The following is a 288358-nucleotide window of genomic DNA, read 5'->3' as shown; positions in this document are numbered from 1 at the left end:
TGCAGAGTGAGTGACACCTAAAAGCAACATGATGCAAGATTCACTCTGGCCTATACTCAGGCTCCCCCTATAGGCATCTTTTGGCCTCTTTTAGCGCCCGCCAACGGGTGATATATACTCCTATATTCACTCTCGGTCGGTTTCTTGTTTCGTCACTTTCTCTCTTCCTCTTTTCCTTCTGGATTCTGACATATAAAAACATACATTTAAAACCTCTTTAAAACCTTTCCAACGTTTTAAAATGTACCTACTTTAATTTGCCTCCATCGCTCCAGAGCTCAGGTCAGCAAAGTCGTACTGTAGCTTTTGATTGGACCAAAGTGTGGCACTGGTTTTCTAAAACCAGAATAAACCCTATAAATATCACAGATATTTCAGTTTGCTGTTTGGGGGATTGCTGACTTTTTTTCACAGCGTTCAGCTTCTTGGCTGGGTGGCGTGGTGCCTTCATCCTCACTGGCCTGTTTGGATGTTGAAAATGTTTTACTTTGCAGAGCTGTGACCTCGAAGAGGAAGCGGCGAGCCCTGACGAGATATCGGCTCTGTGCTAATCACCTCATGCATATCCTGCATGGTTGACAGGCCCTTTTCCTTCTCCTCTGTCTAACTGGCCGGTGGCGCTCATCATACAGTGTTGTGTTGTAAAATATAGAGCAAGTAGCTCTTTTTGTCGTGTTTCAGTTTTTATTTAAACATGTAAATAACATGCAACAAGAAGTAAACTTAATGTCTTACTTGTCTTAATGTCTTGTTATGCAAGTGTTTGATGAAGTATCCCAATTGGACTGACCAAAATGTGTTGATATCAAGAGGACATATTGAAGAACATGCTTTTTAGTAAGATCCAGTTTGGTACTTTTCATAAAAATCACATATAAAACATCAAATTAAAAGAGAAGGCAGAATAATGCTGCAGTTAAATTTTAGCATACTGCATATTGTGCAACATCGCAAGCAAAAAAAAGTCTCTCTTTTTCCCATTGTCAGAACAATCCACCAACCAATGGGCAGCTGTGGAGCAGAATCTCCTGCCATTTGTTTTAATAACTAATTCTCCTTTCCTGACGCGGTAGACTTTCAGAAAAGAGCCTCACATATGAATGATCTTTGTGCTGCTTTGACAGTTGGTGGTACATTTTACTGTGTCTCTAGCATGAAATAAATGAATAATCAGGAAATCCAACATAGCAGTACATAAAAAAATTACTTGTATTGAGCAAGGCATCTCATTCCCGTACACTACTGTTCTTTTTCCACCCGTGAAGGATAATATAATTTTCCCTTTACTGAAATGAAACCATGATTTGCTCTCTGTTGTACTCAGCAAAAGTTGATGTCATTTCAGCTTGGGAGTATGGATGTGATGGAAGGTTTTAAACTGTTGCTTGGTTGGAAAAATATTACTGCTAATTATACTTTGATCCAGACATAGATCCATATACCAGCAATTGGATGGATTGCCATTCCAGGTTGTAGAGTAATGGTCCCCAGAAGATGAATCCTAAAGACTTTGGAGATCTTGGTCCCTCTATTAGAGGAACCTATAAATCATTAACTGTAAAAAAAAAAAAACGCAACACCTTCTTGATGCAATGGAACAATATTTAATACAGACTTTTACGGCTCTCAGAGGATGAACCTCGCTGACTCGGGTGAGCCCCTACATATTCCTGTGGCATCATTATTGGGTTATTCTTTCTATTTTTTAGTGAGCTATTGCCTAAACTCATGAATGAAATAGTGTTCATACATTCATGTTTCCCTCAGAATTGTGAATTGCAAATTTCATGATCTCCTTTCATCTATTATTATCATTAAAATTCCAGTTTGCCCAGCACTTTGGATTGTGACCAAATACCTCAGCCTCGGTGCACTGTGCCAAACCGCGGATGCTGCCATGGTAACATGCCTAGCTAAGATGGTGATCATGTTTAACATGAAACATGAAAAAAAAACATCCTCATGTTGCTATTGTCCCTGTGAGCAACTACTGAAGTAGACCCTCACAGAGCTGCTAACATGGCTGTTTGATCAGTGTGTTTGAATAAAGCAGCTTTAATCCTGTGTGAGAGGCATCTGACTGCTGCTCTTCAGCCATTTTCAGTCAGGTTTCTGATACCAGCTGAAGAGAAGCTGCTGGTGTCTGCTCTGCGACCTTGTTTCATTATGCTGCATTGGTCAGTGTTACCACTTCTGCTCCTCTGCTCACTTCCTCCTCCTCAGGGTGGCTCCTCTGAGGTCGGCAGGACGGGTAAAGATAACTACTGACACTCACCCACTTGACATGGTTGTGTATGACTTCCTCAGAGAAGTAACACCCGCCACTGACATATGTAAATGAAGGAACCCTTGACTGTGCCAGTCTGCACACGTCCCCTCTGCAGACACCCTTCAGGGCCTTTTGTGTCAGAGATAATAAGGTTGGGTTGGGGAATGGGTTACATTTATATTTTACATTTGATATGGTTAATGCTTTCAGGCCTCAGTGGGAACATACATTAGGAAAGTGATGGGATATAGGAAGGTACTATGTTGTTATCATCATCATCATCATCATCATCATCAGTGATGAGTGGGAGCCTGGAGCTGGAGTCACTTACTGAAGCAGCACAACTGTGACTCCCTGCTCTCACCATTCCTATGCCGCCCTGCCATTGTTACCAGATGTACTATTATCACATTGTACGATAACTTCGCCCTCTGTTAAATCAAAAATGCCCAAATTCCCATGATGTACGATAATTTCATTAGTCAGTGTCAGGAGTTATGGTTGGTAGTAAAATGTGGATCTACGTGTGTGTGTATACGCATGCTCATTGTGATGATGTTAATGAATATGTGCCATGCGTCTGAGGCAATGTCTTTCCAGGCCATCGTAATTGACGGACACGCGAAGAACGAAGGAGACACAGGCAGTGATTCAGCGGTGGAGCTTGAACCATGTTTATTTCACGTGGTTAGTTTTGTTGGCAGTGTCAAATTCTTAATCGTCTAAATGTGTTTTTATGAAAGCGAGGATGCAGGGGGTGCTGAGTGGGCTGCAGCACTTCTTCTGGCAAGGAGTGTAGCTACAAGGGGGAAAAAAAGTTTACTTTGAAAGTTTAATTTCATTAATTTTACCGAACAACATTTTGAGAGTAGCATAGTAGCATTTTTACAAGATTTGATTTGATTTTTAGTACAGTCGGTGTGTTTTCTGTGTAGCCCGTCTGATAGTTTGACGCGCCTTCTGATGAAGACTAAGGGCCCAGTCACACACATGTGAATGCTTGAGTCGAGAACCTTTGCCTTCAGTTCTCTTCCAATCTGTGAGCGCGAGGAGGCTATTAAAACATTTGCTTCCTGTGACGAGGCAAATCGCAGCTTGGCTTTGAGTGGAGTTCAGCTTCGGTGAACTTTGACCCGCGATATTTGCATTCGTGGATGGATATGACGCTTGCAATGTAAGCCCCTGGTACGACACTTCAACATTTCTCATCTGGTGTGTCTGCTCACCTGCCTGCCAGCGCTCATGACAACTGTGTGTAAGACGCCCGCGGCTCGGGCCCGAAAGGAGCTTGTTCACTTCAGATGGTGGAGATTTTGATCTCTGCAGTCGGAGCGTGCTGCATCAAGGCCCTGCTGATTGCATAACAGTTATTCTTGGTAAATTTTGACAGGCCCTGGCACATTACCTCGTGAAAACGCTTGTTGGAAGGAGCCTCTGTGATCCACGTTGTCATGGTAACGGCTGAACCCTCCTCATGTTTGGAGTTTACTCAAGACAGCCTGAACTCTAGCTTGTTAACGCCGCCTATAACCACGCGCAGACGTGAGGCTCACTGGGGGCCCTAATAATGTGAGCGGTAGTTTGTTAATGGACTCCGTCAGACTGGGGCGGAGAAGAGGAGCTGGTGGTGAGAGCTCCTCCATCAGAGCAGGGCATTCGCTGCGGATCAATACCCGTCCAGTTTCCTGCTCCGCTTCCTGACTCTCCGGACTGAGAAAACCAGCCTCCTGCTGTTGTTGGCAACCGTCTCCAGGAAGTGTCTCCCCTCTGCTCGCTGGCTTCGCTGCTGCTCGTAAACAAGCTCTTTTATTCATTGTCTGCACTGGAGCGGCGAGGCGGGGAGGTACTGTGGGGACACAGTGAGCGAGGGGGGAGTGGTGGTGGCTGAAGTCAGTGCTCAGGAATGTGCCTGGGCAAGCCTCGGGTTGACACAGCCCAGATGACTGTGAGGGAATCCTTGGCAGAGGGAGGCAGGGGAACCCCGTTCAACACCTCCAGCTCTTTCCGTCCCTCCTTCGCTCTCTCTCTCTCTCTCTCTCTCTCCCTCTCCCTCTCTCTCTCTCTCTCTCTCTCTCTCTCTCTTTCCCCTTTCATTTGTCTTGTCCTCTCACTCAGTCTCTCTTTGTCTCCTGCCCCCGAGCTGCAGCCAGCCTGTCTGCCATAAAAAACATTACACAACTGAGGAGGCACAGTAATGGGGAAACAGGCTTATGTCAGACTGGTGGAGCATGGAAAACAGCAGAACCCACTTCTCCACATTTCTGCTGCCGCTGCTGGCAAAGTGCAGCCAAAAGTCCCTCGTGAGTTCAACTGTGTCCAAACTGAACTCTGAAAAGTCAGGCAGGTTTATCCAGGATGACTCATCAGCTATTATTACACTGGCTGAAGATGGTCATTCATGGAGCTGAGAGATGACCCCTGCACGAGGGTCAGCGGGGTTTGTTGCCTCAGGCTACATCCATGCTACTACGTTTTCCTTTTAAAATTTTTAAGCTGAAAGAATCTCTGCCCAAGCAAGTGGTTTTGCTCCGGATCAGTTTTAATCCCTGTCCATACTAACAGGCCTGAAAACGCATATCACGTGACCTCTCCCGCACACTGGACATTAACTCTGAATTTCAAATCCAGAGTTAAGAGACCAGGGTCAGCAACGCTTGTAATTGATGATCCATGTTGCGTTCTACACTGGTAGCCGAGGCTAATGCCAGTTGTTTTCTTCTGAAATGGGGTCACGTGATAGGAGCCTGGCGAATCAGCGAAGGCTTCGTCCTGACTGAAAAGATCCAATCAGGGTCTACGTCATCATTTTCAAACAGAAACACAAAACACAGCCCCTGGAGCTTGCAGACTAAAACAGGGCCAGCAGCGTTTCCAAACTTCTTCATCTTCCGAGCAGTGTGGACGGCAGGAGTGTCCGCAGCAGAGTTGATGCATTTTCAAATGAAAACATGGATGTATTCTTTGCAGTAGATCACATGCAGGTTTGACTGAAGGTACTGTATTATCAGTTCAAAGTTGGCTTTAATGCTTAATAGCCTGTTTGTGCAGCAACATTCCATTTCACTCCCCCTGGTTTTATTACCAACCAAATAAAGACAATGAAACCACCTGAAATGATCACACTTTTTCATATCCTGGGGTAAAAGAAACCTCCAGATCGCCTTTGCCGTCTCTTCACCAATGGAAAAACACATTTTACTCCCGAAGCCATGATGTGAAATCATTTCTCTTTCTTGCCAGCGGCATGTTTAACGGGAGTCCCTGCGAAGCTTTTTATTTTCGGAAGGATGCTGTGAGCTCATGTCCTGGGCCTTCCTCTGTCCAGTTTTATATTCGCGGTCTGGTCAAAACATTCAGAACACGAGGTTTCCACTGCTCGAAGGAGAACACTGCTGTCATTTAGGGTTACGGCCCACTGCCGGCTAAAAATAGCTGCTTTCCTCTCGTCATTCTGCAATGCATGCTGTAATTTAGGTTTCTGTCATGACTTAATGCAGCGTATAATGAGCATTTCTTACAAGACAGAAGTAAAAAATTGTTTTGTGTCAGAAACCCACTTTTCCAGACTTTGATAAGAAATGCGGCATATGGAGCATTTAATAAGCCGATCAGATGATATGAATTCATGAAGTTCTTCAGATGTGATGGATGTTGTTTGTTTCGTTGGACCGGTTTGATCCATAACTCATAACTGGACTTGATGAGAAGCTGACAAACGCAGTGACTAAGCGCGTCTGTGTCTCATTATTTTGACACTGATCAACAGTGCTCGTCGAGTGGAGTTTTTTTTTTGAATATGACTGATGTGTTTTCTGCTCACAACAGTGACTCCTGTGTGGTGTGGGTGTTGTGTTCTGGTGATCAACTCAGAGTGGTCTCGTGCTCTGCTCGTGTTAAAACGCGAAACAAACGCATCTTTTCTTTGTAAATGTTTTCTGAAAAATAACATGATGAGGTGAACAAAGAGAGAATTGGCAGTTTTAATCTCTGTTTCGTTTTTGTGAAACCGCTGCACAAAAGGTTAAGTGCAGAAAATCAGCCTCTGCTCTGACCTCTGAGACGGACAAATTAACTCTAGTGTATAGAGAGTGAAGCTGCAGTATGAATGTCAACGACCACCATAGGTCTGGTTTTTAGAAAAAGCATTTCATGGACAAGCTAAGAAAGGTGAGCTTTATTCTAAAAGTCATTTCAGACTAAGCTCCAGCTATTGATTTGTTTCATTGCCCCGTCTTTAAACTGTTATTCTTTCATTGAATTAAAAGTGAAGGAACATCGACTGAAAAGTCACCAAAGATCCCAGAGCCCACAATGGGGTCCCAGGGTTGTACGACTAACGGCTCAAACACAAATGCATTCAGGTTACTCTGATATGAAGAATTTGGAAATTACTCACATTTGAGAAGGTGGAAAAATATGACCTCTGTATTTCTATATATTTGTAGGTTTTTTTGGGGTCCTTTTTTTTGGCCTTTCTTTTGGATAAGACAGAGAGTTAGCTGTGAAGGGTAGAGAGAGAGAGAGTGGGGGAAGACATGCAGAAATAACCTCGATGGGGCAGCATAGTTTTCAATTTTCATTCTTATTTTTCCCCTTGCACTGCAATTGTTTTCTGGTGCTGCTCTATGAATTGTAAATTTCGAAAAATTGAGGATCAATAAGGTACAACTTATATTATCTTAAAAAGGATAAAAATATCTTTAAGTGCCAAATGTTATAGTTCTCATTATGCAGACTGGCCAATTTCAAAGTAATATACTACATTATACTGTTCCTTTCGGTAGCTTGGAAATGTCCCTCTAATAAAACACCATCATTTATTTGCTGAATATATATTTAGTATTATTTATCAGAATCTGAGGAGTAGGTGGGAACTTCATATTAAATGAGTGGAGTGAAAAATACAATATTTCCTCCTAAATTGTTGTGGTGTAAAGGTACACACAGTATAAAATGGAAATACTCAAAGTACAAGTACCTTAAATTATACCCAAGTATGAGCTTGAGTTTTGTAGGCCTACTTAGTTACTTTACACCAGGGCCAAGAATTGTATTCCTTATAGTCTTCAATGATGTTAAACATGTGTTTAGTCAAAACCAACTATTTAAATATGTCAACTTGGTCTTTGAGAAAATATTTTGTGACATGTAATCAGCCAAATGCTCACTTGATAAAATGAGTGCACATGTATAGAAAAAACGATTTGCTTTACAAAGAAATATGAATTGATCTGATAAAACTGAAGCTACTTTTGACAACTGCACTAAATTCCATAACACTGAAAACACAGTTTTTATTCACACATTTTAATAGCATTTGTGTGCAGACAGCTCACAGAGCAGAAGATGAGCAATCGCACCATATCAACAGCTTTGGTTATATTATGAAACAGTTTATTAATACAATATCTGTATTTCCAATGTATTGTGTCAGTCATTATACGGCTGAGTAGATTCTGGAGACTTGAAGCTGCATTAAAGGTGGAATTTAAAACACACTGAGTTTAGAATCACATAACGGATTATTTTCCTCTAATCATATTGTACCATTAGGTTTATTCATTCCAGTAGCAGTACGTGAGCAGACGATAACACTCAGCATCAAAAACAACAGTGTTGCTGTGCCGCCGTCTGAAATTTAATCATTGCATCTATGTGTGTGTGTGTGTGTGTGTGTGTGTGTGTGCGTGTGCGTGTGTCTCAATGTCAGACAGATTAATCAAATCTATTAACTTCTCTTTGACTTTCTCCACCAACCCCCATCCTTCTTCTCTCCCTCTCTCCTGCTCCGCCGCCAATTCGATTCCTTTACACCTGGCATGGCATGTGACATCCACAGAGCTCCCGGCTGAAGAAGGTAAATATTGATCTTTCCAGTGACCGGCAGTCCTCCTCCCTTTTACTACCTGGTTGTGTGTCTCGAGCCAGGATCTTTTCCTTTCTGTGGACTGAGGGCTAAACCTTAGGGAGTGTACACGGCTGCAGCTTTCCGCCCATGGACACACACCACTACTCCTCCGTAAACACAGGGATTGTCTTGTGAAGAAAGTCGATGTTATTAATCTCACAGATGCTTTAAGTGCACAGGCTAATTTTGTGTCCTTTTGTATTTGAAAACTGATGTAACATGATGGTCATTTGTCTTCGTATATTTCAGGCAAGTCCCTGTGGGAGCTGGTGGGGGAGCAGTTTGAAGACCTCCTGGTCAGGATCCTGCTGCTCGCCGCCTGCGTTTCCTTCGTAAGTACGACCCCAGCTAGTTAAAATGCCACTGGCTCCCACTGCATTGTTCCCATATTCAGATGTACCCCTGTGGGATTTGAGACCCAAATTGGACACTGGCCTGGCACCCAAATAAACTGCTCCATTAGCTTTAAGCAGCTTTATTCCCATATTAAAGCCTGTTCAAGTTAGCTGTCCCTTCTTTTTTTTTCATGTGGAAACTTGTGTATTACTGGCTTTTCCACCCAGTGTTGATATGGTTTCAGTGAGGGGAACAAGGCCAAGCACTTCAGCGAAATTGGAAACAAAGCTATCAATCAAAGCTCCTTCTGCTGAAGGGCCTCATACCGTGACCCAGCTTGCCCTCCGAGGGCGTAGAAGGTCGAACAGGGGGGGGGGAGTGGGGGAATCCTGACTGCATAATAACTTTTCCAGCAATTACAGCATGTCCCCGGTGTCTCTTGAGGGAAACGCTGTTGCTATTTCAGAGAGTAGGAAAATTGCTCTAAAAATGTATATGACACAATATATCGTTTCTGGCTGTTAGTGTAGAGGCTCGGAGTTCAGGCGTGGGCTGTAACTGCAGGACTTTGGAGTGCGGGCGGACTTTTCCTCATGTAAATCAGGCTTTCCTTGTTTATAGTGGAACACAGCTCCTGTTCCACTGCTGCACAGACCCCAATGCTTTACAATGTCATCATTGCTTGGAGTAGTTGCTGCTCAGTAACAACAACAAGGCTCCTCCTGACCTGCAGCTGTATTCATGAAACCTTCTAGTACAAGAGAGTTGGTCCTTGAAATTCTATGAAAACTTTCCTCTCAGTTAAAGATAAAAAATATGTAACAATTCTTAATTAAAATGTATATATATTTTGTTAACTCGTGTACTTCCATCATCCCAAATCTCTCCAACAATGTTCAAATGCAGAGAAATACCCAATTTTATTCAAGGTAACAGGATGTTTTAGTTTGGTCGCCTTTTAATTGCATCATATCTGCTTGACCCGAGGCTTTGTCCAGCTCTTCTGTAACTTCTGGGGAGGCGACGTATGACAAAGGGAAAAGTCATTGCTAGCAAGTTAGCCAGTCGGCTGTTTTTTCCTTCCACTGTTAGTATTAGTCACTGGAAATGGATCACGATTGTTAATTGTTGTTTGCTGCGTTACCTGAATAAAATACATAAATCCCCTCATTTATGACCACATTTTGCGAGTGAGTCATGTCAGGTAGGTTTTCATCGGCAATGGTGGTGGAGACAACAACTCCCATGATCCCATGCTGCTACATGACATCATCAAACAAGGTATTTTGATTTTGTTTCAATTTAGGGACCCCTAGTGGCCAAGGTTATTTAAGATCCTTGTAAAGACAAAAGCTATTCTCAAAGCATCTTAGCCTTTTAAAGCTGTTTTCAGACATGACCTGCGGGTAAAGTCAGGAGAATTGGGTCTGGAGTTTACCCAGAGTTTTCCTTTCACACATGCACAACGCAGTGGGAGGTTCTCTGCACAAGCAACAAATCCTCCGCATTATTCCGGTGAGAGGTAAGAACCGTCATCAACTCCCCCCCCCCCACTCGCTAGCGGTGAATCAATGTGAGAGCACACATCTCCTGAATTTCTAAGGAGGAACCGGCAGAGAAGGTCCGCAGATAATCCTGAGCTTCCCACTCGGACATTTGCGTTGAAACATGTTCCTCCGCTGGATAAGATATGGTGGAACTGCGGTTTTCAGTGCATGTCTGAAAGCAGCATTTTTAAGTAATTAGACATCACTTTGCCAGCACTTGTATGTTTGTGTCTGTAATGGAGTTTATACTAGATTGGTCATCTATCCGGTTGGGTTTTCTGGTCCTACATTGCGATTTGATTGTTCATTTGTTTGTGTCACAGTTACACGCCGCCCCAACACCACTACTTACCGTATATGCACTGGCGAGTAATCACAGTCTTGTCTGCAACTTTTAAAGTATGGCTTACAATTTATTCAACAGAACATTTTTCAGTTGATAGAACCAGTACCACATGTCTTAAAGCTAGGGTTGGTAATCCTGAAAAAGTTAGCAAGAGCAGGCTCCGCTTTGAATAAATGGATCTGATACGTCCCAGCCCCCTCCCATCAGATACGCCGACCAATGATTGGTCTTTATTGTTTTTGATTCCCCTGTCCATTCTATGGCCATTGTCACCAAGATATATTTTCTTATATCAACCATTCACAAGAGGGCATCACACCTATTCACGGGGTAAACCACCCCTACTAATGATTTACAACTCCCTGTTCCTTGCTTAGAGTTGCTCTGAGGATTTTCCTTCATCACTCCTAAACTCTGACTCCTTGTTATAATTTGTGAGTGTAATTTGGGGGAGTATGCCGAGAGTATTCCCAGAATGTTTGTGGTCCCCGATCTGACTTCAAAGTAAAAATATATCACACTCCAGAGCATTTCAGACAAATGTTCAGAGCTTGTCTGTTGATGAATTATATTCCCTTTGTCCTTTTTATAAGCTCGTCTATTTGCTCACTGTTTTGTAAGTCTCCAGTAGTGGCAGAAGCTGAGAGAGTTAGTCAAACCTCATTTGGATGTTAGTTTGAACATATTCAAATTGAGATGATTAGAATCTGCTGCCTTCTTTGCACGACACGAGTGAAGCTTGTTATCAGACACAACTGGTTAGGAGTTGGACTCTGTTACCAGATATATATGACAAATTTACATTTACAAATCACTAAAAATATAAATAATGTAACCATTTTATTGTAGTTGATCTATTTTCATTTTGCTGATGCAATAAGCCTTTAGTTATTTCTCTGGTAGGGTTTAATCAACAGAGTGGAGCCACGGAGAGCTGTGCTTACCACCAGAAACAAACAGTTCACTTCCTCCCTTTGAGTTTAGGGAAGAATGAGGGCTGATCCTATACTTGTTTTTCAGCCACATGAAGCTCAGTTAACATCGGGGACTTTGAGAGAGTACAGGAAGAGATCTACTTAAAAAGTCAACGTGACTGTTCAATTGGATTTCAAGCCTCCTTTGTTTACAGTGTTTTTTTTAATAGCTGACCTTATGATCAATGTGATATGAATAAAATTAGTTTTTTCCATTTAGCCGATAATTCCGCAACGTACCAAAACCCCTGGAGACGTTCAGAAATAAAAGGCCATCTGTCTGCACTTGTTTCGGCGCTCAGTTATACATGTGGGGTGTGAGGAGAGGTTTATTTTGGTGACACAGCTTTCATATTCAAAACCAACATGATAACAGGAAGCGGGCAGTAAAATTTCCACCAGAAATCCTCATCTCTGCTTTTGAGCGGAGAGGAAAAGCAGGAGTTAGGGATTCAGACCGAAGGTTTGATGACTGTGAAGTGTCTTCTGAAGTGTCCTTCACTAAGAGGACAGACGTTGTTGCCCTCCAGTCTCAGCTCAGTCAGAGGAGAGATTTAACGTCCCAAATGATGGGGAATGATGAGCTATCGATCTGGCTCAGGCTGCCAGGACTTACACACTGATGCTCAACGTCGTCTCACTCCATCTGCAAATTAAAGCACAGATCCACTTCATCCCTCCTTTACTCTCTGCTGCTTTTGTTGTCAAGTAATTTCAGTTTCTATTGAATTTCATTGACAAACTGAAAAGAGACGAGTAAAATCATTTCTGTGTTGCAATGGGAAGATTTTTCTGTTACCATTTCCTAAAGATGTACTTTGTTGCTTATTATACCAACTGCCATGGAGTAACTTCCATCTCTCACAGCTCCCGTTGTCACAAGACCAATTCACATTTGAGAATGGTCTCTAGGGGGCGTTATCAATGGTCACAGAGTAGACCGACAACCAATCACAGCGATGACTGAAAAATGTAAACGGATAATATACAGCAGTTGTTTGTTCTTCTTTTTTGAGAAATTATACCCTCCTAATAATGTCTCTAGCAGGATTCCTATTGGCTTTCCTCTGTCAGTCAAAACCTGCCCATTTTACATAAATGGTTGATTGGCCTGATTAGATTCAGGATGGATAGAAGTCAGTTTGAATGGAAGGGGACAGATCCATCTTCAAGAGCAAATAGAAAGGAGCTCACTGATTGGTCTGGTTTCCAAGGCTATTGGTATTCAGCTTTAATACTGTGTCTGGTTATCGAGAAGTAAGAGGCAGTGACTCCATAGTTTACTCACCATCTCTGTGAAGATGTTATTAGAGCCAATCCTTTTGATGAGTAAAGTCTTTTTAACATTCATTTCTATTTTCATGGTTGGCTGATTATGTACAGTAACTTGCATCTACATAGTTTGGCCATTTGTAGCGTGTTTAAGGCATGTATTTAAAGCAGCTATCTTTATTCATTTATTTTTAGTATTAATTATATTGTATTTACCATCAGAGAGATTTGGTGCACTGTAATGCCCTGCGCTGCAAAATATGCTCCTTCAAAACTGAGCCTCATAAGATTGAAAGTTCATTCAATCTAATCTCGACAATTTCATTTTTCCAATGATTTAATTTCCTGCAGGATTCAATTTATTTTTATTGCCCTTGTCATTTTAGGCATTGTCTTGTTGCTCTAGGCAACTGTGTGTGTGTGTGTGTGTGTGTGTGTGTGTGTGTGTGTGTGTGTGTGTGTGTGTGTGTGTGTGTGTGTGTGTGTGTGTGTGTGTGTGTGTGTGTGTGTGTGTGTGTGTGTGTGTGTGTGTGTGTGTGTGTGTGTGTGTGTGTGTGTGTGTGTGTGTGTGTGTGTGTTATATTTAAACTCACCCTTCATTTGTTTTAATAGATTTTTCAATATTTGACCAGTTTTATTGGTATGACTAAACTTGCAAAAATATAATTAAAGTGATCTAAAGTAAATAACAGTCCGCTGAGTGGATAGAGAAATGCCTATTAGGCTTATTAGCATTGCATCATTTTGTTCTATTTGTTCTGAATGCCTGCAGCCACTGTTGTCCTGCTGGATGTGAGACATGCTCTCACATTGCTCTGCAGTATCTTGTTATTGCACTTCTTCCAGCCTGAACTCGTAACTGTATTTACCACAGAGGACCGGATTGGACTACGGTCAGCCATTCGGTTGCAAGTCACATTCCAGTGAATGACAAAGTGGTCTCCTAGCCTAACAGAAATAATGAAGTTGTTGATAAATGGTAAAAAAAAGTGTGAAGGCACTGGATGAAATGCTGACTTTTCAATGTATTAAAACAACTTGCTGAAAAACAGGTTGGTGAGCCTCGGCTGTAGCAACACACTACAGCTTCTGTCCAGATTTCAGTCTCTTCCTCCAGGTTTTTACTGCGCCACCACTCGGACGCTTTTTCTCCCAAACATGTTACAGAGAAGCCCGTCTGTGAAAATGTGTCTGAGCGGCTATGGGGGTCACAGTGTAATATGTCAGTCTGCTCATGTTATGTCTGCTGTATGTTCATACAGGTCCTGGCTCTGTTTGAGGAGGGCGAGGAGACAACCACCGCCTTTGTCGAGCCTATTGTTATTCTTCTCATCCTCATTGCCAACGCAGTTATCGGGGTCTGGCAGGTAAGAAACACTCTTCATCCCCTGTCTCTGTGTATTGTGAAGTGTGAGTGCATTCCAGTTCTCATGGTTACAAGGTTCCAGTTCACCGGGTGATTCATCTTTTACCCATGTACTATATTCAAACTGACACCAGTGTGTTAACGTCTGTCCAAGTAGTGCATTGATGTGAGGTGAGGCCGTTGACCGTGGAACAGTCGCGTCTGTGCGCCAGGTCAAAACGGAAACAGACTGTGGAGCTCATGCAAAATGCCGGCCTCCATGAGGAAACAGAAAATTTAAAATAGATGCAGGCATCAATCAGCCCTTTTAGAGGAGATGCCATGTTGCTCGTGTACACCTGGTATTAAAATGTGTCTCCTGTGAGCACAGATCTCACCTTCTCACTCTATATGCAAATAATCCCAACTGTCATTTGTGTTTACGAAGATCCCATGATGTTGTTTTAACCTAGTTTGAGTTCACAGATGTGTCCAGTGACCATGTTTTTTGAGTGCGTCTGTGTGACGACACGAGTGAGAATGAATGAATGGTTTTAGCAATTTAAAGGGATAGTTCACCCAGAAATGACAATTCACTCATTATCTACTCACCACTATGCCGATGGAGGGGTGGGTGAAGTGTCTGAGTCCACAGAACACTTTAAGAGTCTCAGGGGAAAACTTTGTAGCAGCAGAATCCAATACAATTGAAGTCAATCGTGACGACTCTAACAAGTTTACCCCTGAGACTACAGAAGTGTTTTGTGGACTCAAACACTTCACCCACCCCTCCATCGGCATAGTGGTGAGTAGATGATGAGTGAATTGTAATTAACTATCCCTTTTTAAGAAAAGTTTTATTATGTGGTGATCAGTGTTGACATTGTGGTGGTGGCTACAAACTAATCAATGTATGGACTCTGAGATACGTTTAAACTGTATCGGTCAGCGGAGTAGGCGCCTCTGCATATGTGGCCCGGGATGAATTCACCTTCACATGCGAAAATGATGTGGCCACATGCCTCTTAGACCACAATCGCAGTGATTGGATCTCAGGAAGCATTCTGGACACATTTGTTCGGACTTATTTGTTCAGACTTGAATTGGCTCAGAGCTCTTGTGATTGGCTCACTCAGGATGAATGTTAATACCAGGTCTGAACAGTGTCCCAGCGAGGACACGAGGGATTATTATTAGAAGGATTGTTAAAATTTCCACGTACACCCTTTTGAAAAATATTTGATTTTCAAAAGCTTCTCTCGCCCTTTTTGTCACGAATTTCTCTTTCACATTTTCTTGCACTTCTTCCTACACAGGAGCGCAATGCTGAGAATGCCATCGAAGCCCTGAAAGAGTATGAGCCAGAGATGGGCAAGGTGTACCGCATGAACCGCAAGGCTGTCCAGAGGATCAAAGCCAGAGACATCGTCCCAGGAGACATAGTGGAGGTGGCAGGTAAGCTGTAACCTGCACCCAGACAAACTCCTCCTGTCCCCCGCTGGGACTAATTGATGCTTTGTCTGCCTTCAGACGACTCTAACTGCCTGTGTGCTACCACTTACCTCTGACACACACTCACAGAAACATGCACTCACACAACCTCAGCCACTCATTCATGAGTCTGGAAACACCGTTGGAATATCTCAGACTGAATTACATAAGAGTCTTTCCCCTGGATGTGCAGGTGCCAGGGCTCTCATCCAGTTGTGTCTATTTGTGTGTGTGTGAGGTTGTGTGTAAGTGGCTGTGGTCACCCCTTGTATTTAAGGCCCAGTTGAATTTTCCAGCACTCTCCCCATCCCTTTGCTTTCCATGCTCTCAGTCTCACCACCTGGACACCGCTGGATGTTTGTCAGCTGCTCACTCACACTCCCCTACGTTACATACACACAATTCGCCCGCTGTAAACTCGCCCATGTGTGGGCAGCCTCGGCTAAGAATAGTGTTGTTGTCACTCTGGTTCCAGAACATCTGTGTGTGCCAGATTGAATGTGCAAGCAGACACACACACACACACACACACGCAGCACCAAGGAGATCTCCTCACTTTAAACATAAACGGCTTCTGGAGTGCGATCTTCGCCATTGCACGGTGGGTGATTTGCCTCAGACGGCCGCAGTGATGCATGAGAGAGGAGGCAGAGCTCAGGGAGTGTGTGAGAGATCACAGCGTTCATTCATAAGCACAGCACGGAGCGGAGAGGAGAGAGATTATACATGCCGCGCTGGTTACAGTGACGCCTCGGCTCGATTTCAACACAAGGTTTCAGAAACGGAAATTAAATCACCCCCGTCCAAGTAATGATCGCAGAGGGATTCTAAGAGCGCCCCCCACAGGAAAGTCAGAGTTGGATATTTCATAGATTTAAATTAAAATCACAAATAGTTTTTCTTGCGCTTTACAGAGTCTAGTTTGCATTACTTGTCAGACGTGTCTGTGTGTTGATGTCAAAGCCAGCAGCTCCTTGGAATTTGGGCTTGTTACGGCCGGTCACCTCACAATCACACATGCATGCGCACACACAGACAGACAAGCCCACGCAGGTACAGCAAGCACCAAAATGACTCTACTCAAACCCCCCCCACCCATCCGACACCACTATCACTGCCAGCACTGTCAACACCGGCAGTGTCCCCATGACGACGCGCGGCACCCTGCTCATCTCCGTGTCGCCGAAGTTCACGAGGGGCTGGGGTATAATGACACCGCTGATGACAGCATGGAGGCGAGACAGATATGACTTTAAATGAAGCAGCTGCTGTTTGAATAAGGGATCTGATGTTTTTGGTCGCGGTCAGCAGCTGCTGGTGGATCCACGGTGGGAGTCCGATTGTTTAGTGACAGTGGGTAAAAACACTAGGCTCCAATGCTAACTCTTCTTCTGTTGATCAGGATTTGGTTTCCTGAATGATAAACTGGAGAAATGTTGCAGATAGATCATACATTAAATAAATAACATTTTCTCGACAGCCAATTCATCAGAAATACATGAACAATTAAAGCAAAACCTTGCATTAAAATCTGATTAGAAGACAAAAACGCCCATAAACGTAACATTTCTATCATAAAAGAAGGTTTGCGTTTCTTCACACAGAAGTCACATGCCCCAGCCGATTGTCTTCTAACCCATTACACGAGACCATCCATTTAAATAAGACGTCTTCCTCACTGATCCCTGCTACAATACTGCTGCCTCACAGTGCCGGTTACTAAGCTATTTTATACAGTCATACCATCATGGTATTTTAATTCATCCTCATTTTATTATTTTACACAGTTGCATTTTCTTTGTAATAATTCTCCCTCTAAACTTATTTTAAAATTGATACAGATTTATCCTTTTTATTTTATATCCTTTTATCTTTTCATCTCTTTTTAATCTTTTATCTTGGTTGAAGTTGTTTTGAACTGTGCTTTTAGATGTTGTTTTCTCTTCATTTTGTCTCTGAGTTTGTTTGTTTTTAATGCCCTGTACAGCATCTTGAATCTACCTCTGTGTATGAATGATGCTTTCTAAATGAAATTGCCTTGCATAGTTTAGAGTCTTAACCAGATGTTAAAAAATGTTACTCAACATCTTGCTTTGGGCTCCCACTTGTATAGGGAGTCTTCTGCATTGCACGCCCTGTTTCGCTCAGTAAGCTGCTTGACTAATCCATTTTACAAGTGGAGCCATCAGCACCAAGCCAAACTGTATTTTTATTTGTTGCAATAAATGGTATAATTATGACGAGTGGACTGAAGACAAGTTCAAAAGTAAAACCTATATGTTTAAATGAGATGAAAAGGCATAGACAACTAATCATACATGAATAACTGATGGTTTGATCTGGGTGTTTTGTAATAGTGAAACCGTTACAGATGAGGTGCTCATCAAGGCTGAAATTCCAGTTTAACTACACAATGCAATTACTGTCTATTGTAAGAGGTATGATGGTGGTGTTATGCGAAATGCACACTGTCATATATCTTTCTATACTCAGCGCGTCGTTGTGTCTGACATAATGTTGTTGCTAAGCAGTTTTAAAACAGGGGTAAACAACGGAGGTAGGGACCGCGCCACATGCTCCTCTCACTTAGAAAATATGCGTTTCAGCGATCGTCAGGAACACCCATCTGACTGCAATATGTGCAAATGTTGTGACAAAGAAAACAAATTAATATTTTCCTTTCCTACATGGATTTCCCAGGCTTTCCTGTACTTCAGATTAGCCGGTGGTTGTTCCATGGGAACTCGATGTTAGGGGGTAAAGTAAACTGCGCACAGGTCTCGGAAAAGGACACCGTCGGCCACAAGAGCCATTGAGGAGAGAAAAGAACACTAAATATATTTACTCGAGTTTCCACTGCCGCTGCCCGCCTGCCCTTTTTCTAGGTGCACTCGGGCGATGCCAGCTACCGTTACGACACAGTTGTGATTTGCGCCTCCACTGGAACTTTCCTCTGTTTTTCTTGAATGGAGTGACTGCAGTGGTCAGATTGTCAGGAACTCCTAGAGGGTTTGTAACGAGCCATTCCCAGTATCGAGTCACGGTTAGCCTGCACGTAAATGGAGACATCTCTGCCAGTATATTATGCAAGATGTTCAGATTTTGTTTGGAGTCCAGTTTTACTAAATGGAAAGGGAGATCTGTTGAAACCAGCTGGCTACCTAGTCATGAATGCATGCCTTGTATATTGTTTCTTGCTTCTATTCACTAATAACAGACAAATATATGCTCTTTATATTATTTATAAGATTATCTGAACTCAACACAGCTGCATTAGGACTTGGATTTCTCCTCTGGCAGATGGAGTGTCTGTGGGAGGCCGTGGCAGAAAGTGAAGGTTTGATAGGGGAGCAGGAGTCTGTGGGTAGGCGTTTTGAAAAGCCTCTCTTTTCTGCCCTCGACCGGTCCTGCTACAGTGAACCTGTAGCCCCCGGCCACCTCCCACACAGGCAAACCACACACTTCTCTCCGCCTCTCCGCCTCTCCTGCTGTTCTTCTCTCACAACCCATGGGTGTCAGACGGAGGACGGCAGAGAAATATCGAAATTGAAGCGCAGCCATATTCAGCTACAGCACTGAGCATATACAGTATGGCCTCGTCATCCATCTCTCTCTCTCTCCATCTCCGGTCCTGTTATGAAAAATCCCCCCTCGAGTCTCAGAGCATCTGCCGACTCATTCCACAAACTTCTCTCTATATCTGGAACGCATATCTCAAGAACTGTTTATCGTATCGGCGTCACACATGTGTTGTGTATTGTTAATCCCCAGGGAAGTGCAATTGTAAATTTGGTACGATTTGGATACACGATATATTCTGTATTAATTCACTTTGAATAAACAGGCGACCAACACTCTGGATGCATTTAAACCTAATATAACAGACACACGTGAACAAAAATAACGAAAATTAAATTTCATTTTATGAAAATCATTGACAATCAATTGTTTAATGCCGATAAACCAGGTAGGATGAACACAAAATGTTTTAACTTCACTCAGTCTGCAGCATAGACTGTTTTATAAAAAGCTCTGCACACAAACAATAAACAGTGAAAGTATATAGTAGAACTGTTTGAGGAGGACAGGCAGGTCTAGAAAGGACACTTCACTAGTTGAGCTAATGTCAGGAGGAGTTAATGGAGCTCAGAAAGAAATGGAAAAAGATAAAGGAAATATCAGCCACTTTGAAAACTTTACAGTGATGCGTGCTTGCACAGAAGCCATCCTGCCTGTCGAGTGTCGTAGACTGAGGAAAAGTAGAAAATCAACCAGCTTGTCAATGTGGAAAAGCTTTGGTAGATTCCAGGGAGTCCTTTTGTTTTCTGGTTGTCATTAACACTGAGAAGCGGTGACGCCTGAGGACTCTCCGTCGGCATTAATGAGACAATCTGTGTTAATTATCGGGTTCTGATGTAGACAAAGCAACAGCCACTTGGTGTGAGGCATTAGATAAGAAGTTTAATACGGAAGCTTAATGAACAGACTATCAGGCTGTGGTGGAGAAGATGAGAAGCATTTACTCCAGGCTTCATCTGCAGTTTCTGCCACTTGTGAGGACGGGTTGTTATCAGAGGAACGGAGAGAGTGAAGGGAGGAACAAAGAGGAGGTGAAATAATCGATCATTTCGAAAACGGCAACATGACTCCATCAAGGCTGTATCGAGCCGTTGTTTACTTGAGGCTGCAGCCGGAGCCTGGTCTGAATCCAACCGTGTTTCTTTGCTCAGGGATTTATTGTTCGATCACAGACACTCGATAGGGTGTGAGTGTTCACCTGCAGCTACACTTATGGACTCCTCGGAGGACACAAGCTGAAGGTCAAACTTCTTAGGAGACCAGCGTCATCTTCCCTGTTTGTGTTAAAGTGGTATGTTAGCTTTCATTGGATGTCCTGTTGTCCATTTTTTGGTCACGCTAGCAGCTTTTGGGATGGCTCTTGGTCTGTGAGTTGGTTGCTCCTTTATTTCACAACTTTGACGCAGACTGAAGAAACTATTACATGCATAACCATGACACCTTATACAGAAACTCATGGTCCACAGAGGATACTGCCGAATTTCTGTGGGGATCCCCTGAGTTTTCCTCTATTTCAGCGAGCAGGTTGACATTTCTGGTTCAGAGTGAAATATTTTTTGAACTAGATCCCCACAAAATGTGTTTCTGATGCTCGCGGTGTCCAGGTGATAAGTTCTAATCTTCTGACTTTTCCTCTAGGTCAAGGATTTTGCCCTTTCAGTGAAATAGTTTGGCATATCACAAAGATTTTTTTTAAACATTATACTTAATGCCCCTATATCTAATGTATCCATGTTTAATTTATTGATATCTTGATGGTCATGCCAACATTTCCGATTTCCCAATAGCTGCAAAACTGATGACAAGACTCAGCTGTACTTTGTGCTTTATGCTAATTTGCAAATGTTAGCATGTAAACAGGCTGAACTAAGATGTTGAACAAGCTAAACGTTGCACCTTCTCAATATCAGCATGTTGTCATTATGAGCGTGTTAGCATACAGTACCGTATGTTTATGTGGGTTTTTTTTGGTATATGTTTTTGTTAGTTGGTGACAAGGTGCCTGCTGACATCAGACTGACCTCTATAAAGTCCACCACCCTGCGAGTGGACCAGTCCATCCTCACAGGTATTTCTCATGTCTCATCTCACAGATCCAGCTTTAAGGCTTCACATCATTCGAATAGAGTGCACACCCCTTATCGTTTGAACTGAACTTGGAAGACCTAAGGTTATAAGCAATCTTGTTTTCTGTGATAGTTTCTACCCTCTAGGCTGTGAATGTAACTTTGTTTGGCTTTGGCACTGTCGAAGCATCTCATCGCTGCTCTCACCTCACACACTCGCAGATCTAGTCTCATTTTCTTTTCTTTTTAAAGGGGAGTCTGTGTCCATCATCAAACACACTGACCCTGTTCCTGACCCCAGAGCTGTCAACCAGGACAAGAAGAACATGCTGTTTTCTGTGAGCATCGCCCACTACCCCTGCAGCTCTCAGCCCAGTCATTTTTATCTTCTGCCTTCACAGCAATAATAATGTTATTATTCACATACCTTGCTTTGTTCCCTCAGGGCACCAACATCGCTGCGGGCCGTGCCATAGGCGTCGTCATTGCCACTGGCGTGACCACAGAGATCGGCAAAATCCGCAACCAGATGGCGGCGACGGAGCAAGAGAAGACACCTCTGCAGCAGAAGCTGGACGAGTTCGGACAGCAGCTCTCCAAGGTCATCTCCCTGATCTGTGTAGCCGTGTGGGTGATCAACATCGGCCACTTCGGAGACCCCGTCCACGGCGGCTCCTGGGTCAGAGGAGCCATCTACTACTTCAAAATCGCTGTGGCATTGGCTGTGGCCGCCATCCCCGAGGGCCTGCCCGCTGTTATCACCACCTGCCTCGCCCTCGGCACGCGCCGCATGGCCAAGAAGAACGCCATCGTTCGCAGCCTCCCCTCTGTGGAGACCCTGGGCTGCACCTCTGTTATCTGCTCTGACAAGACGGGCACCCTCACCACCAACCAGATGTCTGTGTGCAGAGTAAGTGGCATTTTGGAAACAAAAACATCCTTATTATTTAAGATCAGGACATGCAGCAGGATTTGTTCCAGAGCAGAAACTTAAGGCTAATCATTTCATTTCCACATCCTGTCATTTGATTGACTCTTCAAAAAAAAAAAAAAAGCTTGTGGGAACTCCCTGTGAAAAAGTGCTGCAGAGGTGAAGTCTACAAGGGTTTGTTGTTCATTATTCATGTCAGTCTCCACAGTTCATACGCCCTTTTCCCTGTGTGTGTGTGTGTGTATGTGTGTTTGTTTCCCCTGAACAGCTTAAAGGCGGATGGAAAATCCTTGTGGCGTTGTAATGTTTACCTTCACTTGACAGGTATGAGATAGCTGCTGGAGGAGTAGTACAGGCTGGCATGGCCCAGCAGCGCCCAGAGCTCGACAGCTTATCACCAGATCAGCTCACACATGCACAGCAGCGAAGGTTTCCAAAATGTCACAATGCCAGAATAAACGCACCTCAGGGATCCATGTCCTGAACTGTCCTCTAATATTATGCTTGTATTTATGTATGTACATAATTACACCAGGAATCAAATACAGAAAGCTCCTATGGTATTCACGACTGCTCTGTACTACACAGCCCCACCCTTTTGTGTGTGTGTGTGCGTTGCTTTCTAGCTATCTTTGCTACAAGTACAGAGTAAATATCAGCGCTGCTATTTGTCTTGGCTCCTGTTAAGGGCTCTTGACACACACACACACACACACCTAATCTGAGTTAACACTTCTTGTCCTTACATCAATTACAATTTGGGCTAAAGGCAGTAACTAAGAGAAAACAGCTATTAGAGGACAGTGCTGGCTGCTCATTCACTGATTTCCACTGGAACCTCTAGATGTCATAAGTAAGATAACTGTCACCACTGGAACCTGGACAACTGTTGTCGGTTATTTAAGAATCGTGACCCATAGAGCTTAACAGTAGTAGAGATATGTTATTTTGCAAAATTTTACACAAAATTGAATAAAGTATAACTGACAAAGCCATTATTCAAGTAGGCCCCTCTATCGGCATATGGGATAGTGCATCAGCCAAGACGTTCTCCTTGCCAGCCACTCTTGCATTCGCTGTTTGAAACGGAGCAAGAAAAGCAAGGGGGTTATGGTCGGTGTAAACCTCTACCTCCCGGCCTGCATGGGACACATAGATCTTAAAATGTCTCAAATGTTTAAATAAGAATTTAGCTTTACAGAATCTTAAACAAGCCTGTATAAAACCTACCTGGACCCAATAGAGAAAACCGCTATCAGTTAACAAGGAGCTGTAGTTGAAAAGAGCAGTCAAATAATAATAATAATAATAATGTAAACTCAAAGAAGTTTATTTAAGAGTGATTTCTAGAAATAATTTGAAGGCCTCGCTCAAAGACAATATTGTGTTGCCAAGCTGGATGAACGATAATGATATTAATCATGATTAACTAATGTAATTAATTATTTTAAGTATAATGTTTTCCCAAACTTTGTTCTTATTTTCGACATATTAACACACAGACCTGAGACGGTCTTAGATCAGGACCCAGGAAGACCCTCAGTCTAGAGTTTACTTTAATTTTACTTGAACTTTTGCTGATTGTTGGATGCCAGAGGATCACACTCGGAGCCTGAATTGAGCTGAAGTGATAGCCCACTTATAAGTGAACCTACAGTTTGTAAATTTGGCTGAACAGCTTCCACTGTGGGGACTGCAGGACAATAGAACATGTAGTTAATAATCTACAGCAGAAGTTGATGATCTGCTGATTGAATGCAATCCTTTGTGTTTGGCCATGGTCAGGAGAACCTGGGATAAAAAAAATAAGTGGACTACTATCTTATCAGTCTGTATCATTTCTGTTGTGAAATAGAGTTCTAAAGGAGGACTGCCATAGAAAGGCCCCTCCCTCTCCTCTCCTCTCTTCCTGTGTGTGTGATTAATGCGTAGCAGCAGGGAGTTCCCTCCAGCAGGAAGAACCCGGAGGAGTGATCTCACCGCACTCCTGAGTCCCTCCCAGACAGAAAAAGAGTGAGAGCCGCTGACGTTGGTCAATATTGACCTTCTTCTTCCACCGAAACTCCCCGGCTCGCTGTGCTCAGCTCTCTGGTGGGAGATAAGGGGGCGCACACACACACACACGTACTCTCTTCCTCTTTGCAGTTTTTTTTCTCATCACAGTGTTTCCTGGAGATAGTCGTTTTTGTGGTTGTTTAACTTGTCCCTCCTTGTGTGCTCGGACCACTGCTATTTTTTTTTATGGGAGTTTCTTTTGCGTCATGGTTTAATGTCCACATTGAATGTTTGCCCAGGCTTATCCATCTGTGCTTATCCTTGGACTGGCCTCTAGCCTGTGCTCCTGATTGGGCCGTGTGTCTCCCCTTGCCTCGGGGGTATCCCTGTATGGTCAGGACTTCCTGGGATTTCCCTCCGTACCATGACACTGTATTTCCCTTTTTCCCTCCAAACAACACATGCAGAGATGCACAAAACCCATGCACGCATAAAAAAGGGTTGCTCACCATTCTTCCTCATTCAAGCTCAGAGGAAGGGAGTGAAGTAGAAGGATACAAACTTGAGTCACATGGATCACACTTGTGCCTCGTTTCCCTGGAGACCACAGCGGATCAGATAGTGAGGGGAACTGACCACGGGTGAAAGAACACCCTCATTTTATTCCTCAGACCCTCCTCTGTGTGTGCCCTGAGTCTCTGTACTCATCGAAGATTTCTTATAGAATGGTAGAGCTGAGACTAGTGAATGTGATGACCTTTTGTGAAATTAAGAATTGAGCGGAGAGGTGAGGTGAGGCTATTTAAAGAACCTTAAAGGGACCATACACCCTGATGATATGAAACTATAAATCAGTGAACAAAAACAATATAGCGGTGATATTAAGAATCCGTAATTGAACATCAGTACTGCAGTCCCTCTGTGATCGTACAGGCTTTAGCTGCAGAGATGGAATAAGGCAGTTTAACATATAAGTAGGTCACCAACTATCGAGCTAACCTGTTATGTCGAAAATGACTTTTCTTTCTTTGGAAGTATACACATATAAATTAACATCTAGCATAGGTTTGTTTGTTCCTGTAGCCACCCAGCTGACATAAGACACTTCTACATAAACCTGTACACAAACACAGTTTTAAGACCCGAATGGCAATGATCACAAAGAGACCGAGAATAGTAATCAGTAGAGCACATACCTCCACTAAGGCCCATCAGTCCCTTTTATGAAAGCACATTTACATTCACTAGATCCAGGTTTTTAGTTTGGATCTTCACCAAATTGCACACACTCATAAATATCAGTCCCCTAAATAACATCAAAATCCATGAATTATTCTCTAAAAGGAAAATTATGAAAAACTCCCAATCTTGCAATGTTAAAGAAAATAAAAAATCCTGGATCCGACCCCTGATCCTGATCCTCACCAAATGTAATAGGTTCTTTTCTGACCCATATGACATCCTTCCATTGAATTTCATGATAATTCATCCGGTAGTTATCATGTAATCCTGCCAACTGACAGACAAATGCAGATGAAAGCATAACCTCCTTGGTGGAGGTAAAAATACAGAAAACAGAGGTTTTTCATATTTCGTACTGGTTGATTCGGTGACGCCCATGGTTAGTGGTGGTACTGTAAGTGTGGATTAATACTACAGGAAAAATGCACTGAGCAGATACTTATACACATAATACAGAAATACTGCGATAGAGAAACTATGTAAGTCATCATCTTTGCAACATTGATCTAATTTCATTCTGCACATATGTGAGTAGTTGTCCACTCAACAGCAGAAAAACAGAGTTGGTTACTGGTTGTTGAGGAGAGTGAGGTGTACAGTCTGTTGCTGTTACTTCCTGCATTGGTTAAAAAGATACGTTTTTGAGGAACTGCTTCATATTGAGCGCCACCCTGTGTTTCAGCAGCAGAATGTTTGTGACTGTGAAGCAGCAGCAGGACCGGACTAACCTGCTGGTGGGTCCCTGGGGGCAAATAGTTGAGATGTGGCCCAATACTGAGCCTGAGCCTTAGTTTGAGTAATCACATGTGTAAGAATATGCAAACAAAACATTTGTAATATGTCACATAATATCAACTGAAACATTTGAAGTAACACAAGGTGTTGACACGCCGTCACAAGATTATTTACATTTGCGGGGGATTGCATTAATGTCCTGAACAAGTTTCAGTTGATATTAATCAATCAACACTGTTTCCACACAGTGCACCTTGTGAAGGAGAGGGAACAGTAAACAGCCAGGTTGATCTTAATGAGATCATTAGTTATGTTACATGTGCGCAGTGGTGGAAGAACTTCTCAAATATTTGTCTTAAGAGAAAGTGCAACTTAAATGTCCCCCAGGTAAAAGTAAAAGTACCACATTAACTTCTGAGTAAAAGTACATATTTGCATTTAAATACATTTAAAATATTAAAAGTAATAGCACTTGCCAAGTGTATCCTATTTAATTTTTGATACTTCTTTACCACTGCTGCACTTTGCTGTCATTGAAGGAGGCGGGGGCTAGGTCAGCTCTGATTGGATCAATGGACTAATTCCTCTCATCGTTGATTTTACTTTTAAAAATGTAATTAAAAAAAACATTTAACACAATGCATTGTAAAAATGTAGTGGAGTACAGATATTTGCTGACATATATAGTGGAGTAAAAGTGAAAAGTACCTGAAATTATCTACTGAAGTAAAGCACAGATACTTGAAAAATGTAATAAAGCTCAGTTACTAAGTAAATGTACTTTGTTACATTCCACCACTGTATCCATACATTGTCCTTTGTGCTTTTAAAAGCCATTTAAATCCTGTGGGAATATCGAACTGACGTTGAAAACAACCAATCACAGAGGTTATTTATCACTTTGTTTCAATCCTCTCCAAACTAGACTAGAGCAGGAGACTAGATGTAGTAACCCTGTTGCTGCAGAGAGTTGTTAAGAAGTAATATCTCCTTGAAGAGGCTCAAACGTAATGCTGGAGGGACAACAGCTGCCCCACATCCCAGGTCTGCCATTGATTTTCTGTTTCTTTGTAAATTAATGGCTGCTAACCACACACACACACACACACACACACACACACACACACACACACACACACACACACACACACACACACACACACACACACACTGGCAGAAGAATCGAGGAGGAGACCAAGTTTAACCAAATAGCTGCTTCATTAATTCTTCAATCAGCTGGACTTAATGGACTCTCAAACAGAGGTTCTACGGGGGCTGCCCCCCCCCCACCCCGTATGTGTGTTTACGGTTTTCTTCATTTAAATGCCAAGTTGTAAAAAAAGGGAATAATAGTAATAACAAGGCAATAGAGATCAAGGACAGTCTATTAGCCTGTTGTGCATGTATGTGTTTAGAAAGACGGAGCCTGTCTCGCTCTGACCAGCAGCCACAGCACACCTCCCCTGTTTTTAATCAGTGTATCAGCATTACCAGTACGTCGTGAATCACTACTCGGGGGAATTTCAGGGAAGATTTGCTAACCAAGCAAATCCATGGACCCAGGGACTCCAGCTCTTTCCTCTACTTTCTCTGACTTGTGTTGTTTTTCTGCAGTTGACTGGAGCGTGTGTGGTTGTGTGAGTGACCGATGAAGCTTTGCATCGAGACGTGTGATCAGTGCTTGTCTTGCCTGATGCGTGTTTGGAAACACTAAAGAATCTGGGGCTGAGCTGATAGCACAGCCACCTTCAGAGATTTCTTACCATTGGATCCTTCAGTTTAGCTCATAGTTTAAACTCCACCTCTCCAGTAACAATCTTTCCATCTGATTTGTACTACTCTGAATTTGATTTTCATATATCTTATAACCTTTCATTTTTCCGGGGCAGGTCAAAAAGCAAGGCAGGACTAATAAGTTCTTGTTGGCAGCTTCTTATGTAGACATGATGCAGCCCTCGTTGTTTATTTGAAGTGTGTGTTGCTTCTATAATTGGAGTTAATCACTTGTCAAAGATGTGCCAACAGCACTGCTACAATTCCAGTGACAACCAAGCTATTGTATCACCTGTGTGAACCGAACGGCACAAGGACATGCCATCATTTCAGAGCTGCTCATTCACAAAAGAGATCATAAATAGTCGAGCACATACCTCTACTGATTGAAGCTACAATATTCTTTAAGGTTATTTGGTGAGTGAAATAATAAGATCCCATGATTGTAGGTGCACCCTCACAGAAGGTCTAAACAATGCTCGTCATCCCCCTCAATTCCCTCTATTTAAAGACACAATCCATATTTTTTTCTAAATTACATGTTAAATGGAAGAGTCTGACTTCATGAAGAAAACTAAGCAGAGATATGATTGTGTGCATCTTATTTTGCTCAAGCAACACAATTTTGTAATGATGGATCCACTGGAGGAGCAGGTAGACTTGTCGAGAAGAGGAATAATTTGCGTTAAACAATATTTAGACTGGTCAGTACTGTGACTACCTACTTCCATGTGGGTTAAAACAACATCTCAGTCCACAGGAATCCACAGGGTCACTTTCTCATTCACTGCCGAGATGTTTTGTTTTTATTTTACTGCTCTAGCAACAGACCGATTTCTTCATTTAATCCATCCTAACAGTTTCAACAGCAGTGGGCAGCCACAGCTCACAAAGACCAACCGCATGTCTGACTAATTAACTAACTACACCTCCCCTGTCTGTGTTTGCCTTTTCTCCTCTCCAGATGTTCGTCGTTGACAAGGTGGAAGATTTAAACTGCACCCTTCATGAGTTCTCTATAACTGGTTCTACATATGCCCCTGAGGGACAAATGTAAGTGTCACAGTTCAAGCATGTATTACTTTAATTGGGGCACGCCTGTGCAACTTTAATACCCTCATCAAATGATCGTCTCACATTTTACAAACATATTTCTCCATGAAGTGAACTGTTATCGTCAAAACAATATACAAGAAAACTGTGTTGTGGTCCAAGATGTGTCACATCGCTGCTAATGATTTCCCTGAAAATGTAGCTAGCTGTGCTTTAATACACAGAGGTGAAGAAAACATTTTTAATTGGACGTAAAAAACAGCAGGAGACATCTTTAATTCGGTGTTTGGAGGCTTTAAGTCTAATTAAAAAAAACGCAAATCACAAATTTAATTTGGAAACTACTTTTAGACCGATCTTGATTTAAACTCTGACGTGCTATGTCATTAGCACATCTTTTTTTAAGTGCAGAAATGTTGCCAAGGTTAGTTTATTAAACTCAGAAGGATGGTGAGATGCTTGTTCACGATTCCCTTTTTACTGGATTGCATGAAAAACCTGTAAGAAAACTACAGCTAGTTCAAAATTAACTAACCAGAATAAGTTTTAGTAAACTTGTGTTTCAGTTGCCTCTTATGTGCTAACTCTCGTGCAGCATCATCAAGCCTTAGCTGCTCTGTGTTTTTACTGAATTACTCACATTCTTGGTTGTAATTGTTCAAGTGTAGAGTGAATAGTTTAACTGAACAAAGAGATTTAAACATGTCAGAGTGTTTCAGTCAAATGAATTTGTGGAGGAATACAAGTACCTGTAGGTGGCGAGTCGTTATGTAGGAGAAGGCTTTCTGCACTTCATTGTGTATGCATGTTGTTTATTTTGCTGTTTGGTGAGTACAGCTTTCTGACTCTGCATGAACCTGTCGATTTCATAACAGCAGAGTGTGGGTTATTGTGTGGGAGCTTCGCTAGCAACCGTTGCAGTCTCTACTGGGAAGAGATCCATGGTTGTCATGCAATCAGCACATCTCGTCCGGAACACGCACTCACACACACACACGAATGCACTGTTTACTACTGTACAAACACTGTTCCTCTAGTCAACTTTGGAAAGCTAAACAAATGAAGGTCTTCCGTGCTCATAAATATTGATGAGTTCACCGTGTCTGAGGTGTAGCGAACTCTGAGGTGTTTTTTTCCCCCCCCAGTGTGTTGTGGCTGACGTTAGTGTGTGTGTGTCTTTGTTTTTCTTCTAGACTGAAAGGAGACAGGCCCGTCCATTGTGGAGACTATGATGGACTTTTGGAGTTGGCCACTGTGTGCTCCATGTGCAATGACTCTTCACTGGACTTCAATGAGGTCATTCACACACACACACACACACACACACACACACACACACACACACACACACACACACACACACACACACACACACACACACACACACACACACACACACACACACACACACACACACACACACAGAGAGATATTATTATAGATTCCATGCAAAATAAACTTATCGGAAACAAACACAGTATTGCTTTTGTCATGTTTCTTTACAAATTCCCTCATGCAAAGACTGTGTGTGTATATATAATATATTCTGTAAAGACTCCTCTTCTGCAGAGCTAATTTTACTCTGGTGTAAAGTCATTTTCTCTGGTTTCTCACCTCTTTGTTATCGCCATGTTATCATGGTAACCATGCTGAGGAGAGAGGGCAGGGATGAGGCACTTCTCAGATTCCACTCGTCCTCCCTTCACTAAATGTGTCTGTGCTCGTGAATAATCGTTTCGTCCCCAATTTTGTGCATCTTTGATCAAAGAGCCTGCGAGTGAGATTAAAAGTGTGTTAAACCGAAGGAAGGAAGGAAGGGGGTGGGGGGGGTGGGTGCAGAGCAGGCGAGTGCTGGAGAGGTGCGGGGTGTTATCGCCGTCCGCGCTCACACAAACAAATGATGAGTGGTGCGCCGTGACGGCCTCCTCTCACCTACTCCAGTTCTCAGCAGTATGACTCAAAGTTTGTGGAGGCCGAGGTGCATGACCCACAGATTTGTTCACAGCATGTTTGCTCCGGAGTTGTTGTTTTGTCATCGTTCACATTTAACAATGGATACGGTGCATGCTTGTGTAGGGCTGTTTGCACTACCATGTTATCTACAGCATCTGAATTAAATGAATTACTCCTCATCAATAAGGCCCAGGACCCCATCATTGCACTGCATAAATGTTAAGAACCCACCTGTGACTGTGAAATTCAGACCCTCCGTGGCCACTCGTGTGCATATGAACAGTATGGCCATATCTCAGGTTTATATTGTACACATCTTTCTCTAGTGTTTATAATTCCTTGCATTTGTAAATCTACTTGGCCATAAAAGCCTATTCTGTATACTGCATCACTATTGAGCAGCATGTTTCTCTTACAGGCCAAAGGTGTTTATGAGAAGGTGGGTGAAGCCACAGAGACGGCTCTCACCACCTTGGTGGAGAAGATGAACGTCTTCAACACTGATGTCTCCGGTCTAAGCAAGGTGGAACGTGCCGGGGCCTGCAACTCGGTAAGCTACACGTGTGTGTGTGTGTGTTAGTGCGGAGTTAGAAAGAAGTGAGCAGACCTCTGTTGCTCCTCATTTCAGCTTGAGGCTATTGGCTCCTGGCTACGTAAGCAGCTACTAGCATAACACACCCAGTTGCATTATGGGTACCAGTTTTTGAAGGAAGGTAGAGGAATTAGAAGACTAGAAAATGTGATATCCCTGGTTGTTCAGTATCGAATTTAATCGATTTTAACTGTCCATCATCACACCAACAGTGTGACAGGATTGTAAGGTTAAAAATATATACCCATGCATCCTGGGTAACCTGAAAATTACTGAGATTACTTTTCCAGTCATGGAAACAACCTGGAAATTGTTTGAAATGACAAAATATCCTGGAAATACACTTAATTGTCCTGGAAATTGTCTGTGTATTTTAGAGACTTTCATATATTGCTCACTGTTGAAACTTAGCAATATGACAGGTTTACCCTCTCCTGTAACTAGCTATAGGGCAGCATGTAACAATCCATTACAATATTACCTGAACCTTATAGTGTGATAGGTAGAGCATTGTCATTGTTTGTCCAAGATGTTCATATGAGGGACCTGCGTATAAACCAAAGTTTAGAGTAACTGACACATTTCGACTAAGTAATAACAACCACATGTTTACAACTGACAAAAGGAGGTCATGGTTAAGAGGTGACATTGAAGAGTAGTTGCATGTGCTCCACGCCCGGCACATCGCAGCATGAATATACCACTAACACTGAAAATATTCATACTCTCATTATACCAGAGTACAACTGCCATGGTTGTGCACATGGACAGGGGGCGACGTGATGACCCTGTGTACCCCCTCTTTACATATCTGTACAAGATCATGTTTTGCATTAATCATTGTTGCTGCTCTTATCCACAGTGACTTACAATGAGTCAGCAGGTCAGGATTCTGAGTTCTATTAAGTTCTAATAAGACACAAGGTTGTTAACAGGCACATGTTTGACTTCAGGGCGTGAACATGTGATTGTTTGGTTTGAAATGTCACTCTTAAGATATCCGTTATTTTAAACGGATGTTCATATTACAATGTCAAATATCACCAAATGTGCACTGAAAAAATATATTCAGAGATCAGGCAACGGTACCTTTGTATGATAAAAATATTAGTTTGAAACATAGTCGTTACACGCCAACGCAGACATACAAATTAAACAGTCTCCCATATTGTTAAACCTAACTCATTGCATTAACTATGAATGAAAATGGAAACTTAAGTAAAGAAAACATGAAATATAAAATTCTATGAGCATATAATAAAAAACACATGTTCCATACACCACATATTTGTGTAAACACTTGCATTTACTAGATGTATGTAGGGTAAGAAGAAGTAAAAATATAGCTATCTCAACCCACTTCCCTTGTATGGATCTCTTTCTTTTTCAGTCATATTTACTGTATATACCTACACACACCCATGTATACATATAAACCCATATACATAATCAACATGTTGATATTTGTGTTGATCCAGGAGGAGTTGTAGGCTTGCACTCAGATAGATCCAAAGAAGGCAGATTGTTAATAAATGGGCCCCTCAGATAGTATCTCTCTGACGTTATACAAAATGTTTTCAGGTTCAGTCTATGACACAAGCTCATTAATTCAATGCCATAATTACGTTTCTTTTGGAATAACTGGAAAAATATCCTTACATGTTATATTGTTTAAAATGTCATATACAGCTGCTGTAGAGACCATAAGCCTGCCTGTTGCTTTTATTTGAGTTCAGGTCAATTGTGGCTGCAGCTTATCTCAAACAAAGGCATCCTCTATGAGAAGGTGTCAGGTGTATGTGGAAAGTGTTGAGTCTGGGCTGTGTGTGGGAGTAATGCCCCAATGAGATCACTAAGCTGATGTTGGTGTGTCAGTGCAGCCAGTCATTTCCACTGGTTCTGAGCCTTCTCGCTCCACTGTGGATAAAGGTCATTGAAGCCCCTGTTGGTCTCACTTTCAGAAAAGAACAAAGCTCGTCAGTGACGAACACTTTGGAGTCTCACATGAAATGAGCTTTGTGGGGACAGCAAATGTGTTTTGGCCCAGTGCACTGCAGTAATAATAATATGACAATAATATGCGTCCTCAGCAAATTATAGATGAGATTATCGAAACTTTCCAAATCTCATCAGGGCGCAAAATACTTCTTTTTTTTTTTTTTAATTTCTTTTTTTAAAGCGGACAGCCATTTCTTAGCACGTCTTGCCATGTTTGATAGAAACGGCAAGTTTGTCACATTGACAGATTTCCGCCCATCCATCACATGTTAAGACCCCTGGCATGGTGTGTTTACATCCCAGCATCCCAGCTATGTGTTGAGCAGGCAGCATTATCAGTGTTAACCTTTCAGCCTGCATGTGCACTGGGATCAGCATAGACTCCGAACTAGAGGGACACCTACTGGTAGAAAAGGACTTGACACTAAACGCAGATAAAACAGTGTGGAGGGACCTGGCCTGATCTTGTGCAGAATATTGTGTTCCTATAGTAACCCTATTATGATTCACCTTCTCATTATCATTTAGCCATTTTTTTCCTCATATTTCCACTTGTTATTGCTAATCACCCTCAGCCAGGTCTACGCTAACATCAGCTGCTGTTGTTCACATGTGGCAGTCAGATATCCAGACAAGGTGGTTAAGTACTTGGTTTGAAGTGTCAACCTGTCAGCAGCTCAGCCACACTTCTCAGTCACAGCTACCAGCCTGACAGCAGCCCATGGATACTTGCATAACTCAAGCTTTTGACCCTTTTTCACCACTTCTTTCTTCTTCCTCCTCCTTTGTCATCTCTCCCATATCCTCCCCATCAGGTGATCAAACAGCTGATGAAGAAGGAGTTCACCCTGGAGTTCTCCCGTGACCGCAAGTCCATGTCCGTCTACTGCACGCCAGTCAAGCCGGGCTCCCAGAGCAAGATGTTCATCAAGGCATGAATTAATAGTATAACCTCGAACACATAGGACAACATATTCAATTTTCACCATTGTTTTTTATCTCTTGTTGTCCATTACAATCTGTCCCCTCAGGGTGCTCCAGAGAGCGTGATCGAGCGCTGTAAGTACCTACGAGTGGGGACCGGAAAGGTTGCGCTGACACAAGCCCTGCGTGAGCAGCTATTGTCTAGGATCAGGGACTGGGGGACAGGCAGGGACACCCTGCGCTGCCTGGCTCTGGCCACTCATGACACCCCACCACGCAAAGAGAGCATGGACTTGGAGAATTCCAACAAATTTGCAGACTATGAGGTAAAGGAAAACTAAACTAAATCTAAATAAAACTAAATACAAATATTTTTGTATACTTTCTGAATAGCTTTAAGACTGTACCTAGCCTAACTATATACTTAATACGGAGGGGCTGAACCATCCAGAGCCTCGTACACTTTTTTAATTGAATTTTCTAAAGATTGGTCAATGTATTCCTCCCATGTCATCTTTGCTGTTGTCTGTTGTTTGTAGCCACAGTGTCTGTTCTAAACATGCCTGTTTACCTGGCCTGTGGTGATGCTGGTTGCAGCTGTTTAAACTGTAAAAGTGACCCATGACAAAGTTAAGACCAGCTGCAGGAAGAACCCAGAAGCTCCAGCACATGTTTATTCAAAGTTTAGTTAAGCTTGAGTGTGTGTGTGAAGCCAATCAGATGAACGGTTCTCAAGATATACGAGCCATATACAGACAGAGATTTCTGGAATTAGTCGACAGTCGGGTAGGTAGTTAGGTGGGTTGGTGGGTCAATTGATTGAATCTCCATCCCCCTAAAGAAGGAGGCTTTACACTTGTTTTTTCTCCCCTTGAACATTTTAATTCCTTGTTTTTAGCAGCAAAACAAATAGAAATGTGGTAAATTCAGTTATAGGTACAATTCTGTGCAACTTAACCCCCCCTTTCTTTTCTCCCTTCAGTTGGGTCTCACGTTTGTTGGTTGCGTTGGCATGCTGGACCCGCCCAGGTCGGAGGTGATCGGCGCAATCAAACTGTGCAACGAGGCCGGCATTCGCGTCATCATGATCACGGGAGACAACAAGGGCACAGCTGTGGCCATCTGCAGACGAATCGGCATCTTCGGGGAGGAGGAGGACGTGATGGGGAAGGCCTACACGGGCCGCGAGTTTGACGATCTTCCACTGGACGAGCAGAGAGAAGCCGTCAAAAGGGCGCGGTGCTTCGCCCGTGTCGAGCCGGCTCATAAGTCTAAGATCGTCGGATTCCTGCAGTCATTCGATGAGATTACCGCCATGGTGAGGACAGGGGGTGATGCAACTCACTCAACTCAGAGCTCAAATGAGTCCCACCCACCCACTTCAATTTACAGACACTTGTTAATGCATTCTGCAAATACACACATTATCCTCTTTGTCACACATGTCTTTTATTTTCTAGCAAGGCAAAATGCTTTTTCTCCTTCCTCCACCTGTGTGTGGTGTGAACAGGATGCATGAGTAGAGGCCAGCGAGGCTTGTCATGTTCTCTCTGAAGCTGCTCTCTCTGACACTGCAATCTAGAGCTGTCATCTCTGGCCCGCTCTGCTGCCCCCCCCCCCCATCGCACACATCTCAGAAGAGGGGATGATGGGAGGGAGGGAGGGAAACTATAATTTCACCATTTGCCTGTCAAGACAGACTTCAGCAGTCACCACAGTCTAAAGCTACTCCAGGCCCCGTTACGACAGATCAGTATCTCCATCTTCCTCAGCTTTGACTTATTCCTGTCTGGACTTTGCATAATGAGGTAGCAGTTTTGAGCCAGTGTTAGTTTGTTAGACTCATCACTGTTTAAAGAATAATCTGCTCCAAAAATGAAAATTTTGAATTAAAAAAGTAAGGAACTCGCATATAAAGCAGTAATGATTTCAGTTTAGTTTTTTCTGTCACAAGATTATATGATAAGCTGTTCCTATATTGATATTGTCGAGGATATTCAAAGTTGACAAAGCAGCACAAGGAAATAGCAGCACATGGGGAAAATGTAGTAAGAAATAAAAATAGGAATTGAAACAAAATCTATAATAAAAAAGATAAAAATAGAAACACTTTATACAATATGGGGCTGTTTTATAAGTGTGCAGTAGAAAGATGTAATTGTGAAATTTGTCAAAAATTCTCTGTAATATGCAATATACAGTATGTGCAGCACTATGTGCAGTACTTTCTTGGATAATGGATATAAGTCTTAGACTCTGGGTGATGTGTTGTTATGCAGTCGGATGGCCGATGGCACAAAGGAGCCCCCCCACATGCTTTAAGGCATGGATTAAAGGGATAGTTCACTGAAAAATTTTAATTGACTCATTATCTACTCACCACTATGCCGATGGAGGGGTGGGTGAAGTGTTTGAGTCCACAAAATCTCCCACTGTGGCGGGACACCTCAACACTGGTTTATGAGAAAATTCTGATCCATAGAAAATGTCCCTCTGATCTTTTTAAAGTAGTACCAGAACATATCATCATGTTTAGAGTTGGTGTTGCAGCCTCAGAAAATAGTTCGGAAAGAATCTTTTAATTCACATAAGTGGTTTTTTTTGTTTATTTATCAGGAATTGAAACATAACCTTGTGTCTCTGATTCTGCATTAATGATACAAGTCCTTCCCTTCATGTCGCAGACAGGAGATGGTGTGAATGACGCCCCGGCCCTGAAGAAAGCGGAGATCGGCATCGCCATGGGCTCGGGAACCGCGGTAGCCAAGTCGGCGTCTGAGATGGTGCTGTCTGACGATAACTTCTCCACCATCGTGGCTGCCGTGGAGGAGGGCAGAGCCATCTACAACAACATGAAGCAGTTCATCAGATACCTCATCTCCTCTAACGTGGGGGAGGTCGTCTGGTGAGGAAAACGGGGAAACACCCAGTTAGAGTTTGTCAAGCAGACTTCACCTTCAGTCTGACCTCCTCGGCTGACGTTTGCGTGTCTCCTCTTTGTCCATCTCCAGCATCTTCCTGACCGCCATCCTGGGTCTCCCCGAAGCTTTGATTCCAGTGCAGCTGCTGTGGGTTAATCTGGTGACCGACGGCCTGCCCGCCACCGCCCTGGGCTTTAACCCTCCAGACCTGGACATCATGGACAAACCACCCCGCAACCCAAAGGAGCCTCTCATCTCTGGCTGGCTCTTCTTCAGATACCTGGCTATTGGAGGTAATATCACTGATAATCAGTGACTCCGGCATCACGTAAACAGGTCTCCAGTTAAATGATGGATGTTTAGGCAGTAGAAGGGTATAAACCACATTCCTGCAATGTCATGGCAGCTTATATTTATATGGGCTTTTCCAGTATTAAGAAATGCTGCGACTCACTGGAAGGCTATAGCTATGCATCATGATATTCTAGCGTAAAGAGGCAGCCTCTGGTTCTGTCCAATTTAAAGCTCCAAACCACTGAAGTTAATATCCCCTGAAGCTGTGATTTGTTTTCTACCCTTTGCACAAACATCTTGCAGTGACATCATATTATAACTCACCTACAGTCCAGCATAGTAACAAGTTGAGGTATAATATTATTTGCAGTGACGGATCTAGGATTTTTCTAAATCAGGGACCGTAAAAGGGCCACAATTCACACAGAGGGGCCAACAACATGTCCAACATCGATGAACAATTACTGATTCAGTAAAGTGCACATTTAAGTAATTCCTTGTTTACCTTTAGCTCTATAGCTCTGAGCAAAACAGCACAACGTTGAACATATTTTGAAATTTGTTTCTTGTTTAAGCACATTTTGTATTTCAAAAAAGATTAGAAAATAAAAAATCAGAACAAATTGTCATATTAATTGTAAGTGAGTGACTAGTTTATTTTTAAAATAAGACTAATGGCAGGACAGGGGCACATCAGGGGCCAATCAGATTTCAGCTGGAGTCAGTGCCCCCCTTTCCCCTCCCATGGATCCGCCCCTGACTATTTGACTCAATTTTCTGATCTATCTGTGAAATGTGTGAAGTGACATCTGGTGATCACGTATGTCTCTGACTTCCTGTAGGATATGTGGGTCTTGGAACGGTGGGCGCTGCCACATGGTGGTACCTGTATGATGATGACGGCCCACAAGTAACTTTCTATCAGCTGGTGAGTTGCAAGACATTTTTCAGCTGAGTCGGCCTTGTTGTCTTCTCTACATCCGCTCCTGTTGGACTCAGTGATGCTCGGGGATCCCAGCTGTGTACAGAAATAGAAAGAGATGCAAGACCCCGGTGGTTTGATTGCACACAGGGCAGGAACGGGGCCAAACGTTCTGCAGCTGTTCTGAGCTCCATCAAACCAGGTCAATGAGGTCCTGGTGACACACATGCACACACTCGCACTAACACACCCTTTTTCTGTCTCTCTCTACAGAGGCATTTCATGCAGTGTTCTGAGGACAACCCCTTGTTCAAAGGCATAGACTGCGAGGTGTTTGAATCCCGCTACCCCACAACGATGGCCCTGTCTGTGCTGGTCACTATTGAAATGTTCAACTCACTCAACAGGTCAGTCATCTTATGTTAGGATGTTGAGGTAAACAGATCTGTAACGTCACAGCTGTCGGCTAGAAGAGACACTGTCATCCAACCAAACAGCCTGATGGATAACAGCACACTTTTACCATGCTATAAAAAAACACGTCTATCACAAGCATCCATCCCATTCTCTGCTAGATGACTTCATGTTGCTGTTTATAAAGACCATATTTTTAATATGCTGCATTTGGTGGATGTGGCAAATGAATCAGGCTCGGGTCACACATCTTAAGAAATGGAATAATGCCTTTTTTGAGGAGACAGGAAATAAAAGGAACAGTGGTGTGAGGGGAAAACTCCATGTGTTTTTGCCAGGAACGCTCATGGAGCAAGTCTGTCAGTAGCTCCCTATAGAAACAAATTCTAATGTCTCACTTAGGAAAGAATCTGAGAGAGGGAAGGTTAAAATAAAGGAGTGTCTGACCAGTGAAAGTGCATTTTATCCGAAACCAAGAGGGGACACTTGTTTTCGTGGTTGCTAGAAGGAGGGAGACTTGTTGTTATGATGCATTTTGTGACATTTAGAGACAAACTACTCTAATTAAATGTGAACTTATCTCACATGTAATTGTTCTATGAGAAATGAATGAAATCCGTGAGCTTGCCAGAATATTCTTGTTTGATCTTGGCAACACGAGCTGAACTGTCAACATATTTTGATCTATGACAACTTCTCCCTGACAGTTTGTCTGAGAACCAGTCTCTGATCAGGATGCCTCCCTGGGTCAACATCTGGCTGCTGGGAGCCATCATCCTCTCCCTCTCCCTCCACTTCTTAATCCTCTATGTGGAGCCTCTGCCGGTGAGTACACAGGGCAGTCGTTTGGATAGGTGAAAGGGACTGTGCAGCTGCCACTGAGCCTAATTTAGATCGTAAAAATACATATACTGATAATATCCATATGTCATGTTTTTAAAGCAAATTTGTGTTGTGTCTATAGACATAAAATGCCTTGAGAAAAAAAGTATGGTGGCCCTGAAAGTTCAATTCACTTCGACTCTGAATCACTTCTTTGGTCTGGACCTTCAGACTTTTCAGTTTAATCTGAATGGAAATAACAAGTGTGAAAGGTGCCTCTGACTATGATCCAGGCCAACAGACCAAAATTGTATCCAACCAAAAAAGGTGGTCTCTGTTTATATTAAATGAGCCATGGTTTGGTTCGTTTGCAGAGTGTACATTTTGGGGGGGGGATACTTTGGACAGAGGAACGAAGAGGAAGTGGCTCTCAGGATTGCTTGTAGTCATAATACTTCCATATAAGTAGTTTTTGCCTTCAACGATGTAGGCGTATTTTTGAACTGCAACAAAGTCCATTTTTCTGGTAGTAAAACTATAATGATATTCGAGTGGCAAATAAATTCAAGAAATGAACAGATTCATTCATTTTCTCCATTCAAACAGAAAGACAACTTTTTTTATTTGCACTTCTTTCAAAAAGGTTAGTCAATACAGTAGTTGAACTGACAACACGCCAACATCAAACCAAGCCCGTCTACAGACCAATCAGTGTCAAGTGTATAGACGCAGCCCTGAGATAACTGCAAATGGGAAAAACCTCTTTATTAACACGTGCAGCATTTAGAAAAAACTGCACAATGAGAAAACAGCCCAATACAGACAACACTCCCAAGTCGCCCAAAACTGGAGTTATTATGACCGTATGTTCGTTCTTCACTGATCACATTTGTATAGATTGAAAATATCAGTAACACTTTATATAGGGGAACACATATTAACCATTAACTAGTTGCTTATTAGCATGCATATTAGTAGCATATTGGCTATTTATTAGTCATTATAAAGCACTAATTAATGCCTTATTCTGCATTACCTTATTTTGCATAAACTATAAAGTGAGGTTTTGCTCATAACTAATTCACTAGTAGTTTGACACGTATTAACCCACACAGGTTCCCTATTCTAAAGTTGCCTCTTCTTCACACCTAGTAAATCCATTGTAGCACAAAACTACTGCAAATAACAGATGCTATTCCTAAGTGATGGGTTACCTTGAAAAAAATGGTTTACTAAGATGCACAGGTTGTAGAAGAACAAAGTCAGCACAAGTAGTTATATCTCCATTATTAATGGACCACTTTTCAAACATATCTATTAAAAGGTTTTTTCAAGTTTCTTCAAGGCTAAGCACAAATGTACTGCCTAAACGTCCTGTATACATTTCAGCAGACAGCTTTTTGGTGTGTAAAGAAGCACACAGATTTTCAACCATTTCTCTATACATTTGTTGCAAAACCTCGCTTTAGAATGGGGAACATGTTCTGAGTAAGAAAGACTTAATTTACTGAGCAAAGCATATTAAGATTGTAATTCATGTACAACAACTTCCTTACTTATCATCAATAAGCAGTAATTAGGAGGTTATTGAGGGAAAACTGTTAGTTAATGGGCTAGTAGTTGTAGAATAAGGTCATGCAGGATAAGGCATTAAAAGTGTTTTATAATGAATAATAAAGAGCCAATATGCTACTCATATGCATGCTAATAAGCAACTAGTTAATGGTTAATATGTGTTCCCTAATATAAAATATCAATACCGTGAAGAACCACTCAGAAAAATACTTTTGAAATGAGTCACAGGGATTAGGAATTTGAGTTAGTCTCCATGGAAACACATGAGGGTTTAAAAATCCCATCTCACAGCTCATTTCATCCCCTCCTGGTCCGGCACAGGGCTCAGTCTGCAAGTGTGGGCACCGTGAAACCTTTGATTCAGGCCAAACAAGAGACGTTTCCAGAGGTTTCTGAATATGTTTGGTGTGTTTATCATGTTTTAGTGTTGCCTGGAAACGTATGTTGTTTTAACTAATTTCCCTGTTTTGTGCAACATCAGCATTTGTTGTGTTTTCTGCATCTGTAGCGTGTTTCCTTATCTACAGTGTGTTTCCATGCTGTAGCGGGTTTCTATGTCTGTAGCGCGTTTCAACATCTGTAGAATTTTCTGTTTCTGAACTGTTTATGCCTGTTAGAATGTTCATTCATTCTTAGATTTCCTTGTGTTTTCTTACAGAAAATGCTTCATTGCACATTGTCTCTAACATCTGATTCCCTCTGTCCTTCAGTTGATCTTCCAGGTGACCCCCCTGTGCTGGGCCCAGTGGATCGTGGTCTTGAAGATTTCCATCCCGGTCATTCTCCTTGATGAGGTGCTGAAATATATCTCCAGGAACCATCTAGAAGGTATGTTGAGTCCTTTTTTCCCCCACTTTTCCAATAAATCAACCCATACATCATCTGGTTTTATGTATCTGAAGCTTATTAAAATCAATAAATAGTTGCGTTGACCTTCAGAATTGACCTTTACTAACTCGTCTCCTCTGCTCTTTTTCTCCTTCCTGTATTTCTTATTCAGCCTAAATTCTTTCTATCTCACCTTCTGTGAAAAGGTACTTTTATTTCCAATCTCTTCATTCCTTATCTGTCCTGTAGAAACTAACAGCTGTAGACTAACCACACTAGTCACTGGTCCCTAAATTCTCTGTTTTCATTTTGTGTTTTTCAGTTGATGAGGACAAGAAATATCGGAGGAGATGGCAGCTGAACTAAGACCTCTCCCTCAACACACTCACTCAGTTAGACACGCGCTCGCCCTCTTCCCTTTATGAGCTAGGAAATCTTCCTCTCCCCTTGTCCTCGTTCCCCCGACTCCTGCATGTCCGTCAAACCACCACTAGAGATGAGCAGGGTTTGCATGAGTGCAAGAAAGAGCGAGCGTGTGTGTGTGTTCCTGCGAGCATGGCTTTGTACAAGTGTGTGAGGAGTTGAACTGCGTGCGTGTGTGTGCGTGTGCGTGTGCGTGCGTGTGCGTGCGTGTGCGTGTGTGTGTGTGAGAGAGAACAGGCAGATGCAGGACTGTCTTTAGCTGTGAGAGTGAGAAACAACTGCAAAAAAAGGGAAAAAAAATAGATAAACTGCCCAGGGCTCTGCTTTTTAAAGATTTCTGCTCATTGTTTGTTTTTTTTGACTGTACAGTACAAACATAGTGGTGCAGTAACTGGACTTTGGGGAGGGAAGGAGACAGAGGACAGGGGGATGGATTTTGTTAATAGTGGGTCGGAGGGGAGTGGGTTTGAAATCGGCACAGACTGAAAGAGAGATGGAGAGGTGAAGCTCGCTGTGGAGAAGAGACTGGTGTACGCACTGGCAAGAGAAGAACATCGGCAAGAATGTTAGACCAGTGAAGAGAGCCATCATACGTGTGTGTCCATAGGAGTGTTGTATCTCATGGTACCCCCCCCCCCCAGCCTCCGGCAACCCACACCACTGGCGGTGGATTTCCAGCTGTGCAGGAGCACGGCATCATCAGCACGACACAATCGTATTTTTGGCCTAATCTGCTCCAGCTCTGCTCCTTCAACGCCCTTTGCTCTCACCGCATAAGAACTCCCGTTGATTGTATTTCATGCAGACTTACTCTCCTTTTGCCCATCTTGCCGTCTCGCTTTACCGCTCTCTGTCGAGGTGGCAGCTGTGGGCCCGCCCCCTCTCCCGGGGGTCACAACATTAACCTGGCTCTCGAGTCGGTGTGTGGAGGTGTCGACCCCCCCCCCCCCCCCCCCCCCACCCGCCCACCCACCCACCCACCACCACCACCACCTAAAGGTGTGAATAGCTTTACGCTTCCTCCGGCTCTTTCTTTTCGAGGGGCTGAGGTCAGCTCACACAACAAACAAACACAAAAATAAAAGAAAAAGAAATAAAAAATGTTAGTAGTGTAGTTGTCAGCCTCACTTTGACATCCATCTGCTGTGCTGTCAGACATCTAAAGTAAAGGTGGACCTGAGCATTTTGTGCAGAATACCTTACAATACAATACCATGTACCTTTAATTTCAAGTTAGTTATTTCGAACCCTGCAGCAGTGCTAAGGTGTGTGTGTGTGTGCAAGCCTTACTTGAATTGATTTGACTTGACAGGATTTTCAGTCACGGTAGATGTTGATAAAGTAAGTTAAGAAAATGACAACTGCTTGATTGTCTCGCTTATGTACTCGACACATCCAACATCCATGCCTTATACAGCTCACTGCACCTCCACATTGAATATGTGGTCCAAATGAATGTGTTCCTGCTATAGCCTTTAATTACCTTTGTACTGCCGCCACTCCTGATAGTGATAACAGACTCTGAATGTCCTCCTGGACTGAGGCGTGTTCAATAGGAAACCTTTTTTTCTCTCTCGTGCTTTGTGCGCTGCTCCTCCTGCTCTTTCAGTGCTTTAGCGCTCCTCACTTGGGTATTGTTTTGTAATTAATAAATAATAATGTATTTGACTGAATGAACCCACGGTGGTGTGGATTGTGTCTCAAAGTCTTAATTAAGGGTCTTGTGTTGGGCCCTGGCGCTCTGTGGACTGGGTCGGGGGTGTTTCTTGGTCTTATCTTGCCTCCGCAAAGGAGAGGAGAGTGTGTGCACATTTAAAAAATAAAAAATAAAAAAACGTTGTAAAGGTGCTGGATGAAAAAGATCTCACTGTATCATCTGCTTCCTGTATAGTTCATTTGATCATAGACGTCTAAAGTTGCGATTATTAGTTCATTGAAAAAATGGCACCTATCTCTCATTACAGTAAATATTATTTTGCTGGTCACACAAAACAGGACATTGTGCTCAGCTATATGATAACAGGCATTTTCACAGTTTTCTATGGTGATTTGGTTGATAAGGTTGATTTACTGAGAAAAGAAAAGGGGATGCAAAGAATATGTTGTGGCCCTGCTTTACTGCAGCTGTAGCCTCATGTAGATCTGGACAATTTGTTTTTTAAGTCATCAAACCAGGAGTTATTGACACAGTGTGCAGACCTTTATTCTTTTTCGAACCTATTTTTTGCTTCCAGTCCTTATTTCAATAAGCGGTGCTCATTTCACGGTGTAAAATCTAAAGGCAAATCCATTCTTAAAATCTTCGACAGCCTGATATTGCTTACAGTACATTCTATTTTGTCGTTTGGTGATTTTCTTACATCAGGAGAACTAGCCGAACCTTTTGGTGGGACATCATGGAGTCCAGATATTTCCACGTCCATCTGGGGAAGATAAACAACAACACATCCCCAGAAACAAATACCCTGATTCTGAAATATTTTGAACAGCACCAATAACCTAGAGTAAGGATTTAAAGGTGGACTTATTCCTTTAATGTTATTCCAGAAGTGTTTTTTTTAATTATACTTGCCATAAACAGTGGTGACTTTTTCAATTCATCATTATTATTTTCACCACTGTGACAATGTGGCACCTCTGTCCCGACCAGCAGACCACCCGTCCCTGTCCCAGCTCTCCACGGCTCTGTAACATTCTGGCACTATAGGTCTGTATAGCCTTGTTCTTTACTACTGAATCCTCAACTCTGTACAGAAGAGGAGAATATGATCGCATGGAACCCTTTTACTGTAATAATAACCTATACAGCATATATTAATTAGTTTTTTTTTGATAACTTGCGTCATTGAAATCAACTTACCGACCACAGAGAGACTTCCAAAAAAAAAACATTTTTTATTTTTGCTTTGAGCACGTTTTTCTTTATGTTTTTTTTGTTGAATATTAAAGCTGTTTCTTCATTGTTCCCGTTTGGTTTTTACAGTTTCTGGGGTTTTTGTGTCTTTTACTGTAGGGATAAAAGAATCTGATGTTATCATGTTAAAGATAGACAAGAATCACGCTTACGCTAATCAATGATGAGGACGCTGATCTTTTCAGTGATAATTGTCCAGTGTGAGAATGTTCAGGAACTTGTGAATGAACTGTGTCTGGTTTACACTGATGCGATAAGCAGTGATGATTCCTGGCTTATGAAGTTTTACGACTGTACATTGAAGGGTTTGGTGTGGATGCAGGCTCTGGAGACCTGCGACAATCCAGCATGGCTCTCCGTCAATCTACCATCAATAAATCAATAACCCCCCCTCACTAACAGTGTTGGAGTGATCAGTTTCATATCAGTAACATTTAAATAGTATAGTTCCTTTTGTCTTCGTGTGTACAGACAAGTAAACAGTCTCTAGAGCCTGAGTTCCACCTCTGAGAAATTAAAAGGATTCTCTGTATTGCCTTGTTAATATTAATTGTGGACACATAATTTTATAAATGACAAAGACGTGGAAATAAAGATTATTTATCTTGTTATTTATTCAGAGTCTGTGTCATTTTTTTTTTTTTAATGTATTTTGACACTGGGATATTTTGAGCTTCAACCAAAGAAATGCTATTGTCCCCAGTGGAAACTATTGTGTGGTTTATCTTTAAAATAACCAGCAAGTTGTTTTTATGATGTAATTTGTTGTTGCTTTGCTGATTGTAAATGAAGTTCCATTCAGGGGATTCAGTCTTGGATCAATTGAAACCTGGCCACATTTAATAAAGTGGTCTGCATATTTGGACACCAGGCAGGGTGGGTGGGCAAAACACTTTTTTTGTTCTTGTTAGAAATTGGGTTATGCAAGTGACAATTTTTCTCCTTAATTGTAATGCAGAGCAGCAAACAAAACATCTAGTTTTATATATACACAGTTACACACACACACCAAACGCCCTCTTGTACTTGTATCTTAGCAAAGACATTCTCTGGTATAATGCACTCCTAAACCATCACAACTAAATGCCTAACCCTTAAGGCTAATATGAATATTAAGGCTAAAACACTGATATATTACTTCTCCAAACAGGTTTAAATGACCAAAGTACAATCTGGCGATAGATAGTTAATCTTACAATCAGTAACATACTGAAACACAGTTTTCTCCACTATTCCAAAAAATGTTTTATAAAATCCCCTTCTGTTAAGTGAGTTTCCAGTTCAGTCAAATCATTCACATTCTGACACACGGGCAGTTTTATACAACAGATTAATCCTAGTTCTGTTTGGTTAATTCAAGACGCACCGCTTTTCGAAAATAGAGTCAAAGCTTTTATATATGAATGAGTGAATGTTTACTGAATAGAAATAGATTTCTCTCTTCTACTGTGAGCAGCAGTCATTTAAAAACTTCATCCATGGAGGAAAAACTGTAGTGCATTGACGCATTTCGCCCAGCAGGGGGAGATATACACCACCTGTCCTATATGTATAATTCCACAGTAACAAGTGCCCCATCCTTTACAAGAAGAAGTATTTACTTTAAACTATTTATATTAGAGCATAATATGAACTGGTTGTGTTTTGTAACACGATGCTGACACAGACGGGACAGAGCGGCTCAACTGACAGGAAATGTATCTTCTCCTTCACATTTGAACAGGACAAATGGAGAAGTTTTTATTTTATTTCATTACATAAATGACCAACCCAGCCATTATAACCATGTTTTGCTCTTACTACATGGAAATAGAAACTACACAGTGCAATGCTCATGCTGCCACTGCTCTCACGTGTGACACACGCCCTCTCCAGGGGAAGCTCCTGGCGTGACGGTGGGATCCCAGGGGCTGCGGTGAGAGGAGAAGAGAATCTCATTAGTATTAGGCCGCTGTTTCCACCCTGAACCCCAGAGGGACGCTGGATAGGGAGAGTCAGCATTGTCCCAATGAAACACACAGGCCTGCTGGGAAAACATGAGCAATATGAACTAATGGAAAGGTCACACGTGGGGGACAAAGGTGTCAGGAATAGAATAGTTTTTTTCTTTTCTGTGCTAAACTTTAATTGAAGTGGTTTCTGTGTCTTTTTCCTGTGGCTGATTTTGTCCCAGCAGGAACACTGCCTGTGACCATGGGGTGCACGATTTGCTCTGATTAAATTGGATGTTCTGCTCAAACCACAGCAACCTATGAGTGGTACTCCAAAAGCACAAAGCATGAGAAGTGCCAGGAGCATTTATTGTTTGGCAACGAGTATCTTTTATATGAGCCCCTGGACTTTGTGCAGGTGAAATAACAAGGACCCCAGGAGCGTCATCTGAGCACATGAATGACAACAACAAAATCAATGCATAAATTACAAGCACACACAAAGGCTAAACTGAAATGAGCAGCTCAAATGTCAAACCAGGATAAAACTCTACCCCAAGCCGGGCTCGCGGATGATCTTTGATAAGGATCCTGCACGCGATGCCTACATCAAACCACTCTGATGTGGCCTCTCTGAGGTGCACATACAAGGCCGGGCTGTGGCCCATTTGCTCTGTGACTCACATGAGAACAAGCGGAGGCTGCTTGCTGTGCGTTGTGCTCTGCGGAGACACGCGACCAGAAAACTGCCTTGAGACAAACGAGGGCCGGAAGAGACTTTAAATACGGGGGGTGATTTTTACTGTGAGGGAGGACATTCTGCCCCTTATCCCGGGGTGTCAGCCTGTGTTGTGCTGCGAGGCTGAAGCTGTTGCCAAGAAACTCAATGAACTTGCGATGAACTTCCCCCACGGCTGCCACAGGGAAGAGAAAGTACGCTCAGGGGCTGCAGCACCCATTAGAAGCACACTTTCCTTTGTCCACCACTTACTGCAGGTTTAAAGTGTCATAAACTGTGCAGTGTTTACAGTGGACTGTAGGTTAAAGCATGTTGTAAAAGATACAGTAAATTGACTCACTCATAACAACATAGAAAATTTGGGGTATTTCTACATTTGTTTCATGCCAGGTGAATATTGCACTTTGTTACAGCACTACATTTATATTTGGCAGCTGTTGTTTCCAATACAAGATGATTCTACATTCATATACACACATACAAACAGACACATACAAATACACATATGAATGCATACACATACATATATACATACACATACACATGCACATATACACATATGTATACATACACACATTCCTATTCATATATACATATCAAAAACATATGAAGCTTATAGAATATGAAACTTGTATCCCAATAGTCTGTATACAGTAATTAGAAACAATTTATAAACTAGAAAATACAAAATAAGAACAATAAGAAGAAGAAAATGAATTGCCAACTTTTCCTTATAATTATTTCAATCCTTCAATCTCATAAATTTTGTAAAAAACAAACACGTTGCTGTTGGATGCACAAAACAAGCAGTGTGCAGCTGTCACTCTTTGCTCCGGGGTAAAAGTGCATTTCTTTTTTTTTTACTATTTTCCTTTGTACGAAGCGAACAATACAGTCGTGGATCAAGGATTTTTTTTCAAGTAGCTTTGAGCAGAGCCACACATTGAACAGATTTAGAAAATTGTTCTTTGTTAAAGGACACTGTGTTTTTCAAAAAAGCGTAACAAATGGTTTTCAGCTGGGGCCAATGCCCCCTGGCCCCACCCCTGAATCTGCCACTGAAAACCATCAAATAATGAATGAATCAATTATAACATAACATAGCTGAAAGTAATTTATTGTGCTGCGCAAAAACATTGTCACAAAATAGATAAATAAACCAACCACCAAAAAAGAAAGAAGTTGTGGTTTCCGTGCCACAATGAATTGCATTTTATTCACAGAGGCTGACTCATGCTGACACAGGCCTGCCAGGATTGTCAGCTGTTGTTCATCTACTGAAATGCAATCCATCCTCATACTCCTTTAGTATAGAGTGAGGATATTTAACCCTGTGTCATAATCAGAGCGTGTGTCGCACAGTATATTACATTATCGTCTGTCCTCAGTTACCACTGCAGTACGTCATCGTGTGTGTCCTCTCTGTGATCCATCTCAGTGACAACCGTCCAGTGATGTGTGAGGATAAGCACTCACAGCAAAGGGAGATATGTTGTAGTGTCTGATGAATTTGTTATCAGAGAACTAACAGGAACAGTTGCCTCTCGGCGGGTGAACGTGGACTGTACTCTACAGCAGACAACAATGGCTGCACCACTTCTCTATGTGTGCCTATTAAATATAAATAAGGGGAAGCAGTGTGGACAGACTTAGCCTCCAGTGTTTGCCTCGGTTTTCACTCAACTGCCCAAATATGTGTGAAAGGCTCCATGCAAATAAGGTTGAAATATTTCTTGGTTAGGTTTTCAGGTATACTTGAACAGTAATTTCTTTTGTTATTGCTTTTTATTTGTACATTTTCTACTCTATCTGTAATTATTTCATGGTTAGTATCTGGACTGAGGATCGTCCAGATATTGTTACTTCACTTGGATGTTCTACTGTGCACATGCATTATTGTATGTGCACGTGCAGAGTCAGACAATAGACTGACAATTTTCACCTGCTGAACGGGGAAAGTTCCTCGACCCTCACCTTACATCTAAGTTTAAGGAGGAGCCTGATTTTGTGACATTACAACCGAAACCAGTAGTTGTCCAATATGTATCGTATGCAAAATAATTCTAGTTTCATAAAGCTTTTGGTTGGAAAACCATATCGGACACAAATTGTAACAAGCAGACAACAGACAACATTGCAGAGACGTGCCAATCTATTGTTTCCCTGTTTCACGATTCCTCAACACCACCAGTTACCTTGATTTGACCCCTGCTGGTGACTTTGACCTCAAACATCTTCTGTGCACAAAACATGTGTACCAGTTACATGAAACTTCTGATACTACTCATATCAAGCTAAAAGAGAGGGACATTGTTATGGCTCTGAAATGTCAAAATGACAAAAAACACAAAAAACAACAGAGGATCTTTATGCTTGCACTATTTCCAACCAACATGCACTGCGACAGACAAAATGTCTAATCCAGGAACACAATGCCTGTTTTACTCTTGAGGAAATCCGGTCTCCACGATCTGTCGCTCAGTGTGACACTACAGTATAATCCACCAGCCAGCCCTGACATGTAAATATCTGCCTGCAACAATCCCTCAGAGACACAAAGTTTAAACATATATTGGGGCTGAAATTAATTTTGTCGACCCTGGTTGATGGGTTATGTGCATACAGCATGTTCTGTGGGCTGAGATTAAATCGTTAGCCTCTGCTGTCAGATATGACCTCTGCTTATCTTCACTAATTACTCAGACTCCCTTTTTACAATTGGATAATAGAGGGAGGAATATGGCCACTAGAGGCGCTAGCTTCACATTTACCCCTTGAATTGACTTCCTGTTAATTTCCACTTGCACATTGCAGAAGACTTGATAACAACGAGTCACCTATGGTTGTAAACTTCAAATCTCTACATGCACGATGAGGCACTGTGCAACATGAAGCTGTGGGGTCCATCCTCAGTGATGGCAGGTTGCATGGCGCATGGTGCAGGAACATGGCGGATCTTAGGACCCGTGGATTCATCCCCTGTCGAATAATAAAAGTTGGGGTTATTATCTGTGTGTGTGTGTGTGAGTGTGTGTGTGTCTGCGCTGTCGACGTGAGACAAACCGCGTCAGTCACTGTGTGTTCCCAGCTGTTTGCGTGCAGCTGCTGTGCGCACGCTGCAACAACAGCCCCATCCAGCTGTGCGGACGCTCAGCCGCTGGGTGTCTGCCTCCGCCGGGGGAGGCCGGAGTGGGCTGATCCGCTCGTGTTATCCGGAAGACAGGGTGTGAGACATGGGGACGACACCTCGGGTCAGCAGCTGATTCCGCCACACGTCTCGCGGAGGAGCCAGTGCGTGGATGCGTGTGAGTGAGTGAGTGAGTGAGCGTGCGCGCAGAGAGGGAATCCACAACCTTGGCACCGAGCGGGACATCCCTCCCCATCCCTGTGACCGGAGCGATTGAAAGGGGGCTCGAACACGCCCCAGCACTCGGCTCTGGGTGAGTGGAACTTTTAAGATCACGTCCATTCCCGTGCGCGTCGGGTCCGTGCTGTGTGAGTGTGGGGAAGCGGAGCTGAACGTGCTCCCGTACGCGACGCAGAGCTGTGTCCCTGTGCACGTGTTTTATTGTTGCCCAGGCGCGGGCACATGAAGAAATTGCATCCTCTGCAGTTTGTTGCTCTGGAATTTTTTTTTTTTTTTTTTAAAATCACTTTACACACACACACATGCACGTGCACGCGAGGGAGAAAGGGCACTTTGTAGCGTGAGACTGGACGCTGCAGTGAAATGCGCACCGCGCGCGCACAGCAAAAATGTGTCATGCACCTGACATGAGATGATGGTGTTGCCTTGCAGTCGATATTCATTCATGGGTTTAGCTGTGGTGTTGTGTAAGCTGTGGTCCGGGGTAACGTCAGGGACGCTGGAAGAAAATCCAAGGGGCTCTGGTCCGAGTATTTCCCAGGATTCTTTTTGTTGCTTTTGGGGATTAGAGCAGCCAGATATACAAACAGTTATTCCTGATTAATAATTAGTCTGTGGGTAGAAGATGGACCAGCAATGTCTCTGTGTCTATTGATTAATCATCGGCCAAGAGGGAATACAGCAAACATTGTCTGGATCCAGTTTCCTCAGATAAGAGGATTTACAGCTTCATTCATTGTTTGAACATTCATTGCAAATCGAATAGCGTTGGGTTTTGGATGATTTGGTTGGATGAAAACAAGTGATTTTTAAAGATCTTCACTCTTGACTAAAGAAATGAACAGTATGACTGACAGTGACACCCATGCTGCTTTCGGACATGCACTGAACTCTGGGTAATCTCCTGTAATATCCGGAGACTCTGTATCCGAGAACACAAATGTCAGAGTCAGTTGTTGCAAAAGTGACTAAAAAAAGAATACAAGTATCTCAGGATGAAAAACAGGTGTCATGAGCTGCTTCTACGTATGCAGTGAACTCCTGATATTCTCCGGAGTGGCTGTACGTGAGAACGCAAATGTCCAGGTCAGTTGCTACGGACATTCTCCAGAGTTTCTCAGGCCAGCTCCTTTTAAAAACACTCTGGATAGTGTCCGAATGAGCCCATGTGAGAATACAACAGGAGATTACCTTGAGGATTCACTGTGAGTGAGAGGGTGCGACGATGATGTTTACACTTGACAGGCACAAAACGGAAAAACAACAAAAGAGATGGAAGAGAGGTGCTATACGCGTAGAAGATACTGACGAAGATGCCAACGAGATTCGAGAGCTTTTGGTGAGAGGGGCTGACGCCAGTGTTGATGTGCTGTAAACACAGACACCTGATCACCATTGTGGAATTAATGCGTTACTTCCTGCCTCCTGCATGCTGCGCCACCCCTCGCCTGCCTACTCGGATGTTTCTGTTATTATGAGAGTCTCTGTGCAGAGGATCTCCTGCTGAGTTCTTCCTTTCTGAAAGGCCAACTCCAAACCCCGATTTTTCCATAGTTCATGTCTGAAACGGGCTCAAATTTCCCATGGGTATCATTAAAGTGATTCTGACTGCCGTGACTTTAGGTGAGGCATTTACCAACTCTATGTCTGAGAATGTCTTCATCTCAGCCTCAAGTGGTGCACAGCTTAGCCTGTAAATTGTTTCATCCCTCAGTCATGAGGCGCAGGGCTGAATCCATCCTTTTTGAATTTGCTTGAAGGAGGACTTCAGATTGAATCGCCTCCTCCAGTGCTGCGCAGTGGAAAAACAATCAGTAAGTACCTGAATGGCTTGCAGCAAATTACTGCTGCGTCTCCACTTTTGTTCTATACCCCGCCTAATGAATTTGTCTGCATAGTGTTGCCAGAATGCCGGGAATGGGACTGCGGTATGAATTGTAGTTAGACAGTGCTGTGTCAGGACTGAGAGGAAGAGACAACAAAAGATCGATGTAATGTCTCGAGTCAATCTTACTTGTGTTTGCATGTTTTATGTTCAGGACAGCTGTTTTCCCTTATGTAAATTATCAACACAACTAGTATCACTTCTGTTTCTCTTACCGCCTTTCCATTTCTAAACGTTGATGGCTGATGGCTGTACACCCCTTTTTAACACTTCCTCTTGTTGGCTTTGGTAATTCAGAGCTCTGACACAGCTACTGAGAAAGAGGACATGTCAACAGCTCCCAGCTCCTTAGAGCCTCTCTGGGAAATCACTTGAACGAGGTGTGTGTGTGGAGAAAAGAAATCATCGCATGTGTGCACTTGTGTGAATGTGTGCCGGTGTACTGTATGTGTATGTTGTCATGACGAAATGATTGTCTTTTAGTAGTTCTTATTCTACTCTCTGCAGAGGGACACACAGTTTGCAGGAAGTGCTTTTCTTCATCGCAGTCTAACCAAAACACTTGTATTTGTTTGGTGGGCAATTGGTTGATGCATCACTCAAGTAATCATCATCAGGGGGCTGCACTTGTGATTGCGTGTTTGTGTGTGTGTGGGTGTGTGGGGGGGGGGGGGTGGGGGGGTGATTAAGGATAGATACAAAGATAGAAATCCATGTATGACCTTGATCTAAGCGTTGGTAGGAGGTGACGCTTCGTCTTACGTCCATTAAAGGCATGAGATGTAAGTTTAACAAAAGCTGCAGTAAAACCACTGCCTGTAATTAAAGTTCCGTGTCATTGGTCTTATGTTTTTTTATGAAGACAACCTTAATGAGTCATTCTGAGAATGCATTAGCCGGAGAGCAGTGCAAATGCTTTCACAGAACAGTTACCCTCAGAGATTTAAGACAACACGTAATGTGCGACTCGAGTGTGTTTTCCAGTGTGTGGTGTTAAGACTCAGCCCTGTGGAGAGCTCTTTACTTAATGTCTGTCGGGCTTTCATGTTACAACTGTGAGAAAAGAGTGGCAGCCGTACCTGCTGTAGTGTCTCTGCTCGACGTGTTAACGCTGCCACCTCTTCTGTGGAATCAGCTCCCATTGTGCTCTAATGTGTTAGTTGATGATAACTGTTTATGTTTTGGGACCTTGTGAGGAACAGATGAGTAAGGTTGTGTCGATCCAAGTGGAACACTGGCAACAGGTTTATTCTGATGTTTTCTTTTTAAGGTGGCTTAATAGATTTTGTCTTGCTGACCGTTACCTGACGAATTGTAAATATAACTTTGCTTTGAGAAATATTTTGACTGTGCAAATCCAATCCCCTGCAACACATCATTTTTGTTACCATTTCCTCATCTGCCATTCTGCTTGAATCAGTTTTTTCCAAGTATGTAACACATAAAGCAACCTATGACAGAGACATAGGATACAATTTGGCCAGTCAGCACCGCTATCCTGTTGGAAATCATTCTGTTTCGTGAGGGACATTATTTTGGGTTTACGCAAGTGTATATTTCTTAAAATGTCACAATATCTTTGATTCACTTGATTGTTAATCATGGACATCTTCTAATCTAGAACAATCATCAATTAAGATCATCAGATCACCCACCATGCATGGTGAAAAGAAAAAGATATTTTTCCAGTCTAAAAAGCAATTTTCCTGTTTTATTATGGGAAATGTGGGCGGCCTGGTGGTCCAGTTGTGCAATGCATGTTCTCCTCATGTCTGTGTGGGTTTTCTCATCCTCTTATAGTCCAAACACATGCAACGTGGGTTCATTAGTTACACGTGAATGTGTGTGTGTGTGTGTGTGTGTGTGTGTGTGTGTGTGTGTGTGTGTGTGTGTGTGTGTGTGTGTGTGTGTGTGTGTGTGTGTGTGTGTGTGTGTGTGTGTGTGTGTGTGTGTGTGTGTGTGTGTGTGTGTGTGTGTGTGTGTGTGTGTGTGCGCGCGCTCTTGCACACCTATCTTTTTGAGGACCAGTTTGAGCCTGTAACCTACTGAGTGAGGACATTTTGGAAAAGTGAGGACCTTTTGGCCGGTCCTCACTTTGTGACCCCCCTTTAATGGGGTTAAGACTTGGTTTTAGGGTTAGGGTTAGAATAAGGTTAGGGTTAGGCATTTAGTTTGGATGGTTAGGGTAAGGGGCTAGGGAATGCATTATGCCAATGAGTGCCCTCACTAAGACAGCTGTACAAACGTGTGTGTGTGTGTGTGTTGTGCAAATACTGTAGGTGACTTGGAGGCAAACCATAAAGTGTTTACTCCTGAGGTAGAGTTGTATAAGTGCAGTCAAACAGCTATTTTTCATGAAGGTTGTTTGCAACCTATTATTGGTTGAATTCTACTAATAAAAGCCACGAGGAATTAAAAGAATTCATGGTAACTTGCAGTCACAATCCTGCCTTGGGAAATGTGGGAACTGGCTGGGATTATCCTGAAAAAGGGCCATGTCCAGCTGCATCATACAGATGGTTCTACTGTGCCTCCACATGTAATATCCCTTGGGTGTAACCACTTCAAACATGGGGGAACCGTAAAGCTTCAGTCGCAGAGAGGGAAGAGACGCCCAGGGAGTTGTGACACTCAGTTATTCCCCTCAGTCAGATCAGTGAGAGAGAAGACAGGAAACACAGTTAGGTGAGGAAAGAGGGGCAAGAGTGGAATTTAGTCCACACAGCTCTTATCGTCTGCCAAGCACAACCTGGGTACGTGCATGCAGCACTAAGGGCACCCTAGAGACGGATTAATGCACGGAGGGAGTTGTAGAGGAGCCTCTTTGCAATCTTTACATTGCTGCCAGAGTCAAAGAATGCTGATGCGGAGATATTGACTGTCTTCTTTGCACGATCAATCAAGCATAGACATGTTGCTTCATGCGTCCCACATCATTTAGACGTGACGGATTGATCTTCAAAATACAATGGTCCAAAACAAATAATTATTTTTGGAAAGAAATAGAGGTGTCCAGTCGAGTGAGGGAGGCTGCATGTCATCTTGCATTCCCATGCATATTTATGCAAAATTTACACAGGTTCTCCTGCAGCCTGACGGCCTCTCTCCTGTAAATCTTGTTTTTTTTTTACTTTATTGCAACAGGTCTATGACATTGTGAGCAGCAACAAATGCACCATTACTAGTTGAAGTAAAGACAACAAGGTGATTCTGAGGACAAATGAGACAGACATGATGAATGTCGGCAGTATCTGAAACATTACACATTAATCTTGATTAAAATACTACAAAAAAGTTAATCAGGTGTAAAGCCTGCACGTTTAAGATTTTGTTTTTCTTCAGTTTTGCAGATTAGAGGGATTGTGCTGCAGTTGATCTTGTTGCAGGTTTAGCAGCAGATTAGAATATTCACTTAAACCTGTGAAATATCTCAACCACTATTGGATGAATTGATTTCTGTACAGACAATTGAGGTTCCCTATCGAGAAATGACTTTCAGGATCCCTGACTTTTCCTGTAGCGCAGTTGGCATGTGCCCTGAGTGAAGTGTTTGTACAGCGATTGGATGTATTGTCTTGAAAGTTGGCACAGATTTGACTTCATACGTAACTTCATTATCTAGTCGAAATTGTAATTTGTCTAATACTTTAGTTTAAATACCTGCAACACTGATATTTCCATTAGCTTTAGCTGTACCTTTTATTTATTTTTTGTGCCATGATGAAAATGTTAACATGCTGACATAACCCTGACCTTAACCCATAGCACCATGGTAAATACCTGCAAAATAGATTATTTTACAATGTCATTTTGAGCAGGTTAGTAAACTGAGGTGTGAATTTAATGCAGAGCTAAAAGCATAGATACAAACTCGTAGGCTGGGTGATGTTCGATGTCAAATTGATTTGCACCTTTTTGCTATGGTTTCTGGGTTAAACCCGGTTTGCTCAAAATGATGTGCAACGGGCTTGGAGGTTTGTTTTCTCTCATTTGGTGGGTGTGTCAGAGATGTTGCCCAATCAGCAGCGACGTTTATATAAACCCCAACTGTATTAAAGACCCAGTCCTACAAATGCTTCAGCAGCTATTTCAGAAAGCAGAGAATATAATGGCAGTCCTGAAATATTTAAACCGTATTTAAACCCATGCCATTTATCTCTGAGATTTCTTTCACAAGAACGACAAGAATGGCCTTTTCAGCTGCCACAGTTTCCACGCTCGTGCATAATAACAGTGTTCAAGACACCAAAGTTTATGTTTTAGGACCGTTTTGCCACATTTTGTCCCGAGGCTGGCTAGAATATATAGAGAACTGTGTTGTGAATAGACTGTATCAGAGTCACCATGCTGCAACTGAATATTTTTTATTTTTCACACTTGCACTTTTGCACTCATGACTCAAATGTCTACTTACCTAAAAAAATAATAATGAGATTTGAAGTGAGACAAGTTGGTAACAAATGTTTTTGGGTGTAGGTAGAAACTGGATAAATGAATACATCTAACTGTCCTCATTAGTCCACAGTGTGCCAGGTGCACGGCCACATCTGCATATTAGCCCTCATTATTCAAAGCACATGCAGTCAGGACTCTGGGGGTTCTCTCATCTTTTAGTTAAGTGCTTTCCTGCACTCCACCCCGCTCACACGTCTCTCCTGTTGTCATTAGCCTGTGTATGAGATGCACCAGCATTAATGAGGAGCCCACTGAGGGCCTACACCAGTTAATCTCTTTTATTAGAAGTTTATTGGAAGAGCATTGTTTAGCTCTCAGGAAGTAAGCGCTAAGTCAAACCAAAGAAAATGGTCATCACTATGTTTCTGATGCTTTATTGAGTTGGACAAACCTTTTGGTGGTAATTTCATTGGATCCTCAAGACACTATAACAGCTTTGTAGCTTTCTAACCCTGCGAGCTGAAAGAATAACCTAACAACCTTTAATCTCTCTTAAAGGAATAGTTCACCCAAAAATGATAATTCACAAATTATCTACTCACGCCTATGCTGATGGAGGGGTGGGTGAAGTGTTTGAGTCCACAAAACACTGCTGGAGTTTCAAGGGTAAACAGCGTAGCAGCTGAATCCAATACAACTGAAGATAATGGGGCATTCATATTCTAAACGAGGTAATTTCCACAGTGTTTTACACCTAAAAGTCCACCAGAAGTGGCTAAGCTAGCGGATGTTAGCATTTCTGACTGTCCCTGAATGCACCTGGTCGGAAGGTATCAGCGGACATTAATGCTTTAAAACACGGTATAGATGACCTCGTTTAGAGTCGAACATGAATGTCGGGGCTTGTGGACACTTGGACGACACCACACGAGCAGTATGGAGGCATGTTATGCTTTTTTTCACATCTGAAGATAAGTCCCTAATGTCTTCAGTTGTATTGGATTCGGCTGCTACGCTGTTTACCCCTGAAACTCCAGAAGTTTGTTGTGGACTCAAACACTTCACCCACCCCTCCATCGGCATAGGGGTAGAGTAGATGATGAGTGACATCATTTTTGGGTGAACTATCCCTTTAGGTTTATTCATGAATGTCTCATATCTTGCTGTCCCTTTTGTTTCTGCTGTATGTGGCCGGTGAGCTTACTGAAATACAGTAACTGATGACTGGTTGTGTGCCCTAGACAGGCTTGTCTGTGTGCTGTCCAAAGCATTTCGTCAAACCTTGACACCAGCGTTTTCCTCTGGGGTCAGTGTTGACTCAGTTGGGCCCGTTTTTTTTTTTTTTGCTTGTAATATTCGGAGCATTGCTATAAGAGAGCCTGTGACCCAAGCATTTCATTGCCAGCGACTGCTTAATGTAATTGTTGTGCATTTGACAATAAACTCTTGAATCTTGAATCACAGTCTTGCCTCCTTTCCGGGTTGGTCTCATTTCCACACAGTGTTAGTTGTCTTCCTGGATGGGCTGACAATGTGCTGAAAGGTTCGATTTTCTCTTGGATAACATGATTTCAAAAAAATAGTACATGTTATCTGTTATTTTTAATGAATGCCCACACGCTCACACTCAGAGGCTTTTGTAGATTGTCACCCAACCCACATGTTAAAATGATCTGCTATATTAACAGATGGTATTTTCTTTGTTTATGCCTGAATGAAGTATGAAGATGCCGACACCAACTGTTTGTTTTCCAATTACTGTATGTATTTGATATTACAGTGTGTTTGCACATAGGTTCTGGTCGTTTTTTAGTCATGCTAGTGACTTTGCTCTAGGGAGTCTGGTTGTGTCGGTCTGTCAGTTATTTTGTTACAGATCTGAACAATATTCTTAACTGCCATCAAATTTGATACCGACATTCCTGATCCTCAGAAGATGAATCTCATAATGACTTTGGAGATCCCCCTCTAGTGCCTTCAACCGGTTGACATTCATCCAAACCTTTCACATTGATTGCCATGAATTTGGCTCAGACGTTCGTGTTCCCCTCAGGATGAATTACAATAATTTTTTATCTCAGTTCATCTCATGCATAAATCAATTTATTATAGTTTGGTCAAGAAGGCAGCTTGTATCTAATACGAGACTTCCAGTGACCAATGAAGAAAACAAACATGAATACAAGAGAGTTGGCAAGCTGCAGATTACAGCATCTGTTAATCTTTTGTTTAGACCATGATGGTCTCATCTCATCCCTGAGGTTTTTGCGTTTAGTTTGCTTTTGGATTTACATGTTGACCTAAATAAACTGATCTACTGCTAAGACGTTAATGACGAGTGCATGGTTGGTGACATTTAAGAGACTATAGGGCCTGGCTACTCTGTAGGAGAAGAGTTTTACTGACCAGGGTCCAAGATATGTAAATGCCAATTTATTGTTCAGCATTGACTAAGTGCCATAGGTATGGAGAAACCAAATAGCCTACACTTACCTTGACATGCACCTCCATAATGTGAATCATAACAACTGGCAGCATGTCCTGTCCATGTCTACAAGTGGCCAGACAAACACAGTAAGCTCAACCTCCTTCTGCCTGAATCAGTTCAGTGTTCAAACACATTATCTCCTCCGATGTCTTCTGTTTTTTCTGTGTTGCTGTAATTTCAGTAAAAGTAACCATCGTTCATTTATTTATCAGCTCCGCATCCAACATGATCCCCTCATTTTCATTTGGCATAGTCTGAAGTACTCATACAGTGGCATAGAAACCCCACTGCCAACTGGCGTGGGTACACCAGTGTATAAAGTGTATATACCAGTATATATGGTCACAATGGCGTAGGCCACTTGCGTTGGCCTCAGGAGTTGGCTCTGTTTTGATCCTTGATAGAAGTATAAATGAGGTTAAGGCTGATTTTCTTTGTTTGGTATTATAGTCAATGACACTCAATATATGACTGTTGCAGCCTATAGTAAGTAAGTAACTGGCAAGGCTTTTCATGAGGTATTCAAGCAGATTTCTTCATTAATCTGTACGATGGCCGTATAGAGATCAATCATTAATATTGTAAAAACTGGTTCCTTCTGTACTAGTACAAAGAGTGTGTGCAGTGGTGGTGTAGGAGGCTCTGGCAGTGCTTAGCAGTGACAGTGTTGGGGGAGGAATCGGCTCTCATTGCTCCAAAGACAGGTTTGTGATTTCAGCGAGGACTGCCAGCTAAAGAGAAGGAGCTTAAACCTCCCGCTAAGTACTCCCCACTTCAGCCTCTCTATATGACATGAATTTCTATTTCTGCTCAGGTCTTGTTTGTGATTGGCTGTTAGAAATATCCCTCTGTGTAGAAAGAGGCTGGTGGTGTTTTTGATGAAATCTTGGAGGAGTAAAAAAGCAGAACCTGACCCTGGGCCAGCTGACACCGGGGCTGTCCTTTTTGAAAAGCTGCCTATTTTTGTGAGCAAACCGTTCCTCAAATCCACTCCTGTTCTGGAGAATCGACCAGCCTCAGCTCCCCTCTCCAGGCTAACTGCATCAACAATTCTCTTTGTAGCTTGCACCAGGGTGGAGAATAAGAGACTCTTCAATGCTGCAGCTCACATTATTGATTAGGGGAGAAAGAGGCTCACAGCCCAGAGGCCTACAGTTCTTGTATTTCTCGAGAAAAATCTGGCCCTCTTTGCCGCAGGAAGAACAGATGACAACAACAGATGAGGGCTGAGAATAATCCAAAAAATAGCTCTCAGTAAAAAGACAGCTTCAAAAATGGAGAAATTGACTGTTTTGTACTAGATTGACAGACTTTAGTAATTATTGTACTGTGGAACGTATAAGGCTGCTCAATTTTGGTGTTTCTGTGTTCCTCCTACGGTAGAACGGAGGGAAAAATAATGATTCACTCATTTTTGACTTTAGTCATATTTTTGAAAATGTATAACTTGTCAGCGTCGCTCAAAGCTACAAATATACTTGGCTTCATAATAAAAATGTAAAACATTTTTAACAAAAGGAGCTGTAAATAATGTTTCTCTGTACTGAGGGAGTAAGATTATTAGGATGAGTCATCAAAGGGCTGCTGGGCTAAACATTTGCTCCATCTGTCATATCAGCAGCTTGCCCATGGTGATGCCTCCATCGTCTTCCGCTCGTGACCTTTACCAACACAAAAGAACAAAAACCTCAAGTCTGATTCGGTTTCTGAGAGGGGGTTTTCGGGGGTTTATTCTTTATACCAATTCCAAATTCTTTATTGGGAACCTGTGCTGTAGAGATAAGCGCTCCATTTTGTTTTGATGTTAAATGCTGTGAGAAACAGATTAGCTCAGTCTCTTATGCGGTGACGATTCTCTGAAATGCAGCGGTGGAGGAGAGCTCACTCTGCAGCCGGTACAGAAATTAGTGGTGATTACATGTGATCGACGGTCAAACTAGGTCATGGAGGAAACGGCTGTATTAAGTCGGTTTACTGCGAACTGCAGTCATTTCCCATTTAGAATAACTGGCCCTTACAGAGCAAGTGTAATTATGTGACTAATTGTGTTAATTTGATGATTATCCACAGTTAGAGGCTGCAAACATCTTGTTGGGTAGTTAGAGACCGATACCATGACATTTTCACGATTCTCGATACCCCAATTTGATACCACGACAAAAAACCAAAGCAAAACAATAAATCCCATTTATATCAACGCACACTCCTTTCATCAGAAATATTTGAACATTCAAAAAAAGAACAGTGGCTATGTAGCCTTAAAGTTATGAATAAAAAAACATTATAAAACAGAACAGTGGCATGTATGAAAATTAGGTATAAATCAATGACGGTAAGAAAACCACAGATGCTGCACACGCAGTGCACTTTTCCCAGCTGATATTTTGGGCTGTTTTGACTTAGCATTGAGAATTTCATCATCATCTTTTCAGATAAAAGAAGGGGATGCAAATCAAATACACAACTGCCAAACACAAATGCATGCACAATTCAACTTTATTTCTAGAGATCTTTAAACCAAAATGCATTTTTTTAGACGCTTGAGTCGACTGTTTCAGTGTCAGGTCTGGGGCATGCATAACATGTTTTCTGCAGATGGAGTCACACATTCATCACTTTAATAATAAATAACCACTCAAATCAAACTGGGCTAGGAAAAAATGTGTTTTAGCTCAGGCTTTTTTTGATTGAGTTTGGCAGTTTGGGATTTTTCCACATTTTAACGCCAACAACCTCGTCCTCAGAGATGATATAGTTTTTAAACAGTACATTGCTGTAGAGATGATTTCATCTGGTATCGTCTTTCTACTGTAGCTGTGCGTGCTCCTGCTGGGTGCATGAAATTCTCAGTGGGCAGGCAGAACTGGGCACAACACTGGTCAACAAGTGATTTTGCTGCCCTGCTCCTCTCCAGTCCCCCACAGGCAGAACCGATCTCCACAATGACCAGCTGAACTCACCTCTATTTTCCTGGATAAACAGGGCGTCGCTTCTTCTGTAACAACAAAGTTAAAACACTGTGTTGTGTCACAATCTGTAGGAAGAACCTCTCTCCTATCCGCAGGAGTGCGTGTGTGTCTGTGTGTGTCTGCTCGTCTCTGTCACTCTGTTTCAATACATGTCTCATAAACTCCAGAGCGACCCAAGCAAACACAAATTAAACCCATAGCACTGCATTGCACTCCCAAGAACCTCTGACCAGTGACTGTCCACCATCAACTTGCAAAGTGAGCACAGGTCAGCGGGGGAGCGAGGACATGTGGCAGGGCAATACGGCACGGTACAAGGACACCGGACATGCAATGTGCGCCTGTCGTAATGCCGAAGCAGTGGCGGGCAAACCATCCTAGAGGGGCGGGTCGGTATTGTTCGGTACCTACTGTACTGTAAAAATAACAGAAGAATACCGTGACCTTTTTAGTATTTTGGCATTGACTTGGTATAAAGTATCAGTCCTCGTGACATCCCTAGCACACACACACAAACACAGGCAGGCACACACTAACTCACTCAGGTCTCGCTTCCTCACTTAGACCATAAACACACACACACACACACACACACACACACACACACACACACACACACACACACACACACACACACACACTTGCGGTAACAGACACACTGGCACTGAAACACCTGCGGCTCTGTGCTGCCTGAGGAGATAAACGTAACGCCTCACACACCAAAAGCATGAAGGTTTGCTACTCAATTATATTCTCAGCAGCTTTACTGTTTACTGTGAGTCAACAAATTAGCAAATGTGTAAGCAAATACTATAATAAATTAATTTAGTGAACTTGGTAAATGTGTAGCTAGATTAAACTTCAGTATGTTAACTTTGTGAGTACTGTACAGAAGTACAGCACAGTCTCACAGAACAACTGTCGGTGTTTCTTTACAGGTATGGTTGGTAAATTGTTTCTGAAACACTTTTTATCTTATTTGTTAAAAACCTCTTCACGTCCTGATAGACATCAGTAAATAAAGTCGTCTGAAAAAGAAAAAGACGAAAGCTGTGGCCCCTTCTGTTGTATTATCTGTAGTAAACCTGACCAATTCGGGAAATGATTGGTCGGTGTACCTGTCTGTCTGACCTGTCTGCCTGCGAAAACACTGTCTGTGCTCTCACTGTGCATGACTACAGTTTTCATCCCTGGAGACATGCAACACAAAACCAGAGACAAAAACCAGAAGTTAGTGAGCGAGTCACAGAAAAGTCTGCTTCTAGCACTTGTCAGTCAGTACACTGTTCTGTGTTTTGGGGGTGTAGCTGTGATGATCGGGCCAATGGGATGTATCGGTTACATAGTTTTTCAAAGTGTAGCCTGCTCTTGCTAGCTTTTCCAGGATAACCAACCTTAGCTTTGATTTTTGTCAGCTGACAGAAACATTTTCTTTCAAAGCAGCAGGATTGAGGAAATGAGTATCACATGCTTATTCAGCTCAGCACTTGCTCATTTAATATGCAATCAGTATTGCTCAGTGTGCTATGAGTTGGCAAAGCTGGGCTTGTTTGCCTGCATCTCACAGCTCGCTGGATACTGAATTGGTCTCTTAGACGAGAGTGAACTAGAGCCAGCTGCCGCCTCTGCATCAGGACTGACCTGCCACCTGATCACAGGTTTGTCACAGCTACGAGAAGGGGATAGAGATCACTGGCGTAATCCGGGGGCAGTGAGTATTACTCCCAAGGGAGAAGATGGATGGCTTCTCGTATTCAGCAGGAACTGTTGTCCTCCGCACATCTTCACAGAATTACAGCGTGGTGATATCCGAAGCTTTCTATAATGGGAATCCTGAGGTCAGTGGATGATGGGCTGCACCGTGCTCATCTTCTTTTACATTAACTGTCTCATCCTCTCTTGCTATCCCTTCCCTCATCCTATGGCCTGAGCAGTGTCACAAAGACAGAGGGTAGAGCCACTATAAGGGGCCTGCCTGAACTGGAAATACAGTGAGTCCTGTTCATCACAGATCTGCAGATGAGTTTTTTTTCTGCCTGTTCCCTGAATGTGAGGAGGGAGGGTGGCATCCCTGGGCTGGTCTGTAGTCAGGCGACATTGTTCCGATTCCAGGAAGGTCAGCCACACTGGAGGCCTCGGCATCATTGTCTGAGTGAGTAGAGAAGAAATAATTGGCTCATCCAACTTGCCAGTGTTCGGTCTTCTCTCCGGGCTTATCATTGCCTCAGGCAGCCAGCGGGAGAGAAGGGTGGCCCTGGATTGGGTTGGGATTGTCCCAGAGTGTACTGGTGTCCAGTCTGATTGATCGCTGCCCGTGGACCCCTGTCTTCTTTAGCGTCTAGCCTGGAGCTGCTGCCTGTTTGCTCCATCACATCCCATTGATTGGCGCTACAAGAATGTGTTGAACAGGTTCACAGACACAGCTGGTTGTGTCTCGTACAGCTGCCTGCTAATCTGTGGATTGAATTAAAAGATTCCAGGGATTAGTCTGTGACTTTTATTATCGTATTGTATTATTGCAATTATGTTTGTTCCTGTTCGTTTGAAGCAGGATTTTGTGGAGGTGGTTTTGTTCACAGACATTGACCTTCTGTGCTGTCAGTTTTATTTGTTTATCATCAGCAATGTGAAGAATAGAGTCTTTGTGTGAGCCAGGATCCATGTGGGTATTTAAGTGTAGCAGTGGGTGTTGAGTTTCACATATTCTGATTGCGTTCTCTTCTACATACATACTAAATGATTTTACTTAATGTGCTCAACTTGTGACATTCACACATAGTCACTCTGGGAAATGTCTATATTTTAAGTAAAGTGAAGATGCTTTCAACAGCAAGATACTTAGAAGTTAAGTTGGTCCAAACTGGAGAACTTGTCACAGTTCTAAAGTGGATTTAATCCGTGCTGGTTTCTTCATATGATCCCAGACTGACTCCATGATGCTTAGGTCAGGGCTCTGTGGGGGTCAGGGCTCTGTGGGGGTCAGGGCTCTGTGGGGGACAGGGCTCTGAGGGGGACAGAGTAGTGCTGCAGGACCTATTGTCCTTTTTGTCTCTGAAGATCGTTCTTTATGCATCTAGTTGTATGTATCAGCTGCAGTGAATTTGCAGCTAGCACTGGTAGTATTGCAAGATAGATAAGGACTAAAGCATGCTCAGTGTCTCAAACTTAGTACTGTACTTTATAGAACAAAAAACCCTCACCTTAGTACTGAGTGGTTAGCCATAGTGATTTATACCTTGGTATGGGTGTTTGATTGCACGTTATGGACATGGCTCTAGGGATGGCCATGTAGGTCAGTCCTACACCAAGAGTTTTTTGTATGTCCATGAAATGTCTCAACAGCTAATGGTCAAATTAACATCAAATTTAGCACATACAGCTCCCTGAGTATGACTAGTAACAGCTTTGGTGACCCCTTGGTTTGCATCTTGCAAAATGTTTGTCCAAGAATTTGGTTTATGACCAAATACCTGCAAAAACTACAGCTGACTCTCTCGTGCTTAATAGCAAATATCAAAGTAAGATGGCAAACATTACATCCTAACATCACTATGCATTTAGCTTGGTAGCATGTCGCTGTCAGCATTGAGCTTGAAGCACCATTGTGTCTAAATGCAACTCTGCAGAGCCAGTTGTAGAGCTCTGTTTATACAGTATGTCCAACACATACAAATCCAGGGCTGGGATATATGACCAAATTATATAAAGATAAAAAATAGGTACTGTATGTCAAACAATATCGATAATTATACATTATTAAAATCCCAATTTTATTAAAACATGGATGTTTATATCGCCAAACTAATTACTGTAATAGAGCTAAATGCAACCCAGTTACAGCATTTAACTTTTGCAGATTAAATACGTTGATAAGCACTAAAAAGGAGTAAGCGAAATACCTTAGTGGATTTTTTTCATTTAGTTCAACAACAAAGTTTATTTTCCTCTCTCTCACCCTCTCCTCCCCCTCCCCCCTATCTCTCTCGCTTCTCTGTCCTCTTCAGCACCCATCTCTCCTCTCTTCCCCATTTTTCTCTGCTCGCCCTAACCGGTCGAGGCAGATGGCCGCCCACATACTGCAAGATGCTTCTTCTTCTTCCAGGGAGTTTTTTCTCTCCACAGTCACACTCCAACTGTTGGGTCTCGACCTTGTGATATTGTATATTGTGATTTGGTGCTGTACAAATAAAACAGAACTTTAAATCTCAAAAGGTACGTTCTGAATCATGTTATTGTTTTGAGTGCAATCAATTGTGCTCTGTTTTCTGCTCCTGCTGCTGTGGTGCAGTGACGACAGATGAGGATTTATTTTGAGACTGACGTGTCATTCTGTGTCTGTTATTGCCTCTAAGAATAAGTTGTCATTGACATTAAATATATTCATCAACGTCCATAGTGCTGACAGCTTCCCTTGATCACAGTTGATAGCTGATTACTATGTTCTCTCACTATTTCAGAGGCCCCTGAAGATGCAGTACACTCTGCTCCATATGAATGAGGCCCACTCAGACAAAGATGATGAGGCATAATCGGTGCAGCTGTTGAATACCGCGACAGGAGGAATATGAGGAAAAGCTTAAGTGTGCGTGTGTGTTTATAGGAGAATGTAATCTCTCCCATAATCCTTTTGGACAAAATAAAAAAAATCAAGTGTGTGTGTGTAGGGGTTGTTTGTGTGGGCAGGTGTGCCTGTGCATGCAGACAAAAGCCATGCAAATCCAAGCTGTTGCCCAGGCTTATTCTACCATCAAGCATAAACAGCCAGGTTAATGTTCCTGCAGGGCTTTCCAACCCTTAATGTTCCTGCATATTTTTTCTCAGCAGTTAATCCTTGGTTTGAGTAAGATGGAATGTGGCAGGAGAAGGCGACGGCAGAGAAGGACTGATCAACCTGTGGGCCCAGGGAGAGTGGAGCTGCAGGAAGGGGAAATATAAAAGAGCTCTGACTTGATTTTAAGGAGCGTTAGATGGACGTAATGGTTTGTGCTGATTGTGCTTTTATTAAATCTGGGATACGAGCCAGTGAGAGTGGTGACTGTAGTGAAATATTGTCTTCTTTATTGTCTTTTAAATAGATACTCACTGTGTGAAAGAATTTTATTAGAAGAGATTTTTATTATCGCTCAACTGAATAAATGCTGTTCCCAAACAGCCAAGTCTGCAGATACTGGCTGGGGCACTGCATCCTCGTCCTCCTTATTTTACAATTAACATTAAAATGGTTGCACATTAAAGCAAGACATTCTATGCGTAAACTGTCTGTTGAACTATTTATTTATAGAACTAATTAAATCATATTGATCACAATGCCCTGTGATTAGACAATTGTTAGTTCCTAACATTTGATTTTGTCATTTAATGAGATCTGAGATTTTTTTTAATGATGTGAACAGTGGAGAAAAGACTGTACATATCCACTGCAGTGAAGTCAGGTCTACTATAATGATCCCTCTGGCTTTGATATTGACATTTGATCATATGCAAGATGAAAATGGCTTTCAGTAGAGTCCCAGAAAAGGTCATATAGCTATACAGAGATTCAACTGTACTGTATAATGTATGCACCCTGCGTAAGCACCGGAATTTTAAATGTTTACAATTTGTTCTGTGCAAAGCACAGGAGGGATCAAGGCTCAAAGACTCTTTGAAATGCAAGATAAGATGCAGCCTGTTGAATTTACTTGACTTACTATGACATTTACTCAGTGATTCCATTACCTGGCGGTGCTTTTTTAGGTCTGCATATAATAATGATGCATTTCAGCAGTCTGTGTTTCCCCACATGCGCGCACACACACACTTTAAGTTTAACGCTTACCCTTAACGTACCTTAAAACTTTACTTTACCCAGTGACACAGAAATCAGCTTTCTCTCAATTTCAGGATTTAGTGGCCTCTAGTGGTCAAGTTGCATGAGGAAACAACTGATTTTCCACGTGTGACCATCACTAGGGCCACTGTTTTGTTTGACAATTCTGGGCTACAGTAGAAAGAAAACATCGGCTGCATTTAGAAAGTTTAAATAATCTCCTTTCCCAAACATTATTCCTTGACCCTGATGGAATAGGTCACGGGGTCAAGGATGATGAGAAGAAGAAGCTGTAAGGAGCTAGGAAAGGAGGCCCCCAGTGCAGAGACAATCCAACTCCACTTACACATGATTGACAAGATTCTTTATAAAAGAAGATATGCACAAAATGCACGGTACTGTGCTGTAGGCTATTTAAAACGAAATAACACGTCCTGAGAAAAGATTATTCAGTTCATACAGAGGAAACATGTAATCATCTGTTACTCTCAGGAAATAACAACGAAGCAGATTTAATTGAAAGTAGAAATAAAACAAAGGACTGAAATGTTGAAATAATATAATAATGTGAGGAATATATGAAGAGAAAACTTAAAAGTAGAGAAAAAAATGCTTGTGTCCATTCCACACTCAGGGGGTTGAAATAACTTTTATATTGGACATATGTGACAGAGACGAATTCAGATCCTGATCGTGGTGGCTGCTGACCGTGGACTATGATTACAACAAGACTGCTTGATATACAATATGTCTCCTCAGATACTCTCATTACTGACAATAATCCATCAATTCATTTACCTTCCATTATGCTACAAAGTGTTTATTCTAATCAATGCTGCAACCTTATCTTTCTGATGTTCTCCATTACACGTGGCATCTATTGCACTTCTGTCCGTCCTGGGAGAGGGATCCCTCACATGTGGCTCTCTGAGGTTTCTACGTTCTTTTTACCATGTTTTCTTTTCTTTTTTTCCTTACTCTTGTTGAGGGTTAAGGGCAGAGGATGTCACGCCTTGTTAAAGCCCTATGAGACAAATTGTGATTTGTGAATATGGGCTATACAAATAAAATTTGATTGATTGATTGAGATGATCATGTAATGAGAATAAAACAACAGTTAGTTTTTTCTTTATATTTAACTGGGTGTGTCCAGGTGTAACTACAAGGTTGTGTTGCTTTAAATGTTGCTGCTGCCAAGAATTGTGCGGCGGCATTTTCTCCTTTCCTTTCATAAAGGATGGTCCGATGTTTCCTATGCTAAAGGAGATAAGTTAGGAAGCATTGAAGCTCCTCTCCTTACCCTTTAGAGGATTTCAACAGGTCTTTTGAAAGTTAGGAAGGTTCCTAAGCCAAACGAGCTATTCAAATGCAGCCTTGCTCCAGGTGCAGGTACAGAAGGCTCATTTTAAGCCAATGAAAACACGATTGTTAGTTACAACCCTCAATTTTACTGACAATGTTATACTCTCTCTATTATTATTATTATTATTATTGAAAAATCTTGTTTTCTTAACTGACTGATCAATCAGTTGATCGAAAAGCCATCAGGACATAGAGGACAATGTTCATAACTTCTCAAGGTGATGTCTTGAAATACAGCACATCTGATGTTCTTAAGGCTGTTGTTTGTCAGGGGGTCTCTCTGCCTTTAGTCTGGTCTTCAAATGGACTAGCTCTGCAAGATTTTGTTTACTTGGCCAGTCGAAGATATTCCGCCTGCAAATTTCTGTGGATGTTTTGGTCATATTGGGATCGCTGTCCTGCTGGATGATTAAATGACGCCCTAGGAGTTCTGTGTATTTGGCTGATGATACATCCTGTTTATATGCATTTAAAAGATTCACAATTCCAGGTCTGTTCGTAAGATTATTTTTGGTATGAAGCCAAAACTCCCTGGATCTGAGCACAGACTCTTGTATAACCTCTCCATGTTGCTTCTGTGAGCAGTGCAATCATCAATAAATAGAGGCCCAATCCATAACAGAACCAGCACCATGTTTGACCGATGTGCTGGTAACAGGGGTCATGAGCTTTTCCTTTTTGTCTGCTCAGTTCTCCACACAGTCCACACTTTTTGTTTCATCAGTACATAAAACTTTGCGCTCTATCTACAACTTTTTGGATGTTTGTGTGAACTGCTGCCTGGCCTTTCGGTTTGTGAGGCTTACCAGGGTCTTCTCTTGATCATTAACAAGGGAACATGTCCCCCTACAAACCTGGAAGGCGTTCTTGACTTGCTCTCGAGTCACAGCATAGGAATGATTCTCTGCTTCACGAACCTGTGCTCCTCGCTCCAGCAGCTCTTTTATCAATTTTATAGTTTTCCAACTCCTTTTTTTAGAATGTGCCCAATTGATTTTAGCAAACCAATTACCTTTGATAATCTCTTACATCATCATAATCTTCCTCACGTACATAGTCATCTCTTGACTCCTAATATTGACAAGTTCCCCTCAATCAAAATGACTCAAATAAATCACTTAACTCCGTATCAGCTTGTGAACTCCTTTGTGCATGAACTTACGTTAAAATCACAGAAGTTCATCCAAAGAACATTTAGTAGCCAAGTCTTTAGTTAGTTTTTATGACAGAGTATTGTGGCCACTTCAGGAAAAAAAAAATATTTTTTGGGAATAAAGTCGCAATATGGCAAGAATAAAGTTTTAATGTTACGAGTATAAAGACATCATTTCAGGCTATGTGTCATGTTAAAGTGGGAATGCCAGAGGATCAGCCCCTCGCCTGCCTTGAAATGAGGAATGTGGAGCATCATGTTAAGTTAAACTTGAGTATAGGTTTCACAAATAACAAAATGCTAAATATTTTTGGCTCATCAGGACCACATTACAAAAATCAGTACTGTGCAACTGAATCTATTCTGAAGAAAGAACTACACAGACTTTGAGGAAGTTGCCTCTTTTTTGGAGGAGGAAATGTTTGCTAATGGTCAACTGTGAAATTATCCTTGGTCACATCTGTGTGCTATTCAAAGGGGTTTTGTAGTTTCTCAAGAAACAATAATATGTTTTTAAGATTTTGGATCTGGATAGAATGGAACTCCGGTGAGCAGGAGTTCTACTTGCTGCTTATCTACGTATCTGATATGTATCTGGTAACTATGTAAATCCTAAACTAAAGCTACTTCAGAACAGGAAAAGCAGTAGATATTCACATTTGAGAAATATTGGGTACTTTTCCTCTGAAAAATAATAAATCTTACCAAAATACTTGCTAACTTATCATTAAAGATTTGATGTGGAAGAATAACTGTATACAAGAAGTGCTTTTGATTTAATCTTCAGAAGTTGCACAAGTGAACATAAGCACCTGGACTTGCTTGTTTTCCTTGAGGATGTTTCACCTCTCATCCAGGAGGCTAATTTAGCTTTCACTGACTAATACCACCAGTTAAACCATTTTCAGACATCACCTGCAGGTAAAGCCTGGAGAACTGGTTTCGCACACGCACAACACAGCGGGATGTTCTCTGCAAGGACGCGTTCACAACTGCAACAAATCCTCTGTATTATTTAGACGAGGGGTGGTGCAGCCGAGTGCAGCAGACAGAGGCAGGAAGTAACATATTCATTCTGCTGCGGAGATCATGTGATTTTCTTGACAACGCACAGACACTGGTGTTGACTCTTATCACCATTAACTCCCTAGACATCTTCGTCGATGTCTTCTACGTGCATGACGCCGCTTCTCTACTGGTAAATATTTGTATTCTTTTTGTTTTTTGCATCTGTTGGGCAGCAGACGATCCCCCACAGTGTTCTCACATCTTATTCTCCCGACATTCTGAGGATATATATACTAGTGGGCCAGGCGGAGAAAGTTGGCAGATAATCCGGTGGCTCTCATTCGGATGTCTGCGTTCACACATGCACCTCCTCCGGAGAAAGTGCGGAGGGTCGGCGGAATTCAGTGCATGACTAAAAGCAGCTATTGTCAAGGTGTAGACATGTGTAAGTTGTAGTGCCACCCTGGAGTTAAATGGTTAGGAAACTTGTCGGTGGCTGAAAGTCTTCAATCACCTCCTCTGCTAAGTGATGGTTTTTCCAGGTTGGCAAAGATGGCTTCTTTCACTTCTTCTTGCAGTGGACCAGATCATCCCAGTAGCTGTATGTCTCCATGCTGGTCTGTTACAGGATGTTACCCACATTACTTCATAGACTCTCCCACAGAGCTGAAGGAATATTGTATCACTGCACAATCTATCTAGATGATTCTCCCTGTAGTGCACTGTGGTTACTTTCAGACATTGTACAATATCTGATCCCTGCTAAGTCGATTCTTACAGGTGAAACACTGAAGCCCTGTGGTCTCGGTATGGTCTCCATCAATATGTGCTCTGTTCTGCTCAGGAGTGCACTTTGTCAACAGCATGAAATGAGCACATGCCTCTGATCTTGCAACACGGGACATTACAGAAACCTGACAAACTGACACAACCCTTCAGTGGTTTTAACGTCACATGCACATGTAATCTCCGTTTCGTTAGTGTGTAAAAACAGAGCAATCAAAGCTGATTGCCTTTGAACCTGTTGAAAAGGGTGCGAAGCTACACCTCACTTAACACATTCAGTTTCACGGTTGATGACTAGTTTGGATGAGAAGGGAGACGGTGAAGAAATCCACCGCTCATCAAAGGAAGAGAGCACCGCCTGAATCCTTTCAACACACCGAACCCTGTGCAATCATCATCTCCCTTGAAAATGCAGCTACATGGATACAGACTTTTTTCCCCCAGAAAACATAAATCATTGCACCACAAACCTTTAAGCCCTTTCTTTAATATGCATTGTTGACTCTGTGCCTTTCTCTTTGCACTTTGTCAAGGACACTAGAGGAGGTGAAGAAACCTCCAAGTAAACATGACATTGCAGAAGACCTGATGAATTTTTCTTTTTTTGGGTGTAATCAAAGCACAGTTTCCTCCAGAGTTTCTTTATCGGCAGATGAAAGTTTTTTTATACTCAAATCAATATTTCTTTTACCTCTGTTCTCCTGCACAATTGAAAAAAGATATGAGCTTGAACAGCTGGACCTTGTCACTGCAGCAACAGGTTTTGTTTCAATTTTCCTGATTGCTTCGATTAACAGCAGAATACTGACCGGTTGTTAATGAGCTTTGTTTATCTCCTTCCCTCAGTTTTTTTTTTACTGAACTATATGAATACAGATTAGAGACCCTGAGATATATAAAGGAGCAAGATGAAGAAATAAGGTTTGAAAACATTAAATTAATCCAACTTTGCTGTAGTTGTTTGACTTTGAGTTTGTCCTTGTGTGTAGTGAGAATAACCATTACGTTTAACATCATTTAACCATATACTGTACATAAAGTATTTTTTATGTAATCCTGAAGAATACACCGTGGAGTAGACCCACACAGTGGCTGTACGCCTTCATGTTGGTCTCTGGAGGATATTTACACATCAGGTTTACAGACTCTCCCACAGAGCTGAAAGAATTTTGTATCACTATGTATCAAGATGACTAAAGGGAGATTCAAGTTAATCAATCATTTTTATAGCAAGGGATTTTAGTTCATCCAAACGGTTTGATTTGCTGCAGTTGTTAGACTTTGAATTTAGCCTTGTGAGTACTGAAAATAAGGAGGTTTAATTATCCAAATCACATTTTGAGGCTCTTATTTATGTAACTTGTTTGTCATGTTAAAATTTTGCACGTAGCCTGTTGGCCCTCCACCCACTACAATTTTTAGCTGCATGATTTTTTAAATATAATGCAAATAAATATGAAATGGTAATATTTATTTTAATCTTATCTCTCCTGATGCATTCAAGCATATAAATGCATTAGCTTGTGAAGTGTCTCTAAAGCAAAATTGTATACCAAGCAATAAATACATTCATCCATTTGAATACACAATTACAATTGTTTAAACATGTGTCAGAGACCCTTTATTGAGCATTAGATTGTCCTGTTAGAGAGTGACAAAAGAAGAAACATAAACTATAATGTAATAAACAAACACCTGTTCAACTATTACTAAAGTAAGAGTCTTCTACAATTTACCCAATGGCTGATGGATGGATAGATGGATGGATGGGTAGATGGATAGATGAATAGATGAATAGATAGATAGATGTTATCGTCTGTCCCAAAGTGACAGAAAATCTTCTTTTGACAGGGCTCAACAATAATTCACATTTGAAACACACAGTACATATTTAAAAAAGGGCTCAACAATTACATTTAAAACACATAGCACACATCTAAACAGCAACCCTATGGTTTGATGTTGTAAACAAACTTCTTACTCCCTATCTGCTTCTTGTTTTTTGGGGTTTTCTTTGGCTGGACGTCCTCATCAATGAACTTCTCACTGTCCTCGTCCTCTGAACTGCACTTGGCAGTGAGCTCTGCGTTTAAGCTTACTTCTCATGGCATGAGAAACTTTCTCCAATATAATTTTCAAGTTTTTTTTCCTCATATTTGCTTTCTCTCATGAAGATAGGCCTCGCTCTGAGTTTTTTATTCTCCTCGCTCTTTTTGGAGCATCTCTTGAAGGTCATGTATGTTTTGACTGAAGAAATGTTCCCGCTCAAGTTCCTTCCGTTGGCGCTTGACACAATGATCCTTTCTTAAATTAAGCTGCAAGTTGCTATGCAGCCTTTCTCTGGCTCCTCAGCCCTCAACTTATCAGTGTTACTGACGGTTAAATCAAACTCTGTTTGAGTCCATCTCTAAGGCCTTGATTTTAATGACCTGCCAGTTGGCAAGTGTTTGTTTTAAATTCTCCATCTCTGCACGAGTGGCCTTCACAGTGCTCCGCAGGTCTTTTTCACTTTGGAGAAGATTGAAGGACTCACTTATGTTCCGATGTGAACAGTTCTGGTAGTGTCATAAATTAAGAATATAACATGATTCAAAAGCTTGACATTTTTGTGGTATTATTGGCTCACCATAATCTGCCTTTATTTTGGTAAAACCTGGAGGATGAGATGGGTGATCCAAGTGTATACATTTCTCTGTTATGCCAACTTCACTTCTCTAAAATCATTAAAAGACTTGATCTTTAGGAAATTCAACCAAATGTGTTATAACTGTGTTTTGCAACTTTTACAGGAATAAATTCATACCAGATGTAAACACTACAACAGTGTGTCAGCCACAATATGTCAAGCTGGACAGTAATACATTTCACCTCACATATTTATATGTCAAAATGGATGGATGCGGGGGGGAAACTAATAAGGTTAGATGTGAAAAAGTATTAAACCTAATAAAAAAATGTCCTCTGTAATGAAAATGTGTGGTTACCTGCCTCTGTAAACAAATAAAAGTCTCTGCAGCCCAAATGAATAACCAAACCTCTGCTGCTCCGTGCTCCCGCCTGGAGCAGGATATTGCTCACACATGCAGCGGGCTCAATGGTGCTACAGTGGAGACAAACGCGTTTCGAGAGAAGGATAATCACTAGTTGTGATAGGAGTTAGCAAAATATGACAGCTCCTTTTTTGTTTCTGCTGAAATAAGTCAGGAGTCAAACAATGCATTTCCTCTTGCTGCTGCCTGTATAATTTTTTTTTTTTTTCCTGCAGTCTGAATTTACATACGTAGATTGAATAATAGTCATTTGAAATATGCAATTTGGAATCCGCAAATCATGATGGGTTGTGTGTGTGTGTGCGTTTGTCATGAGCAAACGGTGTCCGTGGCTCCCGACACACATGAGTCTCAATATGTGACATGACTATGCACAATGAAAATTGCTCACTAACCTTTTATATTTGCATATTTTATGTTACCAGGCAAATAAAAAGCTTCAATGGAAAAAAATGTTTATAATGGAGTAAAAACAACCCTTGGTGATATAATTTGGATATTTTCAAAATTAACTGCGATGGTGATGTTCTACTCCTCGAGTCCGACCCATCCAGATGTAGAGTTTATGAGCCGGCCATCGGCAGAATCTCACATTGCATTTTCCTCCTAATGTCATATCTGCCTGTAACCATTTCCAAAATTGCCTTTGCTCCAGGAAGCAACTACAGTGGCACTCAGTAGAGCGCGTACCTCCGCCAGCACCCAGCAGTCCTTTTGAATTCAATCAAGCTGCAACAAATGTCATACAGTTTCCTAAATGTGCCTGTTTTTAGTTTTTTTTTTTCCCCATCAAGATTCTTGAATTATTCCCTGCAGGAAAACTGTGAAAATGTTGAAAAACGCCCTATTTCGGTAATGTTAAAGAAAGAAAAAGAATTCCTGCATCTGCTCCAATATGTATTGGGTTCTCTCTTGACCCATTACGCACCCTTACACCAAGTTTTGTGTGAAACCAAGCAACAAACAAATGGACAGGGGTTAAAACATAATTACTACCTCTGAGCTAGCAACCTACTTGCTGAAAGTGAGATGCCTTGGCTTGTCTTTGTTTTGGGGAGCTGTTGTGTATCCATCTCTAAGTCCTTGTTTTCATAACAAGTTCAGCCCCGGCATCGTTCATATTTCTTCAGCCCAGCACCACCTATGGGGTAATTGTGATTTAAAGAAATACTAATAAGTCAAAGCTATTTTTCCCTGTATATAAGAATGATAATGTGTGCAGTCAGATCATCACTATCACTGACTACTCCTCCAGACATTCATCCACTGCAAGTATAAGACTCAGCTTCCACCGCTGCGTTATCTTTTCAGTGTAATTTGGCTGCCAGTCAATCACTGAGAAGCCTTCAGGCAGATTTTATATTTCGACTGTCCTCGTGCAGCAGGTCAACCCTGTCTATCCTGTTATGCCTCGCAAAGCAACAACCAGTGGAACACTGCATTGTCCTTGGCCCATATTCAGTAGAGTTTGCAGCCATGCTCGCAGCTGCCTCTCGGTACTTAAGCAGAACTGTATTTGGGATAAAAATGCTTATCTCACGTGTCACAATGCTAACGTGGTGGTGTTAAGCCTGTGTATATTTTTTTTATATACATTCACCATCTTAATATAATGTGTCAGCATTTGGTAATTGCAGTTAAATACAAAGTGAAAACTAAAACTGAAGGGAATCTTTTTTAGTTTTTCATGTACATATATAAAAATTCTGACTGGATGTTGTTAAAGCCGAGTTGATGCACATGACTTTCAAAGCCGTCAGATTTCTGTGCAGTTCACACTGCAGACTTGCTGTCTTGTGATTGGGTCTCGTGGTCGTTGTGAGTTCATACAACACGATTAATGGAGAGGTTAAACACAGCATGTTCTTTCACCACGAGAACCCCCCGACTGGTCCCCAAACTATGTTTAGTGACGAAAACACACGAAAGAAGAGACACCCCTTTTCCACCAACTTGTTGGTGAGCCTCTGTAATCGCATATTTGAAGAGTTCACATTTAGTGATTGGCGATTGTCCAGAGACAAACGGGCCAAAATTTATGTTGTGTGAACTTGGCTTAAATAAGAAGGTTCCCTTTTATCCCTTAATCAACCTGTTAATGCTGAGATATTTCACTTTAAACCCCAAAATAGCATTGTCAAGGTAACACTAGAGGTAAAATTGATGCAGTCCCTCCAGTTGTTATTGAATTATATCCTTCTGGAGCAAACTGGTGGACAGCCTGACTGACATTGCATCCCCCAGAGGTGTTCCGCTACCATGGCTGAATATATGATGCATTTTGTATTGAGTCGTGATTGTATACAAGTGCCTGAATTGGTGTGACCCACCTGGACCGGGACGAAGTGGAACACTGTTATTTTTGAATATGAAGCTCTAACCACCTGACACATTTCAGGAATAGCATTACATGGCCCATTTAGTGAACACCTCTTGTCTAATATCCAGAGAAGTGACTTTGACTCCATTCTTTCTCCTCAGTCTGTCTTTTCATGGAACATGCACAGACCCAGGTGCCTCCTTACAGATGAAAACAACCACCATTCTTTTTCCTCTTGATTCGTCTTGTTACATAGATGCATAATGTTAGAAAAAAGGGATTTAAGTACCCTTATACCTCGGATGAGTGTGCAGAGGCCGCTTTGCATATCTGTGTTCTTCCACCTGAATCAGATGTCGTGAAGAGCTTTGATATTCGCTGGCTGTCTGTCGCTGACTTGATTCTCATTAAAGATGAAAGGCAACAAGGCCAATAAACAAACCCTGTTAAATGACTGGGTACACACACTATGAACACAATATCTTCAGTCTATTTTATGTTTGTATTTCTCTGTGTGTCAGTCCAACCACAAGCATTTCATGGAGATCCAGGGAACCAAAAGGCATAAAGTGTGGTTTGTTCAGCAAATTTTGACATGGTTTTATTTGGGGTTTATTTCAATCTATGAGATGTCAACAAAGAGATTACATTTTCTTTTTTCATGTCTGCTTGGTTTTACTTGACTTTCACAAGATGTTGCAAGATATTGATCTGTGGCTGGCAATAACAGAAGTCAAGGATTTTGACTGACATGGGTTGGTTATATGGAAAATATCACATTTCGCACCCATATACACATGTATGTGTGTGTATATATAATATATATATGTCAACAAAGACTATTCTGTGGGTAACTAGCAGCTTTTAGATACTAAACAATTCAGGTTATAATTAACAGCTCAGAGTCTTTAACATAAGATAAAAAACATTAAAGCTCAAATCATATCATTAAGTTTAGGATCAAAATATCGGTTATACTGTCTAATTTGATTATACCAAATTAAAATGTCACAAAAAGGAGGTTTTTTGATTGCAAATTTGGGGAGACTGAGGGTTGCTAACAGTAGATCGAGTTAGCCTCACTAGTTGCTCTCTGATTGACAGTCCGTGTGTCCACCACTGGTCCAGACTGAAACATGTCAACAACTACCAGAGGGATTGTATTGAAATGATTTTTGCTAATGATCAAGGGACGAGGTTTAGGTTCAAAAGTGAGAGGGAAATGCATGAAAAGTGCAACATTAATTATTGCATCCACATCGTTCTTTTTACATTATGATTTAGGATTAGGATTTTCTCTTGTATTTACCTCTTTATATTTGATGTTCAATCTCTTAAGATTACTGATTACAAAATCTAACGTACATTTTATTTTTTATTTCCATTGGAAAAATGTGCAAAGAAGTGAGCTGTATTTTTACAGCCCAGAGTAATGTCTGCAGGTCTTTATCTAACATACAAACAGGCTAAACTGAGATGATTAACCTTGCAAGATGAGATAAGAAAAGATAAAGGTTATTGTTCCCACACCGGGGGGATTAACTTGTTGTAGCATAGAATGAGGTAAACACGTTAAAGTATGAAATAAGATAAAAATACAATAACTTATAATATACACCTTTCACTACAGACAGATATATTATTTTTAGAGAGACATACTTGGGTAAATAAAGTGCAGTGGCACGGGATGATTGCACAATGAGGTATACTGTGTTGTCAATATCTCTTCATACATATTGCACAAATAGACGTGTGTGTGTGTATATATATACATAGACTGTTATAAGTATATAGGCAGGTATAATCTATAGTAAATATTATACCTCTGAGCCATAATAATGGCTGTAGTCTTTTTAACTGGTAGAAACAAAAGTGCAACACCAGTCAATCCAGTCAGGTTTATTTAACAAGCATGTGAAATTTCTCTTGATTCAGATAATGCAGATCCACTCATTTTGCTGCCTCTTGACTGAGCTCTTCTCCCCCTCCCCTCTGTTCCAGCTCTGGTGGGACCCTGAACATCCTGACCATAGGCCAGCCAAGGTCACGTTGATGCTGGTGGGCAACCCCCAGTATTCTCCCCGCCACCTCCTCCTGCATCGCTCCCATCTTCCCACCGGCCATGGCTACGAGCAGTGACCCTGGCTGCGAGAGGCTCGACCCTGACTGTGCCGAACAGGCCGCCAGTCTCACGGACATCATGGCTGCCATGACGACGAAAGATTCAGGCGGTTCGACTGCCAACGGCGTGAGAAACGGTGGGGCTCAACAGGAGGGGGCTCAGGCCAAGAGGACTCATCCGTTGCGGCCTCACCTGACTGGAAGGAAGCTGTCGCTGCAGGAGAGGGGCACTTATCTGTCATCAGGCTCTGGAGGAGGCTACACACACATCTCCCCTCGTGTGGCTCGCAGGCCCACGGTGGAATCCAAACGTGTGTCTATATCTGACTCTCAGGTGAGAAAGTCATTTTTTATTAAAGATGATCATGATTAAATCCTGAAATGACCTTAAAGGGCCCATATTGTGTAAAACACATTTTCTGGTCTTTTACTATCCGTAATGACTTGAAGGGGGGTCAGTAGGGACCTTCAAAGTATGAAAACAGTCACTCCGCAGACTTTTTCACTCAGTTCATTCGAAGAAATATGTTATCGAAACGTCTCGTTTCGTACTTCCTCCCCCGTATGAGTCATACGGAATCGAAGAAACACTGCAGCGTGGAGGGAAGCAAGGAAGAGAATGTGTCCCTGCACATTTCCCCTTAAGAACGTTAGTGTTGGAGACCAGCGGTTACACTTTATTTCTTCTGACGTGCTGTGTCACTGTGCTCACTACGGAGTAAAGTCTACGTTACTCCGTACTGAAACTCCGTTGTGAAACTCGATACTCTAACTCGGGACGTTACTCCGACATTGGCCGACTGTCGTGCTAAAACTTGAACAAACATGAGGACGGTGTAACTTACCCTTCAGAAACATCCTGTTGAAACCGACTGTAAATATGTGCCTGGTCTTCTATAGCGGTCTCCAAACATAGCGTGACTTTCAGCTGTGTTTACCAGAGAGAGTGAATGAATGCGCCAGAATGAGACCGGTGATGGGCTGGTCGCAAGTCACTCAAAGTGCAGTCAGCCAATCAGAGGAGGGGCTCAAGAGGCAGGTGATATTGTGATAGAAATATCTCATATATGAATATAGATTGAATATTTTCAATCTTGGGGGTCATTAGCTGAGAAAGAAATGAGAAACCCTGTATGTAAGCTTTTTTATGTTAATGCATCATGTGCCCCTTATATAATTATTCAATGATCTACACTGTATACACATCTGTGTCATTATGAAGTGTGAGATCACTGAGTTCTGCTGTTGGCTTTGTACGGTCAGATACGCCACAGCAGAAGTGAGGGATGATTAGTTGAGAATTTGCTGTGGAACATGTCTGTTCATTATTCCTATTTTTTTAAATGATATAGAATATAATACAACTTGTCTGACGCTGTGTTCAGGTTGTAACACATCACCTCTCATCCTCTGACTTGGTAAAGGCTTTGTTAGCCATTATACTGGAACCGTCTCATGCTTGTTGCATTTCTAACATTTCAGTTTTTTTTCTGCAAAATCTATTTGCAGCGTCAGTGTCTGAATCTACCAGCTTCATCGCCTGCTCTCTGTGGATTTAGAGCTGACAAACCCACACTGATGCAAACAATAGGTCAGAACTGTGGATGTAGCCTGTAGCTTTTATATTTGATCCAATCAGTGTGGACAGTAGAACATCTACATTATATCCTCTTAAATGTACAAAATTAAAGCTAAAGCTTCCTGACCCTTGGAGAAGAAACAGTTTACCCCTAACAGCTCATGTGCAGAAAACAAAGCCTGTCAATCAAACTTAATCATCAACTCAGGGAAAACCAGCAATCACACTGTCCACTCATATCAAGTCAGCATTCAGCTTATCTGACTGACCAGCATCATGCAGATGGTAAAATGCTGATGCAAGAAACAAATCCCTCCCTCTCTGCAATGAAAGAATACAAAGAATACTGAGCTAGCTGGTGGCCTATAGTTGGTGGTGTTGGACCAACCCAGTCTCATCTCAAAACATGTAATAGCTACATTGGTCCACTGTGCAAAACGTAGTAATCTCAGAATCTGGCCTCTCAAATTGTGAGATGCCTATGTTTTTGTCTTGATAATGTGAATAAAGCCTTAATTGAGATGGTCATAATTTAAGAATAAAACAAGTTTGAATATTACAAGGAATAAGTCATAATTTAACAAGGAAAAAGTCATAATATTATGAGAATAAAGTTGTAATTTAACAAGGAAAAATACAATGACAAGATTAAACTGTAATTTATTGAGAAAAACATCATAATATTGTGAGAATAAAGACAAAAAACTTCCACTCCTTCTGGATCCAAAATCTCATTGTTTCTTGAGAAACTATGAAAACACCTTTGAATATCACAGTTGTTCCCAGTCGACCACTGCTAAACATTTCCTTTTCCACAAAAGAGGCAATTTCCTCTGAGTCTCGTTTGTTTCCCCTTTAAATGGCCGTAATACTCGTATACCACTGAACCCACCTTTCAATGCAGAAGAACTTGCATGGGGTGACTGAATTTCCTGTTTCCTCCTTTTTTTGAATCCACATTGAACATAAAAAATTCATGACATCTTCCAGGATGTGGAACTCTCTGACTTTTACAGACTGCTGCCACAGACTCACAGACCCTGGCATTGTGTCCATTCCTCTAAAAATGTACTTGTAGGTCTTTCATGTCTACACTACAGCACAGACAGAGAGAGAGAGAGAGAGCAACATTTCTTTTTTCTTTACTTTTTTTACACAAACACCAGTAATGACCTGAGCAGAATATTTATCAGGGACTTTTTTTAAATAGCTGATGCGTTTGTTTTTCTTTGTCTTTGTGGAATCTCAGTTTATTCTTTTCTGCAGTCTGGGCAGGTACACACACCCTCCTTTTATAAATATAACCGCAGTAAAAAATAAAATGTGGAAATGATTTACACACTCATGTTCTCTTCCCCATCCTCATTATAGAGAATGTCCTTCCTGTGCAGTTTGGGAAGTCCAGCAATAATCCACATGAGGAAGTTGTTTGTGTGTGTGCGTGTGTGTGTGTGTGTGTGTGTGTGTGACTTATATAACAGTGACACTAAAGCACAAAAGCCTCTTACTCTTTTTATTTATTGCAGGAAACTCTGCTCTGCGTTCTCATACCCGACTTTCTCATCACATTTGTTGTGGTTTGACTCTTTTGTACACACAATGTCTATAATTTTGAAAGTACGAATGTTTTTGGAGCACAATGGCTGGTCTGTTTTGTGGTTTTAATTTCAGGATTAAGTGAATCCAGAGAAAAACACCCCAAATACATGGTGCTCAATGTGCGTGTTCATCTGAGAGCATGATGTTTTATGTCAAAACAGGATATTAAATTGTGTTTATTTATATAGGCGTTAGTCACAGGGATGAAACCATGAAGACAAATAATGGGTGACTATGACTCCCCACCCCTCTCCCAACAGTAACCTGTATTGACAGCAAGGAAATGACACCACAATAAACCTTGTGAAGGGATGGCTCCACACATGCTGATATATACATTGACCACATTGTGTCTACACTGGCTACAAACACTTGTAGGGGGAAGTGATGTGGGAAAAACCCATAGTTCCTTTTTCTCATACTTAAAGCCTCATATTAAGTTTTTGCACTGAAATGAAAATGAGGATTTTCACTCAAACTTACATTGGAATCACGAGAAGACCAATAACAATGACGAGGAATGCTTTAAATGTGCATACAGGCATGTAAGATGGGAATTCAAATATTTAAAGCTGAGAAGACGAGAAGTCTTTTGCTTTCTCTCAGTTTTCTCTTAATAAATATATGTTTTAGTTAACGCCACATTATAGCTAATGCCAGAAATAGTCACTAAAGCAATCACTGGAGCAATGATGAATGTTTCAATCCATCCGCCTTCACAGTACATTAGTAAAGTAAATGATGCAGTTGTCTCTATTCTTAAAGGATCAGTGTGTCAGATTTATGTGAAAGGGATCAATTCGCAGAAATGGAATGTAAAATAATCCTCAGGATGTTTATAGGCCCTTTTATATTTAAATACTTTATATTTAGCGTGGCCACTCCAGTCAACTACATCATTATGGCTGAGTCTGGTGGCCTCTTTTGAATACATTTCAGGTGTATTTTAAACCAGTGATGCTGCTGATGAAAATATTTGTGATATTCTTTTGTATTTGTTTTCAGATTTTTAAATGTGTTTACATGGACCAGAGACCGAGATCAGAGGCTCCAGCTCCACATAGATTCATAATGCATGCTGTGTTTCAGTGCTGGAAGAAAACATGGGATATCTGGACTTTTGGTTAAATGTATCGATTTAAGAAATATAGACTCCTTCTGAACTATGATTTTATTAATTTATATAAGGTAGGATAAGCAGATAGGAAGGGACACACTTTATAAAACAACACATAATGAATCCCGCGCAGTGCTATCATTGTTCCACAGGTATTGCACCATTCTATCAAAATCGATTGTAAAATGACAGGAGGCGGAAATGATTTTAAATATTTAAATACAATCTAATACAATTTCCCTTTTCTATTACGGACTTCCTGAGGCAGACATGCACATTATTCATAAAGGGACTGAAATGAATGGTCATTGGTTTCAAATTGCACAGTGACTGTGATCTATTCGTTACACACTGATATTGATCAGTAGTTGAGTAATGGATGGGGAAATGTGGAGAGATGGGTGTGTTGCATACTGAGGGAAGACGGTGGGGGGGCTGCACTGTTCATGTAAAGCAACAGTCTAACGTGACAGTGACAGAAAAAAAAAAGATTTGTTGGGGCCCAGTGGAGCATTCGGCTGGAATTTATTTGTGTGTGTGTGCATGTGGCAGATGCGTTTAAGGCTTTCTGCACGGCCCTCTTTATCCATCAGCACGGACAGAGCATTAACTGCACTGCAGCGCCCAGGAGCCTATGAGCATGTGCCGACAAACTCTGAACCCAATGGAATTCCTCTCAGACAATCCCTCCGATTGCTCTTTTCTCCGGATTCTCCTCATTTGCCTTCCCCCTTTATCCTCCTCCGCCCCAATTTTCTATTCTCCCCTTTATCTCTCACAAAATCAAAGCAGCTCTTTCCCCGAGGTTGGCTGCTTGCTTCACCTCACACAGCTCCATCCTATACTCAATCCCCTCAACCGTTTTTTTCATAACCCCTGCGCCTTTATACTTCACACCATCATACCCTACAGTGCATAACCCCATCCTCACATCTCCTGCAGCACCAACAGTAATACTCAGTACAAGCTTCATAACCAGCTTGTTACGTAACCCACTCTGTAATGTCATATTTTCCAGAATACCTTGCCTGGTGCATGTCCCACACCACGAGTTGGTGCTGTGCTTTCAGTCCATTATATCTTTTTTTTTGTTAGATCTTTGATCTCCTGCCGCCTCTCATCCTTTTAACATGTTCCAGTATTGAGCCTCAGGCACTGGTCTGGCTCACAGTAAAGCCATCACCCCCCTCAACTGTAATGAGAAATCCACTTTAAATCCGTTTTCTTCCTCCGCTCCATCCCTGTCTCTGCTCTGTTTCTGCTCATGGACTTTACTGTCTGTGGACCCCCTCCTCCTTCTCAGCCTACCTGCGGTAAAATCCTCCCCCCCCCCACCACCACCAAACTCCTCTCACCCAGCACCCCCGTCCTCTGTGTCCTGCTGTGGTCTCCTCTCCTGTGCCGTGCCCCTGACTGACTCCGCGCTGTAGCGGTGGTTGCTATGGAACTGCAAATCAGCCATTTAAGCGGTGGTACCTTAATGGATTTGCAGACAGTAAACAGAAACTACAGAATGCATCGTTACTCAGAAATAAATGGCTTTCAGCACAATCACACACACACACACACACACACACACACACACACACAGAGGGAACATTTTGTTCTGGTACCAGAGGAAGCCCTGTTTCTCTTGGCCTTCGATGATGCGAAACACTCACGCTGGTGCTGATCATGTTTGTGTTGATGATTCACTTCCTTCTTTTTCTCTCCCCCTTCACAGGACTGCATCCAGTTGAACCAGTATAAGCTGAAGAGTGAGATTGGAAAGGTGAGGTTGGCCTATGTTCATCTTCAAGTGGTTTAGGAAAATGGCTGTAGCTATAGGGAAAGATCGGCCCTTTAGTAAGTTGACGGGGGAAAAAAACTCATTCCAAAAAAATCACACACAGTGCAGGAAGTCGTGTACGGCCTCAGGTGTGTACCCCTCCCTCTTTAAGTCAAAACAATCTCTAATTCAGCACATCTGTATTTCTGAAAAGCTTGAGAAGAGCAGAACTGGAAACTGTTTTTTTATGCAAAACAACATTCTCTTCTTAAGTCATTGTTTTAACTTTCTGGTTTTAATAAAAAACTTGGCACTTGACCTCTAGATAATGCTGTTTCATATTTTGTTCACTTTGTTCAGACAAAAGTCCGTGGCTACAACTCTTTGTACCTTTTATAGATACTCAGGTCCTGTTTTTCTGAACATAAGATGTAATAAGATGTTAGTACATCTTATTACCTCCACCAAGGAGGTTATGTTTTAATTGGTGTTCGTTGTTTGTCTCGTTTTGCAAAAACTACAGGATGGATTACCATGAAACTCTGTTAAAGGATGTGGTGTGGGTGAGGGAAGAATCCATTATCTTTTTGAAGGGATCTCAATAATGGGAGGATCCAGGAATTTTTTTCATTTTCTCTGCAGCTTTTCCCACAGCGTAAGAACGTCGCTTTCACGTGTACAATTCCTTGTGACTGAGCTGCACTGATAAAAAATTGAAAGACAAGTTCACGCACATCTGAAACTAAAGCCGTATTTTCTGCGGAGGAGGTGCGTGTGTGAGCCAAATGTCAGAATGAGAGAGGCTCCGTATTATCTGTGGACTTTCTCCGCATTGGCCTGCTAGTATAACGTCTGTAGAAAGTCAGGAGAATCCAATGTGAGCGCACAGCAGGTGATCCCCGCTGGATTCACCGCCAGCAAGTGGGGGGGGGTATCATGCTTCTAACAAGCACAAAAAGAAAAACAATAAAAAAGAAAACAAATATCTGCGTGTGAAAAAGCTATGTCCTATGTCTCTGCGGAGGCCACCATGTTTTGAAAACAAGTCTTAACTGGACAAACTAAACACTTTTTGAGTTTTAATGACAACTGAAGGCTACCACAGGTTGCAAGTGAGGGGTATTTAACTGCAACATGAAACTTCACCACTAGATGTCACTAAATTCTACACACTTTACCTTTAAAGGGTGAAAAATGGATTAAACATGGATGGTGTTTGGTAATGTTTGGATGAATTCACTCCTAGCGAAAAACTGTTTTTTTTGCCATAACATAATTTGAAGGACATTTAAATGCTGAGTCATTTGTTCAGAGCCAGCTGGCAGTTTTAGCCGTCAGAGACATCAGAGGTGATGTAACTCGGTTTGTTTCATTCATGTGGGTGTATGATCGACTTTAAAAGCAGTTAATGGTTCTTGTTTGCACTTATCAAGAAGAAACCTGTGTGTGTGTGTGTGTGTGTGTGTGTGTGTGTGTGTGTGTGTGTGTGTGTGTGTGTGTGTGTGTGTGTGTGTGTGTGTGTGTGTGTGTGTGTGTGTGTACACATAGACTGTTATAAGTATATAGGCATGTACATTCTGTGCTGTGAAATAATAAAATTGTTGTGTTTGAAAGGAAACTCATCAGATCTGCAGAACTCCTTTGTTTTAGGATTGACAGAACTCAATTCATTACCTTGCAATCTCATTAAGTTTTTTTGATTTCAAAATGCTACTTTTAGATGTCTGCTTTTATTTACGAATTTTCCCAATAACACATTTCATGTCAATAATGAAATAAAATGATGTTCTTTAAAAATAGATTATGAAACTATTTTCATAATTATGAGTTGAGATTTAATAGATAATAAATGATTCCACTTTCACTGTTTATTTACACTATTTATTAATATGATGTCATAGTGTCATTTTGATGTATCTCATATTAAATATTTGGGATATATACATAAATGTGGAGCTAAACCACAAAAGTAGCACTGAATGATAATTAAATGTTGTGTCCAGCCACATGAATATGACTCTCATATTGTTGTGTTCTGCAGGGCTCTTATGGTGTGGTCAAACTTGCCTACAACGAGGACGATGACAAAAATTATGTAAGTCAAAGCAGTCGCATTACATTTCCGCTGTTGTCAGAGGATCCTGTGAAAGGCTGTCGCTGTGCCACGCAGCTCCTTTGGGTTTTTCGTCCATTCCCTCTGCATCTACTGTCTAGACAGAGCAGCTTTGCAGGATCCCACCAGGCCTATTGATTTTTCTCTCTCCCCTTCGACCTCGCTGCTCAGCTCTGCGTCCCATTCACTCACATGGCATCAGTCGCCGCAGAGGAAATGTGGAAAAGAGAGCGACTTCTGGTGCCACTGAAGGAGCATCTGCGATTTTACTCTCATGAAATCCGTTTTTTCTCTTGCTTTGAGGTCAGTTTATGTGGGAGAGGTCATGTCGGGCACTTCCATCAAGGTGATCTGTTTCCCATAAAAGCTCTGCGACCTCAGCCCCTCTGCACAAAAGCTGATTTGTGTTTTAACATAACTGAACTGCCCTGTGCAGTTACCTTGAAAGTGTTTGGATGACTCATGTACACTTAAGATGTACTTTTGAATTGGAGCCAGTGGGGAGCTCAGAGCTAAACACAACCCTGTTATTTGAAAAATGGGAGCTTGTAAATGTGCTGATGCTGAACTGTAAATAGCAGGAGTTTGTGTAAGAACACTGACGAGGCCTATAACATTAATGAAAGTTGCTTACTCTCTCTGGAGTGGACACGCAGCCTTAAATGATGCCGACCTGCAGAGACGGTCGGACACACAGCAGAGTCTATAAACTACGTCTTCAGTGACAGCAAAGACGTGTTCTGTCGGAGACACTGACTACGTTTACGTGGAAACCAATCTTCAGATAATAACCTGATTTAAGATAATCATCTGGCATGACACTGCCATGTAAGCAGCATTTTAATAGAATAACAGCATTAAGGCTACATCCACACTATTATGATTTCCTTTGAAAATACATCAACTCTGCTATGGATACCAGCCATCCACACTACTCTGAAGTTTTAGGGGGCGCTGAAGCAGAGAAGTTTGGAAACTCTGGGCCATGTTTGAGTCTGAGAGACACAATGGCTTGCTTGATTGGGTCTATTTGGTCACTACGTAGCCTTTACTGATTCGTCCGGCTCCTATCACATGACCCTCTCCTGGAAGAAAACAACCGGCAGTAGCCTCAGGTACCGGTGGAGAACGCAACATGGATAATCAATGACAAGCGTTGCTGACCCTGTTGTCTTTGCTAACAGCTGTTAGGAGGTGCTTTAGGAGATGAGATGTCATGGGAGCAAATCAGCACACGCATGCCCAGTGTACTTGATTTGTCACGTGATATGAGTTTTCATATGGGTTAGTATGGACGAGGATTTAAAATGACACGGAGCCAAAAGCTTTTTTTGCTGTTTTCAAATGAAAGCGTAGTAGTATTGATGCAGCCTAAGACATGTGGAGTATTCACATTCTGTAGACATAGATATGTCTTAATCTCATTATAACGTCCTCTTGGAGTTTTCACAGCATTTTGTCACATTGACATACAGCAGGTACAAAGTGTGATCATCTGACTGTGCTCTGTTAACATCATAATTGCCTCAGTGAGTTCCTCTTCACTCAGTCGGAACTTGAATATAATTCAAAATCAAAAAGTGAGATTAAGAATTATACAATGCAGCTCTCTTTTTATTACCGCTACAATCTTTCCCATCCGTCCCACATAAAGTGTAGCGAGCTTTCATGTTTGCTGTGCACGTATCTACCATTTCTACTTTCCATCTTTTCTCCTGGTTTTATATTTGATGTTTATTGCTGATAGAAACCTCTGGGGGCAGACTATATTGCACTCCTCCTCAATAACAGACTCATCTGCAGTAACACTGACAGGAATCAGGAGAGGACCAGCTGAGTAATGGTGGCGTGAAAGGTTGGTCCTATTTCCTGACAGTCTGAATTCGTTTCCCATGGAACTGATTGGATTTTTCCACACGGAGCGGCACAAGTATCAACACGCACGATAAGCGATAAGAACTAAACAGGCTCCTGCAGGCTCAAGTACTTCGCCTGTATTCACTATCTTCCTACGAGCTGGAAATTCTGTGAATATATATCAAATAAGGAGATGACGGTTTTGAAATTGTTTTACATTCTATATCAAGATGTATCACGTATTGATTTCTCATCCTTTTCCACACATAGTGAGGGAAACGCAGCAGAATCATTATGTTGATAAAGCAGCGGTGGTCATCTTTAAACTGAATGGAAATGTTTTTGCCAGGATGAAAATAAAACGATGACTAATTCGTCCCAGTGCTATGTATTAAGACGATCATCCTCTCCCTGTGGGTGTTGGGAACCAGTTCAAGAGTTCAGCAGAGTAGTAGAGGTCTCTGAATCATGCATGGGTTTGTGGTGTTTGTATTATTTCCTTGCTCACAACTTGACTGGCAGGCATCCAGTGGTGATGATGGAATTTATCAGCCTCAGGGGGCTGAAGTAAACTTAATTCATGCACCTTCACTTAACTCTACTCGAATAGAAAGAGAGATGAATGTAAAGAGCTTAATTATTAGCAGATATGTTTAGCAGTCTACTTTTGTCTTTCCTTCTTCATTTAAAGAACAGCTTCACCCCTAAGTTTATGCTGAGGTGCCTCTCCCTGGAAATTAAAAAAAATGCTTCTAGTGGGCTGCGCTGGGAGGCGAGGCTGAGACACGCCTGCCGTCGACACAGACGACAGACGGGTTTAACATTCATTTAATGTTGGTTCATGGGTTAATGTGCTTACAGGTCTAGTTTATATAAGTTCTTGATTTGTGATTAATGACTTTAGCTCCTCTCACTCTTGATACTGATCACACTGTTTTTCTCCCCCAGGCCATGAAGGTGGTGTCCAAGAAGAAGTTAATAAAGCAGTGTGGTTTTCCACGTAAGTGCCGTTCTCCTCTGTGCTCAATGAATTCAGTGAAACAAACAAAGCAGGTCAAAGATTAAGAAGGTAACCTCCAACGAAAAACAGGACTTTAGAACAGAATCCTGCATGGGTCCATTTTTGCAAACCTGCACCTGCTCACTCCCTCAAAGCTCATTACTGGACTCCAAACCCGCAATCATCTCCAAATCGTGACTCGCCCGGACCCGTTAACATATGTACCGCAACCCAACCCATCATCCAGGGCTAATCACACATGCCAGATACAGTCACTCACATCACATGGGTTATGGCCTCCTTGTCCTCCTGCTTTGGTCGTTGGGTTGTAAAAGTATCTGTCAATCGTCGCAGCACCTCTGCTCCTGCAGCTGTCAGTGTTTTTTTCTCAGCAACAACTGTGGCCATCCAAAACTAATCAGTTTTGGCACTTTCTACAAGCTGAGAATGTGTTCACCATCTATTTTTTTTGTTCTAGCTAGTTCACTGTCTGTGTTGACACTTATCTAACCACAAATATGGCGTCATAGGCTTTCACAATAAATCAAATCCTTGCCGCTGACCAGGTTTCATCTAAGCTGCTGCTTGCGTTTAGTTATTTTTGCCCTGTACTCGTGAATTTATATAGATGTATTATTTTCCTGTTATTTTACACAACTTGAAATCACTGCAGGACTCTGCTTTGGGAGTAAGGACTTGACCACAGACACAAGACACCTCCAACACCCCTGTGTGTTCCAGATCCTGAAAGTTGTGACCCAAACTCTATACGAGTGTTGGCCAATGCTGTTAACCATCAAATTATAATCATAATAAAACATCAAGCTGTGAAGACGTGTCACATTAGGTGGAATGCCAGAAAATAGTTTTTCAGTTCCATAAGAGGTCTGACAATCAGCGCACTGATAAGTGATTTCTAAAATCTCCAGAGGAGTAAAATCATGAACAGCAGATCACAGGAACATTATGGTGAAAAGACCTGAGGCCTGTGAAGCGAGGTCAACATACCCCGGATATCTTTTCGTTTTCCGGCTGAATTTAATTGAACAAATGCAGTCAGGATACGGAAAGACTTGTTCTCCTCAGAGACTAACAATCTGCACCAAGCTCTATGGGATCTTTTTTATAAAAAAAATGTTTTTGCTCCACAGGATCCTCTAAGAACGGGGATGCCCTGTTCCCTGATGTCCCGAAGCTGGATTTGCACTTATCGGGGTTACTTAAGGTTAAATTCAGGGTTCTACGAAGCTTGTTCACTTTGTATCGGGGTAAATCACCATGGTAACTTACGCTGAACAGCTAACCGGGTCCAGAGCAGGTTAAGTTGGAGATAAGAGATCAAGCAGTATAAAAGCTCCGCCCAATGACCAATCAATTCCTTTGAAACATGACATCACCGTTCTTAGAGGATCTCATGGAACTGGGTGTGGATTCTTAGAGTCTCTGAGGAGGACAAGGGTCTTCAGAGACCCAGAAAATCCTTATGCCGACAGGGAGAGATTGATTCTCTGATGGTATCAGGTGACAGGATGCACCAGACGCATCCTGTCACCTGATACCAAATATGCACAGTCCCGTTCCATGTGACATGGCGCACTAAGATAGGTCTGTGTTTTTATTGACTAGTAATTGCAAATGTTTCCACCACAGTGTGTCCTCAGATTCATCTAGAGCCTTCTTCAGTTTAGTTCCACTGGTCGTGTTAGTAACGAACAGATTCATATCTCGTGTCCCCGAGCTATTTATCTCGTTCCCGCACGTTATTGTATCGTGGTCACGAAGTATATTTTTTCCCCTAGAGTAATGGGAGATACTTCAGTGTGTTGATGCAGTAGTGGTGAGTAAACCTTGTATCTAATAAACGGAGTACTGCCCCCTTCAAATAATCTCTCTGATTAGTTTTTGCTTGTAGGAAGAAATGACAGTAATCATTATAAATGGGTGCAATCTTTATTTTCAACCCTTTTTTTCCCCAGTTACTCGTTAAAATTGGTTTTCAATTGATTCTCAATCTCTGAGACACTGAAAAAAGTATTGTTTTATTAGTATATCAGACACACAAATATAAATATTGTAGCAGGAAGGAGATCTACCACAGTTTCCCCATTGCACATTTTCTATTTCTTCCTACCACATTAGAGAAACTCCTGTCTCTGTGTTTATCAAGAGGACTTATGATCAAATGAATCATTGAGAGACGCTGTGTTTGTGCTTCATGTGTTTTCCTGCAGGCCGCCCACCCCCAAGAGGACCCAAGGCAGCCCAAGGGGAGCAGCCCAAAATCTTAGGACCCCTGGAGAGGGTCTACCAAGAGATCGCCATCCTTAAAAAACTGGACCACATCAACATTGTCAAATTGGTGGAGGTGAGAGTTTCTCTGTCAGCAAATAGTCATAGTGTTTGTATTTGCATTGATGCAGCAGATTAGTCAAATGAGGTTTGAAAGTACTTTCATGTTCTGTCTATTTTTATTATCAAAGTTCCTATTTCAAATTGATGATCATTGTTCAAGGATACTTGGATAAGAATGAGTAGCAGTTGTTAGCCATGTTAGCGTCAAAGTAGTAAGGACGGCAGTGTTAACTTTGAACATAACTATGTTCAACCCATGAAATACAGATTTTTTTTTATGCATTTGTTAAGAAATGTGATATTAAAACCACCAATTATGTGTTTCATCAACCATTACAGTACCAGTACAGTCATATTATAAAATGAGGCTTGACAAGTTTCTTACACATGAATTGCAATGAAAGTTTGTGTTCGTGTCTATCAGACTTAGTGGGTAAGAGTTTTGTTAGTATCAAGGGCTTTACGTTTGTTGTTGCACAACCACAAAAACCTGAATAACAACAACCAACTGACTCAAAACGACCTCAGAGAGAAGCAATCTGATTACAAAGAGACACAAAACAACCACAGCAAGATGCAAAACAAAAACAAACTGACACACAGCTATAACAAAGAAATCCAGCATGACTACAAAAAGATGCAAAACATTAACAAACTGACACACAACAATGACAAGGGGATGCAGAGCGCCTTCAAATCGATGCAAAACAACCTATAAGAGAGGCAAAAAAACACAAAGCGATGCAAAACGACAACAAAAGGACGACAAGTCCATGCAAAATACCTGGACAGGAGACATTTAATGACCAAAGTACGATACAGAATGCCTCCAAAAATTCCCAAATGACAACACAATTAGACAAAAAATAACAAGCAGTCCTGTTTTTAGTCTCTTTTTGTGTTAGTCTGGATATCTTTTGTCATGTTTGAGGGTTTGTGATCGAGATCATCTTCTACCTCTCTTGCTAACCTTTCTTTCTGTGCACCCTGATTGGTGCTTTGTATTATGTCCGACCAAAGAGAAGGATAAGCACTGTTCTGCCAGGGAATATGAGATGAGATTTACCCTCCAGCACATCGATCACACTTCCTCCCCCTGGACCTTCATGATATGCAGGTGACACATTCCGGAAAACCACAGCCTGGGAATTGATTCTCATATTTACAACAGCCGACACTCCCTCAAACTTAAGTCGAGACATTTCGAAGTTGGATTGATGGCGTTTTGTTTTGCGGAGGCGGCTGTTTATGAAATACGATAGCCGGTTTTTGGAGATGTGATTCAAGATGCCTGCCGCTCCCCTGCGATATTATCAGAGCAATTTCCATCTTAGCCAGATGGCGGAGGGGAGAGGGGTGGGGGTGGCGGCCACTGTTGCTGGGAGTGAAGCTCAGGGAGTCAGTCGGTAGGAAAGCTGCCTGGCTTGTTCTGGTGGAGAGAGTGCCAGCAGTGTGCCAGAGTTTTTAAATAAAATGTGAGCACTTCTGCTCCTCTGTGCTTGCTCCAGCAGAGAAAAAACACACACACACACACACACACACACTAATCTCTTCCCTTCTTTGTCCACCCTCACTCTCTCCACATAATGGGCGTGCGTAGGCACAGGGATGACACGCTCCCCCCCCCCCCCCCCCCCCCCCCTCCTCTCACCATCTATCTCTGTTCATCCGTTTAAATGGGCTTTGCCTGGGTCGGGATCACATTCATTACGGGCGTCCAACTGATTCTTGCGAGGATTCAGTCCAGTCCATCTAATTATGAGCAGATATTTTCATTCATTTTGAAACAGAAGAGCCTGCGCTAAGTGGAACAGATTAAAACTGATGAAAGTGATATGGTCATTTGTCGCAGATGGTTGGAAAGACACGGTAACAACTGGGCCCATACTCGCATGCACACATGTTTTCAAAGCGGGCCCTTACAATCCAGAGCTCAAATTTATATCCTTTCCCCAGAACTCAAAGATCCCTTTAATGCATCTTACATCAATGCATTAGTCAAAATCTACAAATAAAAAAGACTTTCAATGGTTTCCACTTTGCACAGACCAGCTTATTTACTGTTAATAGTTTGTATATGTTCGTTCACTTTCAACAAAGAGAGAAAAACAATATGGTCAGTAGAGTACAAGACGTCATGAGCAAACATTCACTCATTGACTGTTTAATGGATTGAAACTGACATTAGTCGTGTTCCTGTTTCCTCAGACCTGACGTCCTGCCCTTGTTTTTCCACTACCGTGTCCTTGGCAAGCGTTCGCTCCACTGTGATCGTTTAAATTCTCCAGGATCTTGTATTTAGACAGATGGACCGCGTGTCCTGTGGTTTGAGGTGGGAGCTCTTCCTTTACACAGTCCTGTGTGAAGACCTATTTTATTAACCTGGCTGTGGATGTATTATCCAGACAGGCAACTGCCCAGGGCCTTTAAACACACTGTGTTCCCAATTGTCCCAATTCAGGGGCCGTGTAGACCACGAAGGCGTAACCAAAATGAGAGGGTCTGGTAGATGATTTCCGTGTTTGGCGTCACCAGCTTGTCCAGCCATAACGGCTGTCCCCTAGCAACAGAGCTGCAGTGGGACAGAACGAGAAAGTTTTAATGCCCCTTGGATTTTTAAGCATGTGAGTTGAAGCCTGACACTTAAGCTTTGCGTTTGCCGGTGCCATTGACTCTTTGAAAAATAGTTTGTTGATCCACCTTTTGGAGTCTTCGTTTCTCGGGCATGAAAGGACGCATTTGAAGGAGCCTTTGTAATTGGACAATCTAGTCACGCCGCTCTGATGTAATCAGAGTGTCAACTGGTTTGTTAATCTAGTTTCACATGTATGAAAATATCACTACTAAGGCGTAATACTAATATACGTCATGGACCTTAAGTTAGGTGCTGCTTTGTGCTCTGAAGAAGTATTTGCTCCGCTTCTGATTTCTTCAATTATTGCTTGATTATTAAACTTAATTAAACAGCTTTTAAATTAGAGATGTTCTGATACGATTTTTCCCTTCCCGATACCAATTCTGATACCAAGAACTGATTTGATACAAGTGCATTTAAAAAAATAACTTATATAATGTATTTTAATAACTGGATGTTGCTAACCCTGTACAGACGTGATTATTGCTGTGTGGCCTGGCTCAGGTGAAAGCTTTTGAAAAACAAATCCAGAGAATGAAGAACACAAATAAATAAATCTAGGATTACACAATTACTTCCTTTGGAGCGGAGACGAAGAAGTGATTTCCAGAAAAGAAAGTTTTATCTTGGTGAAAAATGATACTTCAATCAAATTTAGATTTGCGTAATTGTAATTCGATCTAATGCTGGTATTGTTACATCTCTATTTAAATGATCATCCCATTTATTGAAGGTTAAGAGTTTTCTCATAACCTAAATCCCCCGTGTGAAAAATGAATGGTTCCAAAACCTAATAACTGTTTGTGCAATGAAATGTTTGTGAAAAATTGTTTTAATTCAGCCACTTTCGAAGGTTATCATTCAGGAATAACTTTTTCACATCGGTTCAGGTTTTTCCCTTCAATAAATGAAATAATAAAAAAACTGCATGTTGTGTTGACTTGGGTGATTGAATAGTCTGATGATCGGAAACGTCAAAGTGTGACAAATACAAAACAAATAGAATCGGGAAAGAGGCAAATCCTTTTTCCCAGTGCTGTATCTCTCCGGATCCTGCGGTAGAGCAGTGTCCCCCTCTGTCGCTGCTCCTCTCAGACTGAACTCAGTGTTGTGCAGTGAACAGCACAGACAGCGGCAGTGATGTCAGGTTTAGATAAGAGAGTGTTTCAGCTCAAACAGACAGAGATTTGAAATGTTTTACTGAATTTCCTGAGGAGACTCCGACTGTTTGAGAGCGAATAACATGGTCACCTCGTAATGGACACCTGTAACCATAGTAACTTAACTCTGCCGCCTCGAACTGTTGTCTATTCTCATAAACTGTACATAACGTCGATTGCAGAAGTCCCGTTTGAAAATAACAATCATAAGAGAATAAAGAAAAGGACAAAAGGTCTTTTTCTGCCAGTTTTGAAAAGTCATCACAGTTCCCTCTGTTTACTCTGCTCAGTCCTGAAAAAAGAAAAGAAAACACTTTGAATCTCTGCAATGGTTTGGTCCTGAATGAATGAATTTTAGATCTTTCACACCCTCCTGTATCTACAGGACCTTGAAAGTGTCCCCATTCATGACAATTATGTTAATGTTGCAGGTGCTGGATGATCCTGCGGAGGACAACCTTCACATGGGTACGCAGATCATATTTTCTTTGCCTTCTACATTCACCCTCTCTCAGTGTTTGGCCTGTCGTATATTTTAAGCAGCAGTGATGTTGAAGATGATGATGAAGGAATCTCCGCGGACACCGTTCTTGCTTGTATAATAAGGTTTATTACACAGAAGTTACAGGTCAGGACGGGTACCTAGGTATACCCGGAGACGTTCTCGGCCAATGCAGAAGTCTGAGTCGCCGGTGCCGGACAAGCATTCATATAGGGAACTTGTTTACGCCCAAAACTTGAGATAAAATGACATCATACATAGGGGCATCTAATTCGAAACATGCTTCCTACTTGAAGATGTGAACCTCTCCACCTAACAGGTCAAAGAGCATTCTCAGGAAGAGATAACTAACAAGTAACATATTGTAATAACACTTAGGGAGTCTGAGAGTCCAGAAACCATGCGCCGCTATCTGTAAACATGTCATTATGTTTTACACACGTGTCAAAATGATCCATGTTAACTAAATACACCACATATTTCCCCCCTTCGAGACTTCACAAAGTCTCGAAAGAACAAAAGAATAAAACATACAAGTGTATAATCATGACAAAAATAACAATCCGTCCTGTAACATAATTGTAATAATAAAGCAACTGTATGGAGCGTAAAAGTGAGAGTGAAAAACCCATCAGGCAGCTATCTTTCCTGAAATATCCATCAAACAAACTAGACGGGAAAATTCTCTCACGGCCCCTCTGCCTAGGCGACCATACATAGTACTCCATACCAATGAAAATAGGAATTTTAGCAAATTGTGCAAGGAAATGATTTAAGCAAATACATATGGAACCCTCAGCAAATCAAAACAAAACAAATGTCCAAAGTCAGGCTGGTCGACCCATCGCACCTTCCAACGGACCTTTTCCTGCCTAGCCCCTCTATCCCTAAACACCAAGAAAAAGAAAACATCTGAGGTCCCAGTATATTTACCCAATAACAGAAAACATCATTTTCCTAGCAATTAACACACAGAGAATATAGGTCAATTTTAATATTACTCATGCAATATATAAGAGAAAACATAAGAATGTATAACACTGTAGTTTCTCAGCAGCATTGATTCTCAGTTGTAGTATCGATGACGTGTTGAATCTGGATATCGTATCATACGTCCTTGTTCAGAGTCCTTCAGTCCATTCGTATTGTTCTGTTTGAAGTGTCTGAATCCATTCAACACATCGGAGTCCCTGAACAATCAACCACCCTCACAGTGGTCTTCCCCCAATATGTTCTAGAATGAAAGAAAAGAAAACCAGTATCTTTTGCATACAAAACAGATACAAATCAAACATCAAATATAGATTAACACTCTTTAAGTAAATGTGAATTTATAAGTCATATTGTCCATTTCCCCCCTGTACACACACCTCTAATATAAGAAGAAACTACAAAATAACTAAGCAATAACAGAGGTAAATGTTAGGATTATAATAACATCAGATATTCAAAATGGATATACATCCACCCTTATCACGTCGTCCTCATCAACGTCCGTGTCAGCACCAAATAATAATGGCATCTGAGTTTGATCACCGGGCATCACAACTCCAACCCATCTCAATATCATAACCTTCGCAAAGGTCAACAACAGCGTACAAAAACAAAACATCACACTCAACGTTAGAACAAGTGCTGCCAAAACCTGAACTAACACTGCTCCTACTGGCCCTAATTTGTCTTGCAACCAAGCATTTGCAGACCATCCAGCGTTTTCCGACGGGCCAAACGCATCCCTTATAAGCTTCAATGCATCTATAACACTAGTCATATTATCAGAACTATCAGGAATCAAAGTATAGCAAGCATTCCCAGTTAAGTTCAAAGCCACACATAGGCCACCTTGTTTGGCCAAAATATAGTCTAGAGCCATGTCATGTTTTAGCAACGTCAGTCTGTGGCTTTTCTCAGTATTTGACAAATATTCAAAACCTTTTATGGTTGCGTTTGCAAAACCCTGTAGGGTGTAGGTAATATTATCAATGTGATCTGCCAAGAATGTCACCCCATACCATGGAAATAATCCTATAGCCCACTTCTCTGCTAAACTGATTCTCCAATGGTACGATTCCAAATTGTTAAACTGTGCCATCTCCCGTTTCTTCCTACTTCCGGAAACGACATTAGATTGGACCTCATCTGGCCCTTTTCCCTTCTGCATAGTAAAAACCTCATATGGGAGTTTCAACGTTGCCATATAACAGCATCCTATCCACCCATACGGTAGAAATATATATGCCTTATCACCACAAACCCACCAAATATCCTTGAAATTCCCTATAGTCACATTCCCAGGCAAACTTTGGATCTGCACCCTTAAAGTTATATTCTGTCTCTGATGTGGTACATCAAAAGTTACTTCATACGAATCATTACTCATCTTATGTCCACGCTTACCCAAGTCCATCATATATTCGTCACAATCTGATATCCCCATAAACATTCCCGGCCCATCATGAGTATTATTTGAACAAAAACAGCTGGTAGCTCTCACTGATGTCACTTCCATTATATCAGGGACCGCCGTTTTGATATTTTCATGCTGATCAAGTAAATTTACATATGGTAATTCCCCCAACCAAGAACAAGTAGATCTAGGCCTAAACAGATGTACTGACCAAGCCATCACTATATCTTCTGCTGACTGCTGCTGATACAACAGCCACGATAGTGCATAACTTTGGCATATAGCGGTTAGTGGGTCTGGTACAGTTTCTAAAATTGAAGGCCATGAGTTCGGCGATGGAATCTTTACCACACATGGACCATTCCAATTCGTAACCGATCTTACGGAATGCGTTAATTGCTGGAACCATAAGTTCCTACTTGCCCATGGGTCTGCAATTTGTAATACTGAAGGATCAAACCCAAACGCCTTCCATTTAGTTTCTCTCTTTTGTAATGTATGGTATTGATCAGTCATATGTTCTGGTGTCTGATCAGAGTCAAAAAAGTAATTATCTACGTCTGAAATAGTCCTCTGAGCTGTCACAGATGAATCTGCATCATTCTCTTCCATCATCTGTTCTCTAACTTCAACAATCTCATTACTACTGTTCACCCTAGGCTCTATCTTTAACATTAGCTTCTGGGTTACATTATCCACATCCTTAAATGTCAAAGGTGTCATGTCAAATGTCTGCGTCACATTTACAAATGTCGTAGACGTCAAAGATGTCGTCACTGTTGTAGCATTCATCCCCTTCAAAGTCATAGCTAGAATAGTAGCCTGAGTTGATGTATGAACACTCTTAGTTGTTTCTGGAGCTAAAGTAACAAGCTTCATCTGTGTACTATTCAGCATTGGAGTGATTACTGTGGTAAATTGTTCCTGAACCCCTTTAGTAACCGTGAAAACTCCAATAGGACTCAAATCTTTTATCATGAGTGTCACTTTACGAGTTATATGACCTTTTATCCAATAATTTTGATATGGAACAAATTTAAACTCCGGTTCTAAATAAGTACACATGTATTCCCCTTGGTCTTCCCATGTAACTTTACGCAGGACAAGTGAACAATCATCTTTAATTTTCAACCACCTCATGTCATTATACAAAACATACTTCCTTTGATCACGAGGCACAATGTCAACTTCAGGTCTTGTCAACAACACATCTTCACCACGACTATTTTCCCACTTGGGAGGAATGTTACTACCAACATTCCACCTTCCACATCGACAAGGAAGGTAAGCTGTTCCTCCTAACTTAACTCTGATCACAGTATTCAAAGGAGGTGGCGTTATAGAAATCATCTGAGGCGCCACTGTAGTTAAATGCGATACATTTATACCTTCAATAACTTTTAACACTAAAAGGGTAGATTTCCCTTCCATTTTCCCAGCTTTCGTCTGAGGAGTTGATGTCATCGTCGTCAATTCTCTTGTTTCCCCAACATCTTGGAGGTCTATATTCTTATTCTCACCTATTATCACTAGAGACACTATACGAACTCTAAATCCCAACTCGGACCGCTCACTCCCAAAACGTGGATCATAAAAAGAACACCTATAATCACCTTGATCTTCCTGTTGAGGCCTATATACATAAAGACTACAATCTCCCTCAACCTTCAGTCTCCTTTTGTCATTAATTAACGTATACTTCCTTAATGGTGATGTTCCTAACAGAACTAGAACCTTACCATGGCTATCTTTCCACTCAACTCTAAGTTTCCCTTCACCACTATTTTCTCCTGTACACTGACATGGAAGCTGAACTGACTTCCCCAAGGTTACTTCAACCCTGGTTCTAGTAACGGTTTGGTTTAACCCTTTTCCTAACTGGTCTCGGGCTCCTTTGTCTAACTGGATCCCTGAGTTGTCCTGCAGCGGAGTCACCGCCCTTTGATATCTCTGGCGCTTCGCAGGCAACTGAAATAGGTCCTGCTGTGTCTGGGACATGTTGAAAGACAATGTCACTAAATCTTCTTTCCTGTTCATTAACTGCAAAGTCACTTCTAGCATCGTCAGAAATGTGCACAGAATCATCAACATTGTCCACAACATGGACAATCTCTCCTTCTGAGTTCTGACTCTGGGGATTTTCATGCATCTCCCTGTCTGGTGTATGTTCTTCCACATTGTCTTTTGGCACTCTTGAGCCTTCAACATCTTGGTTCTGTAAGTGTGGCGTCTCTTCACTTGGCGCTTTGACACAATGTGATAAATGATACCACGTTGAAGACCCTTTAACCTGGACAGCGGTTCCAGTACTGCGAACCACTTCAAATGGTCCTTCACGGCGTTCGTTATACCATTTCCTTCTAAACACCTTCACGAACACCTTGTCTCCAGGTTGCACTGTGTTCCTTTTTTGTTCATCGAGCTTCTCCTGCACCACCTCTTTTCTTTGCCTGTCAGAAACATATGTGGATATTCTTTTATGCAGATTAACCATATATGTAACATACGCTCGCATTTCATCTTCCAAAAGGGTCAGGCTTGGACCCTTTCCACTTGTAAGCAAACAAGGCGTTGGCATCAGCCTTCCTGTAACCAACTCATGAGGTGTCATATGCAAATCGCGCAGCTCACTAGAGCGACATACCATTAGCGCCAGTGGAAGTGCTGCTATCCAATTTAAACCCGTGTGCTGACATATTTTGACAATACGATTTTTCAAAACACCATTCATTCTTTCGCACATCCCTTGACTTTGCGGATGATAGACTGCACCAAGACGCTGTTTAATTCCTAGTTTTTGCAAAATCAATTTTACCGTCTTATCCACAAACTCTTTCCCATTGTCTGAGGATATTCGATCTGGAAGTCCCCACCTGCTTATGACCTCTCTACATAAAAACTTAGCCACTGACTGAGCATCCTTTCGCTTGGTTGGACATGCCTCGGGCCATCGTGAAAATCTGTCCACAACGACTAGCATATATCTCTTACCTTCAATCGGTTTTATCATGTCAACATAGTCCACAACTAGTTCACGCATAGGACCCCTTGGAGTTGGAATGTGACCAGGAGGAACCATCACTCCTCTCCGAACATTGTTTTTCAGACAGATAGTGCACCTGCCTATGACATAATCAATCTGTTCAAGCAAACATGGTGCCCAAAAACCATACTCCTTTGTAATTTTTCTCCTAACTTCCCCCCTTGCAACGTGAGCCAACCCATGCGCCTCCTGAATCATTAGACCCAACAAGTCTGGAGGTGCTATTATCAGCCCCTCATGATTTCTCCAAAGTCCAGTAGAATCTTGGGTGGCACCTCGGTCTAGCCACAACTGTTTATCCATTTCAGGAGCAGCTTCCTGAATTAAAATCACATCCTTAAGCGTAATTTTGTCTTCCAAGTTCACTTCATGAGTGACCAGAAGAACTTTGCCCAATTTATCTGCTCCAGTGACTGCTTTTGCAGCTTCATCAGCCGCTCTATTCCCTTGTGAAACCTTTGACGCATCAATCTTATGTGCCGCACATTTAGCTATTGCTATTTCTTTAGGCTTCATCATAGCATGTAACAATTTCATGATTTGGGCGTGATGCTGTATTGGAGAACCATCCGTTTTCTTAAACCCTCGGTTCTTCCACACCGATCCAAACAAGTGACACACATTATGTGCATATGCAGAGTCGGTATATATTGTCACTCGCTTACCTTCTGCCAACAAACACGCTTCAGTTAGCCCCACAAGCTCAGCAAGCTGTGCAGATGCAGGCTGTGGTATCACTTCAGCCTTCTCAACAACAAATCCAGTTCCTTGGGCTTTTACTACTGCATAGCCAGCACTCAATTTGTCGCCCACACGATAACAGGACCCATCAGTCCAATACTCCAGGTCCACCTCACGCAATGGGAGGGCTTGTAAATCTGATCTAAGCCTAGAGTATTTCTCTGCTTCTTGAACACAATCGTGTGGCTCACCGTCTTCTGGAGTTGGCAAATTCTCAGCTGGATTCACCGTGGCACACCTTGCTAGGGTGACATCTTCCTGCTCTAAGAGCCTATGATAGTCTCTGAGCCTAGACATGGTCAATGTGTATTTACCATAATTCAAAAGATTTCTGAGACTATGATGTGTAAGAATTGTCACTGGATAACCCATTGTGACAGATGATGCTTTATTGTACATTAGAGAAACTCCCACCATTGCTCTGTAGCACAGTGGTAGCCCTAACTCTACTTCTGAATAAGCAGTGGAATAGTAAGAAATAGGTTGAGGACTCGTCCCCGTACCTGTTGGTTGACAAAGAACTGCACATGCATATTTACCCCCAGTAGAAGTAGATACATATAACAAGAAATTCTTAGAGTAATCTGGAAGTGCTAGCGCCGGAGCCTCTTGCAACTTCTTTTTGGTCGTTTCAAATGCCAAAAGACCATCCTGTGTCCAAGAAAGATTACAATGGAGTTGAGCATTCCCAGTATCTTTAATCATAGCTCTTAAAGGCCCAGTCAAACTAGCATAATCCTCTACCCATGCTGAGGAATACCCTGCAATACCAAGAAATGTCATCATCTCTCGGACTGTTCTGGGTTTCGGAGCCTTGCGAATAGCCTCCAAATGACTATCAGAAATGCTTCTGTGTCCCTGCGTTATTATCTGACCCAAATAAGCTACCTTCTCCTGACAATACTGCAGCTTTTTCTGAGAGGCCTTATGCCCCTTTTCTGCCAGTATTTGTAGCAATTTAATTGAGTCCTTATGACATGTCTCCTCATCTGGTGAACAAATGATAATGTCATCCACATATTGAACAACAGTGCTTTTTAATACCTGATCTATCCCTACCAAATCATCCTTCAATACTTTATTGAAAATGTGAGGACTATGTTTGAACCCTTGTGGCAATCTCTCATACTCATAAGACTGTCCATTGTACGTGAACCCAAATAAGCCTTGACTTTCTATACTAAGTGGAACACTGAAAAACGCACCACATAAATCTAACACTGTGAAATGTGTCGCATCTGGAGGAATTTGGGCTAACAAAGTATGTGGATCCGGCACTTCTGCTGGAAAATCAGCTACCACTTCATTCACCGCTCTCAAATCATGTACCAGGCGATATGAATCATCTGGCTTCTTTACAGGCAACAAAGGCGTGTTACTCTGGGGATTCTGTGTTATCTTCAGAACACCTGCTTTCAAAAGTCCTTCAATCTGTGGTTCAATTCCTCGGATTGCCTCTTCCTTCAGTGGATACTGGTTCTTCCACGGAGGTTTGACTCCTGGTCGGAGTTCAGCTCTCACTGGTTGGGCTGACTTCACAAGTCCAATATCAGTACTATGCCGAGACCACAAACATTCTGGAACTTGTCGCAACATCTCTTCTCTCATTAAGTCTGAGTCCATCTTAGCACTGCAAATTGACTCATGTGTCATCCGCACAGTTTGTGGCTTTCCTTGTCCTTGAGCAGAGATCATGATCTTAATGAATCTCTGATCCTCACTCCTCCAGATGGCAAGATTCTCTTTTACCGGTATAAAAACAGCTTCTTCTGCTTCTGCCATCATTTCTCCTATATGCTTCTGCTTATATTCTTCACACACCAACAAGGTCACATGTGGCACACTCTTCTCGATATCAAACTCTTTATCCAAATAGTCATCTCTGTGTATCTTCATAGCTGCTCCTTGTGGTCCCAAAATTATACAGCCCGAACTGAGTTGAACTTGCTTTGGTTGACGACTCAACCATTCCTCTGTGTTTGGTTGGGCATCATTATTGAAATACTTGAGCGTGCAGTGAAATGGATACTCTGGAAGCTTCGCATCAGGCATATTGGCAATGATAAACTTCTCCCACAATTTAGCTGGCTCCAAAAAATCTGCATTAAGACTTCCGATCCAAAATACTGAAGAAGCTTCAGTCTCCGTTGTCATCAATGATTGGTGAAAAATATCATTTGGCACTTCCACCAGACAGCCGTCTGGTGTAAACTTTATTGTACACTTCAATCTACACAAAGCATCTCTTCCCAAAAGTGCAATAGGTGTATGTTCTGATACCAATATGGGTATTGTAATCTTCCGATTTTTATAACTGAGCTCAATTGGTTCTGTGAGAGGAATCAGCTGTTTCACTCCCTCAAACCCGATTGTCCGAATCAATTGACCGGACATGGGGAGATGTATAGCATCTTCAGGCTGAATACAGGTAAAAGCAGCTCCGCTATCCACCATTACTTCCAATGGTCGATTATTTATTTTCACCTCTATTGTTGGATCTCTCTCCGGCCCTGACACTATCAGCTGACACCCCCCTTTCGAGTCTTCAGGGCATCTCTAGAATCCTGGTTCCGGGCCTCTGTAAGGGTTCACCGGTCCTCTGGGTGGCCCTGATTGGCCCCTGAATCCTCCTCTGAAGTTTCCTCTGGAGTTCCCTCTGAAATTCCCTCCTGTCTTGTTGCACTCACGGGCAAAGTGTCCTAATTGTCCACAATTATAACATTCTTCTGAACGCTGTTGAAAATTTGGATTAAACCTTCCTCCTCTTCCTCTTCCGAAATTTCCTTGATCCCTTCCTCTCCAAGTCTGCGCTTGACCAAAAGTTGGCTGTGGGTAGGAGACGACTGGAACCACCGATGATGGCTGGAACGATTGGAGCTGAACCTGGTTCGGCTGTAGTTGTGGTAATGGTTGATTTAGTGGAGCCTGATTCTGCATAACCAGAGCCTGCTTCTTCTCCATCTTCTTATTATCCACCAGTTGTATTTGATTGAGTTTTCTGAGGGTCTCTTGGTCCTGTTCTTTCTGGTCATGTTCCTTTTTCCTATACAGCACCACTTGATGGGCTATATGATCCGTATAGACACCCTTTGCCATGCTTCCAAGACCAACCACCTCTGCCAGTTTGCTCCTCACTGATAGGGGCAACCCCTTCTGTATTCTGGCTCGCAAAATTGACTGCTCCATTTGATTCAAATCCGGGTCATTTCCTGTGATATTTCTCCACACTTGATGAGCTCTCGACACATAGGCCCTCGGGTTTTCTTCCTGTCCCAGTGGTTCAATAAAAATGTTGTCAGGATGTACATTTGTCGGAAATGTCTCTTTCAGCGCTCTCCACACTCGACCTCTATTTGCAGAAAACAGCTCTGAATCATTCACAGCAGTTCCCACATATCGATTAAGTCCAGCTTTCTGTAGAATATCTCCCATAGCATGAACTCCAAGGAGATTAGCCAAAAGTCTCTTAATATCTCCAATGGCAGGTTGTTCTCCCACCATAATCTCTTCCAACTTCGAAATCCAAGAATGTGCTCCATCTTGAAGAGTAGGTAACTTCTCAAGTATGTTTGACATATCTGTACTCTGCCAAGGCTTATACTCCAAACTCTGCCCTCGGATGACCACTGGAAACATCTTCTTGAGTGTCAACTGTTTTCTTGAGCGCAATGCATTTTTCATGCCCAATAGTTGGGAGCCTTCTTTCTGCAGCTCTTCCTTCCGTATCTGCAACTCCTCTAACTGGTTCACCAGTGTTCTTTGTCTTTCTGGACTACTAGTTTTTCCCAAGTCATAGGAGCATCGGTCCATACTTCTTTCGACCTCTCTTAAAGTCCTCCGTACATCCTCTTCTATTTCAGTACTGAATGTAGGTGGACAAAACCTTCTTGAAGATGAAGGAGTCCTAGCCTCCAAATCTTCATCGCTGTCTCCATTCTCACTGTCATTAGTGGTAACATCTCCTCTTTTTTCCGCTCTAGCCAGTATCCGCCTGACTGCAGGGTCATATCCTCCCATGCTCCCTTCCAGATCACTTTGATCATTATCATCTCCATATTCCACCCTTTTGATCCTAGTTCCGAAACGTGTCGTTTTCTTCTTACTTTTGGAATTTGGATACATCGTTATAGTTGTTTCTGCTTGTCCCGTTTCTATTATTTTGTCCTCCTTGTCTCTGATATGATAGTTACCCTCCTGACTGATCACTGGGAGCTGAGGATAGATTTGTTTAGACTTCGTCCCTTCCTCATAAGGTGGCGGTCTCTTTACTGGATTCATATGTGAGAAAAATGGATTGGTGTTTGTCACCAGTTTTTCTGTTTGTTTTGTATTTTGCCCTATTTCTTCTACGTCTCTATCTCTCTTATCGTTTGCAGCTTTGATCAGTTTCTGTCCCTCATTTTCAAATAACTGGAGAATGCCAAGCTCTACTTGCCTCTTCTCTTTGCGTTTTTCCCCCTTCTTGCCCTTCTTTTGCTCTGCCTTGTATGTGGACACAAGTACCTGCATTATTATAATTACATCGGGGTTAAGAGTCCCCTCTACTGGCCATGGTTGGTCAATTTCAGGCCAGCGTTTATGCCATTTTTCCGATATCTTTGCAATGTTTGCGATGCCTTTAACTAAAGGATTATTCTTCTGTACTACATCAACAGGAGTAATTACTTTTGGACTTTTAGTGCCCTTTTTCCCCATTGTAACAGCTTCCTTATGTTCCCTTATTGTAAATTAAAAAGTAATTGCTAAGATTAAAAATACTTAAAGCTATTTAGTCTCCCCCCTTTTTTTTTTTTTTTTTTTCAATCAATCAACCAATTAACCAATCAATAAATCAATCAACCAATTAACCAATCAATCAATCAATTAAACAATTAACAAATCAACCAATTAACCAATCAATCAATCAATCAATCAATCAATCAACCAACTAACAAATTAATCAATCCATGTATCAAAACCATTAAGACACCACAGCCAATAATAAAAATGAAATTGATTTGCCAACTCCAAAGGAATCAAAAGCTCATTTATGTAATAGCACAACCCAAAGTCCGCTTATAATATTTGACAAAAAGATCACGCACTCCCACATGTGACTGACTGTCACCAAATGTGCTCTTAGTCGCAGCAAGACAATCACCTAATTATCAACCAATATTCACCTCAAATCATCAAACAGTCACAATAGTGAATCTCCAACACAGCACAGATCAGAATAAGCCACGCACAAACAATAAAACTTACATCTGCAACTGACAGCAGAGTTTAGACCAAACAATCATATTCTATTAATTAATTAAATGTATTAACTGGTCAGTCCGTTGCCAAGCCCTTTATTTATTTATTTATTTATTTATTTATTTAACTGACTACAGCATGTAGTATTTCATGTGTATGTAAGCAGATGAATGTGCTCTATTAATATTCTTATAATAGTTTATAAATGAAAGCAGGTTAAAATGTGTATCAACAATTATAACTATAAATGAGAACACATACAAATATGTAAAATGCAGGTTCTTGCTAAAGAGTTTGTGAATAAACTGTACCGGCCTTGATCAGACTGGAGACAGGAGCTGCACACGCAGGCGTCAGCAAGCCTCAATCTGTGTGATGCACCGGCCAGCTGCCTTCTCGTCTTCCCGCCTCAATTCCCACTCACCGTAAATGGATAAGGGAAAGAAACAGGCAATAATTTAGTATCCTATGAACCCATTAGGTCCTTTGAACAGCATCATAAGCGATTCAGTATGATTTGCACACATTTGCACATGTTATCTGCCAGCATTTAGGTCAATAGATGTTTTTCTCCTTTAAATACCAGTAATAATCCCATACCATGCATCATCAATATATAATTTAGTTTATTTCACTCTAATAATATCTTTAAAGTTCTCAATAGTTTATTATTTATTCACGGCTGTATTAATAACTCAACAGTCCTTTCATAAACCAATATATATCTGTATGACTCTCTGCCTGCACACAGCACATGTCAGTCCCAGTGAGGAAAAACAGATATGTTATTCTTATTTATACCAGCCCGTAGTGTAGATGTTCACACTCTTGATACCAGCATATGTGCATTCTCTAGTCAATGCAACCAATTTCCTCTCGTTATCACCTTAAAACTAAATTCTAACTATCTCTCCTTCTATCCAAATTATCATTATCCAGTATTTAAAGTCCAAAATGTCAAATTAAACTCAATTTGTTCCCAAATTAAACCCCTAACTAAGCATTGTAGAATTTAATGAAAACCAAATGAAACAAAAAGTTTTAGCGGTTAAAGAATTTTTTAGAACTACAAACATATCCAATCTAGCTGAATCAAACAAACAATATTATTTCCTAATACTGTCTGCACAATCTCGCTGTCCCACAAACAAACAAACAAACTGTCTTTTTTAGCTTAAACTAAACCCCATTAAAGAATTGTTTTCTGTTGTTTTTTTTTTTTTTTTTTTTAAACTTTGTGACTCTGCCCCTGCGTCTCACAGGAGGGTGTTAATCACAGAGGTGAGAGCATGAAAGTCTCTCCTCATGTCGCTGTACTCATGTTTTAGAAAATTTACAACCCCCTTTTCTCCCCCTCTTTTCTGAATTCTTTCACACAGGCGGTCTCTCTCTCAGGGGAGCCGAGGAGAGATACGAAGAAAAACATGGGGAAGGTGGGGGCGAGTGGAGGGAGGGAAAACTAGACCCACATAATTCATTACGTCCTCTGGAAGAGGCTCATTGTTTTATTTAATACAGAAAGCTAAATATCTTTCCTTATAAGTTATCAAATTTCCCGTTATCAACCACAACCTATATATGTTTATTCAATCATAAAATCTTATTTATTAATCTAAACCACATAGACCAACCCCTGCTGCAATTTGTCACACACAGCTGGAACACAGTAATGACCACGTGTCACACACACACCAGGGTACGGCTGGGAGATGTCTCCCTGTTCATGAACGCACACACATTGCCACACAATGAAAAACACAAACAGCACTCATCTTATATTCCCCAAAACAACTCATTCATACCATACATTCCTATAGCATGCTTTTTGCCGCGCACTTTTCTTTCTTATTCTTTTAAATTTATGCTACCTATGAGATGCAAATATTCGATGAGAGGCTGCACCAAACACTGTTCGTCAACAAATGTTCAGAGTGAGAACATACAATCGAATTTTTAATTCTACAATCTCCAGTTTATTAAACTGACCTGTGGTGAGGTTTTGCGGCCCATTCTAACAGCTCCTCTTCCTGAGGGCTTCTATATCCAGATTCTGCGGCGTCTTTCCCTGATCATCTCTTTGATCCTATTTCTCTCTCATTACTCTGTCCCTTATCACTGTTTACATTTATTTATTCAAATTTCCTGGATCCAGGATTATCCCAATTTTCTCTTTTTAACTCAATTCCTGACTATGTCAAAGCCAACTGTCACGCAGTGACTAATCTACACATGTCTTACCGTTAAGAAGTTGAGGGCCCAATCTTCATTAATCTCGCACAATGTTATTTAGCTCACCTTATCGTTACAATGAAGCTATTCTACACATACAATACATCTCTTGTATTTATGTTATTTCCTTTCTTCACTTTTTATCTTCTCTTATAATAATCCCCCCTTTATTTGCGTTGTGCACTACGCAAATAAAATCAAATTTAGCACGGAGCTTCACTTCAAACATCAACACAACATGACATGTCCATAAAAAAGAAAAGGTTCTTTACGGTGTGACCAGACAGCAGACACACAACAGCTTCAATGAATGAACCAGCATCCAGTCAAGTGAGAAATGCTCACCGTGTGTGAAGGTCTTGGAGATGCCGCAGGCCACAGCACGTCCAGAGTTCGTGACGCCAAATTTGTCGTATATTTTAAGCAGCAGTGATGTTGAAGATGATGATGAAGGAATCTCCGCGGACACCGTTCTTGCTTGTATAATAAGGTTTATTACACAGAAGTTACAGGTCAGGACGGGTACCTAGGTATACCCGGAGACGTTCTCGGCCAATGCAGAAGTCTGAGTCGCCGGTGCCGGACAAGCATTCATATAGGGAACTTGTTTACGCCCAAAACTTGAGATAAAATGACATCATACATAGGGGCATCTAATTCGAAACATGCTTCCTACTTGAAGATGTGAACCTCTCCACCTAACAGGTCAAAGAGCATTCTCAGGAAGAGATAACTAACAAGTAACATATTGTAATAACACTTAGGGAGTCTGAGAGTCCAGAAACCAGGCGCCGCTAGCTGTAAACATGTCATTATGTTTTACACACGTGTCAAAATGATCCATGTTAACTAAATACACCACAGGCCCTTGACACATGTGCCACCAACCAAGGTTCACATAACTTATTCATAATTCAGATCATCCCTCGCTCACCACCTTAGGGCTCGCACATTATGCAGAAATCCTCCATCAGCAGTGCCAGGTCACAGCTAAGAAGACAGTCAGTGTAAAACCTTATTATGGCACATTTAGCTAATTCAGTGCGTCTGATGATGAGTTGCACTGATGCTGGGATGTTGCCTCAGTGGCAGCAGTGGTCAAACCCTGCTGGATGAACGAATGAATATAATGTTTAATCTGACATGTTCCTATTTCCTCCTCTCTCCCTTTTTCCTGACAGTGTTTGAGCTGATGCGTAAAGGGTGAGTAGAGAACATGTCCTCTCCTTTTTTGAATAATTCAAAGCTCATCCCACTGTTCCGCCACCTTCCACTCTGCATTTCTTCATCTCTCCATCCCTGCCTGGGTTGTCAGCAGTGTTCCTCTCCATTACTCCACGCTGACACGGTGTGGCTGTTTGTTCAATTCCAGGCTTCAAAGGGATTGATAATGTTCTCAGGTTTTCACAGTTCGTACCTGTGGCTGCCCGCCCTGTCGACGTTTCAGGTCCTCATGCATGAGCTGCTCCTTCCTGCACCAGTAACATATCTGTGATGATCCAATGACCTGAGACCTTCTCTTGTTCTAAATGAACAAATGGAGGAGCTGCTGTTATTTCACATATTTTCATAAATGTGTCATTCTGCCCTTTTTTTTATAGAACAAGTGCTCTGTTTGAAATTTGTTTGCTTTCTCATAATGAGTCTGCTCTGTTGTTCCCTATGGGAGGTAGATGATAGACAGACTGAGCTGATTAATACAGCTGCTATTAATCTGTCATCTTCTGCTCATAAAAATAATTACTCGTTACTACTAATTATTTGACTGCTGCTTGAATACACAAGATGGTGCCACCAGTTGCTGTTTCTATTGACACACAACAACTGGTTCTACCACTTCTAACACACAGGACTAATATGTGTACTCTTGGTTATTCGTATTGGTTCTATGATCACATTTACTGTTACCCTTTACTATTAAATACTTACTATTTACAATGTACTAATCAGGGGTGGATCCAGGGGTGGGGCCAGGAGGGCACAGGCCCCAGCTGAAATACAAATTTTACTTAATAACAATACTAACTATGAATATGACCATTTTTTAAGAATACAATGAACACAATGTGCTCAAACAAGGAACAATTAAAAAAATTATATTCAGCGATGTGTGGCTCTGCTCGAAGCTAAACAAGGAATAATATAAATGTGCACCTTACTGAATCAGGAATTGTGTAATAATTGGCCCCTCTGTGTAAATTTTGGCCCCTTTATGGTCCTTGATTTAGAGAAATTCTAGATCCACCACTGGTACTGCTCCGCTGAAATGAAATTGCTAATCTATTACCCCCATGTACAGACAATATTAATAGTTTGATGCAAGAAGACTGTGGAAAAGTTAAAAAGACTTTATTAGTGTGCCACTACACGTAGGTGCATTTGCTTCAAAATGAATCAGCCCTGCACGAGAGAGCACCTTGTGGAATTTTTTATTCATAGATTTACAAACGGACTGTTTCCTTTTTTGCCTTTCAATATGAATCGTTTGTTGTCTATCATTCAAACATTAGATGATTCAAGTTTTTTCTTCTTAGGTTTTTCTTCTATTGTAAAATGTATTCGAAGGTATATTACCACAGGCTTTGGGAAATTGTGCAAAGGGCATTTTTCATTTCTCAAGAGCTTCTATTGACTAGACTGAGACACTTCAGAGTCTGGAAAGCTCCAGGTTTAGTCCATTTCAGTCAGTTTTACATGAGGCTGATTAATCATGAAGTTTGTCAGAAACTTTCACCACTACAATAAATTATAAATGGACAGATTCTTCATCCTCTTTTCCCTTGTACAGTGACCCTGTGCATAAATCTCTTCAATAACCATAATAATTTAATAAATACCGAGCTCAGATGTTCTTAAGCTATGTTTTATTCAATTGATTAGTTTTTTTAGTTTGTCAAGGTGCAGAATAGCATCACAGGAGACATGAAAGGCTGCAACTAGCAATTATTTTCAGTTCCAAGTGAAAATTATTTTCATGAACCAGCAGTTGATTGTTTAATGTTTGAAATGTCGGAGAAAATTGGAAAATGCCCAACATTTTTCCCTGAAGCCCGAGTGAACATTTTCTTCTTTTATCCGACCATAAGTGAAAAACTAAAATATGTTAAGTTTTCTGTGCACAATCAAGCAAACTTGAAAAGCTGGCATACGTTAATTGAAAGTGATTTTAAACTAATAGTATATTTTTGCTAATTCAGTTTGTGTCAATGGACTTGTAATTTCATCTAAAGTATAGTAGTTGGTTTCTGGCTGCCTGGAAAGTATTAAAACTGAGTGTTGAGTACTTGGTATTAAAACACAATATATATACTGAAGGTCAGTGTGGCTATGGTTGGAGAATACACTGTTTCTTCTGCACATGTTTCTCTCTTAAAAGCATCTTCATAGATTTGTTGATTTTGCTTCAAATGATATGATTCCTTTGTTTTCATATAAATGGGTACAGGTAGAGATGGTGCAGGGAGGGTTAATATAAATAAAACATTATTTATTGTTAATATTGATATTGCTGCATGGTGAAAGGGTTAGAAATCTTACAAAAAGATACTGAGCTGTTATGTTTAGGATTCACACAAACCCAAAGACGGTCTTTCACTGTAGTGAGTCTGTGATTATTGATCAAATATTAGTTTGATCAGGATGATTAATGTCTGACTCTCTACAGACGTGTGTAATGCTTCACCGTGTGTGTGTTTTTGTGTGTGTGTGTGTGTCTGTGTCTGTGTGTGTGTGTGTGTGTGTCTTTTCTATACTGCCTGTCTGCCTGCATGGATTTCAAGTCCAGTGATGGAAGTGCCCACAGACGATGCTTTTTCAGAGGAGCAGGCGAGGTTATACTTCAGAGACATCATCCTGGGTATAGAGTACTGTGAGTATCTTCTGCATGGAGGCGTCATGAAGGGTTTGTTTGAGTGCCTCTAGTGGTCAAGAAAGCATTAAATTAGCCTCTTTATGATACCCACTGTGATGCTCAAAGTCTAAAGCAGAAGCATTTGGACCGCTGTCTTTCCTACAGTTTGCTGTCTCACCAATTCTTAAAGAAAAAGTATAATATGGTCGTATTTTCCTTTTTTCATCTTGAGGAACAAAGTGTTCTATCTCTCTCCATGCCCCTGGGGTCTGGCTGCAGTTGAGTGCCGTCCACATCATCAGTATCGAGCCTCTGCTCAGTGACATTTAAAAAAAAAAAATCCTCAAGCTGTGGCCTCATTCTCTGTACTCGATCCATTTCACTGGGCCGTGAGTCTAATGATTACAGATTAATGCTGCCTCCTTCTGAGCTCTGAGGTCCAGAGACTCACTCTGCACTTTGGGAGTCAGGCGTCAGTCAGATTTGAGGCTCAGTCACAATTCCTGTGATATAAAATATAAGCGCAAAACAGATTTTATTTGATAGATAATTTGATTTTCAAAATGTCCTTTTTGAAAAGTGTGCTATTGTTGTATACTGTATGTTGTTAGCACTTTTTGTGTGACTTGTTTGTTTGATTGTGGTTGTGAAGAAGTTACATTAATAACCAACAGTTGTCTTAAGAAACAACGTCAAAAGTTATTCTTAATCAACTCACTGCACAGACCCAGTAACAAAACCTCTTAATCCAAAAGTTAGGAGCCTGTGTTATACAGCTACTCTTGTTAAAGGTGACCTCGGAGAAAATCTTTCATAGAAACCTTTATTGATTCCTTAAAACTAGAAATAAAAATACACTTTTCTAATTCTTAATGTGAAAATTAAAACACATTTTGATTTAACTGTTAACACGCGATTGTTTCGGTAATTCATTGTGCAATTTATTCATATGACTATTTTATGATTACTTATTTATGTAATCTCAAACATTTCTGTAGCTCACTTTTTTCTTTAATTGAAGTATTATTAAAGCAAACCATTTTTAATTGAATAGCCTTGAATAAGTCAAGAGCCCTGTGTTTTAAAAAGACCTCTTCAGACATGAAGGCACCACTTATCCAATCAGTCAAGTGTCCGGGGCTTAGCTGCAGACAGCTGTTAATTACAATTTAAATATTAAAACTGCTCTCAACATTTTTGGCTTGTGACACCTTAAACACTGGGGTCTGCTCCAAGTTCACTAAACCTCAGTTAGTTTAATTTAGATTAGCCCCAAGTGACAATGTGACTTTAAAAGTTATAGTTGTCTACACTTGTTATTATAGATGGATTAGTGCATCAGCAGCATCTTCCTGTAGTTCAGTCGTTTATTTCCATGGTCCAAAGTCAAAAGAGTGAAACTTTGCTACTGATACACTAATCCATTTTACACGTGTAGACAACCTTATTTTGAAATCACATGAGGCCAAGTGTGAGAGGTCCCATTCTCCAGGGAAGGGATGAAGGAGCAGTATTATGAGGAAGGAGCTAAGCAGCGCCGACCTTTCTCCTCAGCTGAGGAATGGTGTCTGTACTTTGACATCCTTACAACAGGGGTCGTCCCTCCTGTGTTGAGACACGTGTTTTATCAATGGTCGCCTAGTTTCACTAATGTAACTGTAGCTAGACAGCCAAGAGCCATAATGGACAAAGTGATATCAATGGGCTCGAGAACGACCCACTAGAGGTTTAACACCTGGGTCTCCACACCGGTCACTCAGAACTCAAGAGGCCTGGGAGCAGAGATCAAACATCTTCAAATATCCACAACCAAGTCCCTGTTCACTGTAGGTTTTAAGTACACAAGGATATGACTCCTGTAGAAGCCTCTTGCTACAAGACATGAGGATTTTCACTGACAAATGTTGAACTGTCACAGAATCACATTTTCACTAAACCATTATCAAGATCAAAATAATTCACAACAATATCACAATATCAGTTGAGAAAATTTTAAATGATAATTTGACTATAATATTAACACAAGCATTGTTTATTATGTGTTTTATCTATTTATTAGGAAAACCTATTATTATTTATTATAATTAGTATTAGTAGTTGTTTATATTAGCATTGAATAATATTAAACCCTGCATGGGTTTGACATATGCTCATCTTCATCATTCAGCACATCCGATATGGGCGGGGACACACACACACACACACACACACACACACACACACACACACACACACACACACACACACACAATATTATCATGCATCAATTATTACCAATACCAAGATATCATGATGCCCCTAAGCTAAAAGTCAAGTTTTTATTGAGAAGAAGAAGTCTGTACATTCTTTCGCAAACTCACCAGGGTTCATTCACATTTCCCCAGAGGATAAACTTTTTCCAATTTACTCATCAGGTTTTATTATAGCAGCTCTAAACGCCTGCTGAACAACGTCCTCTTTCTCATCCTCAGTGCACTATCAGAAGATTGTCCACCGGGACATCAAGCCCTCCAACTTGTTACTGGGGGACGACGGCCACGTGAAGATAGCAGACTTCGGGGTCAGCAACCAGTTTGAGGGCAACGATGCTTTGCTGTCCAGTACAGCCGGCACTCCAGCCTTCATGGCCCCAGAGACGCTGTCTGACCAGCGCAAGAGCTTCAGTGGAAAAGTGAGTTACAGTCCTTCTTATATGTGCTCGTCTGGTGTGTGCATGTCTGTCTGAGCTGCTGATTTGAAAAAGAGAACCAGTAAACCCAGACCTTTGCTGGCCTGTTAATGTGAGACGCAGATTGTCTTTGTCAGCAGTTTCCTCTTTGTGTTCAAGTGGCATCCTACTGAAAACAAAGGCATTAGCAGAGTAAAGAAGGGGAGCTAAGCTATCAGGTTTACGTACATGTTCTTGATGAGGGAAAGATTCACATCATTATACTGCGCTGCTACTTTGACAGTCAAGCAATGATCAGTCATGTTTATCAAGGACAATCTGCCATTCTGCAATGACGATACGGTTAATCCTCATTATTTCACTGTCTGTCTGATGAAGTTACGCCAGCCGAGTGTTGGAGATTCCTCATTGTGTGCTATTCTGGAAATAAATTGGGGTGTTGCCAACTTGGCACCTTTTTGTGCTCGATTTACCAACTTTCCACACTCCTTTCATCATCTTTTTTTTTTTTTTTCAAAAGCACCTAGCAACAAATCTGTCAGTGACCTTTTAGACAAACTAATTTCCACAGAAGAGAATTGTCTGAACTGCTGTGTGGGCACAATGGCAGCTTTTCTGTCCACAGGCATCTCCATGCGCACATTGCCAATACACTGCAGATGCCGGGCGCATCATTGAGGCGGGGGCGGAGTTTAGTCGCACGGTGGATGCTATTTTAATTTTGGAATGTTCATGCGGGTGCTGGTCTCTAAATTGGAGAGAGAAATTCCTTCGGGTGGGTGATGGGTGGATGAGTCAAACGTACGTGCGGATGAGGATCCGAGCATCTCTACAATATATGGTCCAGCCATACACAAGGTTTTTACCATAGACTGTATATAAAGATGGACGAAGCTGTCGATCGCCCCCTGGTGGCTGGACCTGACATGGACCAAACTAAAAGGTTTAAGTGCATGTAAAAAAAAAACTAATCTCACATTGATGTATGTTCAAGTGTTCATTTGTCCACTAAGTTTGTTTTATTTACGTAGTTAATGCTATGATAACGGGATGAAACGTCATGATTGACAGCTGCACGTTAATCGACGGTCACTCAATACCTTGGCGCCATCCCCCCGATCGCTACAGCACAGACCTTGCATATTTTGGCTTCATTGTGGATAGTGGGAAGTTGAGACACGTTGTCCATCTTTGTCTCTGGTTTTGACCTAGTCTTTATTCATTACATTGAAGAACTGGTTGATGTTTTTTGTGCAGTATGAGTGACGTTTTGAGGCTCGTGTTCCCAAATGTACCTGCTGATTTATGAAATATTAACAACAAAGGCTGAGCTCTCGACCCCTGACTTGCTATTCATCTCCGGCATTAGCAGTTAAAGTCCTGTTCCTTTCTACAGCCGTCATCACCAAAGGCATACAGATGGATCTGCTCCAGGACTGAACTTGCATCTGCATAATAAAAGGGCCAGAATAGAATATTTGATTGCAGACAAAACACTATCAGGGTGTTGGGGTCGAGTATTTCCTGGAGCTTTGAAGTGGGACTTTTTCTCTAATTAGTCGTGCATTCATCTTGATTCAGGTTTGTTCGACCCACATCTCAGAGAGCTTCGTGTCCAGTATTCACCAACATTTGTGATTTTTGTGCAAGTCTACTGTGAAATATTGAATACTCCAGGAGTACTTTGGGCCATTAGAACGTGTTATACAGGTCAGAGGAAGAAGACAAACCTGATGAATAGTTGTTGTGCCTCTGTTGATCGTTAACATCCATCTCCAAGGTTATCTGATGGTAGACGGCCCCAGAAAATGAGCTCAAGGTTAGAAAATGACTCATAAATCACAGTAGATAGCGATATATGTCCCTGTGATGGTTTTTTATAAAAGTTGTTGTTTGGACCTTTTGATCTCACTTTGTCACTATGTCACATTAAACCTCACAGGCTCTGGACGTGTGGGCCATGGGAGTCACTCTCTACTGTTTCGTCTTTGGAAAGGCAAGTCTGCACATTATCTCTCCCTCAGTCACTTATCACTATCTGCTGCACACACTGTAACAGTAGAGGCTGGAAAGTGTTCATTGTAACAGTACACAGGGACACTTTCAGTGGGGATACTCAATTATCCATTTTTTTACATTTGATTCTGCACCAGTTTATTGGTATAATTCATTTTAATGCAGACCACAAGCTGCTGTTATTTGTCTTGCTTGTCTCCGGGCATGCCGTTTTTCTCCTGGCACGGTAGTAATTCAATGTTCCTGCTTGTGTTTTTCACTCTCTCTTCTGCTCCATCTGCAGTGTCCGTTTATTGACGAGTACATATTGGCCTTGCACAACAAGATCAGGACCAGGCCTGTGGATTTCCCAGAAGTGTAAGTCCATCTCCTGCATCCGTCTCGCTCCTCCGCTTGATTAAAAGAGACAGCGGTGACGTACCAGCCAAGAGGTCGCAGCTCTATCCATCTCATCTGCATTGCCATCGCAGAAGCGTTTCATTCTCGTTTCCAGTTACAAATTACACTTCCAAAAAAAACGAGTAGCTCAGCACAGCAGTCGGTGCCAGCACACAGTAAATGTCACCTGCCTGTGATCAAAACAAGCACTGGAGAGAGAGAGAAAACAAACAGGGGCTGCAGCAGCAGCCTGGACACATACAAGCTGCTGTGCCTCCCCTATCTTCCATCCACCTCAAAGGTTAAAGAGAAACATGGAGATCTACGTTGAAAAGAAGGAGGGAGAAGCGGTGATAAAAAAAGCCGTGGTGATATACTCAAGTATAAACACAGCACGTGTGAAGGGGCCCTGAGTGGCAGTTGGAGGATGTGTCAGTAAAGGGTGTCGTGTCATTAATGATGATAAAGTGCCTTCGTCCGCAGGCTCAAGAGACTTCGTGCTGTGCTGACAGCTTCTTCACTAAACACCACCCTCCTAACACAATAGCTGATGAAATCACATAATGAAATCATCTCCACACTGCACCTATCGACGAAAGCTGTAAACCCCTGTCAGCTCTGACAGGGTCATTTCACTATGGGTGCAGTGCATGTAATGTCGCTATACTGTTACCATTGTGATCACACAAACTTTTACAGAGATAGATAATAGATAATAGATAATAGTAGATCCTGTACTTCTACCATGCCTCCCTCATAGATCGTGTCAGATGCATTCTAGACCCCCTACAATCACACCACCATTTATTTCCGTCTGCTGTCATGTTCCAAAATATGTTTCACTTGAAAAACACTTTGTGCTTATATTTGAAAAGCAAATGAATTGAATATTATTATTTTTATTTTTTATTATTATTTATTGTTGTAGTAGGTAGTAGTATTATTTCCATTATTATTTTTGATCATTTCAACTGTTTTTCAAGTAATTATAACTATCTATAAGCTAGAGCTGGATGACATGGCTACAAATTCTATCAAGATAAAAAATATGATGAGGCAATATTAATAATTATCTCGATAAATGTTACTATTTATGTTTGCTCTCTCCTTGACAAACAGAGAATGACAAACTCTTGACAAACAGCTTAACATTTTACAAATCTGAGGTGGATCAATTATGTGTTAAACCTCCTCGCTGTGCTTGTACAGTACAAGCCTTATATAGATATGTATTGAACCTTTGTTACATTGCTATTGATGAAAATCATATTACTGGGTGGATCAGGACAGGAAATGAAGAAAGGCTATTTAATATTTGAAATTGTTATGCGGTAAAAATGTTATTAGGCTGCAGGCTTCAAGGCCACCACCAAGGTCCAACAAGGACGAACAAGTTGTATAAATATAATAGCCCTCCAACAAAACATGATACAATTTGAATAGTAATCCTGGTTAAACATGAGGCTTGCTATTCTCACAAGGCCAAAGTCTTAACAGCTAGAGCAAAGTACAAACAGTTTGGATGAATGAAATGTCCTCTGATTCCAGTGCCACCTGTTCTACTGGTAGCTGTACTCAAAACACCACGAGCTACTGTATATGTAATGGTTTACAGGGATTATCTAACTTTAAGTGCAGATCATGATCTCACATCAAGGATTATTTTAATGCACAACTCAGAATGTGACTTTCAAACACCCCTTGCAGTAAACTCTTGTTTACCCTGTATGAGAAAATCTGAAGAAGACGTGATTACAGGGAGCAACACATCATCCAATTTAAAAAGTAAATCCTTTTACGGTTTGATTAAAAGTCTGTACATGTTTGAATAAGTCAGTTTCCACCACTGAGCACTATTTAATTTGACAATTTGACTGTTGGTTAATTCAGACCCTTCAGACTGTCACTGCGCTGTCAGTCTGCTCCCATCAATCAGCGACGGGTTGGACTGAACCAACTCTAAGGTCTAAAAGTGTGATCGTTTTTAATTGCTCATGTCTGTCACTTGCTGAAAATAGAATAACGATAATTTGTTCTGGCTGCTCATATGTCATCACCTGACTGGAGGGACAGTGTGATGGTAGATTTATCTTTTTAAAGACAAAAGGTGGGTGAGCAAATACCACCACATTGCAGCCTCTCATTGGAAGAGGCTCCGTTTGCTGCATCACTGATCAAAGCTTCGTTCACAACTTGTCATGATAAGACTACCCATCATGCATTGTGCCCAACATTGCCTCAATATACCCAAAATATTAAAAAGCAAAGTTTAATTAAGATATTTCCCCCATAGTTTTATTTACAATATCAATATATGCTATTTGGCACATTATTCATCAACATCTTAAATGTTTGAAAGAAAACCACATTAACTATTTAAAGATAACCATCTGCGGAGGTTGTCTAAGATGTTTGTATTTTACAGTTGCTTTTTTTTTTACCCTCAGGGCCACCATATGTGTTATATGTTTATGTATATTGTATATGTATTTGTTAAATGTTATAGTTATCTATATAAATATGTTATTTATATGTTAGCATCTTACCATCATACATTGCCGAAATTAAAATGTGTGTGGCTGCTGCCTTTGCTGCTCATGACTGACTGACTCACCATAAAGTCTTGGTACTTAAGAGGGTCTTTGAATAGCACTTATTCTGAGTCTTCTGAGAAAATAAACAGCAGTGGTAAGAAAAAAGAAAATTCTAACCTTATACTGGATTTATCTTTTCATTCTTACGGCCTCTAAAAATTTAAATCAATGTGATGAGGGGTTGTAAGTTGATTATTTTTATTATTTTTATCTTTCTATTGTATTTATTCATAGATTTTAGGGATTTTGATTCCAATCTGTCTTTGGTCTTTTATGTAATTTCTACGATGTGAGCAATTCTTCAAAAAAATGCTGCTTAGAATCAGCGCTGCACAATTATTTTGATTATCTTTTATTTTTTATTTTAATGATAAATCAATTTGTTGTCTGCATCTGCTTTTTTCCCAAACCCGAACATGGCTTCCTGAAAAGTCTTGTTTTGTCCACAAATCAAAGATACTCACTTAACTGTCAAAGAAACCAGAACAAATTTACATTTAAGAAGCTGAAATCAAAGAATATTTGACTCTTTTCATTTAAACAACACTCGATAAATCAATTATCAGGTTGTTGGCGATGAATTAAGTAGTCGATTGCTGAATGATTAATCGTTTAATTGTTGCAGCCCGACTCAGAGTGCATGAAACATTCAGGTTTAATGATTTTGATGCCTTTGGTGTCTATTATCCTAACCCTCATTACAAAATGTCTGTATCTTTATCTTGTGTTTCATGCAGACCAAAGATCAGTGAAGAGCTGCGGACTCTGATCTTGCGGATGCTGGACAAGAACCCAGACTCCAGGATCACCATCCCTGAGATCAAGGTAGCGTGTAGAGAGCAGAGCAGTTGTGAAATGACCCCCTGGGCTTCGTGACAGGCAGCAAACATGAGCCTGATCATTACAAAGAGAAGTTTTAGTGATTTCACAGGACCGGGCTTCTCTCTGCACTTATTGGCTTGTGAGGGTCTGACGGTGCTGCAGGGTTCTTTAGACATGCTGTGTCGCCGCAGGGCAGGATGAAGCCTGTTTGTCCCGGTTTGTCCGTCAGTGCCAGAGGGGCAGGGAGGTCCTGGACCTGCAGCCATGAACGGATGACTGCCCCCCCCCCTCTCCCCCACCGTGTGTTTCAAGGACACACACTAATCTTGTGCTTTCTCACAAAAGACTCTTGTTTGTGGAGCAGGAGAAATCGCGGCTGCCAGACTTCATGCATGTCCTCGTGCACAAGCACACACAGCTACACTGTTTTATTTGACGAAAGCTGCAAGAAGCAACCCAGACAAAACCTGCCAATCAATTGAGATTGGTAGATTATTATAGCATAGTGTAGTACTTGATTTTTTGAATTCAAGTAATTAGATGAAAACATGCTTCAGCTAGAAGTTGCTTCACATTGGAACACCATTCAAAACTTTCCTCCAGGCTAAATCTTTGTAAATGGTCTGTATTTATATAGAGCTTTTCTAGTCTTGATGACCACTCAAAGCGCTTTACAGCACAGTCGAGCCCCCTGAGCCTCAGCTGCCCCTTTGTCAATTGCCTCTTCATCAACGTGTATTGATGCTCGCTAATCTGAAGCTCACAGATCTTCTGGTGTCTTCCTCGTTGGCTGGAAATTTTGATTGGTATGGGTTTTTCTTTCAACAGCCTGGTCTTTCAGTTTCAGAGCAGGACTTATTGATTTCACGTTCAAGATTTGTGTATATATTTGTATTTATTATGTTTTCACTCAAAACCCTGAGCTTACAGTCAAATGTATGATGTTCAGGTCAGTCGGGACATTTCATTTGTCAACACTTCACCTGAAATGAATAATCTTCCTCTCAAACTGAAAGACCACGCTCTTGCACAAAGACAGGAAAAGCGCCCACAGATTAATGGATATTGAAGAGGGCGGCGCGGTGGTGCAGCGATGAGCACCATCAGCTCACAGCTTCTCTTCACAGCAAGAAGGTTTCGTGTACAAACCCAATTGACAACTATCAATTGCCCATAGCTACAAACACGAGCATAATTGTCTGTCTATTGCCACCATGTGTCAGTACTGTGATATCGCTGGCAGCCTGTCGCCGGCTCAAAAGGAGAAGCGGTAAAGCTACTGGGTGGATGATGATGATGATGATGAAGAAGGAAAGTGAACTCTCAGAATCATCATCATTGTGAAGGAGTAGCAGTTGTGATCCTGAATGGTGTTTTGAGTTTTCTTGTCAAAATGCTAATTGTGTAGTCATGTTAAAATTCTGTACATATAAGTATAAATACATCAGTGAGCCATTACACTGGGTGACAAGTTCCTTCATTATGATGAACATGGATACTGTAGTTTATTGTGTCAATCACTGACTCACCATCCTGCTGCTGTAAACATTACAGAGAAACAAATCCACAGCAGAGAAAAATATAAGAAAATATAGACAATCTGCAACTTAAGAATTCAAATCAATCTTAATTTGATCAATAATGAAGTAACAAATATGAACTCAGGCTGGTTTAGTCACTTTGACCCTTCAGCAGCATTTATGTGGTGGGGTCAGGTTGTCACATTCAGTCACATGTATGTGTGTGTTTGTGTGTGTTTAGTTGGACCAGTGGGTGACCCAGGGAGGCAGCGACCCCTTGCCCCTGGAGGAGGAGCACTGCTCTGTGGTGGAGGTGACGGAGGAGGACATCCAGAATTCAGTCAAGTTTGTCCCCAGCCTCTCTGCAGTGGTAAGAAGCGGCCGAGTGTCCCGCGCCCACCGAGCACCGTTGCGTCTACACTGGCACAGTCTGCAGCACTGAGTGGTAGCTGTTCCTCAACAGCCTCATTATTGTGTTCACCATAAATGTGACAGAATAACAAGGAACACACACACCAACAGAACAACAAAGCCTTGTTTAGGGACAAGCTTGTGTCTTAAGCTGCATTCAGACATGCGTGTAAGTCCAGATATTACCCTGAAATATTCTGGAGCAGCTGTATGTGAGAACACAAATGTCCACATCACTTGCTCCTGACATTGTCCGAAAATATTCACGTTGAGCGAGTGGTCGTGTTGATGGTGTTTCTGGAAGAATACAAATATCCCAGAATGTAAATGAGGTGCCATACACATTGGGCATTTTTAGACACTCATCGCTCAACTATTCAAAACATTCAGACATAGTTGGGTTCGAAGCTGCTTTCAGACATGCATTGACCTCCTGATAATCTCCTGACATTTTGCGGAGCGGCAGTATGTGAGAACGCATTGAGTCAATTGCTCCGGACTTTCTCTGGAGTTCCTCCTGCAAGCCCCCTAGTAAGAGCTCAATAGAATGTCTGTGTGAAGTTTGAAGGAATTACTCCGGAGAATCCACCGCAAGCAAGTGAAAAAGAAAAAGAAAACAAATATCTCAGGGTGGAAAAGAGGAAAAAATATATATATAGATGATGCCAACCAGGATTTCAAATTTGAAAGATTTAAGAGGTTTTGGTGACACTGGTTTTGATGTGCTGTAAACAGAAACACTCAGTATTCAGCACGATTTATGCATCAAGTCCTGCCTCCTGTAGGCTCTACCCAGGCCCCAACAACTGGCCCCATTTACATTACATTTTATTTTCTAAGCTTTTTTGAAGAACACAATGTGCACGAACAAGGATACATTTTCAAAAATATATTCATTGATGTGTGACTTTGCTCCAAGCTATAGAACTAACAGTAAACAGGGAATGATTTGAATGTTCACCTTACTGAATCAGAAGTTGTGCGTGGATGTTGGACATAGAATTGGCCCCTCTGTGTAAATTGTGGCCCCTTTACCGCCACTGTGCTGTCTGCCTGCTGCACAGTAACATCAGTGTTTATGAAGATGCCTCTGTTCACTGTTAAAGCACATCAGACACTGGGTATGAGCCAGATGTTATTTGTTAACAGCAGCTTTTAACTGGAGTGCTCACAGGAAAAGCTTCAGTCACGACAAACTGTGTCAGTGCAATAAAAGCTGTTCTTACAGAGAGACTCTGATTGAATCTGTTGACCAGTTTGTGGTTGGGTGTGAAGCCTCTGTCAGAGGTCACCATGTCACACACTCAAGCTCTAAACACACATTACATTGATCACAAAAGCATTGACCTTATAGACATAAACACACAGTCAGAGTGGGAGCTGTCTTTCCTTAAAACATGCGTTTCTTCCTCACCTGTTTCTGCACAAAACTACAAAATCCGATCACTATAAGCAAGAAGCTAATTACACACATCTTAGCTAATGGGAGATTTCCCTTTTTTTCTGTGAATGACTTTTGAGATTCACACAGTTTCTGGCTCAGAAAACAAGCCCTAGTGTTGTTCTCCCTGTTAGGAGTCAGATATTCTGCTCTTTTATGAATTCTCTGCACAAGCACCAAACGACAAAGCGACTCTTGTGCGCGTTTGTAACCATTGTGTGTTTGTGAATGTTTCAGATCTTGGTGAAGGCCATGCTGAGGAAGCGCTCCTTCAGTAACCCCTTCGAATGCCCGAGCAGGAGAGAGGAGCGGTCCATGTCCGCACCTGGCAGCCTGCTCATGTAAGCTCCAGTCCACCCATCCTTGCACATCTAATGCATGAAGAGAAAACTCCAATAAAGCCACAGAGGCTCGATCTTATTGTTGAGGTTACACAGATTGATACCTCACACCTGTCTCCTCTCTCTGCTGCATCTGGTTAACTAGCACTCATCCCCGCGATGGCAGCGGCAGCAGCAACAACTGCTTTTTGTTGCCATAGCACCATAATTCATTCTTTCATTGTATGCAGCGGAGCTTACAGCTTTTCTAAGTGTTTCTTTCTGTGTTGCTCTCAGCTTTGAATGGTGGAAGGGTTTGGAGAGAGAAACAATGATACAGATCCGTCAGAGCCTCGGGCTGACCTTGGAAAGTCTTATCCCATCATGCAGTTTTAATATATATGCAGTCAAAGGCAGATCGGAGCAAGTATAGCTGTTCCCTGCTGTACTGCAGCTGCCCTCTGGACAGTGTAATCCATGATTGGTGTCCACGATGATGGACGACTGTGGAGCTGAATGTGAAGCACACGCTAAGCTCCTGGTGTGAGGTTTTTTTTTCTTTGAGGATTTCTCTATCTAGCTCGAGGTTTTCCCCTGTTACACTCAGAGCCCATAGCTGCTATTTAGTGGCTTCAGGGGACGTGAATCAATACTGCCCCCTGTTGGATAATAAAGAAAAAAAGCAATACTTTACTGGTAGCACCAAGTATTTTCCTTTTTGTGATAGAATGCCCCTGGGTTTATGGGCAATGTGGTTTTAACTGTTAGAAACAGCTGTGTGACGGGACGTCTAATGACTCTCCCTGTACTGGATGTCATATTAATTATGCAATATTTCTAGAGGCGATTAAAGAGAGTGATCTGATCAACACTGCAAATAATTATTATTGCTGTTATGGTTTTAGTATTAAACCTGTTTAATGTTGTGGAGTCCTAAAGAGACTATTTTAAATAAGAATGCTCAGCTGAGACCAAAATGTCAGACTTTTAATCCCCAAAAAACCTCATTCTAAATTTTCCATAATGCAACTCGATAGATTAGATACTGCTTGATTAGTTCCAATCTGGGGAAATGGCCAAGATAGAATCTTGCGCTATATTCTCCCTGCCTAAATCATGTTGTTGATGCCAATCCCTGATGATTTCCTCTCGTCTCTTTGTAATGCAAAAATGTAAAAAAAAAGTTATTTTCTTGAAAATGCTGAAGAACATATACAAGAATAGCCCACTCTTTTCTATAACTCCTGCCAAGAAAACAATTATCTTAAACCAGAAATCAAAAAGCTCACAAAATACTAACCACTGCTGAACCTCCTTTCAGAATATATATTAAAATGCCTACGGTAGCAACAACCGACTTCAAGGAAAGATAGTCTCCATTCTTAAAAAAAAGTTGTACTCTTCATGATGAGTAAACTGACTGTTTCTTTAATATTAGTTAATTTAATTAGACGGTCAAAATCCCCAACTTATCAAATGTGCATTGGTATGAAGCAGGACAAATTTAAACATTTAAGAAACAGTAACTTAAGCATTTAATCAAATATCCAAATGATGACATCATCCTGAGGAGGTGGACTGTGGAGGTGGGGATGTCGTCTCCAGCAGCGACCACGCCTCTGACCTCCTGAGGTGACCTCCGCCCTCTCACCTGTGACTTTTCCCATCTTTTTCTCTCACTCTGCTGCAGGGACTCGTGGCCCTTCCGGCCCTCTTTAAAACTCCACCCCTCTCTCAGGTAAAACTCTGTCTGGCTCGCTGTCTGTCCAACGTCTACCAGCCGCTGCGCCTGCCATCCTCTTAGACTCCTCCGCTTGCCATCCGCTTATCCACCATCATGAGAAGTGATGGATGCGGATCCTCTCCCCTGCTGTAATTTTCATCATCTCCCTGCTGCTGTCATTTTATGCTGTTTACATTTTTAACCTTCATCATGTTACAAAAAAAGGGGGAACAACCTGCATAACCTTGTCAAAGTGTCATCACTTGGATCTCTTTCCTCGCCGCGGTCCTCCAGCTTCACATTACTGGAAAGGCAAAATGTTGATATTGACTTGTGCTCTTTCTCTCTCTCCCTCTTTCATTTCTTCTCTCAGAAAGGGAAGCACAGGAGACGGACCCAGAGAGGGAGAGCTGGAGGACCTGCATGAGGACGAGCCCTCGTCTTGAGTCTGCCGTCCACAGAACTCCGTCCTCTTTACATCCCTGTGCTTGGGACTACTGTTCGCTCACCTCTCACACTCAGGCTTGCTTTGGTTTTTTGCTTCCAGTCGATCCTTTCTTATTCCCCCAGTTTCCTTCTTCACTGTGGAGTCCCCCGGCACTAAGTGTGATCGTCTTACCTGCTCAACCACTATCGGCGATGCCATGGATAAACCAATGAGAGGAGCTCTGATCATTTTCTGGATCAAAGTATTGTTGCAGAAAAAGACAAGGAAATGTTTGTTCACTTGCATTAAACTGATTTGTGGTGGGGGGGACTTTTTTAACTATGTATGGTGAATATTTACGCCCCATCATCAGTCATAGTCAACCCATTGAAGAGACGAGGAACTCATCACAGACTTCAGCATGTAAATGACACTATATCGTCTCTTCAGTGACGTACAGGGCTTTTGATTTCTGATCAGTGATCGGCCATTTTTAATATTGTACAAAGATGTCTTAAAGTAACTTCAGTGTTCTCGTCTCACACCCTCGTTGTGTATGTGCCATCAGTAGGTTTTATTTTGAAGGCCCGAAGTACTTCCTGTGCTGAACTTCATAGTCCCGGTTGGATGTCTGAGGGTGACCACACACACCAGGCAGCGGCTTTGTTGGAACACATTTCAGTGTGACGTTTCCTGCTGTCGATGCGTGTGACTATTAATATTCTGATGATCATTTTTCTCTCCAAATCTATTGTGTTTATCTGATTTTGGTTCTCGAACACTGTTATACTTAACTTCAACACCACACACTCCTGTTTGATGTGAGGTCAAAGTGACAGAGAATAGAGCACTTCAAGGTGCAGGTTGTTTGAGGACGAGAGGGGACAGAAAGGGATTAGGAACTGCCCTGACTCCAGTTTATTCCAACGGCTAATTGTCCAGTTAGCGCTCACGCAGATGGAATTAAATCAACCTGTGCAGCATCATCCAGGTGAAGTGACTGTATATTTAGGGTGGGAGGGTGGGGAGGTCATTAAGGTTAATGTTAATGTGGGGAGGGTAGTCATAGTTGAGAAGGGTCTCTTTATTATTAACACCCCAAATATACTCTGTCAGTTCGTTGTGAGAATGATTTCAACAGATTTAATCAAATAGTCACACATGATGGCTCTGGTGTTCACAGTCATTACAGTATGTTTATCATGTGCAGGACAACAACCTTATTATTATGGCATTATTGTTCCATAAATGTACTTAAATGGTTAAATGAGATCACACTTTATTATATTTATTCTTTTTCAGTTATTAACGGTGATACCCACCCAGTGCTATACAAGGTGTTGGTGGAGGGTGTTGCAGGTTTTCGTTTGGGATAGTCTCCTCATGCAAGCCCCTTGTTTGCCATTCGAGTTGGTTGGCTGACTCTAAGGGTTAGTTGTGGTTGTTTAGTCGGAGCCGACTCAACCCAGCTGAGGACATTTCTGCCTCCACAGCAGCTCTGCCTCAGATAACCCATTCGTATTATTTATATAACTCAATTGGTCCCCCCCCCCCCCCCCCCCTTTTTTTTTTTTTTTTTTGCTGGTCTTGCACATTACCCCCTTGGTGGGAAAAAAGACAGAGTTTGGATCTAAACACTCGAACTACAGTGAGAAAGGAGCATCTCAATGTTATGATTAGGTCCAGGCTGCCAACAATAACAGCAGCAGCAACAAGCTGATCGGAAACAGGCAGCCCAGCGCTTCACTTTCCCTCTCTTAGCCTGGTTCTCGGTAGCCTCCAGTGGCGTGGTGCGGTCTGAACGGAAAAGTATTTCACGTGATGTTAGCGTCCATGTTTCTGGGTTTGTGCTCATAGAGACAGTGACGTAATTACAAAATCGAAAATCACGTGGCTCCTGGGGAATGTAGATCTTTATATCATTTTTTACTTTTATTGTTCAGGAAAACAGTTGATGCATGCATATCATTGTCTAAAATGTCTTTGTGTGACTTTGTGTCTGAGGATTGTGCTCCTCTTTTGTGTTTTCCTGTCTGTGCTGAGGATCAGGGGCAGTGAGTGACAGCAGGGAGGTGTGTTTGCAGAGTAACCTTCAATGAAGGGCTGATCGAACCAAAAAGTAAAAAATGTTGAAATGTCTGTTTTATTTGCTTTAATGCTGTGTAACACTTGTCTTTTTTATTTATTTTTTTACGTAGGTGTGTCCAGCTTTACATTGTGTGTGTGTTAGAGGTGCATTATAAATAATGTTGTCGTCTTAATCATCTGTGCATTATTGGCTCATGTCAGAGGACTCCAGCCAATCAATCCTTTTGTGCATGCTTTAGTTGTTCTTGCTAAAACATCACTTATATTTAAATGTTTGCACTTTTCCCACTTACACATACATGTTGAAATTACTGCTTCTACTGGCGCCTGCCAGCCACGACACACTGTACAGTTATTAATCCAGAGAAAAAACTGTGTTCACCTGTAAAAGACCATATTTACTGTGTATTTGTATGCTCTCATACTCTCCTGTGCTCTTTGATGCATCACTCTCTGCATGTCACAGAGCTGCTGCTTGGTTTTTGAGACTTTTTACAAAATGAAACTCAAAATATGTTTCTGAAACTTCTTCTCCTGCCTGCGCTGAAATGGCTGCAGCAACTTGACTGGTTTTGAATAAACTGGTTTTGGTTTGCATATCTGCATGATGACAGAATTGTGAAAGTTGTTCAACTCTGGGGCTCTCTGGGTTTTACTTCTGAAATGATGCATAACACCAAAGTACTGTATGAGCCAGGTTCAGAGCTCAGGAGCAGTCTTCTCAATCACCCAGCCAACAATTATTTTATCATATATTAATTAATACCTCAAATATCATGAATCACAATTTGAGGAAATTTAAACAAGAAGACAATGATTTTTTTTGTAACCATTTATAATGCCTTTTAATTTGTTTGCATTCATTCCTGAACTGAAATATATGAGCAAAAAAGTTTTTCACCTTAAGAGCTGTCCTGCCTTTTTCTTTTTGGTAACATGTCAGATTGAATCTGAATAGTTGTTAGCCAAAGGTTCATCGTTGAAGGGGGGTGTGTCTGTGAGTTTTTTTATAGGAACACCATTCATACTTCCAGAACTACTTTTACATGACTTCTTCCAGACCATGATGAATTTGAATGTCCATATCTTAGTGGTCACCTACATGATCCTTTTAAAACATGGCACAGCTGATCCTGGTAGATAATCCATAAACACTTTCTTATCTTGGATGTTTTTCAAAACTCCCTCTTCATCAATATTTGCTGCAGGTCCCTCGATATAGGAATACAGGCTCAAACATGTAAGGGACTGCATGTGCAGCTTTGGCAGAAGTTGCTCACATTTAATTCTCTATAGCTAAGTGGCAGCAGTGAAACAGAAGAAATCGATGGGGACAGTCGCTCCAGTTGAAGCACGTTAAGTGAATGACTAATTTCTCATGATTTCAGGTGACTGTTGTATCCAAATGAGGACTGTGGGAGAGCGAGTGAGCACATGACGTCAGGGGCCGTTGGAGTGGCTGCTGTGTATCTTATGTAACTGTCCTGATATGTGTGTGGTGAAGGTGCCTGCCGTCTCCGTTTCTGGATGTTTCAGTCTTGTGTTGTCTTGTGCGTTTCTCTGAACTCTGTACTCACTCGCCTGCATAGGTCCCTCGTATGAAAACAGACGCCTGGCACATCGCTATGGAATGCAGTTATTGCAATGTAAATATGTACCAATATATAAAGAAGCAATTTTTTTTGCTTGCTTTTATACACCTACACATAATCATAGACAATGAAAAAACAAAACAATTACATTTTTGATATTTTGTATGTGATGTTTTTCTGTTTAACGACTTGCACTGTGAGACAAATCAGGAACATCACTGTACATCTTTTATTGAATTCACTTGGGAAGGGGTGAGTCACTCTGACGGTGGCACATCCACCCATCACGTGTGTGTCCTGCTGTGACAAAGACAGTCACGGAGGCTATGGTTGAGTTACAATGATGATGTGTATACACAGGATCACTGCAGAGTGCCTGGAAGTGGGAAACAGTTAAGAAGGTGCAGGTTACACCCAGTGTGTGAACAGAAGCAAACCGAGCTACACCCAATAAAGTACACATAAAGCTGCGCTACGCCACCAACAGCGAGAGCCTTAGTCTTTCAGGATGGCTTTAAGAGTGGGAGGATGTTGGTAGGAGGTTCTGCAGGAGAGCTGCAAGAAATCGAGGACCCGTGTATCCATGTCTTTTGACTTTTTCCTTCTCGGGTTCAAGTCCATTTATGGTTTGTGAATGTGTGTGTGCGTTGTCTTGCACGGTCTAGGGCAGGGTTCCAGTGCAGAAACCTTCGAAGCAGCATGGCCACTGGCATGAACATTTGCCCCCAGGTCACTTCTACACAAGAAAAGCAGATAAATGGATGAATCAACCATCATGACATGAAATTAAGGCAAATGGTTCATATTTTTTAATCAAAAAAAGTATACAGTATGAATGACTTACTTTAGATACATTTGTTTCTACGCTACCTTCCTCTGAGTCAGGATCCTGTGAAATAAAAGTAACAGAGGACATGAGCCGTAGAGACGTCTCAGGTAAATCAGGATTCTCGTCATCATCACAAAGAAAAAAACAACTACTCTACTGTCTTGACCTCTACATGCACGTTGGACTGGTCTTGCATTTGCTTCAAGGGTGTAATAGACGCTTGTGTCTAAACCAAGCGACTCACTGTCCTGCTGTAAATACAAAATGTTCTGGCTGTTTCAGTGAAATAGGGACACTGTCTGGGTGGGATAATCTGAGATTTCATCTTCAATCAGATAAATGGCTCCACTGTACAAAGCACAGATGGTTCAGCTCACAAATTTATGGGAATAAACACAGCGTTAATCCGAAGTTTACTGTTCCCTTGTTTCTAGTTCTACTATGTAGCCGTCCTTCACAAGAACTGAAATGCATGTTTAGATAAAGAATTCTAAAGATCAATGCTGTACTTTTGTCAGTACTATTTCTGTTCGTAGTGATATTGTTAAATGCACCTCTGCTGCCATCTTGTGTTTACAGTAGTAATTTACATGCGATACTTAAATGATTAAATATGGAATAGAGCTTACCTTTGGATGTGAATCTGTATGTTTAAATTTCATGTTCTTGTAAAACTCTCTTTTAGGCAGCAGATAGAGCAGCATCAAGTCACATACGACAGTGGCCTGAAAAAGTATTTCAAACAGAGTTATATTAGTTAGTATTTAAGGTGTTTCACAAGCAATGAAAAACAATTCTTACAGGTGCAACATACCACTCCAAAAATGCCCACTCCAGAGCCTATAGTCGTCAGTGTTGGGATGATATCAAACTTTCTTGCCTGTGAACAACAGAGTGCCAACTATTCAAAATATTTTTTTTCATCCTAATGCTCAAGTTAGAAATTTGTGTAAATACATCACTTACCAGGGACTGCACAATGATATCCAATCTGATCCCAAAGACTTTGAGAAGGGTTCTTTTCTGAACTTTGTCCTCCAAATAATATTTTGCGTACCTATAATATGTCACAACAATAAAAGTCATATTTTGACAAAGCATTTAGTAAATATTTACATTTCCCACATATATTCCCTATAATTAATTTAAGGTTATATGGCAAACCTTCACAACACACATTTGCCTTGTAAGGTTTCACAGCCTCTTTTGGATTCATCTTGTTAAAAAGGAAAACATCCATTCATTTTTATTAATGAATAAATGATAGTACTGGTGGGATAGTATTGAAGGCTACCCTAGAAACTAAAGTCAACAACCCTACAGCCAAGTAGCATTATCATTATGTAGATAATAGCCTGGTAGCGATTGTGTATGTGTGAGCACAGAGAGAATAGACGATTTGCAGAGCACTCTGAATACTAACAAGTGACAGTTTGAGACAAATCTCAGCAGCCACATTGAGCCGTTTGAACTGACGGCAGGTAAACATTATAAACTGGGTTTACACTGAGGCTGCCTGCAGTCAGCACACACAGACCTGGAGCAGAGCAATATCAGGAGCCACCAGTGAGTTCACTTCAGTGCACGGAAAATGAAGTGAGTGAAATATAGTAAACACTGGCGGTATACCATCAGGAGAATAGGAATGTATTTTACTGATTTTGTAAATCAGAACAGCATTAATTAGAGCGCTTACCTCCGCCAACCGTCTCCTTAAATTCAATCAAGTGGCACCAAATTCCACACACGCATAGATATTGGTTAAATGGTAAAATTGTTGAATCTATCTGGCAATGTTAAAGAAAACATTTTTAAAATCCGGATCCACACCAAAATTTTACGAGTTCTTCCCTGACCCACACTGCATCTTGATTACAAACAAACAAATGAATGAACCGGTGAAAACATGACTTCGCTGGTGGAGGTAATTGCAACTGAGATGACTAAGCAAAATGGCGCCAGAGTATCGGACCTATAAAAATGAATCTTCACTTCAATTAACATGCCTCCTTGTCGATGTTAGAGGAGCAGGACAATGTGAAAGAGAAGATACAGCCAGAAGACGGTTAGTTCTTTTTTATCACAAAAAAGTGAAGCTATGACCTAGACTTTGTGGTGTTCTACAGTGTTATCTTGTCAAGCAGAATTATCATAGTCATTTCCCCCTTTTCCTAACCAGCTGCTGACTCCAGCTTCACACTTTATGTACAGTCACTTGAGTGGTATCAAATTCCCCATCTCACTCTCAACAGAAGTGAAAAAGCTTATTTCCCCAAATGTCAAAAAGCAACTTGCAAATTAAAAAGAAAATCTTATTAGCAATTACTTTCATCTGCAATTATAGAAAATAACATAAAATACTGCGGTAGATATACATGCTTCAGGGTGGTCCCTGTAGGCTGGCATAGGAGTCATGTCACAATCAGGGTGAACAAAACACACATGTAAGCATTATCACCATCAAGGCCAATGGCCAGCGGCATTACAGCATTCTGTAATGGTCGAGTTACAATCCTGAAATAAATTTTGCAAATTGTCAGTTATTTTTTTATTTTTCTAAATTAACCTTTTCAAGACTGACGGACCCAAAATCTGGAGAACCAGTATTGGGTATCATCATCATCATCTTCATCATCATCAATTCCACCTCACCTAAGAGATGCAGTTTCAACTAACACGGGGGGGGGGGGGGGGGGGGGTAAATTACTGTAGCCTTCAGGTCGTCTTACCAACCACTCAAAGAGCTTTACACTAGAGGTCACATTCATACATTCATACTCACATTCATACAGTTCTTCTTTATGTACACCTCTTTATCAATTATCTATTTACACACTGACTGCACAGTTCAGTGTCAGTACAAAATACACAAATTCAACACACATAATTATGCTCTCATCCCTGCCAATAGATTGACCTAAATCATACATACTGCTCCTTTAATTCACTGAAGTGTATTTACACACCTGAAGTTGTAGCCCACTGATGCTCTGGCTTTGTCTGTCTCCTCAGGGTTTCCATACAGACCATGGAAGTTGTACTTTGGTTTACAGTGTTTTACAGACACATCAAAGTTACATGTCCAGTCGACCACAATGCCAATGGCCCCTCCCTGTCAAGACACAAGCCCATAATACATCAAAGAAGACTCCATTGCAACACAAGAAACAAAACAAGACACCAAAAGATGATTCCAACATATTCAGTGTTGAATTTATGCAGCCAACTTACCACTTTGGCAATTGTTTCAAAATTAAAGCCAGACAGTTTAACTATGTCTCCCAGTCTGAATATTGGACACAGTGGAGCATCCTTCGGATCATAGTAGCATTTGCTGATGTATCCGCCATCAATACCGTCCACCAGGTTACTCCTGAAAACACAGATTTATGTTCAAGTGCAAACTTCAGGGAAACAGAATGTATTGCATGGATTTGTTTAAATAACAGCGACTCGAAATTGCTCATAGAGGTGAATGGTTTATTTGTCTCTATATGTCAGCCCTGTATGCAGCTGGGATTGGGTCCAGCCCCACATCACCCTAAAAGGATTATTGGTATAGTTGATGGATGGATGGATAGATGGATGGATGTTTGATGATAAATTAAATTACTCTATCTCCAACTGATTTCTTATGATTTTTTTTTTCTTGAAGCAAGTTACACAACAGTATCATTATTGTTATCATCTACAGCATGACTGAAATGGATTTAAAAGGACATTTTAATATTATATCACATGTTTTTGTTCATCCTGTCTCATTTAAAGTAAAGGTTTAATATTTTGCTTACTTGCTTTTACCAGCAGCATGAGTTTGATTGTTCAAGCCCTGGTCAGGGAAATTTCGATTGATGATTATTCAAATAGATTTTTTTATTTTAACATGCAAAAATATACAAATATACAGCTATGAGTAATTATTGTTGTGTTTTTGTCTAGATTTGTTTGTATGTTTGTTTGTCTGTTAGTCAGCAATATTATGCAAAAACTACAGGATGGATTACCCTGAAGATCAGTGGAAGGAAGTGGTATGGGTTGATAAAGTACCCAGTAAATATTGGCACAGATCTGGATCAAGAATCAGATCCAGGAATTTTAAATCACTTTCTTAAACATTGCGAGATAGGGTGTTTTTTCAACATATTCCTTGACTTGTCACAGAATAATTCATGGCCCTTGATGAAAAGATCCAGGCATGTTTAGGAGAGTGGTATTAATGATGTTGTGCAGTTTGCCGCAGATCCAAATAAAAATCCAGATTTAGTGAATTTAATTGTGGTTTTATGAGGAAACTGTTGGGCCTAGGCGGAGGTAGGTGCTTTGCTGAGTGCCATCCTAGTTTCTCTAGTTATGATCACATTTTGCATCTGCCAAGCTAAATGAAAGTTGACATGAATGAGGTCCATCACCTTGTGACACCAAATAAGGGGAAAGTTACAGAGTTTTTGATGAACAGAGTGTAGTTTTCGGCAGACATCAACAGAGGAGGACTGGAATGGAAAAGATAAAAGAATAAAATACAGTATGTTGAGGACACAACAACACAGAATCACTACAAAATCTATCATCACATTATGGATAGTTCAGTGTTTCCACGTACTTTGGTATAATGTGATCATCCTCAACAGGGCACCAAGCCAACACCTCACAGGTCTTTGTGGTGTTCACACAGACTCCTGTCATTTGCCCTTGAATCAGAATACTGGAGTTTACAATGTAGAAAAAATTCAAACAGAAGTGAATGTGTTTCAAGCAGCAGAAACAAGGCATTCGCTTTAACATTAAAGCAAATCTAAACATTTCCCGCCCCCCACTCGTCATCTTATCTGGAATTAGCATCAAGAGCAGTGAGCGAGATATAAAAGTGGAGCAAAACGCTGAAATAGCCGTTTCCTTTATCTGGCCCCGATCCAAACATTTGATTTCTCTCCGTGTGATTAGTTTTGTTGGTATCAGTTCCTCTCGTCGTGTGCAGGGCGAGTTCACAGACAGTTCCCCAAAAGGCGTTCGCTGGGTCACAGGGCTTCAATCTCTGACCTTTCACCAAACTACATCGGTCTGTTTAGCTACAGGCCCCCCACCCCCCTTATGTTTACTTGTCTTCCAGCATAGAGACAGTTGGCCGCCTCTGAAGAGGCACTGGCACCTCAAGGTGAAATTGACTGGTATGAAACAGACAGATCTAAAGCTTTAGCTAACACTGGTCTTATTGAAAGGGAAGTGTGACACAGGGGACTTTAATGGCTTCAGATTTAACCCTGGGACAGATGGGGGACTATAAATTTATATAAGCGCTCTTTGAACCTAACATCAATGCAGAATATGTTTGAACCTATTAAAAAACGCTTTCATCTGGATGGTTATTTGATTGTAATATCTCTGTTTGTTTCTGAGCTCATATTCACAGCCTGTTTTCATATGCTTGTGTCTACTTACTCAAGGCAGGGTGATCAACATAATATAAGAACACACACTGTGTTTGGTTGCTAACTCTAGGTTGTTGATATAAATCAGTTATTTTCTGCGTGCTAGACAAGCAATGCGTAAGTTGCGTGCGAGTGTTTACCCTAGCAGCCACAGTGATGAGTCAGATCTGGTGTGTTTTAGTTTATATAAGATCTAGTTTATACCAGATCTTAAGAGCCACTGCCCATTTTGCAAATACACTACTCCAGAATGATCCTCTACCTCCCTCAGTACATCACAGTCCCATCGCTGGCTTTACAGAAGTTTAAGACAGGCTTTCGTCTCCGGGGAAACAAAACAAAGCTAATGAAAAGCCAAAGACCGGGACCGATCTGAGTTTGGCCACAGACAAACGAGACGGTTCCTCAGTGAGGACTTCCTAGGTCATACACTGTCAGGCCGTCAGGATTTACCATGTCCCGTACGTTTCAAATTCCCTCCTTCACAGTCCGCGTTCGAGCTGCAGTTGTTCTTGCCTTTGAGCTGTTGTAAACAAGAGACCGGGGTCAGTGTGCGTAAGCAACAGTGGAATGTGGACGTGAATAAACTACAAGGTTTTAAAGGTGAAAATAACATGACATTGTGAAAATGAAGTTTTGCATTTATTGTGATACTCTGCAGCACACAAGGAACCACTGTTTATGTCATCTTGAAACCATTAAGCTTAAATAGAATTTTCTGCAATTTGCTACACAATTACCCATTTACACAAACAGTCTTGGAATGAGACACGGTTTCCGTTTTGTTTTACTATTTATGGAAGTGAGACGGACACAAAGAAAACAGAGGGGGAGGTGGAACAAAGTGAGAAAGAGAAATGAAAACCAAAGAGCATTTTCACATACCTCTGGACATTTTCCCAGAGTCTGACCTTCAGTTATGATGTAGTTTGTCATCACCACAAATGATGCGTCCCCCTGAGGTTTAGGATTAAAGGAAGGAATATGTTATTATATCTCCATTCATTTATGCCATAAAATGACACAATGGTTCTTATGCAACATTCAGTTTATTGTTGGTGGACTGTCAAACATTAATCAGGTGTTTCTGACACATTCAAATTAAAAATGTTCATTCCCCACAATTTTTCAACATAAAGGAATATTAATTCATATTGAATAATTATTTTGGAAATGATGGGAAACAGCTAGGGAAACAGTATTGTTATTTTCTATATGAAGGGCTCATTAAATAACATGTTTTATGTCTTTGTAACTTATTTGAGGCACAATGTAGAGCCGGGCTATCTGTTGTGGCTAGTTATTGTGCTAATCTAAGCTACCTCGCTGCTGGCTCCAGCTTCACACTTGAACACAGAGATGTCTACTTCACTTACTCATAAAGCCAAACCAAAACCTACACACCCACACCTCAGAGCAAACATGACAGCCTTCATTGTGTATTCTTTTCTTTGCTTCCCATAGATAACTTGAACCAGCAGCATTTTGGGTAAACAAAGCATTTGACGTAGCTCGTCTGACTCAGGTTGATGTTTTGATATAATCTCAACAATGGTCGGTAACTTGTATCAGGTGCAAAAAAAACATCTTCACCATTCACTGGCAACCACCTACCTGCGGTGGGAAGACGTAGTCAGCCACGTCCCAGATTCTCTCATACCCATTCACACTGGTGTAGCCCACGCCTTTCATTTTGGTGAAGACGGAGCTGACTGCCGTGTCCGTGGACTGGTAGCCTTTCTCGTAGATGAAAACCCAGCTGTAGGGGGACACACAAAGTGTCCTGTCAGGCATGTCAGCACCTCAAACTCCCACTCGACCTCAGCCAAACATCTAAACCCCACGGGCGACTGCATGTATATGTGTGATGTCGATAACCTGCACAGTGACCCCAGATGCCTTCAGCACACCTCACAGGGTCACATGAGAATGTTATTGTCTGTGACATTTACAAATAGTTCTTTTTCAAGGTGGCAACTTACCAGTTTCAAAATATGTGAGAAAAAGTAGCATGATAGACAGAAGTCAAAAGTTTAAATCAGGTCAAGTTGGAAGTAAACACACCGTGCGTGATTACAGTTTCAGTCAGCTATTGTGCTCATTCACAGATCACCAGGTAGTAATCCCAACCCCTAAATTGGGAACCACTTAACTATACTTAAGTATTTACTTATAAAGTAGCAAATAAAAGTAAAACAAAGCTGTTCATCTCATATATATCTCTCATATATATAGTAGAGCAATTGTATTTACATAATACCATCTCAGCAATTTATTTGAATTTTAAATGCAGGACTTTTTTTAAAGGAATATATTACAGTTCTGTATTGATGTTTTTACTTAAGTAAAGGAACTATCAATTTTATCCATCTGTGGTAATGATCTATAGAGAGATTTGAAGTGTACTGAACTCCTGATTTATATACATTTTTGATTTATACACCAAATGTTAAATATTCCTTTTTTTCCTGGTGAAAAACTGCAGCTATGTCGCCTTGACTAAATTGAGAACAAGTGCCTGAATCCCTCGTCACATAAAAGGATTGGCATCAAGCAAAAACCCACTTCACACTCGGGTGCGCTGCTTTTTGGAATTCTGCAGAGTGAAGCTTCTCATTGTGTTGCTCAATCTGTGTGTGGCCAAGAGGGTTATGACTAACAGCTGGCCTGCACGGGACAGATACTGTATGTACACACACATGCATGTGGAGCTAGGTTGTGAAATGTAATTATCCCCGAGCAGAAAGCCTACAGGACGGTTTGCATTGCTGCACACGTTCATTTGTCTCTGCACAATGAGAGCACCTTTCAGCAACAGACGAACAGAAACATCTTTGCACAGAGAAATAAGGTGCATAATGAGCCTATCAGTTTGGCCAATCAAATTATGTAAGTTGGAGCTAACACTGAAGCGGATGTGGAGAGGGGGATAAGAAATAGAGCACATTAACGGAATAAAGCAACGCATGAGCATGAAATAATGGAAGGATCTTCCGAAACAGCGGTCTAAGTGAGATCTGTATCTGCTCCGACAGAAGGCGACGCAGAGACAAGGCAGCTCCTTCATGTGCTGAGAGGGCTTTCTCTTTCCACCATACTGTGGCGCTGAGATTAGTCTGCGTTTTGTGAAGACAAATTAGAATGAATGAATGAAAAAAATCCACTTCCAACTAATCACTGTAAAATGCAAACAGTGGATTGGCATTTTTTTTGTCAACCTAAAAGCTACAAGATGGGAATTAATTAAAAGAACAGACATAATGGTTTTGCTGCTGTCCTCCATTAAATTAGTGTTTGCTTTATTTTAGAGATTTACTTTTGAGTGGTGTATAAAACATTTTCAAAACCATGAATGGGAATTTGTGCATTTGTTTTAATGCAAAGCTCTGTGTTGTATGTGGTGCATCACTTTTCATATATGTGGTGCATCACTTTTCATATATGTAAAATGAAATATTTCCCATTTAAAATCTCAAAAATAACAATTTGAGTAGTGTGTGTGTGTGTATAAGGTAAAGCAAAAATGTAGAACTTCCTGCGGGACAAGGCGACCAGCGAGGCACCGGTTCACTGCAAGTGCCCGAGAGACACGGGCTGACGGCTGCTCCGACCTGTCAGCCCCGGTGCTTGAATCGTGAGAAGGAGAATCTGGACAGCTTTATAATCACATCTTCGTTCATGTCCATCACTGCCCCAACCTCAAAGCGGCCTGATGGCGGCAAAAAGGCAGGTGTCAGGGTGCAAGCTCTGTCATGCACACACAGCCCTGATGCCAACACAGGCCAAACACTTGAAACACTCTGCAGCTGTTCACGTTTTTAAAAAATTGTATCAGTGCAAAGTGCAAACTATAATGTGTTTCACATTTATATCAGATTTTTCAAGGTTTTTTTATATTACAGATATGGTCATGATTAACTTTTTCTGTCTCTGGAGCTTGTGAAGATTAAAGCACAGTGATAAGATGTGAACCACAAAGAGAAACCATGTGTGCCATTTCAAATCAGTTTAAATCAAAGGGAAATAGTCCTTGCCATCAGCAAGAGGAAGTGTTCTTAAATTTGTCTTTCTCTGTTACAGTTCTGGTGCCTGATCAGCACCAGCAGCAGAAGGTAACACATCTCTGCGCTGTGTGGCAGTGAATTGGGCAGCGGTTGATTGTTATCTGTGTTAGCATATGTCTCAGCGCGTTCATCACACACAGCTCCTCAGGTTCTGCTGCTCAGAGGTGCAGAGGAAGAATGTCAAACACACAAACAACAGCCCGTGAGTGATCTCAAACTCAGGAAAACTGAAATGCTGTCATCTGAAAACGAGCTCTCCGCTCTCCACAGTGACTTTCCAAGGAACAACGCCGACATGTCCAAGCAAGTGTGTGGATGATGCGTAAGTTATCAAGCATGCTGCTGCTTCGTCTCAACTTGAGACGGGCAATTAACAACAATGGTCTTGTGATCCTGTCATCTCATGTTCTCGTCCCTCCTGGCATCACTCAAACAGTCAATACTTGGCAAGTTACTTCGTCCTAAGTCAAACAAGATGCCTCATGTTTTTCTCTTTTTTTTCAAATGCAATGCAAGATGAAGATCACATTCGGTTTTTATGTCAAACTGTATGTTAAAACTGAAGTTGCAGGAATGTGCACTCTGAGAGGTCATTCCTGCATCACACTGCGTCCCTCCAAGCAAGCTGGAGCATGTCAGACAATACCAAATCTGCCAGATAGCAAAACAAACACAGCAAAAGTGGGCAAATTGTGAGATTCTTACCCAATGATGTAAGCCAGGACCAACAGCTGGATCAGACGGCACACCACTCCGACCCTCTTGTTCCTGACCAACACCTGGCGAGGGGTCTCATACTCAAAAAAGAAGTCAGAGAAGGCGTTGGTGATGTGGCTTTTCATCTTCTGTCATGGGCTGACCTGCGGAGAGGAGGGTCTCTCTCTCTCTCTCTCTCTCTCTCCCTCTTCACCCAAGCACTCAGACTCCACTCTCTGCGCCTCCTGGTCGCCTCTGACTCGTTCCTCACTGGTGGCGAGGGTCCTCTTCCTCTCATCAGTGACGTCTGAAGCAGAAGTCCTGAGGTGTTGGACTTCCTGCTTCCCTCTCTCTCTCTCTCTCTCTCTCTCTCTCTCTCTCTCTCTCTCTCTCTCTCTCTCTCTCTCTCTCTCCCTCTCTCTCTCTACTCATGGGTGCATCATCTCACTCACCTCATCACTGCCTCCTCTGACTGTTCACTATCTCGCTTTCTTTCATGCAACAGTTTCCCAATTACCTGGCAAAAATTGATTTTTTGGGGAAATGAGTCTTGACTTGTTTGGAACTCAACAGTTGCAAGAGTTGCAGCATATGCAACGGACATCCCTCCCCTGCATGTGCAATCAAACCTTATCTCTCAACTCTCTTCCTGCATGCACGGCAGAGATAGAAACCACGTAAGCCCAACACAAACACACTAGGGCGTACGTCACATTTCAGCTTGTTTGCCTGCTCTCATGTCACCATTGAAGAATATTAAGCCTTCTTATGTTTTTTTCATATTTCTGCGTCGGGTTTGTGTGTTTCTCACAACCACCCAACAATCCACCCTCTCCCTTTCATATACTGAGGTGCTTTGCATTTCTAATTTTCACTCTCTCTTAGAGGAAGGGAGGTGGCAAACACACTGTTGTTGCAATCAAAGTGAACCATTACATTTCTACCATTTCAGTATGAAACTGTTTACATATAAAAACTACATTACATAAAAGGTTTTCCATCTGAAAAATGTTTTTTCCTCACTTGTGTGCACTGCCTTCTAATCTCCAGAGATTAGTGAATGGAACATCTTGTGCTGGAATCAAAAAACCAAATCTAGATGTGGCTAAGCCTATTCCAAAGGAGACGTCAATATACATTGGAAATTGTCTCAAAACAGCCCTGTCTAGACTTTGGTGGGATTGCAAGTGTCAAAAAATAACTGTGTCAATCATTGTGTCTGAAATCGCTCACTTGTTCCCTCAGTCAAGGACACTCAGTAGTTTTCTTGACAGTGAGCAGGAAGATTTCAGACACTAATAATAATCATTATGTGTGATCATTATCTGCTGTAGAAAGTAGCATACATACCATAGATATCAATTTTTGTCCAATTGTGAATTTTTTGGGCCACTAAGCTGATGCAGTGGTAACATATACACAATAACAAAATGGCTGAAAGCAAATGTAGTGCAGTATTTGGACATGATTTTGGACACACCCGAAAGGTCTACAGAGTTATGCTCACAGCTCTGGGTACCTACGCACAGCTGTGTGTTGAACTTTATGTTTACAGTACTCATCATCTTAGATTATAATCATAAACTGTTTCTAAACATGACAATGCATCTCCACTTCATACTTCTCTCCGGATATAGAGCCAAACTATCCCGGATTTGAATGAAACCATCTGGAGTCAGAATCTGCACAGTAGCGTGGTAACGAGGTCCAACCGAAGCACGGGCTCAATCATGATGTTGAACCCGTTTTTTTTATAGCATCAAATAACTAATTAAACCCAAATGTTCTTGAAAAAATTCCACTTGAAAATACATCCGTGTGATTAGGACAACTTTTAATGACAGAAACCATTTTTGGGAAACTTTTATTTGACGTGCACTTTGACTTTTTAATTTGCTCCATGTCCTGTCCACTAACATGGATGAAGAGGGATTTTCAACATATACTGCAGTCAGCCGCCAGGTGATGATCGAGACACTTTGGCTTCACTTATGCAGAACAGTCATGTCATCCATCTTTATAATCAATCCTTGGCTATAATGCTAACACTCGCAAACAATTCGGATGAAACACAAAATATAGCTGATGCTGGTGGTAATGTCGTTGGTTATTAGACGGTGATGATTCTGTGGTTACACCAAGGGTTCTCTCCCAGGTACTGACATGTGCAGACATGTTACTTCTGGAGCAGGAAAACTTGAAGTGCTTTATTCAGGTGATTGTGGAGGGAACTGGATGGAGACTGGATAGAGTTAATAGAGATGTACAGGAGCTTAAAGACCAGCTTGGAATTCACCCAAGATGGAAGTTTGAAGAGACAAGAAGGGGATACAAGGAGACTGAAACAAAGTCATTTGAAAACAACATCATGAACTGTAAGCAGGGATTGGATGGAATAAGAGATGATGGTTTGACAAATGCTCTAAATCAATCTGGGACTATGTGGCATTAATATGGATAATGAGTGCACTCAGAGAACAAGTAAGTACCAGAAGGAGGATAAGCCTATGAGAAGACTGTTGTAAAACTTCTTCACTTTAAATACAGACAGACAATCTTGTCTTCTGCAGAGAAAGGAAATCACAGAAATCGATATCAGTGAAGATAAGCAACTGGAGATAGGTGATCACGTCAGCTTGAAGTATGATGAGTTGGTGATGCTGCCAGGAGATAGACACATGTAATCATCATCTTAAAGTGCGATTTTAGTAACTATTTTTTTATGATTTATTTATATGTCTAAATAAGAAAACTGTATCTTAGTCATTAAAGGGCCCATATTGTGTAAAATACATTTTCTGGGCTTTTACTATCCGTAACAACTTGAAGGGGGTCAGTAGGGACCCTCAAAGTATGAAAACAGTCACTCCGCGGACTTTTTCTCTCAGTCCATTCTAAGAAATATGTTATTGAAACGTCTCGTTTCGTACTTCCTCCCCCGTATGATGTCATTCGGAATCGCACTCGTCTCTCAGCCCCACCCAGCCGGTACCAGTCCAGCCTCCGAACCCACCACCCCCGCTCCCTGTCACCACCACCCCTCCACACCGAATGCGACACCAAGCAGACTTGTTGCTGAGCTAGCAGCTTGTTAGCTACCACAGGCTAACCACAACAACAACACTGAAGAAACACTGCAGCGTGGAGGGATGCAAGGAAGAGAATGTGTCTGTGCACATTCCTCCTAAGAACGTTACTGTTCGAGACCAGCGGTTACGCTTTATTTCTTCTGACGTTCCTTGTCGCTGTGATCAGTACAGAGTAACCTAGACATTACTCGTTACTCGGGACTGAAAGTCCGTACTGTAACTCGGGACGTTACTCCTACATTGGCCGACTGTCGTGCTTAAACTTGAACAAACATGAGGATGGTGTAACTTAAAGTTCAGAAACATCCTGTTGAAACCGACCGTAAATATGTGGCTGGTCTTCTATAGCTGCAAACATAACAGTGGGACTTTCAGATGTGTTTACCAGAGAGATCGTCAATGAGCCAGAATGAGACCGGTGATAGGCCTGGTTGCGTGTCACTGAAAGTGCAGTCAGCCATTCAGAGGAGGGGCTCAAGAGGCAGGTGAAAACAACCTGTTCTGTCTGCAGCTCCAGAGAGAGGCAGAAGAGAGGACATGGAAATACACATTGCAGCAGTTTTTTAGACTTTAAACCACTGATATATCATCTTAGGGGGACCAATACCTCAAATTAAATAATATATATACAAAATATGGGCCCTTTAAGTTTATTAAGAGATGATTCCTGAGATTTCCAGGATCTGCTCCTCAAACAATATTCATGCTTCAGTCAGAAACAAAGGACTCTACGTATAATGATTCTGAATTGACTGTCGAAGGGTGTATAGAAGAGACAGGAACAAACATGGTGGTGGGGTTGCATTTGATGTTCAGTAACACAATTCAGATACATGCAGAAAGATAAAATGGATACTGACATATGGCTACAGATCCATCTTTCCTACTGTAAGTCTAGTTGGTTGGTGGATGCTTGCAATTTTACCCTGGTTGTAGCTCAACCTATGAGAATTTCTACAACCATTAGTAGGGTTAATGATCTATATTGATCATGTTTTCACTGACACACATCAGTTGAGTTGAGCGATGTTGCAGTGGGATGTAGTGGCTATAATTTGACTGCTAGACAAGAAAGACAAAAAATGCCCAGGTCTGAAGTAATTGTAGGATTGTTTACCACAGATTTGGCAAAGATTTAAAACTGATTAATTACTTAATGATGTTAATAATGAATAGGCTCCACTCCACAGGCCTGCAAAGGACAGTAGTGCAACATGGACTGATGATGGGTTGAGATCTTTGAAGCGTCAAAGAGACAACTCATAAATCAGGATGCTTGTATTTTCATTGTCGTCTGAAAAATATGGTGCCCAAATTAACAATTTGTCAATTCAACATTGTTAATAGTGAGGGATAAAACATGTTTTGAATTTTTACCAATATGTCAGTTTGTCATATTTTGACTGATGTCTCCTCAGTGGGACTTAAGCAATGAAAAGTGTCTAAAATCATACCCTTACCCAAAGATGGTAAAACAAGTTTAACAGGCCCCAATTGTAGAACTATTATTATTATACTGCCTGCACTGGGTTACATGAGAAGATAATTTTTCATCAAATGTTGAGTTGTTTTCGCAGACATTGATTGCGTACAGACCGGCACTCTACAAGCACTTGTGCATATGTCTGATCATTGGTTAACATATAACTATGTGCTGTGCTCATGTATTAAAGCATTGGACCTCACTGACCACAGTATTCCCATTGCTAAGTTCCCATTGCTAAGAAGTTTTTCTGACACTGAAAAAGTATTATGTGGCGTTCCCCAGAGGAGTTATTTGGGACCCCTTCATTTCTATTTTGATGTATGATCTAACCTGCTGATAAAAATGCTGGTGACTCATCGTTGGTCTGTGCATCATCACCTTTAGTGGACCTATGTTGAGTTGCATGATGTTACTAAACTGGTGAGATTGAACAAAACATTGTCTAAATTGATTGTATAGTATTTGTAGTAGAAATATTTTTGCTAACTCCAGTGCACTCAGCTCGTCTATAGATGGATATGAGTTGAGCAGATCACTGAGACCAAATTGCTGTGTGTTAAATTAGAAAATCTATTGTCTTAGTTTGATCTGACTCGTCACATTGTTTTCATGTTGAGAAAGGGAACAGCAACTTCAGAGAGATGTTCCGCATATGTTCCATTTTCTGTTTTGATTGATGTTGCTCAGTGACTTGTTAAGTCACACCTGGTTCAGCGAGTTCAGCGAGTTCAGCCTAATCATATGGTCAATTACTGCTGAGAAACATCTACAAAATTCCAATGGCCCAGAACAGAGCAGCCAGATGAGCTCTGCATTCTTCTCTCTGAGCTAATGTGGCTGTGAGATGCATAAACAATTATCATGGCTCACTGTGGAGGCTAAATTAAAAACTAATCTTCTGTTATTCACAATGTTATTTGATATAATTCACCACACCACACTGAAGCTAGTAAATGCAGGGTTTTGTCACGAATATATGAAATAAGCTCCCCAACAGACAGACCAAAATAGCATATAAGTAGTAAATAGTAAATTTGTGTAGTATTTGCAAAATGATTCATGTGTTTTGCTTTGTTATTATGGGGTATCATGTTTGATGACAGGAAATTGTGTCTGTACAATGTCTCAATGCACTGAATGTGCTGTCCTGTCTGGACCATTATCGAAGGAAGATTTTATGTTGAGCAGATTGAGGACACTTTATTCCTGCTGGCTCCAGATATAAATGCTGTTGATTAAAATCAGAACTGTTGACACACTGACTGGGGGCAGGAGAGGATGATAACAATATGTCTTATCTAATTATACTGACTAAATACTTAATATTAATATATTTCTGTAGAGCCTGTGTCATCACATATACGGTCACTTTAAATGATGTGTCACTTTTGCAGTGACAAATTGTGTTTCCTGGAGAAATTCTATTTTTTCCAATTAGTTATAATATTATTTGAACCATGTTAAATTTTTAATTTGACAAGTATTATAATTATCATTAATGTTGTTCAAAATTATATTTTGTTGATTTTTGTAAACAAAAATTAAGGAAGATTGAAAATTCCTCATTAAAACAAATCAAGCAAGTGAATCACACTGCACACAATGATATGTATGTTTTTTTTTTTATGATAAGGCTACATGAAAAAATATACATTAAAAGAAGCTATACCCACAGACACTGATTTCAGAACATTATATACCATTACAAAACCCATTCTAATTTTGCCTTTAGGCCTTCTTGTAAATCTAGCCTCCTGCCTTGTGGATATATTAGCATTAGCTGACATAGCTCCATTAAACTGTATTTTTGTAAGCGAACACATGCTAACTAACTTCAGATGTCGACACCTGCAGTGCAAACTGTCTCTAAAACTGAGGGAGGGCGATTCAAATGTAGGCTAACTAAATGCAGCAGAGCCCCTCAAGGCCCACAGGCAAGTTTTATAATATGAACGTCTGTCTGTCGTGTTCATGGATGACACTAGTTAATGTCAGTGAAGATAATGCTGCCTTTATATTAAACAGGGTGGATGGTACAGAAAGGAAGGATTTCCATTGAAATGACTTGGGAGTGTTCACATAATTAGGACAGTTTTACAGTTATAAAGTTGGTTATATGAGGGTAAAAATACTATGAATTGACAAAATAACACCCTATCCTTCATTCCAAAATTACATTGAAAGAATAAAGCACTCGAAGGAAATTCACAACAATTATATTATACTGTATTATGTTATGTTATGCTGTGCTGTGCCGTGCTGTAATAATAATAACTTTATTTGCATAGCACTTATCTAAAGAAGGTTACAAAGCGCTTCACACAAAAGTCCATGGCCAAATTACGATTCGATTTTAATAAAAGATATTCTGTTCAGTCAAATTTAAGAGCCAAATTATAACATTATAAGGTCAAGAACTTAAGTTTATAAAGAAGCAGTTCCCAACATTTTCCACTGTTGGGAACTGCCATGCTATGCTAAGTTATGTTGTGTTATGTTATGTTATTCTATGTTATGTTGTGTTGTGTTGTATTATATTATGTTATGACCATGGAGCCAGAATAAACCAGTCTAATCAGTAAGTTAGACTTCAGACATTGATGACCATTTTTTTTGCTTTAAAATCCTGACAAAACTGAAGTTGCTGTACATGGCCCTAAACGCGTCAGAAACACACCATCTATTTAAAGCTGCAAGCAGCAATAAAGGACCGTCGCAGTTTTGTGCACATTGAGTTGCGGTGCAGATGATGTTCTCTTATGAATCAAACATACACATGTAGGTGGAGCACGTGGATTCTAGACTCTCCGTAATCCAAAATGTCGCTGTCTGTAGAGGAAAGAGGAAAATAGATTACAGCGCAGGTCCTAACCCTACATCAAAAATTGGATTAAAGTTGTTATCAATGTGACAGACAGATGCCATCAATTAAAACACATCTGCCTGTGTTAAAAAAAACTTCCTTGCAACTCCAAATAAACACACACATTCTGCATTTATTATTGTCAATCAAATTGTATTAATATTGCATTTATTCACAAACAACAATTGGCCTCACAAGGCTTAACAATGTGTGACATCCTTAACCCTCAGCAAGAGTGAGGAAAACAGGTAGAAACCTCAGAGAGAGTCACATGTGAGGGATCCTTCTCTCGCAGGACGGACAGAAGTACAATCGCTGTCCCGCATAACAGAGCACATCAGCAAAGTAAGTTATAATAATAGTAATTTATTTGAATACCCTCACACTCACACAGTGACAGAGACAATGATCGTCTTTACTATTCAAATAGGTTTATTTCCTTTACTTGTAAACTATGCCCCAATTTGCATGTTTTCTATGCCGCTATAGTTTCTAGTTTATATTTAGAATCACACACACAATAACTGATGGTGAACTGGACTTACTTCCAACCTACCTACAATTCCCTCCTTTCACATTTGAGGGCTGTGTGTATAATATCTATCAGCAAACAACAAACTATAGTTTTTAGATGAGGAGCCTACAATCAAAATTATGCAGTTACTGTGTAAGGCAGGACACTACCGGCAAAAACAACGTTTTTTCATATACTGATCAATTTTGAGATTTTGGTGAATTTTGTTTCCATGTCTTCTTTCACTCTAATGGTAAGAAAACTTCCAAAAATACACATTTAGATGGTGTTTGTTTTCTGTAGATTTCTCTTAAATTCACCAAACACGCTCATCTGCATTTTTAAACAGAACATTTCAGGGGGAAATACTGTCTTTTTTTTTAAATCCTATTCAGCTGCAATGCCAATTGGCAAATGTATGTAAATTAGTGCATTTTTATAAAATAAAATTTGCATTGCCGAATTTGCAAATCAAGGTGGCAATTGTGATGACATTATTAGATACCTGTACATATTTGACTGTATTCACCTTCAGTGTATCTACATTCAATCTATTCTATTCCTTATTGAGAAGAAGAGGATTTTCAGAGGTGACAACAGGGAGGAGCTATCTATATTTTAACAGATTCGATACAGCCCCCCCCCAACTCTTCTGCGGTCTGCCCCTGACTGTCCCTCATATTGCTGTGAGGGTCCTCCTCCCCCCTCCTCGTAACACCTCCTCTGGCTCACAAGCTGACTGTCTTCTTCCTGACGACTCCAACCCTCCTCCTCTACAGTGTCCTTCACACATCACCATGTTAGAAGACAGCTGAGGAAACTCCACTCAGGCAAGGCTGCGGGCCCCGATGGTGTCAGCCCCAAGGTGCTCAAAGCCTGTGCCCCCCAGCTCGGTGGAGTGCTTCACCGTGTCTTCAACATGAGCCTGAGTCTTCAGAGGGTCCCTGTGCTGTGGAAGACGTCCTGCCTCGTTCCTGTGCTGAAGACACCACGTCCCAGTGGCTCCAAGGACTACAGACCGGTGGCGCTGACGTCCCACATCATGAAGACCCTGGAGAGACTCGTCCTGGAGCAGCTCAGGCCCATGGTCAGGCCACACTTGGATCCCCCCAAGTTTGCCTACCAGCCCCGGCTAGGAGTTGAGGACTCCATCATCTACATGCTGAATCAAGTCTACGCCCACCTGGACAAGCCGGCTAGCACTGTGAGGGTCATGGTTTTTGACTTCTCCAGTGCTTTTAACACCATCAGGCCAGCTCTACTGGGCGAGAAACTCACAGCGATGCAGGTGGATGCCCCTGTCGTGTCCTCGATTGTGAACTACCTAACTGGCAGACCACAGTATGTGCACTTACAGCACTGTGTGTCTGACAGAGTGGTCAGTAACACTGTGGCCCCACGGGGGACGGTCCTCTCTCCCTTCCTCTTCACCCTCTACACCACGGACTTCAGCTACCAGACAGGGTCCTGCCATCTCCAGAAGTTTTGTGATGACTGCAATAGTTGGATGTATCAGCAAGGGTGAGGATGCTGAATACAGGTCTGTGGAGGGTAACTTTGTCACATGGTGCGAGCAGAACCTCCTGCAGCTCAACGCGACAAAGACAAAGGAGCTGGTTGTGGATCTGAGGAGGGTCAGGACAGCGATGACCCCTGTTTCCATCCAGGGGGTCAGCGTGGAAATTGTGGAGGAGTATAAATACCTGGGAGTGTTTATAGACCGTGAGCTGGACTGGGCTAAGAACACTGATGCCCTCTACAAGAAGGGCCAGCGCCGCCTCTATTTCCTGAGAAGACTGAGGTCCTTCAACATCTGCCGGACTATGCTGAGGATGTTTTATGGGACTGTGGTGGCCAGTGCTCTCCTGTTTGCTGTTGTGTGCTGGGGCAGCAGACTGAGGGTTGCGGACATCAACAGACTCAATAAACTGATCCACAAGGCCAGCGACGCTGTGGGGGTGGAGCTGGACTCTCTGACAGCGGTGTCAGACAGGAGGAGGCTGTCTAAGTTACATGCCTACTGGACAATGTCTCCAAACCAGCTCCATGACGTGCTGGTCAAACACAGGAGCTCATTCAGTGCAAGACTGAGACCACCAAAATGCACCACAGAGCGCCACAGGAAGTCATTCCTGCCTGTGGTCATCAGACTACACAACTCCTCCCTCTGGGTGTCAAACACAACAGTCACTAGACTGGACTCATTACAATGCCAGCAATATCCGCATCTATCCATGCTTGCACTAAATACTAAATGTACAGAACGCACATATTGTATATATTTCTTATTTTTATTTTATTTTATATATATTTTTAAATATTTTTAAAACTCATGCATGGAGCTATTGTAACAAACACAATTTCCCCCTGGGATAAATAAAATATTTCTGATTCTGATTCTGAGTAAGTACATTAAGCTAGTAACTCATGCCTGAACTATAACTATGTTTGTTTTTGTCTTTTGGCTAATTAGCTGTAAACTCGAGGCACTGGTAGTTTAGTCCTTTGATTATCACCACTCAGCTCCACACAAGAGAAGACAAACCAGCACAACTGGTACAGGAGCTGGGAGATGCTGCCATCCTGTGTGATGTGACAGGGATGACTGTTTGCTCACTAGTGCACCTTCACTAGCCTCACGATTCGATTCCCATTCAGCAGCCAATGATTCGAATGCACAACGATGTATCACCACAATTTCCTATATTACTGCACATGGCTGCTGTTTCATCAGTAAATATCAGTTAATGAAAACAAAATTTACAAAAATAAGGTTTTCAATTCAAACATCAGACTACAACAGTTATTCTGTGACAGTGGTCAGTGCTCTTCACACTGACATTCATCCAGTTTAGACTTGTGTGCTGCACCTAAAGCTTAAAAGGACAAACTCTGATTATAGCCTTTATCAAGGTGGCCCCACCTGCCCCCCCCCCTCCCCCTTAGCAGCACCACTGCACTGAGGCGCATCACTCCGCTGGTCAACAAGTGACTCTGCTCCTCTGATGTTTTCTCAACACTCACACTTAGAACTGATCTTTATAAAAAAAACCTGCTGAACTCATATTTAATGTTCCTGGATAAACGGGGCGTCGCTTCTTCTGCAACATTGAAGTTAAAACACGTCTTAACCCTGATGTCCTGACCGCGCGCGTCACGTCACGTCTCGTGTTGTGTAGCAGGTTTAAACGTGTGTCTCATAAACTCTGGAGCGAATCAAACCAACACAGAGGAAACGTCAGTCCTGTACGTGTCCTGACAACTGCTGATCAGTGATAGTGTTTGTTGAAGTGTAAAGTGAGCGCAGGTCAGGGGGGGGGGGAAGCAGACTCCGACAGAGACTCTGACACAGACAGGACCTTTAATGAGTGTCAATATATTTGTTGACAGGGAAGCTCTGCACAAATAGGAGTATACCATTCATTTATTTTAAATTGATGTCTGTGTGTGCACGTGCCAGCTATCCACAATTATAAGATCCCTAATACATGATGTAGACTGAGATGGTTTGATGAGTGATTTAAACGAGGATGAACCTGACAGTCACGACGCGGGTTGAATTTTACTCCCGGTGTGATGACGTCAAACGTCCGCGCCACGTTGTAAGCACGTGGGGACGTTTTAGTGAAGCGCTAGCAAAACATCCGCAGTGACGCTGGTGTCAGTGAGCAACGAAGAAAACTTTTGATTTCTTTTCTCTCTGACATCCGACCAACCCGAAGAAGAAGAAGAAGAAGCTGCAGAGGTTCCCCCCACCAGAGTCACTTTTTCTAGACCATGCCCCACGACCCCGACCCTCCTCCGGCTAAGAAATTCAAGCCGGGGTCAGTGTTCTTCCGTCTGGATAAGAACAAGCCTGGCATGCTGCTTCCTAGAAAGGGGAATGCGACCACTCCGATAGAAGTCCAGAGGAAACAGCTTCCGATCTACCAGGCGAAACCGCAGCTGCTGAACCAACTGAGGCAGCTGCACAATGTGATTCTGATAGGTAGAGTCACCGCTGCTGGCAGATCGCAGTATTTACATTAGATACACCTCACATAGTAATCAGACATGATGGCTTTTTGTGATTTATTATCAACCGTTGTCAGATTCTGTTCGTGATAATCAACTTTTCACAGTGTGTTACACCAGCAGTGCCTTGTTTTGACTCATTTTGCCTCGTTCCTCTCTCATGCACACATCAGGCGAGACCGGGTCAGGGAAGACCACTCAGATCCCCCAGTATCTGTACGAGGCTGGCATCGGGCGACAGGGCATGGTCGCCATCACTCAGCCTCGCCGGGTTGCTGCCATCTCGCTGGCAGGAAGGGTGGCCGAGGAGAAGAGGACTCAGCTCGGCAAGCTGGTACGGACAGGAGACAGGTGTTCCACTGCTGAGTGTATACTTAGAAACACACAATGCACAATACTGAAGAATCATCTCTGTATGTAGGAGAAAAGGTAGAATACATTGCTGATGATATATCCTTTGAATATATATATGTTGAGTTAATCAGTTATGTTAGAGCTCTAGTCTTCATGACCACTCAAAGCTCTTCACAGAACAGTTTTGCCATTCACTCATTCACACACTCATTCATACAGTGCATCTATGTGCAGCACTCTCTCTATCACACATCGTTCATACGCTGCCGGCACAGCCATCAGGGGCAATAAGTATATTGCCCAAATAGTTTTTGGCTTGCGGAATGGGGGAGATAGGAATCGAACCACCAACTTTCTGGTTAGAAAGACCCCCTGTACCTCCTGAGGCACAGACATGAAATTAGTTTATTTTGTGTAACAGTTTTAGCGCCACATCACCAGTTATCAGTGCTTGGGAAAGTGTCTACTCTGTGCAGCAGGAGAGTAGAGCGGGACTTGGGCCGCAGTTTTTTGTCCGATCTGACCGAGTAGTAACTCAGCCCAAAAGGTGTTTTGATTTTTCTGACAGAACCCGGCCCCACCTTCCGCGTCCCGTAGTCTTATGACATGATGGGAGGAGAGTTGACAGACAAGGATAAGGAGGATTTGATGAATATGTTATTTTGGTAATCTACCGTCTACACCTCAGACAAGTCGGTGTGTTTGAGAGAGAGAGACGGGTGGAGAGCACTGTACATTACAGCAGAAGCCAGAGACTGCTTGGTGTAATGTAACATTAAGTAAACTCTGCACAGATGCCGAACCAACACACACGTATTCTTGTTAAGTCTCCGGTGTAATCAGTAACACTGGTGTTGTCACAAGTTTATTAGCTGGTGGGAAAATCTCAACAGTGGTTTCCCTAATATCAGTGTGTTCAAGGTGTATTATCCCTGAGGGGCAATTAGTAGTACAGCCATCAGTAACCACATTTGCTCAAACCACATCAGTAAATACAAATACAACACATTGATTCATTTAACAAGCCGATAACAGCAGGGATGAGACGAGACGAACAAGTGCAACAGTGTTAAGCCTCACTGACTCAAACTTCTCCTCAGGTTGGTTACACGGTGCGTTTTGAGGATGTCACCTCCTCCGAGACAAAGCTGAAGTTCATGACAGACGGCATGCTGCTGCGTGAGGCCATCGGAGACCCGTTACTGCTGCGCTACACCGTGGTGGTCCTGGATGAGGCTCACGAGCGCACCGTGCACACTGATGTGCTGTTCGGCGTGGTTAAGACTGCTCAACGCAGGCGGAGAGAACTTCATAAGATTCCCTTGAAGGTAGGAGAACAGTTGGAGCCGCCCAGGGTTGAATAAAGTTTTACTTTCGTAGTCAACACTCAACTCAACAAAATCTTGCTCTGCATTATTACACACAAGCAAATTTTCTGCTCCTACTTTGTTGATCTCTTTCTTTAACTTTTTTTTTATTGTTTTTTCTGCACAGGTCATAGTGATGTCGGCCACAATGGACGTAGATTTGTTCTCTGAATACTTCAACAAGTCACCGGTGCTGTACCTGGAGGGAAGGCAGCATCCCATTCAGATCTACTACACCAAGCATCCCCAGTCAGACTACCTGCAGGCTGCACTCGTGTCTGTGTTCCAGATCCATCAGGTAGTTTTCAACATTTAACTATCAACTAATCTGTCAATCCTATTATTGTGTATGCAAAAAAAAACCAATGAATGCCTCTGTGTAATTTCTTCAAGTTCAATTGGAATATAAGATGGACTGATTAGATTTTGGTGATCAAAGGTCAAGGCCAGTTTGATCTCATAAACCCATTTTTGCCTCGTGAACATGTTGTCTTTACACCTCTTTGAGAGGATCCTTTCAAATTTGGCACATATGTTCACTTATGGTGCTTTCACACCAAACACGATGCAAATATGTCACACGGTGAGATTACATAAAAAGTCAATGCAAAGACGCAAATGTTGCATCTCTCGCCCCGGCCGATGCGTATAGCGCAGCGTGATAGATGTGAAATTCCTGTGATCAGCAAACAATCACAAATGGTCCTGTAGCGTGAATCGTACGTTGTATTTGGTGTGAACAACATAAGACTCACAGATTAACTGATTAGATTTGGAAGATCGGAGGTCAAGGTTATGGTGACCTCATATGAGTCTGATTGACGGAGGCAAACATCCGCCGTGTGGAAATTTTCTTATTTAATCACTGGTATCTAAAAAAGATCTATTTTCAGTTATAAAAAAAAAAATCATGTGTTTACTTCCGTCTTGTAAGGAAGCAAACAATGAGTGAACATTTCCCTTGGTGCATGTTCATGTACTGTGATGACTCTTCGTGACACTGGAACACAACGTGGTCTCGTTGTGTGCATGCAGGAGGCGCCTCCGTCCCATGATATTTTAGTCTTCATGACGGGTCAAGAGGAAATCGAGGCTCTGGCGAGGACTTGCCGGGACATCGCCAAGCATCTTCCTGACGGCTGTAGTCCCATGGTAGTTATCCCACTGTACGCATCGCTGCCCCCAGCACAGCAGCTCAGGGTCTTCCAGCTAGCTCCCAAGGTAAAGACAACAACAAACACAACAGAGTTCTGTAGATTTGTGTGAACAAAAGGAAGTCGTTGTGAATGAACAGTCACTTTGGTTTTGGACAGAATGTGTGAAGTCTGTGTGCTGCTGTTCTCAACTGTGATTATGTTTAAGATTATGTACTTTTTTGGCTTCTTTAATGCAGGAGAGCCACTGAATAGCCAGTTTCTTGTCATTGTGAAGTTGTTTGTATCATTGTCTCGTTATTTTCTATTGTCAAACGTAATGTTTGTTGTCTTTACTTTCATCCAGGGTTGTAGGAAAGTCATCCTCTCAACCAACATCGCTGAGACGTCGCTTACAATCTCTGGGATTAAATATGTCATAGACACAGGGATGGTGAAGGCCAAACGTTTTAATCCTGGTGAGAGGATTCAGTCTACACACACACACACACACACCCTTGTACTTCTATCTTTATGAGGACAGTCATTAGCATAATACATTCCCTAACCCTTTCCCTAACCTTAACCATCACAAGGAAATGGCTCATCCTAAGTGTAGTATGTAAGTTTAGTCATGTCAAATGTTCTTTACTGATTTGATTAACACTTATGTTAAATATACTTCTCCTAGTATGAATTTCATGTTGTTATTTATTATTATTTGTTTGGAATAGTCTATGGTCTTTTAAAGCTTCTCCTTTTCAATTATTTTATTTACCTTTTGGGTTTTACTTTACAGTGGGATTTTAACCAATCAATTATGGTTTTAATGTGTTTTAACCCCAACCTAACCTAAACCTCACCCTAAGAGACTCAACCCTTTTAAAATGTCCTCACGTGTCTGTACTTAAATAGGTCCTCCAAAGCTATAAGTAAAAACACACACCCTAATTTTAGTGTTAACGATAAAATAATCTGTTTATGCTGAATGACACACAGTGAATTGTGCTTGTTGTCGTTTTATTGTACATGTGTTGTGTGACTCTGCAGACAGTGGTTTGGAGGTGCTGGCAGTGCAGCGGGTCTCTAAAGCACAGGCCTGGCAGCGATCGGGTCGAGCTGGCAGAGAGGACTCTGGCTCCTGCTATCGTCTCTACACCGAGCAGGAGTTTGACAACCTCATCCCCATGACTGTGCCTGAGATCCAGAGGTAGGACTCTGTGTTTCATGCAGTTAATAAACTTCAGTACAGTGTGTGCTGCTCTGAACGAGGCTCTCCTGCACATTGATTCATTTGGGTCAATTTGATTGAATATGCTCTTTTTCCTCCCCTCTGTGTTTGTGTGTCTGCCGCAGGTGTAACTTGGCCAGCGTGATGCTGCAGTTAATGGCTCTGGGGATCCCAGACGTGATGAATTTTGATTTCATGTCAAAGCCCTCTCCAGGTAAGATGCTACTGATCATGAATCACTGTGCTCCTCTGGTCATCCAGAGAGTTGGTCGGTCGTAGTGACCAGTTTGTGTTTATCCCAGAGGCCGTTCACTCTGCTATCGAGCATTTAGAGCTGCTGGGAGCCCTGGAGAGGAAGGAGGGCCAGGTTTTCCTCACTGCTCTTGGAAAGAAGATGGCAAGCTTCCCCCTGGAGCCAAGATATGCCAAGGTAGAAAGTGCTTCACACAAAAAGAAACTGTTCAGGAGCTCTGCATTGATTTGTATATTTAGTTGAAGATGACATAAAGTCTATTATGCATAGTGCCAATGTGGTTGATGCCTTCTTCTTTTCTCCATCTCACAGACCATCCTGCTGTCCCCGGATTACTCCTGTTCTGAGGAGATTTTGTGCATTGTGTCTCTACTGTCAGTAGACACTGTATTGTTCAACCCTCCAGCCCGGCGTGACGAGGTGCTCGCGGCGCGCAAGAAGTTCTCCTCCAGCGAAGGAGACCACATGACCCTCCTCAGCATTTACAGAGCATTCAAGAAAGTCAGTGGTAATAAGGTGAGAATATCTGGAGAAGTAGAGGACAATATATTTCTAAATGTTAGGGCTGTAAGTTTTTCCAAAAATCAAGTTTGAGTGAATTTGACATGACACGTAATGTTGCATAAGTTGTATAAGGGGGTTGCCGTCTATAGTGTAGAACTCACGCCGACTCTTAGATGCCCTGGTGTAACGAATCAATTCAGGATGGATTTGCTTGCACCTCTGCTGGATCAGGAGACACCTACTTCAGACGGTCTGATGAGCTTCTAGACTGTATAATTGGAATTTAAACGAGTCATTACGGGTTGACTACGAACGTTTCCCCCCACGTTCAAATGAATCTTTGAATTTGAAATAAGAAATGACAGCCCTAATACATGAATGAATTGGTGAAACCCAGAGATTAGATCATGTTGCTGAGCTTCTTTATGTTTGCTTTTAAAGGAGTGGTGTCGGGAGAACTTTGTCAACAGCAGGAACATGGGTCTGGTGAAAGACGTCCAGGCGCAACTTAAAGAAATCTGCCTTAAGGTACACAACTGTAACCACTGGATGTACAGTGGAAATGTGAATGTTCTATGTAGGCCTAAAGTCACAGCAGTAGAACCAGCAGCCCATTTGAGCCTCATGATGACTGGATTGTTTTTGTTTCACTAGCTGAATTTGAAGCTGGAGTCATGTGGAGCAGACACGGAGGACGTTCGCCGCTGCCTCGCCCACGGGATGTTCGTCAACGCCGCAGAGCTGCAACCCGACGGCAGCTACTTAGCCCTGGACACCCACCAGCCTGTGGCCATCCATCCCTCCTCTGTCCTTTTCCAGGCCAAGCCAGCATACGTGGTCTTTAATGAGCTGCTGCACACGTCGCGCTGCTACATGAGAGACCTCTGTCTGGTGGACGCCGACTGGCTGCTGGATGCAGCACCAGAATACTTTGGCCGCAAGCTCCACCTCGGCAAGAGCTAACCAATAGAGAAATAGGACACCTTTCTCAATTTACCCAGTGACTGAAAAACTGGAAAAATGTTTTCTCTTTACAGAGCTGAATTTGGATAAAGACACTTGCTACAAATCAGAAGAATCTGAGTTTCTGTGCTGTAAACTTCTCTGGATTTCACTACCTCTGGCATGTGTCACTGCAGCAGAAATCTGCAAACTGAGGCCTCACAACTTTTTTGACCTCCTCCAGACTCTTATTCACATTTTATAAACTATTTTTCTTCTGCCTGACATTCATTCTTGCCATTTAGCCACATGTTTAACATTTTTAAGAATAGTTTCTTTTTGGAGTTTTCCTGCTCCTGTTCTTTCAACGTTTGCATGCATTTCTGATAACTATCTATCTTTTTCTCAAAGTCAAATTAACTTCACAAAATATTGTGTTTAGTTGTTAAGCTACTTTCTCATACAAGGTAGTTGACTGACCAGTTCTGCCTGAAAGTTATTAGCCTCTTGGAGGCTAAGAAAAGCAATCTTCTCTTAGATGGTCCCACTATGTCGTGTAGGTTTACACAAAGTGCTCTGAAGGGGTTTAATACACGAGGACAGTAGCTTTGTCTTAATCTATAAATTCCTGTAATAATATTAAAACATGAAAAACACCAAAGTTAGGGTTAAAACATAGGGTGCTTGTGCATGCCCCTTTTTTCTTTTTTTTTACACAACTACGACTGTATCACACTTTCCCAAATACATGCACGTCAGGAGAAGCAGCATGCCTTATTCTCCAGGTTCTACTCTTGTTGCACAGATCCATGACTCAGATTGCAAAGACAAACAACCGACGTGTGCTGACAACCAATGGATGCAAAGCAATGCATGGAGATTGTAGTTAGCGATCTGATCCCTCAGGTCTTACATACTTTGTAGAATGTAAATCTCACCAATTTGAAGAATAGGATGGATGCTCCTCTTATCATTTTTTTTACACTGGACTCAGGATTGTACAATATGTTCTGTAACCTGAATAAAATGACAACTGTTTACAATCTATTAAACACCAGATGCATCTGGTGTTGCTGTAGAGATCATCAGACCTACTCTCACATACTGGTTGTGTGTTCAGAGATCGAGTCTCTTGCACATCAGGCTGCCCATGAGGTTTTTAATTAAATGGTTTAAGATCTGCATGAGCCCTTGTCAATTTTACACAAATAAGTGCACGCCTTTGATGAGTTTATTATAACTATAAATCCTGTAATTTGTTATAGTCTTAGTTACACAGATGTTATAATTTCTAATAAATAAAAAAAAAAAACTGCCCAAGTGCACGAGTCTGATGTGAATGTGGAGAGTAAAGATTCAAAGAGGCTCATGGGAGTTTTCCACTTGTTGGTTTGGACAGAATTTAAGAAAAATGTTAATGTATCATAGTTAAGCTTTATTTCAGTATATCAGTATAAAAATAAAATCACACACACTTTACAAGTCAACAGGAATTAAAAACACACAGAACAGACTTTTGTTCCAGTGTTTCTGTCGTCTCGGTTAAGGCCCTTATGATCACATTTCTTGAGTATATCAATCAAGACATAAACATAAAATTCCTCAGGAGAGCATGAGAGGTGGGGACACTACAGTAGCCGCTAACTTGTGGGAACATGTGCACATCTTGGGAAGTGTGCTGTGTAAAGCGGAGTACAGCAGGCTCTAAGAACATCATCTATACACACAGAGCATTTGCGTACCAACATGTGCGTACAGTTTTCAGCAATGACACTGCACATCTCTACATCATTACTTAAATTTTTCCTGATGTGAAACATATCTTCCACAGACACGTGGTGTTGTTACAGATGCTGTAACCTTCCAGTCTTCACTGAGGTCAGATCTCTGCTCTGAAGCTGGAGCGCCTTCATCAAGCCGCAGGGGGCGCTGTTGGATTGGAACCTGGATATCAGAGCCTATATAAAATCCATGTTATTAATGTTATTAATGTTATTATCCATACCTTTTAATTAAAGTTAAATAATTAATGTAGCATCAAAGCATTGTGGTTTTGTAATGTAAAAAATCCAGATGATGTAATTTTGCGTCTCTGGTTTTTAAAGTTTAACTTCCGGTGCAGAGGTCATAGTTACGACAGGTCAATGTGTCCTTCCACACGTGTGTAACTGTCATCTTACAGCAGCGGCTCCAACAGGCGGCAGCTCGGTGCTCGTGTGTTCTCACTCTAACTTATTCCCTCGCTGTTCCCCTTGTTATTATTATTATTATTAACCGCAGTCATGCTGAAGTCTGTTGTCCGGGCGGTGGGAGCCGCCGTCCGCGTCTCCTCAGCCACCGCGTCCACAGCCCGAGCGCTGCCGCTCTGCTGCCCGACTCTGTGCTCTCCGATCTCGGCCACAGCGCGGCCCTTCACCCGCTCCCTGTGGATGCTCAACAACAACGGAGCCTCGTCGGGCTACCGGCCACAGCTGTTCGGCTCCAGAGTGCGGAATCCCTCGGTGTCGTGTGGATGTGGAGGACTGCACACAGAAGGTATTCACCCGGGAACCAGGGGACGAGGGGAGCTAAGCTAAGCTAGCTGCTATGAGACAGTGCTGCATGTTGAGGGAGGACTAAGCTGTGGAGCACCTCAAACTGTTAACTTAAATTAATATATTCAATTAATACATTCAGCCACTAGACACAACTGATTTCGATCTGTTGTCAGTCACAAGTTAGCAAGGATAGCATCTAGTCTCTTTAGATAGTTGGCATTCACCTTGACAGACAGTGGCTGTGAGCAGAGGTTAAATTAGGATTCAGTCTGTTCTGATCTGGAGAGGAAAATGTATCTACCCATATGTATTTATGTATATATATTATATAATCAATACATATTGATTGAAAAATGGTTTGACACTTGGTAAAGTGGTTTCCAATAGAAATCCTCCTCACTGTCAAATACACATGTTCTGTACTAGCCTATGTAAATTATCATCTTCTCTTCTTAACATGATCTCTGCACATTTTCAGGCAATAACCAGCTTCAGTTATGGGGTTTTGAATTCAGTATAAATGATTAGGTTTAATTAGCCGTTTACATTCAAGTGTATTGGTGTGTGGCCTTAAATCCACTTTATTTAAGATCCACATCGTCTTGCTAACTAACAAACTAAATAAACAAAAACAAAACCTCTCTGATAAACTGTCTAACTTTAAAATAAATGTGATGTAACAACATGCTTACCACAACAATAACATTACCTGACATCAGAACTTGAATTACTGTGCAAGACATCTTCATTTTTCTACATGTTTGTTGAACAGGTGATTTTATTAAGCACTTTATTGGCCTTTTCCTTTTTTACGCCACAGACGGTAACAATCATAGTTTTCATCAAGTTAAGTTATCAGTTCACCTGCTTCACTGTGTCCACTGCAGCCTCTCTGCTCTGCCTGGTGTGTGGGTGGAGGGCCACACACTGTGAATAGCAGCTGTCTCTAAGGAGAACTGGGCTGAGAATCAGAGCAAATATAAATGTTAATATGAAAAAGAAAAACACTTATCCAAAAAGTAATTCTGAAATACAATCCCTTCTGTAACACAAACGTATTAGGTCGACAGCCTATGCTTAGGGAAAGCACATTAGTACCTCATTTATGTTCTCTGCAGTCACAAAGTTAACATTTTTTTAATCATTGCTTGATTTATTGAGATCAAGAAAGCTGTAGAAATATACATCGTATTGATGTGTAAGGCTGACTATCCCCTGATAAGTCTATGGTCCTGTTCAGACCTGGTAATAACATCCATCCTGACGGATCCAATCAAAAGTATGCATGCTCACACCTGATATTAAAATGCATCCCACTGTCTACGTGCTCATTGAGTCTTACAGCCTTGTCTCAATTTAACCCCTGGTTCTGTCTAGAAAAACTCACAGCTAAAATGAATAGTAAATGTTTGTTGCATTTGTTGGCACATGAGACTTAGTGAATTTTCATCCTGTGTATCAGTTTATCTCTGTTGCCTTCTGTCTCATGATGGAGTCATTTAACCCGTCTGACACTTTTAACAGGTGACAAAGCATTCGGCGATTTCCTTTCTGATGAAATCAAAGAAGAGCAGAAGATCCAGAAAACCAAAACTCTTCCTAAGATGTCTGGAGGATGGGAGCTGGGGATGAACGGCACAGAGGCTAAACTCACAAGACATTTTGCAGGAGACAAGTAAGTCTGCGGCTGTGACTGCAGATAAAATGGTTCGGCGAACGCTACTGTATATGAGCTCATAACGCATCTGCTGTTCCACAGAATCTCTGTCACATTCAACGTCAACAACAGCATTCCTCCTAACTTTGAGGAAGAGGCAGAACAAGGACAGCAGAAGTCAGCAGCAGCAGCAGCAGCAGCAGAAGAGGTGAGCCCACAGCAAACCTGACTGTTTAAGTCAGACGTGTATGTACAAAATATACGCAGTCATAACTATGTTGGTACTTAAGAATTTACTGATTGAAGCTGTTGACATTAAAATAATTATAATTCCGTTTACAGCCAGAAATAGTGTCATCGCCAAACTTTGTTGTTGAAGTAACGAAACAGGCTGCAAAACATTCCCTGGTGTTTGACTGCCATTTTCCTGAAGATGAGGTAAGCACAGTATGTGTTTATTCATGTAAGATGTCGCATTGTGAGCAACAGCATGTCGCTGACCTTTCTGTGAGATAGCCAATCTGTGAAGTAAGTAAGAATCTCGTTTTGCATTTGCAGATGAGTCATGGTGAAGGAGAGGAGGAGAGTGACATCTTTGCCATCCGTGAGGTCAGTTTCCAGCCCGAGGGAGATACAGAGTGGAAGGAGACGAGCTATACACTCGGCACAGACTCTCTGGACTGGGTAAGACCTGAGTGGTGAAAGAAAAAACTGTTTATTTAATTGACATAACTAGTCTGTGGTTTGGGTGAAGTTAGATAATAAAATGAAACTGAATTTGCTTTATTACTGTTCACGTGTGGTTTATATAAAAGTCAACTGCTGTTATTTTTTTATACATTGCATGTCGGCTATTACAGAGGTCTGTTAAGCAAGCGACCCAATCTTCACACTCTGCTTTTCAAAATAAAAGCTCTTTAATTCTACTCTCTACAAAGCATTACTTCAACAAAATAAATGTTGTGCTTTTACTTTGAAGATAACTTGCTAAAGAGATGTGATTCAATGTTGCTGCCATGAAGGAGATCAGTACCATGGACCCCCGTCAATGTCTGTTAGTCTTATATAGTCTGATATATATAGCTATAGTTTATCAGAGAGCGTAAAAGAAGACATGTTTAAATCGGGCCACTGACAGCTCCTTCAACTGGCGCGCACACACACACACACACACACACACACACACACACACACACACACACACACACACACCCACACCCTCCCTCCCTCTCTTCCTATTAACCATTATACATGTAGCCAAGAGTTTAATTCACCTATACCGAGAGGTAACAGTATAACAAGGACATGAAGAATGTGAGTTTGAACCGGGACAGTATGCCCGTTTATTTTTTCACAACTAGTCAACACTTCGCTCAGAAAACTGAACAATTTCAGTTGGTGAGCCTTCACAATAAAAGTCCCAAACAGATACACTGCTTATGATGACAGGGAACACAAATTCACTGACCAACCTTGCACAATAAGGCAACTAAATAAAATAGCTTACATAAATATTTTTTTTAATAGCCAAATGTTACACTATAAAAACTAACTGGATATAGTTTATTATAAAATTACATATTTTAGTTCATTAGCTATATTATTATACTCTACTATTTATTGCTTGTCATGTGCCTTTTTTCCTTCTATAGTATCGATAATCGAGAAAAACGTAAAACCTTGATATTTCCTCTGAATAAAATGTAATCTCGTGACATCCCTGGTGGATAGATAAGAGTTGATGAGACTGAGGATAGTAGCGTCACTTTAAATGACATAGGATTTCATGCTGTGTTGTTTTTTCAGGCCCTGTATGACCACTTGATGGACTTCCTGTCCGACCGCGGGGTCGACAACACTTTTGCTGATGAACTGATGGAGCTGAGCACCGCCATTGAGCATCAAGAGTACATCAAATTCCTGGAAAACCTCCAAGGCTTTGTTAAATGTAACTAATGTTAGATAGAAGCTGAATTTCACTGATCTTTAAATCATGTCCTGGCAAATTTGGAAATCCGATGGTTCAGCAAGACTAAAGCGAATGTTGCAGCACTGAAAGATTGATCTGCTTGGCACTCTAAAGAGACTGACGATAGTGTTTGTGACACGAATTGTCACAAAGACTGGGCTGCAAAGCATGGTCTTTGAGAAAATGTGACTTTATTTTTCTGTAACTTAAACAAGATAGAAATATAAGTTAAATATATGAAGGCCGTAAACGGTTTAGGTCATGAAAATGTGCAGAAACCATCATCTCAAGAAATGCCTCTCTCTTCTGGAGTTACTGTCTTAACTGCAGTGGTTCAACATGGTCCAGTCACTATTGTAAATGTTCAAGTTCCCTCAAGCAAAAACTGGACAAGTTAGTCAGGATGGAACATCAAAACACAAACACCGAAAAGCAAATGCGTTTACAAAGTCACTCCTAACTCTCGTGTGTGTGACAGCCTATGTAACCCTGCTGAGTCTTACTGTAAGTTGGCTTTGAACAGGAGCTCATGTTAACTAATATACATTCAACTCTGTAAGACCATAAAAAAACAGTTTAAATCTGAATGGCATATATCTTTGTGTGTTGAGAATGGAAGGTCTGTGTTCATTAAAACAGTTTGATATGAATGGATGTTTTGATGTTTTATTTCATCAGGTGATTCTGTTGCTCTTTAAAATATGTAGAGTGGCCACGTGACATTTATCAGAGCCTCACAAATCACTGAAAAGATCATAACCTTCAATGTATTTTTAATACCAGAGGTTTCAGCCCTGAAGGTAGGCAAATGTCCTTTAAAAAAAAAAAAAAGTAGAATATTTCCCTCCACTGTTTGCATCCTGTCAATTTGAGAGCAAGATAATGCAATAAATACTAGACGGATTACTATGAAACCTTTTTTTGTTGTAATTTCCCTCACATTGAAAAATTGATTTAAATCCAGGGCTTTTGAACTCTCATCTCAAAATGTTTGATGTCTGTACGTTTACCTTCTTTTTCTCTGAGAATGATACTCTTATAGACATTTGCTTGCTATTACCTGCATTCCTAATGAATATACTGCTAATAGATGGCATGTAACAAGTTCTGAGAGGATTTGTTCAAAGGAGAGTAGGAAAGATACAAATATGACTTCCAAACCAAAGGCGAGATAAACATTTATGTGATTTATTCATTATGTCGACTGTGGCGAAAGTCGAGCAGGTTCCACAGTAACAAAGTGCTCTCCAGAAAAACAAAAAGTCACAAAACCAGGGTCGTGGTTCAATCCCCTGCTTTTCCAGTCGGAAGACTCAACTGCACTGAAACCCCAAATTGTCCCTGAAGGCTGAGGGTGTGTGAATGGTGTCTGGTAGAGAAAACGCTGTGTATATAAGCACTTCATAAAGGTGTGAGAATGGGTGCGTGTGAGTGGATAACACTGGAAAAGCGCTAAATAAATACAGTTCACTTACCATTTATCATAAAACAAGATAAAAATACGTAAATACAATTCACCATATTCACATGGCGGCAGTTTTTTCCTTTCACATCACCCTCAGGGTGGGGAGCACGTATGCTGTCATCTAAAGACACTAAAATCTTTGCACAGCACTGCTAAAATATATTAACTCTTGGATCGTTAAGTCAATATGTATCATATTTAATGAGATGATCATTAGTAGTTAATCATAAAAATAACCACAGCTCTGAAATGAATGTAGTAGAATAACTATACTGCCAGTACAATATTTCTGTGTGGCAGAGCAGACGTGTGAAGTGCAAGGTGATAACAAAAGACAAGTTGAAGGAATCGGAGGAACTCAAGAATGCGGGAAGTTAAAAAAGCCTTTAAGATCTTATGGCTATTGAATCATATCAACAGTGAAAAGATTCCAATGACTTTAAGTCATTCAGGCCTTGATCAGGGAAAGATAGCAATTTACCAACTTCTTGAACTTGAACTTGAACTTATCATCTCCTTTTTACAGGATGGTAACACTCTCATTCTAAGTGGTGTTTCCCCCCCCTGCAATCATAGATAGATATAGATATAGATAGAGAGAGAGAGAGAGAGAGAGAGCGAGCGAGCGAGCGAGCGAGAGATAGATAGATAGATAGATGGAACTTTATTGATCCTTAAGAGAATTTAGAATAAGTAGGAACAGTCTAAAATTACTGTAAAATATGAAAATGCTATTAGAATATTTCATTGTAAATGATGGGTCCAATCAGAAATGACCCTGTAGTAGAGTCTGTATGTATCATTATTATATTTTGAAATGACCGCATCAGCATTGGTCTATTAATGATTAGCATCCTCGGGAAGTTGACATAACGCTCCGCTGTTGTAACAGTAGTGCTCAGAGGTGTGCAGCTGCTGAGGTGGACAGATGTGTCTCAGCTGACAGATGTGAGCGGGGACACTGGAACATCATGAGAAATCAGGGGGGGGCGGGGGGAGCAGGAGGAGGAGGAGGAGGAGGAGGAGGGGGGTGGGAGTCATCTGAGGAGAAAGTTCACAGACTGCAGGAGAAGTGCACGCTGAAAGAACGACGCACCATGGCGGGTAAAGGGCAGAGCCAGCTCCGGCACCCATGGGAGTTGGACTTGGAGCTGGAGGGGGCCCCGGCGGCTCAGGCGGCCGAAGCGGGGCCGTCCACCTGCTCCCCCAGCCGCTCCTCCAACCGCGTCCAGGTCATCCACAGCGGACACTTCATGGTGTCGTCGCCGCACAGCGACTCCGAGCGGCGCAGGAGGGAAAGCGGGGAGTCGCTGAGGTACGACTTCGACACGGTGAACAGGACGTGGTGTCAGACCTACCGCTACGGGCCCCTGAGCTCCGGCAGCCTGAGCATCGACCCCACTCTGACCCGCCTGTTTGAGTGCATGTCCCTGGCCTACAGGTGGGTCCCTGCTGTCTTCTCTGGAACCACGTGAAAGCGTGCGTTGAGCTCAGTTTAGCCGCTTCTTCATCTGAAACTGCAGCCATTACTTTTAGTTCTTTAGTGAATGTGTTCAGGTCTCCTCGTTTCACCGCGGTCATGTGGGCCTTCGTCTGCGCTTCTGGTCCAGGTGTTACGGTACAGGTGCTGGAAAAAAGACCAAAAACAAGGTTTAATGTCACTTATTGTGAACGTTTGATAAAAAAGTTAAATCGATTTTACTTGCAACACATTAACAAGTATAATGAAATGGAATATTGTATATATATTTAAGAAAAATGTCATAATGGCATTTTCACCTCACTCTTGCTTATGGTGATGGCAAGTTATGAATTCCTTAATGAGAATTTATGGTATTTTCCCTTAAGTTTTCTTAACATTTCTACAGTACAATTACTTCCATACTGACATACAGACAGGGGTGGTCACCATGAACAAGAGTGTGGTGGAGGTTCTTTGTCACCTTTTAAGGACTTTTTTAAAAGGATGTTTTAATGATATTTAATTTGAGCAATTTATGAATACCATAATGTAAATTGAGTTGATTTCCCTTTAATTTTCTAAAAATGTCTGCAGTAAAATCTTCTGAAACTTGGCATACAGATAGTGTTGGTCATCCTGAACAGGAGAAAGGGGACAATTATTTGTCAAAACTTTAGATTTCTTAAAAATAATATTTAAAAATAGCAAATTTATGAGTCCCATAATAGAAAACTGAGCTGACTTTCCCTTTAATTTTCTCTAAAATTCTGCAGTAAAATCTTCTGAAACTTGACTTACCGACAGTAGTGGTCACCATGAACAAGAGTGAGATGACAGTTAGACCCTTTGTTTGTTTTCTGCGCTCCAAGCACCTTCATCGCAACACCTTGTTTAGAGGGCATTCATTTTCAAGCTGCGGCTGGCGTGACCAGGTTTTCACAAACGACGGACCACATGACCGCTGTTTCTTGTTTGCAGCAACTTATTTTGAAAAATAACCCAGCAGGGTATTATTGATAAGAATATGATCTTTCCCTGTGTTGTGATCTCCTCTCTAGATGTGTTTTCAAGAGCCACAGACACAGAGAGCTCCTCCTCAAACTGTACCAGGATTTATTTCTCTGCACATGCATTTTAAAACTGTGAAGTAAAATGTTAAGTTTCAGACCATTGAGTGGATGTGTTGGAAAAGAGAGGTTTTTGCAGCCTGTTGTGCAACAGCTTGGAAAATCTTCAGTGAAAACTGGACTTTGATACTAGTTGGCAGCCCCGGGCAGACTACAGTGTCACTGAGGGAAAGCAGAGAAGATCCTATGATGCCTTACATTTATTTTAGTTAGCCTTTTGCTTTGACTTAACATTGTGCTTATTTCACATTATTACATATAAATAATGTAATTGGAAAGATGAAAAATGCCAGGTTGTATTTTGACTTTTAAAAATGGTGTATGACATAAGAATACACCAGGTTTGAATCTCTTGTTTTGTGATCACATATCTGGAGCACACATGCACACTTGCAAAGAAGGCTCCTGCTCTTACTCTTTAAAAGCGTCTTTCAGTTACAGATACAAACGACTGACCCAGAGCAGATATTTTTCTTACAAGCCACTTTGTGTCAGTAGTTTCATGACAGTTGCACAATAATGCCTGAAGAAAGATGGTTTCCAGTAAAATCAGACCACATTCCCCTTAAGGACTGTTACATTAAGGACCTATAATGTGGAACAGGTCTAGTGCAGTTATTTGTCATCAACTGGACTGGTGTTAATGAGTTCTCATCCTGACAGCGACGTTTCTCCATTAAAAGCATGTTGAAAATGACTCCCTCTGGCTTCCTAGCAACTTCCCAAGCACCTCACATTATGGGGCCTCCTCTCAGCACTCAGCGGGATGAGGGACACTGGAAAAAAGTGCAAGACGTCTGCAGTGCACTGGTGAACAAGCTGATGGAACACGATTAGTCAAGATCAGGACAGGTTTCTAACAGATGTGGCCACTGAGTTTTTCCACTGTGTCATTTTTCCTCCAAAGAGTATTTTGTCACTTGTCTGTGCCAATAATCATGGAGAGAAAATAATACTTTCCACAAACAAATCATCAACATCCTCATTTTTAGGATTATATTCTTCAAAGTCTTCTTTCCCTCTGTTGCAGTGGTAAGATCGTCTCGCCGAAGTGGAAGTCTTTTAAGGGTCTGCGGCTGCTGTGGAGGGATAAAATTCGTATTAACAATGCCATCTGGAGAGGCTGGTACATTCAGTGTGAGGCCGCCACTCTTCACCTTCCTCATGATGGACAATGACGTTACACAAAAAGCAACAGAAATTGGAATAATTAAAAAATCCACACAAACTAAGGAATCCCCTTTTTTAATAGTAAATCTAAATTATTTTTCCCTGTGCAGCAGCTACAATCCTGTTGATTTTGTTGCTATGTATCTTTAGACGGGGAGAGGAAGAAGAGCTCAGTGTGTGGCTTCGTCACCCCCCTGGAGGGCACTGAGGGCGATGCCCATCGAAAGCCTCAAGTGAGTCCACTGTGTTTAAGGAATTCTTTAATCCGTCTTGTTTGATGAAGTATAAGCTGGGTTCTTTTTTTAAATTAAATTATGAATGCAAATTATTTCAAATGTATGTTGCTGAGGTTAAATGTTTATATTTTAAGCTAATGACCCTGGACACGTGTGATTTTTGTATTTCTGCTTCACATCAACAGACGATTGTGTTGGAGGGCAGCTACTGGAAGAGAAGGATTGAGGTTGTGATCAGGGAGTATCATAAGTGGAGGATTTACTATAAGAAGAGGGTGAGAGAACTCGTTTTATTAAAAAACACAACTGTTTTATTTTGAGCTGTATGCTCGCAGCTCAGTGGATTGGATTGACATTTTAACATTTTGTACTTATATAGACATAGAGGATGAAGTCCTCTGACTGTAGGGATGGATTTTTCCTGTAAAATATCAAAAGTTTCACTTACCCTAACAAGTATTTCCAAATTAACTAGATGGATTAGCAAAACAACAGCAAAGACAATCTTGGTTCCCAGGTAATATACACTAATGATTGGTATTTGTGGTGTAATGTCTCAACAACTCTTGTATGGTGGCCCTGAGAGCTCAACGCATTACAACTTAAGGACACACATGCAAATAGACACTACACGTACACATAGAGAAAAAACCCTAACGCTGAATTAATTAAGAAACAGGCTAACCTTGTGTCTTTTTTAGATCAACATGTATTGTCTTTACTGTGGCGTTGTTGATCTGATACCTAACAGCTACCTAACATGAAGTTAGTCCGTTTCTCAATTAAGTGTATTTCGTCCGATTACTGGAATTGGCAGGCTAACATTATGCACAGTGCTAATGCTAGGTTAACAGCATTTATCAGAAAAAATATATAAATGTTAAAAAAAGCGTTTATCAAATTTTTCACACAATCTTTTTTAACACTGAGGAAAAGTCAACATCAGGAAGTTCTGGAGTCTCAAATAATGGCAACAAGTGGGTCCAGGCCATTTTCATCCCTTTTTAGCGTCCCCTGGAAACACTTATTTTGCTGTGCGCTTTCTATTTGTAGCACGTGTGTTGTCAACTTGATGATGTAGTGCGTGCGTTGTGTTTATTTGCATGTGTTTTCTGAAGTTGCATTGCGTTGAGCTCTCTGTGCCACGGTCACTTTGGATTGATTGCTGTGAAATGCCGCACATATTGGGCGCAAACATGTTCCCAACAGGATGAACTCCAAATGACCTTGACATTTCCAACACCATCATTAAGCGTATTAGAATTATTTTGTACTTTAGTTTGTGAAAATAATGACATCATCAGTCCCAGTGGCACTGTGTTGTTAGCATGTCTGCTACCATAGCTCTTTGCTTTGTGAGTTTTCTCATCAATTAAACAGTTTCTCTTGCTTTTTCTTTGCAGCTTGAGAAAAAGAAGGATGATATTCTGTCAATGCTGCAAGAGGTATGGCAACAGACCAGTCCAGCTTTATCACTATTATCATATGAAAAATCACTAATGAAGAGAAACATTGATTTTGATCCTTGAAGGCTGAAATTGGCTAATTGGCCCAGCCTCCTGTGTGTGTGTGTGTGTGTGTGTGTGTGTGTGTGTGTGTGTGTGTGTGTGTGTGTGTGTGTGTGTGTGTGTGTGTGTGTGTGTGTGTGTGTGTGTGTGTGTGAGCTGGTGACCTGCTGGCATTGTTCGATGTGTTCATGATCATCAAAGTTCTACAAACAGCTATTAGCCTCCCCTGATTAACTAGAGAGGAAAATATACAACTAAATAGAAACAGAAACATGCAAAAAACATTTGTAGGCAACTGATGCATTTTGATTTCCTGCAGCGACAATGCCTCTCACAGACCCTCAGGCTTCATCTGTATTCAGGTGAAATAGCTACAGAATTTAATGTCATCAAATCTGACCTAGTTCAGCGGTGGGCCCGTGTGTGACGTCACGGAGGCGAAAAACAAACAAAAGAGCAAAGGGAAAAATAGGAGAAAAGCAAAGTGAGGGGAGGGACTGTGGGGAAGCACTTCATTCATGATCGTATACTCACAGAGCCTGAGATGGGCCCTCGGGAATCACAGCCCATGTCCCACTATTACTACTCTTTCACCTTTCACCAATACGTTCTCTGTGTCACTGGATGCTCACATTTGAACTGAGGTCCCAGTTAAGAGCACTGCAGTGGTGTGCGTGTCTGTGTGTCTGCAGATCAAATTGTTGCTGTTGAAAAGACACATGTCAGCACATATCTGACAGGTCAAAGATTCACGGAGCTGCTTTTATGTTCCGTGTTCCCAAAGTGTTATCTCGCGTTTGACTGAACAGATCATTTGCAGTGGCTGTAAAAACAACACCTGCACTATCAGTTTATTGTATTGCTTGTTTATGTCATAACTGTACTTTAGAACAGTTTGCGGCTCTCAAAGCCTCATTTGAAATTGAATTGGCTAAATAAAGTTAGTGTGTTGTTCTCATAAAATCTTTTACGTTCTGATTTACGCAGGGACAATAGCTTTATCAACCTCATCTCACATCTCAACAGCTTTTGGCGATCACATCTTTTACAGACTATTATAGACTACTACTACACTGTCGGTCCTAATATCAAAACTCAGTCAATCATTTTAAGAGGGAAACAAAGTCCTCCCAGGTTCCTGAACCAGGTTATAAATAAAGGCTGTAGCAGGAACGCTGTGCTTCAACATGGGGAGTGGACTGTACAACCAATCAGAAGTTTGTACTTTGATAGTGATTGGGTATCACTATTGATTTGTAGCCAGGCTACGCCTCTATAGATACCAATGTAGGTTGGTCGGTCGACTGGCCAGTACACCACAGTGAATCAGACTGAACTGGAATGCCACTCAATAGAGCACATTCCTCCGCCAGTCCCCTTAAAAACCATCAAGCTGCACCGAATGTCTCATAAAGATCAGTCCCCTAAATGTGCCTTTATGTTCATTCTCTAAATTGAAGGAGACAAAGCTCAGAGTGGATTTGGCCTGTGGGGTTAAGGGTCAATTGGTTGGCCTTGTTTTTAAGTTAAGTTTTGGTCATTTCCTCTCTGTTATTCCTGTCTGTTTGTGTAGTTGTAATGGATTATGTATTTGGTAGGTGTCTCTCCCGACCCACTTTACTTTTCGGACCTTTTGCCTTCACTTTTTTGATTCAGAAACATGCTCATCTTAAACTTAGGAACATCGCTTAAAAAAGTGATTCCCTCAGAGCCTCAGTTCCACTTTATCATGACGTAATGTTCTGTGTGGTGCTGACAGGGCGCCTGGAGGAGATGGGTGGCTGCAGATCTGGTCTGCACATGTGGTAGACCCAGTTAATTTTGAAGATCTTTTCATTTGCATCATTCTTTGTGATAACAAACATATGGTAATATTTATAGGCCTCCCTCTCCTCCAGAATGATGAATTGCAAACTATTGATTCGTTTAAGAGGCTTGATGAAGTGATTGTTTTGGGTGACATCAACAGTAACTGGCTTGATTGACTCCCACTAATGTGCTGTTACCGTAAACCTCACATAGAGAATCAATGAAGCAGCCAGATCAGATCATCTGTCCTCATCTCTGTTCGACTGGAGACCTGAAGGGAGAATTCAATCTGATTTTTGTAACTGATCCCTCTGTTATATTTAGTGTCGGGAAAACTTAAATTCCACTATTCCTCTGAAAAACATTAGACTGAGACAGTAGAATGTAAATTTAAATTGTTTTATTCAATTTATGATTACTATTAATCTGAGGATTTCAGTTAATTCTTTTTGTTGCTGACGGAATGTCTCTTATTCTAATTTAGTGCAGTAAGTGATAAACATGCCACTGTGAATAAGAGTATAAGAGTCAATGGTAGACACTTACCCTGTTTCAGTTCACATCTTAGCCTCTTCAAACACACAGACCAAATATCGTTCATCTAAAGATCCTTTTGATTGAGGAATGTATGTAAGACCAGAACAAAGAATGCAAAATCCAAATACTATAGAGTACGTTTTTTTGCAGGATTTTTATAACCCTAGACAATTCTGGATACAACTGAACTGTATTCTCAATAAAACTAATCAAATATTTGAAAACCGATACAAATTAACCATAAGATTATTTCATATGCGTAACTTGTGCCCATGCTTTAGTCAGCATTTCTTAACTGTCTTTGTTTCCCCCCATTTCAATTCTGATTCCTCAAACTCAACATCTTCTAATGGTTTATTTTCCTTTCGAAAAATGATTTCCCATGATATACACTATGCGAGTTAAAGGAAAGTAGTTGTGCTCGTCCTGATGGTTTGGAAGTTGGCAGTTTTGGTCCTCGTTTATACAACTGACCAAAGTTGTTTCATATATGAATCACTTTGAACCTGGAAGGCTATTTCACTTGTTTTAGTTCATTCTCAGATATCTTTAATTGTCCTTCATTTTTCTTACATCTGAGGGGAAGTCTGTGGGAGAGGCTGAGCGATCAGTGTGTATATGTGTATTTGTGTTGCATGTTTGTTGTGTAACACTGTTTGTGTATGTGTTTTATATTGTTGTATTTGTGTTGAAAGCACCCTCCTTTATCCACTTTCTCATATTTTCTGGATCTTGAAGCTGAAGACATTTGCTGTCTGGAGCAGATTACTGCATAACAGCAATCCAGAGCAGAGGCTCTCAATTTTTCATGTATGTCCCTTGGAATAATTTGACATAGCCTATTGTTTTTTTTCGTTTCTAGTTAGTTATGTGAAAGAACAACACAAGATAACGAGATGTCTCAGAAAAGGTAATTAATTAATAGAAATTAATAACATATTAAAAATATTTTTGCCATGTCTGGAAACTTTTCATGGACCCCTGGCAGTGGGCCACGGACCCAATTTGAGAATCTGGACGGATTGAGACTAAAGCGTGTTTTAGCATCAAAATCTCATATCTGCCTACATATTTTTATGTCAATATAATATAATTTTTGAATATTTGTTGATCTCGTGTCACCCATTTTTTTTTTTTTCAACTTCTGTTTATTGGAATTTTACATGGATAATTCACAGAGTCAACATTTGAAATGCATCCTACATAACTCCCTTCCCATGTATTATTTTAAATAATCCCAATCGGAAGTGAGAAATTTGGAGTCGCTCATATGCATGAGCAGTTTGTTTTTTTCTTCACCAAGGCAACCGCAATTTGTTTTGTGAGGGGCTCCAAGTCGTCCCGGTCGCCGCACGTGAACGTGAAAGTGCCGCCAAAATTAGGTCAGGGACAAAAGCCTGCTGGTCTTATTGAAACGGTGAGATATCAAAATAATGAAATTGACAAAGGAAACATAATGAGAATCTGTGAGGTGCTAGTGTTTTTTAACAATATGTCAAAAGTGCTTTTTCATCATGCGCTGTATTTACACGCAGAGACACACAAAAACATGCATATATGCACACGGCAATCTTACCTCATTTCTGCTGGTTTTCACTTATATTCTCCCGCAAAGAAAACAAATCAAGGGGTGAATAAATAAATTACCAGCGGGGATATGTCGTGTTTTAAGACGTAATCAAAACTGTTTCCGGCTCAGTCTGGGCTTCCCTATAAATGTAGCCTCACATTTCCAAAACAGAGGGAAAAGCCTGAGCCAAGAGCTTCTTTCTCTGTGAGTTGTGTTAACTGGGTTTAAAGAGGAGAACCGGCTCTTGGACTTAATTGCTGGTTGGCTGGATGGATGTGATAATGGATATACAGATCCAATGTGTGTAATTTAGTATGTGGATTCAACTGGAGTGCTTGCTGCTTTGATATTTGTATTTTAGTAACTGGATCCATTCAGTTTGTGTTATTACATTTTAGTTTTCACTATTAGTGCTGGATGTATTCAGGTGGGGCTAAATGCCATCAATGCACTAATCTGCATTCAGGCCTTCGCAGACCTATATGTCGCAGGTCGCCCTCTAATGGATGGATCAGGCATTGACTTATGGAAGTGTTCTCCTTGGCTGATGTGCTGCAGGATCAGATGTGCCAGTCCAAGCTGGAGAAATGGAACAATCAGATGCACCAGGAGCCTGAGGCAGCTCCGGTGGAGGCCCACATGTTTGACCTGGACTGCCTTCTGTCCGACATCTCCGACACCCTGTTCACCATGACGCAAAAGCCGGGCTCCTGGGCCAGCGACCAGCACGACAGTAAGTAGGCACACACTGTGACTCTGCCCCCAGTCTCACATATAGTGTCAAGGATAGATCAGCTCCACATATACTGTATGTATGTGATATATAATGTAATATAATGAGGTGAGAATATCCAATTTTTGGTCATACTTAATGTTTTAAAGCTCCTAAAAAGTATTCTTTTCAAAAAATATACTGCAGACATCAATTCAGGATTTAGTATTTTTTAATTACAATTCTGTGATTGATTCTTATGCTGCCAGCGGAGTTTTTCCCAATCAAATCTGATTAAATCACAATCATACAGCCCTGAAACATCTTAGTGATAAATGTGGTTGCTGCGTATTTAAAGGAGTTTTTTTTTACATGTTTGTATATATATTCATTTTTTATTTATATATATATAAATATGTTTTCTTTCCACACGCATACACATAACTGTTCATTCAATGTAAGACCAAAGCCAGGACAGTTTAGTGGAGTCTAGCATTAGGACACAGGGGAATCGCTTTGCTGTGTCCAATAGTAAACAATGTCATTTTATCATCATCAATTTCAACTAAACCACATAATAATACCTTACTGCTTGAAGTCACTGTGCCCAGCTGAGCAAATTACAGCCCATAAGCAACACAGCAACCTTTTATTTTTACTCTTTTTGAATGGATTAAATAAATGAGATTATGTGGCCTTAGTTTGAGCATTCACTTCACTTATCCCAACATGAAGTACAGTGAAGGGAACCATGACTGAGGTGCTGATGTGTAAATGTATCTGTGTATCATATTTACTTATCTTCATGTCAGGGAGACTGTTCACCAGCTGATGACCAGTGGAAGGTGGTGATGCAGCAGGAAAATAACCCTTAACACTGACGTAGAACAGAAAATTCATCCCGTTCAAGTGGCCCAGTCAGGGCCCAGACCTTAGCCCAATAGAGATGCTACGGCATGACCTCAAGAGTTTACCCTAGTCCCCTCAAGAATATGTCTGAGCTGAAGCATGTCTGTGGGAGTAAATTCACATTGTTCAGGTCTGATCGGCAGATACAGAAAACATTCCACCGGTTAATAAATCCAAGAGTTCACCTAATATTTCACCAGCCCGGTGAAAGTTTAATGGAGGCTACGTCACAACGACCAGTTAATGTAGGAAAACAGGTTATTCTAAATCAATCAATCAATCAAATTTCATTCTTATAGGCTATATTCACAAATCACAATTTCCCTCATAGGGTTTAACAAGGTGCGACATCCTCTGCCCTTAACCCCCGACTAGAGTGAGGAAGGCTTCACAGACTTTTTCTTGTCACTGTGGATTCTAAGAACAGATTTTAGAGATCGATCATGATCTTTTCGTCTTCCTCTCTGCAAGAAAGCAAATTAGTGACACATTGACAGATGTACTCAAACAAAAATGTTTCTATCTCGTTGTCCTTCCTCTTCAGACTACACCAGCAATGCTGATATTATCCAGCCAGGGCTGAGTCCACTGCAGCCCGACCTGGATGAATTCATGGATATACCAGGTAGTCTCTGTCTGTCTGTCTGTCTGTCTGTCTGTCTGTCTGTCTGTCTCTCTCTCTCTCTCTCTCTCTGTCTGTCTGTCTGTCTGTCTGTCTGTCTGTCTGTCTGTCTGTCTGTCTCTGTCTCTGTCTGTCTCTGTCTGCCTTCCAGTGGTATCTCATCCATCGTGTTTGAGCTGCTCATCTTTGTCCTGCGTAGTTAATCATTTAATCACAGTTTGATATACGTGCACCTCAGTCAGTGCTGAGAATTTCTTTTTCTCTAACAGAGAATAGAAAATGATGCACACTGCAGCAAAAATGATGATGCTGACCTCTGTTTTAAGAGCTTGTCTTTAATTGTGTGAAGGTTTCGATTCTGCTTTATTTGTCCCTTTACAGTATTTGTGTGAACGAAAACGCTGTACTCCATAGATCAGGGTGCGGGTCACAGTGAAAATCACACACATTCAAAAGTTATTAAAGCATAAAAAGAAGAAGAGCTCAGCAGGCGGTCAGTTGACTTTTAAAGTGTATTTTCTGCATGTCTGTCATCCTTTCGTGTAAGAGGGATCCACTACCACCCAAATGAATAAGTGCAGGGTTATGTAAAGGTCTTGGTAAAGTAAACACATAATAAAATCTGTTTTATTTTAATGCAAGATAATTAATTCTCTACTGGCTGACTCCTGAATCCTTTTATAAGTTAATACTTGTTAATATGTCCTCCAGAGTGTGAGAGGCAGGAAATGTTTTTTTACGTAGCCTCGGGCCGCTCAACTCTGGAGACCTAACAGGGCGCCTGCAGCAAGACAAAGTCAGCAGAGGAGCTTTATACAGGACAGAGGAGGCAGGCTGGGGTTTAGGTCCTTGCTCAGAGGCACGTTGGCTGTGTTGTGTTACTGTCAGTGAAGCAATCCAACAGTCCTCTGGCTACTCGTCAATCTTTGTGAGACACACATAGATGCCACCCACTGTTGTAATACAGTGTGTGTGTGTGTGTGTGTGTGTCACTGCCAAAAATGTTGGAAATCGAAAGTGAAAAAAAAGTCCTGTATCCGCCTCTGAGCCAGATCCACACCGACATTCAAGGAGTCCTCCCTTGGGTCATGCCCCTCCAAAACACTACATGGAAAGTGGTTGAGTGGTTTTTGCGTAATCCTGCTGACAAATTCACAAACAGACAAACAAAATGAAAACATAACCTCCTCGGTGGAGTTGACAGCATTTGGTTGATTTTAGAGCTGATTTACACATCCAATGTTTGTAGTGAGAGTGTACGACTGAGAAACTGTCTCCTGTCTAGCTCCACAGACAGGAGCAGCTTATCTGGCCCTCAGAACATTCAAGTTTTATTTTCTAATTGCACTTAGGATTCACATCTTGTCAAGAAATAAACATTCAGCTTGTCAAAGATAAATAGAAGAGAAAAATATAATCTAGACTAGTGGTTTAGAAAAAATACACAGCTTTTTTCCCGCTTTTCTTATCAACTGATAATAAATTAAAGGAAAAATATTTTAGTTTGTGACAATTTACCATTTTTTATGAGTTTGGGATAATTACCACTATACCATAGACTGCATATAAAGATGGATGGACAGATACTGCTGGAGAATAGATTATATATGATTTAACCAACCCATAGTAAAACTACCTTCTTCTAAATGTACTATTCTGTGTGTTTTGAGATGAATACTCACTTTAACATTTAATGATTGATGGAATAATTTATTGCGTTGGCTCAAATTCACCAAGACTCTTCTTTTTCTATGTTTTTATCATTTGTCTCCTCGCATCGGTGTCAGTGTTCAGAATTTGTGATTAACAGTGTGTGTGTTTGCCTCAGATATCTTTATGAACTGCACGGACCAGCCCATGGAGCAGACTGATTTTGCTGACTGCGGTTATTTCCAGAGCTCATCCAGCACAGCGTTCGCTCCGGTTCCCTCCCCTGTAGTAACAGCTCCTCAGCTGCTTATGGACAGCCAGCTCGCCCAGGTTCGGTTGCTGTGAACAACTTCACCTGCTCTTGAGACATCTTGCTGTGCACGTATTTCACACACAGTAAAGACTGAATCTTGTCTCTTCCAGCCCAATCTGTCTTCTGACAGTTTGCCTCAGCTGTCCTCATCCAATACTCAGCCAGAACAGACAAGGCCAGGCCAGGACTGCAGCGAATACCACACGTCCAGCATGGGATCACAAGCCATGTCATATGGACACCAGTTGTACCCCGATGCACCTGCTACTATAGCCTTCAACACCAGCATCCAGCAGCCGGCCACTGCAAGTATTCCTTTTTTGCACCAACCATCCCACTACCCGACGACCAGTGTGACCTCCAGTGTCATCACCCACACCGCCTCTACCATGGGGGCCCAGGGCTTTGTGCAGCAGGGTCACGGCTTCACATACGCCCAGACTCCCTGCCACTCTCTCGGTTACCCTGCCAACATGTCTGACCCGATCCAGGTGACACTGCCCTCTGTCGTCCCAGCCCACTGCTTCTCAGTCCCAAAGCAGGTGGCCGTCCCTGGGGTCAGGGGAAAGCACAAGAAAAAGACAGGGGGAGCGAGGACAGATAGTCCCTCTGTCGCTCCGTCTGGCTCCCAGTTCATTGCCCCCAAACCCCCTAGCTGCCTGGCTGAACTGCTCTGCGGCACCCAGGAACGTAAGTCAGCTCTCTCCACCATTCTTTCATTAACATCAGTTATTAGTAAGAAACAATAGTCGAAAAAAAGTATTGGTATTGGGTTTTCAGGGCAACCATTGGTGGTGACAGCCAAAGGTCAGAGGTCATCATCGCCCAGCTCCACGGTAAGACTGTCACATTGTGTTGATACAGTAAGTAGCTGGGTATAGCATGTCCGCGTCAAATAATTGAACAACCCGAGGGATTAGTTGGACATATTGGTAAATGCTGTATAATAATAATAATAAAAATACGAAAAAGAAGAAGAAGAAAAATACGAAAAAGAAGAAGAAGAAGAAGAAGAAGAAGAAGAAGAAGAAGAAGAAGAAGAAGAAGAAGAGTATATATTATTATACCACTCTCATATCTAAGTAATAAGTTTGAAGCTACACTGCAGTATTTTATAATTACTCTGTATTATTAACTCTAATGTCTAACTCTCTTTAACAATTTGACTTAAAGGGGACATATCATGCAAATTCCACTTTGTTAGTGCTTCTACAGGTTAATGTGGGTATCTGGCATGTCTACCAACCCAAAAACTCTGGGAAAAAAACACTCGCGCGTTTTGTTATAGTTCCTCTAAGTCAGAAACGTCATGCTTGAGCGACTCGATTGAGCTTCCTAGGTTTTGTGTCGTAACAAGGAACTGGAAGTCTCCCCCCGTCTCCCCCCCCCCCCCCCCCCCCCCCCTCGTTACGCCGGGTTTACACCGAAGGCTGCGAGGCTGCGAGGCAGCGCAGCGCCGTTCCCAAGCGCACAGCCGCCTAGCTGTTCACACGGGACTCGCATTTCTCCGCTGGTCAGCCCGCGATTCACTCACATGTGGCATTTGTCTGGATCGTTGGGACTGGGAGGCTGCAGCAGCTGCTCGGGAGCGACCGATCGCTCTCCCATGCGTGAGCTGGAATTTGTGTCAACGCACTACTGTAACACTGGCACAAACACACAGAGCCCCCCCACTCGTTACGCCGGGTTTACACCGGACGCGGAAGCGCAGCTGCGAGGCAGCGCAGCGCCGTTCTCAAGCGCGCAGCCGCCTGGCTGTTCACACGGGACGTGCATTTCTCCGCGCTGGTCAGCCCCATAGACTGTATATATAAGGTCAGCCCACGATTCTGCTTTCTCCGCTTGTTGTTGTACCCGTTGAATGTCGGGGTTCGGGGGTAAATGATGGTCTTCATAGCCCCCCCCCCACCCCTCTCTTTCTCTCTCTGTCTGTCTGCTTGTGTGCTTGTAGTGGATGGGCAGAGGGGGACATTTAATTATGTGATTGGGAAAATTAAAACTCCAGGACAACAGAAGGGGAATACAAAGTATGGGATGCATATTTGATAATTTATATCATATAAAATATGTAATTTATATCGTTTAAAATCATGGGGGAGAGGGGGGAGGGGGGAGCTGGCTCATTAGCATTTAAAGGAACAGGCACTCAAAACAGGTCACTCTGTGGAGGGCTGTTTTAGACAGGGTAAAAAGGGTGCTGTTTTAAATGATCCTTGTGGTATTTTGACCAAAGTATGTTACAGACATTTCATTAAGACCCCAAGGAACCATATCAACTTGTGGTAAAATGGGCATGCTATGTCCCCTTTCATTTTCACTTTCTGACTTTTCCAAATTTTATGAGAATTCCTCAAAAACATTGATGTTGACATGATAATGAAGTTTAAGGAAACAGACAATGACACATTTTATCTGTCTGGGTTTTTAGACACCACAGCTGTAAAATATAGTTTAATTGAGTTTTTTTTTTATCAGAGGTAAAAAAGGAATTTAGACATTTCTGGAGGCCTACATGTTAGGTTTGACTAAAAAGAGGAAAAAACCTATATAGGGTTAATTATTTAGAAATTGTCAATATTTTACCCATAAAGCAGCGAGGACCTGATGGAAAGGATATCTAAATAAAAAAACAGGTTTATTAGGATACACTATGCTCTGATTTGGCTTCAATTTAAATCATACATAAAAAAAAACAACAGGGAATTCACAGACAGATCAATGATACCTAATACAAGGAATAGCAAATTCTGTGTTTTAAAAGTTGGTCTCATCACGGCCTCTAGACTTATATTAGAAAACTTGAAAAATCCTAGATGTCAATGGCAAAAGAACGGAGTAATACAAGGATTAAGATTTTGTCATATGAACACATGTTGGGTAGAATCAGTATCCCTGCCACTCTCTCGGTTACCCTGCCAACATGTCTGACCCGATCCAGGTGACGCTGCCCTCTGTCGCCCCAGACCACTGCTTCTCGGTCCCAAAGCAGGTGGCCGTCCCTGGGGTCAGGGGAAAGCACAAGAAAAAGACGGGGAGAGCGAGGACAGTTAGTCCCTCTGCTGCTCCGTCTGGCCCCCAGTTCATTGCCCCCAAACCCCCTAGCTGCCTGGCTGAACTGCTCTGCGGCACCCAGGAACGTAAGTCAGCTCTCTCCACCATTCTGTCATTAACATCAGTTATTAGTAAGAAACAATAGTGGAAAAAACAATTTTGTGAGGAAAAAAAAGTATTGGTATTGGGTTTTCAGGGCAACCATTGGTGGTGACAGCCAAAGGTCAGAGGTCATCATCGCCCAGCTCCACGGTAAGACTGTCACATTGTGTTGATACAGTAAGTAGCTGGGTATAGCATGTCGAATAATTGAACAACCCGAGGGATTAGTTGGACATATTGGTAAATGCTGTATAATAATAATAATAATAAAAAGAAGAAGAAGAAGAAGAAGAAGAAGAACAAGAACAAGAACAAGAACAAGAAGAAGAAGAAGAAGAAGAAGAACAAGAAGAAGAAGAAGAAGAAGAAGAACAACAACAACAACAACAACAACAACAACAACAAGAACAAGAAGAACAAGAAGAACAAGAAGAAGAAGAGTATATATTATTATACCACTCTCATATCTAAGTAATAAGTTTGAAGCTACACTGCAGTATTTTATAATTACTCTGTATTATTAACTCTAATGTTTGGCTTAGGATCTGTGGGTCATCTTTAACAATTTGACTTAATTTTAACTTCAGCTTTTTCACTTTCTGACTTTTCCAAATTTTATGAGAATTCCTCAAAAACATTGATGTTGACATGATAATGAAGTTTAAGGAAACAGACAATGACACATTTTATCTGTCTGGGTTCTTAGACACCACAGCTGTAAAATATAGTTTAATTGAGTTTTTTTTTTTATCAGAGGTAAAAAAGGAATTTAGACATTTCTGGAGGCCTACATGTTAGGTTTGACTAAAAAGAGAAAAAAACCTTATATAGGGTTAATTATTTAGAAATTGTCAATATTTTACCCATAAAGCAGCGAGGACCTAATGGAAAGGATATCAAAACAAAAAAACAGGTTTATTAGGATACACTATGCTCTGATTTGGCTTCAATTTAAATCATACATAAAAAAACAAAACACAGGGAATTCACAGACAGATCAATGATACCTAATACAAGGAATAGCAAATTCTGTGTTTTAAAAGTTGGTCTCATCACGGCCTCTAGACTTATATTAGAAAACTTGAAAAATCCTAGATGTCAATGGCAAAAGAATGGAGTAATACAATGATTAAGATTTCGTCATATGAACACATGTTGGGTAGAATCAGTAATGGGGTGCAAAAGAGACATGGGAACACTTCTGGCTTTATGTCAAGCTGAGCCCAAAATAAAATGTATATTTGATAATAATGGCTATACATCCCCTAGTGTCCATAGTTTTATTGTATTTTATTTATGTTATTGGCGGGTCATCCTCTATTGTGTAAATGATCTGTAGTGTATCTGCAATGTGAGGACTGACAAAACTGCAATATTTATTTATAATAAAAAAAAAACATGTAGATTAAATAAAATAAAACATTCAGGAGAAAAGACAGTGTCCAACATAAATGGAGATGTGCATCAATGTAAAGATGAACCGTATCTGAAGAGTTCTTTTAAACATTACCATGAAACTTATTGATTTTCCAAGTTAAAGAAACTTAAAATGTATAAACTAAAACCCTAAATGCTTGATTGACTTCCACTAAGGGGCGTTTGTGTAGGAAATCATTCTAAGTAGAGGTTGTGTGTTGTTCAGCAGTCGAGCAGCAGCGCACATGTTGGTGGAGCTGCTGCGCAGCTGCCGCATGGAGCCGGCTGGCCTGCGGGGATGTACGTGTTGACGCCTATGCACGGCGAGAGCGCCACCATGGGTCACAGCAGTCCTCAACCCAGCACCTCCAGGGGCCTGGGGGTGTCTACCCTGCTCGCCCACGGCTCCGCCACCATGGGTCACAGCAGTCCTCAACCCAGCACCTCCAGGGGCCTGGGGGTGTCTACCCTGCTCGCCCACGGCTCCGCCACCATGGGTCACAGCAGTCCTCAACCCAGCACCTCCAGGGGCCTGGGGGTGTCTACCCTGCTCACCCACGGCTCTGCACATACCGGCCCCAACGTCCTCATTCCCAAGAATGAGAAACTGTCTCCTGTCCAGCTCTACAGCACAGACAGGAGCAGCCTATCTGGTGAGGCCCTCAGAGCTCTGAAACATTCAACTTTTATTTTCTAAATGCACTTAGGATTCACATCTTGTCAAGAAATAAAAATTCAGCTCGTCAAAGATAAATAGAAGAGAAAAATTGTTCTGACTAGTGGTCACTACCGTATAGACTCTGAAGGCGGGATATCCGAGATATTTCATCTTAATTTCAGGATAGTGGAAGGAAAGTGGAGACGCGACGTCCATCTTTATATACAGATAATGGTTACAATTGTAACTTTTTTCAACACGTTTATATATGTTCCTCTATGTTCTCACCAATTGTGAGGGGATAAGTAGCAAAAAAGTAATGTTGAATAAAGATTACTGTAGAAGTCAGAGCATCCACAATCATAGTATAGACCGAAAGGATGATGATATGTAATATAAATCTGATTATTGTCCTTTTGAGATTTTAAGGTGCATAGCAGTACAAAGCAGAGATTTTGGTATAAAGATGTAGATTTAGAAGTCATCCACGTACAAAATATTTTAATAAAATGTTTGTTTTAGTTAATTTTTCAGAACATCCTGGGAGAACATCAACACCAAACCCTTTAGAGATAGTCTCCAACCCAGAGTCCCCGCAGTCAGTCCATGGAAAGAAAGAGTCAAGTAAGGTAATACATACTATCTCATTCAGTCTGCTCTTTAACTGAACGTGAAGGCATTGAACTGTTTTCCATGTTGAATGTTAAATATGTGAGAAGTGAAAAGTAAAGAGAATCATTTCTAAGATGTGTTGTCTGCAGCAAACCGAGACCAGGAGGGTAACTCACATCTCAGCCGAGCAGAAGAGGCGTTTCAACATCAAAACGGGATTTGACACTTTACATAACCTTGTGACAACACTCAGCTCTCAGCCAAGCATAAAGGTACTGTAAAAAGATTTGCCTCTGCATAGATAATGTGTGGATGTGCTGAGAGGTGGAGGCCAGACGGCATGAAGTGGATGCTGAGTTTAACAGGAAAACTTGAATGAATGCAGATGATCACAAACCTTATTATTAGGAATGTAACCACAGGACTATTTAGTATTTGTGACTAAGTGTGGTGCTCAGTATGGCTGACGTGGTGATCCTCTGTGTGCCGTCACAGATCAGTAATGCCACCACACTGCAGAAGACGGGCGAGTACATCACTAAGATGCAGCAGGAGAGAACTCAGCTGCAGGAGGAGGCTCAGAAACTCCGAGAGGAAGTCCAGCTCCTCAACTCTGCCATCAAGTGAGACCTTTAGCTCGGCCTGACTTCTACTTTCTTTCTCACTGTGTGTGTGTGTGTGTGTGTGTGTGTGTGTGTGTGTGTGTGTGTGTGTGTGTGTGTGTGTGTGTGTGTGCGTGTGCGTTTGCATGTGCGTGCGTGATATGAGTGTAAGTATTTCCATGAGGATTGTTGGATATTCTGCAGTTATGATGAACACTTTACACTCTCTAAAAAGAAATATTTCGTTGAAGTTGTGTTTAAAAGAACAGGTTTTAGGGCCATATGAGTAAAAATAAGTCTGAGATTTCGAGAATAATCAGTAATATCAGGAGAATAAAGTAATAATATTATGAAAATAAAGTCTTAATTGAGAAAAAAGTTGAAATATTGCAAGAATAAAGTAAAAAACTATTTGTGGAAGTAAGCTGCAGGGAGTACTCGCAGAAAACTCATTGTGACCATTACCAAACATTTCCTCCTCCATAAAAGAGGCAATTTCCTCCTGGTTCTTTTTGCAGAATAGACTCAGTTTCTTACACATTATTTTCAAAGACCTGATACTTATGATAATGTGATGCTGATTTGACAAAAGCTATTGGTTATATGTGAAACTTACACCAAAGTACAACTTAACAGGATGCTCCACATTCCTCTGTTTAACACAGACAACAGGCTGATCTTCTGATATTCTCCATCTAATGTGACACATAGGTTGAAGTTACGACTTTATTCTCGTAATATTACAATTTTAATAAAAAAATCTCAGATAAATTTTTCTCCACAAGTGGCCCTATTACTCTGTCGTATAGAAGCATTGTTTTATATTCATTGATGATCAGCTGATGCCATTTAAACTGCTGAAGAAAGGGATAGTGAAATTCAGTAGTCCTTTATTTGATCTGTAAATGGTAAATCAATCATAGTATGCACAGAGTCTTATAGTTGCGAGGAACCTTGTTTTTTTAATGGCAGTTTGTAAAGACAGAAATCAGTGGAGTATGGGGGTGTTACAGACAAGTTGGTTTCATGCATGCTGAACAGTGTCTGTCTGTTGTGGTGTGGGGGCTGTTGACTCACTGTGTGCGTGTCCGTACAGTGAGTGTCAGATGCAGCTACCGGCCACCGGCGTGCCCATCACGCGGCAGCGCTTCGACCACATGAGGCAGAAGTTCAGAGAGTACGTCCGGGTGCAGACTCTGCAAAACTGGAAGTTCTGGATCGTATCCCTGTGAATGTAAATCTGCAAGTTAATTAAAACAGACATGACTTTAAAAACTCACCTAATCTGCATAAAACAAATTCCGCATTATAATTAAGCGCTGTGTACTAAATGTGCCCTTCTGTTCCTGCGTGAGCGTCTTATGGTTCAGTACTGTATTTGGCTGCAGCATCATTTGGCTTCTGCAGACTTTTGGAGGAATTTCAAATTACGTCTTGTTCCCTAAAACCTTTATCCCAGAATCCAAATGAGCTTATTACACTGAGTATTGTGCCAATCTGGACAGATACTGAGAAAGATAGTGTTTATAAATTAAAGTCTGGCAGGGGAAATATCCTCTAAAATGGACCCTTTGGTCCAGTACATACTGAATGGTAAATATCCAATCTTGGGTTTTTATTATTTCAGTGAAGTTTTAATTCAGACAAAGCACATGATTGTTCCAGGCCTTGTCAGGGAGATAAATCAAAAGTGTGTGTTGCATACATTTTTTTTAATGTAAATGTAATACATAACCTTAATGATCACCTAATCCATTACCGCTGCTCTTATCTTGGAGGCAAGATTAGAAGATTAGATAATGATTTTATCATGTTTGTGTGTTGCACAAAAAAACACCTTGAGGGGTTTCTTCCCCATGAATATTGAGATATTTCCTGATGGTTCCTTTGGAGATTGTGCTTTTATCTTGATCTGCTTTCAAAGTGTCCTTATTTAAATACAAAGGTTTTCCAAGAGGATGCTTTCTCTCAGATTCAAGATAAGCAACATTTACCAGCTTCTTATTTTAAATCACATGAAAAGACCAAAACCAACAATATATTGATATCAATACAAAACTAGAATATCAATCAGAAGAGCATATACCCCTGCCAAGGCCCAACAGTTCCTTTCAATACAATTAGGCCACATTAAAGTATACAACCAAATAGAAATCAGTTCCCTAAATAAGCCAGATTTTTTCATCAGTATCCTCTAATTATTCCCTAGGGATTTGTTATATTATTAGATAACAAAAACACCCTGTAGTGCAATGTCAAAGAAAGTGAAAATTGTTTTGGGATCAGCACAAATATTGAACGGGTTCTTCTCTGACCCATAGTGCATCCTTCCACCAAGTGCCGTGGTAATCGAGCTGGTAGTTTTTGTGTAATACTGAATAACTAATAGACAAACAATGTTGAGGTAAAAATCAAGTGAGCCACATCATTGCACAGAACTTGTTCCTTTATTACCATGATTGTGGTCACTGTAGTTTATTTTTAATTGAATCCACATTCACAAATCTGCTGCTGCACGTACTGCACCAAATGTGTATCAATTCGCAGCGGAAAATATTGCCCAACTAATTCTCCATTTCCTCATATTGAAAAGTACTAAGCTTTTTTTTTTATAAAACTATATTTTTACGAGATTTATGTCTGCAGTAAGAACCAATGAAAATTGAGGACCAAGTCCAAAAATATTGAGATTCTTGGCTTTGTTCTTTTTTGGAGGAAATAAGCTTTATATTTAGATTTAAACACTATTAAACACTTTTATTGAATTCACATTTTCGATGAGCCTTTTCTCAACTCAGCATCAGTTTGGTTTCATCATCGAGCCGCTGTTCGAGTCCTATAATTCAATGGTGTCCACTGCCAGCGTGGAGGACCTCTGTAGAACCACTATGTCCTGGCTGGACCAGCACTGCTCCCTGCTTGCCCTCAGACCCAGTAAGTCCAGTGCTGATGTAAAACCAATACTGCCATCGCTCCATGTGTTGTCCTTTCTCATTGTCTGAAAGTTGTCTTTGTCATGTCTCATTAGTGGTTCTGACTTCACTCCGCCACCTGAGCACCAGCACTGCCATCCTGACAGACCCCAGGGTCCTCCCAGAGCAGGCCACCCTCGCTGTCACCCAGGGTGACCCCCCTGCCCCCCCGGATGACTCCTTACAGCCACCCACTTGGGACAATGTACACCACATGTGACCCTTAAGAAAACACAGTGCACAGGAGACCGGGAGCCAGAGCAGGGCCTGGAATGTTCAAAACAATCGACCCACCTCTTCAGCCCTGAGACTGTTCATAATCATATTCCAATAAAACCCACCAGCTGCACAAAGAATGTATATGTGGTATAGGCTTAAAAACTTGTTATATGTTTAAAACTATTTCTCAATGCTTCAATGTAGTTTTCATTGGCAAAGCAGAAGTTCATAAGAAGTTCAGATGTTCAGTGGAAAGAGACGTCAGTTACTGTGACTGTTGAATGGCTTCAATTTTTGTTAAATAAAGTTTGTTTACATCAGTTGACAGCTGCATTTATTATCTATTATTGTGACATCTCTGGTTTATCGTTGCCGTGTGTTACTGCCTTCAGTTTCTGACCTTACCTCTATGTAATGTGTCTGACTACAACTCCCATTTATCCTGGAACCATACACCAGGGCAAGTATCAAGAAAATCAATAGAGCTTTTTAGAATATTAGGTTCAGTAGCTTTTAGAGAGGTTAGCACTGTCACTTAACAGTAAGTAGGTTCTTGGTTTGAATCCCGGTTCGACCAGGGTCTTTCTGTGTGGATTTGCTCCCTGTCTGCGTGGATTCTCTCCAGGTACTCCAGCTTCCTTCCACAGTCTAAACACATTCAGATTGGGGTATAGGTTAATTGGAGACCCTAAATTGACCATAGGCACGAGTGTGAATGGTGGTTTCTCTTTTTATATGTCGGCTATGATGACCTGGCCACCTGTCCAGAGTGTACCCGCCTCTTGCTGAAATTGGACTGGGATTTGGTGATGCTCCCCGTGGCTGCATGGCATAAATAATGGATGGATGGCTCTTAAAGTGGAGTCTGCAGACCTCCAGGACTCATTACATGTGACTCATGGTTCAGAGTCAAACAAAAACTAGCAAAATTATACTCCCATAAACTTTTTATGTTATAATAAGGACAGGTGCTCTGATTCGAGATTTTTGTGTCAGTTTTGTACAAAACCATAACATAAGATATATTATAGGGTCCCTTAGAACCAAGGCAAAAGTTAAACTATGACTCTGACTTGTGTGAAATTCAGTATCCCAGAGTTGAGCCTATATCCTTTCTTTCTGGTGCTGTTGAACATGGGCTGTGTCCGAAATCACCCACTCATTCACTAACCCATACTCCCTATATAGTGGACTATATTGTGAGAATTAAGTGAGTTTGGACACATGAAGTTTGGACACAGTCAATATCCAAAAGTGATTAGACCCACATGGGATATGTCACATGTTGGTAGAATTTAGGGAGGACGGTTTTCAGATTTGCTTCACAGCAGAGTGAGGCTCAGGAGATACAGTGGGTCGTCCACTAACCAGAAGGTCAGAAGTTCAATCCCAGTCTGCCCCATTCTCCATGGCAAAGTGTCGTTGGGCAAGATACTGAACGCCACATTTCCCCTGAGTGTATGATAGAGATTGTGCTGCACATAGATGCTCTATATGAATGTACTGCTTTGAGTGATCAAGACTACATGCACTATATGAATATGGACCATTTACCATTTAATTGTGTGGAAATCTAATAACATTAACAAATCTTCACTTCTTTTAAGGTCCCAAACCAAACCATGTTAGAGTGACCACACCAGGACCCTGAAGCAACTGAATGGAATTGATCTTTAACACTAAATTGTAACAATCTGCACCTTTCCTGCCGCGACATGTCAAAATGGCTGCCTTGAAAACATGAATTTTTTAAAGGAAGTGCCAACTGCCCCACTGTGTCAAACAAGCAGAACCCCATGTCTATTTTTGGGAAATCTTCACTCAGAAACAACATGGAAGAAGAGGCGTGTTAGGTTACGCTCTCCCAGGGCCTTTGACCATCTCTCCCTCTTTCACCTCACTGTATACAAAGCTCTCATGAGGAAAACAGCCTTGTGAGTCATGGCCTGAGGGGGAGAGTGGAGACTGTATCAATCAATCAATCAAATTTTATTTGTGTAGCCCATATTTACATATTACAATTGTCTCATAGGGGTTAACAAGGTGTGACATCCTCTTTCCTTTAACCTCAACAAAACAACAAAAACTACCAATTAAACCTATTAACAGGGGAAACCTAAGAGAAAGTCACATGTGAGGATCCCTCTCCCCGGACAGACAGAAGTGCAATAGATGCCAGACTACATCCTTCTCTTATGCTGCTGTAGACATGAACCGATGTGTTCGACCTCTCGGGGGACACATGTCACATGTTGGTGGAATTTAGGGAGTTTTCAGTGTCAGTGTTTCAACAATAATAATCATCGACACTGAATTGTTGAGGCCTGTGCTCTTCCTTCTGTGACATGTCAAAATGGCTGCACTGAAAACAGCCTGTTTGAGACATGAATATCTAAAAATGGTCGGCGAGCAAATAAGCAGAGGCCCGTGCTGATGCTTCGGACACCTTCCCACTGAGACAATGCGAAAGAAGGGGCACGCTAGGTGGCGCTCTCCCAGTGCTGTTTGACACCCACGGCTCTCCACGCTGTGCTGCAGACGCTCCTCCGGCCCGGCAGAGGGCGCTGTGCCGCAGGCGGGCGGGACAAACCGCAGTGTGCGCCGTGTGTTTTGTTCCAGAGCTGCTCGGTGCGCTGTCCACTTCAGCACCACCAGCCAAGCGGAGGCAGCGGGGCTAGCTAACCCTGAAGAGGGGCGACTGGAAGCCACGGCTCCGCATCAGCACCACCGCCGACCCCGCGCCCGACGACCGAGCATCACCGAGACGAGAGCCGCCGGTACCCGCCCGAGGAGCCGCACAGCAGCGAGGCAGAGCACCGCGCAGGAGGTAAGAGTTTCCGAAGAAGCTCAAATAGGATCAAGTTGTTGGAGGCAGGGATGATAACGGGCATCGCCGGGGAGGGACGAGCGTCCCTTCCCTTCCTGGTTCGTCTCTCCAGTGCTGAGTCGTTGTTTACGCGCGCACCTCGTACATTTATTTACGTTTGCTGGAGGGACACCGGGACACTTCAGTGTATTGTCTGTGCTCAATGGACAGCCTCTCCTCGCGTTGCAGATGGTGGTGTTTTATAACTCATCGGTTTCGCTTCACCGTGGCCAGCTGCCGTCTCTGTATCCCCCCCCCTCCCCTCCCCTCCCCTCCCCGAGCTATTGCCCTGGGATGTTTAACCTACATCTCCATTACTCCTGGAGAATTGTGTGTATTTTTGCGAACTGGAGGCTGCATTGCGTGTTTGAATCGCCCTCATTGTGTTTACATCCCTCGGTCTGTTGCAGAATCAAACCGCGTTTACAGGCCGACGAACAGGGTGGTAAATATCATAATACTCATATCATCGTCTAAAATGTTTTTGTGACTTTTATTAAATGATATGAAACGGGACTTGTGAGAAGACGCAGACATTTGAATGGAGTTTGGTGAGGAGCTGAGTTTTCTCCTTCATGTTGAACCCTTTACAGTCTGAGTGATTGTCAGGATATTTTAAGAGTTGTAAGGTCATGCTAAGTGAACAGGCTGCTTTATTTTTGTTCATTTTTGTCCTTTGAATCGCAGACATTGGGGGAAGTTGATCTCTTGTGTATATCTGAGGCAGCTGATGGGTTTCATAAAAGCATAAACATCATTACCATTGTGTGAATCCTCCTCTCATCTAGCGCCGGTGGGCTCAAGCATCAGATCTCAGGAGCAGCCTGACTTTAAAGTGCTCACAGATATTTCACAAAACCAAACCATGCGCGTAGAGGAAATGTCAGTTTGCCAGACTCTGCATGATTTGAAAGCGCAGATCCTTTAGGGGTCGATGTAGAACTGCAAGGAATTGTCAATTCATAGATAAAACTACAAATTATTACCCGAAACCAAACTGATCACCTGATAATGATTGATTAAGTTTTATATAAAACAATATAACATTTTAATTAACAAAAAAGTCAAATATTCCAGGTTTGGTCATCTGTGACTGAAAACTTAAGGATTTGAGATTTGGACTTAGATTTTGGAAACAAACCAATATACTTCCTTTTGTTTTGCAGTGTTGCAGTGTGGAGGCTATTAGTTATTCCTGACATATAACATAACAAATACTGAAACAAATGCACAAGCAAAATCGAATATTGTATTTGGAGGAAAAATACACTGGACTTCATAACACACAGTTTAGGGAAAGGTCAAGTGAAAGTTGTAGTGCTTGTGTATTGTCCTGTGACACAATATATTGATGCTAGAACTGAAACGATCAGTCAAATAATCCATTAGCTCACTGACCAAAAAAACAACTGGCCTCTATTTTGATAATTTATTTAATGTTTAAAAAATAGATAATAAAGGAAAATAATAAAGCAAATGCTGTATGTTTCCAGCTTCTCACATGCGAGGAGGTTTGTCTATCTACTATCAATGTAAATAAATTGTTATTAAATAGCAAAAAGAAGACTTCCCTTGTCCTGTGGAGAATTGTGATGGACATCTCACTTTTCCGGGCTATTTCTAAAGTCAACTAATTGATTTACCCAAGAAAATAATCAGCAGATTAATCAATAGTGAAATATTTGTTATCTGGAGCTTAAATTGAACCCACCATCCATAAGACTCCTTCAGATTATATTATGAATCGCAGCGCTTTTAAAAAATTCAAACCTTCATTCAAATGTCTACTGCCGACATAGCACAGTGTTTTTCTTGGCTCAGTCTTACGAACACCCAGTGAATCAGTCCTCAGCGCTCAGTTCATGACACGCTGCTCAGGTAAAAAGGGAAACGTCAGCAGGAGCTGTGTGTGTGAACAGGACGGTGACAGTGCTGACCAAATACTCAGCTGCGTGGGACGGCGGGCACCACTGTGCCTGTCTGGCCAAAAAGATCTCGGGAAAGCAGTCTTCCATTTTCTGTTGGTGAGGTATTGGCCCAGGTGAGGTAAGAGGCTGATAGAGGGATTAGCTTGTATTAGGATGTGGCTGCTCGTGGAGGTGTGAGAGAAACGTCCGTCACTCTCTGCGTATCTTCCTCTGCCGTCTGTCTTTCTCCACAAAGCATCTGTCTCCTGCCTGCTCGTCATTCACATTGTTCCTAGATGAGCAGTGATACTCCCCCATGCTCCTTTTCCTCCCGCTCTGCAGCATTTCAGTGCCTCTCCTCGCTGTCCTTCCTCGCCACATGCAGCCACTGTCAGTGTATTCCTGCCTCCCTATGCTCCCATCTCATCCCGCTGGCAGACACACACTGCTCCTCCTCCTGCCCTACTTCCTTCTACCTCAGCTCTCCTGAAGGGCGAAGCTGCGGCTGGTGAAGCCTCGAGGGGGGAGACAGAGAGGGGGGACAGATGAACAGAGCGTTGCACAGGGAGGGTGGAAAGTTAGGGGGTTTTATGGGCCTCAAGTGTTTTAGGCAAGTACCATTTACCAAGTGTCAAAGCACTATAGCCAGACATCATCTCATGATGTGGTCTGATAGTGTGTAAAAGAAGAAAAACATACAAATTGCTGCGGTGTTAGAGCACAGCAGGGGTGTCTCTGCTCTTTCAAAGAAGGCAATGCCAGCTACACTCGGATTCACAAGAAATAAGAAAATCAAGCTGATTACGTTCGGATTCTCCTTGAAACTGCGCTTCATCTGGCAGAGTGAGGGCCATAGCGTAGCCAGGCTGTATATCTCTGCAGGTGGTAGTTCCTCTTTTTTTTAACTTGAAAAGCTTGTCAGTCTGTGTTCCTGTCTCGAATCCAAATCCCCTTTCGGAGAATTTCTAGCTTAAAGGGATAGTTCATCCAAAAATAAAATGTACCCATCATCTACTCACCATTATGCCGATGGGGGTGTGGGTGAAGTGTTTGAGTCCACGAAACACGTTTGGAGTCTCAGGGGTAAACTTTGTTAGAGCAGAATCCAATACAATTGAAGTCAATGGTGAGTTCTTCTTCAGACGTAATAAAACAACAGAAAAACCATAACATGCCTCCATACTGCTCGTGTGGTGTCATCCAAGTGTCATTTACAACGTGTTTTAGGGTAAATGTCCGCTGATATCTTCCGATGAGGTGCATTTATGGACCATCAGAAATGCTAACGTCCGCTAGCTTAATCACTTCTGGTGGACTTTTAGACTTAAAACTTTGTGTAAATGACCTCGTTTCGAGTCGAATATGAATGTCGCGGCTTCCGGACACTTGGATGACACCACACGAGCAGTATGGAGGCATGTTATTTTTTTTCTGTTGTTTTATTACGTCTGAAGATAGGTCACTAATCCGCTACACTGTTTACCCCTGAAACTCCAAAAGTGTTTTGTGGACTCATACACTTCACCCGCCCCCCTATCGGCATAGGGGTGAGTAGATAATGAGTGAATTTTCATTTCTGGGTGAACTATCCCTTTAAGTTTCACTGAGGTGTCATTTTGGCAAAGTGGAAGCAAAGCATACAGGAAACTGTGATTCATTTTGCCCATTTTTGAAGCAAATTTATCACAGTGATCAGAGTAGAAGATTGAAGTAGACCTCACACCACCAGTGGGAACTTAGACCCCCTCTCAATTTATTACAAAAATATGTAAGACACTTCATGCTAATAGGAAAGTTAAATAAAATTTCACCATATTTGTTTTTGTTTTTGTTCCACCGGCGTCTGCACTGCCAGTAAAACCTTTCAATTATTTCAATCATTTTTTACCCATTGTGCAATAGCCCATTGTCTTCATTATTGAGTCACTGTGTGTCAGTTGATGATTGTGATAAGGACTATAAATCTTCTTAAACAAACAAATGAAATAAAAGGTTTTCACAATCAATGATCCCCCTTAAATGTAACGAAAATAAAATGGACCCATATACAGAAAATCTAATTTGTTCTATTGGACTGGATTAGAGGAGTTTGGAGATCTGTTTCCCCCCCCCCCCCCCCCCGATTCGTCATGTTCGGCGTCGTGAACGCACAGAAAACTGAGGCACTCTCTCACCCCACTGTCTTCCATCACTGCCAATCTGAGCCAATACAAAACCTGCGTCTATACTGCAGACCCTGGAGTGAATGCTGATTTTATCCATTCTCATTGCAGACAAGAGCCAGATGTTAGTGGTTGTTAGTGGGTTTTGTGATCAGTAGAAAAGGGACATAACTAAAACAAAAATAATACATGTATAGAAAATAAAATAGGACTTATTTATACATATCATGGGTTCATTAACACAGCTTCATTAAATAAAGTTATGTTGCCATGTTGTTAAAACGAGAAAATCTGATCCAAACATTTTATTTGATCAAAATGCAGATATGAAAACAAAACAAAACAATCAGTTGGCAACTTGGCACCCAGTAGTCAGCACACCTTCAAGTCTGTTAGAAATAGTGAAAGAGTCGAATTGTACCAATTCATAAATGTCAACACCATAAATAAATCTTTTTAATCATATCTGCACTGCGACCTGGTGGTTTATTCCCTGGCCCCATCCCTACACCATGTTTGGTGCAAATTGGTTCCGCTGCTTTCTGTGTAATCATGCCGACAAAAACACAAACAAACAGACAACACAACCTCTGTGGAAATAATTTCAGTTATTCATTTCAAAGTTCATTTCCAGTTCCACCTCTGGATCCTTTCAGACAGTGTAGGAGATGTGCTGATGCTGTAACCTGCAGCCATCTTGTACTTGAAGAATTATCAGCAGCTGCTGTGAGACCCTGGCCTCAAATGCAGGAGATCGATACCCGGCACAGCCTCTCTCCACTGGCTGCGGTCCGTGAGAGGCTTTTATGAGCTGCGTGCTGTTGCTATTGTTGTGGTGTGTTGTTGCCATCACGAGAACCTGCAGCAGCCCACTCACTGGCAGAATGCAGCACCTCCCGCGCCTCCATTAAGGTTACCTGAGATGTATTATCCTCAAAACAACCCCCCCTAAAAACACACACACACACACACACACACACACACACACACACACACACACACACACACACACACACACACACACACACACACACACACACACACGCACACACACACACACACACACACACACACACACACACACACACACACACACACTCCAACGCTCGCTTTTGCAGCAGGGTTTGTGTCACTGCACTTGGTCTGACAAAGTAGCACACCATTCTTCCCATTTTAAAGCACATCCATTTTTAATCCTCCCCCTGTTTGAGTACACAGACACAAACAGGGACACACTCTCGGCGGCTGATTCTTCCTGGAGCTTGCGTTTATGTTTCATCCCATTTCTCACTCCCATGCAGTAGAAGCACATGTGTCATCATCGTAGGCTTTTTTGTTTTGTATGTTTCCAACACTCAACTCTGTGGGAGATTGTGTCATTATTGTTTGCACAACACATATTGGTGAAGGCTGGTGTAACTGTAGAGGATGATTCATTTTGATGAACAAATCTGACTTTTCTTATCCGTAAAATCTTTTTTGAGCCTCTCCTCCTCTCACATCATTGAGATCACACCTGACGTTCTGAGGTGATTGAGTTCCTCTTTCCATAGTTGGGATTGGAAAGCTGTACATCTGTAATATGTAACATCAGCTTCGAGGTCAGCTTCCCATTGGGTAAAGCGTTTAAACAACTTGGAAGATCAAGAGGACGCCTGCTTCATCTCCTGATCAAAGGGAGCTTAGCCCCAGATTCATCCTCATCAAGAAGCAGAAAAACACCAGATAAAATTTTGATCAAGCACTAAGAACAGAATAATTCAACCCCACTCTTCTGTCTTTTTTTTTTTTAGTTTGGGTGAGTTTCTAATGAACTTTGTCCTCTGCACACTGATAAGAGAATCTTTTATTCATTATCTTTTCAGATCTATTATTACTAAATTAAATATTATCCTTATAATCCATTAAAAGCCTTTTTTTCTACCAGACAGACGTGCATTCTGTCGGATGTGGAGTTTGCGTGCGCGTGCGTGTGAATGTCGGCGTGTGTTAGATGTGGAATTTAAACGCGTACACGAAACTGCACTACTGAAGTCAATACAGTCATGAGAATCGGCCACACTCTTTTCGAGTCAGGACTGTTTCAAGCTGTCACCCAGTTACTGCTCAAAGGGCACTGTTTGACTGCTTGTTAGCCATCGTTGGGCTGTGTGTGTGTGTGTGTGCGTGCATGGGTGTGTGTGTGTGGTACTGCCCCCCAGGGATCCCCTTCCTCTATCCCACTGACTTCAGAGCTGCTTTGAAGTTCCTCCAAAGAGGAGAGGTGAAGGGGGGAGAAGAGCGAGAGAGGAAGAGAGGGAGAGACGGAGACAAAGAGAGGTGGGGGGAGGGAGCGCAGGGGAAATGCTTCATTTTTCTCTCTGCACACACTCTGCTCATCGCTGAGCCTTTTCCTCCCCTCATAATTTGGTTGTGATGTCATCATCTGCAAAGTGTTTTTTGTATGAAAACGTGTAGCTGCGTTGTTGAGGTGAAAACGGCGCCACTTGTGAACTCCTAGAGAGAAAAAGAGAGGGAGAGAGTGGCTTATGGGCCGTGTTAGGAATTCATAGCATATTAGGGTGGGCATGTCGCTGCTCTCGGTCAGCTGATGAATAATGGAGGTGTTCAGTCTAGTTCCATCATGTGATCCTGGTGTACTTTTCAGGAGCCCTGCATGTGTGTGTGTGTGTGGCTGGGTGGGTGGGTGGGTGTGTGTGTGTGTGTGTGTGTGGGTGTGTGTGTGGGTGGGTGGGTGGGTGTGTGTGTGGGTGTGTGTGTGTGGGTGTGTGTGTGGGTGAGTGTGTGAGGGTGAGAAGAATAGAGTGAGGCACAGTGAGAGCAGCTGCCGCACCCAACACACCCTCAACACAAAACCATCTGCCGGCTGCCTCCACACGCACACACACACACACACACACACACACACACACACACACACACACACACACACACACACACACACACACACACATACACACACACACACACACACACACACACACACACACACACACACAGGCACACGCACGCGCACGCACACACACGCGCACGCACGCACACACACTTTATCCCCATCGTTTCTTTAGCAAACACACACCACATAAACAGACAAAGACAAATTATATCTATCCATCTATCCATCTATCCATCTATCTATCTATCTATCTATCCATCTATCCATCTATCTGTCTATCTGTCTATCTATCTATCTATCTATCTATTTATCTATCTGAGCTGCTTAATATAGATTTCATAAAGAAAATATATGTTTAGTACATTCGTTTCTGTAGAATCAGGCAATTTTAAGAAATAAAAAGAATCCCTGTATTTCAGATACTCTTCAATAGGTGCACAATATTGCTTTTAAAATCTTGGGTCAGGAGAACAAAGCTCAAATAAATACAAGCTAATGATATTTAATTATATATAAGCCTTTAATGGTTGAATAGTAGAAATAGAAATGTATGAGGGGAAATGAGCACATTGTGCCATTGTGCCGACTACAGGGTCGTCAAACAGGAGCCACTTTTAATCTTGAAACCTCTCCAGCTGGTGGAGCATAGATGAAGATAGAGGTTCACAGTGGATTCAGCCACAATGACTGGAGGAGACCATGATATCTGGCCATGGGGAGGTGATGGGGATCGTGGATTCAGCCACAATGACTGGAGGAGACCATGATATCTGGCCATGGGGAGGTGATGGGGATCTCCTGTGGGAATCACAAGCGGAGAGGGACCGCTCCCTCATGCTGCTGCTCTGAAACTGGGCCCCTTGCCTGGTAAACTGGATTAGCCACTGTAATGCTACTGAGTTGGACCAGTGTGTTTCCAGCCTGCATGTGTCCCTCCAAGATTTTGGCTAGCTTACACAGGACCCACAGTGGCACCATCTGTATCGGTCCTGCGTCAATGCTGTCTTTCAGCCTGAGAGGTTGTGACGGAAGCTCGTGTTCTGAGAGTCACCGAGTTTGCAGGTCTCCTCTTATTTACAGGTTCCGGACACTGGGAAGGTTGTTGTACATGGCCTCCATAAGGAAGCTCAGCCTTGCTCGTGGTTTCCTTCACAGTTTTTTTTGTGGCTCTCCTCTTCCATCTTTACAACTTCAGGCATCACAGGGTCTTTCCTCTTCTCCTTTGACCCCTGCTGCTGGCCATTCAAACCCTGCAGCAACTAACATTCTCCTGATGTGTCAGTCATGTGATGGGCCCATCTTCTTTCCACATCACTTTAGCTTGCATCTTGTGAAAACCTTGACCATGGTGTTTTCGAGTCTCTCAGCTCAAACACTTTCTCCTGTTTGCAGCCCAAGCCGATTCATTTCAGTGGAACCTTGTTTCTACCAAACTGTGACATTTTTTGGAAAGAATGAAGCATATTTAATTTGAAGGATTTCTTTATCCAAAAGCCACAAACAACAGGAACATTTTAATTAGCAACCCCAAGGAAATCTTAAACTCTTCCCCTTTGTGAGGAGAGATTTACAAAAAATGATTCCAAAAAGCACATACAGTAAATACTTGACGATGATGGTGCTTTATTGCACATAGCCATGCAGTGAAGGCAGATGTTTTCTGAGCTGTAAATGATTGTTCTTGTTTCTTGGTCTATATCTCAGAAAGCATACTAAATCCTACAGCGACAGATAGCATTGATAAAGCAGAAGAATGAGTAGGAGAAGTGATCCTCTGAACAGCTCATACAGAGCTGTCACAATCCTGAGTGGGTGAGGTGGTTGAGAGGATCAGGCAAAGATAAGATGATGACTCGGGGAGTAGCTCTCACACGAGGAAATAAGACACAGCCTCAGTAATGGCTGAGTTACTAACCTCTCTCTCACCCATTAAAAACAGTATTTACAGGCGTAAACTAACGTAATCCCCCACTTGCCTCAGCCTGCAGATTTTATGGTTTATTGAAATCACTCTGAATCTTTGTTACATTTGTTTGGATCACGCACGGTTTTATGAATAAACATGGTTTTAATTGCTCTGGATAACAGCGTTGCTGGTGATTGCGTGAAACGAGTGACAATGGTTCAGTGCGAGTGAAACCAGCAGACGACTAAATGTCATCAGCGCTGAGCTGCATGCGTGGCAGAATTCCAGTTATTCCCCCCCTGAGAGACGCAAAAAAGGCCAAGGACACAGAGGAATAAAAGCTGGAAAAGGTGATGCTTCGAGCAATGTGTGGAGAAGATGAATGCTGGCTCTGACCTTTTCCATCTTTTCTTTGCGGAGCACACAGGGAATTCATATCGGCCCTGTCTGCTGCAGTCATGGCACCGTCCTCTGCTATGTAGAGCAGGTGAAACCTAAAATAACAGTTTGTCCCCTTTTTTGTCCGCTCAGAGCTGCTGCACTGGTGCTTTGACCTCAGTGTAAAACCCCTACCTGTTCTTGGTTTCTTGTCTTTGGGTGTTATCAGAATGATGTGCGTTGGGATCTGCTCATCGGCTCGTGCAGCTGTTTTGGGGGAGGGGTGAATCAATCACGCTCTCTCTCTGATTATGTAAAACTGTGTCGGTGAGTGTGCATGTTGTGCACGTCTCTCCCTCTTGGTATAGTATAAGTATAGTCAGATTTATGATTAAAGGGATCTTGTAAATAATAAATATACAGTTTAATAGAAAGACCTTAATGAGAGTATTATTCAGAGCTACTTGTTCAGCAGCTTGAGTTTTACTTTACCCTTCAACTGCTCTCGTAACTTGGATTATTGGCCACTTAGCACCACCTGGACGCTACGCTTTTTCCAGCAAAAACAGGGTTAAGGAATAATGGACATATATACACAAGAAAATGTTATGTTACGTTATATTAGATTGTTGTTCATTTCTGTTTTGTATATTTATAATATATGAATATGAATCCATTACAGGGAAAGCAAACAAAAATAAATATAATGTGGAGTAAGAGAGAAATTGATGCTGATGAAGCACATCAGAAATGTAGTCCCCTGAAGACGAATGCAGAGAATAAATCATTGCAAGCAAAATCAGCAAAATCATGTTGCTTGCACCCACGGTTACATGCATAAAAGACATAACATTTCAAATGCAAATTAAAACTAAATGCAGATATAATTCTGCAGCTATCCTTTCTGAACCATATATATGAACTCATAAAAATGTATTTCATGACCAATAAATAATGGCATGTTATATTTTTCTAACATCTTAAATGTAATTTGTTTAGTTTATGTATATATTGATATATGCCTGCCTTGTCTAATTGGTGCTGTAACACTGCAATTTCACTGGTGATAAAGTAACATATCTATCAATCTAATTCATAATGGCCAATGATATTTGGAACAGTCGCTCTAAAGCACCTCAGTCGTCAACCCACATCTGGTTTGTGTTGCACAAACATCGAGGACCCTGGCAGATATTAAACATTTTATTTTTAGGTTAGATCCTAAAGGTGGATGATTTTTACTTATAGACAGCGGTTCAACATTTCACTTTTAGCAGTTTGATAGCAACCCTCTCTCCTAAAAGTATTATTATATCCCAATAATTTCAATATTTCCATTAATAAAGTCAAACAAGACTAAATACTATGTGGATTGTTTTTACTTGCAGCATTTTTATTTATTAAACATTTTCTCATTTTTTCCTAAGCTTAACAAAGTGTTTCATTTACCTTAACATAATCATAGAATAGTTCAATAATGAGAGCCTGCCCAATAAATAAGCCAAGCCAATATATCTGCAGGTATTGGCTCATTATTAGTTGATTTATCTGTATAAATATAGCAACCACTAAATGACAAGAAACTGAAGTAAGTAAATCCCTATCGTTTGGAACGCTGTCATTAATACCTTGTCCACCAGAGAACAAAAGAAAATGTGCCAGTGTGGCAATTATATTATATAACGACTAGTTTCTGAGTCATAACATATGATTGATTACATTGTTTTTCCAAAAGCATCAGTCGTGCTCTGTGTAGATATTCCTGTAATATGCTCAATGATTTTGTTACCAACATGGCTGTACACCTCAGACTACACAAACTCTGTGGCCGTATGCTAATAACCATCTTCTTAGGGGGCATACAGGTAATGGACATGGATACTGGATAGTAAATTATTTACGAGCTCTATCAGACAGTGTCTGTCAGGCTCAGCCCCAGACAGTGAATTCAAACCCTCATATTGCACTGACGTGCAAGGGTTTAGTCCATTATCTGCTACCGGACGGACACTCAGTGGAAAATCAACAAACTATTTCTGAGTATAAGCTGAACAAACAGACTGGTGTAAGGTTGCATACACTATTTAATTCCAAATAATGTACAGAAGTAATCATACAAGCGTATCTACTGTGTAGCCTGTTCAATAAATAATGCAGCGTTACAGTTTAATGCTTTTATTCCAGGAACCTTTCAGCAGCATTAATGCAATGCGTGAACGTCTCATTGGGAATAATGCTGGGACTTAAATGTCTGCACAGCGTCATGAAGGTCAGGTGTAAATGGCGAGCGAGAGAGGCTGTGTGTATTCAGGTGCCGTCTGGTTGGTCAAAGCTAATGATGTCAGATGTGCTGTTGGTATTCTGCACAAATGTTAGAGCTTCTTTTCTGCCGAGTGGCACTTTAGGAACGGTGAGGTAACACATTACTGCTGTCAATACAGGACATCCTCTTAACATCTCATACGCTCCCCTCTTTTTATGTGCCCTGTCACCGCTTTGATCAAGCAACCACAAGCAATTACTCAGACTAAGTGTATCCAATATACAGAATGAAAGCAGCCGCGGCATGGGAAGCCTCCTCATCAAGATTTCTGAGAGGAAAATTGCTGCTGCTGTCTACAAGATGACCTTAGATTTTAGCAGCGTTGGTATTATACGTAGATGTGTATTACTTTGTGTGTACACTCGTGCAATTTTGACATACTTTACAATCATTCTATTAACTCCATTACATTTATTTGAGACCGACAATTACGAGTTACTTTACACGTTAAGATACACAACAAGCCTTGTAAAATCCAGCACTTCATTTAATATTAAAACAGTGGCTGCCAATATGTTCGCCTGCGACGGAAGAAGCAGTGTCTGGTCGCTACTTATGTTATGGTGCATCAGTAATATGAACCTGTTATGTTATACTTTATGAATATACAGAGGAACATTTTCTGCAGAATTAGTATTTTTCTTATTTTGTTACTTTTACTTAAGTAAAGGGTCTGAACACTACTTTGACATGTGCCTTATACAATACAAATCTTAGTGGTTGTATCTACCTTGTTTGGTCTGGACCCTCCGACTTTTCAGTTTAGCGAAGTCACAGGTGTAAAAGGTGCCTCACATCACGGTCCAGACCAACAGACCAAATCTTTGTCCGACCAAAAGAGGTGTACCAACGAATCACGGTTCAGATTGCTTGCAGTGTGAAAGCACTTTTCTTTTCGATTGATTATTTATTTGATAGGGACAGTGCTCATGAATCAACAGACAAAATTCTGTAAATGAGCCAGAGTTAGCTTTATCAGCTAATTTTAATCGGTTGTCCATCTGCAGTTTTAACAAGGCAACCTATATAATTATAAATATCTACGGATAGTTTTTGTTGGATAGTTCAGACTTTCTGACCAATTAGGTGGGAAAATTACAATTACTTGTTGACAGTTGTAAATTGTGATTCTCGTGTGATCTTTGGTTAGTATTCAACACTGGAATATACAGAGAAGTCAGTTCTTCTACAGCATTTTAGTCTGTTAAATCACTACAATACGTGAATTTGCCATAACAGCATTTACAGAACTTGTATTTAACCTGTGCAGGTGCTGCTCAAACTGGAGTCCCTGGTAATTATGTACACTCACACATAAAGGAACTGTGTTGTTTCAGTGGGCACTCGTAGAGTACATTTTTAAAACACCAATTGTAGACATCGTATCAGCAGAATAAAAACATCTATTCTGGAGCCATTATGCAGCTATGAAACCATAAAATAAAGGGACTGCTTTTTATAAGTGGGTCTATTTTTGTTCCCTGTTCTTACCTGGACAATGTATTTTGTTACAGTCAAGGGAGCTTTGGCAATTCAACAGTATATTTTTCACTTTACATTTTACTATTCAGTAGACTCATCATGACTTCTACAACATTCCTCATCATGACACTGAGTTTATTCAAGCTTTTATTTGTATATTTGTGTATATTAGCTCTGTAATTGGACTATGTTTAGAATTTAGCAGCCGGCAGATTATGGCTGGTATGACTGTATGTAATTTTCCACTTATGATTCAGAGGTCTTATATCACAGTGAATTCTTCAGTTACATTTAAATGAAAATGAAGGGAGTTGTGTGTATTTAAATGCGAGGTTGTAGTAATCTGTAGTTTCAATTATTCTGTCCCACCTGCAGTAGTTGTGTAACACTGTTTGTAACAGGATTACAATAATTTTCTCTTACATGTGCCTTATACAATACAAATCTTAGTGGTTGTATCTACCTTGTTTGGTCTGGTCCCCACTCACAGGCACTCACAGGCACTCACACACTGCCAGACTGCAGCTCATTTATAATGAAATTCTTGTTCCATACCACTATAAAAACTCAACCTCTGCAATTAGTAGAATTTGAACTTCAATCATAAGTATAATTATGCAGTTTTCAGGACCATATGCTAATAAGGCTGATTTAAAGTCGATGAAATCAGTTTCCAGTTGTGGTTGCGGCCACAGCAACAATCCTTTTTGTATTGTTAAAGTAGAACACACTTTATCTAAATATACTAACAATTGGCTCAAGAGAGCACAATGCAAAAAATAATAGAGCAGTAATAATGAGCTCGCTCGCTAGAGAGTGCAGTTCAAATAAAGAAGACAAAAACACACACATACAGTGAAAGCGAGCTGCTCTGGGAGCTAAACAAGGCCAAACACCAGCAGCAGGCTGCGGCAATTCACACAGCAGAGAGCCTGTGAACATTTACGGACCCTGGCTGCCAATTCTGTTTTTGAGAGAATGTTTGGCTTCATTGCTCCCTGCAGACCTTTGCTGGAAGCTTAAGAAATAGGTATGGTGTCGGAGGGAGATACAGAGGTATGAAGCCAGTGGATGCTGAGTTGCTGCTCTCCTCCTCCGAGGCGGCCCCGTCACCCTTGTTAAGTTACATGGGCTTTGATAGCGGGCAGGGGCTTCAGTCAAAAGATGGAGATAAAGTGGGACATTTTACAACTATACTGCGATTGAGTCAGAGCATTTGTTGCTGGCGATACTTACCACAGGGGCCCGCTTATATTACCCAATCTGATAAAAGAGACAGACACACACCTTTGTATATCCGAGGCTCCCAATAGCCATACAAAAGCTTTTGTTGACTTACATTTTGAATGGCTGTTACTGTGAATACCGGCTCTCTTGGCAATAGGAAGTTACAGGCTTTATAGCTGTTTTACATCAGCAGTGTAGACCTTGTAGTCCTTTGATTGCACCGCCGTGATTGGTTGATAATTGTTTTGCAGCAGGGAGAATATCTCATCTCAGAAGACACTGAGTTGAAGGATTCACGAGGAAGATCAAAAAGAAATATAAATGTCTCTTACAGAGGCACAATTTGTATTCTATTAATAGTTTCTTTGCTCGTTAGATTGATCTCTGTTGGTTTCATGTCCAGAACTATCTAACTGGCAGAAGGGGTTTGGTGTAAAAGAGGGTCAGCTAAAGATATTTTCTAACATGCAGTTGTCTTGACCAACATGAAATCAAAAGTAAAAAACTAAAACATTATAAATTAAATAAATATTTAATATAATCAGCCACAGTATGTGTCACATAATGTTCTACAATGCTTTCAGCGGGCTCTGTTTTTCAAGTGACCTCGTCCTCGCCTACCGAGCTGCGCCGCAGGAGAAGTGTCTGACCTTTACTTGCTCAGTGAGGGCAAGTGGCCCTTGGGTGCCATGCTGGAGCCAATTGAATGCCAGCACCCTACTGCTCTGCACCCTGGCATTTTTTTTCACCTTTCCAAAAGAGAAAATGTCTATTTTCAGGCCTAGATCTTTAACACAGACATGTGAGAGCCCAAGAAGCCACCATGAAGCATACAAATGTGATCGGTCTGATCGGAGCCCTGTCAGAGTCGGAGTTTGGCTTTGTCTGATGGTGTGGATTCCCCCTTCTATACATCTGACTCTCATCTGTATTCTGCCCTCAGTCCTGCATCTCTACTGATGTACCCCAACATGTAGAGCAGATCTTTTGCTGGCTTTAACAGACTCAGCTGTCAGGGGAAATTTCATGCCCAATGCCTTTTCCATTAGGGAGAAACAGGAGAATCTACCTCATTTGGGCCATGCAGCTAAAAGTTGTGGACCATGAACCCTATAGGCTCTTTTAAAGCTCACATTATGAATGTCAAAGCATCTGCGGTTACACAACTCACTGGAAACAGACGGAAAGCAACTTGCAGCCCAGCGATGAATATACAGTTCAAGGTGTATACAATGCAAGGCACTGGACCGTGGAGCCTTCTAGCATCGGCAGCTGTGCGCCTGTTAAGAGAGTGGGGTTTGTGAGGATGTCGGCCATTTATTCAGTGGCAACAAATATGATTACGGACAGAAAATGGGAAATGTGAGAGATGGACAGCATTCGAGTGAGTGAGGGGAGTCAGAAATGGATCCGTGATCTAGTTATCTGCAGGATAAGTGTTAGAATCTGACACTGAGTTTCTATTTACGCTCCAGATCATCTTGCATCAGTATGGCTGTGGTTACATACAGCTGTTAGTAACTTAAATAGCGCTTATTGGCTTTTTAGCAGAGAGCTGTATGTGACGATCAATACCACTCTCATATATGGACAGTAAACATGAAGCCGTAGTTAGCTGAGCTTTGTATGAAGACTGGAAACGGGGAGACAGCTCTAGTCCAGCTCTGTCCAAAGGTAACAAACTCCTCTTATCAGCACCTCTGAAGCTCACTAATTAACATGCTATCTTGTTTGTTTAATCCGTCCCAAAACCAGCGTGTAAATATGACCATTTGCTCTATTACACGAGGGTTATGGTTGCCAGGCAACCAGTGGAGATTCCAAGAATTTACTGCTTCCAGACAAGAAATCGTCTGGCATATAATCCCCCGTAAAACAGCAAATTAGGGTTTTACACTTTTAGTACAGATTCAAATATATCTTGTTAATTAGGGAGCTTGAAAGGTGGTGGTAGGTGGATTTGACTGTCGTTCAAAAGAGCCAAGCTATCTCTCTGCCCCTGTTTCCAGTCCACGCTGTGTAAGCTGACTGTAGACTACAGCCTTTACTGTATAGATTCATCATAAGAGTGGAAAAAACCTTCTTATCCAACTCTCCATAGAAAGTGAAAGAGCCCATTTTCCAAACATTTTACTGTAAGTTCTTTTCTACACCAATCTCAAAGCATACATCTAAAATCTCACACAGAGTCCTTGAAATAACTTTGAACACTTTAGCCGCCATTTGCCTGTCAGTTTCTCTTTCAGATTCACTTTAGTCCCAAAACACAAGCGAGGTTGGACTTTGAGTGAAGACACTCATTTATTGAGACATACACTTCACTGCAGAGGAGTGCTGAGGGAACATCCAGAGTGGAGATCAGAGGGTCTGTAGTGCTCCGGCTTCACAGAGAGGGAGCTGAAATGACCAGAGTGGACCCCCTGTGATGCTGGAGGAGAAACGGGGCCCCCGGAGACACAGTTTTGATCTACAGTGTACACATACTCCCTCCTCTGTAGTCTGTTCATTGTTTGAAACCAAATTTCGGAGAAAGGAGCTCTGTATAGCTTACTGACAGAAGTTTGTAAGCTGCCATAACTGATCACAAATAATGGTGATTTTCTGTATATCTGCATTTGAAACCAAAAGTGCAGAAATTTATCAAACATCAATCAAACATTTTACACTTATGATCTGACAAACAAAAAATATCATTCCATTGTGAAGAGAAATCAAATATTACCTAGCAACCTGAGGTTTGTTCTCATAAGTATGACTAAAAAAGGTGTGACCGCTTTTTCATCTTGCAAAACAATACAGATCCTGTGTCCACTGTAATGTGTCACCTGACGTTTATACATTTGGAGGCTCGTTTTAGCGTTGGATATGTCATAGCGAATGACTGGGGCAAAATTTCCTGTGTGAGAGGACAGGAGCAGCTCAGTGGGGACTTAAGCCAGAGAGCTGGGCAGGAAACAGATGGCACGTGTGGAGGGAGTGGGGGCGGGTGGTGCACAGATAGACACGCTGCCTGGCCAGAGGATATTACAGCAAGCCTGGACACACTCATCCTCTGTCCCCTGGCTCTTAGGGGATTAATAAGCCCATCATGGCTGCTGTCCATATGGGGAGCTGCGGACAGGCTGTGACACTGAGGGGCTGATACTGTAGCTGGTTAGCCATTTTGGCCCACTTTGACCCTCTAATGTCCGGGGACCATGTTACTGTTGCAGATGTTACAATGTGGTCACCTTGTGTAGCAATGGAGGGCAGAGGAAGACAGACCAAGATGAGGGATCTGGTCCACTGAAAACACAGAAGACTGCATGCATTCATCATATACGTTATTATTCTATCAGCACAAACAGGTGGCGAGGGCTCAGACTGAAAACAGGCTTTTATTCCTCTGACCTGGCCACCATGTAGAACGACATTTTACCCTCCACCTTGCCTGAAATCGCTTTCTAACAAGGGCTCTAGCCTTCTGTGTTGCTGCTGCTGTGTCAGTATCGACTTTGTCTGGAGCTGTAGTGGTGCTGGTGACATTTCTTGCATTCATGGCCCCTGGTGCGGCTGAGAGCGTCTAACCTCCATGGCGCCAAGTTGTAGCCCACTGGAAGAGCAGCAGCCAGCTCAGCTGACCTTTATGAGTGCTTCCACAGCACCACCTACCCCACCCCAGCCCTCTTTCTATAGCCAACTCTCAGTCTGCTGGCTCCTCTATACAGCGCTGTGTAGAGCTGACAAGCTGGATCTGCTGCTGTCCTCGCTTCCCCAGTGAGCTGCATGGCTTCAGCACACTGTCAGTTAGTATCGCCTTTCAAAAAGGATGGCAGAGCAGAGCAGAGCAGACATTGCAACTTGACTTCCAGACAGTGAAGATGGATATTTTTACTGCAAATAGGCCAGACACTCCTCTCTGTTGGGCTGCGCTCCATACCAGTGTGTGTGTGTGTGTGTGTGTGTGTGTGTGTGTGTGTGTGTGTGTGTGTGTGTGTGTGTGTGTGTGTGTGTGTGTGTGTGTGTGTGTGTGTGTGTGTGTGTGTGTGTGTGTGTGTGTGTGTGTGTGTGTGTGCAAGCTTTTTCTAAGGACCTGTAGACCTCATGGGGACCAAAGCCTGTTCTTAATGAGGCAAATCTTAATTTCTGAGGTCCTGGTTAAGGTTAGGATTAAGATGTGAATTGTGGTTAGGTTGAAGTTAGGGTTAGGCATGAGTTGGTTATGGTTAATGTCAGGCCTAAGGTTTTTGTTTGGCTGTCCACAAAAATGGAAGTCAATGCAAAGTCCTATTAAGGATAGCTTCACAAACCTTTGTGTGTTTTTGTGTTCCCGTCACAACAAGTACAAATTGTAAAATGTAAAGAAACAAAAACAAATATGTACATTTTCTTCACATTCTGCATTTCATGAATTCCAATTTTCCATATGACTCACTGTATGACATGTACGTGTGTAGTTGGTGCTTTTATTATGGAGGTGAGATGTCAAACTGTGGTATGATGAAGGTGACCTCCAGTCACTGGCGTCACTGCAGGTCCATGGGAGAAATAAAATGAACATAGTAATAAAGCAGCTCTGCATCCTGCTCAATGAATGACCTTCTCGCTGGTGTTAACACTTAACAACTGTGAGATGGAAAAGTGTTGGAAATAAGCTTCATTTGTTACTCACTGACCAATTAAAATGCAGTGTGGTTTTCGTGGAACAGCCCATTTGTTAACCTCACTCCATTAAATTCCTATAAAAAACGCTGTTAATGTTATACAGTTGACTTTGAAATGACTCCTTGTGCCAGTAAGACATGGCTAACTCTAAGTTCATGCTCACAAGTGATCCACAACTGCTTCCACTTCCCAATCTGTGTAGGAATATACAAAGTGTTGTTTGTGCGGAGGCTGTGGATTATACCATGATGCCTCCTCTGAAAGGTGCCTTAATCCTGCTCCCGGCTAGCAGATTAGAAGCCTGTGCTTTTTGAAGATTTTACTCAATATCTGCTCCTTCCTCCCGGCATGTAAACACATTTCAACACTGATTATCCCACAAACATAACTTTGGACCCCTCAAAAGTACAGCTCTCATGAGATATCAAAGGCATTACTGCGTTCATACGTGCATGCATGTATTCTCTCCAGGGGCAATGCGGTGGAGCCTGCGTTAATGCTTGAATATCTGCCGCTTCATAGCCCACTAGCACGTAGCTCATTCTGACAGATGGCCACAGGAGATGTGAAATCCGAGCAGGCAGAGAGAGGTGGGATGTCCATTGTGGCATTATGGTTTGTCTCATGTTATCTGCTTTTTGCAACGGCCCAGGCGCTTCACGCATGGCTGCTGGTTCGGGAGAGCCACAGATTGAGATATAAAAGCACAGACAGGGGCCGGAGCAACACCGCGGAGGAGGGAGGAGTGACCGATCTCACCTTGGAAATTTCAGGGAAGCTGCTAAAATGTATGTTTTTTTTTTTGGAACTCCTCTCTCTCCCGCTGCAGGATCAATTGATGTGTATGTGTGTCCACGCGTGCAGCCGTCCGTGTGTCTCTGCAGGGCAGTGAGATGTGTGTGGAGCTGATGACAGATGGTCATCATCACTGTCAGTGACATATCTGTCAGTGTGTTCTCGTCTCCACCTCTCTCATCCTCTAATGGAAACCTGCTTTTCTCTCTGATCTTTTTTTTCCCTCTCTTTATGATATAAAAATTGGTTTGAGGTGAAAGAGGATCAGAGATGATATGTGTCTCAGCCCCTCATCAATCAATCAATCAATTTGTCTTTCTTAGCCTCTACCATCTAATTTTCTCTCTTAGAATCTCTCAGTTTTCTTCCGTTTCTTCTTTTAGTCGGTCAGTATCTTTGCCAGAGTAATTTTGTCTTCTCATGTGCCTGGCTTCAGTGGCTGTTTGGTTTGTAGTGTTTGTCCGCACTAGCAGGTCCAATTTTCAGAACGGGGCTTTTTGCCGGTTGACCTTGATTCAGTGGAAACTATCCATCCTATTATGTTAGTTAATCACCGTGTGTCTCCCTGCTACAAAGAAAACGCTTCCTTATCGCGACAAGCACTGGACCTGTCAGTGATTGTGGGTGGAAAAACAAAGACTTGTGTCCGAAAATATCAGGGAAATGGCGAAAACCTTCCCTAATCACTCCCCTGTGGTGCAGCATCCAACAGTGTTCCTGATATGTCAGCAATCTGCGGTGCAGTCCCAGCGGACGTTTGCCGGAGATTGCACGCCATCCCCCATCTCTACAGCAGCAAAGAGGAGAAAGCGAGACAGTATAGGAAATGTATGTATACAACAGGGCTGTAACTATTCTCTTAATGCACAGCCCTTGCGTTTACAGCCACATTTCTGCGCATACCTCTTTTAGAGGCAGGTCTTCCTCTGTGTTTTCATTTGTATCACAGTTTTAGAACTGTTACACCCCTCAAAGAAATTGTGTACGATCCTGTCTCTCTGTGTTTGTGTATTTGTTTGGTGAGGAGAAGGCCAGTGTATGACAGGTGACACAGTGTGCTATTCCTCCCTCATATCTGCTTCTAGTGTTTTATTGTCGTGTAAGGCAACGGCTGCAGCGGCGGGGCCTGAATCTAGATATCGCTCGCTGCCATCTCTAATTGAAGTATGCATGCAAATTACACCCCCTGTTTATTCTTATAGATGATTACGTCCACAAGCAGCCAACTGTGAAATAGAAACCTTTACGCTACAAGGTCGGGCCGGTCATCTCTTTGGAATTTCAATGGACACATTACGCCCTGTCTTTATTACAAGAGTCTGACTGATGCACAGACAAACCCTGCTCATTCACACAGGGAAATCTACTGCAAAAATAGAAAACATAACCACTGGTGCAACACAATCATTTTAACCATCATCATCATCATCATCATCATCATCATCATAAAACAACCTCAATCAAATAAAATACAGTTGTTTTTACATTCAAACAACTGCCCGATGATTTCCGGTTGCACACACTGCAGAGCCGTCCTAAATGGGCTGACATTTTGCCCTGCGTCCCCCCCCCCCTCCTGAAGATGGAATGAAGCCTCCACTGTGCGCTCGATTTATTATAGAGCTACTGTCCAAATTAATTTGAAATGGAATGTCTGGGTTTCCTTGGAGATGTGCTAAGGCAGAAACCTGCTATTGTTACACACCTGAGATGTCATAGGAACGGCCACCTCTGCATTTCAAGGAATTATCTGGTCACTGTGATGAAGAGGATGAATAATAAAAGGAAATGGTTTGGGGATTCGTCATTGCCATTGATTTGTCAAGAGCTGTATATGCTTACAGCTCGTACTGTACTGCTATACTATACTGCACACAACCAATCATGTCTCTACAACTAAACAGCAAATAGCCGATGTTTATTTTTAGGAAAATATAATCTGTGGCTGGCTTATGTTCAGAGGCAACATGTTTTTATTAAGCAATGTGCTATATTTGCAGGGTGCCGTCTGTGGTTTGCTTGAGGTAAAAAAAATACTTTTAAGGTTAGAGAGGGGGAAAGATGAACTGCAGGACTGGCTATATTCATGGGAAATGATGTGTTATCTGTGAACATTGTACTGATATGTTCACTGTCAACATTCCTCCCATTTCCCAAATACGTAAATTATTTATAAACATCCTCATTATCATTTATTGTAAACATGGTCTGGCTCCAATTACGTTTCCTACAAATCATGCTGTTGCAGTTTAATTTCTTGGAGACAGGGTTGTTTGCCATATAACATTTCAGTATACGTTTGCACAAGAGAATAGAACAGAACATCATTGGAAATTATTTAAAGGTCCTGAAAACATATTTTCTCAACCGTCCTCTCATGAGCGTCGGGATCAATCCGTCAGATTTAGAGCTTCATGCTTTTCATGTTCGTGATTTCTGGTTTTCTTACTCTCTCTGTGTTCTTTTTACTAGTTTACATCTATCAGGATTTAGCATTATGTGTAACAGAGTCTGATGACAGTGTGTTTGGCTGCAAAAATATTTTTCAGTAAGTTACCCCCCCGGATTATTTTCCATTCTATTCTATTTATTGGTTAATAAGTGATTAAAAAAGCAGTAAGGGAAAGATGCAGAAAATCCTCACATTTGACATTCCAGCATTGAACATGACTGATTTAATTAAATTTGTCAGACAACTCTACCGAATCCACATTCACACACTCCTTAAATGAAACAGTTTTTTTGGTGTGTGTTAAATTCTTAATGATTAATACCTCAGGATGTTTTTTTCGTTAACTTTTACAGTTGAGTATTTAATCATGAATACTTAATGTTATATATAGAAATACTTTTGAAACCTAGTTTCAGGGGTTTTCCAGTTCTAACCCATCTACCATCGTAGGTTTCCATTCTTTAATGTACAGCATGACAATTTATTGGCAGTCTGCACACTTTGTGGTAATCGATTACAGAGAACATGAAGTCTGCATCAATTTTTGTTTAAGTGCTTCTTTTGTTTCAAAGGTCTGGTAATTGATTTTAATCGTGAGATGATTGTACACCAGTGCCAGGACAAATACAAGTACGCTTAAAACAAAAAGAAAAAATAATTTATTTGAAAAATCTGCGTAGCTTGTTTGAACCTCTCTGCAGTTGCTTGTTCACGTTCCAGATGTTGGACTGTTGTTGCGGCCTCATCATGGCTTGCTGAGCATCCTGGATGTAGCTGTTGCCATCTCACTGCCAGTTCTCACCAATTAATGAGCTATAGAGGCGGCGCCACCAGCTCTCCCCATGTTAGTTCGAGCTCCGACTGCCGTGCTTCATTTTAAAAGGCATTGACAGACTTTTCCTGTCGATCCAATTCCATTTACACAGCGGAGCAATAAATCTTCCTCTCTGAATGTTTTTTATTGGGAAAGAATGTTCCTGCTGTCTCTTTCATTCACGGCGTCGCCTTTTTCTCCTTTTCCCATTTAATTGTTCCGTCTTCTGTAGCTACACCCGCATCTTTTCTTTTCCTTTGTCTCTCTCATGTGAGTTCTTTGTCTCGTTAAGCGCACATGATTGTATGGTTTCCTATTATCCTCTCTTTTCTTCATCCAGAGCAGCCCAGTGGAGCACCATACAATCTATACCACCCATCTATCTATAGCCAGTAGACCTAAAGATTGGTTATCTTGGTTGTCCCTAACTTTCTTTAAACCCACTTTTATCTGAATCTTCTCAGCATGATGGTGATGAGAAAACTGCATCTGATTTCCGAGCCCTTCAGAGCTGACAGCTGTGAATGCCAGCACCTAGTCAACAAGCCGGCAGCTCGTGTCTCTTACGAAGTCTGACTCAACCACAGAGCAGGGTGGCAGCAGCCATCAGGGGATCTGCATGTGCCTGTAATGAATTGAACAGCATTTCAATAATTGCTGGATTCCCGGATTAAATCCTTCTCCATAGAGGCTGATGTGATGATGGTGAAAGTTGATTTTAAGCTCACTGATTATAACCAGATCTGTCCTCTCATGTCACCCAGAATTACATCCACGTCTGGCGAGGGTGCTCTCAGTTACTGTGGTCCTGCTCTCTGGAATAAGCTGTCTGCTGACTTGAAGGCGTATTATACTCATATGCAGGGTCATCATTTTAATGCTGTAATGTTCAGAAAATGCATTACTGTCCATTGCTGCAGCTCCTCTTTTCAGCCTCTGTCTGAAACGTTTGGTTTCAGCTCCTGTAAGACCTACCCTCCTGATAAAGCCCAGTCTGCTCTGATTGGTCAGCTGGACCACTTTGTTGTGATTGGTCAACTGCTTCCATCCCGTGTAAGACATGTCTGACTCCGCTCCGCTTTCTGAGGGGGTGTGCCAGTTAGTATGCATACGTGGGCCAATTCATGCAATGATGCAGCACACAAAATGGATGTGAGCCACTTGTTAAATAGTATATGTGGCCCATAAATTCACACAACAAATATGGGCCTTTTTTTGGCAAATATGCGGTGCTCTAGACAGGGGAAATCTGGATGTGAACCTTAAATGAGACCTATTATGCTCGTTTTGGGGTTCATCATTTTTACTTGGGACACTACTTAAGAAGTTTACAGTCTCCAATGTTCAGAAAACATTTTAGTCTCTTTATTCTACTCATTGCTGCAGCAGCAGGAGACTCTCACAGCTGGATTCAGCTCCTGCCCCCCCTCTCTCTCGCTAGAAAGCCCAGTCTGCTCTGATTGGCCAACTGATGATAAGTTCCAGTACGACACGACGAAAGGAAGCTGTGAACAGATGATACCGCAATTAACCACAACACTTTAATTATACAGGTGTAATTAATTTAAAATATGTAAAAAAAACAGTTACACAGCCCGCTTTGCTTTAGTAATTAGGCAAACTGTGTAAACCGGTAGACTTTAGCTTGGTTGTACTCTGTGTAGTGTTTTCGATTTTCCGCACCTGAAGGCAGCACCACAAACTAAACTTAACTTGCTCCCTCCTCTGGGCCCAGCTTTGTGACCTAGACGCGCTGCGGAAGTATTAGAAGATGAGCCTCTGGAAAAGTGTTTATTGTGGAAGAGAAGAGCTCCCTCTGCTCCTGACTGTGTGATTATGAAAAAAGCACAATAGGTCTTCTTCAGGTGGCCCATGTGGTAAAAGGTGACTATGGCCCACATAGCACAAAACAAATCCGGGCCACCTTTGTTTGACATACGGTACTGCTGTGGCTTACTTGTGACCCAGATCTGTCAAACAAGAGTGGACTGTCCAAGTGCCATCATTCCATGCGGTATGTGGGCCTGATGTGGGTTGTTTGGGATGTGGGCCAAATCTGGGCCAAAACAATTTTTGCTATGTGGGAGACTAGCCGCTAGTTGTGCATCATGCAAATGTGGAGCATCGTGATGTGATGTGACATGACACCACGGTGAGTCAGTACCTGGCAAGGTGTTTCAGGAGCTTCAGGGGAAGTGTTTCCTGTGGGAGAGAGGAGCTCCCTTCACCACAGCCATGACATTTCTTTACTTTGCAGACCTTTTACGTTCACAAAAAATCGCAACTGAAAACTGAAAAAGCATTAAATGTCTCCTTTAAGGTCCATTACAACAGAAATCTTTCCTGTTCTCCCAGGATTTTTACTCTAACTAATTAGATTCTGTGATTGAATGATTCAGTTTCATTATTGTACTCTCGCCTACATTCTTATATTCATGTTGCCTTAGTTACTTATTTTCTCATGCTTATGCTTATATTATTATGTTATGCCTTACAATCTAAAGCGCCTTGAGTTTTCATGTAATGAAATGCTCTATAAATAAAATTGTCTGTGAAAAAATTATAACATTCATGTAGCTTGAAGCTGAAAAGAAGAAATCTTATACCCCCTCTTTCCCACAAGCAAGTCAGTGCATCTCTAACAAAATCTATATCTTGATGGCCATGGGGAAAGATTTTTAAAGCTTCCACCGAAAGCCAACTTGAGACACTGTCATTAGCTATTGTGTTTTCCTTTAATCACTCCCCCTGTTAAATCAAGTCTGTGCTGTCTGCGTCCAAAGCCCTAAAGCTCCTGATTGGGATTGTCTTAACAATGAAGATGTACAGTTACAATCTGCTTTCCACTTTTAAAACTGACATTAGCGGTGCAGTCAAGCACTTCCTCAACGCCTTCACAGGCTGTCTGCTGATAAATGGTGTGCAGTTGGCCTTGTCTAACCTGAAACCCACCACCGATTTCTCTTTCTTCTTCTGGTGACTACTTTTAGCTCTGGAGCACGGTTCATATCAGAGGATCCTTTGTTTTACATGACTGGGCGACAGTACCATCAGTGAGTTTGAAATAAAGTATATGGTTGCTTTGACGTAGGAGCACAAAAATAGTTTGGTGGAGCCCTCAGCCTCCTTTCAAAGGACAAACTACAGCGGGTTTATATTTACTGCTGTGACGAGGTTTAGTTTTATCTTTGACAGTTGTGTGACAATCGTGCCGATCGGTGTTGCACATTTCCCTGCTAATTGGGACACATTTAGCACTGTAAGGGGATATTCCAGAGTTTATCAAAGTGTAAGGCAGGCGCCGGAGACTTGCAGGGGAAGTGTTGAACGAGGCAAAGCTGCTGAATGAGGTGAAAAGGACACATGCATACAAATGCTCGAAAAACAACAGGAACTCAGTGAATGCAGTTTGGGCTGCGTATCAACAGCATAAAGAATTGCTAAAACATCAGTGGCAGTCAAGATAAGCTGCTTTAAATGTCATAGCACCCAATTGCCTCAATTTGTGTCAAAAACCGCTGTCATACCAACAAATCACACAGACATGGTAGATATATTTTTAAATTCATATATTCTTCCTTCAATGTCCTTCATAATAAAACTGCCAGGTTTAATGATAATGAGGTCATGATTGTCAAAACATCCAATTTTTTTGGATCATACAAAACCTGCTGATTGATTGCTGCAGGCCAACCTGGAAGTTTGCATCACTCTGATTCCCTTGACAAAAAGTTTTTTCATTGGCTTTAAGGTTATTGCAGAAACTAAATTATGTTAAAAAAGATATTGATCACAAATGAACACCCCTGTCATGATATTTGAAGCCTAATTACAGTAGGGCCATAAAGTAACTACATTTTATTTATGAAACTTCAATGTCACCGTCGTTAAACCCTCTCCCCTTAAAAGTTTATTATTTACAAGAGCATGAGTAATAATATTTCATTTTAATTTCAGGTTTGGTGGGTGAGGTTAAAGTTTTATGTTCCCTAGAACCTCTGAAGTCTCCGGAAGCTACTTGTTAGCATCCACCTTTTTTACTGATGAACTTGTCATAAAATAAGCCACAGCCACAGCCCTAATTTCAGACATCTAACAAAAAGCCTGAGCACAAACCAGCTGAACCAGAAGTGAAATATGCAAACTCATTTTCAGACTTTAGAGGTCGTTACTGCAGCAGCTTGTATGGTTTTACAGTAAATAGGACTTTGATACAAGGGGCACTGTTCACTTCCTGCTTTAAACCATACTGAGATAATTCCATTTGTCGCAGCTAGGGTTCTAACATGCATTATTGGGCTGTCATTTACTTTGCAACAACTGGTTTGACTCTGCTGGAAACACCACCTTATACTGTATTCCTGTCCTTTTACACTAGAAAAGTAAAAAACAACATACATGTACTGGATATTATTAAATGTTGTAAACGCGTCAGAGGGCCAAGAAACCATCTAATTAAACGACAGTGGCATATATGGAAATGGCACATATGGCTGCATCTAAAAATAAGAAAACAGCATCTCAGTCAACATGCCACATTTAATAAGGACAGAAATGGATAATTGGCTCTGCTCCATTTGGAGTCTGTATGTTATATTCCAGCAGGAGCATTACAGTCTTCTGAAAAGGAATTGGGGCTGGATGTGAGACCACTTTGGTCTAAACTGAAACATCTCAACAACTCCTGGATCGGTTGTCAGGAAGTGGTTCATGGTTCCAAGAGGATCAATCATCAGTTCCAAATTAAAAAATGTCCAATGCTTGTTTATGGCCAAACATCTGCAAACCTAATGGCATTCTCATTTGCCTCACCAGTACTTTTTACTCTTTAGTGCTAATTAGCAAACAACATGCTAAAAAGCTAAGAAGGTCATTAGTAGGATTTTAACATTTGTATATTTGCGTTTAGCTAAAAAGCACACTCCAATCCTGTTTTTTCTTTAGCAAGACAAATAGTTTTTGTGAAAAAAGACAGGTTTTGATGTAACAAGATACAATTATATATAATGCAAAAGGTTTTGTGTGAAAAGTAATTTGTTTATTTTGAATGAGAAATTCTAAATATATGTATAAGAAGTATATATATACATATATATATATATATATATATGTATATATATATATATATATATATATAGTAACATGAAAATCATGTTATAATGCCAAAATGATCTTTTTGAAATGGTGGCATGCAGTGCAGTGCCTTCACACCCAGTAGCATTGTTAAAGATTGTTTTCTCGTTGTTTAAAACTTACTATGGATATTTTGTCGCGGTAAATTGCAGTAATTGTTTTGCTTGTGTAAACAAAAGCACTGCTGCCTGAACATTTCACCATATGAATAGTTAACTATGATTACAGCTCATATTTACAATCTGTTTATAATGGATCAGTTTACATGCTCCGTTACTTCCTCGACAATACACTGTACATTTTGACTGAGTGGGAGAAACAAAAAGTAAAGTAGCTCTGAGCTTTGAGTATCCATTTAGGTCCCTGCTGTGATATCTCTGGATTTTACATGTGATCTTTGAAGCAGCAGAGAAGCAAAACCAACAACTTTTGACAAAGTGCCTTCTCCTTCCTTGCCTTTCCTTTGTCAGTTCGAGGGTGCAGGTTTTTCCAGCCAGCTCCCTATTAAAAAACCCTGACAATGTCCAAATTAGCTCATGCATGTGAGAACAAACCAGGAGATCCAACCACGGGATTCCCTGTGAGTGAGTGGACGTGTAGGGGACGTTTTTAAGACGTGACAGATGTATCTCCGGATGAAAAAGCGAAGACACAGACGATAATGTCAAGAGAGGTTCTGGTGATAAGACACTGGTGTCAATGTGCTGTGAACAAAACAAAAACAATGTGATTTTCACAGCAGAATTTTTTAAGTTATGTCCTGCCTTTGGTTGCTGCACCCCCCCCTCACCTGAATGCTCAGAAGATTGCTGTGACGTTTTGAATGCGTCTGAGTTGCTGCGTTGTGAAAGGCAAACTCTGGGGTAAATCCTGACCCAATTATGTGAACATTCTCCAGAGTTCATGTCTGAAAACACCAAGACCAAGAATTAAAAAAATGTCAACAGAGAATGAAACCAGTTCACAAGTACATAATTCTACTAAATAAATCTATGTGTTGGAGATTACCTGGTGAGGGTCAGATCAGCTGGTGATCACGCTGATCACTACAACTCACGCTGATCACTACAACTGAACAGTTTGTCAGTTAGAAACATTTGGGTTGAACATGAGAACTAAAACAAACAAAACTGGGTGTGAGCTGGCAGGGAACTAATAACAAAATCATTTGGTTCATTGGCCTGGAGCTAAGTGACAGAGAGCCCGAGTCCCCAGTGTAATTAGGCTGCGGTTTGAGCTCATGACTCATCATCCTGCATGAGTTTTGTTATGCATAAAGCTGCGTGACGGCAGTGGAGGGCCGCTGGCTGCTGGGAAGGTGTAGGCAGCACACAATCAACCCTTTGGCTGCACTGAGCAAAACAAAACCTCTGTAAACTCCTGACAAGTTTTGTTCCGGTGGGAAAGGAAAATGGGCATCGTCTGAAAGTTTCCAGAGATTTTTGTTGTTGCTGTTGTTTTGCTATCCTGGGGAGAAGGTGGCTGTTATGTGGGATGGGAGCTGGGTGCTGCGCTGGAAGAAGTGAAGGTGCTTTTCCCTGCAGTTCAAGGGTGATCGCAGTCAGGGAATGAACGGCTGCCGCTAACTGACAGGCATCACTTTAGATCAGGGAGCTGATCGCTCTGTGCTCCCAGAGTGCTGTGTCAATTAAAGAGCAGCAGTGGCAGGTGGAAAAAGAGGACAGCCTCATTTCTGTGCCGCAGCAGTCTGGAGATTACCTTCAGGCTGCTGCAGGCGCTGGCTCTGTTCAGCCAACGCTCTCTTTGACTGGCTAGGCAGCTGGATAAGAGGAAGATTTCATCCATGTCAATATCGTGTGTCTTCTAATGTCTTCATTGCACACGGTGCTAAAGCATGTAGTAATGAGAACTCTTCACTGAATTTTCAAATGCAAAGCCCACCGCGTGTCGGGAGTGTTGGTTTCTCCATGTCAGTGGTTTTTAAAGTCTGCCACCGTGGTCCATGCCTCTGACAAAATCAAGACAATTGCACCCTGGAGGGAAATAGCTCTGTCATAGGATGTTATTTTAAATGGTTGTCTTTTTTTGTCTGTTATGTCGAACAGAGTGTAAATCACCGTACATGCATCGATAGAGGACAGAGTCAGTGCTCAGGAATATAAGAACCGTGTGGATTGGACATTCTTAGTCTGGGTAGAATAAAAAAAATATGAACAGTTGCACATGAAAAAATTAATATGGATGCACGTTTAATCTGGATTACTGTTAATGCTGAAGTACTTAAAAACATGATGATTCTCTGAAATGTTATGAGAGCCTCTCTCTTCTAGGATTTCCTAACAGATCTATTAATTCTTAATGGACATTCAAAAGAACAATATCCAAAAATATATCATGTGTCTTTGTGTTCAAATTAGAAGCACATATCGCTCACAAGAGAAGCACCGTTTTCGACACGATTTGCAGCGAGTGTTTTAAAATGCCTCAATTGCCTCCTTTCACCTCACAGTAACTTGTAACTGCCAGTAACTGCCAGTTGTCTAGAAGTCTGAAAACCTCTGGGCTGTAAACGTTGCTGCTCAGACTGTATCTCTGATGACTCCCCAGTGACCCTTGAGCAAGAAGCAACCTCTACCACTTTTAAGCCTCTCTATACCCAGTGCACTCTGGTTCTACTAACTTTTTAAATTAGATTTTCTTTTTTCTTCTTTGAAGCTGACTGTGAAATGAAGCGCTCCGACATGCTTTGCCTCTTCAGAAAACCCATATTCAAAATTTCTGGTTCTGTCAAGCCTGAAGTTGCAGTTAATTTTGATCATTATCACACAGGATGGCGATAATTCATGGAAATATTTATTGACGAATAATTGTAGCTGAAGGATTTTGTCAAGAAGTGAAATCAGCCGATGGGGAATAATTTCAGTGCAGAAGAGGAAAAATCTTTCAATTTATAATAATGCTTTTGGAAGATGGGCTTTAGATTTGTGAGGGCACAGCAGCCACTGACAGAGGCACGCGCTGGTATGGTGATGAGCTAATTTAGACTGAGCATGTCTGCTGGACATTTGATAAATTCTAAAATGGAAGGTTGCTTTGGACAGAGAGCACGAGGCCGGCGAATCTGCAGATGATTCTCTGACATCCCGCAAGATCAGAGATCTCGACGGAAATACGAAGTTGAGGAAAACTATTGTACTCTATCCTTGGAAAATTACTTTTATAAAGTAAAATCCACTGTCTCCTCTAAGATGAGTCACATGGAGAAGTTTTATTACAGTTTCCCTAACATCATTTATCCTCCTTGAGTTGTGCTCAAAAAAGAAAATGGGGATGTATGTATTGCCCTTTCTGCTTCTCCTTCACAAAATGCAATAAGACTCAAACTGGGTTTGGAAAGAGGTTTTCAGCACAACACAATATGATGTTGCAGCCAGGTTTTCACTTCTCTCCCCGGCACACTGTGGCAGTATCAGAAAACCTGCTTTGCTGGCTAAAAGAATATTGAGGCTTTAAATAGCAGAGCAAAGGCCAAAGCAGTTGATGAAAACCGGAAGTGCATCTGGAGCTGTATCTGCTGAGTAAGCGAAGACACATGATGGAGGCTGAAACCATCAATACACTTCATATGGGCTATATACTGAAATGATATCTAAAGAAAATCATGGGCTTTTTGTTTTGAAACTCATCTAAGTTTTGTCTTCAGCCCCTCGCGTGGCTCTGAGTGTAAAAGTCAGGCTGCACTTTTAATGAGATCTGCTCACTTTAATGTAAATTGTACTCCAGGGACAGCGGGGTTATATTCTCTAATTAAAGGGGCTGTGTGGCAGATTTGTGGCTGTGCAGAAGACTTGGCTTCAAATGCTGTAGAGACGTCACGTGCAGCGCGGCTTTTAGTAGAGCAAACCTATTTAGTTAGACAGGTGTTTTGCATACTGTTAGCATCATGAGCTCATGCGTCTCTGTTGAATAGGAATCTATGGTTCCCACATTTTTCTACCCGCTGGGTAAATGCAATGTGCTGGAGACGTGTGTCTTCTGGTTGTTTGAGAGGATAAAGACGCAAAGAAGCTTGATACTGCTCACACATCCTGCTGACTAAAGCCCAGGATCAACTCTTAATTTATCTTAAGCATCTAGGTTAAGATGGTCAAAGTGTGAGCTCATGTTACAAACTTGTTTAGGTCCAAATGTGCGATACTAAAGTTTCCCCTGCTGCCGATTGTACATATTTGATCGGACCAGAGAGATGGTTATAGATGATTGGTATCAATGATCCTACATAACCAGCTTCATCCTTGCCCTTCCGTCGAACTCTACTGAGTGTTTGCAGTGAAGAAGAGGCACTGTGGTTGTGCAGTGTACTGGAAGAGGGGTGAGTCAGACCCACAGGCCTGAGCCCCTCTCTCCCCTGCCAGTGACCCCTCTAATCGCATCAGAGGAAGTCCTGTGCTAATCATTTCTCCCCCTGAGAGACACCGCGCATGGCAACACAGTGAGTTTCAGCACTGCGAGTGTTGTTGTGCCATAAGTCCGCTGGAGCCGACGCAAACCTGCTGAAGGAGAGATTAAAAAAACAGCAATGTTTGATCCCTGCGGAAAACAAAGTAGGGCAAAATATTCAAAGCCCTGTTTTGAGGTCGAGTGTGTATTCTTCCAGCTTGTTAACCCGCAGCTGAACTGCGTTGCCAGAACGGGCCCAGATGTCATAAAGCGTCAGTTGTCCTCTTGAGGTGACGCACAGAATGCTTTCTGAGGTGAAAATGGGACAGGGGGTGGTTTATTTCTGTCACAGTCTGTCTCTGAGATTCCCAACGATGCCTCTTCACCAGAGGCAAAACATTTCCTGCCACCTCCTCACTTCTCTTTAACTTTCTCTGGATCTCTGTCACCCATCTCATTATTTCAGAGTGTGTTGACATAAGATGTTGTCACCCTCTTTGTGTTTTTTTGCTTAGCACCAGAGTGGCTCTTACCGGTGGCTCTATACATCGTCTTTACTTCTGAAAGAAGAATGTTTCCAGTTTCTAAATGTTTCTTTAGCGCAGAAGCATCAACCAGGCTCCTGCAGTCACCCCCTCCCTTTTTTAGCCCTCCCTCTTTCTCACCCATAGAGTAGAAATCTCTCTCAACTGAAGCCACACTCCAATTTCACTCTGTGCTGCAGCTCCCAAAGCACCATCAGAAAAAGTGAGTGAAGTTCTTAACTCCTTCTCGGACTTACCTCATGTCTCTTTAATGAAGTCAGCTGAATGGCAGCCTGTGCCTGGGCACGAAGTCACCAACTCAGAGCAGCTGTTTGATGAGACAAGTCTGTCTTCTAGTATTAAGTCCCGTCTGGTCTAACAAGGCTTTTCGCAGCCAGTGGTTCCAGGTTGGCACCAACTCTTTGCTGGTTTAGAAGGAGGAACAACACCAACAAGACCAACCAAAACATTGTTGTGGCCCCTATTTAAAAAAATCAGCAAGCAGCTTATTGTCTGCAGCGAAGTAATGGATGTGAAAACGAAGCAGCATCTCTTGCTGTGCAAATCAGCGAGAGATGGCTGTGGCAGGATATGAGCGGACAGTAGGACAAATTACAAGTTTTTTATAAGTAAAAAGTAGTAAAGAAACAAAAAGATGACCTCGGAAGAACTGGCAATGATCCGCCTTGAAGAAATCCTCATTATGATACTCTCGACTCTGTCGGAGCTGACCGCCAGCTGACCGCCAGCTGGCCGCGGCCCTGAACTCAGCAACTACAGCGGATGACAACGCCACCGTGTTGCAGTTGTCTTATGTTGCTTTTGACTTGTTGTGCAGGTGAAAAACTTCAGTGAATAAGAAATCACATCAGCCAAATTTTTGATTTCTCATCTAAACATCAAACAAGGCCATCGTGCAGGACTGTTTCCTTTTTCCTCTGCTGCTTATTTTGTATGCACCATCCATCCAACTACCATTAAACAAAAAAGAAAAAAAAAAGTTGAGGCTGCTTGTTTCCCGGCACCCAACAGCAATCCAACGTGCCTGGAATGAAGAGGGCTGACCTTGGGAGAGCTGAACACATCCTGTGTGCCAAAGAGCTAAAAACATAACAGGAGCTTCCAGCCAAGGGCCAGATTATTTTGGCAGAAAGGTGTGATGGAAAGCGGAGGATGGGAGACAGAGGGAGGAGTACAGTCAGGTCTTACTAAGACATGTGCACACAAAGTAGATCCAGAACACCTACACCTTGACTCAGAATAGTTCTCTTTTCACAGCGGGTTGAAAAAAAAAACTTTTAGAGAAAAGCCACCCAGGAAGTTTATTTCAGCTTCTCTCTGCCAATCTCAGTCAAGGTCAGGCCCCCTGTTACTGCCACCCTTCAATCATGGAAGAGGTGCAGCCACCACAGAGTGAGATCCAATCATTTGAGCCTTTGTGCACAACACAGAGTGACCTGCCATGCTATGAGAGAGGGGCAAAAGGTCAGAGAGGAAGAGGGAGTTGGCTTTTACTGAGGAACATGGCCTTCGAGGAGACCAGACTCACATTTCTGCTTTATTTCCTCTGTAGTGTAGCAGCTGAAATGGAATCCGCTTAAACATAACTAACATGCATCATACTGTTGTATTCATATTTCCACTCTAATTGCAGTTAACTCCTTTACCCATCAATAGATTTAAATTAATCATGATAAAACAATAAGACGGGTCTAAATTTATTCCTGCAGCTGGATTGTTGCCGTTCTTAAGAGACATTTTTAGCTTCCATATTGATGTTATGTCAGTGGTATGGATGAAGTGAAATCAATGTGGGCTGAATTTTCCTGCTAACAAGTGCAGATTGTAGTCAGCCACTATCACTACAATATTCATTGATGACTGCAAAGAATGTTTATTTTAGAATGAAGAATTCACATCTAGTCTTAAGACTCTGTTCGGTCTCTGTCCTAGTTGTGCATACAATGCTCTGTCTGCAGCATTTCCATGTAAAGGTCTGTCAACACTGAATGCGCAGATGGTCATGTTGTGTACGGAGAGGGCCCTGCTGTTTACATTTACTATTCTCTGTGTTTATGTAATCAGACGCAGAAAACATACTGTCGGAGAGTGAGCTGAATATTTTCACCATCTTTGTTGGAGCTAATCCATATGTAGAAGCGACACAGCTTAATTCTTCCCTTGTCAATACAATTGACAATGACTGCATTCATATTCATCAGTGTACGTGTGTTGCTGCCAACTCACAATGGGTTTATGTAGTGAAAAGTAAAAAAATAAATAAGGAAATCAATATAATGACACTGTGGTTCAAGTCCAGACCAACCCCCTCGCTAATGTCCCACTGGCCTAATGCAACATTAGATCGCTAATGAGATTAAGATTTGTTTTCACCGAGTGGGCACAGAGAATGTTATTGTTATTAACTGAGCATTAAGTGTGTGATCCATTTACTGCATGTTCCAGATAAGTCGACCCTGCGTGGGCTACTAGCGACAGTGTAATCGAGAGATTGGGATGCTCGTGCGGAAATTACAGCAACCCCTCAACATTTTTGCGCGTATCTCCAAGCTCTTACTCTGATTGGCTGTCATTTCACACCACCGGCTTGTTGCGTTTGTATAGGGTGTGATGTCAGCAGGACACGGGGCTGCAGAGCCAGCACCGCCGGCAATTCTGCAGCGGCAGCATCCAATTAAGGAGACAGCACAGGAAAGCATGTGCAAAGGTTGGAAACAGACAACAGGAACAATCTCCTTTCACTCAGTGGAGAGAGGCCGTGAACTGATGGCTCTTTTCCTTCTAACAGCAATCAGTGTCACTGATCCAAAATGGAATATTGAATATTCATTGTCACATTATCTGTTTGTGATTTGAAATAACTGATGGTGACACTTACAACCGGTGTCTGTCGGGACGTGACGCTCTTACACACCCTCGCAATACTAACAGATGAGGGTGGTGCCACCATCATTATAGGAGATAACCTTCAGTCCCTGTAGAGGACTCTCACTCAATTAACTGGATGCTCAGCCTCCTTATCAGCTCTCTGTCAAGTCTCCCTTTATGCTCTGATTTTTATTCATTACACAATTAAATGATTTAGTTGTTTTAACTTGAAAGAGAACAGATTTTTGCACGCCCCACCCCCCTCTTGGGAACAAAAGGAATGACTGTGAATGATGAATTAGTGTAATGAGATGGCTGGATATTTACAGCAGCCGTTTAACACAGACTGGCGCATGGCCTGCAGCTCCAGACTCTCCACATCTGGCTATGTGGAGAATCTCATTTGCGATGGGAGGGTCCTTGCAGATTGTTTCAGATGATATCTTCTTTTTATTTATGCTCGTTACAGCCCAGTATCAAACGAGCTTCTTATGTTCTGCCGGTTGCATATGGTGAAGATCATGAGGTTTGTTGCCTGGAGCGACCAAGAGGCCAAGACATGATGTCCAGCACGAACAAGATTAATCGTGGTCCTCCCCTCTGACTGAAAGATCCAGAGCTGGACAAGCTGGTCTAATTACATTAAAATGAAAGACAAGAGGTATATTATGAATGCTACAGTTATAATGAAACGCTAATGAGGTCTTATCAAGCAAGTGGAACGACTTTGACAGGCTTTCAACAATCCAGTGTTGAAAGAAAAATGTCGGGCTGTGATTTTTGAACCAAACAAGCTTTTTATGATTTCCCTTCCATCAACAAGTTATTCAATATTTCAAACTATTGTTCAATACAACAAAAACTTAATTCCCCATCCCTTCTTAAGATGAGGAGATGCACTTTAAAATTATGAATGAAATCATGGATTTCTAACACACTCAAACTTTGAGATATAGATTATTCTTTGCAGTTTTACAATACGGGTGTGGAGACACTTTCGTCTTTTACTCAAAGTGGCCTCGCTTTTTCTTTCCAAAATCCCTCAGATAAATAATTCAATTGTGCTTTGAAAACTGCGATGTTGAATTCCTCACCAACAACCCGTTTACTTTGGTAACGTTCTGTCATAATTACAAATGGTGTTGAGTGGAGTCTTGTTAGGCCGTATTCAGGAATGATGTATGAGTGGGAAAGGAGCATAAAAATGACTCTCAGGGATCACACAGATAAATATACTTTTTAAGTCCTGGTTGATTGTTTTGTTTGATTTCACTTTTCCTCTTGATTTGTTTTGTTGCGTTTCTTCTCAGTTTTCTTCCTATTATTCTGTGTATTATACATTCCTGTCATGTTCAGTTGTTTTTCTGTTGAAGTTGAAAACTGTCACCAGGTTTTGCAAACATGTGGACTTTCTTCCGAGCTCATACAGAGCTCCTTCATGTCCCTTGTGTCTACCTGAAAGTCCCTTTTGATAGACAAGTGCTTTTCTCTCCAGAATCCTCTACAGACAGCCGTGTGCAGATGAGGGATTGCTGTCATGGAATATCAAGTGCTGATTTTCTGTATTATAGATTCAGTGATAATACCTCCTGCTGTCCTGCCACCTGTTCTGTCAGCCGAGAGCCGCGTAGCTGCGCACACATCCACGGCTCGTTTACCAGCTCGCAGCACTTCAAAAACAAGCACAGGCCTGATAACCAGTCAACGAGAGTCAGAACCAGCTCAAATGGAGACGGTCGGCCTGAGCTGCCCACACTCACAGCGATAAGATGAGTTGGGAGCAGATGTAATTGTAGTTGCAGAGTTTTGCTCATCCAGCCTCAGTATCATTCTATCTCCATACGTGACAGTGATGAAGTGCCTCAGCGTGGCTTCTCAGGCTACGTTCTGAAAAATGAAGTCATTCGTTGCAGAGGGAGCAGGGTTGAGCAGTCGAGGCTCGTGGGCACGTGAAGGTCTTCCCATTCTTCTCGCTTGATCTACGCCGGTCTTAACAGGACCATCCATCTAAATCAGAACCCAGTCCATGCATTACTTGTAACATACACTTTTTTTTTTCACAAAAAAATGACCACATCATCATTTCTCAAGTAAACGAGCCAGAAACAGAAAGGTCGACAAAGAATGCCGGGAATGCAGTCATGGTCAATGTAATAAATTTAGTCAAATGATATCAAAGACTTTTTTTTTTTTTTAGTCTGCTTTGTGTCTTCCTCTCCTCTCCTCTTGACCCTGTCACGAAGAGGGTTCATCTGTGGTTTATAACCTTGGTTTACATCTTCAGCAGTTGGATCCCGGAGATCAGAGAGGTTTAATGAAAAATTCAGCCATAAAGTGTCATGGGGCTTTACAAATAAAGAATATTCTACTTTGATGTTTTATTTTATTAGATATGTGCCAGGTGTACAGGAAATACTCACACTACTATAAACAGTGCAGTAATAAATCAATGTCTACCCAAATCCCCTCAAAACGGAGTTCTTGAAAAGATCTGACGTTAAATCGTTAACATGAAATGAGGCTAAATCAAATTCCCCAGGAGTACCCAGTGTTCCGCTGACAATTTCTGTCTCCTCTTTCCTCAGCTGATCTTTTTCTGTCTGTGTCTCCACAGAGTCAGTAATCATGTACGATGCAACGAGGGTGCCATCCCCTAAGGACGGTGCAAACGGGGTGGCCCAGCCGGTGGCCCCCGGAGCAGGAGCAGCAGCAGGATCAGGAGCTCTTGCGCCAACTGCAGTCTTACAAAGTACGACTGAGGACGGGCAGCATGGTACGGGGGAGGAGGAGCCCAAAGCAGAGCCTGTCCTGGTGAAGAAGCCGCACAGAGAGATTCTGGACCACGAGAGGAAAAGGAGGGTGGAGCTCAAATGTATGGAGCTCCAGGAGATGATGGAGGAGCAGGGGTAAGTAGATGCGACGAGCAAACAACAACCGTAACACAATGGGCCTCATGCAAGAACCACTATAATGTATGCACTTAAAACTGATATATTGGTATGTCATGTTAGAATCTTTATAGTTATTAGCATTGTTATAACAACAATCCAATATGAATGACATTAAAGTTTTAATAAGAAACAGAAATCAACTTAAATAAAAATTAACAACTAAAACAAACATGGGCACACTTAATTTTACAGTGCACTAATAAGATGTAACAAGCATTACTTTATATGAAAACTATAAACAATATGTCTTTTATCATACATTAAAATTAAAATACTTTCATGCCAATAGACTCTAATAAGGATGTAACAGTGGGGAAATAAATGGTAGATTCGACTTTATTCTGTCGTGCAGATCTTTACTCTCAGAAACTCTTTTAAGGCTCTAGCAGTGGGAGACAATGCATTCTCTTTCATGTTGCACCCACAGTCAGAATAGCTTCACCTACAATATACTATTCTCCACAACTGACATTTCTCAGCAGTTTAACTTCATCTCAAAACATTTCTTCATTATCTCTGTTACAGCACAATGCTGCTCTGATGACACGACGCTGCTGGCTGTGTTAATGTATTTTAAATAGTTCTATAGTCAACAACCGAGACTGCTACTTCTATTGCAGTTTCATCTCAGATTATGCAAATGATCAATCTAGCCCACACATTCCGACTCAGAGTAAAGAGGCATGTTGCTAGAAGTTTATTCAGTGTGGTGGATGGTGGACAAATCTCACGTACGATAAGAATATGAAAATGTTCTTGCATGATGCCCGAAATGTGGCACAAAAACACTGAAGTTGCACTGAATAAATGTTGTTTCAACAAGCGAGCAAACACTCCTTTTGCACTGGGTATTCGATGTCAAGTGACATTACCGTTTGCAGTGAAACAGCAGGTTGTTTATCTTCTCTTTGCTATTCACTTACTGTGGCGCTGGTTGGAGGTTGGAGCCATGAAAACACTGTGCGTAGGGGAGAACTTGACATTGACAGGTATGTACCTGTACGGGTGCTGAGTTCACAAGCTGCAGCAAAACATTACATTCAAAATCTGTTACCTGCCAAAAGTCATTTTCATTGCAGTAATGGGAAGAAGAAACGGGAGCAGAGGAGGGTACTAAACATCAGGCGTTGTGGTTTTGCAAGCAAATGGTGCATAGCAGCGGCACTTTGGTGCTATGGCTATTTTTAGCAACAAGGCATGGACATTTTATCAGTAGCTGTGATCTGTCACAACCAATCAAGTATTTCTTTTCATTACCAATAAAAGCACTGTATTTGTATGCTGCTCGGGAATAGCATGTAACACAAAGAGAGCTCAACAGCTTGGTTCCAGAAGTAAAAATCCCACTTTTCTGAATAGATATTTTGATTATCAGCCATGATATTGAAACCATTCAAGGTAGACTGAGCACAAGCTATGAGATTGTGAAACAATATCATATTCTCCTGTGGAAGCCTCAAGTCCACGTGATATCAACTGCTGTAAAAAAAAAAGTCTTATTTGTGATGTCAAGAAGAATAACTACACTACCCACAGTCCTCTATGATCAGCTATGATCGGATCATTCAGCATTACTACACAGGGTAACTATTCTATACACTATATGAAACGCTATATACATACATGCAAGGCACAAACTAAAACCTATTGCAACACTTTATTAACAACAGGTTAAATTCCAGAAGAAGCACACAGGAAGTTGTTAAAAGGGATAATTTCCAATGGTTTATGGGATGTGTAATTCCTTCACACTTAAAATAAGTATGTACGCAGTCTTGTACACTTGCCTTTTTTTCTCCATTTTCCAATATATTTTGTGTGGCTCCAAGACAAATGTTTTATGGTCACAGTTCATCTCGCAGCTGGTTGGCCTGGTTCCAGGCTTAATACTCTTTTTACAAGGATTTTCTGAAACGTTAATGGAGAAAATGAATGGGAAATTTACTTCGGGAACTAGAGCCATTCTAAAAAGGGACAGTCACTGTCACACTCTATTAAACTAATATCCTGTGGGAGTTTGCACTGGTCCTAAGATAAGTGTGTCCCAGCATAGGAAGCAGCTCAGTGAGTGAAGGACACTACACGGAGTGTTTTGGCAGAGACCGGGGTACTTCCTGCTTGGCCAGCTGCCCCAGATAACGTAACTGGCAGTGTTCACAATTAGCATCCCAGTGAAGGATCGTGTCCTCTTCACTGGACCGTTTGCAGTGACATGACATGGTTGGGCGCCTGTGGAGAATCGAGGAGGTGGTTAGGATATATGACGTTGTTTATGTTGGAGATCTCTACACTGTGCCCGAGCTGATGGTGGGAGTTCCTAATGACAGATGATAATGACAGAAACCACAGGGTGCTGGGAATTCCACCTGCAAAATTATAAGAAAAGATTTAAAAGACTGAAATGTCTCATGTTAAAATAAAACATCCTTATATAACCTGAATTCAAGCTTTTGAATTAATGTTTGAATTTTGGTAAAAACATTAAAATGATGTGGTTTAAGCAGGTGAAGCAACAAAGGCTGGTAATCCCTTTAACAAGTATAGCAGCCTCACAGCAAAGACATGAATTTCACTCACAGATGAAAATCTCATAAACACACAACACGTACACAGACACACACATATATGATACATGGAGCTTCACACATCAGCAGCAGCCATTTTGCCTCACAATATTGTGTATCTCACTTACTCATACTTTACTCATCTTGGATGTTGCATATTTGCAGTCACCACATGAACTTTGCATTTATGGCCTCATCCTCAAGTAATGGTTATCGGTGAGGTTGCCATAGTGACCTTAAGGTCGACATATTTCAGTCTGTTTCAATAGAATGATACATGTCCTTCAGTACAATGTCCGGGTGAGCTTGATTTGCTTTAAGGCTATGTCTGTGGAAATTTTTGTGACTCCAATTGGTCCCAATCTACAACCTTAGGGAAGGTCTGAGGCCCGAAGACACACACACACACACACACACACACACACACACACACACACACACACACACACACACACACACACACACACACACACATTGTCATAGGTCACTTGTCATTACTTGATATGACATACCCACTATTTGGAATATAGAGACTTACCCTAACCACTACTTGCCTAACCTTGTCCCTTATCCACTGATCCAAAAATCGTCTTTTTCCCAATTTTCTGCATGACTTTTGTCCTCATTAGACAACCAGTCCCTAGTTATCTGGTCTCCAGTTTGAAACGTGTCCCCAAAGGTTACCTATGACAGACAGACAGACAGACAGACAGACAGACAGACAGACAGACACACACACACACACACACACACACACACACACACACACACACACACGCACACTGTTGCTTGGATAACTCTCGGCTACGTGAGACTGTAATTAATGACGAGCTCTGTGATTCCTCTGTGTTTGTACAGAGGAAACTCACTGTCCCGCTGATATCTAGTGACATTTTATTCACATCACATTTGTCATGATAGAAAGCCTGCTCATCCTTGATAGATTACAGAAGGGTGATTTAATTGAATAAAGGGCAAGCCAATTAGTGAGAATTCTTTTGGTTGAGGCCAGATATGACAGGTGACTGACACAAAATGAAATGTCAGAATGTGATCTGTTTTTTCCAAATTTGGAGAAAAAAAACAACTACTCCTATTTGTTCTCTTTGTTCTCTTCTCGCAATAATTGACCGAACCACCTTTAGTGCTGCTGATCATTTTAGTATAGTGTAGGGAGGTTCGCAAATATGGAGTTGGATTAAAGTTTCTTTTTCTCCCCACTCGTTAACCCTTCCCTTCCTCAGAGAGCATGACTGGGCTTGTCAGACAGTAAGACCTCATTAAGACTGAAGGGTAATGGTTGAGCTATGCCAGGCTGACGCAAGCTGAGAAGGAACTGCTGGAGTTTACAAAAAAAAAATAAGAGGAGGTTCTCCGTTGCCTTCTGTCAAGGTCCACTCCATCTCCTGCCTCGAGTAGACATAGCTGCTCCTGGTTTGAGAGCCATGTAAAAGAGCCACGAAGTCTAGTGGAACAGTGTAGTGGCAGGCAGCAGCTCGGCTAATGATGACAGAATACAAGAGGACCAGACGCCCACACTGGCCAGCTCCACTCCCTCCGCAGGCTGCACGAGCTCGGCTGGCAGGCGGTCGCACTTGAAGGACGGCGACCACTCAGCTGAGTGTTAAAGCTCCGGACAGACTCAACTCATCTTGTTAAGCTATAATAAAAGGAGCATCTCATTTGCCAGCCTGGCTCAGCAGAGCTCATCCTGCCTCTCCAATTTCTAATGTGCCTCTTTAAATGACAGTGTGTGTGTGCATGTGTGCAGGATTAAGGGATAGAGCAGGGGGATGAAACACAGGGGTAGAGACAGAGAGCAATGCCAGACATTAGACACAATTAAGATGGTGGCTAGAGTCTCTTTTACATTTTTTGTGGATTTAAGACAGAGGGCTCAGCTTCACCCGGGAGATCTCGCCCTAAGACTACGTTGAAGGATGAGGCTGGGGGCAGTTTGGACACCTGCCTCCCTCTCTAACCCTGCCAGCAATGGCAGACACTCCCCTCCTTTCTTTGACACACAACCCCCCTGATTCAGCTCGTTTCCAAAGATAAGACCAGGATAAATAGTCTGTCTTGAGTGATGGCCTCACCTTGGGAGCCAATTAAAGAGGACGCAGCAATTAAAAGAGTCTGTTAATTTAGCTGTCGAAGACCTGGCTGCATCCCCCATTCACTGGAGCATTGAGGGCTCTGCGCCTGCGGGGAACATTGCCCTTTTTTGTGACAGGCTGAAGGTTATATAAACGTCGGGCCGTTTATACATGACATCTGTCTGGAGGAGCATGATGAATGATCTGTTCCAGTAGCTTTGAAGAAGATGGTATTTACCTTTACTGTGAATATTCTAATAACTTTAAACATTGTCTACTTTTACACAACTTCTGCTACCTTCTGATAGCATAACTTACTGACTGATTTCAAGTTCAAGGGCTGCTGTGCATGCGAGGGATCAGACAGGCCATTTTCCCCACTAATTGAGCCATAATGGTTCTCACTCCTGTGGAGTCTGAGTCTTTTTCCAGCTCTTTAATGAGCCCCCTTCACATGGCCTCACTCAGCCTAAACTGCAGGCTGCTGGGACGCCGCATACGCACCCACACAATGCATGCACACACACAGCAAAGTTGTGCACCGGGCCTGTCTAATAATGTATGCAGGAAACAGTTTGTGCCACCAGTGGTAAGAGCTTTTATAATAAGGGGGAAGTGAGAAAATATTGTTGTTCTTGCTTCACCAAGCAGAAAAATTTGATGTGCCGTTGTGTATTAAAATCTAAATATGTGTTGTTGTAAAGTCAAGTAGGGAGGTGTAGCCTGGCACGTGCAAAAAAAGACACAATAACACTGGGATGTAACAGAATTTGTACATTAAACAGTTTATAGCGAATTCAGTCTGAGAGGAAAGAGATGGCCTGGGATCACTACAATTGCTCTGAACTAGCCCCTACTGCCACAGTAACATCTGCAGTGACACTGTGAATTGCAGGACACGAGTAGCTGGGATCTTATTAAGGGAGCTGCTCTCAGAGCCTCTGAGGCTGGAGCAAATAACTATCTCAGCTCTGATGGAGGTTTTCCTGTAGGCCAAAGCCTGTGTCATAAGACGATAAGCCTGTTTCTTATAAGACTGAAAATTGGAGGGGAAAGAATCTCCTGAACAATGACCAATTGTATACAATGTCAAGGGGGGGCGAGGGGTGGGGGAAGGGGCTGCCAAGCCAATATAGTCCATTCTAAACAAACAGCTTCAAATGCTGTTGTTACAGGGTCTTAGAGAAGAGGAGCAATCAGAGAGGTCAGATTGTTGTGCTCTTTCATCTCCAACCTGAGAGGAAGGTGGACTCTGTCTTAGACTTGTCTTTTCTGGACTATCTAGTGCCTGTTATCTTACCACAGAATCTATGACTCCAGAGAGCATCAATTGAAAATCCTCTCCACTTGAGAGTTAAACTATTGTGGCAGCTTCACTGTGACACTGAGTAGGTCTTTTTAATTCTGCCCCTGAAATAGAAATGTGGGGGTGTTCAGGTTTGCCTTTGCCGTGTTCCCAGCACCATTCAATCTTCTTAACTACATTGGCATCACTTTGCCTCTGTACTCTTTTCAGGGTGATTGATGGCTGCAGAGTTTCATAGGTGTGCAGTAGCGCCTTGGGACGACTTGTGGAAAAAGGCTCTTCAGACGCCAAATGCAGAGACATCAGTGGCACTGAGGAGGAGCACACACACACGCACGCACGCACGCACGCACTCACGCACGCACGCACACACGCACGCAAGCACGCGCACGCACACAAAGACACAAGCAGACATCCACATAGCCAGGCACGTCTTCATCAAATCGAGGACTATCAGCGTAAGCTGGGCCACAGCTATTCATTTTCAGGGATCATGAGTTAATGGGGGAAATCTGTGGGTGCTTGGTGCTGTCTAATTACTTCAATCAAGTTCTTTAATCGTGGTGATTTTTCATTGCTGGGGTGGTGGGGAGCCCCTCGCTCTGATCGATGTCCGCTGTCTCTCTCTGTTCAAATCACCAGGACTTTGCATGCTCTCCGCACTGGGCCTGGGCTAAATGGCTTTCATTTGGCTCCACTTGGGTAACTGTGGCCTCTGAACCCTCCCACCTCATACACATATACTAACACGCACACATTAATGAAAATATACAAGCACTGCTGCACAGCATTCATTTTTAATTTGAAGCCAGTGTTACCGAGCTTTGCTGAGAGTGACCACTCCAGTCAGCTCCCCTTCTGCACTGTGTCAGGGCTGAACAGATGGTGCGTTCGGCAGAAAGCAGCTACCTATACAGCTGCAGGAAGTGCTAATTAAATGTGCACAGGAGAGATGTGCTGTTTTACTGTGCTAATAGCTTCCGTCCAATATCCTATATGTAGCTATTTACACTGAATGACTCAGAGCTCATTATGGATTTTTCTTCCATCATTAAAGAAACAGTTTTCAGTCTCACACAAACATGGTCATATTCTTTTGACTTCTATTAGTCCACAGATTTGTATCTCTGTGGGTGAACCTGCCAACCATTCACCAGATACCTGCAGGCATTCAGGGGCTGTGGGGGATTCTCTTGGCCCATATTTCTAAGCCCCATGACTCTTTGAGAAAACAGTGTTGGTGTGGAACATACACACTCTAGAATCATCAAAAAGAAACAAACTTTGTCTCGCTTCATGCTGTGAAACTGTGCTGTGCTTCAGAATCGAGCAATAGACTGAGAAAGAAGTGGAGAAGAAAGAGGGGAAAGTGATTCTGAGTCAACAGAGGACTTAGCCCCACAAGTTATGACCCCGTTTCTTTTTTGCTTTAGCTGTGGTGGCAACAGAGATAGCTGCAGGCGCTAACACCCTCATCATCAGCAGCACAATGTGAGAGAGAAAGCCCCACAGTCATGGCACAAGTTTTGCCAGAATGCATTCATTTTCACAGCTAGTATCCTCTCTGAGCCTTCTCATCGTTTTACCTATTGTCCACCGTTTTCGACCCACAACAGACAGCTGAAAGCACTCGGCAACTGCTGTAGAGTTGTCGGGAAGCAGCTAATGTATATGGCTCCTACGTCGTGCATTGGAAAAAGGCTGAATATAAAGTGCGTGTTTATGCCCTCCATTGTGCTGAGCCGACAGCCACTGGGCTGAGAGATTGCCTTACAGTGGGACCTGATGGTGCTGTCACACCAGCTGGCTTCTCTTCTGTTGGCCCATCTTCCAGCCGTTACAGCTCTCCATCACACTTCTCCTAATCTCGTTCTCCGCACTGTCAGTGTGCTGATAGCGCCCAGCTCAGAATACATAGATATCAGCTGCTGTATTTAATCTGAGAAAAATATAAACACTCCTCAGATTAATGCCATTTCCATGCTAAAATGAGCACTGGTGCATTTACAATCCATCTTATTGAACTGGTTCTGCAACGAGCTGCTGTTGAGAGAAGGAAAGAATCTAGTGCGCCTTTATTTCAGCACTGAGTGATGGACAGCTCCCCTATACTATTCCCAATAGAGCTCCCATGTCAAACTCATTAAACAGGAAAAATAGCTGTGTGCTACAGCCTGACCCTGTTTTTATTCTTTTTAATTGAATTTTATGTCTATATTTGTTTTAATGGGGACAAAAAGAACATCCACACACTCAAATCTATGCAAATGTATATATATACAAAGATAAGATGATCATTCAGTTTGATTTCTTTAAGCTCCAGCACCTCAGGCCAGCTGATACTGGATGGGCGGCTGGGGCTCATGAGGTAGAGCAGGTTGTTCTCTAACCAGAAGGTAGGGGTTTCAACCCCCCAAATTGCCCTTGAAGGCAGTGCCAGCAGTGTGATTTATGGTAGAGAACGTGCTGCACATATACACTGCATGAATGTGTTTGTGAATGGGTGAATGGTATAAAACTGTACTGTAAAGAGCTCTGAGTGATCATAAAGGCTATAGAAAAGCGCTATGTAAATACAGACAGAATTTTTTTCTTATGTTTATATTTGTTTGCATTTTGGCCATCACTAAGCATGTGCTGAATCAGCTATTAGCAGCTCCTGTCTGCAGTGTACACAAGGTTGTATTGACAACCTAGTATCTAGGTGTTCAAATCTGATTGAGAAATAACTCAGAGAAGAACACATTCCGATGCAAATTGCAGGCGTCGCACTCTGAGGGTGTTAAAGTACATTAATTGCCTCCATGAGTCACACCCTCTGCTGCAGCTGCAGCTGTTGAGCGTGTTAATAAGTGGAGCCAACATGTGGAAAGCCCAGAAGAGAGCAGACAATTAATTTAATGGCCATGTATTGGAATGAGCTGTTCAGCAATCATGGCTGTCATCTTGTGATGTAAGGTATAGATATACTATATACAGCAATGAAATAGAGGAGGTAGAAAACACTTTTCTTCATACCCATTATTCAGGTTATTATTTTTTTCACTGGTTTTCTCTTATCTAATGAAATAGTATTTTTCTGCCACAAGCCGCTGATAAAGTTAAAGAGTAAGTTGTAAAATGCTGTTATTTACGTTCTTGCTCACAGTTGGATGGGAAGATTAATGCCACTCTGGTAGCCATTCTCTAAATATGAAGCTCTTGTTGTTGAACTCGATATAAACATTACAGTACATCATTAATGGTGGAGGCTTCCAGTCAGTCTAAGTCTGTGATGTCTGGCTCCTAGCCTCACTTTTACAGCTTTATTAATTCTTTGCCTTTCCCCTCCCTATCCAGTCCCCCTCTCCGCCGTCATGTTTCTGAATCTCTGTAGCTCATTACAGCACATTACCGCAGCCAGAGCAAAATGTGGAGATGGTGTAAGACGGTGTGAATACATCAGGAGATCAGCTCGGCGCTCGGTGCATTGAAAAGGCCATGTACTGTCACAGACTCGCATAACTATCCTCTGAGAATCTGTAGAATAAATTTGACTTCATTCCCTCTGTTGTGCTTGTTCAGACGGGCTGGTTGAATTATTACTTTATCCCTTGCAGAGCTGTCACCGCCTTTTCGGTGGCAGGCTTGTGGTCAAAGGCTCTTTTATTAACAGACTGGGAGGGATGTAGCCCGAATCTGTATGCATAAACAATTTTACCATTTAACATTTTATTATGTTTCGCACATAGTGAGATTACGATGAATTAAAGTATAACTGATCAGTGTGATGCTCTTCGGCTGCACCCACTGCCACAATACACCTGAAATGAAATGAGATTTTCTCATTAAGACAAATTTGAATACAAACCTGCACTGTGACACAGATAGTAAGTTTGTTCATATGCCACCGCAGCGGCTCGCCGTATTCTGTCTGTGTCAGCTCGTTGAAAGCTCCTCACACTGCCTCTCAGTTCCTCTCTACTCAGCGAGTTATACTGCGCTCGCCTGCAGAATAAAACATGACACGCAGCCCAGGCCTAAACAAGTAACCCGCCGGGGTTGAACGGTTGACAGTGAGTCGTGAGAATATACATCACTCAGCTGAGTCTAATTTTTGGTCAGGAAACAGTCAGATGACAGTCTTTGACATTTGTTCGGTCTCTGTGCGATAGCAGGAGATGACACGAGCATCTGGCAGTTATGACAGATGACAATTAACTTCATCCGGGGCCCCTGCCGCAGTCGGTACCGTTATTAAACGCTGCTGCTTCACAGGTCTTCACACAATCTCTGGTTAACACTGAGGAGAATTCACGTTGCCCTTGTCTGCGCTCTACTGATAAGCGTCTGTGTTCCTTTGCTAATGCTTTTGTCCTCATGTCTCCTCAGGTACACAGAAGAAGAGATTCGACAGAAAGTGAGCACGTTCAGACAAATGCTGATGGATAAAGAGGGCGTCATCACCAGAGAAGGATCACACACACAACCAGTGTAAGTCATTTTCACTACTTTATTTACTGCTGGGAAGCTTGGGAAGTCCACCCCCCCCCCCCCCCCTAGATCTGCAAAGTATATTTCTCTTCTGAAATGTACTGGAGTAGAAGTATAAAAAATAACAAGTAGAGTGGAAGTACCTTGAAACTGTACTTAATACAGTACTTGAGTAGTTGTACTGAATTTCCACCAGTGGTTTTAATGTTTATATTGGAAGAGGAGCAGCTGTGATACAGTATAGATTTGTATTTAGAAAAAGAAAAAAAACGGAGTCAAGATAAAAGCTGCAAAACCGTTGAAGGTGGAAATGGAACAAGGACAAACAATAAAAGATACTGACAAAAATCACATATGCTGTGTTGGTCCATTTTCTTGCACTTTTTAAAATGTGAGATTTTCAGTTTTAAGTGGTAATAATTGTTTTATTTGACACATTTTATTTGAATAGCCCTTTTAACAGTGCTCAAAGACACTGAGGAAGCAGATAAAAGCAAATCACACATTGAAATGTAAAACACGTTGTAATTGAAATTTGTAAAATGTCAAAATCAAATCCTGCTTTGTCCTGCATTGCATAGATAATGGTGAAAACACATTAAAACCTGACACAGAAAAATAAAGATGTATTTCATCTGTACAGAGCCTGTGCAAATCCAAATAATGTATTCATTTACCCCAGTGTGCATGCAGTGAGTCACCTGACCTCCCTCGCTTCGCCTCACATAATACATTTTCAGTGACTTTAATAAGCAACCCAAAGACCTCGGTATTGTATCTATTAATGACTAAATGTTTTATAACAGATGAATCTAATAAAATGAGACAGCAATAAATAACAAATGCAAAGGAATTGATTTTGAAGGAGAGAGTTTGAGAAACGGCCTGCCAGTGTGCTAATGTCTTCAGGCACTCGGTTCCAAAGAATATGCACCATAATTGCAAAGGTGCAATAAATTTTAATTTGAATCCTTGGCTTTTGACTGGTAATGCCCCTCGCTGAATGCACCGGGTTTTGTTTAAACCCTGGTGCTTTGAAAATAATCAGGAGCATTTGAAAGTTTATTCCAAACTCTGCTGGAAGCGAATGAGCCGAAGATTGGCATGATAATTGTAAATTTGTTTTGCGTTAAGCCGCAGTGTAAGTTTGAGCACGAGGTGGGAGGGAGAGCGTCTCATCTGAGGCAAGCACAGATGGAATGAAAGGAATGGAAATGAATGAACGGGTATATAGTCGTCATCCACACACACACACACACACACACACACACACACACACACACACACACACACACACACACACACACACACACACACACACACACACACACACACACACACACACACACAAACACAAAGAGCCATCATTTCAGGCCTGGAAAACATGAGAAACAGCAACAGCGGGATGTGGGTGTGGCGGCCCTCTGCAGTCAGTCCATCATACTGTATGTGTGAATGGTCGGGAGAGGCAGTGTGGTTTGTGGCGACGTGACCCGCTGTCTTCGAACTAATGACTGGTAATGACGCGGATGCTTCCTGTCTCACAGACGGAGCTAATGACTCTCCCTCCCCTGCACCTCAGCCGGTGTCTGACATTTAACTAGTCCACGCTGAACTGAGGAGGGAGGCTGAAGGAGGTAGCAGCGGAGGGCAGCTTCGTACGGCAGGATGAACGTAATAAACATTTGCGGCCCAGAGAAAGCGCGCTACGGAGATACAGAAAGCTCTGTTGGCTTTGTTTTTCACTCGAGTTCCCTCTCAAGGGCACTTCTGACTCAGGTCAATTTAGGATTTTTAGAACTCGCCTCAAATACTGCAACTTTGCCTGTGCAGAAAAGCCTTGATGTGGAAAATTGAAGAAGGTTGTAATTTGAAAGTTTGTTACTCCCCCCCCACTCCTCCACATCCTACACACACAGATACACACGCACACACACACAGATACACACGCACACACACACACAGATACACACGCACACACACACAGATACACATGCACACACACACACACACACACACACACACACACACACACACACACACACACACACACACACACACACACACACACACACACACACACACACACACACACACACACACACACACACACACTGAGAGAGGCCCAGTGTCTTTCTCCCTGACTTTATAAAGGAAGTGCTGGAATCTGCCGCATTATTGCAAGGATGCCTCAATTAGGCCACGGTTCGGCTCCTTGATTTAAAGTGCACTATAGGCCCTTACTGATCCTGAGGCTTCTTATACTCATTGCCACCAATAATGAGCAAATAAACAATCCCCTCCATTAATGTGTAATTAATCAGAGGACCCCCACATCAGTTAAAGCTAGGGTTATTCATCCTGGAAAAGCAAGCAAGTGCAGCCTAGACAAAATATGCAAACCAATACAGAACAACCCGTCCCGTTGACCCCAAAACACATGAGCGCACACTGGCTGACAACTACTGAAGCTGACTTTTGGTGTTTGCAGGCAGATTGGTTAGTAACAGACCAGTGAATCATTTCATCTGGTCCATTTGGTCATGTTGCTTATTCCTGCGAGGGCCACAGACAATGGATCTTTTCATTTTTTCAGACAAATGTATTTATTGATCGCTATTGGGACAAATAAGATTCAAAAGTCTTTCAGAAACAACAGAAACCACACCAGCCTTTAATGTGGCTCTATGTAAGCTTAAATCTCAGTGATAAACAGGCAGTACCAAGCTGTATTCAAATGAATGTATGAAATGTACCTTAAACAATGCCTCTGATTTGTTTCTTTGCCTTTGTTTTTTTTAAAGATGTAGCAAACTTATGTGATATGCATGTTTTTTTTGTTGCTAAATGAGTCTTAAAAATACAGACACATCCATTAAAGGTGCACTATAGGGTCTAAGTGACTCTGATACTCACTGCCACCAGCATTAATGTGTAAATAATTTGGGGACTCTCACATCACAGCACTGTGCTGAGCAGCCAGCACCAAGCATGGACGTGCCATGTTTTCATATAAATGTATGAACTTTTCCTGAAACAATGGCTCTGATCTGTTTCTTTGCCTCGTGTCCTTTTTAAATTTTCCTTTTACCTGCAGTATGTATTTTATTAGAATTTGATGGATGTTGCAAAATTTATGTGACATGCATGAATTATAATTTTTTTCCCAATGAGTCTTAAAAATAGAGGTGAATGGACAATCACAACCTCATGCTGCTGTGCTCAGTGTGTTTGAGTTTGCTCCGCTGGAAGGTTTTATTTCGATGCCATCTTTTCCACAGGGTCTAATATTATTGACGGGTTAGGCCCCTCAGCTGTGGCTTAATACTCCTACACACTAGCAATAAACAGCCAGCAGTAAGCATGGGTGTACTAGCTCATAACTCTGTTTACCAATGTCCCAAATTGATTTCCTTCAGGATGGATGGGAGCATAGAGCGGGGGAAGGAGCGTAGTGTGTAAAGCCTCTCAGAGTTATTCAGGCTTACACACCAAGGCTGTCCAATCAGAGCAGGATCCATGGAGGCGCTGACCCTGGGCTTTACATAGTCATTCAATATCTGATGAAATGCCTGAGACCAACCTTGGTCATTATGAAACAGATTTTATTTCAATAGAAATATGGATCTGCTGTTCGACTGTCGTGCAGATATGAAATCTGGGTGTATACAGAACATCAAGGTTTTTCCCCAATGATCACGGAATTGATGGCCTCAGCTTCAACTCCTAGCCCTGTCAATCCTTCATCTTAATATGACCATCACAAAGCACTGACTAGATTTGTCCCCACCCTCCTACTGAGGAGTAATCAATCCCACCCCCACCTACCTCCCCCCAGAATAACAAACTATAACTCTGCAGTAATAGAAATATATCCAGGCCCTCAGAGTGGCTGTCTGAGTGGGGATACGAATGAGCTGCACCACTTTGTTCCCCAACCCCGAGGAGGGCCTTGGCCACAGTCCATCACTGCCAGGTCCCAGGGACAGTGGCTGAATTAGGGAGCCTCTTACCTCACCAGGGGGTCATTAAGCACAGGGACACTCGCTCATCTGCCCAACATCCACGCTGTCTTGATCACGGGCAGGCTGGACAGATGTCTCCAACATATTGGAGCATGGCATCATTTAAGAGATTAGAGACAGGATGGGGAATTAGTTAATTTATCACTAATTACTAAGCATGGGCACCACTAGATAGTTTCAGTTGTTGTTAATTACTCTTTTTGGCAGTGCACTTAATTCCCGGACCTACAGGGACTTAGACAAAAAAGCTAAATGGCCGCTAAAGAAAACCTTTTTGTTTTTAAATGGCAAATTCAAATGTAAATAGAACACATGTTGTAAATGTCTCACACTCTTATACATTGGACAGCCATTAAAAATAAATGAAAAATAAAGTATGTCAATGCCATCACTGGTATTTTACAATATAGAATGTAGCATCATATCTTGAATGATTTCCAACTAAATGATAGTCTAATGAATACAAAGCTTTAGAAATGCATGTGATAGATAAATATTCTACATACATCTTCACTACAAAGATCACTGGCATTTACTGTTATTTAAAATTTTTGTTGGATGTTCACTTCTGGCATCTTTATACCGACATTTTTATCCAAAACCACACAATATCAATATTTAGCTATTCTTGTGATAAAAGTGATAAAATGAGTGCCATCAGCTTGCAGAGTGTGCTTTATCCAAAATTCCTTCTCATCAATATGCACTGGTCGGCAGTTTCTAACTTTTTAAAATTTGAACTCGTTAAAACTAACTTTGTACTTTCATGTGAACTCTGCCACAACCACACCACCTACAGTCGTTTACTTCTCCCCTCAACTGATTCTAAAACTGTTGTTTTTGTTGCTCAAGTTCAAATGTACACAATGCAAGTGTATTCATTAGAGAGAGCAGTGCAGCGTGTGTGTGTGTGTGTGTGTGTGTGTGTGTGTGTGTGTGTGTGTGTGTGTGTGTGTGTGTGTGTGTGTGTGTGTGTGTGTGTGTGTGTGTGTGTGTGTGTGTGTGTGTGTGTGTGTGTGTGTGTGTGTGTCATGAACTAACATATTTCTGTGTATGTGTGCAGAAAGGCCTGTCATTGTGAAGTGAGCTTATTTTGCTGGTGCTTGTCTTCCCTGCTGTGCCCAGTGGTGCTCAGCCAATTAAAGGCTCTGTTTCCTCGTCTCCTCCAAACGAACCGCGTCCGGCCTGTTCCCTGTTCAGGTCCACTCCACACTGTCCCTCCAGATACTTTGCACCATTTATTAAGTCTTTGTTCCTCTTTATCCTGATCTGATAGTGTTCCATTATGTGTTTGATCTCTTTACTCGAGATGCATTATCTTTTGCTTTTAAAAGAGTAAGAAAACAGAACCACAAACCCCCACAGCACTGCTGAGCTTTATACCAACACTGGGACCTGTGAAGGTCAGAGAGATGCGACTGCATGAGAATTATTAATCAGTAATGTTTGTTTTTTTAAGCCAACAAGGTCAGATTTGGATCAGAGGAGGCCACATAGGAGGGAAGGGGGCAGTGGGGCAGTGAGGATTAGGTAGAAGGTGGCTGCCATCTGTCTGTATATACAATAAACTATGTGTGGCAAACAAGCGAGAAGATATGAGTCCCACAAGCTGTCAGCCTGTGAGAAATGATGATATTGTCACTCACAGCTGTGGTGAGGAAAGATTACAAATCGAAGTAATAAAAAAAGTTTAGTGCACGAGTGATGAATAAAGAAACTGGGTCAGTCTCATATCTTAAATGAATGTGTTTGATCTGGGCCCAGAAAACAGACTGTGCACATCAGAAACAGCACAGAATCCGCTGCTCAACCACCCCCTCCCCCCATCAGCCTCTTTTACCATCCTGCAAGCATGACAAGTCCATAGTTGTCTTAGATTTAATAAGCACATTTTGCAAAAACAATGACATATGACAATCTTCTCAAATGGATAGTCTGACATCAAAGTCTACATTTGCTCTGATGAATTTTTAGAAAAATATATTTTTAATAGTGATTAATAAAATAACAAATAGACTTATTTTTCAAATTAGCTACCATATTAGTTGGTAGAATGTATGATTATTAGCCACACTGGCAGCTTGGCTGTTTGAATGGCACTGTCATTTGATATCTTAGATATATAGATATAGATATAGATATATATAGGATTAATAGTGGAGATGTTTATGCCTCCCTCACAATGAAACCTACAGTAATTGAACTATTCACATTCCCCTATTTCCATCTCATCAGCCTCAGCACATATGCAAATTCTTTTTTTGAAATACACAATGTGCTTGAACAAGGAACAATTTTCGAAACATATCCAATGATGCGTGTCCTTGCTCAAACCTACCAGTAAACAAGGAAAGCCATAAATGTGCAACCTAATGAATCAGGAGCTGTTCATGGATGTTGGACATGTAATTGGCCCCTCTGTGTAAATTGTGGCCCCTTTATGACGCCTGATTTGGAAAAATCCTAGATCTGCCACTTACTCAGCCATATTTTGTATGTAGTGCTAATTATCAAATCTTAGCATATTTTTTACATTATAATTCATAAAGGTACTTTTACTCCTCTTGTATAACCCACATACTCTCCGCCTCCATCACACTCAACTCTTTACTCTTGTCTTTTCAGGGTCAACCACCTGCACTATCAGCCTGGCGAGTATGAAAAGGACCCTCAGTTGGCCGGCTATGAAGACGGAGACAATGACCATGATTACCACAGTGACAGCAGGTAAAGCACACGTTTAAACACACGCTTGTTGTGTCGACCACCTCTCACCTGAGAAGTGATGAAATTAATCAGCCAACTATAATCTCCCTCAAATGGATTCTGGGGGATGTCTTTCATCATATCCATAACCATAAATCTGATATCATGACAAAAGAAATGCTCCTCAGATCTACTAGCAAGGCTCCTGCCCGCACATGGATAAAGAGCCATTTTTATTTATGTTTGAATGCACAGAGTCATTTAGATCGTTCTTTCTGGATGTGCCACTTCACAGACAAGTGTAATTTCCTCGAAGCGATTTCCTGTTTCCATTGCAAGACATATTGCGTGAATATTGTGTGTTGTAGGAGGGAATGAGGAAATGTACCCTTGTTATTGCCTCAGCAGCAAATAACTATAATCATAACTGTAATCAATAACCACATTACAACAATTATTTATAATCTCAATCACTCACTCTCCCTCTCGCTCTGGATTCCTGTGGCCAACTCAGAGTGAAGAGGAAATCAAGCAGCTCTCCATCCCCTCGTCCAAAGAAGAGGAAGAAGAAGAAATCTGGCCGCAGAAGGAGCAGGTGAGTGGAAACAGCTTTTGCTGATGATTTTTCAATTTTGCCCCTTTTTATTTTTATTATGTGCCTCATTGGTAGAGTGATTACACAGAGATTTTGTGAGGTGGTGAGTTCCAATTATTTTGGTGTGAATATTGCATACACACCAACAGATACTGCAGTTGTGGTGATGGGGGGGTTGTAGTGAGTGATGGGGAAAGCTTAGTGTTATTTTCTATCTTCTTTTGACAAGGTCAGTAAAATAATATGGAGTGAGAGTGAAAGAGAGTAGTACATCAACAGTGAGGAGAAGACAATAAACGGAGGAGGAAGGCAGAGGGGTGAATAGAGCCAGGGACAAAGAGCGCCTCTGTGAGAAAAATTAGCCGTGCCTCTGTGGGAAGGGATGACACTTTCCCTAACGATGAGCCCCCCGAGGTGTAGTGTAATGACTGATAAGTGAACCGCCGGAATTTAGCAGCAATCGGAGGCTCATTCTGTAAACGTGGCACATGTGAAAAATGTACCCTCTCTCCCTCAATAGGTTTGGCAGCTCCTCACCCACGCGCAGAGAGAAGAAGAAAAAGAGTGGGAAGAAACACAAACGAGACAGGTGAGTGCGTGCGTGCGTGTGTGCGTGCGTGCGTGCGTGTGTGTGTGTGTGTGTGTGTGTGTGTGTGTGTGTGTCTCATGTCATCACAAGGGTATGTCAACAGTTGCCCTCACAGTGACGGGTGTTCAGACACGTTACACATGTGATCTGTCACTTATCGTAAACCTGAAGTAAAAAGTGCCATGAACGTTGCCATATTGTTATATTATTTATGGATAATATTTAATACTTTGTATGGGCTACATTCTTTACTACATTCACGACATTCTTGTGTTTGTTTGCCTCTTTGGTGCAATAATTCAGGACAAGGGGAAGAAAAAGAAAGGGAATAAGTAAATGAAGGAAGTGAAGAATGACAGCATGAATGAAGGAAATACAGGAAGCAGAGAGAGAAAGGTACAGTAAGGGAAACAAAGAAAGAGAAGAAGAAAAGACAGAAAACTAAAAAGAGGAAAGACAATGGAGGAAAGGAAGTAGGGAATGTGGAGGAATTTGTAAAGGAATAAAGTTAAGAATGATATCACAAAAGAAAGAAATATAGGAGAAGAAAAGGAAGAAAGACAAAAATGGAAGCAATACAAAACTCAAGGGATAAGGGAAGAAAAGGATAGGAAGAAAGATATAGAGGAAAAAGAGCTCTTGAGGAAGAGAACAGTGAAAGGAGGAAAGAGAGAAAATTAAAGGGAAGACAATGGAAGCAAGGAAGCAGGGAATATGGAGTTACAAAGACAATAACAAAAGAGATAAAAGGGAAGAGGAGATAGGAAAAGAGAGAGAGCTCATCAGCAGTTACCTGCGCAGCGCCCTGGGATATCATAACGACAATAAGCAATTGTAGCTTTCCGTCCTCCTCGTTTCTCCCGCTCTCCGCCTGACTCGGGGGGAGTGGGGCTAAAACGTGTTGCTCTAATAACCCAACCTGTATGGGGGCGCACAACACAAGAAAAATGAGCCTCTCACCAAATTGCTGAGCATCACTGCTCTGCCCTGCTCTTGTTTCCCACCTCTCATCCATCCACGCACATCCTCAGCCCCCTCACCCCCACAGCCCCCTGCCAGCCTCGCACCAAAGCTGCTCTGCATTGCAGGTACTGTTTTTTATATGAATAATGCATAGATGAGGCAGAGGGGGGCAAGCAAGGTTCCTCCCCGGAGACAAACTGATTTGATGCTCCTTTTTAAGGTGGACTTTGGGAAGGGAGAGTACACTGCTTACATTCATGCTGCTGATTGTTTGTAGAATAATAGCTCTTTGCAACAATAGCTCCAGTTTGAGCTCAACCGTGAGGAGCATATTTGCCTCACATGTAGTATCCATGTCCTTGTACTAGAAGAAGGGGTCCGTGCGAGAGATGAAGAGAATAATCGGTGCTCCAAAATATCACCTCTTGCACAGTTGTCCCCCTGTGATTCCCTCCAGTGGGGAAACATGGGCAGCGACCGGGGCCACAGCCCAGAGTCACATATCAGCCACACACATTACCGTGACAGCTTTATTGGTCCCCTCGCAGTGAATCAACACGTCTTTGTGCCGCCGCTCCCTCCCACTCCACGCTGCACTCTGTAGGTGCGCTACACAGCAGGGGAGATGTAGGGCTCTTCAGGAAAATAGCAACATCTCTCGCAGACCGGTCCGACTAATCACCATGGAAACTGCAATGAGGGTGAAAGTGATACAGAGGTGACGTGTCAGTCACTGAGGACGGAGGAATAGCCAGCGTCCCCACCATTACGCTTGACGTGCAGTGAAAGGGAAACTGCCACAGGAGCTCTGAGTTTATTATTCCTGCTTTGTCGCAGGATCTTTTACTGCCAGAAATGTTTTTTGTTTTTTTTATGAAAAAATAAATGTGACATTCAACACCTGTGGAATACCAACTGAAAGCCTGCTGTGAGAGCCCCCTGGAGACGTCGCTGCAGATCTCTATAGCTGCATGTGATTCAGATTGATTTGCAAGGAGGGGGCTCACATGCGCATCATTGAAGGTGCAGAAATATATGCTGAAATATTCCATTGATTAGTTGGCACATACAAATACATAATGTTATATTATAAAACCTTTTTGCCGTACACGATTTAATGTTTGTGTCAGAGCCTGTTTTTGACACTTCAGCAGCTTTATGTCTCTCTATTCTTTGGGGTGAATTTGAAAATATGACAATAAACAATGGTGTTAAAAAAGGAAGTATAAAAAGGTGATGCACAGATTGATGACAGCACACATCTCAGCCGCGAGGCTTTGATCAAAATGCAACCATCGATGTCCTAACTATTCAAAGGAGCAGGGTTTTGTTATTCCCAGGACCATCACCAAATCTGGAACGTGCACTGATGTACAGTAAATGTACCTTTTCTCAGGAAAAGATAAACCTGGGAGCGTTCAGATTACTCTGTGTAGCTGCTTCTTGAAACAGGCCCACAGTCGCAGCACAATGTGTATGTATCATTTGATTGAATGTTGTGTGATAGCTGTAGCTGTCGTGATACCATCATTATAATGACTGTGGTGTTTTTGTTTGTGTAGATCTGCATCTGGCTCCAGGAATAAGCGGAGATACAGGTGTGTATGAAAGATGAAAACAGCACTGTTAACAGCCGTGTTCATGACAGTGAGCATCAAGGCAAATTAGTTTTTGTAAGGTGTGTGTGTGTGCGTGTGTGTGTGTGTGTGTGTGTGTGTGTGTGCCGTTGTAATTTCTGGCCGTATGGGCAAGAACAGTGAGTTGTGTTTTTAACAAAGGGATTTTCCATTGTTTTATGTACACAGCTTCATTATCTTACACATGACATTCGTTTCAGATCGGGCAGCCCAAAGAACAAACACAAAGACAAGAATAAACAGAAAAAGAGGTGAGACACACATCGAATCCCTCTAATGCCATTTACATGTTAATGTTGAGCCGGCAGGAAAAACCCACAGTATTTCTGCTTTATTCAGTTAAACAAAGCTTCACATTCATTCTCTGTAAAATGTGATGCTCTGTGCAAACAGACTGTGCCATGTGTAAGAATAATTTAAGCACAGTTTGTCCTCTGCACACAGTAAAACAAACAGAGAACAGGCATCTCAGTCCTCAACAATGGCTACAATAGGAATCACATCCAGTCTCATAAATTTATATTGGTATTTTACAGTCATTATCTCAGGCTCAGACTCACAGAGAATGTTAACAAGTCCAAAGCACGGAGAGCATCTCCTCAGCATTATGTGTGAGTTTAACACCATTACAATGCAATACATTACACCCTGTCTTAATTAGAATATATATTGAAAAGTGTGTGGCAGTGCATGAACTGTTTTACATAACGGTAGATTGACTACTGAGCTCGCCGTGGCATTTGTGTTTCCCTGTGATATATGCATACATACATACACATGACTGTGTACGTATATGTATGCTTGTGTGTGTGTGTGTGTGGGTGTGGTGTGTTTGTCCGTTTGTTGTCATCCATCAGGTCCCCCGGTGAGACCCCCAGTAGGAGTTCACAGCGTCAAGGCAGCTGCTGCAGCTCCCGTAGCGCCTCCCTGTCCTCCACCCGCAGCACCTCCAAATCTCCCTCCAGGTACACTGCTCAGCACACACACATTCACACATGCATTTCACTTTTTTTTCACACACTGATATTGCTGTACTGACTGTCGAGCGGTTGCCATGGTGACTGTCAGTCTCGCTCTCTCTCTCTCTCTCTCATTTACTCTCAGGGGACAGATTAGGATACAAATGGGGCTCGTCAGCGGGTCTTAAATGGATGTGATGTCTCACTCTGCACACACAGAATGATGGGGAAAAAAAACACGAAATCTAAAATTTACTGATTAGAATCTAGTGGCAATAGGTCAAAGGTCAAGGTCACTGTGACCTCACGAGAAACTCTCCAAACATGGCATTTTGTACAGTCACTCTTAAAATAATGTTTTAGAAGGTGTGTCCTCTCGTCCTAAGTCTGCAGTCGACTACTCTCGAACCTGCTCAAGAGACCTCTGCAGCTCTCTTCAGAGTCGGAAGAAAATAAATGTCATTATTTTTTAATAAAGAAGAAGAAGAAGAAGAGAAAAATATTCCCCCAAACTTCTCTTTTAGCACTTTAATAAATACAGGCCCTATTTATCAATAAAGGCACAATTTACTCACAAATGTGACACTAGAGCTGCTTTCAGATATGCACTGAATTACAGCACCTCCGTTCAATTTCAGGAGATTATCTGAAGGGGTTGTACGAGAGAATAGAAATGTCAGAGTCAGAGGATCTGTACATTCTCTTGTTTGCCTTTAACATCTTCATATGTTAAAGGCAAACTACAGAAGAAATTTGGACCCAATTGTGTGGACATTCTGCGTAGTTCATTTCTGAAAACAGTCAATTGAACATTGAACTCAAACCTCATTTACTGTTTATAGCACCTGTTTGTAGCCCAACACACTTACACATACAAACATTATGGGAGATTGAAAATGAACAACAATAGAAGAAAAAAATATAAATAAAAGTCAGTCATATACAATAAATGTAATAAAACAAAATAAAGACCTTTTCAACACTAATAAAAAGTGATCTAAAAACATTGATTAGCTATAACATTACTCCAGTTTCACATAACAGCAAATGAAAATCCAGATTTAAAGCACAGGTCTAAAACATGAAGGGTCATCTTAGAAACAAAACACTGCCTCACAGCGTCGTTCCTCAGGATGTTGGATGCTTGTGTTTGACCTCTTGTGTCGCTGTCTGGCTCTGCTCTTCCAGACTGAACTCCAAGCACAAGACAGACGGACCAAAGGCGTCCGGCCCCGCGCTGTCCCCGGGCCCCAACAGCCCCGCCACGTGGCACAACGGGGACCACACCCAGCGAAGCCGCAACGGCAAGGCCAGCAGACTCAACCACGCCGAGGGCGAGAAAGGGCACGATGTATGTAATCTCCTCTATTCTGCTCCCTCACCCCCACTCCCCCCCCCCCCCCCCCCCCCCCCCCCCCCCCCACCTAACTCTAACTCCTACCACAGTCTTTACAAATACATTTGATCTTCCTCTTTTGTGTTGGTTGACATGAACTCTCATCTTCTTCGATACTGAAAGATTTATTTTTTAATTCTTTCTTCAGTTATTCCAAGGAGAGTTTTTTAGTAATAATATTATTAATATTGACATGTTAAAGACACTTGTGTCCTGTGTAAAACTTGCCGCTCCTGCTGCTTTGTTTCTGGCTCTCTTTGACTCCTCTGCCATCTTGTTTTTTTGTTTGTTCTCGCTGTTTATCGCTAACAGAGTGAGGGAGCAAAGACAACCGAGGTTCTAGTATTTCTGTTCAGCACACACGCTCCGAGTCAGTGCACAGCATTAGCATACCACACCTTGGATGGAAGTATGAGCCACACTGGCACACAGTGTTTCCAAATGAACAAGCAAAACAATTATTGTTTCTCACAAGTGGGTACGTGCTGCAGCATAACCCAAATAAAAACAAGTCGAGCTAAGAGCAGGTATGACAGCTTCGGAACTCATGTGAAGAAAAATAACAGAAAATGCGTCTATCAGGAAAAACTTCTGCAGACAAAGTCTTAATCGGCCAGAAGTCTGATGGTGCTATAAGTTATAACAATCTGAAATTCCTCCTTTACTCGTCAAAATATTTGCTGTGAAAGTCTTGATCCAAGTCTGACAAAATGAACTGTTACAAAATAAGACTCTGAACAAGGTGCAGTTCACCATACCAGGTCTCAGCTGTTTCCTCCGGGGTGTAGGGGAGATTTAAAATGAAAACGAATTAATCAAGAAATCAAGTGAAAAACATTACATAATTTGATCGGTACTTCCTTTTATGCTTTAAAAGTATATGTTAGAAGTAAAAAATGTTTAGCTTTAAGTCTGAAATAACTTCATTGATTAAAATCCCAGTGAAATAGAAGTTAGTGTCTTCAGCTCCAGTAATGTGATTTACTCCCACATGAAACAGAATATGTGGGCAACTTTAGTCGTAAGGGGAATTTAAATCAAATTCTTGGGATGTGATTGGAGTAGGCAAATGTGGGTGTGGCTTCATAAATAGTAGAACACAGTTGTATATACAGAGATATAGTACCTTGAAGAAGAAGAATAGTGCCATGAGAGGTGTCACCCACACTGTTAGATCAGGAGGAGGGTATAGTCAGTACTAAATATAAAGCACCGTCATTAGTTTTCATTAGACTCATAATATTCGACATAGCTTGGAAGCGCAACCACGGGTGGAGCTAACATTAAAACTGCTTCCTGTGGGCCTGTACGAATAGTTATATTTGTTATTAAGAAAACTGCTTATATTCAATTAAAATGGAACTTACACAGTTTGTATCGAAGTGTATTGTATTTCACTTTATTTCTTGAATTGATTTTTTATTTTTGGCATTTTTACACTTCCTTCCCTCCTTGAATGGACCCTTACTACGGAATGGGCCACAGTTCTGTTCTTAAAGAAAATAAAACAGCAGCACCACATACGGCCCTCAAAATGCTCATGAAGACTTAGGTATCATAATTTATATATGAACTGCCCCTTGTTTGTGCGTGTTACTCTCTGATTATCTAAAACACACTGTCTGTGATGAGTTTTAAATGACTTTCTGCTGGTATGAAGACCACCTGGCTCCTCCATACCATAACTGGATCATTAGAGCTGCAGTCCGATGACAGCCATTATGTTGGTACAGAAACAAAAGACGTCACGTAAGCAAAAGGTCTCCTTGTGAAACGATCTCCTCCTGATGAATAAGCATCTAACTGGGCTGCGAACATCACTCTCCCTCCAAAGAGCTTGTGTCTGCTGTTTTCTGATCCAGCTTGCATGTGTCTCTGAGGTCTCATCTGATCTCTTTTCTCTGTCATTACTGTTTCTTTTTTCCCTCCTTATCAATTTAAGTGGTATTTACCAATGAATAAATCCCCAAATCTTTCTGTCTCGTTTACACAAAAAGCACTCAAATGCTTTGGAACTGGACCAAGTAGGTTAACTGGGTACGTGTATTAGTTTCTTTTTGTCAATACAGTTGTCTTTCTTCTCAAGCACACGCTCTGCTCAGTGATAGATCCTCTTCTCCTCCAGGCGTTCAACAGCTCCTGCCAAAGCACCAGGGGTCAAACACAAATGCTCCTCTCTATACCACTTGACTTTACCATGTCGACGTGCATGTTGCCCTCAGGTGGCGGTGTATCTTCTGTCCCTGACGTTTCCGTTCCTACTCTGTCTGTTCAGGCCAGTGGAGAATGGCAAGGGATGTCTGTGAGATCATGCTCTTTCTAGCTGTGCAGACGGGATGTAGTGAAAGAGGAGCGTTTAATTGGCTCGCATTTTTTGCTAAGCAGCATCTTTGGAGCGTAAAAGGTGATGCTGCCACGCTCTTGTTAATCTCCACCAAAGGCTAAAATATGTCATAATAATCCTCAAAGTGAAACCTTTGCACAGGAGGATGGTTCTGCGTGGCAGATCCTGGATGTAACTGAAGTCTGACTTTACTGCAGCAGTTGTGTGGTTTCTGTACAGCAGCTCTGGTTCTCTATCTATCATCTCAGTTTGTGTACTGTACCTGTAGTCGTCCCCTAGTCCTGTGTGAGACTGTCCCACCCACTGCAGGGGGAGACAGTCCTGGATGCTTCTCATAGAAAAGCTTTGGGAAGCAGACGTGCTGTGCTCTTAATCAGAGGTGGGAAACTTGGGCAGATGTGCCTAACTAACCTGTTACGAGTTGGTTAAAAAAACTACAAACTGCAATTTCTTGTTCAAAAACACCAGAAATCAAAAGTCGTTATCCCTGTTAAGTCGAAGTGAAAATCCAGCCATCATATAGAGAGTGGAGGTGGAATAGTTATTAAAATATGTAGAAAGTGAGACTAAAAGACATTTATTCTAGTTTTTGTTCTTTTTGACTATTGCACCCAGCTGTTCACATGAATAGAGCCAGAAATAGTTGTGTGGAGAATTCAAACCTTTCTTACTCTCTCACCTCTTCACAGCTGGCCAATCCCAGTGTGAGGTGCATGTCGGATTGAACGTTTTGAAAGTCACCGAATATGTCGGACACATCTGCCACTATACAGCATTGGAAAGGTGCTGGGGCGATTCCGAAGCTGTTCAACCATCAGACAAGTAGTTCTGATGCAGTCACTCTCCTTGTAGCCTTCTCTCTTCAAAAAGTAAAACGTGGCGACACACTTCCAACAAGTCTCACCTCTGTGTAGTAAGTTCAAGTTTTTTTTCAGGTGTGGAACTGGCTCCTTGTAACTCTTTGTGGCCAGTGGGGGGGAGGGAAACAACCAGTTTGAAGTGAAGTGCTCCCCCCCCGTAGTTGCAGTTGGTGTTTACTGTTTTCAGGCTACAGCAGTTCTTTCCAGCTCCCTAAAGAAAAGTGAGTTAGTTTCAGAAAATAACTGTGAAATAAGCACAAATAATATTAAGGAAAGTTATAAATGAAACAGACTAAGGTGTAAAAAAAAAAAAGATAAGATTAGATAGTTCCTACTGTTGGGATATGTAACATCTTACTGCAGCAAAAAGTGAAATACGCACTAAGTAAAGGTAATAAATAAGTAAAATAGAGTATAAACACAAGGAACAATAGAATGACATAGATGACATTGAAATTGCACAGATAGAAAATTCAAATAATATGCCGGACATACACCATCTCATCAGGGATGAGCTCTAAGTGTCTGGTTTGGTGAATACATGTGTGTTTACTTTCCCCATCTCTGATGAAGAGCAGTGCACTGACTCTTTCCTTAACGTTTGTCTCTGGGAATCGTCTACGTCTGTGTCCCCTGCAGTTGTTGGGACGGTCCCACGTGGGGCTGGTCATCCTCTTGCTCTTTATTTAAGGACGTATTCAAACACTCGAAACACGAATACACGGATTTAAAAATAACTTCAGGACAACTCACACATTTATGAACATGAATGTTATTTTAAAGGGACCCGAGCCATTTTGAAAGTGAACTCTCAGCTCACCTGTGTTTATCCTGATGAGTAATGAAAAAACAAAGTTTGCTTGTGTTTGAAAAGTTCCGAACAGAGAAGTTTTGCTGCTGAAGAAGACCCAGGCCAAAATGAGACTGGGGTCCCTTTCAAATGAGTTTACTCTCTTTAGTTGTCCGTCTTAGCGGTGACTGCCCCACCCCCCTCCTCCAACACTCTTCTACCCCTGTCTCCTCTTACCTGTTCATCTGTGTCCTGTGTGACTCACGTCTCACTCTCGTTGTCCTGGCATTATTTTTCTTCCCCACATGTCTTTCATTATCTGCCAGCTCTGCATGCCCTCCCTCCCTCCTTCTTTCTTCTCCCTCCTTTCAGTGACTGTTCTCAACATGGATGTCCACCAATATGACAATTAACTCTACCCGCTTACCCACCCACCCCCATCATCCCCACCCTGTCTGGATACAAATATGGCTGCATTTGTTCAAGCGAAAAAGACGAAGCAAATCATGTAGTTTCTAGATTCATCCTTTGTTTCTGATTTTACTTTTGATTATCAATTCCATGTGGATTTTTTCCCCTCCTCCTCCCTCCCCTCTATTTTCTCTATACTTTTTTGGTTTGTTTAGTTCTCCTTTAGTCTCTGGACTAAATATGTAGCTTTGATACTAAAAGAGGTCATTGTCTTTTTCCCATTTCGCTGCGGAGAACATTCCTTTCTCCTTTTTTCTTTCTTTCCTTTTTTTGTTGATATTGCATACGTGTCACTGATTGAAATGGAAGGTAGGTAATGCTTTGCCTACGCACGTGATCTTTATGCAGATGAGAATGTGACAAGCACCCTAGCCTGAGTGACGTCAATGTTTCTCTCTCTCTCTCTCTCTCTCTCTCTCTCTCTTTCTCTCTCTCTTTCTGTTGTTTACCAATGGTCTTTATCCAAATTAATTTGACTCCATCAATTATGATTTGACTCTTTAAAGATTGGATTACATAGAGCTCTGGTTTTTCTCTTTCCTCCTTAAACTTCATTCTGAAGTCCAATATCCCGCTCTATCTTCCAGGTCCATTTTATTGTTTTCTTTCTGTTTTTGGTAGAATGCATTCCTGTTTGTCCAGCATCTCTCTGTTTGTTGGTGAATTAGTACATCCGTCCTATGATTTCCACCACATTGATTTCCACGACTGTCTCTAACAACTGTCAAAAGCACCAGTGGTTGTGTGTTTTCTTATTGTGCCACTTAGTTGTCTTCTCACTAGTGGAGAGCGGCTCTTCTCTCTGCGAGCAGCAGGCTGTGCTTTTGCTGTATTCTTAGATCACAAAGCTGTTTACGGTTTCATATGAAAGGCCTTTTGGAGATGTACGCCATTTTGTTCTGACCTGCTTGGAATGAGCAGAGTATAACTGTGCATTATGTCTCAATGCCTAAAGTCAAACTTAATCAGGTATCCGAATTCTACTTTTGTTGAAGGCTTAAAATAAGGGTTTAAATATATAATATACAACTCAGTAGATACAACAGTTTAAGTTATAAGGCTGGCATTACTCTGTTTTTCGTACTACTAACCAATTTCTTGCAAAGACCTAAACCAACATTGTGTTAGTCTGTCAGTATTTAATGGCTTCCCTCTAGGATTTTTCTAAATCAGGGGCCATAAAGTGGCCACAATTAACAGAGGGGGGGCAATTATATGACCTGATTCGGTAAGGTGCACATTTAAGTCATTCCTCATTTACTGTTAGCGCTATAGCTTTGAGCAAAGCCACACATCATTGAATATATTTGAAGTACTTTGCTCAAGCACATTGTATACTGTGTAAGTGACTAATTCTATTTAAGACAATTTAAGACAACTGACAGGGCAGGGGCACATCAAAGGCCAATCAGATTTCAGTGGGGGCCAATGCCCCCTTATCAAGTACAATGTTTACCATGTTTTCCAGTGTAGTTTGCTAATTAGCATTGTACACAGAGTACAACAGTGGCTGATGGGAATGCTATTTACTTTCCAGGCATTTGATTATGAACCAAAGTATTTAACAAATTAAAATTCTAGCCAGATGATAGCGCTAGGTTAGAAATGATCATTAATGAGATATCAATGTTTGGACCAATGGTGATCTATCAAATGACAGACAGGACATTTGACTAAAAAACTAAAAAGGTTAACCTCATGGTGCCTGAGGAAAAGTCAGGGTTTCAGGATGTCACAAGGATTTCAGTCTGGACCCAATAGGTGGACTAACGGGCCAATGTTACCACCCTGAGCTCTACTAGCAGCGGTAGATACGACACATCAGTGTCTTAAAGCAGCTGGAAGCTGTAGCTTGAGCAGAATTCACTACACTGCAATTGTTGAGGAGTAATAGTGAGCTGATAGACATTTGGTGCTCTGGTGAGTATTTATCATATAAGGACAATATATGAATCTTTGTTGCCTCAAAATAATAATACAGTGTGTGTTCATATAGGAATATGTCACCCAGTGCAACAAAGTGGCTCAACGGTGTGTTCATAACAATTTTTTAAACAACAACGGAGCTCTAGCACATGAAATGATCTATCCATTGTTGATTTTGGTCTTTCAAGGGATTAGCTGACAATACTCTAAAATAAAAAACACAGAATATTGCCAATCTTTTCCTATAGTTCAGTGGTTTTAAGTTAACTAGTTTAAGCAGTTTTAAATTAATTCAGTCTATTCGTGACATCAAGTAGCTTTTCCCATTGGAAGGATCCAATCACATTCTTATTGTCAGTTCAATGCAGTTAAACTGACCAAGTGCTCCTGGGGGTTCTTACATTAGTCAACCCCATCCCCCGAAAATATGATATACAAAAATACCAAAAAACAATGTGATATTTCCCATAAACTGTGGTTGAACCAAAGTGAGTCTCAGCGATAACCGAACACACTGATGTAGTGTTGTTATGTAGCGTCAACTCCCTGCAACTACATCAGTGGAAGCCTTTGCTATTGTGATAACTGTCAAGTGTCTAGTATCCAGGAGGAGACAGTTAAAGCTCAGGTAGTCATCCTGCAAACGTCTCAGGCAGAACAAAGTAACACCTTCCCTGTGGTAGAAACTACGGGGAGAAAAAAGGTAAAGAAAGTACCTTTAACTCTCGCCAGCCAGTTGCTCTGTGATGTTCAGGAAGGTGACTGCGCCCGGAGGATTCACTCTCTGTGTGAGGGACTCCCTGCACATTGTGGTTCTCCTCTTTGCTTTTGAGTTCTTTTCCATTGATTTCCATGCATTGTCTCATGAGTCACTGGCAGGGAAGGGTTTTGTGTCTTTTTCTCTTGCATTTTGTGAATCTAATGATGCACTTATGTTGCCCCACTTTTCCCTTTTCTTCATACCTTACCTACTAAAGGAGGGAATACCACTTTATTGGTAAGTGGATGTTAACCAGAAGGGAGTTAATCAAGAGTAACCATTTAAAAAAAAGTAAAACAAAGAAAATGGGTCGCTGTTCACTTCTCAGCAATTGTCTTCAGGAAAAAAAAAATCCAGAAAGAGAAAATTGAGTAGCAGATGATTTGTTTTCTGATTCAATTGATTCAATAATTGTGATCTTTATTTTGTTCCTTCCATTTCTGTGATGTTCTGTCAAGTTGTCTTCTCTTTCTGTTTTGTTTAATTTCTTTAACCATTACTACAATAACTGGAGAAGTCCTCTTTTTCTACTCTACACAATCTGTAGCTCTGTACTCTCTGCCTCTGCTCTTAAACTTATTTGGGTCACAGTTTTGTTTTTATTTTTCTCCCTCTCTTCCTCCTCTTCCTAGTTTTTTTGTTTGTTTTTGCGATTATGATTTCTTCAACTCATTATGGTTTTGCATGCCAAGTATTGCATGCGCTGCACCATAGAGGACTATCTATAAGCCATATGGAGAAAACCTAGATCTTTTTCTTTTAGATGTTTACCTTCTTTTGGCACCGTAGCACTCAATCACCCTCCTGAAAACACTCTAATGCTCTTTTTGTCTTTTTTCTTTTTTTTTTTCTTTCTTTTTCTTCTTTTGTTGGTCATCATTTCTCTACAGAAACTCCATCTGTTGACTGCGAGCTCTGCAAGCATCCAGTCCACGCTGCTGAGAGAGCACAAGCTCCACAGCGCCCCCAGCAGGAGCCAAGCAGGGCCGATGTGCGTGGCAGGAGAAGCTGGGAGTGTTGACGGCAGGACCTCAGCCGTGGGGGGCTCCGTTTCCCAGACGCCGGGGAGGAGAGGGAGCCAGAGAGGCCAGAACAAGAGCTCCCACTCCCCTGCTCACAGCAGCGACTCAGCCCACTCCCAGCACAACCACACTCACAGAGGGAGGAACTCTCGGCACCAAAGAAAGTGAGTCCTCATGAAAAACCTTCACTTTCCGGCTCTTATCACATCATAGTTCTTCTTTAGTTTTCTAGCTGAGAGAGAAGTACTTGACATTTCCTGCCAATTACTTTAGGACAAAAGGCAGCCACTCTTCCAAGCGTCACCACCGCTCCAGCCGGGGCCAGGCGCACCACCGCAGCCTGTCAGCATCTCCAGGACGACACTCACACACGTCAGGCAGGAAGAAAGAGGAGTCTCGGAGCAAAGCCAACCTCCGACAGCGCAGCAGCTCCTGGAGCAGTGGGCGTTCGTCCTCGCACTCTGCATCCAGAGACAGAGGCCCCAGCAAGCCCAAGTCCCCACACAACAGACAGAACAACTCCAGGTGAAACTCGCTCCGTCCCACCTTTCTGAATACCCAAGATTTGTTTTGCTGTCATGCGTTGTTGTTGTTGTTGTTGTCCTGATGGTGTTTTGTGTGTCGAGCAGAGAGAGGGACAGTCCTAACCGCTCCGACACTGACAGCCGAGCCCGCCGCCGCTCACGCAGCTACTCACCCATTCGCAAAAGAAGAAGAGATTCACCCAGCTTCATGGAGGCTCGCAGGATCACCAGGTACCACATCTGTCCAGAATCATGTATACACCTCCTGCTTTTCTTTTTTTTAAGATTCCCATTTGGACAAACATTTATTCACAGCTCACCTCCTCCAGCAGGGGCTCCAACAAGACAGTTTGTCTTCAGCTCTTTGTATTATCAGTACTAAAGTATGACATACTTTGATACATCAAGCTCTGCAGTTAAAACTTTTCCCATAATTCGACAGCACTGCTCTCATGCTGGGGCACAGGTCGTTCTTTTATTGCTCCACACTACAACAAGCAAAATGAACTAAATGAGCAAAAGTGTTCCCGCTCTAACTTTTAACAGAAGATGTCAAGAACTACATAAATGTGTTTGATGTTTGTACAAGTTACTCAAACAGAATCTTACCTGTTAGTCAGGGAGATTTAGAGGAGTTTGTAGATGGACTTTGTCACTTTCAGACAAACCTGTGGATACTTTGCTCTTATTTCCAGTCTTTATGCTAAGCTAAGATGTAGCTTTAATATTCTCATCCATCAAGAAAGCAAACACATGTACTTTCCAAATTGTTGAACTATTCCTTTAAACGTTCTTGTTACTTCCATATTTAATTGATGTATAAATTCTGCAATTTGCATAGATATTAATTCATATAATAATAACCGTTTTATTTACATATCACGTTTGGAATCATAAAAGGCTTCATTACATGATTAAAATTAGACAACACAATAAGACTATAGGTCTTTTATCACTATTATTATTATTATTATTATTATTATTATTACCATTTGATAATTACTATTAACATTATCATATATGTACTTCTTTCTGTTTTTTGACCTTTTGTTTTCTGTTGTACAGCACTTTGTACTTTGTGTTGAAAAGTTCTCTATAAACAAAGTTAACATTATTAAGGTAAAGCAATAAAAAGCTTCAAGACACGACACCAAATGTTCAGGGCATAACTTAACTATAGAAACTAAGTACGATCAAAATTGTTGATATATTAAATTCATGTTTGTTTCTTCCTCTGCTGATGGAAACGTGTTTGAATCAGTGGCCACACGTAAACAAAAGGTTTTGATATTTTCCACACAAAAGCTTCTCGAGGTTTGTTGCACTTGACATTTAGTTATTTAAACATATGAAGAAAACTCCTGCATCGCTGTGAAAAGTTTTCCATGTCACCTCTTGTACTTCTTGTCATACATGTGGAAATAGACATGGGTGAAACGTGTGTACCCTTTCACTCCAGTCCTAAAGGTTCCGACGCCAGGACAACGGGATGCTGCTGAACGAGCTGCTGCAGGCTAGTTACCCTGGTAACAGTTGCCGTGCAGCAGGACCCCTCTAGTCTGACTCCTGAAGCACAGCTGAACAGCAAACCATCAGAGCTCCCCTGAGTAAACCTAGCCTCCTCCTCCTCCTCCTTCTTCTCCTCCTCTTTTTTCTGTCCTCTCTCTGCTCCATCACCACCACCCTGAAATCTACACACTGAGACTCACACCGGTTCTAATGCTGCACCCCACTGTGGTTATGCACTAATGATGTAACACAGGGACACGGAGATTAAAATGCTATCAAGGTGTATTAAAGTTGATACCCCCTATTGCACAGGCTGTGGATTTCCATGGCAGATAGAGGAAACAAAAGTGAAGGCGGAGTTAATATGTACCACGCCGCTGAAATGACAAGGTGGAGCACACCTTGTCTCGCAGCAGGGACACCTTGATAGCTCTTATCTCTCCCTGCACTGTTGACTGTTGATTTTTCTGGGTATTGGCCTCCACTGGGAAGAAGAGGTTCTTTCAGGAGCTAACAGCTAATTACCTTACAGGAAGCACTTCCAGAGTGGCTATTAACAAGGCAATCTGAGCTTAAGCTTAAACTAACAACGTGCTTTTTTTCCTGCGGTGTGTTTGTATGTGTGTGTGTGTGTGTGTGTGTCTGAACAACTTTATTTTAACCCACAAAGCTGCTCTCTTTCAGATCCTGCACTGATCTTAAAGTCTACCACTTCTATAACCTCCTCTACACTGACTTACAATCAAACCTTGTCTTAATACATCATGTGTTTTACATCAGCATCATCTGTATTTTAACACACACTGACACTAACTCATCAAACTCCTCATCTCTGTCGAATGTGAGCATTAACACTCCATCCTCCGCCCTCTCTCCTGTCCCTAGCGCTCGCAAGCGGCCGATCCCGTACTACCGGCCCAGTCCGTCCTCGTCCAGCAACGACAGCAGCCCGTCCCGGTCCAGCCGCAGCCGCAGCTACAGCAGCTACAGCCGCAGCAGGAGCCACAACCGGAGCCACAACCGGAGCCACAGCCGGAGCAGGAGCTGGAGCCGGAGCCGCAGCCAGAGCAGGAGCTGGAGCCGCAGTAGGAGCCGCTCCCGCAGTCACCACAGCTACTACAGCCGCAGCAGCTACGACAGCCCCGGCTTCTGAACACTCGGCGCAGGAGGAGAAGCTAAAAGTCCTGTTAAGGTGACTGTGCTCCGGTTCAGTTATCATGTATCTTTAATAAGCCCCCGACGGCGCCCGCACAGGCCGCTCAGTCCAGGGCTCAAACTCAGACTCCACGACCATTCTCCCTCTGACGCAGAGCCCGGATCAAAGAGGAGAGCTGTATTTTGATAGAGCACATTGCTATGAAATTGGGTGTCACTGCTCATGCCTTCACACACATGTATCCAAGATATTCAAGGAAATGGGTTATCACATGTCATCCTTTCATTTAGTGGAGCCCAAAGATCAAATGTTGCTGTATGTTAGCACTTTCTTTCTCTTCTACCATAAAACAACCAAAAGGAATTCATGAAGAACTATATAACATATAAATATACAGTATATATATATAAATATATATATATATCCTAAAAATAGGAGCTGAGTAGAAGACAAAAAGAGGACACATCAATGACTTACTGTACATTTCAGACTTTTTTTCCCTCGTCATGTACTTTTCTCCCCGAAGACTTCAATTTCAGCGAAGCACAGAGATCAACAGACGTGAGAACAAAGCAGTTGAATTAGGAAGAAAGAAAAAGGGACTTTTTTATGAGGGAAATTCTACTGTATAGGTTTGTCTGTATAGATATAAGTTCTGGCTTTGTAAACTATGCACTGTATATTCCATATAGTTCGAGGAGGTTTGTTCAGCATGATGCATCAGGAGAGACTCGCTGCTCGTAGGAGAGAAACTTAGCAGACGACAAAGATGCGGACGTCGTCTGTGCCCCCCCCCCCCCGACCTCGCCATCATGTCACATACAGAGGTTGATGGGAAAAAACAATGTGTATTATGTAGTTTTACTCTTTTCCCTGTTTAAATTATTATGTTCTGCTAATCCTGTATGTGTGCGTATGTGTGTGTATGTGCGCGTGTGTCCACTGTAGCCTGCATCTAAGGCGGCTGTACGGTACTGTACAGGAAAACGGTCTGCAAAAACTCTCCATGCACACGTTTGCGCTGACCACGGCTATTTATGAATCGACTGTATTTATTTGTTTTATTTATTGGGTTATTTATTTATTATTTAACTTATTTATTTATTTAGTGGTGAGCTGTAAAGCAGTTCTACCATGAGATTGCGTGGATGTATTCCCACGTTTAAACACGAGCAGGCGCGCAGCGCGTAGGTTCGCTGCGTATGTGTGTTTACGATGCTCTGATTTTAGCTAGTGGAAACTCGTCTTCACTCGCCGTTACTGCCGTCTCAAGGCGTCCCTCATCTGTCGTCATTTTAATGCAAGTCATCGCGGCTCTTCCTGTAGTTCGAAGCGAGGGACCGGCCTGAAGCGGAACCAAAACATCTCCCTGTCTGGAGAAGGCATTCCACTCTTCTTCTCCACTTTTCCCGCCACCACACGCTCTTATCCCTTGTATGATGGGCCACGCCATTTTTTTTTTTTTTTAAAGGTCCCCTGGTTACCAGCTTGAAAAGGAGGATATGTACAGTATATAACTTTAGCATAGCAGAGACCTCCTCTGTCTGCAGCTTCGATAGTGCGGTAAACAAAGTGGCGGAACAATCAGGGATCACCTTAAGTCTTCCTAACCATTCGTCCAGCCTCAAGTCACTCAACCCAGTGTTGCATTCCCAGGGTGACTGAACCCGACTATAATACTCTGCAAACCTGTTTGTTTCTTCAATATAGCATCCCCCCCCCCCTTTGGTTCTACACACCATTCTTTGTAATGTAAAAGTTATTATACCTGACAATAAACAGAAACTAATGGAGAAGTACTGACACTCTTGTATTATTTTCCTCTCTGACTTCTGGTGCTGCTCCAGTGCATGCGGTACATTTACCTACAGATGGCGCTGATGTCATCAGATCTCATTTATTTACCATGACTCGAGACCATGGTCACAGGGTATGGAGCTCCAACAGAACGAATGAAAACAAATCAGTGGCACACGACATGGCTGAACAAATGTTACTGAGACGAAGGAAGGACGTTCTTCAAAAAAGTGTACAAATAACGTTCTGCTTGTCTGATTGTAATGATATAATTATTTTAACATTGATGAGTATTTGGCTAAAACTTTGGCAGATACTTCTCTCTATAAATCATACATTCTTACATTCAAATAAAATATGATATTCCTCTCCCTGATGCTTGTCATTACAAAGGTTGCAGATCCTCTGGTTTCTATCCAGCCCATTACATCTTCCAACGACCTTCAGGATTCTGGTGTTATTTACCTGTACTTTTGGTTTTCACACAACAAATACTCCAGTTTGATTTCTTGTTTGAATTCTACATACGTCTGTTGTGATATCCTGTAACTCTGAATGAGATTAATTTATTTCAGTCAAAACTAAACTAAATCTTCCCTGATTTATGAATCTTCCATTAATTCCTCAATTTGATTACAGGAGTCTCCTTATCGATCCCTTTTTTCCACTGTCCGGTCAAGTTTCCTCCCCTCTCAGTGTGGAGAGACATGCACACATCTGTAACACCTGCACGCACAAGAGCTTTGTGAAGAACACACACACACACACACACACACACACACACACACACACACACACACACACACACACACACACAACTTATTACTGATATGAATATAGCTGAATAATTGCATTTACAATGTGTAATTTTTTAATTAAAAAAACAATTTGTTTAAATTATAATGCATAGAATAATTCATGGTTCAATACGATACAAGCAGAATTACACACACAGCAATTTATTCCAATTGAAATGATGAGGAATATCTAACTTAAAATCAATTTAACATAATCATCACAGTGCGATTGTTTGCCTGGTGACATCAGCTCCTTCTCTGGGAGCTGTGACGATCTCTCAGGGAATCTGATGTTAAAAGTGAGGTTTTATGTTTTCATCTGGGTTTGTTTGTTAATTAGCAGGATTACAGAAAAACTCCTGGACAGATGATCATGAAACCTGGTGTGTGAGGGAAGAAGCCACTAAATTTAGGTAATGATCCAGGATTTTGTTCTCTTGGGAGACCTTTGTATCCATGCTGTTGTTATTGGATGTTTTGAAAGACTTTGAAAGGTGTGGACGTGTGTATTACTCTCTGTTTTTGTATTTGCACTGTGTTCAGTTATTTTGTCCCCTTCCTTGTGTTTCTCTGTCTTAGTTCAGTCACTTTCTTGGGATCCCTGATGTTGTCTCACTTCCTGTTTTATTTTGACCTTTACTTCATGACTCTCCTGTGTCTCATTATTGGTCTCTTCACTTCCTCTTGTGTTTCTGCCCTTGTGACTGCACCTGATGTGTTTCACCTGTGTTCAGTGATCCTGCTGCCTCCCATGTGGATTTAGTTTCTGTGTTTCTTTATTAGCACTTTGTTTGTTCAGCCCCTCGACGTCTCCTCTTCTGACTCTACGGCCTGCCTGTACATTACAGTAAGTCATAATAAAGTGTTTGTTTGTTCACGTCCTCACCTGATTGAAATGTTACAGTGAGATAATGGGGTTTTCATCATTTTCCTTGAAAATAAAAGTTGAGTTCATCCATTTAGAATAAAGTCTCATTGATTCGTTTTCATTGTTTTTCAAACTGTTAATTTCCTTCAAAGTCATCAGTGTGGACGCTGACTGACTCCGACACTATATGGTTTTCCTGATTCCTTATTATTACCTCCACCAAGTAGGTTATGTTTTCATCTTTCTGTTAATTAGCAGGTTTATGCAAAAACTACTGGACAGATGACCACGAAACTTGGTGGAATGATGTGGTATCTGTCAGTGTAGACTGTGGCTCAGCTGGTGGATCCACTTTCTTTAACATTGTGAGATGTTTGTGTTTTTGAACATTTTCCTTGATTTCTCAGAGAATCATTAATGGATCTTGATGGAAAGAAAATCTGAGATGTTTAGGGGACTGATATTTCTGAGTGTGCAGATCAGGAGGGAAAAAAGACCAGATCTTGGGAATTTACATGTGGTTTCCTAAGGGCACTGTTGGGCCTCAGCAGATGTATGTGGGTAGTAATAGATGCCCTACCACGTGGTGTGCAGGTGTTTCCCCCGCCCCCTATAATGTGGCATCACATCTTTTGCGAGAGGTTGAAGCGCTCCTCAGTCACCCCCCCCCCAAAAAAAAGTTGATGATCTCCCGACTATACCCAAGTGTCTGAGAGTTGTATGTGCTCTGTTTATATATTAGTGGTTTGGGGTGGTGCAGGGTGGTTAGATGGTCTGTGTGATTTAATAAACAGTAGGTTTGACCAACTAGAGTCCTCACTAAATAGAAAAATAGCTGCATTAGAGACTAGCAACAAAATCTTATTAAACATGGTCAAAGTCCTGCAGCCTATTAAAGACAAGTCCAGACTAAATTTGCCCAAAAACTGCAATGAAAAAGATACTGTGACCGGAGCTCTTCACTGGCTCGTGAGAGTTGTGTCACACTTAAACTACATCATATAAATTCATGCTTTTTATTTTGTCTGTCTAAAAGGTGTGTCGCAGTGTAAAGTCTTTTATTCTGCAAAATGTCCCCTACAAGAAAAATTCCCAGACATAGTGAGGGTCTGGTCCTGATGCATGAAATGATGTTGATAATGATGATATATATATTATATAGATATTCCAAGTGATATATATATATATATATATATATATATATATATATATATATATATATATATATATATATGGGAACTGTTGGGTTTTCTCTACAAACCTGTGGTCTCAACCATGTTATGATTTGGCTCTTAAATTGGACTGAACAGAACATCTTTTATTACAATAGATTCTTCATTTTGCCATGGACTTTTGTGTGAGCACTTTGTAACCTTGTTTAGATAAGTGCTATTCAAATATATATATGGAGTGGTGGGTGAAGTGTTTGAGTCCACAAAACATTTTTGGAGTTTGAAGGATAAACAGCTTTGCAGCCAAATCCAATACAATTGAAGTAAACGTTCCAATGTAAAAAAAACAAACAGAATATCCTCTATTTCGACGGCCAAGTCACGGGCGGCTGTGGCTGAGGGGGTAGAGCGGTCGTCCTCCAACCAGAAGGTCGGCAGTTCAATCCCAGTCTTCCCCATCTGCTTGCTGGAGTGTCCTTGGGCAAGATACTGAACCCCGAATTGCCCCTGATAGAAAAAAAGTGCTACCAATAGATGCACTGTTTAAATGGGTGAATGGCAAACTGAGACTATAAAGTGCTTTGAGTGGTCATCAAGACTAGAAAAGAACTATATAAATACAAACCATTTACCATTTTTTCATATTCATTCCATAGCCACATTTTGAAAGCCAAAAAAACTCTTCTCTTGAACTTTATCTTGAAAATATATAAAGTTATAATTCTAGTGAACTTAAATGAGGTTTCATAAGGGGACTGTTGGGCCTTAGCCGAGGCATGAGCTCTCTGTTTTTCATTAAATCTTGTTTTATTGGGAGTGTGACAATAAAAATACAGCATCATATGATACAATCAACCACTCCCTTTATAATCTCCATTCCCTCCCACCTCCTCAACCCACCCTTCCCCGCATGACGGCACACAGTGTAAAGTAATTACAGATGGAGGAGAAAAAACGCACAAATAAACATGTTACAAAAGAAAAGACTTTTAATCTATATGCGTGAGCAGTTTTTTCTTTTAGTAATACTGAAATATACATGTAAACCAAACAGAAAAAATAATTGAACAAATATATATGATAAATAAATAAGTTTACAATATCCGTAAATGCAACAACACTGTACATATATCACTCAGGGTAGTGTCGTCCAGTAGTTGTGTTCTCTGATTTCCCCTTGTGTTTCTCTGTTTTACTTCCTGTCTCAGTCTGGTTTCCCTCTCTGGGGATTGTCTGCCTCGTCCTGATGCGTCTCACCTGTGTCTCATTCTCCAGGTTTACCTCTGTGCTCAGTCTCTAAGTCACCATGAGGACAGGCTCACAATCTGTTCGTCTCCTCAGTCTCACATCGTGCTTCTGCTCTGGTCCTTTGACTTTCTTGGAATATTTCTGAGTTTCTACTTCCTGCCAACTGGAGGACTGTGTCTGTGAGCCTGTTTGTTTATGAATTATTTCTCGCACCCAGCTGCTTTTGTTAGTGTCCGGAAATCCAACACTCTCCTGCCTTTCTCCATGATGCAAAGACTGAGTGCTCTTATAGTCCATCATTTATCTTGTTGCACAATTTAAAGGGACTTTATTTTCGATGTAACTTGGTACACAAACATCCATGAAGGACTTTTGAATTGGTTTTGTTAAAACTAATTTAGAATGTATTAAAAGTCATTTTCATCCTAACTTTTTAAAATATGAACTACGCAATGTGAAATGAAATGTACTGTACTAATGTGCATTGACCGTTCCAATTGAAGATTTCACATTAACATGTACTCAAGGTGCTTTACAGTTTAGTCTATATGGGATTAGTCCAATGAATCATCATGAGTTTGTGTTGCTACTGATTGGTGCTTTTGTGATTTATCCCTGGTGTCAACATTAATCATTTTTGCAACTATTTTGGAACTATTGTTAGTTCAGTCGGGAACACTTTGTCATGATTTACCCATTTATTGCACAATGGGGATACAGTTATGCTTGGCGCGGATGGCTGCATTCTTTGGATGTTCTCTGGATTAGCCAAGCAGCATGCTAAGGGGAACATGTGCAGAACCCTCCCGGTGGGCGTGTAGCAGGCAAGATGCATTTGTTCAAGATGAATATCATTTACCACGACCATGTATGCACTCAGTGCTAAAAGGTGGAGGCTGGGGTGGTGGAGGCAAGTTACCGGCAGCAGGGCGTGAGCTGAGCAGGGATCAGTGAGGATGAGGTCGTGTTTAAAAGGGACCGCTTTGAATGGGCTGTGATTAGTGGGTGACTGGGGAGCGCCCATAAACCTATCAGTAGCTGACAGCTTATGACAGCTGAGCACATGACTCCGTGTCCTACATGAACTAACGCCATGCTTCATAAAGTGTTTTTTTTATTTTTATAATGCATAAATTTGACAAAATCAATGAAATAAAGTGACTAAATGTAGTACAATATAAAGTAAATGAGTGATTTTGGATTGTCATAGATCCAAGTGTAACGCCACAGTGTGGTTTTAAGGTTCTATTGCGTGTCAAACCTAGTACAAGCAGGATTGTTGAAGATTGTTTTACTTTATCACTGATCGTCATTGTGATGTTTTTAAAGCATCTAACATACTAGCACTTAAGTAAAGCTACACAGGCAGAAACTATATTTGGCAATGTTTGTTTTTTTTAAACTTTTTTTTTATGCCATTACAATTCATGTCGTTGGAGTTTGGGAGGTAACTTCCTTTTGACACCGGAAGGAACAGGAAGTCTCTGGCCTGTGCCCAGCTGGTTACTTGAGTTCTGTGTGTGAGGCTGCAGTGTTGACCACTGGCCACCGTGAGGCCACGCAGCATGTAGCTGTGTCACAGATGCTAGAGTCTTTGACCCTGTTCAGATTTGGTATGAACATCGGTCCTGTCAGCGAATTTGTTCTACACCTTTTTCTACCTTTTTAATATTGTGCATGAGTTATATTATGACCTGACCTGAGCGGCCTACTGGCAGGAATGCTTTATAATCTAAAGTTTAATTATAGGTTTTGTGACAGGAGTTGCCTTCCTGTTGCTGGTGCTGTGATAAGCTGAGCATGGAGTGTGCACTCATGAGTATAATGGTCACTATTAGTCATAAGTTGCCCATTATACTCATTAGTATTCAACTTGTCATAGCTAATAGTTAAAGACTGCAATCCCTTCCCTCCCCCTATAAAATACTGAAATGCTTCTATTGAAGTTCAAGCTTTTTGGTTTGACCAATGGCATTTACATTAGACCAAGAATCTGTGTACAGATCCATGTTGTAATAAACTCATTATATTCAAGTAAGAACAACTGAGTTCTATTCACCGCTGTGCTCACTGATTTAGAATTTGCTCTGTGAACTTGAATGCATTCTGATGATGACTTTGTTCTTTCTTTGTAGCTGCACTCATTCATCCAGCCCCTCCTGACTCCGCTCATTCTTTCTCTATCTCTCTCACTCATGCCGACACTCTAGCATAAACTTTGTCATTGGTCACATCTGTAAACTCTGACAATTTGGTCTTCACAATCACAAATAACAGTCCTGATTATTTACATATAAAGTGAGATCCGATCACACTTGGTCACAGAAGACGCGTTCAGGACACATTTTAATATCGGGGGGTTAAGCTCTCACCACTTGTGGTCAGATCTCTCAGGACAGACGTTAATACTTCAGGCTCTGGCAGCAGTTCTTTAAAAGTGTGAGGGTCTCCACCTCCTGCTCCTTCAGCTCTTCTTGGGATTGGCTGAGGTCAGTCCCTCCAGCTCTGCTCCCAGGCCCTTCGATTCCTGACATAGGTTATCCTAAGCCCCGGGATCTCACTCATGCATGATGCTCTTCCCCAGAACTTCACACTCTACACTGCACTTCCTCGTGTCCTCGGCAGCACACCTGCCATTACTGAAGTCGATCAGATGAGCTGTTGTGGAAAAAATAAGACACACATTTCAATTTATAGTTGGATGTCCTTTTTTCCAGTGTAGTTAGCAAGTCAAATTAATGTGCAGCTTATTCAAGTGGTTCATTTTTTATTTGGGATAGCATGATAAAGGCATGATAAAGATGTGAAGTATAGCCACATGTCTTCAGTTTCCATTGAACATTTCCTGTTTCCACATTAATAGAAACAAATTGTGGGGCTTTTCATTAAAACATCATTAATATTTATTTAATGACTAGTACAATGTCCGTTCTAAACCCGCCTGTTTGGAATAAGCTGTTTGCTTGTGTTAAAGCTCCAGAGCTACTTCAGAATTATTCCATGTCATTAGTGAGTCCTCCTCAAACACTTGAGCACTACAACAATATACTGTCGCTTTTTATTGTTTGTGTACAGAACTTACTTCATCCCATCTGGTTTATCTGCACTGAAGATTTTATTGCCAATTTTTCATAAAATGAAACAGAATTTTCTTTATTACTGTTCACGTCTCTGGTTTTTTTATAAGTTTGAATGATTTGACAAATAGTAGGTATATTTTTATACATTGCATGTCAGCTTTTTTCAGAGTCTGTAAAGCAACCGACAAAATCTTCACATGCAAATTCAAAACTTTTCAAAATGAAAGCTCTGTAATCCATTTTAGTGTAAACCATTACAGCAACAAAACAAACGTTTTGCTTTTACTTTGAAGACAACTTGCCAAAGAGGAAGTGATTTTGTGAATGTTGCTATGACAGAGATCAGCAGCTGTGTGTCTCAATCAATATGATGAAATAAAAAATATATAAAATTATCAATATAATGTGGTGGCTGTTAGACTCAGTTGCCGACCGCTGCTGTAGTTTATGAGAGGAAGTAGAATAAGACATGTGTAACTCTGTCCACAGACTGAAGGCACAGTGCCCCACCCCCACTGACTGCTACAGAGTGCTGGTCACCTGTTTATTTAAACTTTACTAATAATGATGGCACTGCGTTTCCAAATTGTACCAAAATTGGCACTGGCAATTTACAATACACATGCAAAGTGAAGCTGATAAAATGAAGATATGAGATATGCATTGGACAGACACGTGTTGAATTAGTAGGTAGATTACATGTAGACAAAAAAGTGTCAAGTCTTCACTCGACTGTCACAATTTCACAAGTGAGCCAATGATTAATCTAATATTTCGGTGAAAAGGTTATCAAAGCCTTAAGTTGTCCTTGTTTTAGGTCTTTTTGTTCTCATGTATGGTGCATGTGTCCAATGTTCTTTCGCATCCATGTCCCAAACTGTCATTCAGCTGTGGAATTAATGAGGCTGATAATAGCATGGAACATATCACATCATAGCCTATACAGAGCCATGTTAGAAATAGCATGTTAGTCTTATCTAAGCCTGAGACTGTATGTTCTGTACTCAGCAGACAGAGCTGACTTTCCATCAGCCTCCCAGAATCTTCTGTTTTTTTTTTGGGATGTCCAGAGAGGGGAGAGGGGGATTACACAGAGCACGAGGGCGGCAGGGTTAACAGTGCACTGGACAGCTGAATCAGTGGAGGGCCTTCCTGGTGCGGATTCCATTGGTGTGCTGTGTCTGCCACAAATAGATATTCTAGTACTTTCCGTAATGGTGTGGAGGGGTGTGAGTTGGGAGGGCTTGACTCACAAGGGAGGACCCTGTTGACAGGGGTGGCGTCTGTGTGTATAAAAGGTCTCAGCTGAGAGGCAGACGGAACATTGGAAACACATTTTCAGACAGGCCAAAGGTTTCTTCTTGTGCAGCCAGCAGCACCCCATTACAACAACGCTCCACAGCAGCCATGGCTGAGAGACGTATTCCTTTCACCCTGCTCCAAAGCCCGAGCTGGGACCCATTCTGTGACTGGCAACAGAGCAGTCGAATGTTCGACCAGTCCTTCGGCATGCCAACCCTAGAAGCCACATTCCCTACCACCCATTGGCCTGGGTACATGCGGTCCTCCATCCTGACCCCGGAAATGGGCACCATGACACCCCACACTCCTATGATGCCCCACACTCCCATGATGTATCCCGGCGCCATGATGGCCCAGCAGGCCCAGCAGGCGCAGCAGGCTCGCGCCCTGTCCCGCCAGATGAGCACCGGCTTGTCGGAGATCAAGCAGACCCAAGACAGCTGGAAGGTGTCCCTGGACGTCAACCACTTCTCGCCTGAGGAGCTGCTAGTGAAAACCAAGGATGGTGTGGTGGAAATCACTGGTGAGCCTTCATTTCTCTCACTGATCCCTTCCCTGCGCTGTACTGTTGCCCACTGTATGCTGGGAAACAATATTTTTCTAAACTTTTATATTAGAATAACATTTTGAACGTAATTTCCACTCAGCATCTAGCCACAGTATCAAAACACCGTGTGTAGGACAGATGCATTGATAGAAACATGACAGAATTACTTTGTGTTTACTGTGCACTAAGGTTTAGAGGAGCTGCTACAGTGAGGAACAAAGGCAACATAAAAAGGCAGGAAAACTTTGTGCAACTCAAAGTACAAGGCAGATGCATTGCTGCAGAGTTACATAATATCATGAGACATTGTTCTGAGATCCAGTGTACTAGAGGGCGGGGGCTTTGGATGAATGCCTGCTCGACGGATAGCAACCCACAATTCAATGTGTGGGAGTCGTCTTTCACAGCAGCTCACTGATGAACATGGTGCAAAAGCCAGTTTCACTTCTCCATATGAAATGTTTTCATCACCTAAATGAAGGGCTAAAGTAAAAATGAGTAAACCTGACGGTATGGAATGGATCAGATAAAAGTTCCTTTCTCTCTACTGTGACTCACCCAGTGTGTCTGCTACTTTAAAAGGACTGCTGGATCTGGAACAGGGTTCTGGGCCAGACTATGGCACATATCTCTGGTGAGAGACTGGACAGGCAGGAACAACATAGATAAATAAAGCACGGGGCTCTGTCCAAGTGGAATTTGCCACCTCATGTTCCTGATATCACCAGCGAACAAATGCGATGTTCAAAGATGTCAGAGAATTAATGAGAGCTTTGTATACGTATCAAATTTCGTTTTTTTACCCTACCTCCTTCCTGGCGTTTTCATACACACTCAAACTAATGACCCCTGATGTTAGGAAAAAGCGGCTGCTCGGCCCAGCCACACACTCGCTCATGCTGGCAGCGTCGTCCTGTAGGAAAGACGACAGCCCCCAGAGGAAAGCAACCTTCATCAGGCCGTTGTCATAACAAACACATTTCTGCAGAGCCAGGATGAAGGGCCGGGTTTTAGGCATCCGAGTGCCTGCGAGAGCCTGACGGGACGCGATTAAGGCTGGTGAGGATCTTCTGTGGCTGGTATGGCCGCACGGCTGTGTAAGATAAAAATACCACCACAAAGGCCTCCACATAGCTGCTCCCCCACCCTGTCCCCAGTCTTTATGATATGCTACAACAGCTCCTGGCTTGAGATTCATATTTATAATTTGTGGTTTATGGTGGCTACCAGAATACTCTTTTGCACAAACAACACCTGGGAACCAAATTGGGCCAAAATATGTCAAGAAAGTCACTGTGCTCCGCTAAGATAGCAGCTCCCGGCTCTTTAGCTTTATATTAGGTGCAAAGACAAAAGGTTGGTATCCATCAATTCATCTGTCTATTGCACTTATGAGAGAGGGAGTCCACACTTGCAGTTTTCTCTGAGGTTTTAGTTTTTCCCTACTGTTGAAAGGATTTTTTGGGGGGTTTTGTTTCAGAGGTTCTGGTAGATTGTTATCTTTGCTGGTCTTTATGCTAATGCATTGGGTTTGTATGAAACAATTTGTTTGAGTAATAATGATTTGAGTTACCCCTGTGCTTTCACAGCTATGGCAAAACAAAATTGAAAAGACCAATTGAAAATAAATCCTCAAAAAGAGTCCTGACTATAATGATAGTAATAAGGTGCAATAGTTCACACACCCAACTCGTTTCAGTGTAAAATTCTGGATTAAAAAAATACCACACACATTCTGCCTGAGAATGTTTTCTGATCAGTCCTTCTGCTGGTGTTTCATTCTTCAAGCAGCCTCCTTCCCCCAGACCCCCCCCCCCCCTTTTCCCCCATTTGGTGTCCTCCTTTGCAGATTTGGTGCATCATAATATTGTAATAATTATTTTAATTCATAACCCCTAGAAGTGAGCATGACTTTCAGATTAGTGCTACATTTTGGTAAAGGAATGTTTCCTGTGTCCTCAGGGAAGCATGAGGAGAGGAAGGATGAGCACGGTTTTGTGTCCAGGACCTTCACCAGGAAATACACGTAAGTGACTCAGCATGTTAAACTCTATTCATTATCAACAGACAAGCCTGAAGAATTTAGTTTAACACCAATTAGTTTTGTGGATTCTACAAATAAGCTGCAGGCAGTATGTCAACAGCTCACTTTAAACCACTTTTCTCATTAAAACTCTGCCCGCTGTGGCTTTTTCTCAGGCTGGGTTCAGATTCCTGTGATTCTCTTGTCATGGCTTTGCTGCCCTGAATCTCTTTTAGTTTTAGGTCTGTCCGGCCTGTAGAGGGCTGCTGCTTTTCAGAGCATGAAATTCAGCTATCAGCAGCAGCCGCCACCTCCCAGCATTCATTCCTCTGAGTTATTTAGCTTCACAGGGCTCTGCTGCCATCCAGGGGCCACAGCACACACTGAGGAGACAAACTGAGCTGGTCTTAGATCAGATTTTATAGATATTTCAGTCCGTTTATGAATAAGAAGAGGCCATGATGCGTTTTCATCAGGACTGGAGCCATTTTTACATTTACTGGAGTGATTCTTTGACTTACTGTAAAGCTTAACTGTATTGTATTGCTCCCTTCCAGCCTGCCCTCCACATCTGACATTGAGAAGGTGACCTCCTCCCTGTCCCCTGAGGGGGTGCTCACCATTGAGGCTCCTCTTACCAGACCTGCCATTGAGTCCTCAGAGGTTAGGATACCCGTCACCATGGACAAAGGTGGCGTGGTGAAGAAGTAGGAGGAAGAGCAGCATACGTATATACATGCATACAAGGTGAAGAAGTAGCATATAGCGTGTTCACATAGCAGAGACGGAAGAGCGAGGGATTTTGCTCTTCTGTCGCCTCCCTCCTTTCTGACTGTGATAATGAGCCAACCCCAGCTGAGTGCACTGTGTAAACACATCTGCACCAGTGCCATATGCCTTCTCTTTCTGCTGTAATTACTCTTCAGCTGAATGTAGGAAATCTCAGCTCAGCCCCGCTCTCTCCCACACACACACACACACACACACACACACACACACACACACACACACACACACACACACACACACACACACACACACACACCTTTCTCGGTCCTGTTGAGCAAATCCACTTCATGCTGCCTCTACAGACAAATTAAAGACAACAGTGAAGTGGACAGTAAAAGCAGGAATCTTGTAAATTAAGGAACCAAGGTCCTAGGATAGTATTTATACCAAATTATTCTTTTGCCTGTATGTGAACACACTGTTGTCGCCCTGGACTGGACAGAGACCGTTGTCATTTACAGTTGCCTTCAGAAAGATTACCCAGTCACATAAATAAAGAATAGAAACGTATTGAGTCTCTTGTTTTTCTTGTGTGTCGGTGACCTGACGTCAAGTCAGAGTCAACTTCGATGTCAGTTCTGCCATATGTACAGCACACTGATGGGATTGAAATGCTGTTTCTCTCTGGGCCCCAGTGAAAACAAAATTAGACATAAGTACACAACATAAGTGGAAAACTGACATGCGTACGCAATTTATAAGTATGCAGTCAAAAAGGCACCGGGGGAGAATTAAAAACTGTAGCGTGTTGTGCAAACCGGAGTACTGCAAAATATAAATAAGCAGTGTAAATGTTTGATATAATGTACAGTTGTGACAAGTTCCTCCACAGGTTGAGTTAAATAGCAGCAGTCTTCACATCCTGAATCGGCCGAATTTGTTTCAAGTCTGGAAACTTGAAGTTCATGACTAAATCATGAAATACTAAGCTTCCAAATGATACAGTATCTTTTATTAAGTTATATATCTGAGGGTCATTCATGCAAAAGGGGGCAAATGAAACAGCCCATGCTCAACATGATATGCTTCACTGCTGTAATTCTTACATTTAACAATGTTGCCTCTGACTGATCTCTACATAGTGAATGGACCAGCTTTTATTGAAACTGAAACAAAGCATTATAACATTGTGTCCTACGGCAGCCCTATAACACCAGTTAGTAAATTAACTTTGAATAGGAATTGATATATCTATATTATTGCATAACTAACTTTAAAGACTATTCTTATTAATTCATTGACCTTCAGCGAACAGGACTCAGTGTTGTACAAGTTAAACCTGACACTGACTCCTGATCTGCAGGGCGGGTGTGTAAAATGCTTTATGAAGTGGAGAAAAACCTGATGAGGTAGTTGATAAATGAGAGAGGTGTCATGTACAGAGAAATAACTCATCTCTGCTGTTCATCAGCGCTGAAATGTGTCGTAACAGGCAGGATTGCATAATTCAATCATAGAGAATGAGCTGCTGAAGTACTCTTGCACAGAGATTCATAATTGATGGAGATGCTTTTTACTCTTGACTGAACAAGGTCATTTAAAACAACTGCACCAGGAATAGATGTTAGTGGGGAGGGAGAAAACTACAGTCGGCTGAAGCTAAAAGATGTGAGTGTATAGTAAAACACAATAGTTGCTAATTAGTAATTAATCTATGGTTGCTTCAGTCAGTCTGTCCACCTCTTTGGTCCAGACTGAGATCTCTCAACAACCTTTGGGTGGATTAGCATCAAATTTTGCGCAGGTTTTCGGAGTCCCCAGGGGATGAAGCCTATTGACTTTGCCTCTACTGCATTTTTGCTCACAGAAATCCCATTGGATAGACTAAAAGCTAAAGCAGAGAATTTGGCTACATTACATTGTTGATACACTGTCTTTTCCGCTAGTGTTGCTATAACATGTGTGGTTATGATTGAAAAATATCAGGATGAATTGTTTTAACTTTGGTCATCAGCTCTAAGTTTCACTGAACAATGTTAACATATGCTCAGGAGTATTGTTTGCATGCTAGCACTTTAATCTAGGAAGCTAAATATGGCAAAGATTAAACAAATAAAATGTATCTTGCATCTGTGGATCGACAAATTGATAGTTCTACTAAATGTTTCACCAGATGATACTTGAAATTTATCATCATTTCCTTGTTAATGAAAGTGTAGTGCCGAGTGAGTGCTGTGTGATTTGAACAAGCAATACCTTCAGTATTAAAAACTTCTTAGCGGTCATTAGGGGCGGGGCAGTGTGGCCTTCAGTCTGTGGACCGAGCTGAACATAAACCACAGCAGTGGTCTGCAACTGGGTCAAACCACGGCCAGATCATAGTTCGTACTTTGATTATTTCCATTTCATCATATCAGTCAAATTTAGACTTATGGGTGTTGATCTCCGTCATAGCAACATTTATAGAATTATTTCCTCTTCAGCAAGTTGTCTACAAAGTAAAAGCAAAATCCTTGTTTGTTGCTGTAATGCTTTGTACCGAGAAAATTACATCAGAGCTTTTATTTTGAAAAGTTGTAAACTTGGGTCTGAAGATTGCCTCTGAAATGGCCGACATTCAATGCATTTGAGGTTTATGGCACATCTTGAATAACTTCACATCATGGTAAAACTACAATATACACTTATATACTTATATGTACACAGTGTCTTAGTGTATTCTAAGTGAGTAATTTTTTTATATATATTTGTTGCTTTAGGACAATAGTGGGACTGGTACAGTTATGAATGTTCAGCATGGGAAGTTTCATAGTTTCCCAGTGAGACATGACTGACCCACAACAGATACTGGTTTCTATCACTGCCATGACAATTTAAGACGAGTTGGATAAATCAAAGTGCAGAGAGCACTGATTTGTCTCCTGCATCTCCCCTCATTAAATATTAACGTGGATTTATTCCTGTTGCAGCTGAGAAACTGATTTGGATCAGTGTGCCCCAAGTGAGCAGAGCAAATTTAAAAGTAATGCGTTCTGAACATTTCCCAACGTTTGTGTTTATCAAGGGGCGAAACAGTCGAGACTGGATTAAAAATGTGTCCTGACTGGTGAGTTTTCATAACATCCTGCACGTTTTAAAACAGCTTGGACGTCTACAGGAACATATAGGTTGAAAAATATACATATACTGTATGTAAACAGAGGAACTAGGCCTGGAGCGGTATTTGAAAATACCATCAACAATCTGTACGAGCTCTGTCACGATCAATACACTGTTCAGCTGCATGTATGAAGCCAATTCTGCATGCGAGTGTGTTAATCTGCCTCCAGTTCATCCCCAGTCACTGCAGGAAGAAATGAAAGATGTGGCAGCACGACTGGTGACGTACTGAGTGGCTGGTTGTTTTCATCACTCCCCTTTCTTCCTCCCCGTCAACTTCTAGCCATTCATGTTGCGTGCCAGCCCACTAATGCACATACTAACTCTACTCTTGACTCCGAAGCTGCAGGGGAGATCTATTTATAGAGCGCTCTGCTATGCACCGAGCCTCCAGCGGGTTGTATAGTTACACAGGGTAGATAGCGGACATGGACTGGTGCTTATTTCTTCTTTATGGTTCCAGACCTGTAGTGATTAATGAGCTGCTCATCTGCTATCATTAGCTAGATCTGAGCCATTTCTAACAACATTGCACTAGATGATACACACAAATAAAAATATATAATGTAAGAGCATGAATTTGTGAGAGAGCTCTTAACATTTGCCAAAACAGAACATCATAAACACTGTTTATAAATTCACAGTCTGTGTGTGTGTGCGTGTGTGTGTGTGTGCCATGTATTTATTTCTCGTATCTGCTCCAAAGTGAGTGGAAGCTCTGCCATTCATGCAAGCCTGGCAGACATTGGCCTCAGACGAGGCAGCAGCAGTCTCTAAACCACTTAGCATTTCAGCTTTTCCTCATCCATGAGTCACCATTTCCTCCCAGTATAATGCAGGCCTAAATTATTCATGCCAGTCCCCATCAATCCAGGAGCTATCCAGGCCGTTAACCAGAGAACTGCCTCACGTGAGCCGCCATTAGTGGCCAGGCAGCTGATTGGACTCCTACACTTCACTCCCTGAGTGTTCAAGAGGAAAATCTAGAAAAAATTTGATGTTCCAAGTCAAGAGAGAAACATAAATATGTATCTCACTTTAGCGGAAAAACAAATAATCTTAGAATGCTTCTGCTTCTCTACACTCAGTGTGGAGTCTGTAAATATATTATTCTGTCCACAGCATAAATATGACTGTTGGCAGTAAATCTACAATCAGCGCTACATAGTGTTTTTGTTCTTTATTTCATAGACATTTTTCATAGCAGAAAGTCTGCTATGAAAAATTGACTGTCATCGCACAAAAGCAGAGGACCGTGAAACAAAGAAGAAGAAAGATTATAGTAGGAATATTTAACAAATGATGCATATTAGAGCTGCATTATACCAACTGTAAAAAGTTATCACTCTAATTGCTGCCTCTGTTTACCATATCATTTATTGGCCCTAAAGTAATGCACTGTAAATCAAATTAGAATTAACATACCTCCACTAATGCCCAATTGTCCCTTTAATTTAATCAAGCCACGACACATTGGTAGCTATCTGATCAATCAGATATCTGTGTGCATAATGTTTTAAATCAAGATCTTATTTCTTGAGAAATTCACA

General features: G+C 41.7%; 9 protein-coding genes and 1 long non-coding RNA gene across 22 annotated transcripts in view; 7 read left to right on the top strand and 3 right to left on the bottom strand.

The window, feature by feature from the left end:
- The window catches only part of atp2a3 (ATPase sarcoplasmic/endoplasmic reticulum Ca2+ transporting 3), a 47426-nt gene extending 4528 nt beyond the window's left edge, over nt 1-42898 (top strand). The window contains exons 2-22 of one of the 2 annotated variants that reach the window (XM_034606173.1): nt 8109-8126; nt 8427-8509; nt 13915-14019; nt 15314-15452; nt 21055-21135; nt 21386-21471; nt 21579-22043; nt 28774-28862; nt 30056-30158; nt 31234-31365; nt 34221-34337; nt 34437-34655; nt 35312-35647; nt 37014-37234; nt 37341-37543; nt 38387-38472; nt 38740-38873; nt 39588-39705; nt 41988-42105; nt 42278-42311; nt 42428-42898. In XM_034606173.1, coding sequence (XP_034462064.1) covers nt 8109-8126; nt 8427-8509; nt 13915-14019; nt 15314-15452; nt 21055-21135; nt 21386-21471; nt 21579-22043; nt 28774-28862; nt 30056-30158; nt 31234-31365; nt 34221-34337; nt 34437-34655; nt 35312-35647; nt 37014-37234; nt 37341-37543; nt 38387-38472; nt 38740-38873; nt 39588-39705; nt 41988-42105; nt 42278-42282 — 2858 coding nt within the window. In that variant the 3' untranslated portion in view covers nt 42283-42311; nt 42428-42898. The remainder of the gene's footprint in view (nt 1-8108; nt 8127-8426; nt 8510-13914; nt 14020-15313; nt 15453-21054; nt 21136-21385; nt 21472-21578; nt 22044-28773; nt 28863-30055; nt 30159-31233; nt 31366-34220; nt 34338-34436; nt 34656-35311; nt 35648-37013; nt 37235-37340; nt 37544-38386; nt 38473-38739; nt 38874-39587; nt 39706-41987; nt 42106-42277; nt 42312-42427) is intronic. The other variant, XM_034606172.1, reaches the window with a different exon arrangement.
- LOC117774117 lies at nt 14026-17560 on the bottom strand. Its single transcript, XR_004616020.1, has 3 exons — nt 17549-17560; nt 16873-16876; nt 14026-14725 (listed from the first exon to the last, which is right to left on the bottom strand). It is a non-coding gene; the product is annotated as an uncharacterized LOC117774117 (long non-coding RNA).
- Nucleotides 42899-51126: 8228 nt separating the features above from the next.
- Nucleotides 51127-131282, top strand: camkk1a (calcium/calmodulin-dependent protein kinase kinase 1, alpha a). Of its 2 annotated transcripts, XM_034606203.1 has the most exons (17): nt 51127-51552; nt 80706-81159; nt 86844-86891; nt 88930-88983; nt 91807-91858; nt 94090-94223; nt 98437-98473; nt 113347-113368; nt 115945-116033; nt 118487-118686; nt 120626-120679; nt 120983-121056; nt 124409-124496; nt 126255-126383; nt 128103-128206; nt 129876-129923; nt 130282-131282. In XM_034606203.1, exons 2-17 carry the CDS (start codon nt 80827-80829, stop codon nt 130352-130354), a joined length of 1539 nt encoding a protein of 512 aa, XP_034462094.1. In that variant the 5' UTR covers nt 51127-51552; nt 80706-80826; the 3' UTR covers nt 130355-131282. The 2 variants fall into 2 exon arrangements, with proteins under 2 accessions (XP_034462094.1, XP_034462095.1); XM_034606204.1 differs by lacking the exon at nt 129876-129923 and having other exon boundaries at nt 51128-51552.
- LOC117774104 lies at nt 107224-109477 on the bottom strand. Its single transcript, XM_034606215.1, has 2 exons — nt 109067-109477; nt 107224-108049 (listed from the first exon to the last, which is right to left on the bottom strand). Exons 1-2 carry the CDS (start codon nt 109391-109393, stop codon nt 107255-107257), a joined length of 1122 nt encoding a protein of 373 aa, XP_034462106.1. The 5' UTR covers nt 109394-109477; the 3' UTR covers nt 107224-107254.
- Nucleotides 131283-133251: 1969 nt separating the features above from the next.
- p2rx1 (purinergic receptor P2X, ligand-gated ion channel, 1) lies at nt 133252-145528 on the bottom strand. 2 transcript variants are annotated; one of them, XM_034606214.1, is made up of 13 exons: nt 145040-145528; nt 141885-142029; nt 141156-141227; nt 140736-140793; nt 139445-139532; nt 139254-139334; nt 138076-138217; nt 137811-137956; nt 135811-135901; nt 135659-135724; nt 135474-135569; nt 134860-134904; nt 133252-134751 (listed from the first exon to the last, which is right to left on the bottom strand). In XM_034606214.1, the coding sequence occupies exons 1-13, from the start codon at nt 145174-145176 to the stop codon at nt 134746-134748; spliced, it is 1173 nt and encodes a 390-aa protein (XP_034462105.1). In that variant the 5' UTR covers nt 145177-145528; the 3' UTR covers nt 133252-134745. The 2 variants fall into 2 exon arrangements, with proteins under 2 accessions (XP_034462105.1, XP_034462104.1); XM_034606213.1 differs by having other exon boundaries at nt 140724-140793; nt 145040-145526.
- Nucleotides 145529-156575: 11047 nt separating this feature from the next.
- dhx33 (DEAH (Asp-Glu-Ala-His) box polypeptide 33) lies at nt 156576-164093 on the top strand. The gene is made up of 12 exons (XM_034606183.1): nt 156576-156970; nt 157170-157330; nt 158451-158678; nt 158845-159015; nt 159753-159938; nt 160218-160329; nt 160901-161060; nt 161207-161295; nt 161384-161511; nt 161647-161850; nt 162280-162366; nt 162493-164093. Exons 1-12 carry the CDS (start codon nt 156760-156762, stop codon nt 162799-162801), a joined length of 2046 nt encoding a protein of 681 aa, XP_034462074.1. The 5' UTR covers nt 156576-156759; the 3' UTR covers nt 162802-164093.
- An 819-nt stretch (nt 164094-164912) lies between these two features.
- c1qbp (complement component 1, q subcomponent binding protein) lies at nt 164913-169593 on the top strand. The gene is made up of 6 exons (XM_034606216.1): nt 164913-165315; nt 166842-166992; nt 167077-167182; nt 167317-167412; nt 167533-167658; nt 168781-169593. The coding sequence occupies exons 1-6, from the start codon at nt 165063-165065 to the stop codon at nt 168928-168930; spliced, it is 882 nt and encodes a 293-aa protein (XP_034462107.1). The 5' UTR covers nt 164913-165062; the 3' UTR covers nt 168931-169593.
- Nucleotides 169594-171369: 1776 nt separating this feature from the next.
- Nucleotides 171370-193985, top strand: LOC117774087 (carbohydrate-responsive element-binding protein). Of its 8 annotated transcripts, none has more exons than XM_034606166.1 (17): nt 171373-171849; nt 174028-174134; nt 174318-174400; nt 174589-174678; nt 175807-175848; nt 180386-180560; nt 181993-182073; nt 183899-184050; nt 184144-184723; nt 184814-184869; nt 188829-189255; nt 189795-189889; nt 190007-190144; nt 190368-190495; nt 191571-191694; nt 193279-193408; nt 193503-193985. In XM_034606166.1, the coding sequence occupies exons 1-17, from the start codon at nt 171380-171382 to the stop codon at nt 193664-193666; spliced, it is 3042 nt and encodes a 1013-aa protein (XP_034462057.1). In that variant the 5' UTR covers nt 171373-171379; the 3' UTR covers nt 193667-193985. The 8 variants fall into 8 exon arrangements, with proteins under 8 accessions (XP_034462062.1, XP_034462061.1, XP_034462057.1 ...); XM_034606163.1 differs by having other exon boundaries at nt 189783-189889; XM_034606164.1 differs by having other exon boundaries at nt 171374-171849; nt 188832-189255; nt 189783-189889.
- A 2296-nt stretch (nt 193986-196281) lies between these two features.
- Nucleotides 196282-271883, top strand: srrm3 (serine/arginine repetitive matrix 3). Of its 3 annotated transcripts, none has more exons than XM_034606184.1 (14): nt 196282-196492; nt 235079-235370; nt 245753-245854; nt 252505-252606; nt 253100-253180; nt 253701-253769; nt 256295-256330; nt 256570-256620; nt 257227-257334; nt 258517-258679; nt 266766-267061; nt 267171-267422; nt 267527-267652; nt 269816-271883. In XM_034606184.1, exons 2-14 carry the CDS (start codon nt 235090-235092, stop codon nt 270081-270083), a joined length of 1935 nt encoding a protein of 644 aa, XP_034462075.1. In that variant the 5' UTR covers nt 196282-196492; nt 235079-235089; the 3' UTR covers nt 270084-271883. The 3 variants fall into 3 exon arrangements, with proteins under 3 accessions (XP_034462075.1, XP_034462078.1, XP_034462077.1); XM_034606187.1 differs by lacking the exon at nt 269816-271883 and adding an exon at nt 268881-269798; XM_034606186.1 differs by lacking the exon at nt 256570-256620.
- An 8467-nt stretch (nt 271884-280350) lies between these two features.
- Nucleotides 280351-283928, top strand: hspb1 (heat shock protein, alpha-crystallin-related, 1). The gene is made up of 3 exons (XM_034606220.1): nt 280351-280873; nt 282860-282923; nt 283478-283928. Exons 1-3 carry the CDS (start codon nt 280456-280458, stop codon nt 283629-283631), a joined length of 636 nt encoding a protein of 211 aa, XP_034462111.1. The 5' UTR covers nt 280351-280455; the 3' UTR covers nt 283632-283928.
- The last annotated feature ends 4430 nt before the right edge of the window (nt 283929-288358 follow it).

Source organism: Hippoglossus hippoglossus, chromosome 14 (assembly GCF_009819705.1).
Source record: "Hippoglossus hippoglossus isolate fHipHip1 chromosome 14, fHipHip1.pri, whole genome shotgun sequence".
NCBI classification, from domain to species: Eukaryota; Metazoa; Chordata; class Actinopteri; order Pleuronectiformes; family Pleuronectidae; genus Hippoglossus; species Hippoglossus hippoglossus.
The sequence above is the reverse complement of the archived record's forward strand: the minus strand, read 5'-3'. Positions and strand labels throughout refer to the sequence as shown.

Coding starts and splice junctions, on each gene's coding strand:
- dhx33 (XM_034606183.1), top strand. CDS start 156,760: ATGCCCCACGACCCCGACCCTCCTCCGGCTAAGAAATTCAAGCCGGGG. Junction 158,679..158,844: donor TTCATAAGATTCCCTTGAAG/GTAGGAGAACAG, acceptor TTTTCTGCACAG/GTCATAGTGATGTCGGCCAC. Junction 161,296..161,383: donor CATGTCAAAGCCCTCTCCAG/GTAAGATGCTAC, acceptor TGTTTATCCCAG/AGGCCGTTCACTCTGCTATC.
- c1qbp (XM_034606216.1), top strand. CDS start 165,063: ATGCTGAAGTCTGTTGTCCGGGCGGTGGGAGCCGCCGTCCGCGTCTCC. Junction 167,183..167,316: donor CAGCAGCAGCAGCAGAAGAG/GTGAGCCCACAG, acceptor TTCCGTTTACAG/CCAGAAATAGTGTCATCGCC. Junction 167,413..167,532: donor GCCATTTTCCTGAAGATGAG/GTAAGCACAGTA, acceptor TTGCATTTGCAG/ATGAGTCATGGTGAAGGAGA.
- hspb1 (XM_034606220.1), top strand. CDS start 280,456: ATGGCTGAGAGACGTATTCCTTTCACCCTGCTCCAAAGCCCGAGCTGG. Junction 280,874..282,859: donor TGGTGTGGTGGAAATCACTG/GTGAGCCTTCAT, acceptor CTGTGTCCTCAG/GGAAGCATGAGGAGAGGAAG. Junction 282,924..283,477: donor ACCTTCACCAGGAAATACAC/GTAAGTGACTCA, acceptor GCTCCCTTCCAG/CCTGCCCTCCACATCTGACA.
- srrm3 (XM_034606184.1), top strand. CDS start 235,090: ATGTACGATGCAACGAGGGTGCCATCCCCTAAGGACGGTGCAAACGGG. Junction 235,371..245,752: donor GAGATGATGGAGGAGCAGGG/GTAAGTAGATGC, acceptor ATGTCTCCTCAG/GTACACAGAAGAAGAGATTC. Junction 267,423..267,526: donor AACAGACAGAACAACTCCAG/GTGAAACTCGCT, acceptor TGTGTCGAGCAG/AGAGAGGGACAGTCCTAACC.
- LOC117774104 (XM_034606215.1), bottom strand. CDS start 109,393: ATGGGGAAAAAGGGCACTAAAAGTCCAAAAGTAATTACTCCTGTTGAT. Junction 108,050..109,066: donor AACTGATCAAAGCTGCAAAC/GATAAGAGAGAT, acceptor TTTTCTGCAAAT/AGAGGTCGAGTGTGGAGAGC.
- p2rx1 (XM_034606213.1), bottom strand. CDS start 145,176: ATGAAAAGCCACATCACCAACGCCTTCTCTGACTTCTTTTTTGAGTAT. Junction 139,533..140,723: donor TTTGAAACGTACGGGACATG/GTAAATCCTGAC, acceptor TTCTGATTCAAG/GGCAAATGACAGGAGTCTGT. Junction 137,957..138,075: donor TTGAAACAATTGCCAAAGTG/GTAAGTTGGCTG, acceptor GTGTCTTGACAG/GGAGGGGCCATTGGCATTGT.
- LOC117774087 (XM_034606163.1), top strand. CDS start 171,380: ATGAGAAATCAGGGGGGGGCGGGGGGAGCAGGAGGAGGAGGAGGAGGA. Junction 174,135..174,317: donor GAGAGGCTGGTACATTCAGT/GTGAGGCCGCCA, acceptor ATGTATCTTTAG/ACGGGGAGAGGAAGAAGAGC. Junction 174,401..174,588: donor ATGCCCATCGAAAGCCTCAA/GTGAGTCCACTG, acceptor TCACATCAACAG/ACGATTGTGTTGGAGGGCAG.
- camkk1a (XM_034606203.1), top strand. CDS start 80,827: ATGGCTACGAGCAGTGACCCTGGCTGCGAGAGGCTCGACCCTGACTGT. Junction 98,474..113,346: donor GGAGGACAACCTTCACATGG/GTACGCAGATCA, acceptor TTTTCCTGACAG/TGTTTGAGCTGATGCGTAAA. Junction 118,687..120,625: donor GCAAGAGCTTCAGTGGAAAA/GTGAGTTACAGT, acceptor TAAACCTCACAG/GCTCTGGACGTGTGGGCCAT.